The sequence below is a fragment of the Condylostylus longicornis genome, unplaced genomic scaffold (genome assembly GCF_029603195.1).
Source record: "Condylostylus longicornis isolate FDR11 unplaced genomic scaffold, ASM2960319v2 ptg000022l, whole genome shotgun sequence".
Taxonomy (NCBI): domain Eukaryota; kingdom Metazoa; phylum Arthropoda; class Insecta; order Diptera; family Dolichopodidae; genus Condylostylus; species Condylostylus longicornis.
Window position 1 is genome coordinate 149,011 of NW_026577991.1, and position 243,793 is coordinate 392,803.

General features: G+C 25.3%; 20 protein-coding genes across 36 annotated transcripts; 14 read left to right on the top strand and 6 right to left on the bottom strand.

Annotated features, from left to right (window-relative positions):
• Positions 1–15,169: 15,169 nt before the first annotated feature.
• Positions 15,170–17,010, bottom strand: LOC129606855 (B-cell receptor-associated protein 31). Its single transcript, XM_055517455.1, has 3 exons — positions 16,807–17,010; positions 16,224–16,666; positions 15,170–15,478 (listed from the first exon to the last, which is right to left on the bottom strand). The coding sequence occupies exons 1-3, from the start codon at positions 16,853–16,855 to the stop codon at positions 15,290–15,292; spliced, it is 681 nt and encodes a 226-aa protein (XP_055373430.1). The 5' UTR covers positions 16,856–17,010; the 3' UTR covers positions 15,170–15,289.
• A 2,086-nt stretch (positions 17,011–19,096) lies between these two features.
• LOC129606806 (THUMP domain-containing protein 1 homolog) lies at positions 19,097–20,224 on the top strand. Its single transcript, XM_055517371.1, has 2 exons — positions 19,097–19,295; positions 19,363–20,224. The coding sequence occupies exons 1-2, from the start codon at positions 19,179–19,181 to the stop codon at positions 20,140–20,142; spliced, it is 897 nt and encodes a 298-aa protein (XP_055373346.1). The 5' UTR covers positions 19,097–19,178; the 3' UTR covers positions 20,143–20,224.
• Positions 20,225–20,369: 145 nt separating this feature from the next.
• Positions 20,370–21,713, bottom strand: LOC129606805 (peroxisomal membrane protein PMP34). Its single transcript, XM_055517370.1, has 3 exons — positions 21,475–21,713; positions 21,362–21,422; positions 20,370–21,279 (listed from the first exon to the last, which is right to left on the bottom strand). The coding sequence occupies exons 1-3, from the start codon at positions 21,544–21,546 to the stop codon at positions 20,495–20,497; spliced, it is 918 nt and encodes a 305-aa protein (XP_055373345.1). The 5' UTR covers positions 21,547–21,713; the 3' UTR covers positions 20,370–20,494.
• Positions 21,714–47,499: 25,786 nt separating this feature from the next.
• On the top strand, positions 47,500–82,333 carry LOC129606717 (uncharacterized). Of its 8 annotated transcripts, XM_055517206.1 has the most exons (10): positions 63,026–63,146; positions 63,208–63,248; positions 63,333–63,490; positions 66,029–66,364; positions 66,726–66,967; positions 71,828–72,379; positions 73,472–73,588; positions 74,028–74,066; positions 74,757–77,616; positions 77,932–82,333. In XM_055517206.1, the coding sequence occupies exons 6-10, from the start codon at positions 71,876–71,878 to the stop codon at positions 78,477–78,479; spliced, it is 4,068 nt and encodes a 1,355-aa protein (XP_055373181.1). In that variant the 5' UTR covers positions 63,026–63,146; positions 63,208–63,248; positions 63,333–63,490; positions 66,029–66,364; positions 66,726–66,967; positions 71,828–71,875; the 3' UTR covers positions 78,480–82,333. The 8 variants fall into 8 exon arrangements, with proteins under 8 accessions (XP_055373187.1, XP_055373188.1, XP_055373181.1 ...); XM_055517207.1 differs by lacking the exon at positions 66,726–66,967; XM_055517209.1 differs by lacking the exons at positions 66,029–66,364; positions 66,726–66,967.
• A 3,569-nt stretch (positions 82,334–85,902) lies between these two features.
• Positions 85,903–115,746, top strand: LOC129606918 (neurobeachin-like protein 1). Of its 2 annotated transcripts, XM_055517550.1 has the most exons (38): positions 85,903–86,177; positions 86,349–86,546; positions 86,624–86,773; positions 86,829–87,015; positions 87,087–87,175; positions 87,310–87,390; positions 88,509–88,658; positions 88,711–88,992; positions 89,623–89,945; positions 89,999–90,206; positions 90,260–90,471; positions 90,524–90,776; positions 90,830–90,979; positions 91,036–91,213; positions 91,289–91,464; positions 91,654–92,340; positions 92,401–92,607; positions 92,661–93,246; positions 93,308–93,447; positions 93,503–93,604; positions 93,663–93,953; positions 94,008–94,344; positions 94,442–94,629; positions 102,147–102,296; positions 102,398–102,555; positions 111,014–111,157; positions 111,283–111,555; positions 111,620–111,734; positions 111,830–111,998; positions 112,066–112,190; positions 112,256–112,563; positions 112,617–112,778; positions 112,869–112,987; positions 114,157–114,508; positions 114,565–114,985; positions 115,050–115,164; positions 115,225–115,402; positions 115,462–115,746. In XM_055517550.1, the coding sequence occupies exons 1-38, from the start codon at positions 86,127–86,129 to the stop codon at positions 115,622–115,624; spliced, it is 8,178 nt and encodes a 2,725-aa protein (XP_055373525.1). In that variant the 5' UTR covers positions 85,903–86,126; the 3' UTR covers positions 115,625–115,746. The 2 variants fall into 2 exon arrangements, with proteins under 2 accessions (XP_055373525.1, XP_055373526.1); XM_055517551.1 differs by lacking the exon at positions 87,310–87,390.
• Positions 105,475–106,036, top strand: LOC129606919 (cuticle protein 21). The gene is made up of 2 exons (XM_055517552.1): positions 105,475–105,606; positions 105,678–106,036. Exons 1-2 carry the CDS (start codon positions 105,598–105,600, stop codon positions 106,029–106,031), a joined length of 363 nt encoding a protein of 120 aa, XP_055373527.1. The 5' UTR covers positions 105,475–105,597; the 3' UTR covers positions 106,032–106,036.
• Positions 108,915–109,708, top strand: LOC129606842 (cuticle protein 7). Its single transcript, XM_055517426.1, has 2 exons — positions 108,915–108,926; positions 109,043–109,708. Exons 1-2 carry the CDS (start codon positions 108,915–108,917, stop codon positions 109,694–109,696), a joined length of 666 nt encoding a protein of 221 aa, XP_055373401.1. The 3' UTR covers positions 109,697–109,708.
• A 3,929-nt stretch (positions 115,747–119,675) lies between the features above and the next one.
• Positions 119,676–128,041, bottom strand: LOC129606835 (protein tipE). Of its 3 annotated transcripts, XR_008696778.1 has the most exons (6): positions 126,734–126,874; positions 126,026–126,599; positions 125,857–125,968; positions 121,280–123,880; positions 121,037–121,185; positions 119,676–120,929 (listed from the first exon to the last, which is right to left on the bottom strand). XR_008696778.1 is itself a non-coding variant. In XM_055517415.1 (5 exons), the coding sequence occupies exons 4-5, from the start codon at positions 122,575–122,577 to the stop codon at positions 121,122–121,124; spliced, it is 1,362 nt and encodes a 453-aa protein (XP_055373390.1). In that variant the 5' UTR covers positions 122,578–123,880; positions 125,857–125,968; positions 126,026–126,599; positions 127,873–128,041; the 3' UTR covers positions 119,676–121,121. The 3 variants fall into 3 exon arrangements, 2 of the variants coding, with proteins under 2 accessions (XP_055373390.1, XP_055373389.1); XM_055517415.1 differs by lacking the exon at positions 126,734–126,874 and adding an exon at positions 127,873–128,041 and having other exon boundaries at positions 119,676–121,185; XM_055517414.1 differs by having other exon boundaries at positions 119,676–121,185.
• A 3,106-nt stretch (positions 128,042–131,147) lies between these two features.
• On the top strand, positions 131,148–136,024 carry LOC129606714 (uncharacterized). Its single transcript, XM_055517200.1, has 3 exons — positions 131,148–132,212; positions 134,345–135,056; positions 135,889–136,024. Exons 1-2 carry the CDS (start codon positions 131,559–131,561, stop codon positions 135,044–135,046), a joined length of 1,356 nt encoding a protein of 451 aa, XP_055373175.1. The 5' UTR covers positions 131,148–131,558; the 3' UTR covers positions 135,047–135,056; positions 135,889–136,024.
• Positions 136,025–137,103: 1,079 nt separating this feature from the next.
• LOC129606715 (protein tipE) lies at positions 137,104–149,987 on the top strand. 2 transcript variants are annotated; one of them, XM_055517201.1, is made up of 5 exons: positions 137,104–137,298; positions 137,719–137,914; positions 137,967–138,140; positions 138,197–138,427; positions 144,462–149,987. In XM_055517201.1, the coding sequence occupies exons 1-5, from the start codon at positions 137,112–137,114 to the stop codon at positions 144,505–144,507; spliced, it is 834 nt and encodes a 277-aa protein (XP_055373176.1). In that variant the 5' UTR covers positions 137,104–137,111; the 3' UTR covers positions 144,508–149,987. The 2 variants fall into 2 exon arrangements, with proteins under 2 accessions (XP_055373176.1, XP_055373177.1); XM_055517202.1 differs by lacking the exon at positions 144,462–149,987 and adding an exon at positions 141,081–141,861.
• A 2,250-nt stretch (positions 149,988–152,237) lies between these two features.
• LOC129606830 (uncharacterized) lies at positions 152,238–156,308 on the top strand. Of its 2 annotated transcripts, none has more exons than XM_055517407.1 (12): positions 152,238–152,465; positions 152,561–152,909; positions 152,995–153,205; positions 153,334–153,418; positions 153,533–153,643; positions 153,711–153,802; positions 154,028–154,191; positions 154,468–154,590; positions 154,646–154,817; positions 154,904–155,038; positions 155,109–155,270; positions 155,340–156,308. In XM_055517407.1, the coding sequence occupies exons 2-12, from the start codon at positions 152,764–152,766 to the stop codon at positions 155,508–155,510; spliced, it is 1,572 nt and encodes a 523-aa protein (XP_055373382.1). In that variant the 5' UTR covers positions 152,238–152,465; positions 152,561–152,763; the 3' UTR covers positions 155,511–156,308. The 2 variants fall into 2 exon arrangements, with proteins under 2 accessions (XP_055373382.1, XP_055373381.1); XM_055517406.1 differs by having other exon boundaries at positions 152,238–152,461.
• Positions 156,309–160,288: 3,980 nt separating this feature from the next.
• LOC129606808 (WD repeat-containing protein 47) lies at positions 160,289–164,967 on the top strand. 2 transcript variants are annotated; one of them, XM_055517373.1, is made up of 4 exons: positions 160,289–160,514; positions 160,616–161,432; positions 161,529–162,515; positions 163,540–164,967. In XM_055517373.1, the coding sequence occupies exons 2-4, from the start codon at positions 160,784–160,786 to the stop codon at positions 164,733–164,735; spliced, it is 2,832 nt and encodes a 943-aa protein (XP_055373348.1). In that variant the 5' UTR covers positions 160,289–160,514; positions 160,616–160,783; the 3' UTR covers positions 164,736–164,967. The 2 variants fall into 2 exon arrangements, with proteins under 2 accessions (XP_055373348.1, XP_055373349.1); XM_055517374.1 differs by lacking the exons at positions 160,289–160,514; positions 160,616–161,432; positions 161,529–162,515 and adding an exon at positions 163,353–163,482.
• On the bottom strand, positions 164,805–167,422 carry LOC129606809 (ero1-like protein). The gene is made up of 6 exons (XM_055517375.1): positions 166,971–167,422; positions 166,660–166,920; positions 165,930–166,603; positions 165,719–165,872; positions 165,502–165,653; positions 164,805–165,426 (listed from the first exon to the last, which is right to left on the bottom strand). Exons 1-6 carry the CDS (start codon positions 167,088–167,090, stop codon positions 165,375–165,377), a joined length of 1,413 nt encoding a protein of 470 aa, XP_055373350.1. The 5' UTR covers positions 167,091–167,422; the 3' UTR covers positions 164,805–165,374.
• Positions 167,423–169,535: 2,113 nt separating this feature from the next.
• Positions 169,536–178,855, top strand: LOC129606730 (protein masquerade). Of its 2 annotated transcripts, none has more exons than XM_055517236.1 (10): positions 169,536–169,960; positions 173,995–174,119; positions 175,299–175,751; positions 175,804–176,574; positions 176,632–176,991; positions 177,046–177,574; positions 177,631–177,829; positions 177,893–177,971; positions 178,029–178,183; positions 178,253–178,855. In XM_055517236.1, exons 2-10 carry the CDS (start codon positions 174,008–174,010, stop codon positions 178,418–178,420), a joined length of 2,826 nt encoding a protein of 941 aa, XP_055373211.1. In that variant the 5' UTR covers positions 169,536–169,960; positions 173,995–174,007; the 3' UTR covers positions 178,421–178,855. The 2 variants fall into 2 exon arrangements, with proteins under 2 accessions (XP_055373211.1, XP_055373212.1); XM_055517237.1 differs by lacking the exon at positions 169,536–169,960 and adding an exon at positions 173,149–173,372.
• Positions 178,856–179,994: 1,139 nt separating this feature from the next.
• LOC129606929 (NGFI-A-binding protein homolog) lies at positions 179,995–190,347 on the top strand. Its single transcript, XM_055517575.1, has 8 exons — positions 179,995–180,328; positions 187,527–187,628; positions 187,719–187,892; positions 188,097–188,551; positions 188,742–188,990; positions 189,726–189,817; positions 189,895–189,976; positions 190,031–190,347. The coding sequence occupies exons 1-8, from the start codon at positions 179,995–179,997 to the stop codon at positions 190,283–190,285; spliced, it is 1,743 nt and encodes a 580-aa protein (XP_055373550.1). The 3' UTR covers positions 190,286–190,347.
• Positions 190,348–191,289: 942 nt separating this feature from the next.
• On the bottom strand, positions 191,290–198,145 carry LOC129606769 (venom serine protease Bi-VSP). Of its 3 annotated transcripts, none has more exons than XM_055517306.1 (12): positions 197,862–198,145; positions 194,798–194,967; positions 194,601–194,712; positions 194,308–194,477; positions 193,739–194,242; positions 193,640–193,677; positions 193,430–193,505; positions 193,277–193,361; positions 192,710–192,811; positions 192,500–192,626; positions 192,240–192,309; positions 191,290–191,655 (listed from the first exon to the last, which is right to left on the bottom strand). In XM_055517306.1, exons 1-12 carry the CDS (start codon positions 197,938–197,940, stop codon positions 191,503–191,505), a joined length of 1,686 nt encoding a protein of 561 aa, XP_055373281.1. In that variant the 5' UTR covers positions 197,941–198,145; the 3' UTR covers positions 191,290–191,502. The 3 variants fall into 3 exon arrangements, with proteins under 3 accessions (XP_055373281.1, XP_055373282.1, XP_055373283.1); XM_055517307.1 differs by having other exon boundaries at positions 191,291–191,655; positions 194,604–194,712; XM_055517308.1 differs by lacking the exons at positions 194,601–194,712; positions 194,798–194,967 and having other exon boundaries at positions 191,291–191,655.
• A 1,301-nt stretch (positions 198,146–199,446) lies between these two features.
• On the top strand, positions 199,447–243,563 carry LOC129606930 (uncharacterized). The gene is made up of 51 exons (XM_055517577.1): positions 199,447–199,525; positions 211,009–211,200; positions 211,270–211,464; positions 211,543–211,703; positions 212,007–212,129; positions 212,271–212,366; positions 212,762–212,851; positions 212,942–212,996; positions 214,498–214,563; positions 215,419–215,579; positions 216,184–216,338; positions 216,469–216,658; positions 216,752–216,830; positions 217,791–217,988; positions 218,045–218,205; positions 220,087–220,137; positions 223,872–224,026; positions 224,290–224,452; positions 224,522–224,611; positions 225,067–225,142; positions 225,888–226,018; positions 226,540–226,571; positions 226,975–227,030; positions 227,087–227,170; positions 227,798–227,989; positions 229,227–229,321; positions 229,450–229,539; positions 229,711–229,792; positions 232,040–232,090; positions 232,536–232,833; positions 233,376–233,538; positions 233,640–233,729; positions 235,034–235,059; positions 236,500–236,621; positions 236,676–236,867; positions 236,946–237,140; positions 237,340–237,614; positions 237,897–238,051; positions 238,271–238,433; positions 238,572–238,661; positions 238,723–238,792; positions 239,723–239,745; positions 240,339–240,433; positions 240,898–240,983; positions 241,180–241,257; positions 241,572–241,763; positions 241,866–242,060; positions 242,354–242,625; positions 242,703–242,857; positions 243,136–243,388; positions 243,474–243,563. The coding sequence occupies exons 1-51, from the start codon at positions 199,516–199,518 to the stop codon at positions 243,561–243,563; spliced, it is 6,558 nt and encodes a 2,185-aa protein (XP_055373552.1). The 5' UTR covers positions 199,447–199,515.
• On the top strand, positions 202,019–204,597 carry LOC129606965 (integrator complex subunit 10). Its single transcript, XM_055517617.1, has 8 exons — positions 202,019–202,272; positions 202,333–202,400; positions 202,459–202,711; positions 202,771–202,953; positions 203,016–203,313; positions 203,376–203,719; positions 203,771–203,941; positions 204,006–204,597. The coding sequence occupies exons 1-8, from the start codon at positions 202,156–202,158 to the stop codon at positions 204,420–204,422; spliced, it is 1,851 nt and encodes a 616-aa protein (XP_055373592.1). The 5' UTR covers positions 202,019–202,155; the 3' UTR covers positions 204,423–204,597.
• LOC129606966 (gustatory receptor for sugar taste 64a-like) lies at positions 204,836–205,794 on the bottom strand. The gene is made up of 5 exons (XM_055517619.1): positions 205,568–205,794; positions 205,338–205,500; positions 205,190–205,279; positions 205,032–205,138; positions 204,836–204,943 (listed from the first exon to the last, which is right to left on the bottom strand). The coding sequence occupies exons 1-4, from the start codon at positions 205,792–205,794 to the stop codon at positions 205,052–205,054; spliced, it is 567 nt and encodes a 188-aa protein (XP_055373594.1). The 3' UTR covers positions 204,836–204,943; positions 205,032–205,051.
• LOC129606967 (gustatory receptor for sugar taste 64f-like) lies at positions 226,817–229,851 on the top strand. The gene is made up of 5 exons (XM_055517620.1): positions 226,817–226,852; positions 226,920–227,030; positions 229,159–229,321; positions 229,450–229,539; positions 229,711–229,851. The coding sequence occupies exons 2-5, from the start codon at positions 227,008–227,010 to the stop codon at positions 229,798–229,800; spliced, it is 366 nt and encodes a 121-aa protein (XP_055373595.1). The 5' UTR covers positions 226,817–226,852; positions 226,920–227,007; the 3' UTR covers positions 229,801–229,851.
• Positions 243,564–243,793: the final 230 nt, after the last annotated feature.

Sequence of the window (243,793 nt, forward strand, 5' to 3'; positions counted from 1 at the left end):
TTTTTGTAGCAAATGGACAATCTCCACTTGCCACAGTGGAAATAGACAATCATAGACAAGAACCCTTTTAAAAAAGATTGATTGGTAGAGAAAACAACTAAATAATAAAAAAAATCATGAAAAAACATATTGAATATTGTTTTTTAATTTTTGTTTTGATTCAGCTATATAAGGATATATTCTCATTTATTTCTAATGACTATTCCAAAAAGTGTTATTAACAAAATTAAAAGGCACAATTTGAATCTGAAATTTGTACTTCCGAGAGCCTCGCTTTGAGTTATGTCGCATAAAATTGTAAAATACCTTTGAAAAAAAGCACTTTAAGCGATCAGTTACTGTTTGCTAAAATCCATGCATATATAAATTTGGATTTTATAATACATGCGAAAAAAACACGTGAATGTGTAATCAGGTAATACTAATAAGACAGGTTAAGGTCCGAACCCTGTAAAATGCGGTTTGTCACATGAACTTTTTTTTATTGACAATTTTATTTTTTTATTCTTATTTAACTACCCTTTAAATACCTTTTTTGTGAAAATTTAATACAACAAAATAACATATTCTTATTAAATTTTGTCCTAAAAATATATTGTCAAGAAATTTAATGTACACTTATGCTTTGCTTACTAAGAATACGTAACTAAATGCGTACCTGCATATTTATTACAAAACCATGTAGATTGTAGTAACTTTTCTTGAGAAAGTGTTCACTTGTTATAACTCACACATCCAAAACGCAATTTATATAGAATATTTATGCTACCAAAAGTAAATAAAAATTACTCCTGCAAGATATAGTACCATTTTGTGAAAAGCGGTCATAAAGCATCTTCGGAGGAGGTGAAGGGGGAGGGTGGGTGGAATTCTTGCTTTTTCTGAGACGTTAAAACCCCATCAAATGCCTCTTGTCCCATGTCTCTAGCCCTTCTAGAAGTACCCGTACTTTATGACACCTTCCGGGCAAAAAAGTTCCAATGTCAGATTTTTCTGGGATCCTAGAGGCAAAACCCTATCCAATGCCTCTTGTCACATGTCTCTAGCCCTTCTAGAAGTACCCGTACTTTTTGACGCCTGAGAAGTAGCTATATATATATAATTATACAAATACATATGAAGTACAAACACATATGAAATTATATACAGAATGATAGATTGTAAAAATTTGTTTTCAGCTCAAATTTAAAATGACAAATCATGAAATATTTTAACTTTTGTTTTATAGAGACATCATATACATTATATAAATGGGTTATAAAAAAATTCTAAAATTTATAGAAGTATTTAGAAAAAATTTCATTTTCTTTTTGAATTCCTTAAATGCTGTACATATTTTTTAGTTACCATACATATTTTAAATATAATATAATAAAATACATATGAAGTACAAGTACGTATGAAATCTACTGTACATACATATACAATATGAGCCACTTGTAACGTCATCAACAATTCTATATAAACTACAATAAGTGTGCATTGCAGCTGTTTTAGTAAAGAACAACAAATAAGCAAATAGAACAACAAAGAAATATGTTAAACTTAAATCATGAAATTCGTACATCATATAACGTACATATTATGCACGTTCATATATATATATATCTTTAATTTCACATCTATAGAAGTAAAATTCTATAAAGAAATTTTATAATTCAATATTAACGAGTTTTATTTTCTCGAGAAGAAAAGTAAAATTGGATATACATATGTACATATGTATGTATGTAAAATCTTGTATTCTAAACTACACCACATTTGTGCTATAACATAAAATTTGTGTACGTGTTACGTAATATCCGTTCATACTTGTGTCAGTCTTTTTTACTTCCAATGATCAAAAATAATTGTGAAAGAACATATTATTCGTTGTGCAATTAAGTCAACTTATACATTGTACAAAAAAAGAACACGTGACTTACTTGATCACGCTTATTCAGCTCAACAAAAAACTTTAAATTAATACGTATTTATGTATATTTTTTTTTTATTTTTTGTAAATTTAAAAATTTTTATAATGAATAAATTAATTGAACGACGCTCGCAACTTAAAGTTCTTTTAAACTTATTATTACATTTTTTTTAATATCCTTTATTTTTAAATGGTATTCATATAAAATTTGGAATCAATTTTATAAAATTCCTAGACATATCAGAAAATAGATTCGTTGGATTTTAAAAACTTTCTGATACATAGTAACTCTAGTAACTAACCTGTTTGATAATATTAAAATGGCTTTCAAAGCGAAAATTTTGTACGATTATAGTTTCAAAAAAGTCGTTCAATTTTCGAAACTGTCTAGAGGATATTGTTATGTTCTCTATACAAATAAGAAAGTTGATTTTCCAACTTTTAATTTGACCTTGATGACTCCGTTGGTTTAAGAAATATAAACTTTTAAAAAATTTTAAAACTTTACCTTTCACGGTTCTTATCCTTCTTCAAGGATTTTTTTGACCAAAAGTGATAAAACAAAACTTTAATGTCTCATTATAGACACAAAGTACAAAGCCAGTATCTGGAATCATTTTTTCGTTACGATCTCCTTAAAAATGAGTTTAAATCCATGGTAAAATTGAAATAATGAATTTAGAAATTAGCTCTAAAATTATCTCTTAGAATTATATATATCAAAACATCTAAAAAGTAAAGATCCATTTTAGAAATTATATGATTACGAGTTTTTTCTTGGTATTATTGTTTCAAAATATTTAAACTAAACTTTAATTTTATTTTCTTCACTGTCGTATTACAAATTGCAGTGCACTTCTTGGCACGATTAAAAAAATGCATATTTCAAATATTATACGTCTAAATTAAAACGAGAAAAAATAGAGTTTACCGTGTCAACTCTGTGATATCCGTATGAATTTGTTATCTTATGTGCGAGTATATATACCACAGTCGACTGTGGGGCAGAGTATGAGTTTAAGTTGTCTTTTCACCATATTAATTTCAGTATTGTGATTTCAACATTTTCAAAGATACGACCAAACGACTATTGAAGCTATATGGCAGCTACCACAAGAACTCAAGAAATTTCAACGATTTTTATCACACATAACAGTCCTAATAATACACTTATTTTCACTAAAATATTTCTGAGCTCCAATAATTTCTGAGATAATGCCAAATAACTTTTGAAGTTGTAAGGCAGCTATCACAAGTGCTCATGACATCTCAATAACTTTTAATGAATATAGCTGCCATTTTACCATATTTTATTTTGCAAAATTTCAGTATTGTAGTTTGGATAGTTTTTAAGATATAGCCAAATAACTTTTCAAGTTCTATGGCCGTTACCAAAAGGAGCCAAGCAATTCCAATGACTATTATCAGACACAATGGCTCTAATAATATATTCACTTGTGAGAAATTTCAATATTATAGCTTCTTTAATTTCTGAGATATATAGCCAAACAAATTTTGAAGTTGTATGGCAGCTACCCGAACCAGTACCTCGATCATGTTTAATTTAAATAGGGTTCTGGCATTTACTATAACAAATCATTTTGTGAAAATTTGGTGAACTTCGTTCAATTATTTTTTGAGTTATTGCTGGGAAGGTTTTACTTTGTTAGACTACTACGAGTATTAGTTGTTATATTAAGGACTCTTAAGATTATAGCAAATTGAAGTTATGGTCTTTACCTACGATAACCAGTTTATGGTAGTTTTTTTTAATTTTAAGGCTTAGCGGAAAAAAACATAATGTATGATTCAAAATATGTAAATATATCATAATGTATGATTCAAAGTATGTAAAAGAGCTGTAATTTTTATAATACTGTAAAAGTTGAGAATTTAATTTTTAACTACTTTTACACAATTATATAATTTTGTGAGCTTGTTGTTCATTATTTTAAAAAGTTTCCAAAACTGTTCTGCAATTGTATGAACAAATTTCTATTGAGTTAATATTATTAGTGTAATAGGCACAATACCTATTTATATAGTATGTTCTTCTGATTGTGTGTTTCAAATAGAAGATTGCATATAGCATCTCAATGTAAACAATACTTGGTAATCATGTGGATAAAACAATGTGATCGGCAATTTCTTCATACCTCTGTAGCTCAGTTGGTAGAGCATCCACCTAGAACGCGGTAGGTCAGTTCGAGGGGAAATTTTTTTTAATTTTTCTGCCTTCAATCTGTTTTGCAATTGTATAATGAAACTTCCATTGAGTTAATATTCCTAAACTGTCTTTAAGCGCGCTATTTTTATTTATTCTGAATATAATATACTGAAAATAATATACTAGAAAGCGGTAGGTCACTGGTTCGAGTACAGTTCGAAGAGAAAAATTTTTTAATTTTTCTGTCTTTAATCTGTTCTGCAGTTCTATGAAGAAACTTCCATTGAGTTAATATTCCAAAACTTTCTTTTAGCGCAATATTTTTATTTATTATAAATATAATATGTAACATCGATTACAATCTACAAAAAAAAGTAACAATAGCGTTTTTAATTGGGATACACTCGCATATTAATTTAACCATATTATAAATTCATCTAGTTTAAAAACTAAGGAATATAATTATATTGTACACGCATTATTTGAAATTTATCTTTTTGTATACACATGTATATAAATACAAACGTAGTCATAAACGTAAACCCTATTACACACTAGCACGTGATCGGAATTAAAATAAATTTTTATTGGTTATAGAATAACAATTCCCCATCATTCCATTGAAATATATATTTAATTTTTTTATATTGAATGATATTAAATTTATGTACGAGTACATATGGATGAACAGTCCTTAAAATTACAATTTTAACAATATTTGGACACGTGTCAGAAGACATTTATTAGATTTCGTCCTTTTCGTATCCCTATATCTTTGCTTATCTATAATTATTAGTTTTATTTATGTAATATTTAATACTTAAAAGACTGTTATTATTTGAATATTCAAACTCTTTCATGTTTACATACGAGTATTACGCTTGTTTTATTAAATTTTATGCAGCAAGTTTAAGCACTTTTTTAAAATATTTAAACTTAGCTTTTTAGTTATATTAAGTCCCGATTGAACGTGTTATTCAGTTATTGACTATACAACAGCACTGGACCTTGACTGAAAAGAAACAATTTCTGGAATTTTGGTTTCGTTTGTATTGTTTTAGGCGGAAAGACGGACTTGTCTAAATCAACCCCTAATTTTGCTCTGAGCAAGAATGTATACTGCAGACGACTTCATTTAATGCTAACAAACTACATGGTAAAGTTTACATACCCTTGATTAAATTGATTAAACTTAAATCTGGCAAAAATTATAAAAATTCTTTTTGTTCTTAATATAAATAAATGTTATTAATCGTAATGGAAAGTTAATAAAATTTTAATTCAGAATATTAATTTTCAAATTTGCAAATTTAGATTATTCATTTAAGAAGTATTTCATCATCAGTTATTATTACGTAATAAATAATTTATTTTGAACAAGTGGTATAATAATTAATTCAAGATTTCGTTCAAGCGAGCTGAGGATAGTAAGAGTTCTTTTAATTCAATTTTAAAACGACCAATATCCGGTATATTTTTTAGATTGCTCGGCAGATGATTGTATAATCTAGAACCGGCGACAGATATTCTTTGGGACGACATTATGGAACCGCTCCTACAAACACGAATGTTATTCCTGTGCCTAGTATTAAACCTATGTGAATATCTTTCAATCGAAAAGATATTAGAATAACCAATATTATGAAGTATTTTATAGATTGCCAAAATTACTTGGTACTGGTAGATACCCCTTATAGGCAGGATCTTATTTTCGAAATAAAGGTCAAAAGTACCATATAACAGCGGCAAACCTAAAATGTTTTTTAGAATTTTATTTTGACTTATTAGTAACTTTTGAATTCTATTATTTGTCGACCATATGACAATATAGAGTGAATTAAAGCACTGTACATATTTATTTTAATTTCTCTAGGTATCTTATTTTTGTATTTATACATTATGCCATTAAAAACACTTAATTTTTCGTTTAATTTATCTATATGAGAGGACCAGCTCAAATTTTTGTCTATCATAATACCAAGAAATTTAATTACCTCTACTTCTTCTAATATTTTGTTATCTAATAGAATATCTACATTTCCAATATTTCTTCGACCCGATCTAAAATGAATTACTTTGGATTTAAGTGCATTCATCGACAATTTATTTATTCTAAACAATTCACTCAGAATAACTAAATCATGTTCAACAGTTGATTTAATAAAGTTTAAGTTGTTACCAGGGTAGAACAAACTACAATCGTCCGCAAATAAAAATAATTTACCCACGAGAGGTAACTTATGTATATCATTGATAAATATGAGAAACAATAAAGGCCCCAAAGTAGAACCTTGAGGAACCCCGATATTAATCCCTTTTGTGGAGCTAAATTCATTTTTAAAATTTACAAGTTGCTTTCTATTTTTTAAATAGCTAACCATTATGTCAAGTGAATCAGAAGTAAATCCAACAAAAGAAAGTTTAGATAGTAGTAGGTCGTGGTCAATAGTATCAAAAGCCTTTTGTAAATCTATAAAAAGTCCAGTCACAATATTAAAATTTGTCAGTTTCTCACAAATCATGTCAACGACAACAATCAACGCGTTTTGTGTTCCTATTCCTTTCCTAAAACCGTATTGATATGGAAAAAAGAACTGATTTTCATTTTCATAAACTCAATACTGTAATACAATAATGTGATATACATATATGCATTTTATTTTTAACAGTTGTATAAAATTTGTTGCTATTTTGAATCTGCAGTATTGTGTTCATGAAGAAAAAATGTCGTTAAAAAAAACAATCATTTATTTTGGGCCAAATAGTGAAAAATTCTATTTCAGGAAAAATAAAAATTAAGAAAAACAAAAAAAAGAAAACTGAAACAAAAAGAAATTTTGTTATATTTAAGTATTACAATTAACAAATAAAAATGTAAAACCAAACTGCAAAAACTAGTAAAAAAAAGTACAGCTGATTTAACTGCGCTGGTCATGGTAATTTAATATTTTTGTAATAGATTAACGATGTCTATGAACAAACTTGATTAGCAACATTTGTTTATGAACACAAATACAGCGCAGTTCTCGCTATATATCGCGATATACTGTGTTTATGAGAAGGCCTATATTTATAATATTTAACTTACATATATTAAAATAATATAATTTAAAAATTAAAAATTTCGATAAATATTAAATATACGTGTATGTGAAGAAAAAGGAAGACCATATTATAAAACACAGTTTAAAAGAAATTTTGTCTCTAAAAAAAATGTACATACTCGTATTTCAAATTGTTGACTCCATTATAGTAAAACTCAACTAATTAAATGGGCCTACTGGCCAATTAATATAAGAGAAGTATCTCGGTATATTGCCTTTTAAATCGTTGCTATACCATATTATTTCAACATCACAATTTTTGTTTTTTAGTGTAGGTGACTTTTTTTTGTTTAAAAATCATTAAATTTAGGGTATAGATAAATTTGAAATGTAGTAAGTTGAAAGTACGAGTATGCGTTTTTTATCGTGATCACACTTCTAATTTTTAATTAATTTTTATTTAAGAAATTTCTAGTCATAAAAAAATTACAATATCATAATATCTTAATAATCGAAAGAATTTAACACACTAATTGTAATTATGGATGTATAGATATTTATTGTATTAACTTGAATATTTTAAAATAGGCTCCAGCTTCAGAAAATTCCGTATGAAAGAACAAAATATGATAAATTTAAAGTACAAACGTTTTATTAGGCTTTTTTTGTCTTAAGAGCAGGTATTTCAAAGTCATAATATTTATATGGTATTGTCACAGCCAATATAATATTTAAATTTTTATATTTTATAATTTGTGGTTTTGAAAACTGTTCAAGATTCATTATTTTTGGTTTTGTTAGATTGTTCTAGTGCTTAGATTAACTACAACATGAATAAGAACAAGCACATAAAATTTTCTTTTCTAGTTATTATATTAATTAATTGTTTTCAATCCGAACTTAATAAAAACAGTAAATCTATATTTAATACTAAACCTGAAACAAAGGGCAAACTAAGGAATTAATCCCAAGTTGAGAGCATTCGTTTTTATTGTGAAATATGTACAAGTGAGAAGGTACTGTTAATTAGATAAAATAGTAATAAGTAACATAAAAAATGAAACGGCTTATATATGCTTATACATATTATGTATATAAACAAAAAATTTATTTATTGAATTAACTTATCTTTTTATTTTAAAAAAATTTAAAATGTAAATAAAAGAAAACTTTATACCATTTCATTTATTGTTTAGTTTTTCAAAAATAAAAAATGGTTGCGGCACAACTGAATTATAAAATTTTATAAATACATTTATGTACATACATATATTATCTATAAACATATTCATACGTAATAAAATTATTTTGTAAAATTTCATACAAATAGAGATATTTTTACAAATTAATTACATAAATGTGTGTGCATATTTACTACATACATACATACGTACGTACATACGTCATACATTCACGTACATTTATACATTCATACGTACATTTATATACATACATATATACATACATACGTACATACGTACATTTATACATATATACATACATAAATCATACGTACATTTATATACATGCATAAATATATTTATATTAATTTACATACATACATATATACATTTATATAAATTATATGTACATACATTTATTATAGTTCACATACATACATATATTACATTTATATAATATATAAATACATACATTTATATAATTTACATATATACATACATATATGCATTTATATTAATTACAGGAAGATATACATGTTGTAGTTGTATGTATAAATAAAAAACAATACGTATACATATGTTTATATAAATTACAGAAAGCCATACATGATGTAGTGTATGTATGAATACCAAACCATAACTGCATACATATATACATACATACATACATTTATATAAATTACATAAAGCCGTACATAATGTAGTTGTATGTATGAATACAAAACAATAGTTTTCATTGCAAGAGGTCGAAGATGGCGTTTTTTTTAAGTTTTTGGGGCTTTACTCCTACATATCGTATAAGTGTGTACATATACAAACTTTTTTAATTTCTTTTTTCTCATCAGAACGTAACCATAGATACGTTAAAAAAATATGGGGATGTATTTAAGGGCGTTTAGTAAATTAACTATAAAAAATAAGAAAAAATTTTATAAAATAAACAAACATAAACAAAAGGGGAGCATAAAATTTGTGAATGTATTTTCTAGTACAGCTACAATGGAGCTCCCTTAAATATACTTACATATATACTTGTACACATAGTACTTATTACTTAAACGTATAATAAGCATAGATAATAATATATTATATTGTATGTACATACATACATATACAAATATGAAGTACATTCCAAGCCCAACACGTTGCAAACGGTACGAAAATTTAATAAAATATGAGTATATTGGTGCTAGGAATATTAAAGGAAATAATTATAAATACATATATTGAAAATTTTTCATAAAATCAAAATGGTTTCTCTAACAAAAGTTTGGCCAGAAAATTTAAAACATAACATTCGTTGTATATACTCGTATGTATACATACATTGAAGTTCATGTGTTAATGTATGCATGTATGTGGATATGTTGGAGAATCTTGCGCAAAATTTAAAATTTTATAGTTAACAGGTTCTATGTACTCGTAATAAATAAGGACTCCTGTATATAATATTCTAATTCAAAAAGTATAAATACATATTTTTGTATATCTGTAAGTACATACATATGTTCATTTTTCTTTGGTTTTCTTTTGCTTTATGAAGGACTAGTAATATAACTAAAAAAAGAAAAAAATTTAACAGATTTTGTTCTCTTAATTATTTTTTTTAGAAATTGCATTTTCTAATTGTAAAAACTTTCAATAACGAACTTGTAAGAAACATTGTTTTTAGGAAAGAACACCCTTTAAGGTATTTTAAGTGTGTATCGATTTCAAGAAATGTTTTTTTTTCCATTTTTAACTAAGACCATTTAATAGAAATATGAAAATAAGTCTTTTCAAAAAATTATTCATAAATGCTTCGTGGGTATTACTAACTAAAGTATTATTAACTTAGAAAACTTAACTTTTAATTGTAGCGTCTAGGAACGCCGTTGAATTGGAGAGTCGCATATAATTAATGTTCGCGAAAAAAATTTTATTTTAAATTGTAAATAATTGTGCATATAAATAATTTACTATTTAAAATCATTTTTCAACAGTCACAACTCAACAACATGGGAAAAAATTAAAAGGCATCTAGTAATAGATAGATCTAAAGTTCGTTCAAAATGTAAAGAATGTTGCGATTACATTATTTCGAGTGATGAAGAAGATCACAGTCTTCAGTGAGATAAGTTCATCCAATGGATTCAGTGTTTTAAGAATAATCTAAATCAATTCAAAGTGTTCAAAGATTAATCTAAAACAATTTAATTATCTTAATAACAACGAGGAGGCTCCATTTAATTGTTGCAAATGCTGTCCAGGTTTTCACAAAAAATTGACCTCAAAAATTTGGCTAGTTTTCAAAGCGCTGATTTGAACATTATTATTTAAGTAATAAAAATAATAATTTCCAAATTAGAATATGTAAATTTTGTAAACAAAATAAAAGTTGATGAGAAAAAGCTCATCACTGATAAAAATAAAATGCTTTGCCAAGAAGTTGCTGGTCTTCGTAAAATTATTAATCGTATTGAACTTGAAAATGTTAGAAGAAAAAATTATAATTAAGACAGACTCTACTCCATCCTATAGAAATAATATTGCTTTACAAATCGTTGATGCTGCAAAAGTTATGGATGCTGATGTCTTATTTAATGATATTGAAAATTGTAGTATAAGTAACCGCATAAAAGGTAAAACCAAAAATGTATTTGGATATGAATCAAATTAATTAAAAATCGAATTTGTGAACTTTTTTAAAAAGCAGAATTTTATGAAAACTGTATCTATTTACGGACGGTTGCAGTTCGTTTTTCAAGTAATGATGTCCGTTAGGTGCAAAAACAAACGAGTCAATCAAATTGAACACGATCTGGATATTCTTTCTGAATATCTTAGAATTTACTTTTAATTTGCAAGAGGACAACGAAATAAAGTTTTTTGGTATTATTTTTGACCAACATTTAACTTTTAATTCTCATATAGATATGCTAAATAACAAATTGGGTGTATTTAACGAAGTTATGTTCAAATTTAAAAATTACTTACCAATACATAAGTGTTAAATTAAATATGTAATATAGCGTGTTGCACATTTTTTATCGTACGATACGGTTATTTGGGCTTTAAAGAACAAGTTTAATATTAACTTTTAAGGAATATTATAATAGTATGTTTAAAAACTTTCCAGATTGTTACTATTACTATTCTTACTCTTATTACTATTCCTATAATGCCAACTTAGCCGCATTTTGGAATTTTTTGTAATTTATCTATCTCAAATCGTCCCAAAACAAACTTTTATCACAGTTTATATACCGCACTAATATAAATTTATGTTACCTAAATAATACAATGAATAAATTAAAAAATGAAATTTAAACAAATTTTTAATATCATACAAAAATATTTAGCTGCTCGATTTAAATTTTAAATGCATACTATAGTGTAGAGGTGGAGAACTATCGATAGCACTATCGATACTATCGATAGTTTTTAACCATCGAAACATCGTTTAGCTTTAATGGGCTGAATGACATTTTTGTGGGAAGTGACCGTCAAACGAATTGACGGTGAACCAGCAAATTTACCAACTCACAAATCTTTATACACGACGGGTCCGGTGCAGAAAGGATTCAATAAAAGGTCAATTAAATAAAACTTATTTTTACATCTTTTCATTTGTTTTCTTATAGGATTTGCTCAAGTATTCATAATTGTTAAACCATACATATAATTTAATAACAGTTACACTATACATATATATTTATTATATATTGGTCTTTTTCGAATATTTCTAATATTCATTTCCAACCTGGTTCTTTAGTGGTTTTTTTGTATATTAAGAACTGTCACAATTGCAAAAAATAATTGTCAAAAAATTCAAAACTTTTTTCACAGTTTTTTGAATATTTAGCGAATAAAAGATTGTTCAGAAATTTGTTCACAGTTTTTACAGTTTTTGTTCTAGGAATATGGGAGCAAATATTTAAGCTTTTTAATAGCAGCTTTTTAATTTCAACTTGTTTTTCAGTAGAATTTTGTCTTAAAAATAGTAGTATGGAGAGCTTTAGCGTAGTAATTTGGAGTTCTCATCAAAGTATATCTACTAATAAGTAATTCGACTCGTTCCATTCCGTTAGTTTTCGTTTGCATCTTGCTTCCAAATTCTTAAAATATTCCATTTTTTTGTAGAAATAGATGGTAATAAGAGTTGTGTAGGCAAGAAAGAAACAAAATATTGTAAACAAACGAGTGTATCAAAAACATTGAACTAAAATAAAATTAAATTAAGTTAGGTAAAAATTTTGTTATTTTTATTTTAATAATAACAAAATTTATTTTTCATTTTATAAAACTTAGGTAAAAAATTCGAATGTATGAAAGCAAAAGAGTTTGAAATTTCATGTATGAATGTACACATGCATGTACCTGGTACAGTAGATACACAGTATCAGGTAGTGACATAGAATTAAAGTAATTTATAAAGAAAAAAAGATACTGATTACTTTATGAAATATAATTATTACCGGGAAATATATTATTCATTGCAAATTTATTAAGATTGAAATAAAAATAAAAAATTTAAAGATAATTTATTTATTTTATTTATTAATTACAAATGCCTAACACTAAATATTTAAAATATTTTCAAAAGTACATATTTACCTCTTCAGATCTTTTGGCAACAAATGAAATTTTGGTGTCGGCTTTTTTCATCCCAAACACTTCAAATAATGTTTACTCATTTTTATAAAAAAAATATTTTTTTCACAACTATTTAAATTTTTTTTTACTATTGTACGTCTTTTCAAAATTTATTTTTATTATTTGTATAAATTATATTATATAAATTATAATAATTTTTTTAAACACTTTTTTTCTTCTTCGCTTTTATAATATAATACACATTTTTTGCCACCTTGTACTGGAATGAATTACAGAAATTATTGTGTCGCTTTTAAAATTCTTAATATTTTTCCCTATACTTTATATAGGAACAAATAATAAAGTGTCGCCTTTCAAAATTACATTATAAAAAAACAGGTTGACATCTATTGCGTACTCTTTCCCTTTCCCAAAAATTCTTATGTGTATAAAAATGAAAATAAGAAAGTATACTGCTTAACTCTTTTAACTAAGGGAATTTTTTGTATACAAATATTGGTGAGTGATTGCATTAGTGTGATGTAAACGGAGAGTCGAACTACTTCTTAGTAGATATAGTTTGGTTCTCATTAACACCAAATAAATAGTAAGGCGTCTGACTAAATAGATGCGTAGCAGAAAGTGCTTGCGTAAAAATGATTTTATATCCGTACATGTAAAATCAAGTCACGCAAATAAGCTACGCGCCTACGCAAAGTGTTGATATTTTAGACTTTTGCAAGGTACATTTTTTTTCGGTTTTTTGATTTTTTTTTTGTATCAAATTGATCTGGTTACTGTCAATTCACATATTGCGTAAACAGCGAACTTAAACATTAACAATATAAACTTTTTTTTGGAAAATAGTTTTTAATTTTAGAAAAACAAAAATTTTATATAACAAAAAATATTTTTAGGTCTTCTTATTTTTGTGCAAGTTTTGTTTTTAACAATACAATAATGGCATTTTCATATACCAATGCAAATGATGACATTTTAGTATAAAGGCAAAAAAGTAGTGAAAATGGCTTTGCAGTAGTATAGTAGTATAGAATGCCAAAATATAGTAAAATACTACAATTGTAGTAAAATTAATAACACTGCTTAAAAAACTTAATTATTTAACTTAGCTAAGTCAGCGCAGTGATGAGTTTTCGAAAAGGCCCATTATTTCATTTTCAATTTTGAACGTAACGGACGTAAAATGGAGACCCTGAAGTATTAAGCTGAAAACAAAATTTTTGAATAAGTATGCATTACTTTAAGTGATGTGTTTTAGAACGTATGGGTATTGTTTTAAACTTTGTATTCGTACGACTGCAGGTATCTATTTTAAAAAAACCTTTCATGTTACGAAATTGCTTTTGTAAAATCAGTAGTTCAAGTCTAGTTATTTTATTTTAACATCAAATGCAATAAATATATTACTGAAGAATTATAATTCTGAATTCTTTTCATCCCTTTTTTTTTATTTTTTTTCAATTTTAAATTTTATTCGTATTGAGTACTTCCAAAATTAATTGAATCCCAATTCCGCCTTAGTCTTCAGTTAAATAAGTTAAATGTTAAATTAAATGAAAGGTGGGAAAAATTAAATCTACCTTCATGTAGATTAAAATTATGTAATAAGTTTGTGTAATAGGAGGGATTGCTGTATTATATTTTATTTGTTTCTGCTTTTTGCACTGCATATTAAAGTGTAATCTCAAATTAAAATACATATTGTAATCAAAAACATGCTATCTACAAAATTACTTAATTGTATCAGAACAAGAAAACATGAAATTAATAAATAGTTTGGAAAAATTTAACAGAAAATTACTTAGTTTTAGTTTTGACACATAACACTATCATATTATGAACCGTGGTTCGGATCATCAATTTTCACTCATCAAAATACATAAATATTCACATAATTGAAAATTTCAATTGCCATCGAATTTACCACGTAAATGAATAACTAGTTCAACTTATTAACTTAAATTGCGATGTGAAATAAGTTTGCACAAATAACATTGTTCTATTAATGCCCTTAACCAATTTTTAAAAGCAATATGCACATTTCAAGAAATAAGTTTGCACAAATAACATTGTTCTATTAATGCCTTTAACCAATTTTTAAAAGCAATATGCACATTTTAAGAAAATAAAATATTTCATACTATGTATATATTTATACAAAAAATTTATGTAAAAAAATAAATGTACATAAATAGAACCTTATAGTTTTTTCAATGATAATATGTAGTATATTTTCTCAGTACTTGGCTCAAAAGTGAACAAAATGTGTTAATTCTAACAATGAATACAAAATATTTTTTATTAAACTCTAAAATACCATAAATATCCTCTCTTTAAGTAAATAATAATGTATATAAAAAAGAAAAATAAAAAGAAATTATAATTTTTAATCATCCTTTTCGTTTTTGTTTCCACTTGTAATGGTAATTTGCTTTTGCAATTTGCTATATTCCTCCGTCAAACGATCGTATTCTTTGTTTAAGCTTTCTGCTTGTGATTTTAAAGCTTCTTTATCTTTTCGTTCATGATTAAGGGATGAGGTTAGTTCTTGAACTCGTTCACGTAGTCGTTTTATCTAAAATGGTCAATTAAAAAATTGAAATAATAAATATGAGTTTTTAGACAATTTTTTAAACAGAAGATGAAAATTCTAGATTTATATGGCCTTCTTCGCGTGATTTAAAGATTCTATTAGACCGCGAACCCGTTCACGAATAAGTTTGATCTAGAAAGGAATTAAAATTATTTTAATATTTTTAGAAAAAGATATCAATATGAAGCAAAGAGCCGGGTATTGAAAGCACAAAATAATGTAGCTTAAAAAATAATAAGCATAATCATAAATAACCCTTGCTTTAAAAAATTCTAATAATCATACAAGTTTTAATATTTACATGTAAATACTTAAATTAATGTTTACGCCATTAAATCCGATTTGACTAAAATTTACGATATCATCCCGATGGTCAATAAATCTTGGAAAAAGGGTCTAATATTAATTTTTAAAAATGAGACATGGTTAAATAAATTTCAATTTTGCTGCAGGAAAGATTTTACAATAAAATTTACTCAATATTAAATTAAAAAGTAATTTTGAGGAAGCAAAATCAATACAAAAAGTTACTATATTTTTTATCTATCTCTGAAAAAAATAATTTAGAAATATTTAAGTACATCCTGTAGATTTTAGTGCATAATTCTGTTTTACTGTGAAAAAAATTTATTTCACGAATTTAAAAATTTAGTAATGCAAAATATTAGCTTTGCATAGTACATTTTTTTTTATTAAAACACGAGACTTCTACATAACCAACACTTACCTCATCTACGCTGCTTGGATCATCTTCAGTATCTTTTTTAGCATTCATAAGAGTTCTCGCTGCCGCTGTTGCACTTTGGGCTTGTTTCATTGATGCTTCACTTTGGGCCAATAAATTGGCGATTTGAGTAATAAACATTATAAGACGACGTATAACAAAAACCAAAAATATTGCAAAACCGGAAATATAAAAGTTACGCTGGGCCCTAAATAGTCTCATACTGTGTTGCATTTCTACATTTAAATGTGTATCAGTTGCCACTTCGTGATTCGAGTATTTTCGCATTTCCCGAATTGCTTCTAAAAGAAAAATGACCAAAACTCCTAAAAGTAAATAAAAATACATCTGTGCCTGCTTTTCAAGCATTGCTAAGAATCTCGATTTAAAAAATCTGTTCCATCTTTGTGGGCTTGCTATTGGTAAAACTAACAGGAGTACAAGTGCTGAAAAATTTTTTCAAATTTCAAAACTTATTGATGAATCACCTCATTTTAAAGTACCTACATTTGTATATGTATGTATGAGCATACAAATGTATGTACATATGTATTTCTGCTTTAAAAATTATTTAATTTAATCTTACCAATTTCTGAGTAAAGAAATCCTGCAATTATTGTCCAAACTAAACTCATTTTTATATTGAATAAATTTTTTATCTACGGCAAGCTAAAATAGTAAACGTTCAAGAATTTTCGTTTTCGATTCCCTGGTGCTCGTCTTTTTATAGAATTCCCTTCTTGTGAACAAAAAAAAATACACGTACTACTTAGTACGTTCTGTCGTAAAATGCTACTGTCAAGATAAACTCGATATTTCGACTTTCATTGACATTTTATGTACCCCTAGTAGCAGTCTACAAAACTAATACGTACGTATGGACTTTAAATATCGATTGACGGTCAAGTCGTTACTTCCTGTAAAAATACAATTCTGCCGTTTAATTTTAATGGGCTGAATCACGACTGACAGAAATACAGGTCTGGACCAGTGTTGTTAATTTCAACTTGTTTTTCAGTAATATTTTGTCTCAAAAAAAGTAGTATGGAGAGCTTTAGCGTAGTAATTTGAGGTTATCCTTAATACCAAACAAATAGGAAGGCATCTGGCTAAATAGATTCGTAGCAGGAAGTGCTTGAGAATATTTTTATATTCGTACATGTAAAATCAAATCACCCAAATGAGCTACGCGCTTACGCAACGTATTGATATATTCGACTTTGGCAACGTTAGGTACAATTTTTTTCTGTTTTTTGATTGTTCTCTCAAATTGATCTGGTTACTGTTAATTCACATATTGCGTAAAGTGCGAACATAAACATTAACAATATAAACTCTTGGAAAATAATTTTTAATTTTAGAAAAAAAAATTTTTAGGCCTCTCTATTTTTGTACAAGTGGTTTTTGTAGCGATACAATACTGGCATTTTCATAAGCCAATGCAAATTATGAAATTTTAGTATAAAGGTAAAAAAGTAGTAAAAATGGATTTGCAGTAGTATTGTAGTACAGAATGCCAAAATATAGTAAAATACTACAATTGTAGTAAAATTAACAACACTGGTCTGGACCCTAAGAGAGAGTGACAGTTCACAGCTGACGAATTTACACGTATTCTTATGGGATCTATAGAGGGCGCTTTTTAACATCATAAATCTCCCACAAGATCAACACTTTTCAAATTTATGCTATACTGCAAGAAAAAAAAGTGCATTTTTTTTTTTCGAAGTATGTGGTTGATTTTAGTATATTTCTTCAAATTTGAAAGTACATTTGAAATTAACGAGTTTGCTAATTTTGTGTGATATGTATCTCAAAATGCATACTTCTTATATAACCACAAATCTATATATTTTTCATTTGTATATAATATTAATTAAATTTATATGCTTCATAATTCATAAAATTCTTGCATATGCGAATTCATTTTATATTAAAAGTCCATATAATTCTTTTTAGGTATGTACGTTATTTTAGTTTTATTAGGAAATAATATTCACATTGTTAGTAAGGTTAATGTATCGATTTACCTAAACTATCGCATCAGGAACTTTAAACGTTTAAAACTTATACAAGTTTCTTCGTAATATTTTTATAATGTTTGTTTTTATATAGGGAACAACTTGAAATGACGCATTTTTTATAATGATTATAAAATTTTAAAAGCACTATAACAATTATAAAACTTAAAATCAAATTACAGACTTGAATTCTAAATTAACATCTAATAAAAATTTTATTTACTTTATTTTAAGATTAAAAAATATACCTAGTACCAATTTGTTTTTATTCAGTGTATTAACATTTTTTACTGTCAATTCTCTGAGATATGTTGTCTGACATGGCGGTACAAAAACATGGGAAAAAACCTCGAAAATTATAGTTAAAATTATTTATATCTAATCAAAATTATAGTTAAAATTTTGAGTTTAAATTTGAATTTTTGGTATGTTGTTCAGAAAACTAAAAATTTCATTTTAGTATAAAAATTTTTAGGTTTTAGTCAAGTTTTCGTATAGAAAACTCGAAATAAAAACAGGCAAAAATTATCATTTTTAAAAAAATCGCCAAATATATATATACAATTTTACAAATGCATTCAATAAACCACCTGAGTTCACTCCTTGATTTTTTGTAATGTCAAGGGCTGATTGGTAATTTTGTTGGAAGTAATCGGTAGTCTTCAATATAACAAATTTGCTGTGACACAAACCTTTTTTTCATTATTCATAGAATTAATTAGAAGCCATCTTCATTTAGTTCATATAACCATACTCTAATTTAACATTATATTGAATTTTGTCAAATTATTTCGTTTTGACTAATGAGTTGACATTTCTATAACCTTATATTTTTTTAATAAGAACATCAAAATCTGTCATATCAGTATAAGTCTTAATTACAGCTAATGCAGAACATGTCAAGTTATAAAAATATAAATTAATCAAAATTTTGATAATGGAAGAAACAATTTCAAAAAGAAGAAAGATATCGAAAAGATACAAAAATAAAGTAAAAAATATTTTACAACCTGGTCAAAAAGGATTTCTAGTTACTTGCAATTTCAGAGAAAAGGTAAATATATAACATTTTAGTATCTCTGCCCAATTAAGTTCAAATTTAACCCACTCTAAACTTTTAGGATTGCGTACGCGAATGCTACAATATTTTAAATGAATACGCAAATAAAATTTATGGAGTGGAAAAAAATTCGACTGACATTACAGCAGATGGGAGTGATATTACTGATGAATTAGAAAAGGAAATAATAAATCTTAATTCGAAAATGAAAAATGGCAGGCGGTTTCAAAATGTGGAAACAAAAACCACCAATTGCATTTTCATAAAAACAACTATCGACAATCCTGTTGATTTAGCCGTCCAAATAATTAAAGATATGGCAGAAAATCAAATCCAAAAATCCAAACATATTTTAAGATTTGTACCTATTTTAAAAATATGTCCAGCTGATATTAAAAACATTGTTGAATCTGCCGGCGAACTGCTTGATGAAATTTTTTTGAAAGGTAATATTACCTACAGCATTCAGTTCAATAAAAGATATAACGACGTTATCCATAGAATGGATGTTATTAGAAACTTGGCAAAACGAGTAAGTGATAAAAGTCCCACAAATAAAGTAGATCTTAAAAATGCTGAATGGTGTGTCATAGTCGAAATTATACGAGGTTTATGCCTTCTTAGTATTGTTCCAGAATATTTAAGATTGAAAAAATACAATATTGCAGAACTTGTGAAACCATCTGAAAATATAAAGCAACTCGAAGTAAACATAAAAAATAAGTTCAATGATGAAAAGGTAACAGAATGTAATGAAAACAACGTTTTAGACTCTACCAAATCTTTGGAAAATTTAAATACAGATAAAGAAAAGGATAACTCTGATGTGAGTGAAGTGTGATAAATTATGGTGAAAGCAATATTAAAGAGTGGACGAAAGTATCTGTAAACAAAACTAAAAATTAAGACAAATGAAAGAATAATCTCTATGAAGGGAGAGAATTGAACCATTACCGAAACGAAATATCTTAAATGTTTTCGATATTTTTCTAAAATTTAAATTTCTGGCTGCAGTTAAAGAACATATGAATTATTAATGTGTTAACCATACATATATTGAAAAACGTATTCTTTTTCAAAAATCAACTTTTAATTTCTAATATTCCAAATACTTAGTTTCAGTTTTTGTTATACTTAGTTTCAGTAGTTTCCATATTTGTAGTAAAAATTTATAAATTTGATTACAAATTTTCTTATACTTTAGTTCGACTTTTTGTAAATAATGCTTTACCTACTATCAAAGCGATTTTTTCATATGTTGCAAACATTAATGCTGCTGTCAAAATTGTTTGCCAAATTTTTGCCTCTATGCCACGGTATAAACCTTTAAATCCGTACTTTCTTGCTATTTCGAATAATATTTTGGTCGTACTAGCGTCTTGTTTTAAAGACCTGTCACAAGTACGCAGCTTTGTTTGAACTAATTGTAGAGGGTACGTAACAAATGTTGCAAAAGCTTTTGCTAAAGCACCCAAAAAAAAAAATGATGTGGTATGAACATTTGCATGAATTTTGGTTAGCCTTCTTTTAATCGATTCGTAGAACATAAATTGTAATGCTGGATTAATAACCAACATTAATGATGGAATTGCGCCTGCCCATAAGCCCTTGAAGCCTTCTGTCTTTCCAATAAATATTAGCCCATCAAGTAAATTATTAAATTTTTCAACCGGCTTTCCGGCAACTCCGTTCATTTTTAGTCTAGTATTAACAACCCAAAATGGTGTTGTAAGCATAACATTCACCATACCAGCTATTGAACCTAATAAAAGATCTTTAAATGCACTTTGATTTCCGTTTCCCCGTCCTTGCATTGCCTTTAAACTATGAAAAGTGTAAAAATACACAAAGTTGGATAAACAAAGGCTTTGTAAAACTGGTACTAAACCACGGTATAAAGAGGAAATTCCTTCATATTTAAATATTTCATTTAACACTGAAAATGTTCCAGACTTTTCCCTTTTCTCAGGTTCTTCAACTATTATTTTAGCATATAATATAAAGTAAATTAATTAATTCAAAGTGTGCATTTCATATCTATATTTTTAACTGATACTTGCCTTGAAGTCTAGCACGGACCGTGTCAACAGGATAAAATACACTCATTGCTACAACGCTACCCTGCAATATAGAAATTGTATAGACATGGAGGTACGTATTTAAAACTTCTTACGGTAGCGCCGGAAACTGCATGTACAAAAGATTCATAGCTTAATACTTTACATATTTCCTTTGATAGTACCATGCTTCCAGAGTAAATTAATTGTAGATAAATATTTTCTTAAAAATATTGTGTTAAAACCGTAATCGTCATCCTTAAACTGTAGTACAATGTGCAATATATAAAGTTCAAAATACAAAAATCAATATTCAAATTTTTATATTTTTATTTTGATTGTTAATTTGAAAGGTAGATTTACATTATGTTGTAATAATTTACAAGATCTGCTGATGACAGCTGCCGTTTTTAACGAATTTGACGTCACCGACGAGACATCTGGCAGTACAAAATAAAAATTTCCACCCAAATTTTAAAAATAGCTAAATTCCCGTTTTTAGTTCTCCTAGCATACTTCACTGCCGTTTTTTATTTCCAGTTACTGCTTCGAATCCATTTCGATATTTTTTTAAATTTTTCTGCCTTGAGTTGAGAGGTATTTGTATGAAAAACTTGTTACTTATTTAATACATATTCGACAAAATCAGAATTGAATGTACGACAAAGAGTGATTATTGCTTAACCATTGTTTACATCAGTGTTTAAAAGTTTTTTCAACTCTTATGTTAGGTTTATATTTTTTTAAAGGATTTTTTTTTTCTTTTTGCGAGAAATTGCATCATTGCTTCTCTTTTCAAAGTTTTTTAAGTCTTATAGAGATTATAGTTTACTTAATTTTAGTTTACAAAACTTGAAAAAACTTAATATTCAGAAGACGATATTCGCTCATTTTTTCTCAAAAAGTAGTGTACTAGGCGCTTTGCATACTGAAACTTTATAAAGACCTATTTATTACAATTAGTAAAATAATAAATTTACTTTAATTTACTAAATAGAAAAACATTTATTTTATTTATTATTTATCAAAGTATGATTACCGAGATTTCTTAATTTTGAGTAAAATCAAAATGTTATTGAAACAATCTATGAAGCAAATAATCCCTGCAAACTGCTAAAAAGTCAAAATTTAGCTAAATTATTATAGCAAAATCATTAAAATTTACGCCATGGGTAAGAGAACCCAGGCTAGTATTTCCACCCCATGAAACAGCCACTTGTTACCAAGTCATTTCAAAGCTTGCAAAAATTTTATTTTTCATCATGGAGCCAGATAAAAAAAATTGGCGCTTTGAGTAAAAAAAGGTTGAGAATTACCAAGTAGAGGTGTGTTAGTCTCTGTTCCCGCCAGCGTGTTCACACTGCAGCGGAGGATACCCACAACGAATTCAATGCGCTGGTGACAACCCGGCTATCCGAAATAATCATTGCCTCTTGTTCCCGATAACACCTCTTCAAACAGTGCGGTTCTACTTTCAATTCAATTCTGCAAAAGACCTGTCACAGAACTAGCAGAAAAAATATCAAAGCTACTTTAGTAAAGCTTCTTGTTAATTTTTCACTTTAAATTTAAACAAAATTTGATAAGTTTACTAGAAAATGCATTTGGAAAAAAAAAATTATTTATTTATACGTAACTTTTAGCTGACTTTATAATTTCAAAGTCATGATACGACTGCTTAGATTAATATGTATGCATGTTTAGAAATGTGCATATTATACAACATACAGGCATATTGATTATATGTATAAGTGTGTATATATGTAAGTAAACGATACTCAACGATATATGTATGTAAGTATATCGTTTAAATAACAACTAAGATCTAACATCTTTGAAAAAACATCTTTTAAATACGTACCAATTTATGTATGTATGTGAATGTTTAGAAACTTCTTGTTCTTCTCTTTATTCCTCGCTTTTTTGTAAGCACTTTTCCAAAAAAAATATTGAAAAAAAGCACTTATTAATTTTACTAAGCCAATCCGTTCGTCCGTGGACGTGTTTACAAAACTTCTACACCTTTGAAAATAGAAAGCTGATATCATATGTACATAGATTACTAAAAACTAGAAACTCATAGATTACTAGAAACTTACTAGAAATTCATTGTCGTTGAAGAAAATTTTTACCTATCTCCCCCCTTCTAAAAGTTATAGTCCCATAAAACCCTCAAAATGCCATTTTTAACTGTTTATTGTAGCGAAATCAAAAGCATTTTTCAGAATTTGAAAAAGCAGAAAATTAGTGGGTGCCTTCTTCTACTGTAGCACACTATATTTGAATTTTGAAAAAAACAAAGTGTCCGTTAAAGTTTACCCACTTACCGTTAAAGTTTAAAGTTTATCTAAAATTCGGTTTTTTAAATTTTTATACAGTCTTCTTCTAGACCTCAAATTATAGGAGTCTGAAATTTTAGATACCAAATAGTTCATTTTATTCCTTTCCACTTCCAACCTATCAAGGTATATATTTTTGAAACTGTCAGGTTTTTCAAGTTTATCTAAATGCAGCAATCTAACGATAATTGTTGTGCCATCAAAAAATGTAATTATTTTTCTTAATTCACGCAATTACGTTTAAATTCGAGCATTATGTTAACGTTTGTTTAATTTTTTTTTATTTCATAGATGGTATATATTGGTCATCCCAAATGTATGCAATCTTGGAAATATATGAAAGTAATTTCGTAAAGGACGAAAAAAAATACGTGAAAGTAATTTTAATAATGTAATAGTTACCTAAATGAGCAATAAGTTTTCGAAAGCAGTATTTTCACTTGTTGAAGTGAAAAGTGCTATATTACAAACCAATGGTTTGACCCAACTTTATTTTGTTTTATTTTCAGAATAGAGAACATTGATCTTAAGTTACCTTAGGAAATGAATCTTGCAATATAAAAATTTTCTATATACAAAAAAGTAAAAAAAGTCTGCAATTCGCTTCTTCCTAAAGAATTTCATCAAATAAAACTTGTTTACAGTTTCATATTATTATAATATTATGTATAACATTACAAAACAACAAAGATGAAAATAATATTGAACATGTAGGTATAAAAAGTTAGAAAATGTCAATGACCGTAAGTAGCTTACATTTTACATCGCGATATTTGTGCTTTTTTTGCTTATTCTTTTTATATTTCCTTACTTTTTCTTTTTGGCATAATGCTGGATGGTATTGAATAAGTCTGGATTAAACTGAAATACAAAAATAAAGCTCGGTTTTTATATTAATATTGTTTGCAGAGTGGCGGAATCGTTTTTTAAAGTTTTTTGATTGCGAGAGTTTGTGACAAATATATACAAACATAATATGTATATTTTATTTCATTTTAAACAATTCAGTTTTTCATGCAAAAAGTTTCAATAATTTTATTAACATAAATTTTTTTAATAAAATTACAAGTATTTGTAGATAAATGCTACATATACGTGCATACATATATATTACATATGAATGTGTAATAAATTATGATTTTTTTATATATATTAAAATTTTTTTTTTTTAATTTTTTATGTGCATATTTATGCCAAATAGAAGTCGAATTCTATGTTAATTTGGATATGAAAACAATTCAAGTACGGCTCAGAGAGGCAAAGCCTTAAACCCATATCCAAAACTTTCGTAAAAAGTTGGCAAGGCTCTACCAGCGGACATTGACATTTTATTCAGATTATTGGCTAAGTTGAATGATTTGTTATAAAAATATTGAAGGTGAATTAAATAACATGCGACATGATCAAATTAAATTTAAGGCCTCCAAGCCTTTATATCGAAACGAAAATCAACACGTTGTTTTAGGGGTTTAATCAGAATTTGTTAATAAGAACATGGTAAAACAAAAGTTTTTGCTTTACAGTTTCTAAGTTAGGTTTTTAACTCAATTAGATTAAATTACTTAATTACTATATGTTTTGAGTTAAAGAACAATGAATTTTTCAGTCCTAATGATAATGATATATAATAATGATAATGATAAATCAAAATGATAAATAAATAATTTGAACAGTAATTCAGGCGATTTCTGTGATCATAAATATAACCACATTATTTTGTTATTAAGCATATACCTGCATATATCCATATATATGTAAAGGTGTATAAATGTTTTATGTAAACGCGTAAAGAAATGTGAAGTGAAGATTTTAAGAAAAATTAAAAAAAAAACCAGACCCACGACTGCCAAATTTCATGAATTTAATTCTATTATTTTTTTTTAATATTTTAAATTAGCTTTTGGAACTCTCTGACGGCTACCCGAACCTGTCAAACCATTCCACTAAAACTTCAAGGTTATATCTGACCTGAAATTGAACACACGACTGCTGAGTTTGATGAATCTAACTTTATTATTTTTTGCAATACGTAAAATTAACTTTCGGAGCTGTATGGCAGCTCCTTCTACCGGACTCCTTCAATTGGGTACAAACTCTATAAATGAATATACCCTTCCCGAAGGTGCGGGGTATAAAAATGTATTTAGCAGAATATTGGTTGAGCAGCGGTTATTTTTTAGTTTCTTGTTTTTCTATTTTTTTTCGTCATAAGAACGAAAAAAAATAGAAAAACAACATATGTAATATATATAATATGTATGTTTAGTATGCTTTGGATAAGTATATTGTAGGTATGTATGTGCCAGGACTGAAAGAAATACGTTTACCTTAAGATAGTTTTGTAAGTTAACTAATGTATATTGTATGTACATATTCATATACGCAATCGTTTATGTAACTTGATATACATTCGTAACAATATTAAAATTATGTCGCCGGCTTTAGTAGAAGCACCTCGTATTTTCAAATTCATCAATCTCAAAAAATTTTTCATTTTTTACCAAATACATGCAATATATAAATAATCCAGACCAAGACTTCAGAGGAAACGTAAAATACAGTTTAGAAGAAAACACATAGAGAAAAACTGTAAACTCTTTCCGTGCCTGATATTTGAAATAATAGATACTTGTGAGATATGGAACTCATCTTTGATGAAAACGCATAGAGAAAAACTGTAAACTCTTTCCGTGCCTGATATTTGAAATAATAGATACTTGTGAGATATGGAACTCATTTTTGATTCTTTTTCAAAAACAAATTTAAAAAATGTGTTTGTTAGTGTCAGGAGTCTGAAATTTTTGCAGAATTATTTTTTCCACCTTCAAAGTTATTCGCACTCGGAATTCATTAAATTTATGTTTCCGTTGTGTTATGTTATGGAAACTACAAGCTTTTAAAAGTTTATATAAAAGCGAAAAGTAACGGTAAATGTCATGTCAACAAAATTTATATTTATTTTTCTTACCCGACAAACTTAAACGCCCAATTCAACCATTACGTTAACGCTTCTTCCAATTTTTTACTTTTGCTCATCCAAAATGTATACAATGTGTATTATGGCATTTGAATAAAAGTAGTTGAAATGATGAATAGACAGTTTTTAAAAGCAGTGTTTTTCTTGTTCAAAAGCAAAGTGCTTCTTTATAAAGCATTGATTTGATCCAATTTTATATTATTTTTCATTTTGTCTATATCACGATTTTAGGTATGTATTAAATTTCTGCATAAATTGTTCTACATAAAATAAATTTTTCAAATGCTATGTAAATAATAAAATGAATATTTTAAAACGGTTATTTTTCCATAAATATACATATATAACATATGTAGAAACATTGTAAAAGAAACAAAATATTTTCTAATCATGGAAACTATAAAAACAAAATATGCTTGTAATACCTTTTCATGTATAATAAAATTTTGGAAACAGCAAATTTATAAATACAAAAGTACATAGCTTGGAGTAATTATTTTATGAAACGAAAATATAAAAATGCAGGTGACGTACCAAAAACAAAAAGTGGGTGAAAATACTGTAAACTTCACATTATTCAATAAAAAATATGTATACATATACACATAATATAATATGCATACGTACATACGTTATTTTTATATACATATGTATGTAAATATAACGGCTCAGCTCCAGGTTTCGCGTTTCAAGAAATTTTTTTTAGTTTACAATAATTATGTATTAGAAAACTGTTTGAAAGTATTTTAGTAAAAGAACAAAAAGCAATAAAAAATTGTAGTTGGAAAAAAATACCGTTACAATATATTTAGATATTGCAACAAACTGCATTTATTAGTAAGCAACCTAGTTGTAGCATTTAAAAAATTCTATGTGTATGCACACTAGTATATTAAACCAAATACCATTGCTTTATTAAAATTAAAATACTATAAAGATGCACATAAACACAAATATTATTTTTTATTTACACAGTATACAAGTATGTGTATGTTTGTAATGAATTTTATAAATTTTTGCTTGAAATCTTTGTGTATTTATAATGTTTGTGTGAACTGTGCCTCTTTTGGATGGTTCTCTTTATATTTAAAGAGAATTATGTTATTCACCTGAATTTTATCTTTTTCTTTGTGTATACGTTAGCTTAGCTATTCTCACTTGATTCAAATCCAAATACAAATATAATAATGGTTAAAAAATTCTTGAAAAATCAACCGATGTTGAAATATAAAAACAAAAAAACCTTAAACCATTCCGAATGAAACATTATTTTTTTTAAATAACAGTTAAGTGAGAATTGAGTATATTGGGCAGAGAATTTAAAAATTTTTCTCCTGTTGTATATTGGTTAAAAAAATTCTCTTGCTGTAATTTAATAATTTACTTATTTATTATATAACTTTCATTTGTTGACCTGCTCATAAAGTTCATTGTCCTCTAACTTTCCAACAAATACATACTCATATTATATTAACGTATTTTTGTTTTTTTCACATTTTATTTTCTCTAATTTTATAAAATTAACTTAAAAAATTTAATTTTTACTATATACTTAAGAATTTGGCTATTTTCATACTGATTGCAGTACAGTTACTGTATATATTAATATCAACCTTAGCTTTAAAATTTTAGTAATATGGTAAAGTAGTTAACACAATTCAGTTCATAAGTTGTAATGCAACATAATTAAATTTATTTACTTTAAGGGGAATTTCTTTGGGCTTACTTCGAGAGCCGTTTGAAATGCGTATTATGTAAATATCCTAGAGAGTAAACAATATATCCAGACAGTTTGCAAGTTCCTAAAATTATGGAGAAGCATTATGATTCCATTTTGATCATGTTTCGACATTTAATGCCAATAAATTAATAAAATCAATCAAACAAACATTTAAATTGAACAATAAAAGTAAAAATAATAAAACAAATGAAAAAGATAAATACAAATCTAGTTATAATATGTAAGTGTACATAAGTACATGGAAAGTATAAATATTTATAATATTAAGAAACTGCAATAAGTCTGTGGAAACTGCTATATTGCTGTTAATACACTCAGAAACTTTCTCAGTGCCTCAAGAACAAATGGAAACTTAGGTACAAAAATACGTCATCCCGATCTGCAACAAAATATTAAGTGCTACGAGTATAAAGAAATAAGTTTAAATAAAAATGTAACCGGAAGGTAAGGAAAAAAAATATTTTTATTTTTTTGGCTTATACCTTAAATTAAAAGTATTTAAATTTTTTCAAGTATAAAATTTTCTTAGGGTATTTCTAGTAATTGTATTGTTCTTAATTCTGTGCTTTTGAATGTATAAGTCAAAAAAATAAGAGTACACACGCAAAATCATTAATGTGTAAAGTTATATGTTCAATTATACGAGTATATATTATTCCCTCATTGCTACTCATTTTTATGTTAATAACCATTCATAATGTATTTACTATGTATAACATGATATATGTTTAAGTCGGAAAATTTTTTTAGCTTTGAAACTGAGTGGAGCATAAACATTGAACGTGAACTTCGTTTTAAATTTCGATAAGCTTGTACACATATTTTATATATATATGTGTTATAAATTATATATATAGATAAATAATTCATTGCTTCCCAAATATGCATGTATATATGTATATATTTTTACTGAAAGCTTAAGAAAATGACAAGGTAAAAAATGATAAAATAAAGTACTAACTAATGTTTTGTAATGTAGCAATTTTCCCTTCAACAAGTGAAAATACTGCTTCTATCTAAGATCTAACACAATCTATTAAATTATAAAAACATATTAGAATTTAAGGGTTAACTGCGTGAGTTAAGGAAAATAGTTGAATTTTTTTAATGGCATGGTGGTTTCCGTTTACTTTCTGCATTTATAGAAATTTGGAAAAGCTTGCTGTTTAGGAAACATAAAGTGTCAAAAATTCAAATTTTACAAAATTTCAAGAGGCGATAACTTGAGAGAAGGTGGAGTTGGAAAAAAATTTTCTTCTATCGAAATTAACCAAACAATATCAAAAATTTGGAAAAATGATTTTAGATAACATTAAATTTAAAGGGGCATTTTGTTTTTTTTTTTAAGTTTAAAAATTGTATGCCGTGGTAGAAGAAGGCATCCACTACTATTTTGCGCTTACAAAATTAGCAATATGTTAATGGCTGCAATAAATAGTAAAAAAATGGTATTTTTAGGGTTTTGGGAGAGGGAGGCAGGTAAAAATTTTTACGGATAAGTTTCTAGTAAAAATATATGTACATGTGAAATTTTAGCAGGCCTATCTAAGCTTTCCGGTTCTCTTGAGGAATCTTTCATGGTCTCCGATGCTTTTGGGCGCCACGGAATTGTAAATTCCCTAGTGTTTTTCAGCATTGCCCCTTCCCCTGAATCCCTTCAACCCTGACTTGCCTCCTGGCAGCGTTGAGGAAAGTCAGGGTAAGTCAGATTTATATACCTATATAGTGCGTGAGATTTAGTTTAGAATAGCATCGTGAAGAGAATCCAAGCATGGTCCGAAGAGAGCCTCTTGTTGGACACTCTAATTCTCGAATAAACAGTTGTTTATTTTAAGTTTTATACCTAGGATATTTTCCTAGGACCTAGGACAGATTTATATACCTATATAGTGCGTGACATTTAGTTTAGAATTGCATCGTGAAGAGAATCCAAGCATGGTCCGAAAAGAGCCTCTTGTTGGACACTCTAATTCTCGAATAAACAGTTGGTTATTTTAAGTTTTATACCTAGGATATTTTCCTAGGACCTAGGACAGATTTATATACCTATATAGTGCGTGACATTTAGTTTAGAATAGCATCGTGAAGAGAATCCAAGCATGGTCCGAAAAGAGCCTCTTGTTGGACACTCTAATTCTCGAATAAACAGTTGTTTATTTTAAGTTTTATACCTAGGACATTTTCCCAGCCAACGAACCTATTTATGGCTGGAAAAGTAAAAGTGGGAGTGTGCTTCCTATATTTGCTATTTCTAAACTACTGTTTAGGATAAAATCATACAAGGACTCACCTTATGCCAAACCACACCCGGTTCTTCTTCTTTCCTAGAGCCCTTAAACTTTTCCTGTTTATGAGGAGTAGGAACGATTCGCTATTCTCTTGGAATTTTTTCTTCTTGATGGCCTGCCAGTCATCTACCGGAACCCCCGGATTCGCCATCTTTAACACATTCAGCAGTTCGTCCGTTACAATACTAATCCTACGAGTCCAAATACATGCCTGACGTCTTGTTGAGATTTTCTTAGCAGAAATGAGTTCAATCTTGGATTCAATCCAGTCGCCGCTAATCTTAGCGACGCACGTACTAAGAAAATCTGCGATTGGTCACGTGAACATAATATTATGAAAATTAAATTAAAAAATTCATTTTTAAAACTTAAAATATGAAAGAATTTTGTTGCAAAATTTGGAGGAGTAAAGTGCATGTCTACATGCATTTATTTTTTTTTCGTTGTAGTCTCACCTAATAATCTTCAAATGAATTTTTTTGCATCTTTTTTTTGTTTTTTTTTGTTTTTAATTTCAAAATTTCTCTTTTTTTATTATAATACAAACAATTAGGTTCTTATAAAAAATAAATATTTTATATAAAAAAATCTCTTTATTTAATTGAAGAACAGAAATATAAAAGAAAACACAACATTCAAAGCACATACATAACATTTGGAATGCCTCTATACCTCGGTCATTGTCCCACATTTTTATTTATTTCGTTTTTACTATTTTGTAATAGAAAACGCAGTTGCTTTTTTAACCAGTTAGTTAATATTTTTCTGCAATATAATAACAGGTTATAACAAAATAAACATTTCTTTAAAATTTTAATTCATACCTACATATATATGTGTATATGTAAATATACATAAATATATGCGCATTGAAATACTTATGTTTATATATATGTAGGAACATAAAATTGATTTTGTTTGATTTTGCTATTTAAAATTTAAAATTTAATCGTTACTGTGTTCAATTATTGTATACGAAAATATTTTATTTCTTTTTTATATTAATATAGTTATATATGTAATCATAATACGTAATATTTATATGTCTACATATATTATTCTATGCAAATTAATAATTTTTTTTAATTAATTTTTGTATATTTACAAAGTAAAGTCGAAAAGTAAGTAAAAACAAGTAAAAAATTCAAGGAAAAGTTATAATGGAACAACAGTAATCATGTAGCAATACAAAAAAAAAGAAAAAAATTATAGTATGTGATAAACCAGAAATCATTTGTGCGCAGTTCATCGAACTTCACTTCAAATCTAGGCTAAACGTTCTTAGCTCTTCTCTGTTGCAATGAAAATGAAAAGTACCGCAATTTTACCTCTAATTTTTTCATTTTCTTTGTTATTTTCTTTTATTCATATACATAGGTATAAAACATATATACATTATATTTATCATATCTATGTTAACTTTAAATAAGAACGTGAATAAACTTTTAAATAGAAAGAGTAAAAACTTCTAGAACCTGCATGTGTATGTGTATAACGTGAAAGGAGTAAAAAGAAGGAAAAATAAAGAAAAAATACTTAACTGACATGGAATAACTGATTTAAACTAATATGATTGGAATATAAGAGAAAATTTAGTTAATATTTTTTTTTATAAATTCAATAAGAAACAAAAAAATGTAGTTACATATATATATATTTTACCATTAAAAATATATTGAAAATTTTTTTTTGTATTTCTGCTTTTTTATTTAAGTTTTGCAGAATTTATGCCAATTTATACCAATAAAATATAAATTGTGTATAAGATATTTGCAATATAGCTTGAATGGCATACAAAGATAGTTACATACATTTATGTTTTGTAATTAATTTTTCTGATATTTTATTTATATCAGGCGCTAATTTATTATACTTGCACTGTCTTTATTCATTGATAAAATAATACTAGAGCTATTGTTATTAAGGTGCTAGAGTTGAATCATTTTTTAGTCATGTAAGCTTCAAAATAGTTAATTTTTCTATGTCGCATTTCCTTAAAAAAGTTAGAGAAATAAGAATTAAAAAGGATAAAGTATTGATTATGTGCAATATATATTGTATATAAATATATTGTATAAAGATTGCATTCATGTAAAATATCCAAAACCACTAAGATAAGCTGAAAAGGACAAACAAGTATGGACCAATCGATTTATGTATGTTTTTTAAAAATAAGAGTACTTAAATAAAATTTGATTAGAGGAATTTTGTCAATACATTACTGCCCCTCCACATACATATGTACGTATTTTATAAAAAATTGACAACAAATTAAATCATATATTATGCAATTTTTTTGGTGAAAAATTTAAATTCTGCAAGCAAATTGAAATAGTTTGAAGAAATTAAAGAAAATTCTCTCTTTCATAATATTATTATATTCATATAATACTACTATACATGCATACATACATATATGTTTTAAAGCATTTATATATTCGGGTAAATTTTCATAATCGAGGCAAATCAACTTTCAACGATAATATTAAAAAAAAACTCAAACTGCTTTTGTATTTTCATTAACGCTTTTGTACTGTCTTTTCAACGGTCAATGACCGATGTAGAACAAACGTAAAAAAGTATGCAAAAAAAAATGGAAAAATACAAGAAAAAGTATTCTTATTTATAAGATTTTTTATTGTATCTGCTGTTTTTACTGTTTTTATTTTCTCGAAATGGGACGGTGAACGTAAGCAAGTAAAATGGATATAAGAAGAAACACAAACCAAAAATGAATATGAACTACTCGTACAACTAAAAAGTGATTGTATGCGATGCGTATATACTTATGTTTGTGTATTTTATGTCTACATATTTATAGCTAATATAGAAAGCATTTCTATATTAGTTTTTAGTTGGTTCATTAACATTTAAGTCAATATTATAACTACGAGTATATATATCTATACACAAAGAATATAACAAATCAATATTGAATTTGTAACACACAATTTATTTTAATTTTCAATTAATTCGTATTATATCCACACATAGCTGTATGTATATACCCACAGATATATAAAATAAATACACATAAATATTTTTAAAGCAAAATTTTAAAATTAATTTTGTTTTCACAAATTACTGTTTTGTAGTTTAAAATTTAAAAAAATGTTTGCTGTCACTATTACTTTTGCTGCTATTTTTGTCAATTTTATTCCTTATAATTTTATAATATTAAAGTATGTTCATTAGATCACGAGCTTCTCGCTTAAGTCTTTTGTATAGAAAATATAATAAATATGTCATAATGGTATTTAAAATAAAAGAGGAATAATTTCGTGTATGTATTATGTTCATGAAAAAAGTAGGAATATATTATTTATCGCAAATTTTTAATTTTTTTTTTTGAAATTTTAAAACGTCTTTTTACTTTTTTGTGAATAATATGTGCGACAAAATTAAGAGTACATGTTCCTACATAAAATTTCAAACAATGACACTTTCTTCTTTTATATTTGGATATTTTTCAGAACGTTATTATCATAATTATTGTAGATTCTAGATTTTTTTGTTTGTGATATTATATTAATTTATAACCTTAGAGCAAATGTAATTGCCCTGCTAATATAATCATTGTTTATAAATAAAAATAACGGTTGATCTTTTATTTTTTAGTCTTTGTGTTTCTTTCATTTCTTATTAAAAATGTTTGAATTAACTTTTCAAATTTTAAAACGTAAGCAGTTCATTTCAAAAACACGGCGAATCTTCCTTGATAAGATGTTTTGGAAAAAGTGGTTGTATGTTTTTACGCGATATCGCAGGATTAAAATGTGGAAATTTTTACGAATTTAAAATTTAAGGCAAATAGACAAATTTTAACGAATTTAAAATTAAAAAAAAGATAATATATATTTTAACAGCAATAATTAAATAATAAAAAATAAAAACAAGTACATATGTGTATATATAATAGTATAATAAATAAGAACAATAAATAAGAATATTAATAATAAATAATGCACAAATACTCTTATATAAAAAAATTTCTTTCTTTTTAATGTTAGATATATTAGACTTATTTATACGTTAATGCAAAAAAATATTAAGGTCGCCATCTGCCCTCTTATTTGGGTTTTTAATATCTGTTCAAATGCTCTCTTATTTACGATTCATAAGTAATTATGTATATTTTATGTTATGCAGTGTTTTATGTATTCATATAAAATTACAAAAAATATTTAAGAATTAGCAGTTCTTCCATGACTTCCATTTCTATTTTTAGTGGTTTTAAGAGGATAACAATAACTATTTTGAAAATAGAAACTAGTGTTTTTCTTGATGTTGGTTTTATTTCTATTTTTAGTGCTTTAGGAGGATAACAATAACACTTTTGAAGCTATTAACTGCTGTTTTTGTCATTTTATAGTTAATATACCTAACATTAATAAAAAAAAAATTTCTTAACATTTAATATCATCTATTAGAACATGTTTTTGTATTTCACTTTTTATTTATTAGCTTACATTATAATTTACATACATATTTCGTATTGTAAGATACGTATATTTATTTAATTTTTTCTTTTTTGAAGTCAAATTATGGTTACCCTAACGTATGTACATGTACATAACAATAAATTGTACATAATTTCAATTTAAAACATTCTCAATGAAAAAAAGAATAAGCAAAAACTTATACATACGTCAATTTGACCTATATTCCGTCCTGTTTTAAGCTCAATAACCTTTTAAGTTTTATTCTGTTTTCATTTTTTTGTCTTTTCTCGTGTTAAATTGGCGATGTAGAAAAAATATCGGAATATTTTGTCGGAAATCTCGATTATACATGAATATACGTATATTGTACGTATGTATGCGGTTATACATACAATTATTCAAGAGTTCATTGAACTAAAAATTTACGTACATATATATTATGCTTGTGTATATGAAAGTAATTATATGCATATATTATATTATATTATATTATATTTTTGGAACTTACTACATAACATGTATTTTAATTTGCAATTTAATTTGTTATTTAACTAATATCTTTTCCGGAAAATTTTACTTGACAGAAAGCATGAAATGCTATTTAACTTATTTTTTGAAAGATATGATTTTAAGATATGATAATATCTAATACATAATTTTATTTAAAATATCATATGTGGATATATTTTCATATATAGAATACTTGTATATTTTTAACTAAAACTGTATAAATTATATCTAAAAAATCATAATTATGTTCTTTAAATGATAAGGGAATTAAGTTGTATATTGAAAAGATATAATTAAAATTAAAAGAGATTTTTGTTTTTGGCTTGGGTCAATGACCGATCTTTTAACTTTTTCTCTTATTAAGAGCACTTTTTTTTGCTCTTTTTTTGTTTTGCTTTCTTTCGATTCTTTTTAATTTACCTTTCATCGTCGTCATCGAAAACTTTTTTGTTCCTATACGAAAATATTTTTGTTTATAGTTTATTGAACCTAAATAACCTTCTGTATGAATGATAAATAAAAGTTGAGTTTGGAAAAAATAAAAAAGAAAAAACTTTTTAGAACTTTGAGTTTAAAAACGTTTTGCACCTATTTTTAAAGACATTTTTGATTTGATTTTTAGAACGTGTAATTATTTATATGTGTATGCATATGCATATGAGTGTGTACGTTGTACATATTACGACTCGTCTAAAAGTCCGAAGCCAACGCATGAATTCTGTAAAAATACTGTTAAAAAGACATAAAACGAATTGCTAAATTAATTGAATTATTGAATATTATTTTATTGCATAAACATTTTAGCAAGTCTTTATTATAGTCACATTTTGTAATAGAGATTGCATATTATCTCTACATAAAAATTATGCCTTTATATACTCTTTTTAGATTATTTCACTATACTTCCGATCACCATGAAATTTTACATCTATTACGTTTGTTGTGTATTTGGATGGCAAAAAAATTGAAAGATCAAAACACATAATGCAAAACTGGTAAAATTTAAAGAAAAAAAAATTACTGGTAAAAATCTGGATCGATTTCTATGTTACATCTAGAATACAATATACTTTTTGATTTGTTTCAACAAATGCTTAAAACTAATTGATTTTAATAAATAAAAAAAAATTCTTATTAATGATACAAAAAGCATGAATTTCAATTTACATTTACAATTTTAACACTTCACAGGATATGACTATTATATTATCATTGAAAGCATATTTTTTGGTGATGCAGTTCTTATGTTTTAAATTGAACCGTTATTTTAAGGCAACTATTTGTCTACATTACAACTGTTCTATAACACATTTTCTTCTTACATCTTTCACACTTAAAGAGATTATTTTAACCGTAACCCTTTTTATCTTGGCAATGCACATTTTAAAATATCTAACTAAAAAGGTTTTCTTTTGTCTATTCTAAAAACAACTGTACGTAACAGTTTCATTTCCTGTTTAACTATTGGCAAGGATATTTTGTTTTTTATTATTGTTTTTTGAAAAGAGGTAAATGAAATAATATACCTGTTAGAGGTACTTTATATTAACAAAAAAAAACTGGGTATTTGTTCACATTTTAAATTTTTAAATCTACCTGCGATGAAATTCGTCGCAGCCTTTTAGAAGAACACAATATGTTATAAAATAAAGAACTAATTTAAATGTGCAACTGTAAAGCTGTACCTATAATATATATAGGAATGTAAATTTATATTATTCTTACGTTTAAATATTTATTATAGCACAATAAAGTAGGAGGAATAAACTGGAAGTTGAGATTTCGTTAGTTATCTTATACCAGGAAACCCTCAACTTTATATTATAACAGTCTGCTTAGACCAGACAAAAACTGGTTTCAAAGCTACTGCAGAGAAAATGAAGCACTCCTCGATTCAGAGAAGCACATTTTATGCTAAATCGGATTGGATAAACCTAAAAGTCTTCTTGAAAAATTCTGTATAACGTGAAGCCGAAACTAACGTGTTGCCCCAAAGAAACTGCGAGACTAACCCGTTCGTTAATTTCGTCAATTACATAAAAAATTTTTAAACTTCTATGTGTAATTCTACATATCGCATTTACAAACAGGCAACCACCATGTTTCTTAAAGCATTTTCATGAAATTTTTCTATTATTTGGATATGATTCTGTTTGGCACACATTCCAAACTGAACACCATACCATCATTGCGGCACCAATAATTGAGTTATAGTTGAGGATTTTGTTCTATATCGGGTGTTTAATCTAGAATCCAATGAATTTCTTTATATTTTAATTCTATTTCTGCTTTTAATTTTTTCGTGTTGTTTTCGTTTAAGATTGGCATCCCGATGAACACGTATGTACATTAGTCCTAATTTCATTTTAAAAAAATTTTTTTATTTTATTTGAAGTTTTTAAATTAGAGAGATTTCTTTCTCCCTCTAGATATTCTAAAAATTATTTTTATGTGAATTAGGAAAGGTAAGAGCCACTACACATAAGAGATCTTTTAATCAAAGATCTAAAGAGAACAGAGTTTTTTTTATAAATTTTATTGTAAAAGAAAAAGTTTGTTTTAAAGAAAATTTAATAAAAAAATGACATGCTATGTTTTTACATGAAAAAAATGTATTTATATTTGTATGTAAAATTGATAAAATTTTAGAAAGTTCGCAGTCAGAACAGATATTGAAACATTTAAATGTAGGATCATGAATCACGAAAGTTGTAGAAGTTAAAAGTTCAAAGAACCTTTTCAATTTCTTTTAAACTTTTTTTTTTCATTAAATGGAGAAGCAAACAAAAATGGAAAACTTAAAGAGAAAATCAGGAAAGAAGAAAATTAATATTAACACATTTTTAATTTCACTTACATATGCCGTTATTTTCTTATGGTTTAATCTACAAGAAAGCTACATACATATACGCATATGCACACACATATTTAACGTTGGCTTAATAATTCTTTGTAAATTTTCAAACATTGAGTTGTTTGAGTATACATATGCGAGTACAGTATTGCAAAAATTTATGTTTATTCACGTTTTTATAGTTGGCTTAAAAAAACACCAAGGTCTGGCCACTATCTTTATTTTTTTTGAATAAGTTAGTGAAAATTATAAAATACTATATTCTCATTAAAATGACACTTCTTAAAAATTATTTTTACGCGAAAAAATAAAATTAGCGTTGATAAACTGCAAATGTATCCCAAACACTAATGTTACATACTTATTTTAAAGTTACTTGCATAACAATATGTAGGTTTTTGGAAAATTACAAATTTCATTTTAAGTTTTTTAGATTTTCAAATTCTTTCAAAATTTTTAGCCTCCCTATTCCTCAATTTTTGAAAATAATTAAAAAAGAAATAAATAATTTTTGTGCCTTTACATTTTTTTTCTATAAAAAATTTTCCTAGGAATGTGATTTTAAAATTGCATAATATAGTTTACTTAAAATTACGGTCATTACGGTTTTTATACCCTGCACTTCGTGAAGGGTATATTAACTTTGGTATGGAGTTTGTAACTACTTGAAGGAGTCATCTGCGGTATGGACATATATATATATTCTTGCTCAGCGTAAAATTCTGCGTTGATTCAGACATGTCCGTCCGTCCGATCGCACGATAACTCAAAAACGAATAATGCAATCGACACCAAACTTTCACAAGTTTCTTCTTTTGTGCCAAGGACGAACCCTATTGTTATTGGACCAATTCGGACAACGGGTTCGGGTAGCTGCCATACAACTCAAAGAGTTTATTTTAATTATTTCAAAAACTAATAAAATTCATGAATCTGGGTAGTCGTGTGTCCAATTATAGGTCAAAGATATTTCTGAAGTTTTGGTGGAATTGCTTGACAGGTTCGAGTAGCTCCCATACAAGTCCAAAAGCTTATTTTAAATATTTGGAAAAATAATAAAGTCAGATTCATGAAACTTGGCAGTTGTGTGTGAAATTATAGGTCAAAGATATTTCTGAAGTTTTGGTGGAATTGCTTGACAGGTTCGAGTAGCTCCCATACAAGTCCAAAAGCTTATTTTAAATATTTGGAAAAATAATAAAGTCAGATTCATGAAACTTGGCAGTTGTGTGTGAAATTATAGGTCAAAGATATTTCTGAAGTTTTGGTGGAATTGCTTGACAGGTTCGAGTAGCTCCCATACAAGTCCAAAAGCTTATTTTAAATATTTGGAAAAATAATAAAGTCAGATTCATGAAACTTGGCAGTTGTGTGTGAAATTATAGGTCAAAGATATTTCTGAAGTTTTGGTGGAATTGCTTGGCAGGTTCGGGTACCTGCCATACAACTCCAAAAGCTAATTTTAAATATTTGGAAAAATAATAAAGACAGATTCATGAAACTTGGCAGTTGTGTGTCCAATTATAGGTCAAAGATATTTCTGAAGTTTTGGTGGAATTGCTGGACAGGTTCAAGTGGCTCCCATACAAGTCCAAAAGCTTATTTTAAATAAAGTTAGATTCATGAAACTTGGCAGTTGCGCGTCCAATTATAGATCAGATATATTAGCGAAGTTTTAGTGGAATTGCTTGGCAGGTTCGGGTACCTGCCATACAACTCCAAAAGCTAATTTTAAATATTTGGAAAAATAATAAAGTCAGATTCATGAAACTTGGTAGTTGTGTGTTCAGTTATAGGTCAGACATATCCGTGAAGTTTCTATAGAATGGTTTCACAGGTTTGAGTAATTGCTATACAACAATGAAAGGTGCAGGATATAATTCAATCGGTTCATACCGACTGAAACGTTTTTACTTGTTTAAATTTTCAATAATCACAATTGCTGCAATAAATCAAACTGTTACAGAATATAAATTTATAATACTTCAGTAACACAGTAAATAAATTTGAACAAAAATTTTTTTGGAATATTTTCTAGGAAAGAGAAAACGCAACGAATTTGAAGGTTAAATACATTTACAATAATATTATTGCAAAAATCGTTTATATTGTATAATGTACAAAGTACATAATGTATGTATATTTTCTGCTCTGCATTAACTATATGGAAAATGAAGTTAAATTGTGAGTTATAGGAAAATAAATTAAAAATAAATTATAATAAATAACCTCGTATATTGCAATCAGTGCTCCTAAATTTTCAGATCGTATATGAATTTTATATTTATTCGCCTTAATTCTACACGAACACAAATTTTCCAGCAAAATTTTTATTTGATACTGTCCATTGCACACATACACATTTACACACAGGCATATATGAATTTGTAGATAAAAACATTAGCGAGAATTTCAAAATTATTTGCCACCTTATGCGAAACATCCTGTATACGCTAAAAAAAATTACAGTAAGCATCATTACATAAATATATATTTTCATGCGTTTGTGCATTTCGAAATCACTTACTTGTATATTGTGTAATAAAATAAAATAATTTTTAAATCTATGAGAATATTAATTTTATTTTCAAAAAATATGCAAATAACAAAAAATTTTCAAATATATAAATAATAATAATCTACATCTTCGTTAAAACAACAGCATCAAAGTTTAAGTAATTTATTTTTAATGTAAACTTAACGAATTATTAAGATATTATATCGTATTCATAATGTTACATTTCTGCATTCTGTTAATGTTACCAACAGACACTGAGCTAATAATAAGTTAATAAAAAGCATAAAAAAAGATAAAAATAAAAACTTCCAATGTTATGGGTCAGATTTCCGCACTGTTGATGTAAGAAAGCTAATTTCTTATACTATGTATCAGAGATCCCCTTTTGATGTAAAAAGCTAATTTTTTATTTTATGTATTAATAATCCACAATTTTATGTATCAATAATCCACGTTAGCCCCAAAAGAATTTTGTATTCCCGAAAGATATAATGTAGTGCACAATCCAGGACGGAAAGTTGGATAGTAGATGCTGTATTACTGTGTACAAAATTGTAATTATATTCTTCAAGTTCTGAAAGGTATTGAAGCGAATAATGTGTCATACCAAGCGAAAAGACAAGTAAAAATTAAAAAAATATATACAAACATATGTAGGATATAAGTAAATAAATTTCTCGAAAACACCGTTGTTTTACAAAAGTTCCAATCTTTAAAAAAACCATTATATTATCTCAATAAATGGCAGTACGACAGTTCACCTACTTGTAAACCTCATAAGACAGATCAACTTTCAGTCTCATACTTGAATGCCGATAAGAATACTTATAAACAATATATAACATTACGATTATATAAATTATATTCTATTATTCTATTATAATATAAAATTTATATAGTTTTAGGACAATCTAAAAACTATATAAAATCTTTAATTTCAAAATCCTTTTCGTCTTTTTAAAGTGCATCAAAAATCTGAAATAAAAATTCCTTGCATAGAATGATCTGACAAAGTACAAACTGATTTGCTTATTCCACCTTTTTAGAATAGACATCTATACATATAAGGACATAAGTGTATGAACATAATATGTATTATGTACATAAGTGCTCTTAAACATATATTCTAAAATATTAATATAAACTATTTTAAATATCAGATTTTACAAAAATAATATTCTTTCATTAAAAAAAACTTTTCTAACGTCATCCAAATAAATAATAATTTACTTTAAAATGAAATATTAACGTTGAAACTCAAAATCCAACTACTCATAAAAAATAATTTTTACTGTATATGTACATTATTTGTATTTCTTTACATTATGCAGTTTTCAATTACACGGAAATTCAAGTTCTAGGCCATTATCGTGTATATATTTACGAATTTTTTTTTCTCTTCTTTAAAAACAAATTCTCATTCTCATTTTAAATCAATTTATTCCGTTTGCGTTTGTATTACAAAATGTAAAATCTCACTAACACTTAAAAAAAAAGTTTAATATTAAGAAGAGCTCATAAAGAGAAAGAAAAGAGTACAATGTAGTTCAGTTATAATATAGCAAAACGAGTCGGTGATAACGAAAAGAGAAATTGAAGAAGAGATTTTGACATTGAAGAGAATGTAGAGATTTTTTATGTTTTTTTTATCATAACAGATTTCGTGTTCTCAAATTTATGTTAAAGGCCAATGACCGTTATCGTCGCTTATGTAAGTAATATAACTTTTTTCTCTCATTGGGTTCTTATATACGTTAGCAATTTAAAAAAAAATATAATAGAAGAACAATACATACTTTTAAACGGTTTATTCTATATTCAACATATATGTACATATGTAATTAACTTTTAAAGTTAAAGGAAAACCAAGTTCCGTACTTAAATCTTTTATATTTTTCAGAATATCTTTTGAAAATAAGCACCTTCCAAATGAGAATTTGAAGAAAATTTAATCTTCTGAATTTTTCAAAATATTTTTTGTAATGTTCACACATTAATATATTATAACAAAAATAGTTTAAATTATAATATGTATATGCATATTTAGTTTTTCTTCCGCCATATTTCCAACACTGTTTGTGTGAACCATGGAAAAGCAAAAAAATTTTAGAAAATAAACAAATGAAAATTACTCTACAACTGAACAAAAATAAAATGTTATATACAAATACAGAAACTATTGGAAGTAAAAACAATACAGCAAAAAAATGGCAATACCAGAAACATCAACAGAAAAAATGCATCTAAGCTATGCTGCTGGGTTATTTGCGGTTATTGAACTAGTTACCTAGTATAAAATCTTATATACAACAGATTCGCTTATAATTGCATATTGTTTAAATTTTTCCATTATAAATTTTTATTATTTTTGCTATTTTTTTCTTTAAACACACTCAACATACTTTATTTTTATAAATTTTATAGTTAGGAGAAAGAAATGAGAAAAAAAATTGCATTAGAAATTGAAATCAACGATCTATGAATAACGGTTTTTCTAACACACACAAAATAGAATAAACTGCGATATGAATTCAGATAAAAATTGAATCTGTTTCATAAAAAATTAATTGAAATATTAAAATGAAGCATTTAATTTCTTTCAATGTTACAAAAACGGATTAAAGAAAATGTTTAAAATTTTTGATAAAATTAGTATAGAGTCTTTCTTTATAGATGTCTAAATTTTTCTTCCACGTTTATTCTGGAGTTCAAAGGCGAATATGACAATGTGACTTTGTGAACCACTAATTCGTAAAACTTAATAAGAACTAAATCATTTTAAGTTATTGCATATCAATTGTTTCACATTTTTAAATTTGTATAAACTCATCTATTTTGCAATTTGTTAACATTTTAATTATAATTTAACCAAACTAACAAACGGAAAATGTTTAAAAACGCTTATTCTTTTGAAATATTTTTATATATTTGAAACTGTAATACAACTTGTGTTACATTTTATTGTATTTGTTGCGTTATGACTGTAATTGTACTTTTGACTAACTCCTAATTTTACAAATATGTCTAATAATATTTCATCTATTTTAATATTTCAAATAGGAAACCTTATATTTAATTTTTTGTACAACAAAAAATACTAAATCTTATGTGAACGTGTTGTATTTTTTTCTTCTCTTTATACATAAATTAAAACGAAAAACTCAAAATGAAAATTGTAAGTCAATGAACTACAATTAAGGAGTCGACCTATAAAATTTGTTAAAGTTCAATTTTAATTCTGTCTATTTGCGTTTTAATGGTGGAGAATTATGTATAAACTATATGAAAGTACTATGCACATGGATGTATAAATAATCACTTTATGTATAGTTTTACTCTTTTACTTTGTGCAAAAAGATTTTCCAGTAAATGCATACATACTTAGCTTAAAATCTGTTACTTTTTCAACAAATTGAAATTAATAAAAAGAGCAAGCTTTTTTCGTGTATACATATTATACCTACCTTACATTTTATTTTTATTTATCATTTCTTTTTGTTCAAATAGTGTTTTCAAAAAAATATATTAAAAAATTTATAAATAAATTCACTCCTAATATCGGAAAGTATTAGAAAAACAAGTATAAGTGAATATTATAAGAATGAATAACAATAGAGAATAAATAGAGAAATATTCTATATACGATATAACTCTCTGAAAATTCTTTTTCATACACATGCATAAAAATATATGAAAAGAAAAACACATCAAGAAGAACAACGATAAAAGAAAACTAAATGCATAATCATTTCGTTAATAAATTTACCGTTATTTCTGGCACATTCTTTATATAAGTTTTGAAACAATGCCTCACTCATTATATCTACAACTAAATACATACATAATCTTGGAGTTCAAAAATATTTTGTTCAATTTTTTTTTATAAACATTTCTTTTGTGCCATTACTTTTCCACAATATTTCCTATATTTACAGCATGAAAATATATCTATAGGAAAATATATGTATGACTATATGTTTGTATATGTATGTATTATATTCCCATATTCTTTATGCAGATAAATTTGCTGCGCGAAAATATTAAGAGCGTATATTACCTAAGGAGAAAATTTTTAAGTAGGTTTATAAAATGTGGATGAAATATGTATCAAACGCAATAGTACAAATTTACTGCACCTATTTCTGTTTTTTGACTGAATAAAATTTTATTTTAAATATGTATGTATAAACTTAATTGATTTCGAAAAACATGTAGAATAAAGTGAAACGGCTGTTTAGATAAAACTAATTTTATTTCGTTTACACTAAATACTATATTTTAAATTCTCTCATTAGCAAATTTAAAAAAATATATGTATATTATGTGAGAATTTCTTGAACATTCTTTTCTTTGTATTGTGAAATTTTCATATTTATGTATATATTATGTTCATTTATGTGTATAGGTAGATAATATTTAGAATTTTCTTTTAATAAAATAGAGTGAAATATCTCGCACTTATATTATAGAAATTAAAGAAGAAAACTTTCTGAGAATTATTCTCTTATTCCCTATGTATCTACAATACTATATCTATTATCTACTATATGTGCACACACAAATTAAATATATTAAAATAAAAAAAATTACAAAAACGTATAGGTAAATACTAAAAAAAGCAAAACTATGTATTATATTGAAGAACAAAGTTTTATTTTTCTTACCTCATGCATATTTTTTATTTTTTGCTTTTGCGTGCTCAACCGAGCTGAATAGATAACACGTCATGTATACTACATTAACCACTTAATAAAACTCTATAAGTTTTACAAATGCAATACTACATACGTTATACTTTCAATACTACATATACCAGAAGATAATATTTTTACTCAGATACGTTTATTTACTAAATGAAAGAGACGTTTATATGTGTAAGTCAAGAATACATTTAGAATAAAACGTAATTTAAACAACTGTTGAATTTAAGATCAGAGTTTCATATTTTTCGTTTTATTCGCTTTTTTCAGATTTTATTAAAGAGAATTCTCATTTCTCACAGAATAATTCTAAAATATAATTCAAACTCTTTCTTTATAATTTTTATTGTTTTTTATTTTATTGTAAAGATGGCAGCAGTTTTATACTTGTTGTATTGAAGTTTGAGAAAGTAAAAATTATCGCTTCACAATAACGTAAAAAAATATTAAATGCATCTATAATGTTCAATTATAATCAAACTATGTAAACAAAAATGTTCATATTAATTTATGTATGTACTGTTTGATAAAATAAAGTATATAATAAACAAAAAGTATATTAAAGAGAACTTTTTCTGAAAAAGATAATATGATTTTATATTTCATTTCATGGTATATGTGTGAAATAATAACGAACATTTCCTGATAGTCAATGCGCCTACCTGTGCAGAGAAATGCTAACTTCTCACATGTACGAAGTTTTTTTTTTTATTAAAGAAGAACCTTAGCTCTTTATATTTTACTGTTTTTATTTTTTTATTATTACAATTAGATATGTTATATTCGTTAGAGTGTCAAGTTTAACCAAAATAAATGATCTTCCGTGATTTTAGTTTTCTGTAGGCAATAACACAAAACAGACGGAATGTTCTAATAAAAATCTCAGATCTCTTTTTTTTTATTATTATATATACATACATATAGATATATATTTATATACTATTGTACAAATATTTATTAGCTTTTTAAAAGAAATTTTTGAATAGAGAAAATAAAATAAAATGTCGCAAAAATACTATCTTAATAAATAATATTTAAAAAGAATGAAATTTAAAATTATTTGTTTTATTTTTAATTGAAAATTTTCAATTTTATTTTTTAAATGTTGCCGCGAAAAGAATATTCGACAACTTTCTGTGTAAAAATATGGATTATTAAAAGGACTATGTGAAACACATTGCACTATTAAAATAAATGATGTATACATATATATTGTGCATACCGAAATACATACATATATTATGCAAAAAGAAATTTTGAAATTTTTCAATTTTTTTTTTTAAAAACAAGTCGATGTTTTATAATATAGCAAAATATAATATTATATACATAAATGCACAAAGTATTGATAATTAAAGGCTGAGAACAATAAAATAAACAAACAAAAATATATATTTTATATAATTAAAAGTTGAAGATATAATTCTCTTTATAACAAATTTAAATGTACAAAAGTTTAGTTGTTTACACGTAAAATATTTATTTATTCAAAGTACCTATCTAAATAAAAAATATTAAATAAAACATGTAAATATTATTCAAATATGATTTTCTTTAAAAACTGTTAAAAGATATTTGAGTGAAAAAATGGAAGATAGTGTTATGAAAATATTAATTAAAATTTTAATATAAAAAATTTTTTATGTTACCAATAATATGTATAATTTGTTATTTAAATGCAAGACATACAAAAATATGAAAAAAATATAAAATAACAGGAAGCAATTTTTATTTAATTGGATTATTTTCAACAACAAAAAGTAAAATAGAAAACTAAGAAAGGATTACAATCCAACATCCCAAAAAGGATCACATATATACATATAAATCAAATGGATTATTTCAAACTAAATTTCTTAATATTTAAAAATATACAGGTAATTTTTTAATATAACTTACAATAAAAACAATTAGATAATATTTTTGTAAATAAATCAGATGATTCGAAATCGTTATAGGTACTTTTATAATCTCTTTCGTAACATAAATAGCAGCTAAAGTTAAAAGCACTGTTTATTGTCGCTACAAAATTCTTATAGTTTATTAACATTTTATTGGATTGTAATATCTAAAAGTTATATGCAAATATGTATGTATAAATATTTATAATAATGTTTCTTGCTGATTGCCTTTTTTTTTAATTTTAAAAAATGCCAAGGAACCAAACCTAGATCTAGGAACTGATGCTGAAACTAGATTAAATTTAATAGTTTCCATTTATATTATTCATATTTTACTTGAAAATTATTCTTAAATTTTACATTATTCATTAATGTTTATTAATGATTATAAACGAATTTAAGTATCCATAATACATTTTCAAATCAATGCGAATATTATAAAAAAGACCTTGACTTTGACTTTAAAAAACTTTTATGAAAAAAAACAACATAAAAAATAAAATGAAATATAACTTACGTCATTTACATTTGTACTTTTTAAAATTATGTGAAAATTGTTGTTTTTAAGTTTAGCTAAAAAAATGCATAAATAATGATAAAGAAAAATTTTATGTAAGTATAATAGTTACATTGAGCATACTGTGTATGTATGCATGCATAATTTTATAACCATAAGACTGGAGCATAATATTTTAGTAATTTGTTTGTATTTCTTGTAATATTCAATATTTTTATGAATTTATTATTTTTTATTCTTAGCTTAATTAATTTACGGTTAACAAATTTTCGAGTTTCCCTTCTTAGTCTTTTGAAAAATAATGAAAATTCTAATTTTAATGAAATAAAATGTATAATTGAGAGGTTGACAATAAGCTGTTGATGGCTAAGTATAAATATTGAAATTTAGTACATGACTATTAATTTACCCCAATAAATTTTTTTCGTTTTTTTCTGCAATTCAAATCTAAAAAACATTTACAGGCTTTAGACATTATCTCTGTCATATTTTTTAAAAACAGGAAAAATAAATTACTGATTTAAACAGACATTTTATCAAATTAGTTGTATTATAAATTTCGTATTCAAAATTGATAAAATAAAATAAATAATATAAAATAAATTTTAATGGTATATAAAGGTGTTCATAAGTAGCTAATTCAATTTATATTAATTATTTGTTTAGTAATTTTAAAATAATATTGCTTGGGGATTAACTTTGACAAAAAAAATTAAGAAAACAAATTATTGTCAGAGTAAATTAATGATTTGGTTTAATTTATGCACCTTAATATTTGTAAATTTAAATATTAATATATCAATAAGAATTTCGTCACTTAAAGAAACAATATAAGTTTGTAATATACAAATAGATTTTTAACTATTTGTTTAATTGAAATGTTTTATCGCATGAACATGAATCCTACAAAACAATTCGATCAGCTTTTAATTATTTAAATTATTATCATTTATATATGTATAGTGCTATATAAACACTATTCAAAAAAACATTATTCATGTTATAACTTTAATCAATAAAAATAAAAAAGAAAATTAAATGTCTTTTTATAAAATAGAACGCAAAAAATGAAAAGCAAAAAAAAAATAACACTCTGTTGAAGACCAATGAACTTATAAAAATTCTTTTTTTGTTTTAAATTCGCTTTTAACACACGTTGAACTTTTTAAATATAAATGGTTGGTTGACTCATGATTGCTATTAAAATATTTCATTAAGCATTTAAGGTATATACAGGGTGGAACATGGAAATTTCATATTTCGTTATTTTGTTCGTATTAAAAATAGAAAAGCAAATCATTTTGATTTGACCTTTTCAGTTTATGAAATATGCTTAGATAATTCAAGAAATATTATTCTTCTTCGCAAATTTCAACAATTTTTATATACATACAAGATGGATCTAAGTTTATAGCCCAATTTAACTTGTTGTAGCTTGTTAGACCTAAGACAATTTATTACTGATCACTGTCCAATAAACAATGAAGGAACTTTTACTCGTTACCATTCATTAGCGATTAACTATATGTATATGTAACTTGTATATATATATTATCTGTATAATTGACATGCTTTATAATAATATAAAACTAAATTTTTAGCGTAGATCTTTATCGACATTGCTTATGAAGTTTAATTTGTTTGTTTTTTTATTATTGGCAAAAATTTTAATAATTTTTATAAATATTTAATATACATTTCTACTTTAATGTGTTATCTTCACTTAAGCTTTCTTTTTTATAAGCTTTAAAAATACAGGATAAGTTTTTTGAATGGAATCATACAAAAATATTAAAAATTAAAAAGCAATTTATTTTATTGGTAGTATACGAATGCACGTACATAGAACAAATACATGAATAATTTTTATAATTGACAATTTTAAATAAGCAAGGTTAATGTGTTTATTTAACGCCATTATATAATATATGGTTACAGTTTAAAGATAATAAATAAGCCAGGAGAGTATTATAAATTTGATAATTCTTAAATCGAACAGCTGTAAGGACCGAAAATTAAACAAGAAATTTATAATTTCAGTAAAGTCGCGTTGAAAGTGTTTGTTAATGGATGTATTTTGTTGTATTGTAATGTTAAATATCATTGCTTTTAAATTTGAAGTTGCTTTCAATAATGTAAAATACAGTATGTATGAATACCACAAAATTTTGAATGGTTTAACTTTTAATAATAAATTAAATTTTAAATAAAAATTTAAAAAGATTTTATAATTTATTGATATTTTTTAAAGTTATTTCTGCAAACATGAAAAATTTCTTTGCAATGAATTTGTTTTATTCTTTCCTAAACGTGGGCTTACATTGCTATCCATCTAACAACATTTATTAAGCTAAAATGTATATTGTAAAGGTGAAGACAGCGCAGACGAACTTTTAATTTTACATAACTTTGTAGTTGTATAATAACTATTTTGTTCGCTTAGGTTTTTTGATTTTAATTTTATTATTTATATACATATATATATATGTTTGTATATTGTCGATTTCGCTTTTATTCAAGTTGGTTGTAATTGTACGTTGGGAACCAGTTTATTTTTACAGAATTACTTGCCGTGAAAAGGTCGTTCAACTGTTAGTTATATAATAATTTATTTAGATGTATGTACATTGTATGTTATTTATGTTATGTTGCTTTTATTTTCTATGTCTCTCTTTTATTATATATATATATATATTATCTTCTAAGATTTGATGTGAAGTTGTTGTTATAGAGATTTATGTATATACTAATTTTATTTAACATTAAAAGAGTATATGTACATCTGTACTTATTATATTAATCATAAATTTTAAAATAATTTTTTCTTATTTTATGTGTATACATGTAAACATACATACATTTTATATATTTTTATTTTAAGTATACAAGGGAAAAATTTTGGTTTCAACTTATATATTAAGTTAGATCAATTAATTAAAACATATGTACAATAGTCCATATATAATTACATATTATATATGCACATGTGTATATATATACGGTATATACCGTCATATAGATGTGTTTTAATTTTATATTTCAAACAGCTGTCAATTAATATTTTTGTATTTAAATTTTTTTTTGCAAAAAATCATAAAATAATTAACATATTGGACCTGCTATGATAAAATAATGTGTATGCATATATTAACTAAAGGTTATATGCATATAAAATTAAATTAGGAATTAAACGAAATGATTCAATATAACAAAAAAATTATAGTGTTACGTTATAATTACAATATGTCAACTTCAAAATAATATTTTAAATGCTTTACATAGGCTTTTCATTAGTAGATTTCATACACGTGAACTACGTAACAAAATTCATAAATATCGATTTATACCAACACACCTAAAAAAAGTGGCAAATAATTAATGTTTTTAAAAAGTCACCATAAGACTATCCTATAAATAGAAACTACCCTATAATTGCCTAGATGATGATGCTATAATAGCCTAAGCCAATTTGTGATTACGAAAAATAGTAATGAAAAAGAGAATTTGTATTAACATTAGATCAGAATTTCAGAAGAATTTTGAAGAAATTCAGTCAAAATATCCAATAATAGTGTGATTTATAATAAATCTTATTTAATGTTGGCTGAGATACCTTTCAAATATCGAGTTATAAGTCCCATAGAAAATTATTGCTAAATGAAAACTAAATGTAGACTATCTGGAATTTTAGAGCCAAAAATACGTCATGATAAAAATTTAAAATATTATGAAACTACTAGTGCATTCAAACAGCATTTTTTATATAATTCACAGAAGTTTTGTGTGAGTATGTGTATGTATAAATATATATTTGTAAATTTTGTTTGCAAAGTCCGGTCAGTTGAAAGGTCAAAACAACCTCAGTTTTTTGAATTAATACTTATTGTTTAAAAACAATATAATCCAACAATTTACTTTGATAAAGAAATAAAACACATTCTTATATTAATTCTTTATTTAACTATACATATATAGGTTTATTGGAATAAGGCTTAGCACAAAAAAAAAATAGCTCGAAAATACATTACCAAGAGATCTACTTACTTTTTACAACCTGTTTAGGTAAATAGTAAACAGTTCTTATAAATAATTTTTTTTTTAATTTGGATCCGATTAAGGCAGCGGCTTAAGCAATTGTCATACATTATATATATATACAGCGTTAAATCCTGAATTAATTTGGCTATGTCTGTAAATCAAATCAAAAAGAAGGACATTTTTTCTAAAAAATAAGATGTAAACCGTTGTGAGAGTTGCCTTAAAAACAGTTTAATACTCGTAACATATAAAAACTATAATTCAAACTTCACAGGAAAAATTTTACAAACAAGTTTAGTGACCGACTTACCATTATAAAAAAAATTTCGAAAGGACGGAATGGAACGCTTGGAATATAATACTTAATAAAGAACCTTGGAAACCAAATCCGGATTTTGGAATTCCGAAATTCATCCGTTTTTATAAAATTCGAAATTCCGAAACCTAAATAAATCGGATTCCGGAATATTTGGATTTCTACATCGCTCGTTTTCTCCTTTTTAATAAACTATTATTCCAGCAAGTGACATAAATATAATTAAAAACAATTCTGAAGTGATCAGCACATAACCGACCGCAATGTATATTGTCTAATGAAAGTGTTACAGAAGATTATAAAAAATGCCTTTTAAACACTTCTTTGCAATTAGTAAGCTTTTAGTTAACATTTGGCTATTAGTAGAGTTTTGCTTTGTGCTAGCCAAATTCCCTGAAAAACTCTTCAGTTAATTTCGGTAACAACCAGAGCTCAAATATCAAATTTCAAGGAATCCCATCAATCCATTCCGTAGATATTATAAAAAATGTAAAATCAGCCCCTACTTTGGTTTCCGAGACCTGATCGCCCCAAAAAATTTATATGTTCATTGTTTTAACACATTTAAATATTTAATTTCAAGGAAATTTATTGTTTGTTTCTCTTTATATGGGCAAAAATCTAAAATTAACTCGCAAAAAAGTGCAGTTTCGAAGGGTTGATATATTCCAAAAGTTGATCAATTTGTGACATAGCCAAAACAAACTCACATATATAGATACAAGTGTGCAAACACAGGCAGACCGACAGGTCGACATCTTTCTAAAAATAGTTTATTTTTATCGAACCGAAAACTCGATATGCAAAATTTGTTGCCATCACATAACCCCTCATCTTGTATGCGTTGCGGTATTAGTATTGTAATGACTTATTCGAAAATTTCTAGCACTGTGCCTTAAGTAAAAGAAAATTTATGCGTTTCCTTACAATTTTTTTTTTGTTTTCATAATAAAAACTTTTGTGTTGAATTAAATTTATTTTCATTATTTTTAATACGGTAAATATACAATTATAATAATATTAGATATATAATATTTGTTATACAAGCCTAGTACAAAGCATATTAGGTAAATTTTATAGGTTTAAAGTTTTAGAGAACGTTTACAATAATCTATTGTGTATTCATCCAACAATGATACTGATATTAAATAATTTTGTGTACGTTAAGAACACTTTTTAAAAATCAGAATTAAAAAAAACTTTAAATATTACAGCATTTCATTTTTCTAATTGAATTTGTGTTCCTAAAATTCTTAAATAAAAATTTCATTTTGTTTAATTTAAAATAATGTAAACATTTATTTTTCCTTTTGAATTTTTTTTGCAATAATTCCGGAATTATATCGGAATTTCGAAATTCATTTTATGTAATTCCGGAAATTCCGGAATTCTTTTTTTGATAAAAAGTGGATTCCCTATACCAAATATTGATTCCCTATGCCAATTTTTAGTCAAAGTTTTTAAATCAAAAATAATTTAAAATATGTATATACACATACCACACTTAAAAAGGAAGTAATGAGACACAAAAAAACTGCTACCTTTTTCTTTTCAACAGGCTGTAGCTCGAAATCGAGTATATCTGCACCCCCTCCAACCATAGATTTTTTTACTGAAAATTGATCAAAGAATTATCCCTAAAATTATTTGTCATCTTATATGAAACACTTTATATATATATATATGTATATATATGTACATACATATAAACATGTATGTATATCCCGGTAATATAAATATAAATATATGTCATGCCGGTCTATAGAAACACATAATCTTCAGTTAGTTTAATTATTCCTCATGACTTTACGGTATGCATCGCAAAACTAAACGTTGTGCTTTTGCGTTAAAAGCTTTCACTTAAATCGTGTGTCTCGCTTTTTTATTCACTTTTTATTCACCTTCAAATCAGAATTCTCGGGATTTTCTGATGGATGTTTCACTTTTCCAATAAGATTACTTTTTTCAATTTGATTTTTTGCATTTTTTCTCAAATTATCGACTGAACGTCTCACTTTCAAAAACAAAGTGAATAAATTTTGTATGCATTTTAGAAAAAAACGACATACGCAATACCAAATAATTCTTCTCACTCGAATATTATATTGTACCAATATATGACAGTTACTCAATTTCTCCTCACTTTCCGAGTAAAATAGCGAGATAGACGATCATGTACATAAAGATAGCATTAGACTGATAATATATATTGTTCCGTAAATTTTATTGCCGTTAGAACTTGCATAGCATTTATTTTATACACATAGTATGTATTTGAAGAATTTGTCAGTTTGTTTAATACCTAAACAAAAACTAAAGTTTGTTTCCAGCGAAAGGGCGAAATGCCAAATTTGGTGTCATAACATACGCTCATAAAAAAAACGTTTGAACTCCGTATGAAAGATATTGTAAGGTTCAATAGAAACATGAAAGATAATTTGCTACTTTTAATTTGGTCTGCGGTTGACCTGGATATCTTTATTAGTTTAAGAAATATAAACTTTTGGAATTTTTACAAATTTTACATTTAAGGTCTTTTTAAACCTTCAATTACATTTGATTTTTTTGTTTCGACATAGGCTATGATGTCACAAAATGTAACACAATCATTGGACCAACCTTTTCACTAAACAAGTCAAACTTATTTTTTCACATTTCATTTATCAATGCTTTAATATACATTTGCTTCTTTATATTGAACTAAAGCTTTATTAAAAAATTTAAAAATTTTATTATCCTTATACAATTTTTTTATACTTTTTTTAACTGTTTATAAAACAAGTACTTTAAATTATTAAAATATTGTTAAATTTTAAAATAAGTTTCAGATTTTTTTTGAAAATTTCACAAAAATATATTACGTGAGAAACTTTTGTAAAATAGACATACGAGCAATTTTTGGAAAGTACGCATTTTTAAACAAGGCTATTTTTACTTGGTTCAATTTAAATATTTTAAACCAATTTATATTCTTTTATTTGTAATTTGACCATTGAAAATATAATATACAATATATGTATGTCGTACGATTGTATCGTATATCAAATATCAATTGAATATTTTTATGTATTTGGAAATGTTAGCATAATATTTTAAAGTTCTTAGTAGAAAACCATAAATTTGCTTTATAAAATAATATTTATAAACTTATATAAAACGCATGAAAACTTTGTTTTTTAAAGAACTTTCATTCAACACGAAAAAAAGAGCTTTATTGAAATTTTTATCGAAAAGCCATTGCTAATTTCTTCGCAATTTTCGTTGCACTTCTGAACAAAAATCGTCGAATTGAACGACGACTTTTATTGCGCATTCACACACATACAGATATACATACATACATTAAAAAAAGAAGACGAGGGAAAAATGGTTTCTTCTTTTTTCAAATAAAAATTTTAAAAGAAAATTTCTTTTCAAATGGGTGGTTGAACTTTTGAACTTTTCTCTAAAATAAAGTTACTACAAGTTATTTTTCAATATAAAAGGAACAGATAAGTGAATGTACATGTATGTATCTATGCATGTATATCGGTTACACATTTTGAAAAGAAAGATGAATATGTAAATATGTATACGTTTATTTGTATTATTTATAATATAAATTTTGCCCTTTATATTGAAAAAAGGATACTCATTTTTTTTGAGAATTCCGTTATTTATAAACACGGTAACATTGTCTGTGGTCATGGCTATAAGTTGTCTGAGGTTAAGAAATTCGGATAACTGTTTACAATGAATTTTGTTAGGTTAATAAAAACAAAAATTTATGTATATGTGTATGTAATGTACCACACGTCATATAAATACATATGTGCATAAGTAGGTGTGTACAATATACGTTCATGTATCACCATAAATACATATGTATATTGTTTTACATTTTATAGCTCTTCATGCAGAAAACCAATGATTTTTTCATTTTGATTTGTAAGCATTTAAGAGACAGGCAACGACCTACCCAAATTACCATAATGTTTAACATTCAAAATCAATTTGTATCTAATTTCATATTTTAAAGAGCCTTAAGCAGGAAAATAAGACTAATCATTTTAAAAATTTTCATTTTTTATTAAAGTAACGAAGATTTTCAAAAACGTCAATTATGTAGTTATTAACAATTTTCTTTTACAGAAATTTGTTTTTTTTTTTTTTTTCTTAATTTTTTTATGAAATCAATTCCTCAATGATTGGGGAATCTAAATACGTTGAAAAAAGCCATAAAAAATTAATCAATTAACTATTATAAAACAAATAATTTTCTGTAATAACTAAACACATATGTATAATCTGCAATGCAAAACTGTGTTCCTTAATTCGACATTGGTATTGAGAAAAATTAATTTACTTTTCATTTAGACACCCCAAAAAATCAATTTTGTGCGAATCAAAATTCCTGTTTCTTCTAGAACACAACATCGAAATTAAACAATTATGAATAAGCAAAAAACAAACATTTTGAAATCTTTTATAAAAAGTTTTAACGATTTGTTAAGAAATTCTTTAATATTGAAATTTAGTAGATATATGAAATAAATCGAATAGCCTTCTACAAACAAAATAAATTTTTTTTTTCTGATTAATACTATATATCTTTTAATTTGATATTTAAAATTATTAAAATTAAATAATGATTTTAGCAAAATGTACGTTTATAGTGTAACATACATCTCATATTATGTAGCTGAAAATTTTAATAGAGAAAAATTATCCTTGCACTCTAATATTTCTTCAATATTTTCAAATTCACACACACACACATGCAAATGTAAATTGTCATTATTTATTTGACGAAAGTATGTACGGAAATTATTTCATGCAACAAAAGCTTATATTTGTGCTTTACTATATTTTACCCTATGTATAGAATCCTTTCTGCATTTTACAGTTTTTTTTTAACTTTACAGAGTTTATGTTTTTGTTTTTGTTTTTTTTTTAAGAGAAGGTCTCTTTTCTTTCCTTCCCTTTAGTTGATTATTACCATTTTATTGCACAATTTAGTCCTATCTCGGGCTGTTCGCGTGTAAGGCAGGTCATGGCGTTATGTAGTTGCACAACATAATACTCATTAGAATATTGTTTTTGTATGTTTGTTTGTTAACTTTTTTCGAATTAATTTATTAACGTATGAAAAGAAGTTTTTTCTTTGATAAATGATTTCATATTCAAAGCATTTTTAGTGAAAAAACCAAAAAATATTTTATAAAGAAAAAAAAATGTAAAGCAAATGTAAATGTAAAAGAACCAAACTGAGGAATTTAACTAACTAATTAATTAAAATATTTATAAAGAATATTAAAACATACTAGAATAAAAAATTAATATAAAAAAATATTAACAAAAATATTCACAAACTTATAAAGAGTGCGGAATGTATCGAGTGGTTATCGAAAATTTTCCTATGTATTTCTGCAATAAAAGGATTATTTTTACAATAAATTACCATATATTCGAAGTATTTTTTAAAAGTAGGTTGAAAAGATATAAATTTGTGTACAACGGTTTTATTTAAAAAAATTTAATTTTACAAACTATAAAACTGAATTTATACAAGTTATTAATATGAACTATATGCAAGCAATAAAAAATTTACATTTGGACTTAAGACAAATTTAGGATTGTGAAAACATGGTTAGTATAGAATGTTTTTTAATTTCATTTAAAATTTTATTAAATAAATTTAATTTATTAAAAGACACAAGGTTTGATTAGATAAAGTCTTCAAAAATTCAAATTTTTTTCACAAATTTAATATTATAATATATGTATATGAGATTTCTTTGAATTTTTCTCCTTTCAAATATTCTGTGTACATACATATATAGTATGTATATAGACAAAATACGTATAGTCGTCTGGAAATGCAATAAAAGAAACAGAAAAAAAGTGAAACTTATTTGTGCAGAAGTTATTGACCTCTGTCTGTGCAAACCTACCCGAACTGCGTCTATGCTTTGGAAATGCGAAAAACAAAAAGAGCATTGTGTATGCTATGTATATATTGCATACATCTATGTATGTAATTGTATGTTGTGAATGAGCTTAAACTGATTGGTGGTATCTCCAATTCATAATGCAAAGTCTAGATTTTTTTCATTTTCTTTTATCATTCGTGTTGTTTTTTGTTACTAGTATCATTTTGCTGTTGAAAGGTCATTGAACTTCTTTTGAGTTCATTGCCTTTTTTAAAAGAGAGAATATTCATCCAAATATTGTACATAAGTATGTACCTACATACGTGTATTTATTTGATATTAGTATAATACAGACTATTTTTCCTTTTTTGATTATATTAGATTTTTATAAAAAGTAATGGAAAAAATTCTGTATAGTGGTAAATCTTCTCTTCAGTATTCAAATAAGTCCAAAATAATAATAACTTTTAAATGAAGCTCAATTAAAAAAGTAAATTATAAAAAATTTATAACTATATAGAATAATTATTAAAAAAAAAGAAGTTTTTTATTTTATGAATAATATTTTGAAATCATATTTACTTTTAAATGCATAATGTCCGGAAATATGCAAATATTATATACATATGTATGAAAAGGAGAAGTTGAAGAAGATATGTTTATGTACGTTAAAGTTATTATCTATAATTGATCTGTAATATAATGTTATATACATTTTGGTTTATATCTATGATCTTTTTGAGGTATTAGAACATTAGGTCTATTTTATTTTTTTTTTATGTTTTAGTACTCACTATCGAAATTTTAAAATAACTAAACTTTTTGCTTTAAAATATTTTGATTTGATTGAATCAAAATTAATTTTTTAAGATTTATAAAAATACGTAATTCATTTCCATTTTAAAAAAATATTATATATTGTATATTTACTTTAATATTTAATTTTATATTTACTTTAACACATATATATTTATATTTACTTTATAGGTACCTATGTTTGATTACAAAATTTATGTACCGAGACTCCAAATATATTATATGTGTATGAGTTGAATAATATTTGATTAGATTATTGATGCAATTTATGTACATACATCTATTAAGTACATTTATAATAATATATAGTATACTTTTTACATCTATAATATAGTATAACATATATTAATATAGTATGCGACATATTAAGTAATCGAAACTCTTTTTTACATTTTTAAACTGTCAATTGATAATTTTTAACAAAATGAAAAAAGTATGCTCTCCGATATTTTAAATAATTATTATTTTAAGCTGCATGCGATTTAATATTTAAGGATGCTGAACACACAAGTTACATTGACTTAATTTTCTTTTTTCAAATGTGTATATTTTCTTCTCGATTTATATTAGAAATTTTATAGCGTGAATTATGAACAATACACTTTGTAAACTGTTTCTTGTTTCATAGATTTACATATTATACAGAAAGTATGCATACATATTATTATTTATCATTTCACAAATGCAATACAATAGTGAACACACAGTGGTTTCTCTATATAATGAACACTCAAAATTCCATAAATCTTTTTCGCAATATAGGGATTTTCCTTTATTTAACTCTCGCTGTATAAATACATAACGTTCGTCATAATGGGGAATATTTGCTATATAAACGTTTTACTAAATATATGTATATGTATGTGTATATGTACATGTTTGATATAACTCTTAGAATAAATAAAACCTCAGGAACAAAATTGTAAAGCTTTTTAAAACCTTTCCCATGATAATTAAGGGCTAGTTAAATTTTTAACACATTTTCATCGAGTGCTGTCAAATGTGTTTTATTTAAAGTTTGCAACTTATCTTTAAAACCCCGTAAATGCGAGAGTTAGTCAGCCATATAAACATTTAATTCTCTGAAGAAAAAGCTACAGTTTTGTATTTGGAGAGCACCACTTTTTTTTTAAACTTCCCAAGAGAATTTTAAGGTAATTTAAAATTGAAGACTTAAAATTTGAATGAACAAGTAAAAACGTTTCAGTCGGTATAAACTGATTGAATTATACCCTCCACCTTTCGTTATTGTGTGGCAATTACTCGAACCTATGAAATCATTCTATAGAAACTTCACGGACATGTTTGACCTTTTGTTAAGTTTCATGAATCTGACCTTATAATTTTTGCAAATATTTAAAATTAGCTTTTGGAGTTGTATGGCAAGTACCCGAGCCTGTCAGCAATTCCTCTAAAACTTCAGAAATATATTTGACCTACAATTGGACACATGACTGCCAAGTTTCATGAATCTGACTTTATTATTTTGCCAAATATAAAAAATTTGCTGTTGGAGTTGTATGGCAGCCACCCGAACCAGTGCAGCATGTGTAGAATATAATTTGACACATGTATACAAAATTTTATATTTATAGCTTTATTAGTTTTTGAAATATTTAAAATAAACTCTTTGAGTTGTATGGCAGCTACCCGAACCCGTTGTCCGACTTAGTCCAATAATAATAGGGTTCGGCCTTGGCACAAAAGACAAAACTTGTGAAAGTTTAGTTTCGATTGCATTATTCGTTTTTGAGTTATCGTGCGATCGGACGGACGGACGGACGGACGGACATGTCTAAATCGACGCAGAATTTTACGCTGAGCAAAAATATATATATATGTCCATACCGTAGATGACTCCTTCAAGTAGTTACAAACTCCATACCAAAGTTAATATACCCTTCACGAAGTGCAGGGTATAAAAACGAGAAAAAATAGAGTTGACACTGTGATACCCGTACGAATTTGTTTTCATATGTGCGAGTAAATATGCCATAGCTGACTATAGGACAGACTATGAGTTTAAGTTGCCTCATTACCATATTAATTTCAGTAATGTGATTTCAATATTTTCTAAGAGACGGCCAAACTAAAATATAACCATACGAAGTCAAGAAATTACAACGATTTTTATCACACATAACAGCCCTAATAATACGTGTACACTAGTTTTCACTCCAATATTTCTGAGCTCTAATAATTTCTGACATAATGTCAAATAACTTCAGCAGTTGTATGGCAGCTATCGCCATTGCTCATAAAATTTCAGTAACTATAGCTTCTATGATTTCTAGGATAGAGCCAAATAAATTTTGAAGTTGTAGGGCAGCTACACGAACCAATACCTCGATTATATCCAATTTAAATAGGGTTCTGGCTTTTAAATAAATCATTTGTGAAAATTTGGTGAACTTAGCTCCATTAGTTTTTTAGTTACCGTCGGACGGGCGGATAAAATATAGATAATATAAAATGTAGTTTGGCATTATAAAACATGGAAACTTTCCTAGTGTGAAATATAAATACAAACAAAAAAAAATTCCTCATAAAATGATTAGAATAATAATAAAACAGAAAAAATGCGACCACAATAGTACATTTCTAAGTAAATAAGCTTCTAATGGCTTTAAATAAAAAAATAAAAACGAAAAAATTTGTAAAAATGCATTAACAATTTAAACTACACATATAAATTATAACAAGTAAGCTTTTAATATTATCATTGCACATGCGCAGCATTTTCAAGGTTAAAGTGCAATGAAATACTATATTTACTATACATGTAAGTATCTATATGTGGATGTGTAGATAGCTGGCAACGACGTAAGATAAATGCATTAGATCTATATAGATATGGACAAAGATATAAAAGTACATACATCGTATATACAATTGTAAATAATATATTAAATATATACTCGTATATTATGTAGAAAAAAATTCTATAAAATGCAAATGCATTTCTGATATACAGTACCAGTATACATCTAGATGTACATACGCATATACATAATTTTATAATATTTTTATTGATTTAATTTTTTTTTTGGTTTCATATGATATATAGCAACGGTAAATGTGCGACATTAGTTATGTTAAATAAATCCATATGGTTAAGTAATATCAATTTTGAAATGGTTACTTATTTTTGTGTTAAAATTTCCTAATATTATATTATTAATGTTTTAAATAATGTAATATTAGGAAATATTAGAAAATATATTTATATATATATATATATATATATATATATATATATATATATAGATTATATATATAGATTATATAATTTTAGGAAATATTAGGAAATATTATAATACATTTATGTACATATATTTATATATTTATATATATATATATATATGTATATATACTTATAAATCACACAAAACCAAAGGATATATTTTAAAAGATTAAATTCTGCCATATCTTAGTGAAGTTATATAAAATGTTAATTGAGCAAATTTTAATTACAAAATATAAGTATCCAAAATTCTCCTAAATATTTCAATTTTTGCTTTTAGTTCCTAAAGAATAATTAGAATTTCAGTATCTATACCAATGTTAAAATCAAAAGTTCGAAACTAATTGATCATGAACGCATTAATTTTTTGCTAAAAGAGAAAGGGTTGTGATTATCAACCCGCTTTATAAATCTTCTATTTATGCTTTATGTACATATGTGTAAACATTTGTATATTTTTATGCATTAATGAATGTGAAAGCTTTTATATAAACAACAAATAAAAAAAAAGTAAATAATTTTTCTATTACTTTGTTTCATAATATGTATATTTAATGTACATGTATACGAATGTTATACAAGTAATTTGCAAATATTTATATAGTATTTAAAAAACAAAATATTTTGTATGGGCGAAAATTGGACAATAATACTTAAAAATTTTATTAAAAGTCGGTAAATATTATTTTCAAATAATAAAAATAGTTTCTGGTTTTATATTTCAATTTTCTCTCAGATTATGAAGATTGATAGAAAAAAATAAAATGCTTTTGAACGGTATGTAAATTTTTCAAAAATTAATAAATTTTTTTTATTAACATTTAATTAACTTTTTTTTTTGCAAAATTAACGAATTTTTAGGTCTGGAATTATTTCTTTAGATGTAATGTGTATATTGATATATGTACTTACAAAGATTGAGGCTATACAAATGGAAATAAAAGTCATTCTACGATGTAAAATACCTGAGTGCAACATTTTTAACCTGTATTATGCTTATGTAAATATAAATGCTACATGTATGTACAAGTATTTAAAATTTTTTTGAAAACAATTAGCTACTACAGTTTTAATTTCTTAAAAACTATAATAGCTAATTTTTATTAAAATTTATGCAACCATGAATACGCCGATTCTATTTTATATACGTAAACTATTTAATTATATTTTATCATTTTAATATGTTTTCATATTATTAGAATTTAACTTCCTGATTGTTAATCTAATAACCTATAGAATCTGTTTTTATGTTTTTCTCTTTTATATTTTTATTGTACTAAGTACTTGAAAAGCTAACGCAAAGCAGACGCATCATTATTTTTCAATGTCATTTTAACGCTAAAAATATTTTGCATAGTTTTTAGAAGAGCACACTGACAAAGTCGTATATGTATATGTATATTGTTTAGGTATATATTATAGTGCAAATGTATTGAGTGATACGCGATGTTTATAGATGTGAATGTGCAATTGCATTTACACTTTTTTAAACCCAGATTTTTTTGTTTGTTTTCTTTTTAGTTGTTATTTTTTCTTTTGATGTAATTTATGTTCATGTTTAAGTTTAATGTTTGCGGAAAGTGAAAATCTAAAAATAATATAATGTTAGACAAAATATTATTAAAATTGCAGCTATCTATATGTATGTATATGTAACTAAAAAAATGTAAGTTTTTTTTTAATTTTATTTCCATCTATAATATAATATTTAAATTTAATGAACAATACATGGACTGTTTAATTAAAAAAAATTAGGAACGAATTTCTTATATATAAATATATAAAGCCAAACATATGTACATACTTATGTACATGTACAATTTAAAAGAATATAAATATATTATATACGCTGTTTTGCTTTTTTTATTTTCTATGCGACTTACAGGAAGAAACATAATAAAATGCACTTTCATTATTCTTTAGAACTGGAGGTACTTATTTCATTGACTAAATTGGTTTTTAAAAAACTAACTATGTATGTAAGAACTCTGAATCAAAGCGATATTATTAAAAATATTTCCAACTAGTTTATTTTATGATCATATAATATTAAATATTGCACACTTTTAGGTTCAGGCCATACAACTTCAAAGCATTATTATATTTGTTTCTCCAAAATATATCATCAAAAATGTTTTTGTTTCAAAAATGTTTTTTGACCGATATGCAACAGAAATTGTATTTCAACAACAAAAAAATTTCTTTAATAAATTTTCAAATTAATTGAAAACTAAATTAAAAATTTTTTATAAAATTTCGACATTTAAGTCAATCTTTTCCTTTTATGTACAAACATACATACATATACATATATAGCAAATGCATATATTTTTTCATAAAAATGATTATAAGGAACAAAATTTTTATATTTTGTAAAAACTTCTAAACAAAAAATTTAATCTACAAAAACTATATTTCGAAGCTTTTGCTAAAAATATTTCTTTATAATATAAAAAAATATTTTAAGCTTTTGCGTGTTATAAAAAAACATAAAATAAAAGCAAAAACTTTAAAAATTAAAAATGAAATGAAAAGCTCTTTTAGAAATGCATTTTATGCATTTTAAAATACACAACACATAAACATATTCTAGATTAAAATCTTTTGTGTATTCGTTAGAAACCTTGGTGAACTGTTTTTTTGCTACCTTTTTTATTTTTCTTTTGATTTGCATTTTTGGGGGCATGAAAATCTTGAAATAATACATGTTATATCAACTGACTAAATTCATATTTAACTTATGACAATTAACTAATCGCCTTATGTTAATGAAAACTTAGCAGCTATAATCTTTCCAAAAGCAATTGTTACTAAATATCAGCTACCATTAATATATTTCTATTTAATTTTTTTTATATGTATGTATGCATGCACACGTACTTATATATGTATATATGTTTGCATATTTATATATAATTTAAAGGCTTGAAAATATACATATGCATATATGTATATTTTTCAAATTCACATCGAATAAAAAAAAATTATTTCCTATATACTAGAAAAAGTATATAATAAATACGTTTAACTTATATGAAAATTAAAATGACATCTACATTAAGAATAATAAAGAACAAAATAATACAAAATAAATAATATGTATGTACATACACTTTTTTACATGCGAAAAGTTTTAGCGATTCTGAACTTAAATCGGGAAGAGAAATTTTTTTCGTAAGTTGAAAAGCGCAAGAACTGGGTCAGTAGTAAAAGTTTAAACGTTAAAAATTCACCATCTTTAAAATTGCGTCGGGTGCATCAATTGTTTTTTTTTTATTTCCCTTCGTTTTATTCATTTTTATTAATTCTTTTTTACATTATAAGATAAAAAGGATATAATTCATATGTATAGCTTTCAAAAGTTTTATAATTTTTTGTTAACAATATTAAAATAAGAATAATGGAATAGAAAACGAAAAAAAAACATTTCTTTTTGGTTACGAGTAGTAGGCATAAAAAGACTATATTTTTTGAGCATTTTTATAATAATTAAAAAACTTAATTAACAAATTAAAAAGAAATGTAATATAAGAAAACATTTACACATATATTTAAAGCATATTAAATAACAAACAAAACGAAAAGGAAACATTTTGAAAAGTGTATTAAAAATAATTTTTTTAAGATTAAAATCACATGTGTATATGTTTTTAAGAACCGGCAAATAATCCGCTTAAATTATGTGCTATTAAAATTACAATGTAATATATAAAAATAAATAAAATAAAAAGTATTCACTTTTATAATTACAAAAAAAAATGCATAAATAAAGAAAAAATGTTAAATATGTCCGTTTAAGTAACGAGGAAAAAATTACTTATCTAAAAAAAATTGATACATGTATACTCAAAGAATAATATTATTGAACCCAAAATATGTGTATTCCTTCGTGGGTACGTATTCACAAAAAAATATGTAACGAATATAAATATATTTTCCGAAAGGTTAACTAAAAAAAATATTTTTGTTATTTTACTTTTTTTGAATGCATTCCCGTTATTTTATTTTATAAGCAATTTGATATTATTTTTATCTACTTACATATTATTTATATAAATTATTCAAAATATTAACAAAATGTGTACAAACGTATATGAATATGAACAAACGTATTTTTTTAATATGAACAAACGTACCTATATATTTCTGTATTTAAATTAGACATGAAAACGTACATTTTTCATTTAAATTAAGCCAGATAAAATTTTGTATTCATGTTTATTTTATGCATACATTCTTATATAATGTCGACAGAAATTTATTATGTTATTTTAAGACTCCAGATCATTCAAAACTAGTTTAAACCATTCAAAAACTAATTTTAAAAATTGAAAATTTTATATGGTATGCAAATTTTAGTTTTCGATTCTATATTTCGATATTACAAGAACATTTATTTTTGGAAAAGCTCTCAATTAAAATTGTATTGAAAAAAAACAGGAAATATACGTGCAAATCCAGAATAAAAAGTCACAGAATAAACAAAACTTACAAAGGTATGTCTATTGTTCGTATCCGTAAAATTTTGTTAATAATTGTTAATTTTAATTATAAATATATACATAAATACATTCAAATATATAATAAAAATAAAAAATAAATTTAATTTTATTACGTCTACATAATTCAATAATTTTTACGCTACAGATTTGCAATTTATGTATATATATTCATAGTGCATTGCATTTGCATTATTCAAGTTTTGTTGTTTTATAATGAGACATACATACCTATACCAAAATGCAAAAAAAAGCACTTTTTGAGTAAGAGCTGTTAATCTCTGAAATAATAAATATGTATGTATGTACGTATGTATGAATGTACAATACATAATACAAACATCGAATAGGAAAAACTATTCAAATAAAAAAGCTAAAATCATTTTCATATCGGCTTGAGAGGAACATTTTATTTTTAATTGGCGTCACTTTATATCGCTTTTTCGTTATGTATAGATTCATATTATTATAATGCATGTATACATCATGTAACTGCAAAAAAAACTTAGAAAGCTTTTTTGACATTGCAATAGGAAGAAAATGGCCCGTGAACGTAACCCCTACAAAGGCCGCAACATTGAATAAAAAACTGTGTATGAATAATACGCGATAACAAGTAAAACAGAAGAATAACAAACGTTTTTTACTACATTTTCGTGCTAGATGACAATACTTTATATCGTTGTCGTCGTTTTTGTCGTCTTCCGTAGTTTTACTCGTTGTCATCCGTTGAAAAAGAAAAAAATGTATTATGTATGTATGTTTATGTGCATATAGATGTACTTGATTTTTACTTTTTTCCATTTTCCTTTTTGCGTCTGTTACATTTTAATTTTTTTTTAATTACTTGACTATGAAAAAGGACATTATGTTAAAAAAAGAATCCCATTTCGTATGTACATATAAATAATTCTATATTAGTATATGTTCCTATTATGCTCGATAGTAACATTATTAAAGACGCGTATGTTAAAAAAATATGCTGACACATGCTTATTTTATAACATCTATCATTTTTCACGAATTTCTAAATATTTAAATCTAATACGAGATTACTGATTAACACGGTTTTTAGGTACGTCGCATCATCAATTGCATTAAACATACATATGTACAATTGAATTTTGTCCATAATAAACATTTTTAAAGCTGTGTATATTACACTTCTACAGAAAATATTTAACTAAAGCTTTACTAAGTTATCAGTGCCAAATGCAATACCTTAAACACGAATTTAAAGTAAACATCTTCTTTAAAGCATGTCTAGTCGTAAGAAAACGTAGAGTGATTGGAAGGGGCTTTCTCAGTGTTGAGGAGTTCACGTCCAACTCCCTGAGAAATCCCTCCGTGTTTTTTACTTGGAATCGGATATGGTACGGCTGCAATAAGCCAAAACTGTTCCTTTGCCCATATCTCCCTTCAATAATCTATAATCTACAACTATAGTAACGAATCACTCATACGAGTATTAACTGACTAATTAAGGTGTGACAAAACTGAAGGTACTACTTTAAATGGCCAGAGATTTGGTGAAAATTTGTATGTACATATATGTTCATATATTTTTAATAAAGTGTCTATTTTACTTTTGTTTTATTATTTGCAGTAACTTGTTTTTGTGAAAAAATTTAAAATTTACTTTTTTTATTTTACGTTTTTCTAAAATATTGAATTATTGTGATAATGATAAGAAACTAAGCAATACATGTCATATACATATGTACATATGCATATATATATATACATATGCTCACATACATACATGTAAAAAGCAGTATAATGTGTCCTTGAACATTATTTAATAAATAATAATATAAAGAGATAAGAAGTAATTGTTTATTAGACATACCGTGCATAAACATATATATAAACAGATATACATAATATATTGCATATTCATAAATTGGTACTTTTTATAACTCAGTCTAACTTAGTTAATTTCTTCGATAATTAGGTACATACTTTCTATCCGCTCTGTTAAATGAAGTATGTTTTAAAATTCAAACATACGCATATACATATAAAAAGAATTCGACATGTATTCTATGTATGTATATGTACCTATTTTCGAAAATGTCACTTGCAAATTCGTTGAAACTTTTTTGTTTCTAAATAATATCAAATTTATTAAGGGATAAGCAAAAACTTTTAGTCATTTCAGCTCTTGAAATTATTTGAGTTAATAAGCCAAAAGTGCAAACGCAAAGCTGAAATATGTAGGTTTTTGTTTGCAGTATAGATAAGCTAAATAAGTAGTTAAATTAAATAATGCTATGGCATTATGTATAGTACATATATGTGTGTAATAAATGGCGTCGTATATATGCATGCACTCATTGTTTTAAAGTACATACACAAGTGCGCGTGTATGTATGTTTATACATAATATTACACATAGGGTATATTGAAATTTTAAGTAATTTACAAGCGTTTTTTTTTGTTATTTTATTCTATTTACATGTTAACTAATGTGGAAATGCAAAAAAGACTTACCCATAGAAATGAAATTTGCATTTATAAATAAAAAAACCATAGAACTCTTAAAATAATTTACTCATATCTTGGGAACTATAAATTATACAGGGCTGTTAAAGTATGATCGGGCTTTTGAACACATACATATATACTTGCGCAAATTTGTAGGCTTTTACTTGAAAGCTTAGTTAAACGAAATGGAATGCGTACATATCCATACTTGGATACATACATATGTACATACATATGTATAAAAAATTAAAATTCAAAAACATCGTAAAATAAAGTAAAAGTGAAAAAAATTACATTAAAAATATGAAAATAAATTTTAAATTTTTTTCATTTTATTATGTAATGCATATATGTACATGTATAAATATATTTTTTTCGGTATTTACACCAAGATACTTCACGTGCATTGCAACAACCTTCATAATTATGTACATCCGACTATGAGTATTTCAAATTTTTGATTTAAATATTATTTAAATATCATTGTTTTAAATTATTATATAAGATTTTTTCAAATTGTTCATTGCATGAAATTTTATATTTATTAAAATATTATACTTCTCAATGTTTTACATTATATTAATACATTTTAGCATACTTATGTATTCATGAATATATATACTTGGTTATAAACAAATACGTATGTATACGTATGGATGAATTCGAGTGATTACATATTAACAATTTAAACTTTTTATATAATCAGTTATTTATTGATTTACTTATTTACTTCATGTTTGCCTCAAACATTTTAGAAATAATGCATACATTGAATTAAAATTTTGTTTTTACTTTTACATATGTATGTATAACAAATTATAATCATACACATTTTTAATTATTTTTAATAATTACATATATAACGTATATATACATATGTACTTATATATATTTTTTGTCAAGCCACAAAATTAAAAATAAAATTGCCTATTATTAACAAATTAGAGTTAAGTCAAAGTAATAGAAAAAAAATATATAAAAAAAGGGTAATCTGGTTGCCAAGTCTATAAAGTCGCTTCTTTAAATTGTCTTTCGTTATTCTAAAATCTAAATTGTCCTTATATTTATTCTTAAAACGCAACATTCTGCTTACCGGCTCGTGCTTGCCTTAATTAGTCCTATGAAAGGGTACTGCAAAAAGATTCGGCGAGCAAAATTTCACATTATTGTTAATGACAATTTTGCTCAGAATATCGGGCGATATCATCCCCGACCTCAAAATAAGGGAAGTAAACCTAACATCCACGATTTCTCGTCTTTAAGCCAGGGTAGGCATGCGAATGAGTACTTTAATGTACATTAATAAGAGGCAAGATTAGAGGATTTTCCCAGCGAAGGTGACGCAAAGCGAATCTCAAGAAATTTTTTTGAATAGCCTTAATTCTGTTCCTATGAATTCCTGTGATGCGTATTCAAGATGTGGGTGAACAAGGCAGCAGTAAAGAGGTTTTAATTGTGTAAGCCTCATTAAACTCCTTCGACGAACGCTTCGCTTAAGGAAATCCAACAAGGAACTTGCCTTGACCACAATATAACTGCAATGGCCGAAAAACGATATTCCACCAATGTTAAATCTTTCTTGACTGTTTCCGTGCACTTTTAAAGTATGAATAACTGAGTAGTTAATAGTTTTTATATAGAGAACTGAATTTGTGGGTCTATGTCCTATCAAAAGGGAACACTTTATGTTTAGGAGACGATGTATTAAAATTATTAAATATCTTTGCGTTATCATTTCATTCGAAAAATTAACTTAACATATTTATAACATGTTAAAAAAAATACAAAGATATAAAGTTTCAAAAATTAAGTAGCACTTAATAGGCGTCTTAACAAAATTCTAAAGCAATGTACACGAACAAATTAAAATCATATAATAGAGTAAGGAAGGCAAAAAGGCTTTACTAAAACTAAAACTTAAACATTTGCTTGATAATTTGATCTATTAATTTGTTATAACACACTCTTTATGTCAGACAGATTTCAGTCCTCTTCAAAGTAGAATTAAAATACACTTTTTTATTCTTACTTCACTCCTGGCAGGAGCACAAGGGTGAGTACATAATATTGTAAATAACCCACTCCAGTTTCGTGCGTCATTAGGTTTTTAACTAGGTGATTAGCCTGCCGCAGAAAATAGAAAAACATTTCATGTACAATTCACCTTCCACTCACGGATCACTTTCAGGAAACATTGTTTGCAAATGTTGTTACATTGTCAATAAAAAATTTTTTTAGGTGTAATAATTTAGTAAACTATAAAGTAAATAACATAATTTATTTACAGAATATAAATATTCTGTATTAAAACATTATTATCATAAATATTATTTATGATAATAATGTTATTTGAATTGTTTGTCATTTCAGATTTAATATTTAGTTTTAATTTCTACATGTGTGAAAACCATATTAGAAATGCAGCACCATCACCATATACTTCGACAACAACAACAAAACCAAACACAACTCCAACAACAACATCAACAGCAGCAACAACAAGTACTACAACAACCACAACAGCGGCGGCAGCAGCAACATCAATTTCAACATCAATTTCAACATCAGATCACTCAGGAACACCAAACACATTCAGAAAAGCATCTACAACAATATCGAACGCAAAAGAATTTTCATCAGCGAAATATGGATAATAATAATCCAAAAATTATTAATAATAATCACAATCAAACTGTAACGCAAAACCATAGATCACAACTTAATCGAAACTCAACCCCGCCGACCGATGATGAAGATATTAAAGACTATGATGTTACACGTATGCGTGAAGAAGATTTTGAGCGTTTGACGGTATATATTGTTCCAGATGTACATTGTGAAAGAGGTATTAAAAATAGAGCAGAAAAAACTTTACCAAGAAGTTTAACTTTAAAACCATCGGTAGTTGAACCAAATGTAAAGGTAAAAATATTATATTAAAGTTTTTAAATTTTAATTATATTGACCGTTGGATTCATCATACGAATCACATTCGATTATACAATAGTCATTATACCCGTACGAACGTTCGAAGGGTATACTAAATTTGCCTTACCCTTTGTAACGCTAAGAAATAATGAGATATAGACTCAAGTGTATGTTTTTGATCAGCGTCGAATTCTTTATCTGTCCGTCCGTCCATCCCAGTGATAACTCAAAACCTAATTGAGCTAAGTTTCACAAATGAAATTTCACCAAATTTTCACAAATGATTTATTTTAGTAAATTCCAGAACCCTATTTAAACTGGACATGATTGAGATACTGGTTTTGGTAGCTGCCATACAACTTCAAAAGTTATTTGGCATTATCTTAAATTATTGGAATTATAATATAGAAATCTCGTGAAAACAGTTGTATTATTAGGGCTGTTATGTGTGATAAAAATCATTGAAATTTCTTGACTCGTTGTGGTAGTAGCCATACAATTTCAATAGTAGCCTTGTCTTAGAAAATATTGAAAACACAGTACTGAAATTTTGCATAAATTAATATGGTAATACGACATATTTGTATGGCATATTTATTCGCACATAGGATAACCAATTTGTACGGATATCACAGAATTGACACGGTCAAATCTATTTTTTCTCCTTTTTAATATGAAGTTACATGGATAAAGTTTTAGAAAATTTATTTCACGTAAATTAAGTAAACTACACGTTACAAACTTACATGTTTGAAGTTTCGGCTAAAAATTTTGAAAGTTACTTAAGTTTTAAAAATTTTGAAATAAAATTTATGAATCTGTTATTTAAAATTTAAAACTGTTAGGTACAATAATGTTTTTCCATATCAATAATGCTTTATACATCGATTATAATGCGTTACACAATAGTTCTAACTTGGTGGTCACGTATTGCGAGAAATTTGCGAGAAATCGATCCCCAAAAGATACTTCAATTCGTCATAAGGATGCATCTTTCGTTCACATTTGAATTGTTTTAAGTTCAATTAAAACCCTGTAACAAATTATAAAACTAAAACTGATATATGGATTTTCTTTAAAAATTAGACTGAAGGTGTATGGAGTACTGGAGTAATACCAAGAGGTACAAGGTTTGGCCCATTCGAAGGTGTACCCACGCCGAATTATCCTCTTGATAAAAATGCTGCAAGATATTTTTGGCGAGTAAGTATATTTTATTTAAGTTTTCTATAATATTTGAAATAGATCTTTCTATAATATTTCTAAAATGTACACCTATGTACATATAGTTACACAGAAAAAATTATCCTAGTTCAATTACATGTATAAATATTATAAGTTTAATATCACATTACAATTATTTACATAATCATTTTCCTTTTAATTAAGACTCGAAATGCGCATTTATCTTAAATTTATGTAATTTATAAATGCTTTTGCATAATGCTAATTTACTAATGTTATAAGCATGTTCAATTATAATTTATTTAATGTATTAACATGGTCTTTATCATGATTTGAATGAGCTTTGAATGTTTTATATATTCTTTCTTTTTTCTAATAATCAACAATTGTTTTCAAATCGAAATTAACTAACATTTTAACAAATATTGCATTTTTTCATTTAAACAATTTTAATTAGGTGCAGGGAACAAGACACATTACTTATGGAAACATTAAGGTATATTAAATATTTTATACGATTAAGATATATTTATATATCAATATAAGACTGTTTTAATACTTTTATGAGCATAAGGATAGAGCGGATTAAGTATTTAACTGAATTAATTAAGTATTTAACTGAAACACTATTTTCTTCTTTATATATTGAGAAATTACATGGATAACGTGAATGTCTGTAGGATAGGACTAGAGTAGTTTACTTTTCTTAAGAAAATAGTCGAATTCTCATTTGAAAAACAATTTCGATTCGAAATACTAAATACGGACTAAATTTTTACTAAAACACCCTAAAAAAAGTATAACTGTCTAAAATATGATCGTGACATATTATTTCAAAATTGATTAATAACGTTAAGATTTCAAAATCCGCGTTAAAAATTCGAATTAAATTTTAAACATTTAATTATAAAAGTTAATGTATATGTAATTGTATAGTAATATACTTTTTTATCCGCACTTAAAATTATGTTCATAAAATATTTATCTTTTGTATAAGCATGTGTACATATATACTTTATTGTAGACAAATCAACAATATTGTAAATAAAAATTAAAAAGAAATACTATTTAATGTAAAATTAGGTATAATTTATGGGTATTCATTTCCATTTTCAGACCATTTTATGTTTTCAATTGAAAATTGAAACCAAAACTAATATTGTTTTATTTTATATTTTATTATTAGATATTCAAGGATGATGATTACTATTATTTAGATGGCTCCGACTGTTCACAATCTAATTGGATGCGTTACGTGGGTTGTGCTTATAGTTTATCTGTTATGAATTTAGTTGCTTGCCAACATCAAGAAAATATATATTTTTATACAATACGTGACATAATGCCGAGTGAGGAACTCATGGTATGGTATTGTAAAGACTTTGCAAAAAGATTAGGCTATGACGTAGATCCTGAAAGAACGACATATAGCATTTGTAAAGAGGAAACTTTAAAAAAACATTATACAAATTTAACAACGCCACAAATATCGCCAGAAGTTGCGTATAATCATATAACATATGTTATGGGTTTACACATTCCCACAAGGAGATCACTAACACCAAGTCCATCACCACCACATACTCTAAATAACCATCAAAATATTCAAATTCTTTCAACTTCAAGTCAAGAACCCTTCACTGAAAATAGGCAACAATCATCACAACAACCAACACAACAGCAACAATCTCAGCAACATACATGTCTTCTATCTGATGCACTACAACCACCACACCAGCAACAGTATCAACAACAATTGAATTTAAAACATTGTCATCGTACTGTAGTCCATTTAAGATCTGAAAATAGCAATGTAAATTACAATAATAGTATTAATAGTGAAAATCAAAATATTAACGACACGAAATCAACTATAATTGCAAATGAGGCTGAATCAAAAATACAGATGATTGTACGAGATCAATCACCAACTGTTGTTTCTTCCAATACTCATCAACAACATACGCAAATTAATCGGGAAGTAAGTAAGGAAAGCAACGATATCAGCATTGTAGAATCGCCGATTTCATCGCATAAGGATGCGCATTTTGATGATGCACATTCCTTGACACCAAACGATGGTTCTGTCCGTTCTGATGAAGGTTATCATAGTAATGAATATCATGAAGATGCTTTGACTCCCCCAGAAGATTCTAGTGATAGTGACAGTGAACATAATTATGTTCTAGACTGTTCAAAAAAAGCCATTGAACCCAAAGAGACTGCAATCACTCAGAAATTATTAACAGATTGTGATAATAAGAACGAATACCGTAAAGTTAAAATGAAAATGCCACTAAAGTATGAGTTTAAAAATAAGACAATTAAGACTGAATGTGAAAAAGATACCACCACTAGTAATAATACAACGACTGCAAAAGAATTTTGTGTTAATAGTAAAACAGTAGATGTAATACATCAAACTAATAATATCACTAAAACTAAATCAGAACATATTAATTCAAATGCAGAAAATTCTGCAGAAAAAGTTAAATTAAATAGCATGATAGTAACGCCACTTATTTCAAGTTCCACGAACAATATAAACCAAGTTATTGAAACCGAAGTTAATTCTGAAATGCTAGAAGAAAGGTCATCAGTTTTAATGACATCCAATATTCATACAACGACAAATAGTGTAATTGTTTTAGATGGAAACCAATCCACAGCTCACAGTTCCCATTATGATCAACAACATAATGTTGTCTCATATGGTAAACAGTTTTACGAATCTGAGACAGTATCACCGCCTCCTCCTGAAGCTTCATTATCGTTAACGCAACAAGTACCTTATGCAAGATTTTCTCCTCCAACTTCAAGTATTTTGGAAACTATATTAACCACTGGTAATCGTATCACAAATAATCAAGAAATTGCTAAACAGCAACAAAATGCTGCTACTCCACCACCTACTTCTCCTACGGAAATGGCTTATTCATATAAAAAATCGCATAGATATGGTAACGTAGTAAGCCCTGACTCAAGCTCTAATCATATAGTTCTAAATCAAGAAATATGTGAATCCCATATAATTTTGAATGGAAGCAGTAGTAAAGAAACACAAATCTCAAATTCTGTTTCGCAGCAAACAAATATTTTCTCACCAAATTACCAAACACGATCAAATAATCATTCACATAACGAATACCAAGAAGTGATTTGCCGTCAATCACCTTCGTATTCCACATATAATTATTCATCTAATAGTCCAGCAGATTTACATAATATTGCAGCACAACACACACCAACATCTACTTATTCTCCACCACATAACAGCAGTGGTTATGATCGAATTTCCGCTAATCAAAATTATGCGATGCGAAATTCTCCTACAAGCTTACATCAATTGCAAAATAATCAGCATTTATTAAATCATAGTTTAATGCAACCACTGACCCCGCTTGTGACAAATTTATCTCCTTTACGTAATGGACCAATTTCGCCATCTTGTAGCTTGAGTCCTGACGGAAATTCTTGTACAAGGAGCGGCAGCCCAATGAGTCCAGAATCTCATGGTTCCAGAGGGTACAGATCCTTACCTTACCCTCTCAAAAAGAAAGATGGCAAAATGCATTACGAATGTAATGTTTGTTGTAAGACTTTTGGACAACTTTCAAATTTAAAAGTACATCTGCGTACTCATTCTGGAGAGAGGCCTTTTAAATGTAACGTTTGTACTAAATCATTTACACAATTGGCACATTTGCAAAAGCATCATCTAGTGCACACAGGGGAAAAACCTCATCAATGTGAAATTTGTAAAAAGCGATTCTCATCAACTTCCAATCTAAAAACACATTTAAGATTACATAGTGGTCAAAAACCTTATGCTTGTGATTTATGTCCGCAAAAGTTTACACAATTTGTTCATCTGAAATTACATAAACGATTACATACAAATGACAGACCTTATGTTTGCCAAGGTTGTGACAAAAAATATATAAGTGCCTCAGGTTTGAGGACACATTGGAAAACAACAAGTTGTAAACCAAATAATTTAGAAGAAGAACTTGCTATGGCTGCTGCTGCCACATCTGAGTGTTTGAGTGAGTTTGTAAAGTATATATTATATGCATAAATAAAAATTATTTAAATGATTCCTTTAATGATTGAAAAAAAGTGTCGAAAATATATTACTTTAAAAAAATCAAAAATTTCAAATATTTAGGAATTAAAATTGCTTAAGTTACTTATTTTCAAAATATAAAGTTTCAGTTTATATCTTTTGTATGGTATTTCAAACATGTTTCGAAACTAATAATATTCACAAAGATTTCTTAAGTTAACTGTTCTGTTTTGAATTAATTAAGTCTTTATATTTAAATATCTTTTCTAATTACTATGTTCTAATTGAATTTTAGGTCCTGATAAAGAACCAACGGAACCAGATTCTCGAGAATCTTATGAAATCCAAACGCATTCTCAATCTCATACCCATTTAAGGCAGGCAACAATTAACGCACAAAATTCTTCACAACAACACAATTCTGCTGAATTACATCAGCCGCATCAAGTGCATCAGCAACAAATAGCACAACAGCAATCCCAGCAAATTCAACAAATATTACAACATTCACATCATTCTACAGCAATAATTGTTAATCAAAATCATCATCTTTCGCAACAAGAACAACCGCAACAATTACATCAACATCATCATCAACAAGTTCTTGCACAACAAATAACACAAAATCATAATGATATACATAAAACAGATATGTCAAAGGTTGTTACTAAAATATCTAATCCGCACGTTATTGTAGGCCAATCATCAAATTCATCTTCGGAACAAAATTTTGGTATATCATTAGCAATTTCAAACGCACATCCGCATCTAAATACACAGCATACAGAGAGTAGACCAAGTGTAATAGAATCAAATCAACCAATGGTTATAGAGTGTACGTAGAAAACATTATGCATAAAAATGTGCATATCTTAATGAAAGAAATTTTACATGCATAGTTAATCTATAGCAGAGCAATATATTAATTTTTGGAATTTGTATACTCTATATTAGTCATTCGAATATTAATTATATAATATTGAAAAATGATTATAAGATGTAAACAATGATTTCAATATCAAAATACTAATTGTCATAATGAATTGAAACTATATTATTATAATCTACTCTATATTAATACTTAAAAAATTATCTAAATGTGTTATATAAGTATAGAATATGAACTTTAACTACAAAGAAGTATTCTCATAAATTTATTTTTTAGAAAGATAAATAACACGAACACAAAATATATTTAAGTACGCGAATTAATTTGAAAGATGATTAAGAAAAACTTTCTTGAACTAAAAGCATTTTAAAATAACAAGTAAAACGTACAATGTATTATGCCTACTTTTATTATTTTTATAAAAATGAAAACCATTGAAACTATATAACAAAAAATGAAATAATAATTAACTTTGTAAGTTAAATATTAGAATTAAAAACAAGTCAATATGACAATGATTAAATTAATTGAGCCGAGATTTTCTGAAATTGTTCATATTTTAGACACAAATTTGTTTTTACTTTTTAAATCTAACTGGGCTTTTTAAAAAATATTAATATGTATATGATAATTGTGTTCGCATTTATAGCAATATTGTTAAAAAAATATTCACGTACATTTCCTTTGATTAAAATCTCCTACTTGCTTTTTATTGTTTAACCAACTCTAAACACTTATTTTTAAAATTTACCCAAAAAATTCTTTATTTATAGTGAAAAAAAATAAAAGAGCAAAAATAAAACCTAAACATATTTTCCTAAAATTAGTAATATAAAGAAACAAAAAACAAATGGTAAAAAATTTAAATGCTAAGAAATAAATTAACATAGAATAAATATTTAAGAAAAGAGTAAGGGAAAGCAAAAAAAAACATGTATATAAAAGTATTTTTTTATATAAAAATGATAATTATAAATAAATTATTATTATATAGGTACATACGCATAAAAAAATACAATAAACAAAGATTTTTATACGCAAATATCTAAGTAAGGAAAAGTCTATATTTAAAATAAGAACCAAGTTCGATTCAATTATAAGTATCTGAGATCTAAAGAAGTTTACTTCATAACATCTTATTCAATTGCGATAACATGTTATAACATATACATATTTACTAGCTTATAAGACTACATGTATAATAATTTAAATATAGTAAGATTCGCGGTAATTCGAATTTGCAATTTAAGAATTTTCACAATAATTTATAAATTTATAAACAAATTTTTAAGGAACACAAACAATAAAATTGAGTTTACGAGTATTAATTGTTTTACCGCAATAATGATTATTAAGGTAAATATATACATATACTATAATTAAAGATCACAATTAACAGTAGCAAAAGGGAATATAATAAAAAGAAATTAATTTTATACAAGTTTTAAATTCACATTGCCAAGAGTTTATTTAGAAAAAACTTAGAAATAAATAAGTATAAATTTTTATATTTACTTGTATGCGAAATTGTGTTCCAAAAAGTTAAATTATAACGATAATAGTCTTGGTATTCATACTTTTTTTAAGTATCTATAAAAAATATATAAAATTATAAATAATTAAAAAAATTTAACATAAAAATGAAAATTATGTATATCTATGGTATACCAACATAGATACTATACATTTTATATACAAAATTTTCTGGTTATATAAAAATAAATATTTTGATTATAAAAATTCGAAATTGCGTTCCCGGATCATTGCGATTCTATGCTATAATTAAATGGTAAATATGTTTAATAAAATAAATAGAGTTTGTTATGTATATTTACAATTGTTATCACAAACACATTTAATACGTAATTTGTATGAAAATTGCGCCCTCATAAAATAGAACAAACGTTTATATTTTCTGAAAGCGAGCAAAAACGTATCAAACATGAGCAAATCACTTATTCACAAATAAAACTTTGGTTTTTCAGTTAAAGTTTCATTTGAAGTTTTATTTAAAGTTTAGATAAGTTTGGTTTTTTGACTTTTTTTCAATTTCGGGAATATGTAAATCTTTGTTACAAAAGAAAATGTTGTGCATATAATAATGCAAACGTATACACGATATGTATAAGAATGACTTAATAGGAATCATATGTAATTGGATAAAAAAATACAAATTATGCTGCAAAACTAAATAGACATATAATATAAAATACATACATACATACATATACATATATATATATATATATATTTATAATATTCTAATTTTCAAGAAAATATTTATTTGAATATTCTCTAAAATATATATTAATATTCCATCCATATACAGTATATATTTAATAAAACATATTCATATACACACACAAAAATATATATATAAAAATATAATGTGTAGTATAAACTTTATGAACGGAAAACGGAAATTGAGAGAATTCTTTACAATTGATAAGGTTTGTTACACCAAGTTTATTATATCTAACTAAGGGTTCTTTAAGTAACTTTAGATATTCTTTAGATACTTTAGTTGATTAGATATAAAAAATAAACTAAATTGATGTTGAAAAAAATTTTAAATACATATTATCCTAATGCAATTCTTATGTGGGAAAATGTGAACAAAAGTCTCAATAAGAAAATATGAGCATTTTCGAAAAAATTGCTTTAGCGCAAGAGCGCGTACGTATTGTAAAATTTATTTATTTTAAGTCGCCATTGAACTTGAAATCTTGGTCTTTCTTTGAACTTGTAGTTTTTGAAAGCAAATTTTATTCAAATAACTTGTATAACGGAAATTTTTTACAATATTATAATTATGTATATTAAATTTTGTTTATCATTTCATTTCACAAAAAAATATTTTTAAATAGAAATTTAAAATATTGTGAATTATTACTATATATTATGTACATTTTTTGTAAATTTTAAAAATGAATTTCTTTAATTTAGTTATAAATGTACTTATATTATTGTAGTAAATATATTAGAAAAAACTTATATAAATATATCAGAAATACTTTTGTTTGGTATTTAATGCTTGTATAAATTCTATATTGTTTCAATTTTATTAATAAACATATTACGAAAAAACACTCCCATATATAAGCAAAGAATATTCAAAATTATTGTAATATTGTAAATTAAAACAAAAGAAAATATGTAATATAAAAATGTTCAGAAAAAGTAAAAAATCTAATATAATGTCAGCTGAAGATCGGTGCTTGTAACCTGTTTAATTTGTTCCGTGTAATAATTAACATGGATTTCTTGAGGTGGTTTATTTACATTTATTTGAAAAAATTAATATTACATATGAATACATTCACACTCTGTTATGTATGTATAGTATGTAATCTAGTTTAATTGATAAATAATAATATTGCTGTAATATATAAACATACATAAAAGTTAAAAAGAAATTTAACATAAACTTAAAATAAACTTAAAATAATATTTTTAATATATAATTTTATAGAAGACATTATGAAATTCTATAATTATAAAAAATTATACAAGATTATAATTAAATACAAAAAACCACCATCAAAACATTATTGTTTATTATTTTAAAGCAACCAATATTAATAAATTAATTTTTAGAGAAAAATCTAATAACGTAAATTTACTGTTAACATTTACCATGGCCAAATAAAACAGGTGAAAAATTAACTTTAATTTTAAGACTGTAAAATAAGAATATAGTTGAATAAGATAAACTTATAAAATAGCAATTATATTTTAAATTATATAAACCAATATATGTATACATATATATACAGCAAATTCCTAAACTAATGTTAAGTACATTCAAATAATACACATTATACACATACATATGCATAAAATTAAAAAAAAAGTGAAAAACCTTTTTTTAATACATAACGTAAGTACATAAATAAAGTTCAGTTTTTTATTTTTTTTTTCATTGTACAATTCTACAAAATAAAAAAAAATTAAAATCATTTTTTTTTGTTTTAAAAAAGTAGTTCATTTTTATCCTATATTTTAACATAAATATTTTCATCTGTCATACATATTGTTTCCATATATAAAAAAAGCTATGATCATTACCCTTTTATAATAAAACAAAACTTATTAAATATTCGTAGGTTAATAAATTTAAATAAAATAAATAAAGAAGTATATAATTTCATGAGGCTGATTAGTTATTAGTGTATATCAATCATATAAAAAAAGCAAAAAATCATAAGAAAAAAAACTTTGGAAGAAAAAATAAAATAAAATTAACAAAATTAAATAATATACATAGGTAATGTTAAAATATTTATTTTTATAAAATATTTTTTAAAATGAAAAATTTCTTTTGTATAAATGTGAATATAATATTATTATGAAGCAATTTATTATCTTTTTTTGAACACAATGTTACAAAACTTATACATATAACTGCGATCAAAAATTTTAAACTGTAAGAAAAAATAATGTTATTTTGACATAAAACACAATTAAATTATATTCAATATATTACAAAATTTTCAAATAATAATTGGCTGGATTGTCTATTTTTATTTAATTTCTATTTAAGTATGTACGTATATGTATTTCAAATTAATATTTATTATCTACATATTATATTATATATCACTATATATTATTATTAAATTATTGAAAAAGTTCATTTTTTTAGCCTTTATATAATATACTTAAAAGTAAATTTAAAATAGAATTATAAAAAGTGAATATGAAAAGATACGAAATTTGTTTAATTTTATTGTATAATACATGACAAACATAATGTGCATATGTATATATGCATATTATATACATATATACATATGTATATATGTATGCATCTACTATCGGGTCTAAACACAGACATCTTTATATGAATATCTTTATGTACATTATAGGAGTCTATGGTCTAGAGCAAAACTATAAAAGATTATGCAAATCTATCTTCATACATATATTTATACCAAAACTTAACGGCATTCAGACGTATATGCGCATATGTACTTTCAGATACTATTGGTCGTAGTTTGTAAGTTATGTATAAAGCCAGCCCTGACAAAAAAATTTCCACCCGTGCATAAAGTTATAAAAACAATCTGAAGTGTTACTTGAAAATTTAAAACTACAAAGTTTTGGTCTACGATATCATAGGGTTAAGTGAGTCCACGTTTGCGATGACAAAAATATCTTGAAAATTCAAAAACCTTATACCAAACAACATGCACACATTTATGTCAATATTGTTTACAAAATTTGATTAAGTTATTAAATTTAAAAATATCAAAACTTACAAGAATGTATTAAATTTTAACTTAATTATCTAAAACCTTAAAAAGAAATAATACATTTTCTTTGGTGAAAATTTTTAAAAAAATTGCAAAATGCTGAAGATGAGTTTAAATACCTATACGAAGAGAATACGAGTATTCTCTTTGCTTATTCTCAGTTTATCTTCAACTTCTAAAAATTATATTTAAAAAAAACAATTTAAGCTACGTCTATAAATTCGTATCGTGCATACGCATATATTATAAATATCGTACTTATTATAAACTCTAATTATATAATTAAAGATGAGCCGTGAATGCTTTGCATTTTTTCTCTTCGCTTTGAGCTCAATCAATGACCCACCGAATTAGAGTTTTACTAAGGGATGGTAGGTTTCTATAAAAGAATTGTGGTCAACCAATATAGATTTGGATACGTGCATAATTCATTACGCATTTCGCTTTTAACTTTTTTTCCACAAGTTGTTTCTCTAATTCTATTAAAATCCTTTCCACTTCACCTAATTGTGATACTTTTTTTATCTTTCATAGTTTGCAAAGAAATATTTTATTAATAAGAATATTTTATATATGCAAGTTTTATTCCAAATAAGTCTATCCTATTTATTATCAAAATTATTAGCTTGCGTTAAATATAAAATTTACAAACTACTATGAGTGAACTAAATCTTTTTTCCTTGTTTTTCAAAATATTTGTTTTGTAAATCAAAATATGTACATTCGCGATTGGTTGTGTTAAAAAGTCGATAAATGTCGCGTAATTAACATTTAATATTTTTTTAATTCTGAAAGCCAATTTTCCAAAAGGAACTAAAAATGACACTTAAAGCTCGACAAATAGTCGACTTCGCTGCGAGGTATAAAAATTTTAATTTTTTATTTTGTATAAAAATTTTAATTATTTTTGTGCGGTTTTTATTTTATGTCGCTCAAAAAGTTGAATCAAGCATAAAAATACATGAAAAGACATTAAAAAAAAATAAAAATACACAGTTTTTAAAATCTTTGATCCAACTCAATTGAATGCGAAGAATTTATAGTCGTGATTTTTTGGAGTATTTTTTGATACGTTCAAAAATAAAGAAAACAAGATATATTTCTTGAAAAGAATTGTAAAACAATAATTACGAATCAATTGAAACCTCAATAATCATTAGTTATGATATACGTAAGTGGCAAAATCTCTTATCTAATCAAACAATATAACAAAACTCAGTAAATCAGACTTGTCAGAAATTCTCAACAGACTTACTGTCAGATTTTTTAAAAGCAAAATGGCGACAATTAATATTTTTTAAAACTTTTGTAAAGCGATTATTTGATTTTTATTTTGGCTATAATTTTCGTTATATCGTATTGTTATTTTAAAAAAAAAAAAATAAAAGTATAATCATTAGATACAAAATAAAGTATAAAATAAAATTCATAATCATATTAAACTTATCGAATAAATATTTCGAAAACCTTTCTTTGTGCCTTTCTGCTGCTACTATTTTGTTTAGTAAACACTGCAGTGAAAAATACGAAAATAAGCAGTCAGTCTATTCTTCAAATAAAAATACAAAGCTGTCGCTATTTCAGTGTCAATTAAAGTAAATAAAAACCCAGCTTAGATGTCGGTTACATATCAAATCAAATCAACGAATTCTAAGATAAAATCGGTTGAACATTTACAAATTAGACTCTGTTTATACCTTTATATCGAATTTTAATAACATTTATGTTTTGATTGTTTGCAGTGCTTTAAATTTTAAGCACTCTGACAATATGAAACTAAGAATAAAAATCTTAGATCATAGAAAATTTTTAGATAAGTAAAACTTAATTTTTAAAAAATTAAGTCAAAAATCTGGCAAAATATTTGATAATAATCGCATTCAAATTTTCTCTGTTTTCCATTATTTACCCATTGTATTTTCATATTAATGTTACTTGATTAAATCCGGCTTTACTAAATCAATCAAATAATTTGTGAATAGCTATATATGCTGTGTAAAATTTTGCGAACATACGTTCTTTGAATTATAAAACGTCAATACACACTTTGACACTTTCCCGACTGGCTTTATTTGTAAAATGCCACACAAAATAGAAAAATCATTAGCAACTTTTTAACATATTTATAATTTTAATAAAAATTTATTCGAATCATATTTTTAATTCAAAATATGAATTTGAAAGTGTAAATTATAAAATGTAGTTATTTGCAACAAATTTAGTTTGCTTTACATTCAAACATATGAAAAAAATTGAGGAAATGAAAACGATAATATTTTGTATTAGTCATTGAACTATTTAGAATTAATGTATTTGCTTTTTGTTAAATATTTGTAAAACTTTTATATGGAAACTAAAAAAGATATTTATAATTTGTGGATACAGTACACCACTAAGGTATGTAGGTATATTCAAATTCCTTAAAAGAATATTTACATAAAATTAAGTACCCCGAAAATTTACCAAATTTTAAAAGAAATACACGCCCTTAGATTGTTTAGATAATAGACGGAAAACTAATTCTCCTTTTATTCTCTTTTTGACTGAACTAAACTTTTTTTTTATTAGAATGATGAACTTTACTTTCGCCAATTCGTAAGTGGTTTTGTGCAAATATGGAGGAACCAACTAAATTTGGATGTATCCGAAGTCCCATTGAGTATCAACATTAAAACGGATAGTGGACCTCATCTTAGCAGGCTTCCAGATGAATTATTACCAGCAATCACGAAGTTTATTATAATTGCTAGGGATGAAATAGAAAAGGTAACCCAAAAAAATATGACTTATTAATGTCAAGTATTAAAATATCTACAATATTTATTCAAAACTATAATTTTCAGGATCAAATCTCTAGTGAGAAACTTGAGGAGACTTCTCTGTTAATTGAATGTCTCATAATAATTAGCAGAAATTTCGAAAATATTACAACTATTGTAAAACATGATTTTATAGGAAACTTAATAGCATTATTAGTTAAATTATACTCGAAAGTGATTTCCTTAAAAAATTTTTGTTTCACCTATTTTTAATTGTTTTTCGTTTTAGATATTAGAATCGAAAGAGTTAACTTCAATTGAAACGGAAATTTTCGATAACTTTTGTAAATTTCTCGAAGTTATTTATGATCCGTATTTTACATGGCGGAATTTTTTTAACGGAAATTTTTTGAATTCGAATTCCTTTAGTTATACATCAAACTCAATACATGTTGAAGTAATTCCTTTTATGTACGGTAAGTTTAATTTTCTAACATTTCAATACTACGGGAAATCGTAGTTAATATACTCAAATTTTTTTTACTAGATTGCTTTCAATATGAAGAAATATTTAAATTTCCTTCAATCGGTATTAGTTTGGTCCACGCTTTGGGTTCTATTATATCTGGGTCACAAGTAAGTCTTAAATTTTTTTAAAATTGATGTCACTAGTTATTTTGCTCAAATTAGTTTTTCAGTTGATCATTTGGTTAATTTTACTCCATTAATTTTATTTTATTGTAAAGTTTTAAAATATGAAAAAATTACAGAAATCTTTAACCCCGGAAAATAATGTTTTAAATAATAAAGTATATGGTGAAAGGACGCTTAGTTTTATATGTGATAATTTGGTGAGTTCAGGTTTTTATACTAATGCTTCTCTTGTTCCAATATTATTTTCGTAGATGCTAAATTGTAACGAAAATTGCATTATTTTCGTAGATGCCAAGTAACGAAAATCGCATTTTTTTCATTACGTTTTAACATCTACTTTAACTGCATGCATTTAATATTTGTTACTAGTTTGTGTTAACTTGTTTATTTGTTTCATAATAAATTTTATAAAAGTGTATAGAAAATTTAATTTTAGTTCACAAAATTTTATTATTTTCTCCGCTAAAAAACTAGCTTACATGTTAAAAATTAATTATACATACATTTATGTAAAACAATACCATTATAAGATTATAATTACACATATTCCCATCTACTAAGTTTAAGTTTTTTAAAAAATTAGTTCAATATTTTAAATCTTTTCAATTTTAATTTAAACCAAAAAAAATTTATCATTAGATTGGCTGAAGTTTTAAAGAACTTTGTTTAGATTACTTATGTACCTTTTTTGCTTTTGTGTATTATAGCAAAAAGATGGGGCAAAAAAATCGATTCCTTTTCACTTCTCAGTTTGTGATAGAAAAACGAATTGTTCTTTAGTATTTGCAATTTGAATCTCAAAAATAAAATTGTTTATATTATACATAAAATTTTATTTTTCGCGTAAGCTAAACATACGTTTATGTTTCTTGTTCTATGGTTCCTGAGATTAAACAGTTCTAAAAATATTCAAATATATGTAAAATATTAATGAAAGACTCCGTTTCATGGAATTAAGATTGTATATTTTTAAAAGAAATTGAAATTATTGGGTCAAAAACTTTTAGACCTTAAAAATATCAGCGAATCACCGATCCTCATGATTACGTGTATTGCTTAAATGCAATCTATTCGATTTTTGTTGAAACACACAATCACGAGAAACGAACGAAAGAAAAAATTTTTTATGTAAAAATTTTATCTTTCGCTTCTTCCGTGTTCATCGCCGAAAGTTACCTTTTTTTATGGTAAATAGCGGTTCAAAGTATGATTGAATGCACCACCTTTTTGCTAAAACAGTTGCACGTATTTCAAGTTTATTCTTCAAGTTTACAAGTTATAATTTACGGTTAATGGATTTTAAATTTTGTTATAGAACAACGGATTACGGGCAATTTGTCCAGCAACTGTCTCCATTATTATAAATATAATTTCCAAGTGGGAGTGTACTAAAGAATTACGTCAAACTACACTTAAATGTTTTGCTTTAATGGTGATAGTTTTGCAACGATCTAGTCCAGAAGAAGTAAGTTTCAATATCGGAATATTGTCTGATAGATAACCGAAAATATTTTTAGCGCCAAATTGAGCTAGTTACAATTATACAACTTTATAGTGATGCCATTTTCAATTTGTTAAAAATTGAACATTTTAAAAACAAAAAAAATCAGACCACGTCTCACTTCGAAATAATTGCAGACGAGACGTCAGAGATTCCTGTAGATGTTACCGCTCTTCAAGCAACTATTGAAAATGTGAATTTGTTCTTGTTAAATCAATCCGACCCAGATTATATATGCTCAGTTATTTTTGAAACGAATTTGGTAGACATACTGATTTCAGTTCCTTTTAAAATTGAGGTAAGTGTCTTACATTTAATAAATAATTTCTTAAAAGTAATTTTAGAAGTAATTTTTTCTTTAATTGGCACGCAGTACTTTTCATACACGTTTGACAAATATATTTTCCAAAGGGTTTTGCAATCCCGAGATTTTTGAAAACCCAAAAAAGCGTCTTAGGTTTGTTTTCCGGGCATTTTAATTTCAAAGTAACTTTATATATAGGCGTTGGCACTTGCCTTTGATGAAACATACATGAAGTTTTTGCTATACAAAATCTCGGCTGACAGAAATTCTTATATTTTTGTTATGTCAAGTCCAAAACCAACATATTGCTTATAAGCCAACATCAAGTTGCTTATAATGTAATATTTGACGATTTTATGAGGAAAATACAGCTTTTGTTCGCATGAACATCAAATAACTTCAAATTTACATTTCTCTTGTAAAATCAAATAAAACTAAAATCAAATTAAAAATAAATAAATTAAAAAAATAATTAATATATAGGAGCATATAATAGAGGGATTTCTTTGAAGATTTTCGATGATTCAGAATTTCGATAATTGGATAATTAAATATTTGAACATAATGTATTTTATTCAAGATTTGTATTATTACAAAAACACTATCTATATGGTTTTTTTTTAGGATTGGAATATTAACACAGAAATAATTTTATGTAATCTAATCAAAATCTTATCATCACTGACAAAATCATCGAATCAAATTATAAAGAACATTAATGAAACGAAAAAAATTGATAAACTATTTGATGGTATCCAGCGTCTTGGAAAACCCACTGAAAAGTTGCTTCAGTTGTGCTTTAGTTTGGCTTTTGATAATGATGTAAAAAGTCTTGTAATTCCAGAAGTTATATTGAAATTAATAAAATGGCTTACAAAAATGAACGAAAATGAACAAAATTACTTGAGTAATTTAATTTTAAAGGGCTGTACACATAATTACAAATGGTATCGCATTAAAATTTTTTGCATATATATTTCTGATTTTTTTTGTATTACAGTAAACTGAAATCGTGTGAAGTACTTACAATTTTCGCAATATGTGATTCTATTACAAATTTCGATCTTTTATCAGAAGCCTGTATTAACAATTTATTGAAATTAATGGAAGAACTTGCTAAACTAAGTATACAGCCAAAAGAAATGAAACGTATAATGTGGTTGCTTCGAAGGAAAAGTAAATTTCCGTACTCAAAAAAATTATTGCAAGTAGGTCAATGCATTAAATTTTCTATTCGTTTTATATCTAAATTAAATTCTAGAGTCTAGTCACAATAACTTTGCAAAGTGCAATTTCTACTAACTGTCGAACGCAATATTTAGATATACAAAACCCTGAAGACGGTATAATTGTGCAGGGTATCAAAAATTGGACTGTATCAGGATCATATGGATTTATATTCCATTGCTTATTGAGATTAGATCCAATAGATTTATCTATAAGTAACAAAAGTGTTCGTAGGATGATATTCAGGTCAGTTTCTTTAGTTTTGGAAATTATAATTTTAAAATTTTCTATTTTTCAGAATAAACACCAGTTCGAACATAGGATATGAAATTTTTATGCAAAACAACGGTAACTTAATAGTAGCAGCTCTAACACGCCGTGAATATTTAACGTCATCTGTTACTGCAAAATCTTTATTAGATGGGCGTTGGCATTATATTACAGTTGCCATTTTGCCGCCAAAAAGACCCTTTTCTTACAGTCAAATTAACGTGTATATAGATTTTTTACAAAAACTAAGTACTACGTTAAAGGTTCAATCTATAAGTGAGGTAAAGAAAATCCGTCGTTCTTAAAACATAAATATCAAAAATCGTTTTTTTAGCCTTTCAGCTCTTGCACAATAGGATCCACTTTCACGGCTGCTCAACCAGACAATTTAGTTGAAACAAGGTATACCCGTTCAGCTTCTCAGGATAACACAAATATAAGGGGTATACTGCCAAATTTTCTAGAAAGAACCCTTTCTTCTAACGTAAAAATAGTATAAATTAAAAATCTTGAAACATTGTGAAAATTTTGAAATTGTAGGTCTCAAATTATTTTACTCTCCCATTAAGAAGCTCAACGGGATTTGATCCTAATGTAAAAAATTTCCCAATAGGAATGGAAAATAATGTTTTTGGAGATCCAACGTGTTTAAGAGGTCAAATCGATTCCATTATTTTAGCTGATCCTGCAACTAATATAAAGACAATATTTGATATTGGTAAGCACAGCCGCATTTAATGATGCAAACTTTGTAATACGTCTTATTTTCTTGTTTGTTAACCTCATATCTTAGGCGACAACTTTCCATCAATGTTTTCTCAAGATGCTGAGACGCTTGATATTGCTTCGCGTTTTGTATTTTGTTATTCAGCTGCCTCTTATTACAGTAATATTTGCCCTGATTTAGTTCCTGGAGGTAAATTTCCTGGTGTATTTCATGGTCAACATTACCGTCTGCTTAAAATTCAGGTAAGCTGTGTTACATATAGTGAAAACTACTTTCACTTTTTTTCATCACTCAAATAAAAATGTTTCGTAGTCAAATTAATTTTGATGTAGTTAGTAATTTTTTGCACCAGATGTATGTTCTACATGTCCTGAAATATCAAAAATATTCTTAAATAATTTAAATTTACTTCAATTTCATTTTTCAAACAGAACACAATTCATAGCATTGGTGGAATACAGTGTATTTTGCCTATTTTAGACAATCTTGTAAGAGAGTCAGAAAATCTTATTATTACATCTGACAATGATGTTCTGGATATTGATTCATATAAGCCTTCTAAAGGGGATGAGTTTTCTGATTGGGACGTTATATCAACAACTTCATACACGGAATGGAAAATGCTTCAAAACCCAATTGCTAGTTTTATATGTTTTCTTAGATATCTAACTCAGAATAACGAAAAAAATCAAAATGATTTGCTGACGTCAAAATCTTTGGAAGCTATAAGTATGCTTTTGATGAAATGTGACTCAAAAATATTTGACGTGCATGCTCTCATGTCAATTCATCTATTTATTGAATCTATACAAAATCAACAATCATTAAGTAATTATGAATTATTGAATTGTATGCATTCCGAAATTGCTTTCAACTTTGCCATTTGGTCTAGAATGCAATTTCAAATCACTCTGGGTCACATTCAGTATTTGGGAACAATGATAAAGAATGATAGAAAATATTTCCGGAAAAATTTTGGAGTACAATTTGTCTTAGATACGATACGATATTTTTATTCTACACCAGATAATATTCCTGAGGATGATGCAAAAACCATACGATCCACTCTATTAAACATAATACGATATTATTTACAAAAGGATATCAATATTAAAGAAGTAAGATACTATAATATAATTGATTTTAAAATGTTTTTAAATTAATCCTTATATTTCCAGGTTGGTCACATAATTTCTTTTGTTGCATCAACGAAACAGGAACAAATTTTAATAGAACTTTTAGAAATGCTCCTGTTTTATCTTAAAGGAAAATCTTGCAAAGATCAAATGGTTTTATTATTATATGAACCAAATACTGCTGTTCTCTTTTATAATATTTTTATAGATAAATTATATAGTGATGAAATTCACAGTGCAACGATTCGGGTAAATATTTTAAAACATTTTTAAAACTCCCATAAAATTTTGTTTCTATTTAGATTATTGATTGCCTTTTATCAACATCACGGGTTCAACTAAAATACAAACAATTTTTGCGTTTACAAGAAATTTCAGGTGCCGAACCTTGTTCTCTGTATCCAGGATTATTTTCTTTTATATCACCATTTCGTTTAAATTCTACTGTTTTATTAACATTAATTGATCATATTTTACTGCCAGATATTGATTATTGTGCTTTAATATTTTTAATGCATCATATGAGTTTGTGTGATGTTTCACAAAAACTAGAAATAGTCAAGAAGTTGTTTCAAAACGTCTTTGCAAGGCATAATGCTCTTGCGAAAATCGCTCAACAAACTGGCTGGCAAGAATCAATAGCTCGTCTTTTAATAAGAAAACCTATTTCAGTTGAACCAGAAAATGTGAAAACTAAAAACTTAGGCCTCGATTTTCATGATATTTTATTAGAAGATAATAATGATTTTGTTCAAGCCGATTTAATAACTTTTTGCGAAAATCAAATAGGAGATTCAAATATGGATAATAGAGAAAACAATTTAATATTAAATGAAATTCAAACAAGTGTAACGGAGGCGGCGAATGTGTTGGAAAATGAAATTAAAGGTAAATCAATGGAAAATAAATGCAAATGTGCAGTTTTATTTTCTCCTGAATTTTCTTTTAGAGATAGCCGAATCAGTAACAGGTGTCGTTGCCGAAAACGTCTCTAACGTTTTCTCAGCTTTAAAGCAGAGAACTTCAGAATTTCAAGAGTCCTTAGAATCTTTCGGTGTTGCAATGGGTACCTCAATAGATTTAGAAACAGTTAGTTTTTACTTAATTTTTAAAATTTGAAAATGGTTAAACACTATATTTTAAGCTTTCAGGAATTTCAATTCGAACAAGAACATCGTCAAATAGCTCAGAAGATCAAAGTTCTTCGCAATCATCCGTTGCTTTGTCGAAAAAAAAGTCAATAGAGGTGATTATTCATACAAAAAAAGAATTAAAAAAATTATGATGTTCTAATTTTTTTATAGAATAATGGCACTATAGATTCCTCTCCAATTCCTGAAACAGATGTAGAAGAGGAACTCGTTTATTTAATTACCAATGCGCTCTTTACAGTATTATGGCGTGGTGTTGGTAATGAAAATATAGGGTGTTGGAAAGAGCGGGGACAGGTTTTAGCGTGCATTAATTTGTTAGGCTTAAACAATGAACTTATAACGTCACATTTAACAATAAAATTGAGAATCTTAGAGTTGGGAGTTCAAGCGAGCCTTTCAGATTTAACTGAACAAGGACATCAAACTCTATACAACCAAGAAGTATAAATTTGGATTCATTTATATATATGAAAAATATTGACTAAACAATTTTAGAACGCATATCAATTACTACGCATGGTGTATGATTTAGTTGTGCTGGGATCAAATGAAGATGAATCAAAAAAATGTTCAATTAAACTATTAGATGGTGTTTTGTCATTAATTGATTCCTTAATGATATTTCAACAGGGGGTTTCTGAAGATTGGTCAGATATGATTCGGTTAAGTCTTGGATTGTTATTGAAATGCTCAGTTCATCCCGATACTGGAATAGTAGCAATGGCCACTGCGAAATTATTGGCTATTTTGCAAAATAGGGCCTTGATTGAATCGACTGAAATGGCATTTTTGTTATTTAGTGTTAATGTAGCTATAGTTAATGCTTTAGAAGGTATATTATTTAATTTTAAATAACATGCTTTTTTTAACTCAACATTAATACTTTTTCTTAAATTAACACTCATTAATTAATTTTTCTCTTCGTATAGTTGACAATAAAGATCTGTACTCATTTTTATTGCCGGTTATAAGAATTTTGTTAAACAAATGTCGTGAAATATTCGCTTTAGAAGTTAATATACCCGATTTACCTCAAACAACATCAGGGCCTGATTTTTTTAAAGAATTTGAAGTTTTCGTTACCACCAAAAGGTGGAAAACCTTTATGGATAAAAAGGTAATAACTCTTCACTTAAAATTACAATAAAAATAATGTTAAAACTAACTATTTAATATTTTCCAACACGATGAAGCAATAAATAACAAGTAAAAAAAAGTAGCTATAAATTTAATAGTATCGATGATTTTTATAACGTTGGGTGTAGGATTCAGTTATCGTTACATTATTTTTGTAATTGAAAGGATCTTGAATCAGTTTTAAGTTATTCAAATTTTTACGCTCATTTAGATTATTGTTTTCAGCACTATATTCGGAACTATTTGTTTCATTTGCTCCAGATTTGTCCTTGTCAAAAATCATTTCATTTGTTTTTCTTATAAAATATTCTGGTGGAATCGTTTTAGTGTATACATTTTGCAAATAAGGCATTTTTGTTGTATTTAACACAATATCGTCAAAACTACTATTTCTTCTTGTTTTTGCTCTTTTTTTATATGTTGGAGTTGTAATTCTTTCTTTAGTTTTTCTATATAATTTTATGTTTGGAATTGATGCAGAAATATTATCATGGTCGATTTCAAAATGGTATGAGGTGACCTTCAGAGGATCCCATTTTGAGGAAGAGATATGACTGCCTGGATTTCTATTTGCTGATGATAGCAGTAAAAGGTTTAATGGAACATTTTTAGTAGAGGAAACACTTTCATTCGTACTGAACTTTTTTACATTTTGATCCGATTCGTTTGAATAATCTTCATTGTACGGTATGTTCGACTCAATCATTTTAGTACTAAGATTTTCTGTGTTTTGATTTTTTGTTCTTCTTTTTTTTGTTCTATTTATTTTATTGTTAATTCTTGTTTGATAAGGAATATTCTTTCTTGAATTCTCTGTGAACTTTTGACGTGAAATATTTTTAATGCTATAAGGTTTGTTTGTAAAATATTCTGGAGGAGATAATGTCGAATTTGTTGCGGCGTATATGGCTGAAATTTTACTTGGCAGACCTTGTGACTCTGAAATAATTGAATAAGAGTCATTTAAAGGAGGGTAATTGTCGTTTAATTGGTCTTCATTTCTAAATGGCATAGCATCGTAAAGAGGTACATCATAACTACTCTTTGAAAAATCATATGCAAATTTCGCCTCATTTTGTAAAGGCAATTCTTGCTGATGGCTAAATATGTGCTTTTCTTCCTGGAAGTCATTATTGTAATGTGAAGATTCTGTCATATAAGTGTTGTAATCTTCTGGCGGTTGAATATATTTTGGTGGTTTCATATTTTGCGATGATTGATGATTTGTATTTCCTGTATACATTTTGGGTGCAGTTAAATAAGGCACTTTAACCTTATTGTTTTTATTAAAATAATTTTCCACATTTAATGGTTTATCGTATAAGTTTCCGTCTTGAGGTGGTTCTCCAAAGTGATACTGTTTTTTTTTCTTTGGTAGTACAAGTTCGCCGTCAGATACAGGTAATGGTACACCATATTTTGTATGAGGAATATAGTATTCTTTCTGAGCATCTTTATGTTTTTCCCATGGCATATCTATGGTAAAGGAGGATTTGTGATAAGTGACAGGCTTTCTTGGAATATCGTTTTGCTTGGGTGAATGATGCCAATAACTCTCTTCAGGTATATCATATGTTTCTTGATAATCTAAAAACAAATTTGTGATTTATTAACATTTAAGTTAACGCAAGTGTTAAGGAATTTGTTTTACCTATGCCATGTGAAGCAGAAACATCTGTCCATTGATTTTGTATTTGAAATTTTTCCCGCTCATTTACTCTATGCTGATTAAATTTTTGTTGTAATAAGTATTTTTGGAACTTTTCATTATATAAGTCAAATTTAATTGGTTCCTTTTCGTATTCTGAAAAGGCGACATCCTCAAAATTGAAGTCAGAGCCTAATTCTTTATAAAAATTTTCATATTCATTAGGGTTACTACTACTTGTAAAAGGCAAAGATCCACTTGGATGATTTTTATGCACATTGTCTTTTAATTTTGGGTAAGACAGAGGCTCCGCATTAATAAAGCCTGGTGGACCGTATTTAATTTTTGGTTGCTTTACTCTTCTCCTAAGTTTAGGTTTAGGTCGCCGTTTTATTTTTTGAGCTTTTTGTTTTATTATTGTAATTGGTTTATGATGTCGATAACGAATTAGAGCTTCTGGTGTACCCAAAATTTCAGGTAATTCTTTATTGAACGAAGAATTATCTTTTTTTAAGCTTATTTCGTTTTTTGATTTTAATTTAATTTCTTCAGCGACACATATATTGAAATATACAAAAAACTGTAAAAAAAAACAATATAAAAAATATTACTTTGCTTAGGCAATATAGTATAAATATGCATGTGTAAAGCAAATTTGTAAATCTGATTGTGTAAAGAAAATATTTTTTATATTTATTTAAATTATTAGTAATTGTAATTAATTTTTTTAAGTATTTTATTTAAATTATTTATATATTTTTAATATATTTGTAATTATATTATATTATATAACTAATATTATTATTATTAATTCATATTAAAACCATTTACTGCATTAAATACACTGTCCTTCAGAAAAACTTGTACTTTTGCATTGTAATCCAAAAACAATTTTGTTTATTCTTTTGTAATTTATATTTCCAATTTTTTCAATATCAACTTTTATTTTGGTATAAAATTTATGGAAGAAAATGCTTTAATTTTAATTAGATTTTTTTGAAAACAAGAAAATTTTTAAAATAATGGAATAGACAAGCATTTTAAATCAAATATAACAACAAATAGTATTTATTCAATTTTGTTGGAGTTTTAAACGGCAATTGACAGGTGCTCCTTTAATAGTTTTTTTTCTAAATCCAATAAATTTTTATTACGAAAATTTGTAATAACGTGCTTGTTTAAAATTATTAACTTTGACATACATTTATGTATGTATATACAGGCTTTAAAAATTGCTCTTCCATAAACTGATTTAATCATTATTTATGCATTAGGCAAATGTAACTGAAATTAAAACTGAAGAAAACTTGAGTTTAAGATGAGTGGATATAAAACATTTGTACATAGGAAATTGAAAAATAAACCATTTGTTTAAAATCTTTTCACACTAAAATTTTTAGACTTTAAGATTGTACCTTTTAAACAATTTTTCTAAAAAGCATCATTTAAAAATCATTTTTTAATTATGCAATATTTAAAGTATTCATTATAAAGTTTTATACTAATGAGCTGAAATAACCCGTATTTGATTATATGTGCATACATATAATTTTACGGAAACTGTTTACGAGAAGTTGGTCTTCTTCTACTACATGTCTTAGTTCTGATCAGCGGATATTGGCGAAACTGGATTTCCACAATTTAAAGAAACTATTTTCGCTATCGGACCCAACGGGTTTTCTCGAAGTTCTATATTTCATTCCCGTTTTCCTGCAAACAAATCATCTCATTCTGCGGAGTATACATTAACTTTGAATTAATTAAGTGAGAGAAAGTGCTTGTTTACCTTTTTAGGTAGATAGAGTTTCCTAGAAATAAAATTATTATTGGGGTTTTTGGTAAATTTGTTGCCATTTTCAAATCTAATATAAAATATATTCTAACAAATTTAAAGGCTTAGCTTTTATTCGTTTCAGATGATCGTATCATGATATATTACACACAAAAAATTTAATATACCATGTGAATTTCTAAAACATTGTTTGAAAAAAGAAATTTGCAAAAAAAAATTTTTCATAAGGAAACAATTGAATAAAAATACTTTGGGCCATAAATAAATTTTAAAAAATTTGTTTTTGCATGTTACACATACATATTTTCTAAGAGAAACTTTCTTTTTTGTTTTTTTAAATATTCAAAGTTCATTGTCCTCATATTTTTGTGAAAAAAAAAAAAATTTCCAAAGATTTTTCTTTTTATTAATATTGATCAATGATTGGTAAATTTGCAAGTGAAAGTTTATTTTTTTCCTATATAAAAAAAATCAGAATTAACAAGTTTTGATTCAAGGAGAAAAATTATACAAATTTTATGTTCAGTTTCAGAACAATCGTTTTCTTTGAAGTACAACACATGTTTTAGGTAAAACAACACTTCAAAATAAGCACTTTTCCATACTTGAAACTGTTAGTACAAACTGTTTAATGTTTAATGTCATAATTACTTTCATCGTTTTTAAACATATTTATGCATAATTATTATGTACTTGTTATATTTAGTTTTATCAAACTCACTTACAAGAATAAATTTTATAAAATTCCTCATTTTTCATCTAAATATATAATATAGTAATAATTATAATTATAAAACATAACAGTAGAAAAACAGACAAAAAAACACAAAAAGAACCAAAAAAAATAATTAGGTTCTTTTTCCAGAATACTATTTATTAGTCGGATCTTTATTTTAATTATATACTTTCACGTTTTAATGCTTAAAGTTTTTATATAACTACATATATAACTGATTTTAAAACATTACCACTTGACTTTCTTTATTATACTAACATTATATGTCTATTAAATATTTTCTTTTATAAAAAATCAAGTTCACGATATTTTTAATAAGCTAACGTATTGTAGATTGAACAATTCTGAAAGTGTATGTTCACTCTGATGCCAACAAAACTTAAAGAAACAAATTATGAAAAATTATTTGTTGCTTTTTTATACATCTGCCTCAGAAAATTTTCTTTACATATAAGTAAATATAATTTGCAATCAACAATCTTTCCATAAATTTTTTAAATTTAGTATGCACATACATTTTCTCCATGTTGACTAAATGCTATATAATGTATGTATAATTGCATTTACGGTTACAAACCTTTTTATATAATTTTTTTAGCGAGTCAATTAAATAACTGGTTGAGTTTTTCATTTTCTTTATTTTGTTTTCATTTTCTGATTTTGTTTTAAATTTTTGCTGTGTACGAGTTTTTTTTACATGCATTATAAATATTGCAACCGTAAAATAATTTTCTTTATTAACTTATTAACTAAAATAGTGTTATTTGATTTGAAGAAGTTATGTGCAGATGTTTATTATTAAAATTTACCAAATTATATAAGCCTATACTCTACATTACTAAAAAATTCAATACATTACATTGCTGTATTCTTCTTTTTATTCGAAATATCTCAAATTAAGAAAATATAATTAAAATAAATCATTATCACTTTTCCAAAAAATTTTTGAAAAATAGTGCTCATAAATTTCACTCTGTCCTTCCGCCCGTCAGTCCTTCTGTCTATGTGTCTGTTTACAAAACTTCTACACCCTTAAAGATAGAAAGCTGAAATATGTACATAGATCTTTACTAGAAACTAATTTTCGTAGAACAAAATTTTTACCTATCTCTCCTCACCCCTTCTATCACCCCTCCAAAAGTTATACAACCCCAAAACCCTAAAAATGCAATTTTTCAACTATTTACTGTAGGCGAACCATAAGCATTTTTCACATTTTGCAAACCCAGAAATGCGGTGGGTTGCTTGTTATACCGCGGCATACTATACTTGAACTTTAAAAAAACAAAATGTCAGCTAAACTTTACTGTTGTTTAATATCCATTTTTTTACAAATCTTTGATGTTGTTTTTTTTTTCTAAACTCCAAGTTGTAAAGGTCTGAAATTATAACAGCTTTTAGACACTTATAAATAGTTTATTTTGTTAGAAGAAAAATTTTTTTCTATCTCCACCCCCTCTTAAGGTATCGCCCCACGAAATTTGTAAAATTTTAATTTGGCATCTTATATTTGCGAAATCGCAAACTTTTTCAAATTTCTACAAATGCAGAAAGATAACGGCAAATGTCATGCCATTAAAAAATATAATTAGTTTCCTTAACTCACGGAATTAACCCTTAAAATCGAGCATTATGTTAACGCCTTTTTAAATATTATTTTGCTTTATTTCAAAGATTGCATAAATTGTTTACCCTAAATATATGCAAACCTAGAAATAGTTTTTTATATGAATGAAAATAATTTGAATAGTGTAGTAGGTCTACATAGATCGTTTTTAAACAGTATTTTCACATGTTGAAATGAAAAGTGCTACATTACAAACCATTGATTTGACCCAACTTTATTTTTATATCATATAATACACAATAAATACTTCAATTGCAAACAAGTGTGTCTTATTATATATTTCTATTTAGTTCTAAATTTTGAAAAGCTGAAATATTTTACATACATTTGCAGAAGCCGCTATTTTTTTTAATTAGCAACTGTCCATTTTACAAATGAAATCTCATTTTCACATAGCTTTACGCATGTGTTAAACTAGTTCACTTTCCAAATATATATCTTCGAATGTTATTCATAGTAATTGTAGTGCCGAGAAGAGGACGTTTATGTTGAGAACATTCTATCTTTTTTATTGAGAATATGTATACATTTGGAGTGTATCATAAATTTAGATATATGTCTCAATTTCTTCTGTTTCGCCTTAGTACTTTCAACCCCAGCTTTCTCTTGTATATACCATTGCGCAAGTTAGGTTATGCCATCCACGTATTCTGTGTATTCTCTGAGTCGCCTAAACGGCATTGTTTTTAATTGAGTAAAATTAAGTTCACAGCCAGCATTTTTTCGTCAATTCTTGTGTTATCAAATTCAAGACGCTTTATTGATCAATGCGTTCAAGTTGTTAAACGTATATAGAAAATTTTTACCATATCACTAGACTCTTTTTATACAATATGCACAAGTATATATGAGTGGTTATATTTATAACCCAACAAGTTATAAAACTACTGAAAAACTTTCATTTTGGTTTTCTGCTATTCAGCCGGTATTTTAAAACTTTTGTTTGCATAACAAATATTTGTGTTGCATCAGGACTTTCGTACTTTCGTATTTTTATTTAACGTTCAAAAAGAAGTATAGGTTTCTTGCGGTAAACTTGTCTCGAAAAAGGTTCCGCAGAGAGCCATAAACACAAGATATCAAATATCAATAAAAAGCTCTTAAAGTACAAGAGATGAAAAGAATGTAAAACTGTACACCATCTTTGTTAATAAGAAGCTAAGCCAACCTTATTAACTAGTAATTAATTTAAAAAATACATATAAATTATATATCTTATTTTACTATTAAATAAAAAGTGTATTGTTAGACATTATTGTTAATATTTTGATATGATAGAATATGCTTTAACCCTTTTTTGCCGGAGAACAGAAATAGGCGAAATCTGTTGCTAAATTGTTAATTAAACTTAAATTTTTGTATATTTTTAAACGATTTGAAGTTGGTGATGCTTGAGAGTAGCGTCAGTCAACAAAGGTTAAATGAAATATAATATAATGCACTTTATCAAAAAAATATTATATAATAACTTTCAACAAGGCTACAAAAATAGTATTAATTATTGTACAATACACTAACAATAAAAGATTCTGTAAAAATTTTTTAATTAAAAAACAATTGTAAAATATTAATATCAAGTTAATAATAACTGGCTTCTGATTTATAAAATTAAAAAACTTTATGTGTATGTAAATTAAATGCATACATACGTTCACATTTCAAATTTTTTTTATTTTTATGATATATTTCTAAAGATTAAACCTTTGTATGACGTATATCAAAAAGAAACTGAAGCAACGTTATGGGAACCTATTAATAGATTTTGGGCTGAGTGCTATGAAGCTTGTAAAGCAGCATCAAAGAAACGGGGAAATATTCAGTATGAAAGTAGAAAAATATTTCAGGTATTATTCTTTTCATAAAAATTATTAAAAATATTTTTTATATTTAATACTTCAAAATTAATACTTAAAAATTTTATTTTAATGATCATTCATTTTTATAGCACAAGATTATTACTCCATGGAAGGTGAAGCAGATAGAAGAACTTTCAAGATTAAATATGGTTAATGTGCATATCAAAACTAAAAATAACTTAAACAAGAAAAGGTGGAAAAGTACAGAAAGATTTTTATATGGGCTCCGTGGACCGTGGTACTGTGGGTATGTATACATTATAATATTCGTGATAATTGCAAACTTGTTAATTGAATTTTATGCACAATTGAAATAGTTTAATTTCCCCTTTCCAAATATAAAATACAGCAAAGTTTTTTCCCCTATTTTGAAGAAATTATTTTTTAGGAAGATATATAATGTTTTTAAAGAAACATCAGAAAAAGTGTTGTTGTAAACCGGAGTCTATCTTAACCGCAAAATTTGAAAAAAAACGAGTAAAAATATAGTTGACCTTGTCAACTCTGCGATACTAGTACGAATTTGTTATCCTATGTGCGAATAAATATGCCATCACTGACGATGGGACAGACTATGACTTTAAGTTGCCGTATTACCATATTAATTTATGCAAAATTTCAGTACTGTGTTCTTCAAAAGACTATGTGTACCAAACTACTATTGAAGTTGTATGGCAGCTACCAGGAAGAGCCAAGAAATTTAACGAATTTTATCAAGCACATCGGCCCTACTAATATATTCGCTTGTGTGAAATTTCAATACCATAGTTTTTATAGTTTCTGAGATATAGCCAAATAAATTTTGAAGTTGTATGGCAGCTACCCGAACCGGTACCCCGATTATGCCCAATTTAAATAGGGTTCTGGCACTTATTACAATAAATCATTTGTGAAAATTTGGTAAAGTTACCCCAATTAGTTTTTGAGTTATCGTTAGGACGGACGGACAGACAGACAAAGTTAAATCATGTTTCAATATATATGGAATGTATTGTGTACAACTACGGATCGGACGGACGGACAGACAAATCTAAATCATGTTTTAATATATATGGAATGTATTGTGTACAACTATAGATTAAAAATCTAGTTAAAAAATAGTTACTATTCATGTAATTTTTTACGTTAAGCTCAATCTCGTGCAGAAGTTTGAGGCGCCAAGTAATAGTTTAGGCCAGAAATTTCCTAAAAATGCATATAAAATGATTTTTCGTAAAATTTAAAAATTTTCCCAGCTTTTGAAACAAGTCCTCTATTTTTACTATACATATGTATACTTGTTTGAAGAAAAGTTAGACATACTTTGAAGCAGAAAAATAAGACAATAAAAGCATATGAAATGAGTTTTGTAAAATTTTAAATATTTTTCCGAATTTTAAATTCAAGACCAGAAATTTTTCAAAAAACAAATTTCTCAATGTAAAGGGCATACAAACTTATGCACAAAATGTGGTGTAGAAAGTTTTTTAATTTAAGTTAAGGGGTTTAAGTTTGGTCTAGAAAAACTAAGAAATAAATTTGTTTAAAAGGAATTTTTCAGTATTTTGAAAAATTAACAAAAGTCCAACGTTCGCCTATTCCTGCTGTTACTGCAATTTTTTATAAATACGAGTATATTTAAAAATGTAACATATATACGTAAAATTAAGAATTTAGAATTTTACAGTATCATTTATCAAAATCAAAAAAAAAATTTGTGTAAGAAGTTTAAAATTGCAGATTTAGTTTATAAAAATTTCCTACACAGAATTAAAAACCAACGGTAAATCTATTAGAATTACATATTATACAAAATCTTATATGTAGACATATGGACATCATTTATGTGTAGAACAATTTATGTGTAGATAAGTAAAGACATCATAAGTAAACATACATTATATAATATACATGCATGTAGAATTTTATAGATATTTTATGTATGCTTTTAACATGAATTAAAAATTCAAAGTACCATTATTAATATTTTTTTACTGTTTTTCTACATTTCCGTGTCACAAATTCAGTTTCAAACTGTTGATGTGATAGAATATTTTGTTGTGCCTTGTAAGTTGACTTTTTTTTTTATTTAAATTTTTAAGGAGTCGTAGTGGCAATCTCAAGTCATCTATTTAATGTGATTAAAAAAAATAAAACAAATAACAATTAAAAGTTTACGTAATATGATCAAAATTAAATTGTATACATATACCGAATATTTGTATATAATATATACTACCGGGTGTGTTTAATTTATTGGCAGCTAGTGAAAAAAGAAATAAAATTTTTTTAATAGAGTAAAACAAATCTTTTATGAAGATTCTTTATTAAAAATTTGCTTTTAATTAAAATAATTTACAATAAAATAGTGTTAAAAAAATAAAATAAAGTATATTTTAGAAATATATAGAGCAGTAGTTCACCTCAATATACATATTATGTTTTGATTCAACAAAGCTTAAATTTTTTTTTATATTACAAACAATGGAGAGTTTGCTCAAATTATGTACAGATATAGTAGTAAATTAGTTAAAAAAGCACATGCGCAAAACGAAAAAATGGAAGAACATGATATGAAGATCTTGTGTTCACGTAATTGTTAAAAAAGTTTTTTAAATAACACATATTTTTAATAATAAATATTGCAACAACGAAACTTTTTTTGTTGTTATTACTCTAATTGATCTTATGACACCTATATATAATTCAAATAATAAAATTAATTCAATTTGGTAATATATATATCGTTTTCAAATATTAGGACGCGATTTGCATTCTAATTTGTAGAATTTCACTTTTTAAAAGACAATAAAAAACTAAATAAAAAAAGCATACATTTGTTGGATTAACGTGAAAGTGATGAAGTTTCACGTTACTTTTTACCTGCCCTTATAATAGAAATTAGTGTTAAGAATTGAGAAGCACGTATTGCAATAAAAATTAGCTGATAATATGCAGTTTAAATTATGATTTTTTTATTGGATAAATATAATTTTAAAACTTTCCATTTCCGGAGAGATTACGCAATATCTGCAAAGTATTTAAATAATAATATTATTATTTCTTTCTTTCTGAAGTTTCTTTACCTTTATTTTTAAGTATCCTTCTTTTTTAAATTCACATTTTATTTAAAACATTATGCAAAACAATAAATAGTTTTTTTTTTTGGGGGAAGATTTTAGACAATATTTATACCTGTAAAAGACCTAAGGAAATTATTAATTAGTGGTGTTAGTTCAGAGTATTTGGAGCTTATAATTTATTTTTAATTTAAATTTTTATAATTTATTTTAACTAAACAAAAAAAGATATGGTTAAGGTGAGAAAAAGTAGCAAAAAGGGCAAAATAAATTAACAATATTTAATTAAACTATCATTTTCAAAACATAGATTGGGTTTCTTGTTTTAACAATTATCGCTATAACGGAAGGCGTAACACTTCTTCCAGCACCTTTGAACGTTGCACCTGCAGCTGTTGCTGTCGATACAAATTATGATCCGATACCGCAATATACATTCGCTTACAATGTTCAAGATGCAATAACTGGTGATAGTAAAAGTCAACAAGAAGTGCGTGACGGAGATGTAGTTAGAGGATCATATTCAGTAGCTGATCCAGATGGTACTATTCGGACTGTCTTCTATACAGCTGATCCAGTAAACGGATTTAACGCTGTAGTTGAAAGAGGTCCTGTAGTACAAGTAAGACCAGCATTAGCTCCAGTTACAAGAATAACAGGCTAATTAAAACCTCGATTAAGTATATTGATTTATTAACTTTTTTTTTGTAAAAATAGATGTTTTTGTATATATAAATATAATTCTGTCGTGTGGATTAAAAAAAAAGAGTTTTTCGCTAAGATACGTGAAATATTATAAAAATATGCAATATTTTTAACGAAATTCTAAAAAAATATTATTATCAGTTTTATCCAGCCCGCCCTTGTGCCTGTTTGAAAAACTGCTTGCCCTTTTAAATAAAGGGTTGCAGTATAATGTATAAAAACCTTTAACCCTTTAATTTTTTGTTGAATAAACTAATTTTCCTTTTTTATATCTTCTTCCTTTACCTAAGTATCGCTCCCACTTCTTTAAACTTTTATAAGCTTTATTATACCTTAATAAAAACAAAAACATGATGGTAAATTGTTTCTAACCGATTTTACCAATTTAATTAACCATATAAGTATAAGGGGTTTCATAGAGTGGTGCATTGAACAATTTTTCTCTTTACACATGAAGGTTCTACACATTTTACACATGAAATTTTAATTGATTGTATAACTTGAACATCACGTTAGTGGATCTTTTAACTGATATTCGCCATTATTTGGAGAATAATCAGTTAAATCTGATATCTGTTATTATGTATCTAAGTACTGAAATTATACGCAATGTAATAAAAAATTAGAACTACAAAGACTACATTGAAAAATCGATAGATTGCATAAATCAATGTGACAGGTATGGTACATCTTTTAAAATCACTTATTCGTACGGAAGTAGTCAAGACCAGTTCTGAATGTTCTCACAATTTTTTTTTATTTTTTTCTTAAATCCCAATGTGAATTAGTATCAAATAAATGAATCTTTAAAATTAACTGAAGAGGTATTTTTAACATTATTTAATTAAGCAAACTGTTCTTTAAAAGTTTATTCATTACTTTTTAAAATTATGGGTTTTGTTTTGTTAAAATATTTAAAATAAATATGCATGAGAGTAATTCATAAAAAATTCATTGATAACCGTACTTGTGATTTATGTTCATATATTTCTATTTCATTATTTAAAATAACTTTATAAAAGTTTGGAATTATATGTATAAAAACTTATCGCATATATACACATACATACTCGTATATATAGGTGTTTATGAATAGGTACGCATATTATGTATTTTATTTTGATATTTATAAAAAGCAGTTAATTGATTTTAAAAAGAATGTTTGCTTAAAAACGTTGTTATTTAATTAAAAAAGTTACTTGTACCATTTACCTTATTTGAATAACTAAAATTAAATATTTGCTTCTACATACTTCTACATAAAATATAAAAAGTTGTAATAATGCAAAAAAAATAAGCAATTATTATTTATAACTTACTCAATGCGCATAATTTATGGCTAGTATGTGTACAAAGATGCTAGGATAGTTTTTTTTAATATTATACACAGGGTTGACCAATAGCTTGGTGGAACGTGGAAACCGCATACAAATTTAAATATTTTGTATGTACTTTAAAAAACCAAAAAAAAAATTAAAAAAAAATCATGTACACTGCATATATTACGTATACACCCTCAAGATTACATACTTGCTTTTTCTAAAAAAAATATATTTATAGCTAAAGAAATTAAAAAAGGGTTTAATGGTTTTTGCAGCTCCAGTTGCAGTTGCGTATAAAAATGGTGTGACCTTATTTTTATTGTTTGATTGGATATCAATTTTGTGTTTTTTTGGATATTCACCCCATACTTGGTTATTCATGATAGTTTTCCTTTTTCAAAATTAAATTCAGGTTCGATTCAGTTTTTTATGGAGTTGTTTAGGAATTTAGTTTCAAAAAATTTCTATTTTAAAAATATTAAGAGTTTAGCCTTTTAAACACAAATGAAATTTAAAACATCAATTTCGAATTCTCAGAATTTGGTTTTCATTTTAATTGGATTGGTTTTTTTGAACATTGTTTTATGATTGTTTTTAAATAAATGGCAAGAACAATAATATTAAGTTATTGTAACACATATAAAAATTTTCAAAATTATATTTATTGATAACAATATAAATTATTGTTATTAAGAAGAACTTCTTAAATAACAAGAACGTAACAGCAGTTTTAGCAATTATTTTCAACAATTAATTTTCGTCAAGTTATTCGTATACCACAAAAAAAATATAATATTAAATTTGAAGTTAAATTATTATATACATATATTACATTTTTATTTATGTTTCATAAAATTTTCATTTTCGCAAAAATTACAATATTTTAAACAGCATACTGTAAATCAAAAATTTTCAAAGTACATAATATGTACGAAAGTGGGTACATTATGTTAAATTGCAATTAAGTTACAAAAATCTTAGTGTTCTTTATAAATTTTAAAAACGCATTACTCATACATATTCATTGGATTTAACAAAATTGTTTTCAAATTTGATTTATTATACTGGTCAAATAACATGTTAATACAGTTGAACTATTTAGTAAAACAACCGAAATGAAAAAGTAAAAAAAAAAACAACAAATTTAAAAATTACTAAAGTCAAATATTTCAAGAAATTAATTCATGTCTCTAATTTAATAAAATGACATAAATGTTTAATTTCAAAATGAATCCATAATTAATTTCTAACGAAATCAAAAGTCGTAATAAGAAACATTGGGTTACTTATATATTTCTTCTTTTGCCTCTTGTAAATGGCGAAATTTAGCATTAATTAAAATTTTATTTAGTTCAATTTCTTTGTACATTAAACAGATACTGAAAACGTATAAGTTACTTTATAAACCATTTTTAGAATGTAGTTTTATTTTTAAACGCACACAGCGGATTATAAAAGTAAAAAAGTTACAAGTTTTTAATCAAAACAAAATCGAATTCTAAGAAGAAAACATATCAAAAATGTTTGCTCAGGTAACGTTTCGTTTTGATTTTTAAAACAAAAATTGAATGATTTGTTTTCGGTAAAGTGAAATGTGTGTGCTTTTTATTTAATTTAATCCTTATTTTTATTTTAAAAATATTACAAGGTGGTGTTATTTCTCTGCCTAGCAATCTATACAAATGCAGTACCAATCGATTACCATGGTGGTCATGGATACGGCGGGGGTTATGGGTATGACGGTGGTTATGGGTACGGAGGAATAGCTTATGCAGCCGCTGCACCTGTGGTTCAAGCAGCTCCTGCTATTGTGCAAGCGGCACCAGCAGTTGTTCAAGCAGCTCCAGCTGTTGCAGTTCATGCTGCACCTGCTGTCGCAATTAAAGCTGAACCTTATGATCCAAATCCGCAATATAGTTTTAAATATGGTGTAAATGATCATCATACTGGTGATTCCAAACATGCTGAAGAAACTTTAGTTAATGGTGTTGTTCATGGCAGTTATTCATTGGCTGAACCAGATGGCACAGTGAGAAAAGTTACATATACAGCCGATAAAATAAATGGATTTAATGCTGTTGTGCAAAAAATTGGTCATGCAGTGCATGCTGCGCCAGTAGCTGTTGCTGCAGCACCAGTAGCTGTCGCGGCAGCACCAGCAGTAGTTGCACAGGCTGCACCTGCTGTTGCGGTAGCACAACCAGCAATTGCGGTAGCCCATGCAGCTCCAGCTGTCGTTGCACCACCACCAGCAGTTTATGCTCCATCAGTAGGTTATCACGGTTATGGTTATCATCATTGAAGAATTATCTTCAACGAATGCAATTAACAATTTTTTAAATATCTAATTTTTTTTTTTTCGAAGAAAAAGAAATTGTTAAAGTTAATACAAATAAATTTATAACTGAAATATTTATGATCGTACATATGAATCTAGAAATATATTTTAATTAACATACATATTTATGTGAAATATTTAATGTGAAAAGATTTATTGATTTACAAAAAATATGTTTGAAACTAGTATATAATTATATATTATAAACGTAGATATTATTTTATATTTGATGTTTACAAAAAATATATAATATCCTATATATATATATATATATATATATATATGCAAATACATTCATTTATATATACATATAAATGCATTATCACAAAGAAATATTTTAATCTAAATTTATTATCACTTATTTGCTCATAATTCATAATTTCATCATTTAGGTAAGCTATAAAATTTAATTATTGTAAATAAAAATTAATTTCTTGTGAGCTATGTAAATAAAATTTTATTGTATAATTTTGGAAATATGACATTATATAAAGATTTATTTATATCAAAAATATTTGTATTTAAATTAAAAAAATATCTGGAAATTTAAATAAATTTTGCACCTTTTCCAAAAACCTATGAAGGAAATATGTGTATATGCGTGCTTTTGCTTCGTATATGCTGGCAACAAAATATAAAATATGTGTTTCAAGAAACGTCAGAGTATCAAAGTAATCAACGTACTAAAATTTAAAATTCTACTACATAAAGTCTACTAAAAATTTGAATGTGCAATTTTACTTCATGCAAATGGACCGTTAAACTTATACGTTCTTATGTAAAAATTTAAAAAACCATCTATTCATGAATATATTCAAAACACAAACATACATATTTTGCGATGTGTGTTGCATTTTTTAACTTAATTATTCTTTACATTAATTTTGTTATTTCAGTTTATTAAATATTTTGTTTTTCTTTTTGCTTTTGGGAGTATAAAAAACTTTGAACATTTTTTTAGTTAAACTAATCAAAACTACTAGAACTAACGTTTTCTGAAAAGAGTTTGTCATAATAGATATATTTTAGTAGCCCGTCAGTAATTAAGCTTTGTCCAGTTTGTAAAAAATCCATGCGCGCGAATAAGGATATTATAATTTAAACATATAACATGTGAATAAGAAAAATTCCTTTTATTACTGTAAAAATCTGTTTTTCTCTAATTTTAGTCTTTTTAGGTAGTTTTTTTAATATACTGATACTTTTTTAAACATACATATGTTTGAGAACAACAAGAAAAAAAAATTTAAATAAATATTTATTAAAAATTTAAAATTTCAGTACAGAACCTGAAGAATTTTGGAAACTTTCAAATCACGAAAATACTTCTAGAATGCGTTTAAAACTCGAACCGCAATTATACCCGAACCAACATGAAGATGCAGCTAATTTAAGGGATAATGCCTCTTTCCTACCAGAAATAAAGTAATTTCTGTTTTATTTATATAACAGTAGTATTAATGATCACTTTATGAGATTGAACAAGCATTGTAAAAATTCTCATTCTTAAATAATGCTAATGATTATTATTTAATCTTAAAATTTTTAAGAGACATTGCGTCAGATTTTGATTCTACAATTAAAACCGCAGTCGTGCAAGATTTTCTAACGGATGATGAAAATGTTTTGTTAGAGGAGGAATTGCGTTCGAGTGTAGAGGCACAACCCCAAGATGCTCTTTTAGAAAAAGCAATTATTACACAAGACTGCGAGCTTATCACATTGATGACCAAAATAAAAGGCAGAATTGAAGTTAATCAAGATGTATTTACTTTTACCGATACTAGTCTAGTAAAAGAAGATAAAGAACGAAACGATTTTCGGTAGGTTATAATTGAAATATATATACATAAGTATTTTTACAATTAAAATACAAAAATTTCATAGATTCTTAATTTCGAAAATACGAGAAGTTCATCTAAGAAAGTACAATTTAAGAAGAAGTGCGTTAGAAATATTTTTGGTTGATCAAACTAGTTACTTTTTGAATTTTACAACAAAAGTAAGTGATCTTAAATGAATATTAGTCCAATTATTTATTAATTTTTTAATAAGTGAAACGTTAGACTACAAGACAGTAATTATTTAACTTTCTAGACAAGAAATAAAATATTCACAAAAATCTTAAGCTTGCAACCACCCCACATCTTATATGGATCTGGTAGATCCCCGCCAGAATTATTAAAATCATCTGGATTAACACAAAAATGGGTCGCAAGGGAAATTTCGAATTTTGAGTATTTGATGTATCTAAACACAATTGCAGGTGAACACAAATAATTTAAAATAACCTCATCAGAAATATCTTCAACTAGTTTATTTGTGTATTACAGGCCGTTCTTATAATGATTTAAGTCAATACCCAGTATTTCCTTGGATATTATCAGATTACACCAGTGAAATTTTAGATTTAACAGACCATACATCTTTTCGAGATTTATCTAAACCTATCGGGGTGGTAAAAAGCCATGAAACTATATATTATATATGGTAAATACTGCATTGAAAACAATCTTTTTTAAGGTTAACCCGAAAAATGAGGCAGAAGTTCGTGCTAAATATGAGAGTTTTGAAGATCCATCAGGTGCAATACCAAAATTTCATTATGGAACACATTATTCTAATTCGGCTGGCGTTTTACACTATTTATTAAGAGTAGAACCATTTACATCCTTACATATAGAATTGCAAAGTGGAAGATTTGATGTAGCTGACAGACAATTTCACTCTATTCCTCAAACATGGAAATTATTGATGGATAATCCGAACGACGTTAAAGAACTGATACCGGAGTTTTTTTATTTCCCAGAGTTTTTAAAAAATATGAATAAGTAACTTACACTTTTTCTTTCCTAAATGAAATTTAATTTTTTATTTCTTTAAGATTTGATTTGGGTGTATTGCAAATAACAAAGGAAAAAGTTGACGACGTTATTCTTCCGCGATGGGCAAGTACACCTGAAGAATTTATAGAAATTCACAGAAGAGCTCTAGAGTCCGAATATGTTTCACAAAATTTGCATCATTGGATAGATTTAATATTTGGGTAAGTATACGTATGTATATATATATGTATATTATAACAAATGTGATGTACACAACATTTTGATATACTTATAAGTATAATTTTTCACAGATATAAACAAAAAGGTTTGCGAGCTGTCGAAGCGCTAAATGTTTTCTATTATTGTTCCTATGAAGGTGCGGTTGATTTAGATAAAATAAAAAACCCAATAGAACGAGAGGCAATAGAAGGTACTTTATACTTTGCATAACGTTAAAAAGTTTTCATTCAAAATGAAAACTATACTTTAAACGATTTTGTTACCTGAATTTGTTTGGCTTGGTGTATTTTTTCTAAATTAATTTTTTTTTGTGGAATTATCTATATAATTATTGTATCTATATATTTGTTTTTATAAAAGTAGTTGACATAACTTAAAGTGTCGTGCCGAATGTCAAAATATCTTAGAATAACTGTGAAATTAGTTGCTTCACATTAAAATGTTTATTAAGCAATTTTAAAATAACGTTTGAAACTTTCAACTTCAACTAAATTTATTCTTCTCTTATTTACGTAATTAGTAAATTCAATTATTGAAATATATATGTACACAATTTATTATTTCAGATAAAATAATAAAATTTGTAGGTGATCGTACTAAGTGTAATGAAAAGTTATTTTAACTTCCCGTCAAATTATAGGACCTCAAATTAACAATACAACGTGTAAATTACTATCGTAATTCTTAATTTTTATTATTAATTTCATATGAGAATGAATAATGGATAAGACTTCATATGAGAATAAATAATGGATAAATTAATTTTTCTGCCTTGACTGTTCCTTTCCATCTGTTCCATGTTATCCTTCTGTTCTGCAGTTGTATAAAGGAATTTCCATTTGAACTCAATTTATTACACTCTTGTACTGCACTTCTATTATATTTTTTAATATAGTAATTTCTTGAGAATATATTTAATTTCTTTTGAAATACCTCAATTAAGTAAGGTTACGTAAGGTATATTTCCAATATTGCTTACGTAAGGTATTTTTTTAAAAATATGAAATAATATTACTGCTATTATCTAATCAAAAATTAAATCCTTTTTAATTTCAAATCAAAATTAAAATTTGGAAATTTTGAAAACCGATCGACAATGTCCAATACTCGTATACCGAAATATTTAGTTCACATTAGGTTTTCCTTCAAGTAAAAATCAAAGTTATTCCAAGTTAGTTATTATATAATTTATAAAAATTTTTTATTATATGAATTTTTAAAACTAATTAAATTAGAAATATTTATACTACTTATTATAAAATAGGTACTTTCGATTAAAAATTTGTATAAAATGACAGAATCAAGTATTTTTAATTTATAATGTATATTGTTATATTGTTTTGAATAATCTATTTTTAGGCATGATAAATAATTTTGGACAGATACCTTCGCAACTTTTGCGAGAACCTCATCCACGGAGACTAAACCAAGAAGAAACTTTGAATAAACTTTTAAAATATGAACTGAAAAAGCCTGACATTACTCAATTCTTGGATCGCACTTTTAAATTTTATTGCGACATATCCACACCAAAGGACCCCATAGTGTATCTTAGTGTACCGCGAAGTCCACCGAAATCTTTTTTACAAGTCAGCCCAGACATTCTCATAAGTATTTCAAAATCACAAGTATTGGGTTGCAACTCTTGGATGTCATATGATAAAGAGAAAGGATTTCTTTTAGAAATAGACGCAACGACCACAAACATAAAGTATTTTATTTGAATATTAATCACTGTTTATGTTTTTAATTTTTCTTACTTTTTAGAAATCGCAAAAAAGTGTTTGGACCATTTCATCCTTCTATTAAAATTGATTCACAAATATTTGCTGTTAGTCTAGATGGAAAACATTTGTACGCCGGGGGAATTTTTGATAGCTCGTTAAGAGTTTTCAATTTACATAAAGGGAAATTAATTTCATCTGTGGTTGGACATTTGGACACAATAACATGTTTAGCTTTAGATAATTGCGGCTCTTACTTAGTAACAGGATCAAAAGACTGTACTTGTGTTATTTGGAGTACATTTGGAAATCAATTTGGATCTGCGCAGAATAATCAAAATAATAATACAAGTAATAATAATCCTTTTACCCCTGTTCCACTGACAACTTTATACGGACACGACGATGTTATTAGTAGTGTAGCTATATATACAGAATTAGATATGGTTGTGTCAGGATCTAAGGTTTTTTAATGTTTTTATTCAACAAAATAAAACTGCAAATATTTTAACTTTTTTACTTGAATAGGATGGAAGTGTTAACGTTTATTCGATACAAGATGGTCAATATATAAGAACATTGAGACCACAAGGTTGTACCGAACAATTTGTTGAAATAACTTTCATAACAATTTCTTATCAAGGTGAAACTATAATCAAAACATTAATTTCTTTTCATAAAAAAACTAAACTTTTCTGGGTAGGTCACATCGCCTTTTCAGCTCTCGATGATACTTCTCATTCAGTACATGTTTTCAATGTTAATGGTTATAGTTTAGGTTCAAAGTATGTTTCAGGACGCGTAACTGGCTTAACAACTGCTTCAGATTACCTAATTGTGGTTGACGATGCTGGAGATATTACTATAAGTCGATTATACGGGTAAATTTTTAAAAAGTATATTATAAAATAATCTTATATATTCTTTTGCTTGTTTTTAGATTAAAACCTGTTTTTGAAATACCGTTGCACGTACCAATTCAAACAGTAGTTGTTTCTCAAGAAAACACCCATATATTAGCACCGTTAAGAGATGGTAAAATAGCAGTCATTGGAATTTTTTTTCCGCCACAAAATCGTAAACAAAATATTTTAAATGTTTAAAATTTGTTAATTACTGATTTTAGTGTATTTATATTTGACAAAACTGTATTACATATTTGATATTTAAAAGTTATAAATAAAAGCATTCCATAACTAATGGTTATAAGATAATGTATGTATTTCATAAAACAAAAAGGTACCCATACAATTTTTCTTATTTTTTTACACAATTTTAATTGTTTTCGAACCTTTTTAAAACTGAGATCTAGAAAATGGTAATATATGTATTAGTAAAGCTGAAGGATACTTTTTAACTTTAATCGACAGGAAATAAAACAAAATATTTAAATGTATTTAAAGCTTTCACAACATTTTTAATTATTAGAATTTCTTTCTTTTTATAACTTTATTCATATTTTCAAAGATATTTAGTAATGAAACAGTTTCGTTTTTCTTTAATCTCAAAAGTACGTATAATTAAATTTAAAACATTTATAACTAATATTAATTAAAATTACTTTCCAATTAACTTGCCCTAATAGCTATTTACATAAAATTGCTATTAAACATTAACTTTTTTAGCAATTTTCCTTAAAATTTAACATTTTAATCTTTTAATAGAAATTTTGAGGAATAGTTGATATTTAAAAATTTTTGATCCTTAAAATTTATACATACATATGTATGCTTATAAATATATTTTTACATATATTATTTTCGCGTGTATGTATACAACATTTAACTGTGTATATCTATATATCTATGTACATATACATATATGTATAAATATGTTTGTATATTTTTATAATATTTGTGTATATTATCTAATTTATAAATTTATTTTTTCCGGAACAAATTTTATTTATTGGTTTTCATACTAAACGTATTAATGAATTAAAAATATTCTTATTAAAAATTGCTTGTATGTAGATAAAAGTAAGTTTACGTAGTGTATTTCTTATAAAGTAATATTTTCATTTACTTTTATTATTTCATTAATATGCAAAATATAGAAAAATTTAAGAAAGAATTTTAATAAATATAATATCAAAATTACTCAAAAATAGAAAAACTAAGTAGAACTTTAAAGAAATTTAATAAATCAATGCTATGTATTTCAAAAATTGTGTTTTCAGATAATATGATTTTACTTTATTTTATTAAAAATTTCAAATTATTAAAAATGTATATCAACTAGAAACCTGGAGCAGTCTTGTTTTCTTAAATTTTAAAAGTTTTTGCAAATATCTTAACGGACAAAAAACGGTTATTTACTTAATTTTTTTCATAAACGAATTTTTAAAATAAAGAAGTTTAATCATTTAAAACGTTAGTATATCAATACAATAATTTAATATAAGAAACTTGAAAAGAATTTTTAAAACCCGACGTATTTTGGGAAGTATAATATAAGAGATGTAATAACTTCTATTAAAATATTATAAAATTATAGATTCTCAAATATTTTTAATTATTTTTAAGATTATATACTAATACTGCTCTGTCTTCCTATATTTGAGCTATTTCACATTTAACGTGTGTTTAATTTTTTAAAATATTTACCAAGAGATTTCAGGTTAATATAAAAGATCATAATATTTTAATTATAAATACGTACATTTGTATACTAACTCAATAAAACAATTTTTAAAATACATAGGCAAACTTATAAAAATTCAAAACCTTGTTTTATAATATTTATATTTATACATATTTAACTAATTATCTTACTTTAATTTATTTTTTAATAATTTCATTATAAAATATAAGAAAGATATACAACGTATTTATAATAATAAAAATTATTATTAATTATAAAAATTAAAAAATTTGTTTTCTATTTCTCTAGTGATTAATATAAAAATTATAGCTATAAAAAATAATATTTAATTAAACAAATATTAAATTAACACACCGAACTATGATATGCCACGTGTTGTATACGAATTTAAAATCCCTTTATTTGAAATTTCTAAACAAAACATTATGTATATTGTTTTTAACTCAAACCTTAATTATATGAAATTTTAAAATTTTAAAATTATCGTATAAAAATTTGCAAAAATTTTATTTTTGATAAATAAAGAAGCAAAAGCTATTATTTTAAAAATATTTAAAAAGATATATAGTATAATTTTTTTTCTTAGACGGTTACGTTTAGTTTATCAAAATCAAAACGTTGCTTTTGTTTGATAATTATTAGGAATTAGCTACAGTTTGATTTTCTTTTGCGTTTAGGCTTTGATTTTAAACACCTGAATTTATATGTATATATATATATAATACTTTATTAATTTAAAAATCAGTGAAAGTTATAAATAAACAAACGCTAAGTTTTATGAAGCGGCGGTTACAATTTACAACGTTTTAATACGTTAGTCATTATTTTATAAAAAAAAACTAGATATTAAGTGGAAAAACCACATTTTTAAATATAGAACATAAAAAGTTAATAAAGTTCTTAATTAAATTTATTATGTTTGATTCACTAACCAAAATATATGTAGTTCTTTATAAAAGAAATTTGAAATGGTAAATAATTCTGCCAAATAAAATTCAATATTTGTAATCAATTTTATAATTCTAAAACGCACATAGTTATTTATTACACTTTTAATTAAAAATTGAAAAATTATTTTAAAAGAAAAGCAAAATTATTTTTTAAGTATTTTTTAATTAATTCTTCTATCTAAAATGAAATTTTAAGACAAGAATAAAAGAAATCAAAAATTTTTCATATTTAATAATGGTAAGTATTCTGTCTTCTTTAAAAAATTTTAGGAAAAGTAGGATATTTCAAATTTTAAATTAAAAGTTAACAAAAATATATATTTTTTTTTAAATACAAATTATTTACAATAATTAATAAACACGAATACTTAATAAAATGTTACAAACAATATAAAAAAATGAATTACTTATATTCTATTTCGCATAAAATAAAATATCTCTATATAATACATACCTATATATACTTTAAATTTTTAATTTTATTTATTTAAGCATAATTAAAATAGTGTTAAATTTACTTTACAATTTTATGTAACTGGAAATTTTGTTTTTGTTATTAAATAAAATCCGTACCTTAACATTTTATTAGCATTTTAAAGTAACATTAAAAATAGTGTTGGCGGTGGTATTTATTCTGTGTTTTGAAAGTTTTAAAATATTGAAAATGTATTCAAATACATATATGTGTATATATATAATATACATATATATATATATATATATAATTATACGTATATATATGTATTTTTATATATACATATGTATTATACATATATATATATGTATATATATATATATTATATATATTGCATGCACATTATATTATATAAATCTTAACTTATGTATTGAATTGATTTCCACCTTTGTTTAAATTAATCTCAAATTAATACAGAAAAATTTACTGTGCCAAATAAATAAATTAAAGATAATTAAAGAGAGTTTGTTAATAGTTAAATTATTTAAGTAAAAAGTTAAAAAAAATATTTATATAAAGGTTATGAAATGACGATAAAATGCTATACATATATTCTATTAACTTAAAAGGATACTTTTTTAAACATAGAAAATATGAAATTCTTTTAGAGTTAATAAAATAATTAGATGCTTTTAATATATATGCATAAGTTAATATTTTTATATATGTAAATATATAGTATATATTTATATATAAATATATGAATATGTATATATATATATATATAGAGTGGCATAAATACACATACATATACTATATTTATTATATTACATGCACTTAAAACATAGCAGCGTGTTTCAAGATAAAATTGCATTTCATCACAGATAGTAGTAAAATTTAATTATAAAAATTTGAAGTTCTTTTTATTTATAATATATATATATATATATATATATATATATATATATATATATATATATATATATATATTATATATATATATATATATATATTATATGTATATATATTATATATATATATGTTTATATATATAGCATATATATATATATATATATATATATATAAACATATATATTATATATTATATATATATTATATATATGTTTATATAATATAAATAAAGGATATATATATATGTATATATCTTTTTTCCTTAATGTTTGGTTTATAATTAATTTACAATTAATTATTATTAATTTTCTAATAGATTTAGCAAAGATTTTTTGTATGATAATTATTCGATAATATTTAAATTTTTATACGATTTTTTTTTTAATTAAGCCAAAAATTGAATTACAAGTGTGTTAAGGAAAAAGTATGCTAATTATACTTTTGCATGCCAATTATTGTCGATTTATATTAAATAGGCATTTTTTTTCCACACTAGAGATAGCGAAATCGATTTTTTTTCCTTTTTATTTATAAAACATATTTTGAAAAATATAAATATTGTTAAATATAAAAATTCTAAAAAAAAAATAAAAAAATTTTTAATAAGCTATATATAAAAAAAACGAGTTTAGAAATATAATATTATTACAGTTATGATTTTGAGATATGACTGTATAGACGCTCTATATAAACATAACCTTTTATTGCGAAAATCTATTGATACTGTAATTTAATGAACAACATTTTGAAATTAATAATGAATTAATATAATAAATTAAAAAATTAATCAAATTATATTATACAATTAATTTAACTCACAAAGTTTAAAATTATTGATAAATATAAAATTTAAAAAAAATTAAAGAGTATTGATAATTTTTTAAATTTAATTATTAATTTTCAAATATTTTAAGAAAAAACAATTTAATGTAGGTATATAACTATAAAATAATAGCAATTGTTAATCAAATGCATGAAGGTTTGATTATTTCTTGAAAAAAAGTGCAGTACGGCACATTCTAATTCATATGGCTATTATCTAAATATGTCCGTACGTTTGTTTATTAATGCTGTTAATTATTTAATTTAATTGGTTTTAAATTATTTTGTGTAAATTATTAATAATTTTTCTAATAATAAAAACCAGTTTAAGAAAATTTTTTTAATTTCACATTCCACAGTTTTGAAAAAGAGATAATGTATATATATGTATTACTATGTAATATATACATACTACGTATTTTGTTTAGTTTTTGTTTTTCTTGTTCAAAACTAGTTACATAATACAATATTATTAAATTTATTTACAAAAAAAAGTACTTATAAATAAGACAAAAAAAAGCCGCGCATTTTTTCTTCTGATGTCCAGATCAAGTCATTCTTCTTGGGTAAGTAACAATTTCAAATTCTTTTTGTTTGTAGGATAATTTTCTGTTAAATCATAGAATTACTGCTTAACTGTTTAGCATCAAAACAGTTATTCAATCTTATAAATGTTTACAAAATATACATATAATTCAAATATTGCTGAATCGGGATATTAAATAGTAGTTGTGTTGAGAAGAAATAAAAAAAAATAAGGCAAGAAAAAATTTTAAGTACATAAATTTTTTGTTTTCCTCAAAACAATTAACTTAGCTCATATTGGGAAAATTAAATTTAATATAGCATATCCATATTAACATTGTCTAGCATAGAGTCTAATAATTTCTAATTTATTTAAACAGCAGCAGTAGGACCAGGAGGCGTTGAAATACTTGTTGTCATTGTTTTGCTAATGTTACTACAAAAGAAAAATTATATTAAAGAAGATATTTAATATTTATTTTTAAAAGTCAATCATTAAATTGCTTACCTTTATAAAAAAAAAAACTTACCCTGCTATTGAACCAGAATTTGAAGCTCCATTATCTAAACTTTCTCTTGATGCTTCATCTGCCATTTTAATTTGTAGCTGAGTTCCAAATGAATTATCAATATTTGACATTGGTGTTAAAGGTCCAATATTTCCATTACCATTTATAATATTAGTTATTTGACCAGAACCTGGATTTACACCTATGAGGCAACCCGTAGCTGATATTGGTGTAATACCGTTAGGAATTATAACCTCAACTATATCATCTCCTTCATTTAATTCGCAATCATCATCAAAATTATGTAAATCTTCTTCATCATCACCAGTTGCCATATCTTCAGCATTTTTATCTAAAGGCACAGCTTCCTCATCTTCGTTATATATTTTGAAATATGCAAACGTTAGATAAATTATGGATATTATGAATGATGGTATTGGAATTGCCATTGAATATACTAAATTCAAAGTGTTTTGCCAATAATCTAAATCACTTATCACAAGACCAGGATCAACTTTTGAATAATAACATGGAAACTTAGTTCCTTCTTTAATATAACGTTTCGCCCATATAGTACAATTTAACATTGGAGGATAACCACATCCCTTAACATTTGGAAATAATTTGGCCCCACCGTAATACCATTCTGAATCATTTAAAAAACCCTCAACAATATCAACCATATTATCGTTATTTTCATTATTGTCGTTATATTTATTTAATGGATTACCGTCTTCATCAATATCATTCTCTTGATCATTATTTGCGTTGTAATAAGAAGCACTTTCACTATTTCTAATATTTTTGTATTTATCATTTGCATTTTGAAAATTATTTTTTTCATCAGATTGGATAAAATTAGCAGACGTTTCGTCAAAGTTAATTTCGTTCTCAATATAATCATATTCACGTATCGCCCTTTCATAACGATCTGTACGTTTGACAGGTGGTGGTTCTGTTTCACTCATTCTTAATCTATGATGATAATCAGTCCAATTAAATTCATCAGTATAATTATGTAAATTTAATTTATAATTAACTCGTATTTGTGTACAATTATAAATATCTCGTGTGCATCCTTCACGGCATGAAGACCATGTACAATTTTTAGTACCAGATAATTGTATTGTTTGATAAGTGATACATAAGGCTGGATTTTCATCAAATTGCATAAATATTGTAGTAAAAGCTGGATCTATGACAAATGGAACCAAAAATAAAAAGGAGAAAAGGCTAAACGTGGCTAGTAATATAAAGAACGCTGTTGTATAAAACAGAAGTTTTTGACGTAACGTCCGAATTTCAACTTCATCTCCCATTGCAGTTTATTAAAAATTAAACTTTCTAATTTTTATTTTATAATATAAATTTTTTGTTTTAATATTTTTACAACGGCAATGAAAATTGAGTAAAATATTTGATATATAGGAGAAATATTATTAATTTTTCATTTGTTGTACAACAACGAAACTGTAAATATCTTCTGGTTCATTAAAAGTGCTTTTCTAACTTTATTTTCTCTTCCTGAATTTTTTAATATACTTTTATGTATTCATTAATTCATTTTCGTTATAGCTCGGTTGAAAAGTATTAAAATTTCATCTTGCTTTAATTATATCACAGGCTAAATATTTATCGTTTTATTGGGTTTATTTAAATATTTTATTTAAAAGGTTTTTTTTCTTTTAGTATTTGTTGCCTGACACAAATTTACTTATGCTTTTTTAATCCGCTTTAGATCGAAAATACTTTATATATAAAAAACTTGATAGCATGAACACATTTTTTAAACTTAATTGAAACGATTGATTAATTTGTATTGGTTAACAAAAATATTAGGGGTATGTTTTATAAATAATGTATTTATAATAAATATTTTAAACAAATTTTTAAAATGTTTATTAGCAGCCTTTTATCGTCATTATTTTGCATGAAATGTGTTTCAATAGCTATTTATTTAGTTGTTCAACATTTTTTGAAAATTTTTATTTAATTTTTGTGATAATTAATGTGCTTATGTAATTTTAAAATGAATTAGCTTCTTATATTTTCCTTCTTTTAATTTATTATTTATTACAGTTTTCTTTTAGCTTTTACTATAATGTTATTATACTAGATTTAATTGGAACAAACATCACGAAAGTTAAGCTTTTTAATTATTTTATACATGTTGGCTAGTAATTCTTTATATTTTTAATATATGCAGAATATTCAGAAAGCAACGGCATTGTTATTTTTTCTTGTTATTCATCTCTTTTGAAAACTGTATAGTTATTATTCAACGTTGAATACATTAAAATAAAATAGTATTTTTACAATATTACAATTTTTAATGTTTAACAACTTTCGCAAAAGTTTAATTTGCTTTTATAATCTTTGTGATCCTTGGACTTAAATGATGAGTCATATTAAAAATATAGATTAGTGGCATAATAAATCACTCATTAAAGTTCCTTTTTTATGGCTCGTTTGATTTCGACATTTGCTTGTGTTCATATAATATATTGTATATTCGACAATATTATTTTGGTCTATAATAACAATTTAATAATGCATAATAATAAAAATAATAGGATGTAGGATCCTCAATGATTTATAGTGTGTGTAATGTTTTTTGCCAAACTGGAAATAAAAGGGTCGAAATCATTATAAATTTACTTTTTTATTTGAAAAAATGCATGATTAGTTTTATGTGATTTAATGGATATACAAACACAATATAATACAAATGATTCAAATTTTAAAGTTGCAAGAAACATAAGAAGAATGTGGGTTTAAATTGCATAAATCAATTTCGCCTATTTGCAAAGTACATAAAATATACAATATAACTTTACAATAATTGCCATATTTTTAAATGAAAGTTTTGGCTACTTGAATGTGCTCACCCATAATTATTATCCCATAATTTAAAAATTCCCGTTTTTAATATTTTTGTACTAAATTGAAAACTTTAGTTTAGTAAGATTCTTTTATTTTTGCAAATAGTTAAAAAAATCAGATTGCATGCACAAATTCAAAAAAATGCTTTTTAATTTCAAAATTCTAAAGTGCATAGAATTTATAAACCAAGTATACATAAGTATGTTAAATGTTGTAAAAGATTAAAAACAATATGTCTTCTATTAAATTAATGTAGTTGCGTTTTCGAGTGTACAACAATACCTTTCTCGTTCCGAAACTCTTTATATGTAGGTATGTATGAATTTATATGTACATGGAAGATTTTCTTATTAAAGTTTTTTAAAATTAAATTTATATTTTAAAGTATAAATGCTTAAAATAATAATACAAATGTTAAAATTGTAAAATGTAGTATTATGATTTGCCAAAATACATATTGAAATAAACTAAAATATGGGTTATTTTGAGGTTTTTAAAAATTTTGTTTCAATTTAGAACCTTATCACGATTAGCAAAGCGAATAATATTTTTGGGAACTATAAATTTTCTAATCGCTATTTGCTTATCCGTTTAAATTTTAAGCAAATGTCAACCGAGTGAAAATTTTGTAAGACATGCTTGTCGAATCAAAACAAAGTATTTTGATTATAGGAAAACTATTTGAGGTTCTAGTATTTTTTTAATTTTTGATATCTTGAAGTAGAAACATTTTCAATTAGGTAAATTGAATTATTCACCTATATGAAAATATGAAATGTTGCTGAATTCGCATCGTTCACCTGATCATGATCAGGTATGGGCCAGAGTTGTCGTTTGGCTCCGATTTGAAAATTTATGTCCGCTTTACAATAATTGCATTTTGCTTTTTAGACTCAAAGGTTTTTAGATCCTCAGTAAAGACCCAAAAAAATATTGATATGTATTTATTCTCAAAAAAAAATTTTCAGTTGAAAAACATAATTTCTAAATAAAAAAAAATTTTGTGCAATATAAAATTATATTTTAAGTTTAATATATATTTTAATACATATTTTAAGTTTAAATTTTTATTGTGAAATTTTTTTATGTGATTTTATTTATTTTGGTATTTATAATTTTTGTTTAAAGTTTTTGTGTTGTTTTATTGCTTTTTATTTTGTATTCTTATGTTAATAAAATGTTAATGAGTGAAATATATAAATTGGCCCCTGTTTTTGAATATTTCGATTCCCCATCCAAATCAAACGAAAGCCCTGGTATTGGCATTTATTACTGATTTTATTTCATTTTATATCATTTTTTATTCAGCAGAACCTTTAACATTAGCTTATAATCAAGCGGCTAAATTCAATTAAAAAAATAGATGTTATTTCCTATAATATGTAACTACTGTTATATATACGTGTATTTGCATACGTATGCATATAGTATTCAAACTTAATTAAAAAATTGCTCCTGATATCTCTACTAGAATAATATAATAAAAAAAAGTGACTGATTATCTTAAAAAAAATTTTTCTAATGTTCAAAAGTATAAATAATGTGGATATATATCTACAAATAAGTATAAAATAATTTATCACTTCTCTCTGTCCTGTATTAGAACTTTAGAAAAAAAGTAGATAATAAGAAATAATTTTACCACATTATACAAACTAAGTTATAAACGAAAATAACGAAGTTCTTAAATACACGATTGTAAAATTACAACTTACCGCATTCACGATGACAACATATACATAAATTATATATTATATATATTCATTGTAATAAGGAACAGCCAAATCAAGATGATGTAGAAATTGTATCAACTATTATATTCCTTTTCTAAAAAGTTATATAAAAACTTTTATTCATTACATTTTAAATTCTGATAATATTTACCAAACAAATTCATTGAATATGTTTAAACGCCACTAATCTATTTCTCCTTTTTTTAAATAATCTATTATTCTGCTTTACTTTCCAGCTAACCTTTGATTAGTTAAAGTTAAATATTTTTTTGTGTTTTTAATGTAGCAGTGGACGGTATTCGTTTATTCTACAACCAGAAGAAGTATTTCCTATATTGAGTGCTTATCTTTCTTTTATTCTTTTTTAATTTATTTCGTGTTTTTGAAATTTTTTCATTATTATATTGTATGAATCTTACTTCATCGCTATATTTTTATTCTTATAGACACATATACATATGTGCATGCATTATTACATCTGCAAAACAAGCAACTTATGCATAATATACGTAATGGCAATTTTCAATTTCCCGTCATAAGTTTCTCAAATTTATTTTAATATAGTCAATCAAAAGACATTTTTTCTATTTTAAATCTCATTTAATATTTTTAATGTATATGTTTGTACATATATGTAGTATCATAGTATTTTATAACATTGATGGACTTTCAGTTAGAGCTTTCAATATTTTTGTATATAAAATTAGTTCAGGACGTTTGGCGAGCTAAGAATTAATGAGAAAAAAAGTCAAAATATTATTTTAGGATATTTAATTTACATTCAAAATACATGTAGATACATATGTATAAATATATAACCAGACAAAACATTGCAGTGAACATAAAAGTCAAAAATTACCATATACATTTATATTTATGTTATTATGTAAATAACACTTTTTCTCATTTCATACTGTTTAATAGAAAATTAAATAAATACGAAATATATATGTAGCTATCATGTTATAATGATCATGTACAATCCTTTGTATTCTAATGTCTAAAATAATAAGAAAAATAAGAAAAAGAAACTAAATTAATAACTCTGTTATTTTCTTAAATATACATACATACATATGAAAAGAATAAGAAACTGAAGAATAAAGAATAAAAGCTGAAAGAATTTGTAAAATATATTTCGATTTTAAACAGTAATTTATTATTACATTATATTATATTTGTTTGAATATATTACATGTACTTAATTCTTCCAAATAATCGATTCACTACCTTTTTTATACAAATTTATTTAAATATATGTATGTATATATATGTTTATATATCTTGAATAATATTAATTCTCAGCAACAAAACTGTGATTTTACTATAAATTTTTGTTATATAAAATGTTTTTAAATTTGTATATTATGTTGTATTATGTATTTATATAACTGTGGTGAGATTTTTTGTTATATTTATTTTTCTTTTGAATTCCTGTTTTAGTTTTTGTAATACAACAACGTTTTATGGATCGTATTTTAAACGTTTCTCTAAAACTTTTAAAATTTTATTGCTTTTTCTATGCTCGCAACGTTTTTTTAGTATGATTCATAAATAATTAACTACTTATATTCTACATATATGTATATATTTAAATACGATGCATTTGTTCTTTTTTCAATTATTAATTTTTTAATGATAAAATGTAAAGCATCAATTGACAACCAAACAAATATATAAAACTAATTTCTATGAACGCATTGAAAATTTTTTATTTAATGACGTCTTGCAATCTATATTTATATAAATACATACATAAATGTTTACACATATACTATACTTGCAAACTTAACTCTCTAATTGATTTTAGTATTTAAGAAAGCTAAAAGAAAAAAATTAAAACGACATGAAAAAATGAAGGATCTAAATGATTTTCTAATATTTAAAAACAATTTTCAACTTGGCACATTTATTTTTTAAAAAATAAATTCAATTTTTTATTTTAAATTTTATAAATTTTTATAATATAATTTGAATTTTAATTTATTTTAGATATACATGGATTTTACGCTGAAAAAATACGACAAAATTTTATGGTTCAATTTGAAATCGAATCTTAAATAAATTTAAAAGGACGTTTAAAAATGAAATAAAAATATTTTTTTTTTTTTTTTTATTTCAAAAAACTTTTGAATAAAAAAAAAGTTCACCGAGAGAATAAAATGACATCCGCTTTGCGGTTTTTAACGGTAAAAGAAAAAGATTTTCACTGAATAAATTTCCTGTGGATTTTAAACTTAATAAAAAAGAAAAATAAGTATCATAAGAAAGCTCTCAATATCCTAGTGACAATTAGTATTAAGCTTTTTCTATTTCGTTAGCTTTTAGTGTTTATAAAAACATTTAGAAGTGTAAGGTAAAATTTTTTTGAGAAAAATCATACTTTTCAAATCCAATACACTTAACATATCTTTGAAATTTGACGATAGTCAAAAATGATACACATATTAAACTTATCCATAACTAAAATTAATATATTTTTTAAATTTAAAAGATAGTTGTAAAAATAAAAACTAGTATGAGACCTGAAAAAAAACTGTATTATTCATAAATAATAAGAGAAAATTTTAAGTTAAAAAAGTGTAAACCTAAAATTATTGTGCTATGTGAGTGCTAAATTTTTATTCGTAATTTTTATTAAATCGTAATAACAAATGAGTAAATACAAACTTACATATACATGTGGGTATTGTGCATAAATATTAAATTTAATAAGTACATTATAAAAAATAATACACAATAGATAAATGTAACATAGTTCAATCAAGGATAATAAAAGTTGTTATTATAGAGTTCGACTTATGTATATATACATATATATATATATTATATATATGTGTATATTATACCTGCTTTGAGTTAAATATGTATAATCAAATAGTATATAAAAATATTAATATTTAAAAATAATTGTTTTACTTTAAAAACATTAAAATAACGATAATACCAAAAGGAAAAAAGAGCAGAAATTCTTTTTTTGAAAGGAAAATTATTTTTAAGTGAGCATGTGCAAACATTTAAAATGTTAAAAAAAAGCTAATTCTACTGCTATATATGTACATATGTAATTGAAAAATAAATATTTCTTACTACTCCAACAAAAAGTACTTATTATCCAAAAAAATAAATATATATAAATATAAGATACACACATATAATATAGAGACATATTATGTATATACATATATAAATATGTGACAAAACCTAAACGTAATAACATAATATGACAATAGGAACGAAGAATGTGTGTTTACATTTTCCTTTAAAATAAAACTTTTTTAAAAAAATTTAAACTGAAATAGGAAACAAATTATAAAATATTATAAATTAATATATTTATATACATAAATATAATTCATTCAAGGATTTCAGTTCTAAGGTAAGCTCACATAATGTTTACTGCTAAAACTATAGTTTTATAGTTTTTTTTATAAAATTAATTATTAAATTAGTTCATATGTAAAATTTTTTTTTTCAAATAAAAAATTTTTTGTATTTATAAAAACATTTCATATAAATATTAAAAAAACTCTTTACTCTAACTACGACTTCATAAATTAAAAACGGAATCAGTATTATTAGTATAAGAATTTATACAAAAATGTTATAAAAAACTTATATTAAAAAGGCTTGTAATAGACATTTTGATAGAATTAATTGAAATTTTTAGTTTATTTGATAAAATGATGAAAATTAATTTTTCATTAGTTTAATGCTTATAAACACCAATGGTTGATTAAAAAACACCTTAACCTGGCTTATTACATTTTAAATAGCGTTACAATTTATAATCAAATTTAATTTAATTTAAAAATGTATGTGTTAATCCCAATACACTATAGTATGGATCAACCATTATTTGAGTTGGATAATAGTCAAATCTTGTTAAAATTAAACTTAAGTACCAAACGGACCATTGAAATAAAAATATTTTGCTTTGCGATAGTGTACATATACTATATTTATACTATTAACTACATACTATGTATTTACGTAATTTCTATGTAAATTTGTATATTTCACTGGATCGGATGTTTACCTAATTAGTAAATCAAGGATTCAGTGCATTTCGATTTGAAACATTATTCCCCTTGCTTTTATGTTGAAATATAAATAAGATTTTTGCATTTTATAAAAATAAATTATTAATACATAAATATATACAATATATTTTAGGCGTTAATAAAATCTTATGGCTGAAAAAACAATAATTCTATAGTTGGTATAAGTTAACCCGTATAAAATAATAATTAGCTTAAATAAAAATCAAACAAATAAAAAAATTAAAACAATGAAAGGAAAAGTTTTGGTACGTAATGTTCATGACTTGTTTTAACATTTAAATTCATATGAATAAAAAGAAAACAAACACGAAATTAGGAGTGTTTTAATGTAAAATACTTCTTTGTAATGTATTTTTGCATATTTATACCGTTCTAAAATAATTTAAATTAGTATACTTATGATGGGTATAATGTAAAAAAGGAAAAGGAAGGCTTTCAGGACATGAGTTTAATAATATGGTAACTGCAGAGGTTTTTTGTTTCTTTATTTTTATTCTTTATTTTTTTTTTTCATATATTTTTAATTGCATTTATACGCAAACACATACAATATGCATATATAAAGTAAAATTTTTATATTATAGTAAGATTTATATCGATTGATGCGCGCGCAATAAAAAAAATTTAAAAAAGGCTCTCTGCAGAGGCTTTTTTCCTTATAGAAAACAAAAACCTATAAACTTGATTTCTTTAGCATGCTATACACACAAAATTCAAATTATTTCCTTTTTTTCTTTGCTTTTTGAATTAAACATGATTTAACATTATAAATCTGTTTTTATTATATTCTGCAACCTCAAAAAACAAAAAAATTAAATAAAATCATTTTTGTATTTTACGTTGACAAAAATCTTTTAAATTAGGAGATTTTTCCTAAGAAAATAACAAAAGAAAATAGCATACTTTTTTTTTTAAATTTCAAATAAGAACTAATAATATACTTAAGTAGAGAAAAACTAAAATTTTGCATAAGTGTTTTTTATACATGAAAATATTATAATTTTTAAATCAACAAAAACATAATTTTAAGAAGTATGGAAAAAAGTGATAAAATATGAGTACCAGTTAAAAAAAAAAATTTAAAGATTCAATTAAACATAAAAATAAAGTTTGTTCCTAGTATTTAGAAAATTATTCCATTTATTATTCATTCGTATTAAAGGAAATATTTTTGGAAAAAATCAAAAAAGTTAAAAAATCGCGTGAAATATTTTTGGTTATGTAACTTTACTGCAAAAACGTAAAAAGCTATCTAAATTATTTATCTTCCACAGAAATTATTAATTTTATAATATTATACCAAAATAATAAAAAAAAAACATTTGATTGATTTAAAATTTTTTTCAACTTAATTTTAACGGAAGTATTAAAAAAATACCCACATTTATATACTACTTACCTATTTATGTAACGTACGAGATGATTATTTAAACTTTGACTTGGAATTTCTTTCTCTAATCATGTGCTTTTTTTAATGTTAATAATAATTAAAAAAAAAATTATTTTTGAATAAATACATATATATATGTATATATATATATAAAGAAGAAAACAAAAATTTTAATATTTCTTTTTTTTGTACAAGAAAACAAGAAGAAAGGCAAAAAAAAGAAATAAAAAATGGGTAAAAAGAAAAAAATTCCTGTTGAAGATTTAATAATTCCACCACAAGATCAAAGGATATGCGGTACAATATGTGTTTGTCAAATGACACTGGTTTTAAGTTCAGTGGCTTTAGTATATTTAACTGTAGCTATATATATGCCATCAACACGTGCATTTCAAAGTGGTATTGATGAAAATCCAGTCATGTGTACGACAACAAGAAACGCAAGACCAGATTCAGCCGATTGGTGTTCGTGTGGTGAATGGTGTTTAAGTAAAACGTCAGGTGGCGGTTGTAATCAAATTTATGTTAATTTAAGAAATAATGGTACAAATTTGACATTTCAAAATTGTACTAATTCAGCTAACAAAACATGTTATGGTATTGATCAAGATCGTGCAGACAAAGCTCGTTGTATTATGGATGAATGCAAAAATTTAACAGGAACATTTAATTGTACTGAAGGGCAATGTTTAAATATAACAGATGCATTTGAATGTATTTTTCACAATACTGGTGAATCATTAAAATGTTCTGGGAGACGTGGTAAAATAACGTGTATGGATATAAAGGGGTTATTTTCTTGTAATCGGGGGACATGTAAAAAAATTAGAACACCATATAACTGTGACCGAAGATGTGTAGATATACCAACACGCAATAAAAATGTAAGAGTAATTATGAAATGTTGTGTAGCAATATATGAATGACATATGTTTTTTATAACATGTATTTTATACAACAAATATATGCATATGTATATATTTTTTATATGTGTTCAAACTGCACTTTTCAAGTTATATACGAAATATTTTAACAAAAGGATCACTACTTACAAAACATAAAATTAAAAAGGTATAAATTTTTCTAGCACACCTCCTTCAACTTTATTACAGTCCACTCTATCCATTCTCGTTTTTCATTTAAAATTCCTCATATAATTACGTGAAAATTTTCAGATTATTTAAACTTGCAAGGTTCAGTGTGTTCACCCTGTAAGTTTATGGGCATTGCTCATAACGAATGTCAATAGCATTTACATTACATTACTATGAACATTTTGCTTTCAAACTAAAAGCATTACACTGCTGTGTGCAAAGACGTGATTTAAACCATTGTACAACACAAAACTACAAATATGTCATGCTCTTATGTACATATTTTAATCCAACCTATTATACATTTCATGCGTCTTTGTTTCAAGAACAAGGGCTAAATAATTTATAAAATTTATATTTTATGTCATTTTTCAAGTTATAAAATTTATTGAAAGTATTTGAATAAAATTCTAAAGGCCAGCAATTATAATGCAATCATAAAGTTTGTCTAACACAGAATTTATTTTTGGAAAACCTTTATTTTTTTTATTCTAAATATTGTTATCGATCAGAATTTTAAAATAAAGTGGATTTTGTAAGATTATATTAACAGTCTAAATTTACTATTACGTACGAGTACACATGGTATACTGTACATACGTATATACAGCTACACTTTTCAAAATTTCCTTTATTTATTTTTGAATTCATTTCATTGTTAATTGCATACACTAATTTTACAAAAGGCGAACTTTTCTGCATCACCATTACAACACATATAGAAGCACACATATACATATGTATATATATATTATATATATATACATAATATATGTATATATATAAATATATATAACATTTGGTAAATATTCCATATAAATGAGGCAACTTTGACCGTTCGTGGTTTCGAGCGTAAGAGGCAGTCGTGTCTTGGACCACTAAATAGTTTATATAGGACCAATGAATAGATTATAGTCATATATCTCTTGAAATATTTATCAATGTGATATGAAGGCCGAGAAAACGACTGTAAGTATACGACTGTAAACTATAAGTTTTTTACTTACACTTTTCATTTCCTGGGAAAGGCAATTTTTTTTTTTCAAATCACAAGTTTTGGATTTTGAAATAATGTTTTTCTTTTTCTTTTTCCTTACTCCTCTGGGGAACATAGGGCTTGCATATTCTTTATTCCATAGAATAATCTTTTCTTGACTAATTTATTTTGGCAAGAAATAGAATATTACATTTCTCGTTAAAATAAATTAGACAAAATTAATAATAATAAATTTATAAATTAGATAATATTATTATCCAATTATATATATTAGATCTCGTCTTTCTAGTTCTGACTTTACGTTCGGATCTTCTTGAACATTGTGGGATCGCTTCAAAGCCCATTATAGCGATTTTAGTGGCTGGTTTTCTTAAAGTGTATCCGATTCATCTTTACTTTCCTTTTCTTATTTGTCTACCTTCTATCTTCGTTGCTTATATATTTTAGCTAAAATATTCGAAATACAATAGAGCCGATTTTACACAGGACCGAAATATTCTTGGCTTGGTCGTGGGGGATAGCTGGGCTTCCTTATTTGCCACTAGGTTGTTATTTAGGTAAGTTAGTACCGCTGTATGCTGAGTTCGAAAGCCTGTCAAAGTTCTATCAGCCTTTCTCCGTTCTGTATGCCGTATATTCCCACAATTTGCTATGGTTATCCATATTCGCGTTCAGATCAGCCATTAGAATCACTATATCGGTCTTGTGAATTCCTAACAGTACTTTTTCTGCAAAAATTTACGTTTTTTATATATGTTATGCGTATACTTATATTGCCCAAATCACGTGAATATGATTTATTGAAATAAATTACTAACCCTGTAGGGAAGGTCATCTAACTGACCTTATTTTGACTCTTTACGGAATAATTACCAAACAACAAGTATCAAGCACTATATATAAATAAAACAAAATAAAATTACAGATTGTAATTTTGAGTGGCGATAAAGTTTATTTATCGCAATGTCAAAATGCTATAAATACAGAAACTCAAGAAGAAGTTTGGAATGAATCAGCTGACAATGTGGTTATGGTGTCATGTTTTTTAATAAAAAATACTTCGGATCAGGTTGAAGCAGTTGATTGCATTAATGGAACCGTATTGGATAAAAATATGTTACAAGATTTAACAAATTTTACATATTTAAATTATATGCATGTTGCAATGGGAATGTCAGTACCAGAAATTGCACCACCAGATTTAGATTTGACAATTTCAAATGAATCAAAACTTATGATAAATTTAGAAGGATGTGTAAATACATTAATGGATGAGTGTGCATTCTTTTTAAAAGAGTATGGACGTGATGGCGCAGATCATAATGCAAGAGCACGTTTCCCATGTTTTTATGCTCCATCAAATAAAAATATTGTTGTTGCACGTTTTGATTTAGATTTAACATATAAACAATTTTTAGTAGCTTCTGTAATACCATCTACATTATTTGTAGTCTCTTGTTTAGTATTATTATTATGTCAAAAAACTATATATGTTGGAGATGATGCTAAAATGAGATTTAAGGGATGTGCTGATACCGATACTATATTAGCATCAAAAAATGACATAGCAAACTCACAACGCGATGTGACCGATGCTGGTGGAGGAGATAACATAATGGCGCTTTGAGATCCGTCACGTAAGATTTTTGTCCTTTTTTTAATTTTAATAAGATTTATTTTATTAAGAGCTGCTGAATATACAGAAACAGAAACTTATTACAAATTGTAAGCATACATATTTAAAAAACAATTGTATTATAAATAAGTATATGCATTGGAACAATGAAAATTAAATAAAAAGAAAGAAACAGTTTTTTTTTAATTTATAGTTTCTTTTTTGTTTCTTGAATATGAATAAAAATTCGTAGAAATGAATAATACATATGTATATTTATTTAAGATGTAATAGTTTTAAACAGAAACTCATAGTTATTTATATATAAGAATATTGGGTGAGAAATTATGTATTGCAGTATAGTTAAAAAATAAAAGAAAAGTAATTAATCATTACATATATTACATCATTATATAACAGTGTGTATAGTATATCTAAATAGCGTATTATTTATATTATGTTATATATTGTAATAACGTATATACATATATGAATATAAGTATTTATGTAGAATTAATCTAATAATAACATGCTTTTGAGCCTATAAAGTAATATATAAATTTTCAGTAAAATCATTTTATCACTTTTTACAGCAAATTATTTATAGGACATTTTATAATGTACTCCAATGTTAATAACAGGTTTATAAAACCATATATAAATGTATATATGACAACTATATATAATTTTTTAAATTTATTATATTTTTTTTTACTTTAGAGGTTTAGAATTTTGTTAAACATTAATTTGAATAATACAGTAAATATTATTTTTTTTGTTTTTTAGATGCACACTTAGTTCAACCAAAAACATCTTAAAAATTCAAGTTTTTCAAATTTTCTCTATATTTTCAGGCATTCCTCTACTGCAAGAAGACAGTCCTATACACCAGCCTGGAGTTTTTTCATTACAATAAATTTTATTCTTAATTCATTAAAAAAATAAAACATAAAATTTAGTACCGCATAATACAAATAATTTTTAATAATATTTCTTTGCTAATTGCGAAATGATATAACACGAACATTTTTAACTAGTCTTCACATATTGCAATTAAAATAAAAGAGCTAAACAATAAAATTTAATAAAAAAAATGTGATTTGTTCTGAAATTTTAGTAAATTAATAAATTTTGAATTAAACAGCATCAATTTTTATCTTATATTATTAATAAATAATAAAACAAACAATTTTGTATAAAAAAGATTAAATTAATATTTTTAAAAGAGTTTCTTTTTTGGATTAAATTAAATTGGTACCATTTTTGTTGATTTTTCATTTAGTTTTCTTTTTTTATTTTGAGAAAAAATTTTCTTTTTTTGGTTTATGAGGACAATTCGATGATCAATTAGGGGAATGCGTGGTTAAACAAAATGTACAAGAACAAAAAAAAATCATTTAATTGAGACAAAATTAACTATAAATATTAAAATATGTGTAAAAAATAATAATGATCAATATAACAAAATAATAATAATCTGAAATGAACAATTAGAAACAAAAATCCATTAACCGATAAGAACATACAAAAAAAGAACAATTATCAAAGATTAACATATGATAAAAATGTGATAATTGATAAAAAGTGTAAAAATTTACATGAATGTGTGCAGAAATTTTTCATGCTTATAAATAGTCAATCATTAACAAAATAATTTACCATCAAATGAAAAACAAAATGTAATAAAGTATTTGTAAAATACATTTAATAATAAATCTAACAAATTTAGATTTAGGTTAAAATGAAATTAATTTAATAGAGCAAAATAAAATTCAACTGAATGTCAAATCAATTTTTAAATTGATATAGTGATAATTTCATTATACATAAAATAAATATACATAATTATATAAAAAATTTAACTTTAATTTTTTTTTCAAGTAAAAAATTCTAAAATAGACAAAATTTTACAAGTTTTAAATAAAAAAAAACCAAGTAAAATTTAGTTTATTATTTTATGTATGAAACAATAAGTTTTGTTTTTCAGTAATTAATATATCGCGTGTTTTATAGAAACTAATAACAAAAAGAAAAATATAACATTAAAATTATATAATATAATATCAAAAAATCGAAAATGAAAAGTCCAACCGGATCTGCTTCGATTTCTAATTCATCTCCTGGAGGTAGCCCTAGTATTACCGGAAGTAAAGTAAGCTTAAATAGTAATCGTTCCAAAACACACAGTATTGCTTCCGAAAATAAATCAGAAATTATTGAAACATTTGCTGAAAAAGCTAAATTCTATACATCACTTTGCATGGGTAATTAATTTAAACAAAATATTTTTTAGCTTATACAGAGTGTTTCGCATAAGATGACAAATAATTTCAAAGGCGATTCTTTGACTAATTTCCAGGAAAAAATTGTATGGGTGAGGGGGGAGCAGATATACTCGTTTTCGAGCTACAGTCCACTGAAAAATAAAGATACCATATTTTTCCTGAATATAAATAAATGGTATAAAGTTTCCTGCATATAAATAACTTTAGAACAATGCGAAACACCCTGAATAAAAAATTATATATATAATATGTATAATGTAAGTACAGTTCAAATAATATGTCGCACGTAAATTGTGACTCATATAATTATGTATACATGTGTTTTAAAATTATATTTTCATTTTTTTTTGTCTCAAAATATTTTACATATATGTATTATTCTTTTTTTTCTATTTGTAGGAACCACTGCAATTGTTTCAGTTTTTGCATTTTTATTTTTAATTCCTTTCGTGGTTGATCCAGCTATTTCTACCATTATCGCTGATTTTGACCCCATCCCAGTGACATGTGTTGTTACAGATCATATTTATGCCGAAGGAATTAGAAATTGTACATGGGCATCTTGTCGGGAAGGTTGCACAAATGCTCCCATAAAGTAAATGAAATTCAATAAAAAAAAATATGTGACAACATTGTGTTTTTTTTAGATGTCACCAACTATTAGTAAATTACACAAAAATACCTTTTGAAAAGTGGCAAGAACAACCTCAAGATTTAGATTTAATTTTATGGGATGTAAGCAACACAAAATTTTTAATTAACTCTGAAGGATGTGGTTATCCTCCGAGTGTTAATTGTAGTGTATTTGCAAAAAAATATGGGTATGATAAAACATGAAAGAAAAAGTTGATAAAATTCAAATCATATATATTTTCAGATATAATCATTTAGGTGAACCATTTCCATGTTTCTATAGTCGTGCTTATCCGGATTTAGTAATTGGAAGATATTCTTGGAATGATAATTTAACCCATTTGATTTTATCATTGATAATTCCAAATGTTTTATTTGCTATATCAATTGGGGTATTAAGTTATTGGTATTGTCCTTGTTGCGAGAAATGTAACAAATCGCGTCTTTATGAAGATAAATATCCGACAAAAGAAGAGTGAGTTGTTTAGTCATTAAAGTTTTATCTACATTATGCCTTTCGTGATAATTTGTTCATTTTATAACATTAATATATACTTACATACGTTATTAAAAAATTCGTTTATTTTTTTCAAATTAATAAAATGGTATTGCTCGTTCTGTATGAATTTAGTTTTAATATTTTAAGAATTTTAATGTTTTGTTTTTTGTTTGATTATTACTCTAGTTATATATGTACATATATGTACATATATATATAATATGATTACATATTTTATACTTATCAAAATGTTGATGGCATTATATTTGTATTTGATTTTTATTTTTATTTTTTTCTTAAAATTCATACCGTCAATCCATACATTACATAAAATAAAATAATCGTCAACAATCATTAAACAAATTCGCAGATATATTTCCAAAACAACTCAAAATTTTCTGAAATTATTGAATCTGTACCAATTCAAATACAATATTAAACATACATACATTTATAGACTAAACTCAAAACATAAATCTAGAAATTTGAAGCATGAAAAATTGAGGATCTGTTATGAATCTTATTGTAATTAAAAAAGTAGTCAAAAATCAAAAATTGAAGTATGTTGAAAATAACCACATGTAGTATTCCAATATTTGATACATAAGCATTCTTCGTTTTATTGCCTTTCGACAATACAGCTTAAAATATTTTGAATATACAAACACTAATTTTATTTCTAATATTTCATACAAATATTCTACATGATGTAATACGAGTAAAAATAAAAAATCAAAAAAAAATTTTTAGAATTTTATTTAATGGGTAATACTGAGTTTGTAGTTAACTATAATATAAATATGACCAACAAATTGAAAAATTGCCGTATACATACATGCGTATATAAAAGTTTGATAAATACCTGTTTTTGAATCAATGCTTGACATACAATATTATCTTGTTGATAATATTGTATATTAACTCTTCGTTTATAGTTATTTTAACAGCTTATCCACTATTTTTTATTGTAAAAAAATTTTTAAGTTACCAATTTTTATTGTAATTTTTATTCAATTAAAATACTCTTTTCTTTCTGTTCCTATTGAGAGAAATTTATATAATATTATTTTTAGATTCTTACAAATACTAAAACTAAATAGAAATACTTTAAGTTTCTTAATGTTTTTACAACTATGAATTTCGTAAAAAATTTTAACAAAAATTCATTTTGTAAAATTAAACTAATTTCTTTTACACAATAAATATCTCGTAAAATATATGGAAAATTACTTTAGTTTTGGTTTCTTATGTAATAAAGAAAAAATGTTAATTTAAGAAAATGGAAAAGAAATTTTAGGTATATTTAGGTATATTCCTCCTTAAATTTTAATTCTTTTTTGAAAAGTTATTTTATAATAATTGAAGGTATATAGTACACATTTTTCATTTATGATTTGAAATAAAATTGCATTCCTCAAAATGAATTTTAAACTGTTTCCATAATGTACAATTTTGTTAGGGTAAATTTATTATATCCAATATTTGATATCATTATACAAAAATTATATTCCTTCTACGTTCATTAATGAAATATTTGTTAGATACGTAACACATAAAATTGACTTAGCTTCCAACTTACGTGTATGTAAATAAATTGTTATATTTATATGCTTAATAAGTAGGTAATTGGTTAACTCCGATTTCTTTCAAAGACATAATTGTAAGATTCTAAGTTTCTAGTTTTTAAAAATTAAAAAAAAAATTTATATATATATATATATATGATCATATGTGTGTACATATATTTAAATATAAATAAAAGATTGAGCTTAAAAGTTTCTAAAATACTTACAAAAATATAATAATTGTTAGAATAGAAATTTTTAAATACATTTTAAATTATATATACACTCAACCTTTTTAACAGAATTTATACAAACAAATTCAAAGGTTTTAATGTTACATACATATACGTTTATTATTTTTTTAAAAGAAAAAGTTTGCATGCCTATTTATGTATATGTTTGGTAGTAAAGCACAAAATGCAATATTCCTTAATTATTAATGTATTTTTATCTTGTATAATGTTTTTGCACTAATAAATTGTAACAAAATTTTTCCTAAGTTTTTTTTTGATTAAAAGTATACATGTGTATTTTTGAATATAGAATAAAGTTTATTTGCAGCATAACGTTATTTGATATCTCCTTTTTTATTATTATATGAAATAACTAAAAATTTATCTTCCCTAAGCAATTTTATTTTAATTCAAATGAACTGTATTTGGAGTGTTTTGTATAAATAAAAATATTCAAGGATTAATATTATTATTACGAGTATTAACTTTATTTCATATATTTCATATATGATTGTATTGAATAAATAATTTACCGTATAGGTATTTTTTTAAATAAAATAACAAGAGTATAATAATAGAAGAAATATTTAAATGTTCACAAAAGAAAGAAGGTAGAAAAATAACATGATAATTGTCAATTTTTTTTTTTAATTTATAATGTTTAAACTTTGATAACATGTGCATTTAAAAATAAGTTTTATTTTCTATAACAATAAGTAAGTTTCTCATCTAACACTTTTTCAATTAAATCAATTTCTAACATACTAAGCATCTGTTAAAATATTTTATAAATTAAAGCTCAATTAAGACAATTATATTAATTTTTTTCAGAGATTCTGTAAAATATTAACAGTATGTAGCTAACTATATTGCAGTGCTTTATAAAAATTTTGTGCCCAATACAAAACTATATACATAATAGAAAACAGCAACCAATTCTTATGGGCTAAGTACCAGTAGTTTAAAAAAACAAAAAAAAAAGTTGGTTTAATGAAACATAAAACGTATAATATATAAACACGCAACTAAATCCCGCTAATTTCAAATTTAAAAAAAAATTGTGCTTGTTTTATTAATTTCTGTAAACGTACTTATTAAAATTAAAATTCATGTTGAAATAATGTATAACTAAATTAAATGGCTGTTCGCACGAACAACGCCAAAACTCCAAAGGAAGGGAGCATAAGAATTTTAAAAAACTCAGCTTACTCTTTCAATAATAATCAATTACCAATAACTTTTACTATTGCAGTAACATAAAATTTGTAATGATTCTTACCCAATTACAGTTAAAATACATTAATTGCTACTTGTTATATATAGATAAATTCGTATTTTACAAATGAAAAAGGTTTATGTTTGAGTTATATATGTATAATTCTCAAAAATTTAAATTATTTTTGAATCTATATTGTAAAGTAATTTGATTTCAGTATTTCCAGGTTTTTAAAAAATCTCTTATTTGAAATTTTAAGCCGTAGATGCAAAAAACACTTTGATTGAATTAATTTAGACCAACTTCAAGTTCTGTGTTTAGAAGCTTAAAATATAAGATTTCATTGCATTACTTATGTTTTGATTTAAGCAAACGTAAAATGATTCATAATTGATTACTATTGAATTAATGAGAAAAACTGAAACTAAATTAATCTGATACGAATGTGATTTTTATGTATTATGTTTTTAAATGTGCATATAATGTTGTGTTACACTGTGATATATAATGTATATGAGTATTTTTATTGCAACAACACATGTGTTTATAAAATAGTTTTATATCAATTTGGTTCTGAAATTAAAATTAAGCACGTGTTTTTTTTTTAAATTGTATTATTTAAAATTTCCTATATAAGTTAAACAGCAGCTTAAAAAATAGATTAAATGTTTACCATATTAAAGTATCTTTAATATTCATTTTGGAATTTAAAAAACTAATTTATATATGTATATTGCAAGACAAATAAATAAATATGCAATAATACAACTGACAAAATCAATTCTTATTTATTCTTAACAAAATTGTTTATATTGTTTATTGAAAACTTCAAAAGTTCAAAATTCAATTTATGCAAAATTCTTAATACTTTATTACACAAAAAATTGCAATATATAACTTTTATCCCAATAAATTATTTTAGCTCTTCAAACTAACATTTAACATAAATTCATGTTCATTACCAATCAACATTGCATCAAAAGAGTTATAGAAATATTTTTATTTAATGTCGGATGAAATAAAAGAAATTAATGTGTTATTTACTAAACGTCAAATAACCGCAACATGTTCATTAAATTTCCTTACATGCAATGTTTAAAGCGGAGACGATCTGTTGTGATTAAAGTTGAATCAATTAAAAATATACTCAACATATAAGTTTATGAAATTTCAAACTTTTCTTTACTGAGTAATTTAAAAGAGTTTCTTTACAAAATTTAGAAAAGGTATGATTACGTTTTTTAAGCTGTTTTTCGTCTTACCTACATACATATACTATAGTAAATTTAATTACAATACCATATACAATACACTTTTTTCGTTTCTTTTATAATACGTAAAAATATTTATATACACACACATTCAAAAATTATGTACTTTATACAATATGTTACATGAGTAAATTTATTAAATAATTAAGTAATAAATTTGTATCATACGTTTTTATTGAACTTATTAAACTGCAAATATATATTAAAATATATTAAATTTTCTTCAAAAAAGCCTATAAAAATTTCAATCAAAATTATTTTTCAGTAATTTTATACATATTTAAAATAATGTAAAAAAGTTGTATTTAATTTAAATTTTGCCTGTGAACAAAACTAAAACCGTATTTAGTGTAATTTTTTTAAATATTTTATAACATATTTGCCATAATCACTATATTTGTAATTTATACCATATAGTAGTTTCATATATACACAAATAATTAATTATTATTATATCAATATAACTATTCTTTGTCCCTTACAAAACAAAATTATGCAATTTTAGACCTCATCATTATTTTATTTCATGTTTTAAATACATATTAACTATATAACGCGCTATACATATACAGTTTGTAATATAATAATACATATAAATAGTGATATCATATTTCATTTTAAAAAAAAAGTAAGCATGATAATTTCTTTGATAGTTTGATGACATAAAATAATATTTTATTAGTATTGAAGATGTCTATGATTTAAAAGTCTAAAATTGTTTGCTTTAATTTTAACATTTTTAAAATACATACTTATAAAAATTACAAGAATACATAAGGAAGTAAGATTCGTTATAATATTTAGAATTTACAAAAAAAATCTTTATGATTACTATATAGCTACTTTCGTTAAAGTGTCCTTTTAAACATTTATATTTTAAATATTTTTTCAATTTCCAAATATTTACATACATACGTATGTATGTTTACTAAATATTGTTTTTGTCTCAATCGCAATTTCTTTCAAGATCCTTTTTTTTTATTATTAAAATTGCATTAATATAACCAGCATATACATATAAACAAATCGAAAATTGCATGATTTTCGTTTGCTTGTGTCAAGTTTTTCGTATAAACAAGTTCAGCCATAAGCACAAATTTAGTTTCTGAGCAAAGTTTCTTGTATGTAGCATGTACCAAATTTCAAAGAGATGTGCAAATGACATTTCAGAAAGATAATTGATGATTTGATTAAGCTATTTATATATGTACATAAAAAATGTACGTATAATTTATAAACTTTTTAAGAAAATCAAATTCAAAAAAGATAAATTGTAATAATCAAATTTATTAAATTTAACTTTAAATTATTCGAAATATGTACATATGTATTGTACTTTTATGTTGTCAATTTTATCACTATATACATAACGCAGTGATATTGGTCACTATTTATGTTGTCAATGTAAGTTAATTGAAAACTTATAAAGCAATTTTTATTTATCATTGGAAGGACTATGATTATCAAAAAGGATTTTGGAAGAAATACTCCAGTAAAATAGTTCTCGTAAAAACAGAATGCTCATATAAATATACAAATTTTTTTTAAATTTATAATTTTTTATAAAAATTACCAAAAAAATAAATCAATAATTACCAAGTTTGCAAAACAAAAATAAAACATAATTTTAATACGAGTCTTATTTCAAGAGGTTTTCTTTTATGAATTTTAAAGTATGAAAATATATTGACATATGTTATCATCCCTAAACTCTCACATTTTTAGAAAACTTTTGTGCCGCAGTGATGACGAAGATGAACTGGAATACTAAAAATTTTTCTTCTATTGTGTATAGTATAGTTTTTTATTTAGTTAAAAATATAAACATCAAAACTAAAATATATAGGATATATAAAAATTTAGATTTAAAATAATATTTTTTAATGTATATCTTTTTTCTATTTTTGGTTTTCATTATCTGATTACATTAATATTTTTGTTTTATTTCTAATATAATAAAATAATGTAGCTACAATAAATATTCGACTACAAGCCTTATGTTGTGTATTAAAAATTATTATATATACAATATTATAAACTATTTGTAGAAAAACCTTACATTTAAAATATTCAGTGTAGGTACAAAAATATAATAGTGAGAGCATAGTTCTATAATAACAATCACCAATCTATTTGATATGATTTATTAAAGGATATTTCAATAAGTGTAATTGGGAAATCTGCTAAATTCAAAGTATTAATTAATTCAAACAAGCAACTTTACAATGTTGAACATTGTTTTTTTATATTTGTAGTTCAATTGAGTATCGAACCTTAGCATATTAATTTTAAACAATTTACCTATACTATATATTTACCATGTTTTAATAAGAGAAACATTAAAACAGTTTCAAAATTTTAAATTTTTTAAAATTGTGTTGACTTTAACATATTACTTTCTTATAATAGAACTTTCTTATAACAATTGCTCGTATGTTATTCTATTCGAGCTTCAGCTGAAACAACTATTCTATTTAAATAAATTAAAAATTTAGTGTATGTTAAGTCTGTAGTTTATTAAAACCAACGCTTATTACAAAAATCTAAAAGACAAATTTTTAGCAAAAAAAAAGAAAAAAAAAGCTTTTTTGCTGTTAAAATTTTGCTTTCAATTTATTTACTAGTTAATTTTGAAAACTTTTCAGTAAAATTTTTACAAAAGGCTCGATTTTCCACGTTCTTTGCTTTCTTTTTACAGTGAAAATCTATACTTATCATTTTCGAATGTGATGCAAATTCCAGAGATTTTATAATACCTTTTTGAATTAGGATACCATGTATATGTGTAAAGCTCTACATTCAATTTGTATAGATGAAGTTATGCAACTGCATCTGATATTATCGATTACACTTTATATTTATGGTTTCACTAGAATTTCGGGGTCAGGGAGGTTTGACATTTTATTTTAAATACATATATAATTTCATACAAATACCTTGAACTTCACAAACAAAAATTCAATTAAAATTAAATATATTGTGTATTTTTATGTGTAGAAACACCAATTTATATCGCATAAAATCATATTTGAAGTAAATTTTTAACTCTTACTTAATAGGATCATTTGTATATATACATACATGTATGTGCAAATATATTGTAATATAAACAATAATACAAATGATATGTAAAGTAGCTTTAAATTCAAGAGAATGTTCATTAAAAAATTCATACACAAAAATTTTCAAATACGAAACTAAATAAAAAAAATTCTTTCTACACTTCTTTGATACAAAATCATTTCTGTATACTTATTAGGTACTATGCACACAATTATATAAAAAAAATTGAAATTGTTATACTAGTACTAAAAAATACTTAAAAATACTTTTTAATGTAAATAGACGAGAATAATACATTTCGAGTGGTTTTTAACATACATTTTATGGAAGCCTATTTTTTTCATAGAGCCGAAGAACAAATCATGTCAATGTACACTCTGTACAAAAAAACATAAGTAGTTAAAGTTACTATTTAACATTATGTTTGACTTTTTTTAATTATGTTCACGTTTATATAGAGTGAGTGTAAAAATATAAAATTACGTAAATTATTAATCAATCTTTAACGAAATCACGTTGTTAATTAGTTCTAACATAATATTGGCTACTACATTTTTTCCCCCAAAAACACTAAGGCATACATATAATTATGTTTAGAATATAATATTGATCCTTCATAATTAAGAATTTTTGTAGTATTTATTTTATTTTTGGTATATTTGAATTGTCTTTGAATAGTGTTAAAGTTAGTTTGGGTCATTATATTTGTAATTTTTATAAATTCATAATAGAAAGTGTTATTAAGTTAAGAATTCCGCTCTATGTTCAAAATTTCAAATAACGCGTCAAGCATATGTAAATAATAAAATATTTAGAATAAATACATAATTCTTTGTTCAATTGTTAAAATAAATCATTTCCCAATTAAACTTATTAGAAAATATTTTTAATCAATCTAGGTTTCCAATAACCTGTTCAATCAAGCAAATTGAATTCAACCTATTAAATTGTTAATTTAAATATAGTAATACCATATTTATTTACGTATGTATGTAGATTATAAATAAAACTGATTTTAATAGGCAAAGAAAAAAATACTATTTGAAAAAATAGTATTTTTTTCTTTCGTTTTTAATTTTTGTTTTATTTATATACATATATAAAATTATTGTTTTCAATTTGATTTAAATTCAAATGAGGTCTGTTCGTCCTTTTTTCGAAGGGTACACAAATGTGTATCAAACTATTATTTGTTTTTATTTTAAACGCAACATTTTTTTTGCACTGAAGTTATCCTTAAATTTTTTGGTTCTTAATCTTTTAAGTCTTTCTATAAAAGTTTTTGTTTTAGTTCTATAAAAGTTTTTGTTTTAGTTTTTTACAAATTGAAGTTAAGTTATAGCGTTTCAGTAAAGAATAATTTGTAACTTTTAAAACAAGAAAGTGCTAGATATCAATTTTTTTTTTTATTTTATTAAATAAAAATATAATAAAAACAAAAAATGTGATAGTAGAACTTAGTCTTAATCAAGCTACCTAGAAGCTGTGTAAAATCTAAATACATAAATATTGAAAATTCTGTTGAAAAGTAGTCATAGAGTAAACAGTGAAAATACAATTTAAAAAAATTAAAACGAAAATAAAAAAAAAGCAAAGCTATTATATATTTAATCAATATAAAATATAAATTTTAATATTGAAAGAAACGAAATATAAAATGCTTTATATAAATTTCGTTAAGCAAAATTATAATAATCTATACCGCATGACACACAAAATATTTGTTACAATATTATACGAGATGCTAAAAAGCCATTTTGTTTGCAAATTAATAGATCAATACCAAAAAAAAGATAAAAAATGTATATTAATATATTAATAAAAACAGAGAAATTAAAAAATTAGTAATTCGACATACATACTAAAAAAATACTAGTAGTTTTAAATACAAAAGAAAAATAAAAAAATTTTTATGCTTTTCATACAAATTATTTTGCGTAATTTTAATACATGTATAAAGTTTAAAATATTATTAAAAAAAAATAAAAACCAGATAGGCAGATACAAAATTAAAAAACATACTTTTTTTCCAATGTAAAATTTTTAAAAATTTATCGAAAAATAAAACTTGATATAAATAGTAAAAAGACTTGAAACGTCGAACACTTCTATAAAGCCTCTAGTTTTTTATTTTATACAATAATATAATATGAACATTTTGTACACAAAAGTTTTTTTTGTTTATAATTTTTGAACTTTTCAAAAATCATCTACGCATGCATTATATACAAATAGAATTAGAAAAAGGAATATAAACTAATATTCGCAGCAACACAACAAAAATTGAAAAAATTTCTAAAAACATACATTGCAATGATACTTATAAAAGCATCATTTATATACATAGTAAAACTTAAAAACTCATCTATTAAATTGAAATGAAAATGAAATGTTTTGAATAAAACTCTTAAACTCCCACTATAATAAAATACTTTGAATCAAAATTATAGATTGAAAGTTATTTGCGATGGTATTTCACTTTAACCAGTAAATATATGTATGTAAAATTGTTGCAAGTGGTCAGGGTTGCAAACTTTTGGTAAATATGGTGTTTTTTAAATTAATAATTTAAAAGTTTGAACAACGAAAGTGGAAGATTGTCTAATTTTTATACATTTTGTACACATTGTTAAATATTTATAGCTTAATATTATGCTTTTTGAATTTTTTTATGGATAAAGTTAAAAAGAACATAAAAATAATAAAAAATAATATTTTTATAATTTTGAAAGGGCGAGCCAACTACACATGTCATAAAATTAAATAAGTCAAAAAGTTTACCGCTCTGACCACACGGAGTTATTTTTAAAATTTTTGAAATAATAAAATTAAATTAAAAACTATTTTTTTTGTAAGTTATAACTTTTCTTTGAGTTAAATTTTAATGATTATAAAATGTATTGATACGCATATTCGTACTATAATTGATATATGTAATCATAATGTAATACATAAAATAATATCATAAATGCGTCAATATTATTGGACTAAAAATATCGAATAAATTAAATTTACTCAATTATAAACGTATAATTTTAATAATCTAAATTCTTTACATTCAATTACTGTGCATTGAGGATTCATTCCGTTAATATAATTCAAACTTACATTTTGTAGAGTTAACTTTTATCTTCCCGATAAAAAGTAATTTTCTTAAAAATCAAAATAATTTTTATTATAATACATGCATATATCATTTAAAATTAAGTTTTAGCAAAAAAAAATTAGTTTGAAAATTATCTGTTATACGAATTCATATGAATTCATGTTTTGAAGAAAATTTAATTCTAAACAAATGCAATGCATATTTCATATGTATACAACACTGAAGAATTTTCAGTGCAATATAAAACTATATTTCAGCATATATATTTATCTATCAAACAAAAACGTTTAATGTAATATAAAACGTTTAATTATATAAAATAATATAAATTTAATTAAAATATTACAAATTTTTGCAATCATGGCGTTTTTTAATCATGTAAGACAATTATGTGTATTAATATGCATTACATGTCTGTATGTACATGTACATCTTTAAAAAAATTATATAATAAGTAGGTACATTATAAAGTAAGTATAGCTTAAAACCAAATGTTTTATAACCATTTTTTGAAAAGCCAAATATTTGTATTATTTTTTGAATCTATGTATAAAGTTTTTTTTATTGCATACTAATTAGCTTGCCATAAGCTCAATTGTGTTATTATAACATCAAAAAGTTATTAAAAATTTGTTTTACAAATTATTTGCATTATATGATAAATTGAATAATTAATGAATTGACTTTTATTATGCAATTATATTAATATTTGTTTAATACTTATTAAAAATATACTTAATCTACTTTCAATTTAATACAAAAGTACACATGCATATTTGTATAATATTAACTAAACTTTATTAAAAGACGGTAGGCATATTATTATATCTCAATTAATATATGTACATATAAATGAGTATTAATTTATAAACATACATATGTGTATATATTAACAAATATGAAAAAAAATTTAAAAAAACATAAAAATATTAAATTTTTTCAAAAAAAAAATAGAACAATCCATTCAAATACAGTATGTATATTATTATTATTACAATCCTTAAAGTATTTTTAGAAACAATTAAAAACAAAATTATGTTAATGTCCTCTAGGAAAATTATACTAAAAATAAATAATACTTGAAACGCAATAAAAAATTTAAGATATTAAAAAAAGGAGTGTTTATTATTTTTCAAACTAACTTTTGTTAGATGACACATGTTATTAAATTTGACATGACATCTTTTAAAACCTAACAATTAAAAAATTTTAGTTCTTGGCCATAAGCTAAAACTGTCTAAAGTATTCTGTATAAATAAACCATACCCATCTCAATTGAATTGTTATTGGTAAAGGTACTAGGGCTTAAACTTTTTAATCGATTGAATGCGACTATAGTAAAAATACTCGTAATTAACAAAGAAGGTTAAACTTTCGGAACACCTGAAGCACCTACATTACCTACGTACTACTTACTACGTAAGACGCATAGCACTCAACGGAGAGACAACTTTAAATTTCGCCTCAAATACAATTATTTTTTAAAAACAAACTCCTAAACTAAATCAGATTGGAAGATGACTCACACACCAAAATAAAAATCAGTTGATGTGGTCCTAAAATTAGAGAAAACTGCAATGTTACATCACCTAGAAAATTAACGTTTTTTAAAATGAAAAGTTAAATATTGTTCTTGGCTACTCACGTGGACCAAGACGTGTGCTATGGTATATAGTAGTGCACATAGCTTCGAGTTACCCTTTATATGTACAAATGCACGTACTGTGTTTTATATGTATGTGTTAATCCACTTCTAGCAATGAATCATATACGCATAAATATTATATATATATATATTCATATGTGTGCGTTATGGATATGTAGTTCACATATCTTTTATATACTATTATATTTATAATATATAAAAATATATGTATACATAATAATATACATATATTCATACATAAATAATATGGGTGAGGTATAAACAAAACACAAGTGCGGATCATAAGAGGATAAAATTGTTTGCATTCCATTTACACTATTCTGACAGGATTAATACTTTATTATTATATTCTACTACATATGTATTATATTCTACTACGTTTTCGTTATTTAAAATTCAATACGTACTATTTCTCATTTAGTACATTTTAATAAATTTTAAAAAAGATTTTATTTAGTTATAAAACTACAAAATAATTACATACATTTATAGGTAATATTTTTTGTTAATTTTTGCATTTATAGATAATTTTTTTTAATTCGTTTTGTTAAGTTTTTATATAATTTTTTTTATATAAAAATGAAGCATTACAAATTTTGTTTTGAATTTACTACAATTTTTGCCAAATAGTACATTTTTTTTACAATTATGGTATGCAAATTTCAAAATGTAGTTTTAACCCTGATAGCGTATAGTAATTTTTTTTCATATAGCTTTTTTTTTATTGTTCAAATGTCACAATAGCTCCAAAAACACAAAATCCATCTGTTGTAGGTTAGAAATACTATTTCCACTTAGCGGAAAAAAATTAAGCACTACGCATATCATCTACACATTTGTTCGAGATAGTGTGGTTGTGTTCAGTTTTGTCTAAACTTGAGCAATTTGCACACGTAAATGGAAGATAGATATTGACTATTATTCAAGGGACTTTTAGAAATATTAGTTCGAAATTGATCTATTTTTAAGATAAAATTGCGGTAACACTAATTACTGTTATTTTTTTTTTTTGCGTTTTCCTACATAAAGTTCATTAGGCATTGCAAAAAATTCGGCATTTATTATATTTGATTGATCATTATAGTTTTGGTATTTGTAGATTTCTTTTAATTAAAAAAAAAATTTGTTTTCTTCGAAATATAAATTTAGTTTTTGGGAATTTAGAAGTCACTTTTGCAATTAATGCTGCTATATATACATATGTATGTTAATTTATGTAGTATAAGCCACATCACACCTTATCTAATGTTTTAATCTTTAAATAAATTTTTATATCAATCACTTATATTATAATAAGGCTGAAATATGAATTTATTATTGTAAACGATGATAATGGAGGCTGAATTAAAAATTGAAAATTTGAAAAAGTCCTTTAAAAAAATCATAAGTCTACTACCTTGCTTTTTAAGTAACTTTCTCACGTTATTGGTAATAAACACTCCCACATTTATATTACACACATACTAATGAACGAAAACATACATAAGTAATGTAAGTTAATCAAAAGACCTTCAGAGGATTAATAAAACATACAGCTATTATACAAATAAATACACAAAAAACATAATCGTGTTTAGTACACTTGTATCTTTTAAGGATAAAGCATTTTAAAAGTAAATTCCAGTGCAACCTAAATAAGTATATTATAAAAGAATAGTATAAGGCCATTTATATATCGCTCTAATTATCGTATGATTTGTAGAATTTAATAAAATATATTGATTAATTTAAAAAGCTTTGTTAAAATCACCTCTTTGTTTGCATTCGTAAATTGTTTTGAAAAATATAAAAAATCAAGAAAGCTTATGATTTTTAAAACTATTTTTTGATTAAATACTTCGTGGTAGTAAATAATAAAGTAAAATCATAAAGACAAGTCAACATATGTATGTATGTACATATCTATGTATTTATATAATACAGTGTTATTTAATATGTTAAGAGATAAAATAAAATAAAATTTCCAAACTTCGTTTTATTACTTTCCAGGCAATTACAACCAAAATTTTATTTAAAAGCAATTGTTTTTTTAAAAAATTGGACAACCTTTATAAAAAGTGACTTTAACCACTTTAAAAAGTGATAACCCTTTTAATTTTTCATCATTTTTTATAACAACTAGATTGATTTTATCTTAAAATTTAATAAAATAAAATTATTAATTAAATTGAATCAATTAACAAGTACATGCAATGGTTAGAAAGAAAGATAAACCTAGAATAATTCCAGAACAAGACAAAAGAATATGTGCTTCCATTTGTTTTTTTCAATTAACAATGGTTTTGTCATGTGTAGCTATTGTATACCTAAGTGTTGCTGTGTATAGTCCATCATTCAAGTAAATAATTATTTTCTTTATTACTATATGAATTTATTTTTAAATTTTGTTATTATTCAAATATGATTTTTTTTTTCTATGCCAGAGCATTTAAAGCTGGCTATGATTCTGAACCAGTCATATGTCAAACTATAGAATTTAAAGATCCGAAATATTGTAATTGGGCATCATGTGGAGAATGGTGTTTGACCAAAACAAGCGGCTATTGTCCTCAAATTGTTTCAACAGTACGAAGAAACGGTACTGACATTCAATTTAATAATTGTACAAGAATCAATGTAACTCAATGCCCGCAGGTATATATGTTTAACATTGTGATATATAATAATGAATGAGATATAAAATAATGAAAAAGAAATAGATACATACATGTATGTATATAAAAATCTTATGTAGTTATTAAAATTTTGAAAATTTTTTTGAGGTTGATCCAAACAATTTTAAGAAATATAATTGTAATAATGGTACAATTTGCTCCAATTTGCATGGATTATTCAATTGTTCAAATGGTAAAGTATATTACATATACAAATGTATATAATATGTAATAACAATAATTACAAAAACTGTAAATTCCAAAATATGAGCTTATAAACTTTTTGTGGTCTGTATATGTTCCATAGGCCACTGCAAAAATATCTCCGAGTTTATGTTATGTCATCACACTGCAGATGGCCCCAGCATTGATCCAGAGAAGGATAATTCTAAATTGAATGGATATTTTGAATGTTACGGTATTCCATTCCAAACCTAAATTTCAAATTCATATTATACTAATCATTTTTTAAAACAAAATTTTAGGACCAAAATGTACTAAAATCAAAAAAGAGTTTCGTTGTGACCGGTACTGCGGGAAAATAACAACAGCTGATGTCAATGTTATAATAATGCAGGTATTTACATTTACCATATAAACTATATACATGTATGTTTATAAAAATAATCTATACAAAAGAAAAATATACCACATATTTATTTATATTGTTTTATATACACAAGTATTGTGTATATTTCCGTTCCTAAAAATATATAAACATTGTCTACTTTCTTTGATAAAAAGTTTTGCGAAATGCTAAATGATACTCACTTCACTCAATTTATTTTGTTTTCTTATATAGGATAATGATGTTATAACAGCAGATTGCGAAGAAGCCGTTGCTTTTAATGAGGCTAATGGTAACAACCCACCAATACGGATTTCTCCTTTTACATTTTGGAAAGAAACCGATGGAATGATAATGACTAGTTGTATGACAGTAGACAGATACCCCGATAAAATAACGTAAATAATATTTAATAAGCTATTTTCAAATTTATTCCAACATTATCAATCCGCATCTAGTAAATAACACTATTAAAAAAAATAAATTATGTTATGAAGTTTTTAAGTAATAAAAAATAATTATAATATTCGTGCGATACTAAATAACTATGTCATATATTGTGAGAAAAACCCGTAGTGTATTATATTGTTGTGTAGACAAAATATTGTGTTACTTTATAGATGCAAAATAGTGATTAGAAGTGTTTTTAATTTTTAAATAATGTATATACACAGAGCTACAGATTGCCTAAATGGAACATTGTTAGATGAAAATAGCATACCTCATCCTTTCATGAATTTTACTCAATTTTGGAAAATTTATGATAATAGTACTACAGTGGTTGATCCTACTCAAAGGTAAACTACTATATACATAAATAAACTACACATTTTTTTTATACATATTTTTCAGGTATCTACCTAAGCAATCAAATTTAACTATATATAATTCAAGTCGATTACTAATCAACTTAGAAGGTTGTGTCAATACTCTGCGAGGTGAATGTAGAGAGTTTGGGGAAGCCCATAATAAGAATGGCGATAACAATACAGCCCAGTCTAGATATCGATGTTATTATAATCCTGTAAGTAAAAGTTTTTTTTATGTTTACCTATGTACCTAACAATTTTTCTTTTTTTCAAAAATTCTAATACTTTATTTTCTTTAAAGGCTGATTCCGCAAATGTTATAATACGCTACGATTTAGACCAAACTTATAAATTTCTTTTGATAACTTTAATAATACCAAGTGTCTTATTTGTAGTATCTTCTATAGCTTTAATCGTTATAACAAAATCAGTAAAAGTAATCATTTTTTTAAATCCTTAAAATTGTCACAAAAAATTTTATATATTGTTTTAATTTTGAATATTAGGTCGGCGATGATGCGAAAATGCGATGTGTCTGTTGTTCTGACTACGACGATTCTCAAATTGATCATGCATTTGCAACTGCTAGCAAAAAGAACCGTGAAAAAGATGTTTATGAACTTCCTGACGACGTTCATTTATGTGAGGAAGTTAATATAAATCCTATGGTAATAAAGAACTTAAGTCATCATATTTATGATTTTATATTTGATAATTAAATTTTCTCTAAATTCAAGGAATTACAAATTGAACAACCTGATTTACAAAATGAAATGATTGGAAGTACAAAATCACTCATTCCTTTAAGTCCTTGCGAAGAATCGCTCGAAAAAAAGCATTTAGACGAATGTAATGATCGCACCAAAAGTTGTTCTGAGAAATCAAATCTACCTCTAGTTATAATATAAATAAAAATTATTTTTTTAACAATAACAAAGTTTAAATTAAACGTATAAATTTTGTTAAATTTTTATCTATTGATTTAGAAATTAAAAATTCAGAAAAACATCGAAATTTATAAAATCAAAAAATAAATTTATATAACTGTATAATTATAAATTTCACTTTTTTAAACTATAAATTTTTTAAAAAATTTAAATATTTTTAAAATATTCTTATAAAAACCTGAATATGTCATTGACAACAGATAAATTATTATAAATAAATACACAAAGCCACCCTAAACAGTATGGTACATAATTCTTACAAATTATTTGTTTGTAATTAGATATTTATTTATTTTATTTACTTTTTCTTTTTCATTCATTTTAATAATAATTAACTTTCTTATACCGAGAGTAATAACTTTTTTGTATTTGAAATTTACTTTATAACTAAAGTACATATATTATATTTATAATTAAAGTCATTTTTTATATTCATATCTTACATTACGAAATTACTAATATGAGCTATTAAATTTGAAATTATATATATATATATATATACTTTTATTTAAACAGTTTCTAAATATAGATGCAATACCAGCAATTTATTAATATTTTTTGTTGTGGCTACATACATAAATATTATTCAATAAATATACACATTCGGTTTTAATATCCGAAATAAATTTATTTAATGTACTTTTTTGCATTTTTCCATTAAAAAACTTTATTTCATACACACACTTATAATAACATGTGTAATTATGTTACTATAATTATGTAACTATTTAAAATATCTGCCTTAATTAAAAAAAAAATTAGATGAAAGTCCTTAATATTTTAGTAAGTACTTACTATACATTATTGTAACATTTATATTGTATAAAATACTATTATTAACACTTAAAGCTTTTGAAAAATTACTATATCTTACATAACATGTATATTATATAAACGAAACAATGATATTTTTATATTTTATGCTTACGAATAATGTTTTTGATGAAAATTTTTTATATATACATATGTATATATCTAGGTAAAAATATTTTATGGAAATTTTTAACAAATTTTTTTATAATGCATTTTGTATATTTAGAAAAAAATAAAATTCAACTAAAATGTAAATCTCACATAAACATTTGTAAAAGTATAAATAATGCATGAAGGCATAGTGAAGTAAAAATTAAACCTTTTTCTAATTAACTTGAAAAAATAAGTTGAAACACATATATGTATATATGTATATATATATGTATATAATCATATATAATATATTTATGTATGTAATTTATAAGCAAAATATTTTTGTATTGATAAAATAACGAACTTATAACAAAATTTAGTTTTTTTTTTTAAATTCAAATTGCAAAAATATTAAGCTGCAATATGCACACATATTATGTAATTAAATACATATTACATAAACTCATTTTTGCATTTTGCGCAACAAAAAGACATGCATACACACATACATAAGTATTTATATAGATTTGAATTGCATATTGCTTACAAATTTCAATTCAAAAAAAGTTAATTGAATTCACGTAATTAGCCTTATGATACTTATGCATAAATTTATACTTATATTACAATATCAATATTGAAAATTTTCGTAATATAACGAATGAAACAAAAAAAATTACAACTTGAAGTAATTTTAGAATTTTTAATATAAGTTTGACCACCTAAGGCCACCAAATTATAAAATTTTTAATGTATCACTTAAACTTAATTGCATATAAAAGAAAATAGGTCTTTCTGGTATAAATAAGTTTTTAAAAAATTTATAAAACTTTCAAAAACTTTATAAAGTTTTAGTATGTAAAGTGTCTGGTAGAAAATGATGACGTTTTTTTGCAAAGTAAAATTTAGTTTTAAAGTTTTTAAAACCATAAAGCTGTCAAAACATATGTTCTTCCTTATGTGCACATAAACTGTTCATGTTTGATAAATAATTTAAAATTTGACGGGTATTAGCTATTTTATAAAGTTTTTTCAATTTTTCCGTCTTGTTTATTTTTTTTTAAATCAGAATTTCTTTTTCTTTGCCAGAAATGACGTTACAGTTTTTTTCTTTTTGAAGTTTTTTCAAGTTTTATACCAGACAGACCCATAATATCAATAATTAATTGTCTTAAATTCTGCTTAAAAAGGCCCACTGTAATTTTGCTGAATTTCTAAAAATTAAAGCACCAACTAAAAAAAGAGTTGATTTTAATTTCAGGCACTTTTTAAGTGGCTTTTAGATTAGAACATTATCAAGCACTTAAAAAAATGCAATATTATGCATGTTCGTGTAAAAAACGCAATTCAAATGTAATATTTGTGTTTACTATTTAAATTCTTTTTGTATTGAAATGCATACATATTTATTAAGTATAACGTGTACGGAATTTTTAAAAACTTTTATAAGGATTGTAACTGATAAAATTCAAAATATAATATTGCTAATATCAAACTTAAATGATTTTCTTGTGTAAAAGAAAAATATATATTATAAGATCGGCTTTTACATCATATTTTTTTGTTGGATTATTGATTTTAGTATCTATGCATACGTATTGTACCTACTTTTTTTGTTAAAATATGGTATTTTATATGCATAATTCAAAAAACTATAAGATAATACCAATGGGATTGCTTCTTAATTTCATTCAAACAATAAGATACTAAATATTTCTATTCAATTTGTTTGTGATGTCACGTAAGTTGGTAATGCTACTATCTTAAAAACATTTTTTATCGTCCCTACTAGTGCCCATTTTTATTGTTTAAAATCATTTTGTTGAAAATATCAATCAGTATATTGCCCATTTCCTAAATCCTCAACGAAACTTTTGTTTTTTCTTTTTCAAAAGCTTTTTTATATAAAATTTTATTATAAAAATATAACAAGACCGTAAGATTAAGTTATACATTGTGTATAATGCTCTTAGTATTGGGAATTTAATATTGCCATTTTCTTATTAGATTGTGTTTTTAGTTATAAAATACTATGTGTACATATTTGTTTTGCCAAAGGATTCACTTCCAATTTTATATAAGTACGTATATCCTGTAACCTTTTCAGACTTCATACAACACATCATGATGCAACCCATGTAAAATTTCAAATAAGAAGCTCGAAACTTGAATTAAATTTCAAAGTAGAACTTAAATAAATTTTTGATTTCCTAAAATTAAGCATATTATCAATTATAGCCCTTTTAGCTTTTCTTTGACCCTTTTTTTCGAAATTTTGAACTCTGGTTTCTATAATGTACATCATATTTGAGATGACATCACGTGATAGGTTTTTATACCACAAAGTAACGCGACTAAGATGCAGTTTACTGCACGACAAAATCTAAGATTAGATATACGATGAATTCTGATGACTGTTTAAAGAAAGAGCTAAAATAAAACTTTTTAGCAGAGCTCAGACTTGGCGTCAAAAATTAATAATTTTTCTACCAAAATTATAACCATAATAAAAATCAACTTATGGCTGTTCAAAACTCTCGAAAAATTAGTTTTCAATAATTTACTTTCAAAAAATCTGACAGAAATCGATAGAAATAGATTAATTTCTATTATTGCAGTCGGACAAAGTCTGGTGTCGAAATAGTGTTCACACTTACAGCCTCATCAGACTTTATTTTGTATATTTGTTTTTTTTTAAACTTTTTATATAATTGAAGTCTTTCTTGTCCCTTTTGTGTCAGTTCATCATTCAATAAATAATTTTTAATTGATAGAATTGATATTTTTGATTTGACAGTTCTCTGGAACTTTGTTAGGATTTAACCCAGCATTTACACGTACAAGTTACTTGCAAGAAAGTTGCAATACATACAAAAATTTTACTAACACATTGAAATATTTCTACTTGCTTGTTTACTTGCAGTTCAACTTGCAAGAAAATTTTGCTGCCAGTAATTTGAGCAAGTAATTTGACATATTGAGAAATTCACAAAAAAAAATTTGTTGTTTTGATTTTTTTTTTTTTTAATTTAAAATTTTTGAATTTTGTTTTGAAAAAATTAAACTTAGCAAACTTATGGTTTCTAAAATTTATAAACAATTATATATATTGCTAGTTGTTTTCTTCTCAAAGACATTTTCAAAAATTAACTTGCTAAACGCCTACGTCATAATAGCAAGTAATTTGACATTTCGAAAAACTAATTGACAATTAATATTATACAAACTTGCATGCAAGTAACTTGTATGTGTAAATGCTGGGTAAGTTAAATTACCATATTTTTCATTTTGAGTATTTTTTTTTGATTCTTTAATAATGTTTTTCGCACTCAGAAAATTGCAATTAGAAATTTGTAAAAACAATAATTACTGCACCTTTTATACAATTAAGACCAATAGGACTTCTATATTAGTATGAAACTCTCAGGTTTATTTTTCAGTTAAATATGTTTTGTAGGAGAAGCGTTAGGAAATTTTATGTGGGAATTAACATTCTGGTAATTTTCCCGAGTTTGTTCCCTAATTACAACTGTTGCATACAGAGTCAACTCAGATATAGTGAAATAGTGAATTAGGCTCAAATTTGTTGCATTGAAATGTTCCATTTTATTTTTTTTAATTAAACAAACATGTCAAATGCAATTTCTCATCAAATAAATAACGTTCAACTTGACCAAAAGTGAAATCCGCAAATCAAAAACAGCTGATAACTTTTTTTTATCGAAATGCCAGCCGGCTATTAGAGTCATAGAGTTATTACTCAAATTTAGCTGAGAAATATTAACTCTTTTTTTTTAATAATATTGTCTGGCAACTGTACGTAGTCAACGTCACTTAGTAGTTTTCTATCCAATTTAATAAATTTACCGATTAGTTTTGACGAAAATATATTTTATTACTTAGGGTTATTTTATTCATTTTCTTTAAAATATAAAATTATTAATATTTTGCAACGATCACTTAACTAATTTGTTGGCATTATGGAATATTTGGTTTAATAAAGTAAAAAATTTAAGATTCCATTGAATTCTTTTTATAGGTGAAGTGGGAGGAAAATTGGTAAGTTCGAGTCATTGAATTTTTATTGTTTGCAAAGTAAAGCAAAAGAAGTAATAAAACACATAATATGAAAGAAAATTTTCTAATCGATTGATTTTTAGTTGTTCTAGATCAACATACAAAGTGAAAATTATTAGGTGTAAAGGAATCTAATTATCATAATAATAATATTGCATTTGTTATTAGATAATTTAATTGTTTCCCTTCATCTATGAATCTCAATCTCAACTTCGAAGGATTAAAGGACTCAATAAATAAACAAAAATAAAATGCCTTTTAACGCCCGTCTTGCCTTGCGTGAAGAAGACGTGGTGCGACTGGCCCTAGAATTTCTCGATAATCGTGAGTTACATATCACACAATTATCACTAGAACGAGAAACTGGAGTGATTAATGGGCAGTACTCTGATGATGTTTTATTTCTCCGTCAATTGATTTTGGATGGACAATGGGATGATGTAATAGAATTCATACAACCATTGGAGACTCTGCCGGAATTCAACATAAAAAAATTTTGCTATACAATTCTGCGTCATAAATATGTTGAATTGTTATGCATTAAATCAGAAGCTGGAGGATCTATTACAGCTCCTGGGCAAGGTGTTAATTCAATGGAGGGTGCTGTAGAAGAAGTAGTACAAGTACTTGAACAATTAGAAAAATTAGCCCCCTCTAAAGAAGATTATTCCAATTTATGCTTACTTTTAACATTTCCAAGACTAGCAGATCATTTACAATTCCGCGACTGGAATCCAAGCAAGGCTCGTGTGCAATGTTTTCGAGAAGTTTATCCTTTAGTGGAAAAATATTTGCCTCATGATTCAAAATTGGATTGTAATCCATCGGCAAAAAATGATCGGTTAATACAACTTTTAATTAAAGGAGTACTTTATGAATCTTGTGTTAGTTACTGTCAAGGTATATATATTGATTTTTTAAAAGTATTTCATTTTCATAAATCTTGCTATTCATAAATTCAAAAGAAAAGCATATTGATTTGAATAATAATTTTAGGTAAAGCCACAGGTGCAACTGGAAATTTTAATGATGATATGTGCTTTTCCAAACTTCTTGATGGATCGGTTGGCTTTAGTGATTCTGATTTGTCATTATTGAGTTGGCTTCAATCGATTCCTTCAGAGACGTTTTCAGTGCCTTTTGAACAAAAAACATTAAACGTAGATGTAGAGCGTTTGGAAAGACCAACATTAGAAACATCTTGGACCGAACATATGATGATAACACCTATCAAACCAAAAACGTTTCCACATTCTGTGATGCCTTTTACTAGACCTAGGAGTGCCGCTGATGTCATGACACGTTCTTTAATACCGAATCTCGAAGGGTTACCCTTTGGTTTGAATGCTGCAAAAATAAACGAAACAATAGAAAAAAATTCCATGTCCCGCTCAAGTTTTGCAAGCTTCCACTTAACAGGAATCAAACCCACTAACAGGAATGTAATGGTATCAAGTGTAGATCGTTTATTTACAAATGATTCAAGTGGTGTTGTTGCTGGAAACAATACTCATGGTGAATTTGAAAGCTTGCCTTCTATTCAAGAAATACCAGCGCAAAAATTAAAAGACTTAAAAATAAATGAGAGAAATCATGTAGACTCTCAGCAGAATGAGTTTTCACAAGATAAAACAACGTCTTCTTCAGGTAGGAATAGTCCAGCAACTGCCACTTCAACGGCAAAAAGTTCTCGAAGGGATTCTTTAACCGACAAGCATTTTCTTTCTGAAGTAGAATTACCCTACACTGATCCTGTAGTGGATTCAACGGCACACATACAAGCACATACAGTGGTTCCAACCCTTCAAATGCATGCTAATAGTTCACACTTGGTTCAATCAAATACGTCACAAAAAAGTGGAGTAAATGAAGCAAAAACTGAACATCAAATTTCAAACATGCAACCAAATATATATGATAAAGCACAACCAAATGCAATTCAAAAGTTAAATTCAACACAACTCCCACTTTCTGGTTCGCAAGGTTAGATCATTGACTAAAAACACATAACCCATAATTAAAACCGTAGATTTATAAAAATACTATCTGTATTTATAAAAGTTTATTTTTCATAATTTATGAACTTTTGTTTTGTACAGCAATCAGCACTTATTCTTTCTTGATTATCATTTTATTAAATATTAAGTAGAAATCGGTTACAAACAACAAAAAGAGATATATAATTTTCGACAAATATGAGCTTCCTCTATATTAAATTCGCAAAATTTTCAATTTTTAAAATTTTGGTTATTGCACTGTGTTAATGCGTTGTTCAACGATCACACGAAAAAGTTAAACCAATTTTTTCAAGTGATATAACCTTGCCAATTATACCTGTAACTAACATTATTTGTTTACAAAAATTTATAAAATTATTGGTTATTTAAACTGCAATATTAGTTATTATTAAAACTTGTTAGTTGTTAGCAAAATTTTTAAATATTGATGATTTTAGTTAAAATTGTTAAACTTGTTGGAAACCATTTCATTGAAAGAATAATATTTTAATACAAAATGTTTTGCGTTAAAGGGATTGACTTATATTTATAAGATTTTTTTTCGATTTAAATTAATCATTACCATTTATAACTGATAAGTTGGCCTAATTTACAGAATGCTGAAGCCTGCACCTAAATTATTAATTTTTTTCTATTTTAAAATCTGTTCATGCATAGTAGAAAAATTAATTTAATATATCACGAATTCACCATCGAAAATCTTTTCTATTTTCTTAGCCACTCAAAGTCTGTAAGATTTTGTTTTTTTTTTTTTTTAATTTTTTTTTGTAACAGAATACAAAGTGGCAACTGAATCAAACATGCCATCAATACAGAGAATTTATGAATAGAACTGAAGAAAATAAGGAATTTATTGTCCTCTTTAAAAGATGAAACACGTACTATATTTCCATTTATTAACTTATATCTTCAAATATGTATTAACAAACTTTGTAAAATTTATGTGCTGTATGTTTATTTGAAATAAAAACACTCTACTTTTTTTTTAGGTAAAACTGACATGAATTTTGCTACAAGAATGAAGGGCGAATTATTTGAAAAATATCAACAACAAAAAATGAGCAAAGAAATCGATGTGAATGATTTGAATTCAAAAGATGTGGTAAACAATCAAAACGAATACGCAGACAAAAACCGTGAAAATATTACTCAAATGCCTCATGCAAATAAAAATATCGACAATGATAATAATCGTCCTCAATTTGTTGCTGTAACTACTCTTGAAGATGTTCAAGCAGTACGGTGTGCTGAATTTCATCCAAGTGGGACAATTTATTCTGTTGGGTCAAATTCAAAAACTTTCAGAATTTGTGAATATCCTTCTTTAACAGATGTACACGAACATCACGTCACTTATCAACCTACAGTGTTATTTAAACGCACTAAACACCATAAAGGATCTATATATTGCATGGGTTGGTCACCTGATGGTGAACTAGTAGCCACAGGTTCTAACGACAAAACAATAAAATTAATGCGATATAACGAAATTAAAAAGCAATTAGAAGGCCAAGAAATAGAATTAACAATGCACGATGGCACTATTAGAGATTTATGTTTTTTAGAAGACTCAATAAACAAAACAAGTTTACTTATTAGTGGTGGCGCAGGTGATTGCAAAATATATGTTACAGATTGCGCAACAGCAACACCTTTCCAAGCATTAAGTGGTCATGGCGGACATATATTGTCTTTGTTTAATTGGGGTGGTGCTATGTTTGTTTCTGGTTCTCAGGACAAAACAATTCGATTTTGGGACTTACGTACCCGAGGTTGCGTTAACACGATAACGCCAGCTACAGCTCCCACAACGAGACAAGGTTCACCAGTTGGATCCGTTTGTGTAGATCCTTCCGGAAGATTATTAGTTTCAGGACATGAAGATAGCTCTTGTGTCTTATATGATATAAGAGGAAATAGACCAATTCAATGTTTCAAACCACATTCGGCAGATATTAGGTCAATACGATTTTCACCTTCAGCTTATTATCTTTTGACAGCAGCATATGATAATAAACTTGCATTAACTGATTTACAAGGTGACTTAACTTTGCCGCTTCCATCGGTTGTTGTAGCGCACCACACTGACAAAGTTATTTCCGGTCGCTGGCATCCGACAGATTTCTCTTTTATTTCAACTTCAGCTGACAAGACTGCCACCATGTGGGCTTTGCCACCACTATAAAGTACACTTTATTTTACTGTAGGATAAATTAAAAAATGTTAATCAAGAATAAATGGAATTGAGTTTAACTTAATTTTCATTTGATTTTTTATTATTACTAGTTATTCAAACAAATATAAAAATACAATAATTGATATAATTAGTCTACCACAAAAGTTATATGGACATTAAATTATTCAATTAAATTACGAATATATTAATTACTTAATAAATTAAAAATATGTAAGCACAATTGTTTTGTTTCACTGCTAAAACTGCAATATATTTTTAGATACATCTAACCTCTAACATAATGATTACAAGTTATAAGTGGTTCTTACTGTTCTTTCGGAGTTAAAAGTGATATCTTTCTAAAAACTAGACTCTTGTTATCCTAGTTTTGATTATTTACAAGTTAATAAATAGTTAAACTTAATAAATACTTATGTTTTCTTGAAAAAATTTTGAAAAATTTTTTTAAAAATAAATTGGGAAGCTATTTACATTTTGAAAAATATGTATTATATAGATTTATGTTTCGAATACGTGTACAATTTTTTTTTATCAAATTCAATCAAACAAATTTTTTAATATACCTTTAAATCCCTTTCACTCTACTCAATAAAATCACATGTAAAAATATAATTAATGATTTTTTTGTTACCTCAAAATTTTTCTAAAGTTTTCCAGTTCAAATATACTATTAGACAGCCTGAAAATTTTTCAGATTTTATTCAGAAATCAATTTGTAAAAAAACACATGTATAGATATACGTATATTTCTTACCTTCCAAAAGCATTAAACAGGGAAACAATCTCTGTCCTAGTTAAATGTGGTGTCACATTATCTTTAGAGTATTTTTCTGAACTATGTGGTCCAATAATAGTATTAAATTTATCTGAGTAAAGAATTTTCAAAGCTGTACCAAGGCCTTGAGTCTAATAAGAATTTTAGATAAATATTTTGATTAACATGAGAGTTTACAGCATAATGTATACATTACCTGTAGTTTCCCCCATAATTTGCATTTGTCACAACCTACGCAATCCATTATTCTTGAAATATTACGAAATTTTTCTTTAAATTCACTTTTTAACTTCATTGACTCTATTCCACTTGAAAATAATTTATTTTCATTAAAATGTGATGGGAACTTCCTAAAAAATTATAATTTTTTGCAAACTTTGGTCATACAAACATATAATCGAACATACTCCACTAAGCTAAGAATGTCACTGACTGCTAATTTGACTTCATGATCTTCTTCAGCATTCCCAGTAAAGTATTCTTCGGTTTTCAGATAAGGTGATGCTTTAGCTAAAGCTCGAAGCTCAACTAGATACAAAAAATACAGGTTTTTAAGATAGTAAGCTCCTTGTTTGTTCGTTGTTTCAGGGCTAAAACGCTTTTGAAATTCGTTAATGTTAGGGCCCCAAACACCATTCGGATTTAAAAAGTCATTATTTTGTGATAATAAATATTTTGAACATAGATGAATATTAATACTTGTATGTAAACCTGAAATCAAGCGATAAAAAGCCCTTTGTTCTAGACAAGAAAATTTCATTTCATTCGGCACGTATGTAAGTTTTTTATTTATTTGAGTATTACTGTCGAAGCAATTCTCAAGATATATACTACTCCAAATTTTGTGGGCAGATTTTCCCTTATAACCAGTATATCTTTCAGGATTAAGAAGCAAATCTACGTATTCAGCTTCGTGTTGTTGATCATCACTTATACAAAAATCATCTTCGGCTTCATCATGATCTGCCCATTTCCGGAATTCTTCATGAGCTGCTTCACTTATACTTGTGTTCAAGTATCCCAATTTTTCATCAAAATCTTTCCGACAGTCTGATTCTTCACTATTTCCAGGTGCTGTGTACTGCAACATAACGCTTTTTCTTCTTAAGTCATATAAAAATTAAATCAAAGTATTACCTTAAATGCTGGGTTTTCGATACTAGCTGCACCTTTAATACCAGGAGGAATATCAGCTTCTGAGCAAGATTTAACTCGACAAAATCGCATAACACACTTACTGTCATCATGCCAGAAAGGGCATTCGTTTTTAAGATTAACTTTATAAAATCTAAAAAAATCTTTTAAGAGAAGACTTTTCAAACGTGGGAATATCTTAACATTATTAAAATAGTCTACAGTGTCAACAGTACAACTGCAATCGTTAATTGAACCTTTTAACTAAAATAGAAACTTAAAAATTTACTGTAATGGATATTTTTAAATTTTACCTCACAAAAACACTTTTTGTCGTCATCATATTGTTGTGAATGAAAGTATCCACATGAGTAATATATGTAAAAAACAAGGAATATTATTGCGAAATAAATAAGTTTTGCCGGCACAGACATTATTTATTTCTTAGTTATCCCAGTGAAGGTTTAAGACAGAGTTTCTATTATACACAATAATCTTTTAATGCTAAAATACTTCTTCTTTGAAAACGTTTAAAATAATATAAAAATAATCACATATGGTGAAGTACACGTACTCATGCTTTCCTATGTAAAAATTTAATCACATTATTTTTTAAGAGCAAATACAAATGCACAAAAAAGCTATTCCGAATTATTTTCTAATTGAGAAACTGATAAAAGTGAAAAGACAAATGTTTTCTGATTTTCTAGTTTTATTTTCAAATATTAATTTTACTTTGACAACAGAATACTGGGCTCTGTGAGCAATTTTTTGACATCAAATCTCATATTTTTGAGTTCCGAAGACGGCTGACATATTTTTGTTATGTCAAGGTTCCGAAAATAAAAGTAGGTATGTATGCATACTAAGTTCATTCAACAGTTTATTTTGTTTTGAAAAGCAATTTGTTTTTTGCCAACGTGAAAAGAAAAATATTTATTTTAGAATTATTGTATTACATTGAAGTTTTTTTACTTAGTTTGAAGACGTACGCTTTTAAAATTGATTTTAAATTTTGCTTATTAAAAACTTTTCAACGAAAAGCCGAAATGTATGCGAAAATATTTTCTCCAATTTCGTTCTTTAAAACAAAATTTCGAGTCAATTAAGAGTCGAATCGTTTATATGGCATATCGAATACTAGATATAAAATTTCAACCTGCGCATATACTGTAATCTATGCGGTATATTAATATATTTACTTGAAATTGATTTGAGTTTGACATAAGCCGACAAGAATTACATGTATATTAATTTGTTATTTTCAATCTTTCAATCCGCTATATGCTGAAGATATACAAGTCAAGTTAATAATTTTATCGGATCGACTTGACTTGAAAATTACAGGTCAAGTAGCGAAACTCCAAATCCACTTGAATTTGATTTCAAGCTGTATATAAACACAGTATGCAATCATTTTCAAAATAAGTAGCAAGTACTGTTGCTATTATGATGAAATCATTTGCTGGTTTCCGGATGAAATCTATTTTACAGAAAATTCTCATTATCTTTGTTTTCAGTGGTGCTTTCTTAGTGCGGAGCTTTTAGTGCTTATATATTTTTGGAATACATTATTTTTGTCAAAAGGCTTAGAAAGAGACCAAGCTACGAACTGATAAGTAAAATTTTATCTTTCTATCATGATCCAAGTAAACGTAAAAACTATAAAACTATAAAAACAACTTTAATCAAAAAAAATTAATTACCGAATGCGGAAATAACCTGTTTCGTCTGACTATACGTTTATCTCACAACTGATTTCATTACTGATTTTATGCAAACGCAAAATCTATATCCATACTTACCTTTATGACAAAAAAATTTTTTTGGATATATTATAAAGTTAATCTCAAAAATTTTTGGATTCAATAAGCTAAATACAACCAGTGCAAGTAAATGTAAACATAACTAAACAAAATGAAAAAATTATTACTGTAATCATGTTTGAACCGTATTACGTGTACGTATATTTTCCTCAATAATTTTGAAAGTTAAATCATTTTCATTGAATGTTAACTTTAACTCCCTTTACGACGTAGAATAAGTTTTGGATCAGTTATCTTATTAAAAAATAGCGTCCTTTCGCAGAATAAAATTAAATTTTAAATCAGTAAGTTATCTTAACAAAAATAAAAAGCTTTGTCACATAAACCCCTTTTTTCCTCAAAAATTGTTATTAAAATTTTTGACAAGTTGTATTAGTTTTGACATGTACCTTGTCAGCGTCGAAAAGCAACTCAGAAATTTTTTAATCTAATTATTTTAAAACTAGTCTCTAGGTTTATTATTTTTTAATAAATATTGTGACATCCGTTTTTATTTTATTTGTTTGAATGTGTAAAAAACTATATATGAGATTTGTTTTTGTAATATTTTTATATGGAAAAAAATTCTATTGGATTTCTTCAATTTAACTGTCATGCAAATAATCATCAGAAGGTTCTAACTCTGTTAGTGTTCACTTGTTTATTTATTCCTTTTTAGTTCTGGGTTGGATTATTTTCATTTTGTTAACAAAATATATTTCTTTAATTTCATTCATTAATGGTTACATGTACATACATAAACACAAAATTACAAACCTGTATTAATTTTCTTTTAAAGTATTTTTTGCTCATAAACTTTTTTCTTCATTCGAGCTTTTAATTACATATATAGTATATAGGTATATTTATAATTCACATTCAATTTACATCTACAGACATCGGTATAAGTATATTACATAGAATCAACTTTCAAAGTATGTACTGCTAAAACTGCATTAGTTCTTTCATAGTATGAATTGTATCTTCAGTATGTTTTCTTAATTGAAATCAATAAGTTCATCTTTTTAAAGAAAAAGTATTAGTTAAGATTATGTTGTCATTTATTAACGAAATAGTAGAAATTCCATAGTCATTCATGTTATAAAAAAATCAATGTACCGTTAGAATTATAATTTAATTTTTGTGTATACGTGTAATATGATTTAGCGCGGGTGATTGATTGTAAGAAATACTTTAAAAATAATTATACTAGCAACGTTACCTTATAATGATTTAAAACATATTTAAGTGAATATTAATTTACACTCCATAGTATAAGAGTAATTATAAAAATATGTTTAATGCATAATTATTAGTTTGACATACTTTTTTGTACTTACGAGTAGTTTTATTGTTTTATTTTTTTTAAATAAAGAAAGTGGGTTCATACGTATATGTTTGTAAGATTAAAGAAAACTATTTAAAAAAATATTTTTATTTTTAAAAAATGCCAGTAAGAAATAATTGATATAATATTTTTATCAAAAGGAAAGAACAAGGTAATATTTATTGAATAATTATTATGTACTTATACCAGTTAAAAATAAGAAATAACAGTGGTATATTTTATGTACCTGTTGCATGTCGGATGTGTATAAGCCTACACATGAGTACATATATATTTATCTATGATAAATTAATGTTATGCATTCATGTTTATGTACGCATCAAAGTTGTAACTACAGTAATGTGTAATGTGTAATTTGTATTTTTATGAGCAAAAAAAATAAAGTCACGTAAAACTAAATAAAAAATAAGATATTTGTGAAAAAAAATCAAAACCAATTCTTTTAGAGAGTTTGATATTTCTATAAGATTCTAATAAGTCTCTAATTAAATGTAAACTATTTTTGATCATAAACACCTATGTGTTGATATGTATATCTACGATGCATGTGTAAGATTAGATTTATCTGATCATGTGTGTTTTGAAAAAACATGTAGAAATTGGGATTAAAAAATTTTTCGAATCTCAATATTCGTTCTGATAGTTTCAGAAAAGTTTTGAAATTGTTTTATTAAAATATTGAAAATGAAATCAAGGATATACGTAAACTTTAAATTTTAATAAAAATCTTTTAATTTTAGTTCTCTAAAAATATAGCCTGCATAAAATAAACTTATGTTTGCCATTAATATTGTTTTGTGTAAGCGGAAGTTTCCTTTAAAAGGTTTCCTATTAAGGGAAACTCTATTATTTACAAGGCGTTTTCCTGAAAAAGAAATTAACACGCAAATTTTTCTTTTTAAATAGACGTTTACATATATTTATTCACATGGCAAACTTAATGCTAAGATATGATGACGGGCAGTTTTTTTTAATTTGGATTCAAAAATACACTATTAATTTAAAATGATTGTGAATTTTATTGCATTTTATTTTAAATTCGTTTTTGTCCAGTCTTACGAGGGTGAATTTTTATGTTGCGTTAACATTTTTGCCATTTACAATTGTCGCTTTTAAGAGATTTTGGTATGTGTCCATTGCACGGCTGACAGAAATACAGACCTGAACCCTAAGGGAGAGTGACAGTTCACAGCTGACGAATTTACACGTATTCTTAGGGATCTATATAGGGCTCTTTTTAACATCATAAATCTCAAACAAGATCTACTTTTTTCAAATTTTTAATTAGAAAAAGTTAAAATTCAATCTTTTTCTACTTTACTAGAGCTTACATTTTTAAAGCTTTTTGTTATTAAAACATTAAAAAAATCATTTAAAAAAAACCTTGCAGGTTCCGTACAAATTTTTAAAATTTCAGTAGATGCTGCACTACAGGAAAAAAAAAAGTGAAATTTTTTTTTCGAAGTATTTAGTTGATTTTGGGGTATTTTTTCAAATTTGAGAAAATGTACATTTGATAATAACGAGTTTACTTGTTTTGTATAATTCCCACAATGCATACTTCTGATATAATCACATCTACATATATATTTTTTATGTGTATTCTATATTACTTAGTCTTATATGCTCCAAATTTTTTTTATTCACTGTATTGTCATTTTTTACTCTCAATTCTCTCATATATTTTGTCTGACTTGGCGGTACAAAAAATGCGGAAAAAAATCGAAAATATGTATATTTAATCGAAATTATAGTTAAAATTTTGAGTTGAAATTTTTGATACGAGTATGTACATACATATGTTGTTCAGAAAACTCCATATTTCATGCTAGTATAAAAATTTTTAAGGCTAAAGTCAGCTTTTTGTACAGAAAACTCAAAGCAGGGGAAAAAAAGCAGTGTCCAGGCCTTGATTTTTTGTAATGTCAAGGTTCATTGTTACAAGTACTTAAGTGCTGTAGTGTATTTTTCCAGACCACAAGATCATGTAGAATTTTGTCTAAAAAATGATGTAGCTCTACAAATTTCAAAAAGGCTTGTTTTTATGTCAGCTCGAATTTTTTCACCTTTTTAAAAATCTATTTTTTAAATATAAAATTGTCTGTGGTGACTTTGTTTCAATAGTTTATTATAATTCAAATAAAGTAAATTAAAGTATAAAGTATATGTACATACATACGTATGTTAGCTATTATTTTTAACAAAAGAAAAATATAAATGAGCCCTTCTGGCGCTCCAGTTTCATATGAGCTGCATTTCTTAATTGCATGACAAACATTACGCTTCAAAATGAATAAATTTTTTTAAAATATTGATTGTAGTTGTTCAGTTGAAATTACAACACAATACAAGCAATAACATTTTTGCCTTTAAAAGTTTTTAGAAGAAAAAAATGGAAAATTGAGAATTTTTCACATTCGAGAGTTAAGATTATATTTATGTCTTATATGCTCCAAATTTTTTTTATTCACTGTATTGTCATTTTTTACTCTCAATTCTCTCATATATTTTGTCTGACTTGGCGGTACAAAAAATGCGGAAAAAAATCGAAAATATGTATATTTAATCGAAATTATAGTTAAAATTTTGAGTTGAAATTTTTGATACGAGTATGTACATACATATGTTGTTCAGAAAACTCCATATTTCATGCTAGTATAAAAATTTTTAAGGCTAAAGTCAGCTTTTTGTACAGAAAACTCAAAGCAGGGGAAAAAAAGCAGTGTCCAGGCCTTGATTTTTTGTAATGTCAAGGTTCATTGTTACAAGTACTTAAGTGCTGTAGTGTATTTTTCCAGACCACAAGATCATGTAGAATTTTGTCTAAAAAATGATGTAGCTCTACAAATTTCAAAAAGGCTTGTTTTTATGTCAGCTCGAATTTTTTCACCTTTTTAAAAATCTATTTTTTAAATATAAAATTGTCTGTGGTGACTTTGTTTCAATAGTTTATTATAATTCAAATAAAGTAAATTAAAGTATAAAGTATATGTACATACATACGTATGTTAGCTATTATTTTTAACAAAAGAAAAATATAAATGAGCCCTTCTGGCGCTCCAGTTTCATATGAGCTGCATTTCTTAATTGCATGACAAACATTACGCTTCAAAATGAATAAATTTTTTTAAAATATTGATTGTAGTTGTTCAGTTGAAATTACAACACAATACAAGCAATAACATTTTTGCCTTTAAAAGTTTTTAGAAGAAAAAAATGGAAAATTGAGAATTTTTCACATTCGAGAGTTAAGATTATATTTATGTACATATGTATGTGTGTACTTATGTATGTATGGAAGTATTATTGGAAACAAACAAATAAAGTTGATATAGGCATTTTATATTGAATTTGAATTGCGGTGTAAAAAATAATTGCTAATAGTGTGGCTGAAAAAATCGAAGTACTCTTTTTTACATTTTTGTTATATTTGTCTGTCTGTCTTTGAACAACTCAAAAACAAGTTCAGCTAAACAGCGATTTTTTTTTTAATTTATATACCTTTGATAAACGAACTCTCTTTGTCGTCTCTTTTTGTTTTGGTCACCATTTGACAATCCTAGGTAAGTTTAAATAAGAAAAACTATTTGGTGGAAGTATTCGGGGGCATAATGTTTTTTGCGATTTAATTTAAGATTATACGACATGTGGTTTTATAAGATTATATGATAGAGATTTTCATAACAACAATACTGCAAAACCATAATGTAGTACATGCGCAATATGTTTTTGACAGTTGTATAAAAACTTTTGCTATTTTGAATTTGCAGTATTGTGTTCATAAACAAAAATTGTCGTTAACAAAAAAAAAATTTATATATTTTGGGCCAAATATTGGAAAATTCTATTTTACAACAAAAAAAGAAAACCGGAACAAAAAGAAATGTCGTTATTTTCAAATACAATAATTAACAATTAAAAATGTAAAACCAAACTGCAAAAACTAGTAAAAAAAGAGTACAGCTGATTTAACTGCGCTAGCCATGATACTACAGATATTTTTGTGATAGATTAGCAATGTTTATGAACGAAATTGATTAGCAACATTTGTTTATGAACACAAATATAGCGCAGCTCTCGCTATATATCGCGATATACTGCATAAACGCAGTATTATAATGAAATGTTACTTAATAATAAAAATAAAATAACTTGGAATTAAAATTCGAAATTGTTCAATTTAAGGCATCAACATCATATGAAATTTAAAACCATGAAGGGATTTTTTTACTCAACTGCAATATTGTATTTATTGCTGCCGATAAGTGGTGCGGGAGAAGATGATTCTTTGGCAGGAAGTTTTCTTTCAGGTAAGCACGAATTGTATAAAGTATTATTTACAATCATGGTGAATATGTTAACTGAACAAAGAAATTGGCAAAATGTTGCATACTTTTTTATACGAAGATTTATGATACTGAGTCAAGAATGTAATTCACACTATTTGTAAAATCAACTTTGAAATCCAATTTTTAAAAAACTTAATAAACTCTAAATGTTATTTTAAAATATTCTGCTTTTATGTAACTGCTGTAATGATTCTAATGAGGACCGTAGATTTTAAAGTATTTTCTTATTGTGGGGAAAAAATTGAAATCGAAATTTAAAACATCCTTAACCTTACCATGCAACCGTAAATCTTATAACTTTATGGAAAATTTTACGGCAAAATTTGTATTATGGGTATTATACATGTATGTATGCAATATGGGTATCTATACATGCATATTATTATTAACAATACCCTTAGAAAAATTCGTACATCATTATGTATATATAAAAAATTGAACTGCAAATATACCTCTTGATTTTACAACTATTTATTTATATTTTAAAGTTTAAGTTTTTAAGATACAAACTGTATTGACATACGTTATTATGTTTGTACTTATTTTATAGCTAGAATATTAAGCTATAAAAAATGCTATTTAATTTTTTGTTTACTTAGTTTCCCTTTAATAATAATTTCAGTTGAGAAGAGCCTCCTTCAAAATATTTATTGAAATAAAAAATTATTTTAAACCTCATATTCGGGATATCTCATACACGCATATGTACATAATATAAACAAGTATCTATTAAATATGTATACAAAAACAGGTATTAAAAATTTCCATTACTTCTTAGTAAAGGCTAAATATTTCACGTCGCAGGTTTCAGTTTAAACACTATCTACAATACTAAGACGTATGTATGAAAAAATATTTTATTTATTTACACAGCAATTTTATTATTTTATCACTTATGATCTGCTTTGCCAATGCCTTCATTATAGACTCACGCACTTATAAATTTATCATAATGTTGTATAATTTTCCCTTCACTTTACTTTAAAAACACATTATGTTATGTATGTATGTGTAGGTGTCTTGTATTCGAAATGTATAAGCATAATATGATAGTAATATTTGAACACGGTATAGATGCACCTATTTTTTTAAAGAACTCTATTTTTTTAAGTATGTAAATACATAAGTAAAAAATTGTAGGTTTGTTAGATACTATAACGAGTACTGCTGATGCGAAAGACTGTCCCGGAATGTGTGTCCATACACTTGCAACTCTAATTTGTTATGAAGTTTTGGATGATGTACCATGCCCATCTGGTATGAAGTGCTGTATTGAGAGTTCCAACTCGAAGAATAATAGCTCTCCGCATGTCATCACAACACTTGCGGTGTCTTCTAAAGTGAAACCTACAAAACGATTAACTACTATAACAACAAAAAAAAATACTCCTAAGACTACCAAAAGTAAAAGTTCCTCTCTAGACTCTACTGAGGAAGAATCCTGTATAGGTGTTTGCGTAGCTGATAGAATTGCAGAATATTGTGAAGCATACTTAACAACATTAAATCTCTGTAAATTTGGTACAAAATGTTGTGTTTCATTAGATGAATATTCATTCGGAAAGTATCCAAAGGATTTATATGTCCCAGCTAGTATGTAAGCGTTATCTTGAATAAACTATTTTATTAAGCGTATAATTTTTAGATCATATGAATAATAAAACATTAACCACTACTTTGAAACCATATGCAAAAACCACAGAAATAACAAAGTTTAAACATTCAAATGCTAAGCCCACAAAAAACGTACAGAAAAAAATCATTACTACAACTGTCGAGTCATCATTGGTAGATGACGATGATGATCTCCCAGATGAAGATGATAATATGAAAACTGCTTTAAAAGAATGTGAAGGTGAATGCATTACCGGTATTTTTGCATTATTTTGTGATGATATTGATTCCAATGCATTTTGTGCTGGGGAAGGAAGTTGTTGCATCACTGGAAACATCGAACCGACTAATAATAAAGTGGATGAAAAGATTGTTACAACTCTTAAACCACAAGCAATCAAACCACAATATCCAGTTGCACCTCCTGTAGCCCCTGTATCGAACAATGGTGACAATTTAATTACCCAAATATTAAATTTAGCAGAACATACATTTTCTCAAACTAGTCCTCAAACAACGCCACCCCCATTACCGAAATGTCCTGGATTTTGTTTGTTGAATATTATGTCAGCTTTTTGCGAAAGACCTTCTGTTCTTATGCCACATACTTCAAGTTGTAAGAAAGGATCTGTTTGCTGTGATAATACCAGAGCAAACTTAGCCACAAAATATAGACCAGCAGTTCCACCTACTAAAAGTTATGTACAACCTGAAACAATAAAAACTACAACACCAGTTCCAGATCCGCGAGAAGACTGCCCTGGATCCTGCATAGTGCCACTTTTAAGTTTTACATGCTTTCGTAAGTTTTTTAATAATGTATTTAATCAATTTTTTGTGCAACTTGTACACTTTTTAGATAACGCAGAAATGACAGATTTGTTTAAATGCAAAAAATCGGGTCAAACGTGTTGTGCTCCTAAAACCAAAATTCAAGAAAAGCAAGGTCTTTTAGTTAGAAATGATTCGTTTCAATATCCTATGCCACCTCCGTATCAGGCAATGTCACCACCTGTAAGACCTTCAATTAATACAGGACAATATTTGCCAACATCTCAACAATATGCTCCAAGTAATCAACAATATACTCCAAACACTATGAATTATGTTACTAACGCTCAACAATATGTATCGAGTATGCAATATGCAGCCAATCCGCCTCAATTTGTGCAGAACTCAATACACATACCACCACCCATGACAATGGTTCATGCCCAAGGTATTCATATTCTTTAAATATTTAGAATATATATTGTTTAAAGAAAATTTTTAGTTACAAATCTTCCAACAACAACAACCCAAATTCCAACAACGACCACTGCTAGACCTCAAGTTTATTCAAAATATGTTTGTGGAGTGAAAGGAACAAGTAGGACAAGTCGCTCTTTAATATTAAATCATAATTCTACTGCTTCCGAAATATCTAAAAAACTAAAACAAATTTACATAAAACATGCAAAATCATATCCTATATATGATACATTTAACAAGTCAACCGAAAGACTCATTTTAGGAACGGAAATCGTCCCAATTCAAATTGATACTGACAAATTGGGAGATTTAGTTAAGGGAAGGTTTACAAGAAATATTGCTTTTACAGGAGAAAATGATAATCCACGGGAAGTAAATTTAAATAAAATGTTAAATCATCAAAGAAAAAGTCGAGTTGTTGGTGGAGAAGATGGAGAAAATGGTGAGTGGTGCTGGCAAGTAGCATTAATTAATTCATTGAACCAGTATTTATGTGGTGCTGCTTTAATCGGTACACAATGGGTTTTGACTGCTGCACATTGCGTGACAAAGTAAGTTTTATTAAAATAGAACTCTCATTCAAATTTGCATTATTTTTTTTTTTAAGTATTGTTCGTTCAGGTGATGCTATTTATGTCCGAGTTGGAGATTACGATTTAACTCGAAAATACGGTAGCCCTGCAGCTCAAACTTTAAGAGTAGCAACAACTTATATTCACCACAATCACAACAGTCAAACTTTGGATAACGATATTGCTCTTCTAAAACTCCATGGGCAAGCTGAGCTGAAAGATGGAGTTTGCTTAGTAAAAAATTTACTTTAATATTCTTCTTATTAAATTTTTTAAATAATATTCTCAAATTTTAAGGTGTGTCTCCCAGCGAGAGGAGTAAGTCATGCTGCTGGAAAACGATGTACCGTAACCGGGTACGGTTATATGGGGGAAGGTAATTCACTTCTGATTTTATAATGAAATTGAATGCGTTTATTTGAATAATTTACAGCTGGACCAATTCCTTTAAGAGTACGTGAAGCCGAATTACCTATAGTCAGTGATGCAGAATGCATTAGGAAGGTAAATGCTGTAACGGAGAAGATATTTATTTTACCAGCTTCAAGTTTCTGTGCTGGTGGTGAAGAAGGAAATGATGCATGCCAGGTATTTTCGATTAAAATTAAGTAGTGATAAGTTGATAAATTGATAACAATAATTAATTATGAATTATAGGGGGATGGCGGTGGTCCTCTCGTATGTCAAGATGATGGTTTCTACGAATTAGTAGGGTTAGTTTCCTGGGGATTTGGTTGCGGTAGAATGGACGTTCCTGGTGTTTATGTAAAAGTTTCATCATTTATAGGTTGGATCAATCAAATTATTAGTGTTAACAATTTGTAATAGTTAGTAAGCGCATACATATTATTAATTATTTATTTTACAAACTAGACAAAAATTTTCACAATGTATAGAATCGAATGATTTGAAGTAATATAGGTGAATCAGTTTTAATAATAGTATTTAACATAATAATACTAATTCTTTATGTAAAACATAAGATAAATAGGTTTTTAAGTAGCATAGTCTATTTATTTTAATTATATCGAAAATATATTGTACGAAATTCGTATGTGTATGTAGAATCTGGAAAAATTATAAGATATATAAACAAATTAATATTCCCATATATATTATTACATTTTATTTAACGATAATTCAAGTTTTAAATTTAAAATCTTTAATGAAATAAAATGAAATTATTAAAACGTACTTATATATATATAATAATAGCTAAATTCAGAGCAAAAAAGAAATTTGTGGTAACATTTTATGAAACTTTTATTTGTTATGAAATAAAATTATATACATATATTACAATGAAATGTGTGGTGTAATTTAAAACGGTGTCCTAGCGTAACATATAAAAAAGGATCTGCTACCGCTATTTCTGTTACAAGAATATTCTTTTTTAATTAATTTACAAATTATTCATATAAATCCGGCTTATATTCCTAATGTTTACTAAAATAGTTTAAAATTAAAATTTTTTTATATTAGATTGAAAACAATTGATCGGTATTCGAAAGTCTAGCATATAAAATTTTCTAACAGTTCATTGTGCATTTATAAATTTCAATAGAAATATTATGTAAAACTATTTTAATTTAACATATACCTAAAGTTTAACGACTCGTATTTGTTCTAAGCTGAATTTTTTAATTTCGAATTAAAAAAAGGAAACAAAATTATCCGAATGATGTGTGTATATAAATCGGTTATAGTGGTAATTCGATTTTTTTTTAATTTCTGTAAACAACAAAATAATCCTTTTTCTTTGTAAGTGTATGTGAAATAAAATGCACACACGCATAAGGAAATCAAGGAAAAAAGAAGAAGTGGTAATAATGCTTGTAAGAGTAAATAAAAACAGTTAGATAATATTTTGCCATCATTGAGAGTGGACGAAAAAGAGAATTGGTTTAAAATATCTAAGAGTTTGTGTGCCTTTTGCAGTGCTTCAAAAATTTAAAATTTATGATTTTAGAAAATTTAAACCAATTGCTGAACTCAACTTAAATATTTTAACGATTAAATATTATTTATTTTTTATAATTTAAACGGTTGAAAATATTTAGTGTTATTTGTAAAAATAATGTTTTTGTCCGTTATTTCTTTTTGTTTACATATGAATTTTGTGTGCAATTAATTTTAAGTATTTTAGAAGTAAATTAAAATTTGTGTAATTATTTTATTTCTTTTTAATTAATTAATTTACCTTTTATTTCTTCAAAATAAATTTAGTTCTTTTTAAAATTTGTAAATTTTTCAATTATATAAATATTCACTATTACACTATTGCATGTTTTTAAAATCATTTAAATACGAAATAATATAAAATTTGAAACGAATGCTTATAATTACTTTTAAATTGGAAATCATGCATTAAGTAATAAGACCACGTTTTATTCATGAAAATGGATCATGTTACAACTATTACAACAACTCCAGTAGTTTCGCCGACATCAAGTGTTGTTGCATCAGGAAATATTTTGGCCCATAGTACAAAATCAGATGATTCAAAATCATTAATAAATGCAATTGCAAGTTGTAGCACAATTCCAGTAATAACACCAAGTTCGACCATTTCAAATATCAGTTCTACACAAATTTCTTCTAATATATGTGGTACAAGTAGCAGTTTTTATTTACCAGAAAACCCAAAATCAACTTCAATTATTTTATCATCAACACCAAGTCCGATTTTAAGTCCTCCAGGAAAAATTTTTGGAAAAAATATTAATGGGACAGGTAAGATGAATACCATTACAGATCTTTTTATATTATATTTCAAAATTATGGATAAGTTAATTCCACGTAAAATAAGAAAAAAAAATGGTTATTCTGAATGCATGTTAATAATTTGATTGTACATATCTTAATCATATAATATGTACATCTGTGTGCAATTGGTAATAACCAATGTCAAGAGCAAGGGTTTACTTTTAGATTTTTTTATCTTAAATTTACCAAATTTTTATAAGATCAATTTTATTTTAATTAAAATCAAAAATACATGCATACATAGGTACTGACATATTAGTTGAATAGCAATATTATACTGACATATTAGTTGAATAGCAACAAACATTTAATTGTAGCAGTTTTTGAATTAGTCGAATAACAGCAATGCGTTTAATTGTAGTAATTTTTCGACGGAATAATCGCCAATTCATTTAATGCAAACTAATTAATCTGATTAAGATCAACCACAAATTTTCATGAATTTTTGTTGACAACTTTGTTTTCGAAAATTTGAATACATAAATTACATATTTGAAAAGATCAAATTATGTACATAGTTAAATTAAAATTTGTACGTTTATATGGCTTAAATAAATGGTATTTCTTTTATTTAAATCTAAAAGTTTTATATTCGTCTAACATTTAAATGTAACACTAAATAAAGTACAAATGAACTATAAAAATAATGACATTTACACTATCATTTTTGATTACATTATAATTTCATAAAAAAAATGTTGAATAATTTGTTAATGCTTCAAATCCAATGTAGATAAACCGAACTGAATATTAGTATTTTGTAGCAATTCCCATTACTAATGTAATATAACTTTTCTAATTTTTTTAAAATTTGGTATTTCGAAATAGTTTTTACATTTTTTTACCAAATGATCTTATTAGAAATTGAATTTTATGCATATGATGAATGATATATAATCATTCCGTTCTTTGAAATATATATAGTACAAAAAGCATTCAACTTCTAATGTATGTATGTATGATATTATATTATATAAAATGCATTTATCTTCACAATTATAGTTTTTATTTTTAAAACTAATAATTTAAATTCGTACACTAACCGTATGTAGAATATAAGAGTTTTCTTTTTTTGTTTTATTAATTAACTACAAAATCATACCAATTTAATTAAAAAACGAGAAATTAAAATGCAGATATATATACAGGGTGTATAACAGGTAGTGAATTTTTGGATTATATACTTTAAATTAAAATAAAAGATAAACTAAATTAGTTTTCAACTAAGAATGACGGTTATTTCCTCCTATTTAAAGAAAAGTGTTAAAAGTTTATAATTTGGTTTTTAGCAAATTCACACGGTTTTTAATAAGAAAATCGAAGTACTTTTTAAATTTGCGTTTGCATAAATTGCTTTTGATAGAGAAAAACAACAGTAATTTTGTAGATTACTCGCGACGTGAGGTTCACGATACACTCGGTTTCTTGGTATACTCAAAAGTGGCTTTATATTTTTTTAAGTTTTTTTTTACTTGAAATTGTTAAAGAAAATTTATTAATTAAAATAATCGTAAAGAAAAACAAAGAAAGCAAAAAAAATAAACATAGGTGACGTCTACCACTTACCGTTTTTGTCCTTGGTTGATTATGTTTGAATCCGTTTTAGTACTTTTTCTTATCATCCAATTTCGATTATGTTTGGAAAACAAAAAATAATTTTTTTTCCTTTTAAATTTTTTATACTTGGCTATATAAGAACTAAAACAAAAAGCAGTGATCGAAAAAAAAAAAGTTTTTTCATCTCTGTGACTAAGTTATATAAAGATAAAATCGTTTCAAAGCAATAAATAAATGAGACGTGCCATCAATTTTTAAAGGATACTTTTTTATACTTACTTTTCTTGTTTTTTCTTAACGAAATTCTCGCTTAGCACATTTTCAACAAAGTTAGAGAACAATTCTGTGATTGGTTTTATTCAATAATTCTGAGTTTTTGTCGTAAAATTGCAAAATGTTAATTATTAACATATAAACATTAGTTTCTTCGATAATTTAAATAAGTCTCTATAAAACTAAAAGTAAAAAAAAATGCCATTTACGTATAGAACAACTCTGTTACAATAAGAAACAATTTTTTTTTGAACACACGACTATTTAAAGATTCAGAAGTAGCTTTTGAAGTACATATTATATTATAGAAAAATTATATTGTTTGTTGTAAAAGCAAAAGCCAAAAATATGGCGTATGAAGAATGAAAAGTCTCTAATTAGAAAATAACGTCTAGTTTCTAACGTTTGTTGGTTTCATATTATCGTCATACAAATTAATTTTTTAAAATATTTTTGAATTTTGTGATACCTACATACATATTTTGCTTTCAATTTCTTTTCCTTATATCAAATAAATTTAATACAAGCCTCCTCTTATATTTGTAATATTTGTATTCTTAACTGTCGGAAACTATAATATTATATTCGACGGCCAATGCGATTCTTATAATTTTTTTCCTCATATTTTTACTTTTCGTTTTTTTAACTTTTATATGTATGTCGCAACACAAAACTAAAAAAGAATATTTGTCGTCAATCAAAATTCTTAAACGATTCTTACTCTTAAAATGGTAAAATCAACTAGCTACACATAAACCACGATTTTGTGAGCGTCAGTCATTTAGTTAAAAAAAAAAAAATACAACAAAAATTATGTCAATAATTTATATGATATTTATATAATAACAATATATGCACATACATATGAATGTATATATATATATATATAAATTTGTTTAAAAGATCTTAAAAATTAACAGAAAAAAAATTTTAACCTTCGATTTGCTTCAAATTAAATTATTTCAGGGCATCAGTACATAATTTTTTTTTAAAAACATACATACATTTTAAGTATATTATCTATTCGATTTAAATTAAGCAAGGGAGAGCACATAGTCATATTAACATAAAATTTATTTAAGCAGTTACTTTTTAAATAATGTCTGCTTTAAAAAAGAATTCTTTGAATTTTACATTTTACAAACGGTATTAACATACATATAATATGTATGCATTTTCTTTTTTCATATCTAACATGTTACAATTCAGTTCCTTTTGAAATTTCCTTTTAGAATCTTGTTAAACATTTGCTTGAGTTCTTAAAACGAATCTTTTTTTTTTGTTCAAATGATTGGTTCCGTTTTGCAACAAAAGAAAACGAAAAAGGCAACCCCTTAAAGATATTTCTATTCCTAAAAATTATTTCTAGTTATGGGAGTGGTAAGGATAATTTTTTTATTGGTTAAAATAAAAATTTTACCTGAATTTCTTTCAAGGACTTTTACATTATGTGATAATATATTTTATACACTGGTTGAAATTTTAAGTAGTTATTTTTTTGCAGAATTTGGGATAACAAAATGAAGAATTTTTTTACAAAAGATCTCTTAACTATGCTTAACGTTGTACATATACCAAGTTCGTTAAATACATATATAGATGTATGTATATTTTTTAATAAAAAGGTTCCCGCTATTTTCTTATATTGAAGTTGCTTATTTCGGCATTGCGCAAGTAATAATTACCGACCGTATTGTGTATACAATAGGTAGGTTATGTGATGGCAACAAATTTTGCATATCGAGTTTTCGGTGGTAATGCACTTCTACATGGTACGTAAGTGTAAATAAACTATTTTCAGCAACCTGTCGGTCTGTCGGTCTGAACCGATTTTGATGAAATTTTATATGTAAGTTTATTTCGACCATGTCACGGATTGATCAACCCCTATTTAAATTAATTTTAGCTTTATTGCAATCATAAAAATCACTGCATAAATCGTTCATCCTAAATATATGCAATTCTGGAAATAGTTTCGTACATGAATGAAAGTAATTTTTATGATTAATAGTGTAGTAGGTATACATACCTAGATTGTTTTTAGAAGCAGTATTTTCTCTTGTTAAAGGGAAAAGTGCTACAATTACTTAACGGTTATTATTCTGTTATTACCAGTGCTCGAAGTGAGGCGGGATGGAGTGGGATGCCATCCCAGTACTTTTTAATAATTGGAAATACATCCCACCACTTAATAGGAGAGAAAAATGCGTTCCGGAACATGTTTTTCAAATTTAAGAAAATTTTCTAATGAATTTTAAAAATTTTTTTAACAAAAAATTAAATATATGTAATTTTAAATAAGACCAATTTCAAATAGTAACGTATAATTTTTTTCTATGAAATTTTCGTTACTACATAGTAGTCTATGCATTTCTTCGGTAACAATTTGCACAGTGTTTGATTCAATTTTTAGTTGATTTAATTTTGAATATAAATATTCTCGTTAGTTTACTTCCAAAGTTTGGAAAATTTTTTAAAAAATAACTAAAATTATACTTTTTTTTTTTTTTATTTTTTTTTTTTTACCATCCCACCACTTTGAGTATCCCACTTCGACCACTGGTTATTACTAAAAAAACCTCGTGTTTGGATTGCATAAATACAGAAGACGGGTGCCTCTGGCATTCTCAAAGATGCTTCTTTAAAATATTGGCCTTATATACATATTTTTTTCGTTTTGACTTAGTTATAAAATTATAAAAAGAATACCAATAACACGTAAAATATAAAAAGAAATTTATTCTTATAAGAAAATTTTAAACAACAAAAAATGAAAATCACGTAAATTACATAGCGCATACAGAAAAATAAAAAATTAAGTAAAATATGTATGAATGTACGAGTATAGGTATATTTAAGTATACATATATGAATTTTTATTTTTAATCTGATACTACATAATTTTTTATATATTTCATTTCAGAATGCCTTTTTTTCTTAAGATGCAAATACATATATATGTATGTACATATGTATATGAAAAAGCCAACAAAAAACCTACATAAGTGTAGGGAAGAAAAGGGTTAACAAAAAAAGTGACCCTTCTTTTGTATGTAAAAGATATAGATTTCCTTATTAGCATTAAAGGGTAGGGTAAAAGTTCTCTTAGATTTTTTTATATTAACTTCTTATTTACGTACATATATCCTTTATCAAGTAACCACGGCCAGTAATTCAGTATGCAAATGAACGATGATAAAAAAAATATTTTTGATTAATAAAAAACCAGTTGTCTTCTAAATTTTATAATTTGTTTTTCATTTTAATAGTTTATATGTATCTTATGCGATTCGCGAACACCTATGTCATATATAGTATGTAACTACGGTACGAAGGATATTAAGGATTTGGAATAAAAAAAATGTTTTTCATTTTCTTGGCGGTATTATGGGAATATTTTTTTTTTCAAAATTTCGTTAAAAAAAAAGATGCTCCTTTCAAATTATGTTCAGTGTTTAAATTTTTAATTTTTTTGTTGTATTAATATTATTTATGTATTCATGTTATGGGAAGTGGATTATAATATTTTTTTTTTGAATATAAAATAATTTTTTTTTTCAAACAATCTTTAATATTTGTGCATTTAAAACAATTTTTTTTAAATTTATAATTTGAATAAGTAAACGTAGTATAATAAAATCTACGTAATATACGTTAAATAAACATTCTAGCTTGTATGTACCATAATAAGAATATTGTTTTTGGTCATAAACATGATAATGTATACAAAAGCAAATATTATACATGTAGAATTTGCGTGAAAATTTCAGAGTTCTGACAAACATTTGTATGAATATTAGTAAATGATAATTGATAACTAAAAATATTATGTGTATTTGTTTATTGTAACCAATTTAAATAGATAAAATCCAAAGCGTAGAACTACAGTACAATTTTTGATTGAAACTTTTTATTTTACTTTGAAAGTTTCATTATTATATTACGCGTTTTTTATTAAAATTATTTTATTATTTTTATGTGCATACATGAATAAGTATAATTTGTGGGAAGAATTTTATATAATTTTGTTTGAATTGCGTTTTATTAATTGCTAATGTTGTACTCAAAACCGGGTAAACACCGTGTTTTCTTTTCACTTGTTACTTAAGAAAAGCTTTTTCACTTTATATTTAAAATTTTTAATTTCACTCTTTTCTTGTAAATTTAAAATGTATATAAATGTATGTAGGTTTTGCTTTCCTTTAGCAAAAATTTTACAATAAGTATTTGTGAAAATATTTGTTCACACGCTTCAAATAATGGAGATACAACTACATATGTAACTGTTTTTTTTATAAAAAAACGAAAGTGACAAAAAAAAAATTTATAAAAAAAAACTTATTCTTCAAAAATGTTAATAGAAAAGGATAAATTCAGCTAAAGTATCTCACGATTTGATTCAAATAATTTTTTTTTGCTGGACTGGTAAATATTTGAATGAATTATAAATATGCAGATGAGTACAAAGTTTGTATCTGCTCATTTAAAAGGGACAAATGAAAATTTTTTTTTAATTTTTGTTTTCAAATTTTAAAGAAGAAAAAAATGTAAAAAAAAGTTTAACCCTTTTGAAAAAAATCATGATTTTTTTACAATCAAAATATTTCAGGTATAAACTAAAAATTTTTGTCTACATAATCTTCCTTAGAAAAAAAGAAACAATAGGAGCAACAAAAAAAATTTATATGAATGGATATTTTTTTTCTGATTGTTATGCTCCAAGCATGATTTTTGTAGATTACAAATTTTTTTGTTTATTGACCGCATAAATTGTCTTAGAAATATATATATTATTATTTTGGACGTGAGTAAATTATAAGCGTAGGATCCTGTTTTCTTGTATGATGAGATGGCGGGAAGATTGCGTAATATACGGTAGGATATGAGAAGATGTTTAAGAAATAATATTTGATTTTTTTAAACAGCTGTTCTTTTTTTTTTTACAAATTTAAGTGTAAAATATTTTTTTTATAATTTATTATATGTAATACAATCTGAATGTAAACTTTTCAATAAAGAATCATTACAAAAATTTAAAGCGAAATATTTAAATTGCATGCACATGGAAAAAGATTGCTGGATGAAATTAGTAAAATTAGTGATTAAGTTATTTGTTAATTAACATAGTTGCTTAAAAATAACAAAGGCGTAATTCATGAAACGTAGTCAATCTTCTAAACAGTTTTTATTATTTCATTGCAACACAAATTTTATTATATTTCCATATTATGTACGTATTTATATAAAAAAATTGAACAAAAAATTCGTAACATATTTAATTTAATTTTCATATTGAATTTAATTTTCATGAGTGGTTATTTAACTATATTTTTAGTGACAGCAACATCAGTACCAAGTAATGAAGCTGAATTACAATTATATCGTGTTTTACAACGTGCCAGTTTACTATCGTATTACGATACACTACTGGAAATGGGTATGAAAATACTGAGACTAAAAAGCACGAAATATCGATTTTGTCATTAGCAAATAACTTTTACATAATTGAAAATTATTCATTTTTTAGGAGGAGATGATGTTCAACAGCTCTGTGATGCTGGAGAGGAGGAATTTTTGGAAATAATGGCTCTGGTTGGTATGGCATCTAAGCCCCTTCATGTTAGAAGACTACAAAAAGCTTTACATGAATGGACAACGAATCCATCTATATTTCAAGTTCCGCTATCATCTTCATCAACAGGTTGTTCTTTTCGTTTAAATTATTTTGCTATAAAATTTCGTGTATAAATTTTAAACCGAAAAAATGTTTTATACAAAAACTTTTGCTAATTCAGATTATTACTTAAATTTTTAGTTAAAATTTTAAATAATATGCAGTTCGTTTAGGAATTGTATATGTAACATATTTAAACATTAAACCCAGGTTTTAACTTTGAACTTCTAGGTATACCGGAAGTAAACAACTCATTTATTTACAACACACCAGAAACTTCAAGTTTGAACAAAAAACTTGTAATATCACCAAGTTTTAACTTGACCTCCTTAATCAATAATGCTTCAACATCAGCAACATTAAACGTTAGCAGTTGTGGTTTCACTTCATTAACGGCAACTGGATTAACATCACAAGTAACATCCAGTTCACCACAATTAACACCAGTTTTAACTGAGTCTCAAATATGCAAAATAGCTCAGATTGCGGAAAAAATGTGTCATCAAATACCCCAAAAAGAGCCAAAACAGTTGAACTCAAAAAAACGTGCTACGAAGGACTTAGAACAAGTTATGACAATGAATGAAAATGATCCAAGAAGAATGGAGGAGATTCGAAAATATGCAGCAATATATGGAAGATTTGATTGTAAACGACGTCCGGAGAAACCTTTAACCTTGCATGAAGTAAAATACATAATTACATTTTTGCAGAGACTAATATATTTAAAGCTATAAACATGATCAGTTAGCAATAATGGACCTTATAATTTGACAACAGCCAAATTTTGATTCGGTTTATAGCTTCAAGCGTAGACGCCTGCATATAAGCAATTACATAAGTACATAATTATGACATTCAGAATATTTCTCTTAGGTTTGTGTTAACGAAGCAGCTGCGCAGATATGCAAATATGTACCGGCTTTGTTAACCCGACGGGATGAGTTATTTCCATTAGCAAGACAACTTGTTAAAGACGCTGGTTTTGGCCACTCTGCCAGCATTGCCAGATATTTAGAACAGCAGCAACAACAAGAGTATCAACAGAAACTAGACGATAGCGATAAAACTTCAAATATGAAGAAACCTCGATTGTCTTCTATTGAAACGACTGAGGCTAAGAAGGTATTTCAATACAAAAATATTTAAACAATTTACTTTTACTATTAAAAACTTAGGTTTTATTAGTATCTATCCTTTTAATATTGCTTTTCATAAAGAGCTTGCCTTTATAATATTGATGAACTTTTCATCAACGCTTTATTGTATTTGCAGTTTTCAACAAGCCAATTTTATCCACCATAGAAAGCTATATTTTTTGGATTTACTAGTTCTGGTTACAATAAAGAATGTTCCTTATGTCGAGGTTCTTCTCCTTGCAAAACTGACGCAAATTAATTTTTAAAATTCGCAGTTGAAATTTTTAAGCAAATTATTACAATAATAGAATTGTAGACAAAAGCTTTTAAGTGAAAGTAACGTTGTATCGTTAAATTTAGTTGTGACTTAATCAAAATAACGAAAATAGTTTGTTGTACAACGTAGTTTTCTCATTTGAATTTAATAAGTAGAATTGTAGTTAACGTAGATCATACAAGTATTTATTTTCATATATTTTTTTAGTTTATTGATTTTTTGTTAATTTATATGATTTGAAGTAATATTGTGTTTGTAAATTTTTGTTTATTTTTTATAATATATATGTAGTTATATATTTAGTTCTCTCTATACTCAACCAAGTCTCGTTTAAAAAGGTAATAAATTTTCTGTTTTGCGAAAACCTTTTTATAAGATTAGTGAACTTATATTCAGAAATTGTACATTTAATGGATGCTGATTTAATGTTTTTCTATTCTAAAGGACATTTTAGAAGATAATCGGATAAACTTGCTAGCAATGTATCACAAATTAACAAAACAACATCTTGATTTAGCAGACATGTCTAAATTTAGGTAAATCTAAATATGTGTAATATGTTTTTGTCGTGATAAGCTTTTCTATGTAATAAATATTTATTAAATTTTTAAAGTTTCTTGAAATCGGATTGCGAAGAAGAGATTGAAAATGATGACTCCAGATTATCTTTTAGCACATGCAGTTCGCCTTTACAGGTAAAATTATATTAATCTTAATCATTTTGGCAATCATTATTATTTTATTTTTAGTTTGAACCTGAAAGTGAAATTATTAATCAGAATATTATGGAAAATGATAAAAATAAAAACGATGCTTCAAAATCTCCAAAAAATTACAATGATGACAAAATTTGTTTAGATATAGCATCATCTCCTATAGTAATATCAGCAGCTGGAAGCCATATAATAGCTGTTGCCAATCCAGCTTTAGTTTTAAGTCCAACTTTAAATGAAGGCATAAATGTCAAGAGAGAGTCTAATACGCCAGATATTTACAATAATTAATGTAATAAATGTAAAATCTGATAGAAGTTTTAAGATATAAAATTTAAACGTTTTTGTTAGTTGGTAAATCAGTTTCTTAGGTAATTTTTTTTAAATCGATTTCAAAATGAACAAATTGATCTTCGGGTTAATTTGGAACCAAATTTTCGGGATATAATTAACTTTAAATTGCAAGAATCAATTTTACATTTTCCTTTAAAATGCGATATTTTGTTAAGAATTTTAGATCTAAGTCTAACTAACTCTAATATGGCCGATTGTAAAACAAGCATTATACCGTTTGAGTACTCATCTTTTTTTGTGTTTTTTATGCATTTTATTATATAATTTTTGTATAATATTTTTATAATAATTATTGTTTTACCAATGTGAGTGCTGGGTCGCACGCTCATATTGTGTGGAAAAAGTAGAAATTTATTTTTTTTAGGTGCACAGATTATTGTAACTTTGGTACTAATTAGATTTTCAAATTCAAAATTTCATCTGTACTTAGTAACGAGTCATCGAATTACTTATCTCTTTTGGTATTCGATAGTTATTATCCCAGATGTTAAATGAAAAAATGTTGAAAGTTTAAATCCTTAAAAAAATTCTCTTTATTTAGTTTTGTTGGGAGAAATTAAAACAAATTTCCTGTTCTAGATACAAAGAATGTTATTTGTATAATATATAGGCAATAACTTGTAATACTGTTGTTTTGAAATTAAATTTGAAACTGAAGTATATTGTACGTATTTACATAATTTCTTTACTTGTCCTGGAGCATTTTTAATCTTATCGTTTTAATGGATATATATTGAACTTTAATATTTAAGAAAGCTTATATGAATCAAGAAAATTATTTAATTAACTTTTCCTGCAAAAAAAATTAAATATGGAGGATTGTAATTCATAAAATGGAAAGTAAGCAACTGTTTAAGAACTGTGATCTCAAATACTATGTACTTTTCTATTTGTAATTTTATAAATAAAATGATATTTTTATAATTGTTTATAATTATAAATTAAAAACAAAATGAAAGTTTTTATATATTTTTGTACAAGAACATAATTAATTTAATAAACTTGTTAATATAAAAGTACATATATATTAAACAAATGCCCTCTTTTAAAAAATGCACACTTTTATACATACTAATTTTCTTTTTTCTTAATAAACAAATCTCTTACACTATGCGACTGTGACATAATTGTTTTGAAAATTATAAAGTCGATTGTTATGTTGTATCTTTTATTTGTTGTTGAATCCAATCAATAAATTTTGGTACGTTTGTATAAACCCCCGGAATATTAGGTCTTGCACAACCTATTCCATATGACACAACACCTATTACATAGTAGAACAATTTTCCCTTGTCTTTAGTTGAAGGCTAGAACGAATAAAGAAAAAATATATACAAAAAACCCATCAAGGATGAAGTAAAAATTTGATTTTTTTTAATTACTTTTGTTATCCTAATTTAACGATTTTTACTAAAATCGCGGTATATAAAGGAAAAACTTTTAGAGCCTCCAGAAATTTTCAAGAAATGTGAGAAATAAATAACAGCAAAAACATATACTTCGTATAATAACTTTGTCATAAGATCTAAGGCATATAAGGCGCAAATAAAGAAACAGCGGATTAAGAAAAATTTACAAAAATATCAAAAATCTTTCCTAGCTTTTTAACATTTAAAATAAATTCACCGCCAGAAATAAAAGCCTAAGAAGTTTTCTAAAAAAAATATTATGATTTGAATAAATAAATCAAAATGAAATAAACTTTCTCAACAAGTTTATGTATCGATCATTCGATTTTACTTTTAAAAATAAGTAAAAATTAAAAGAAATATTTTAACAAAGTCATTATGCCGATTATTTGATGTTATTATTGGAGAGGAACGTAATTAAAAAAAAAGATATGGACCTCAATAGTTATAAAATTTTATAACTTATAATTTGAATAACTAACCTCTGGTTGCACTAATGGACCACCAGAATCTCCTTGGCACGTATCTTTGCCGCCTGCTAAAACACCAGCACTGAAAATGAAAATATTTATTAAGCGCATCTATATAAAGGTTGAACTTTAAGAGAAGCTTGAACAAGTTCTTTTTATATTTTTTTTATCATTAATATTTTCTTATTTACCCCGTTTATTTAACAAATTTATCTTGAGGATTGCTTTTTTACGTGTTTTATGACGTAATTGATTTAAATTAAAAATCTTACCATAATACAGAATCATCGAATTGCTTATCGGATATGTACCGATTTTCAGCGCTATATCGAGAAATACATTCAGCATTGCGATGAACTGGTATTTGAATTTCTTGTAAAACTTGGGCTGATTTTCCATCTTTAAAGTATGGATTAATTGATATATGTATATAGCATATAAAAGAAGGATATTATACGTTTATAATTTTTTAAAAGTTATACCTTCTTGCGTTTTTCCCCAACCAGCAACGAATGGGTTTAAATCTACATAGCTTTTGGTCCTTAAAGATGTTTCATATGGAAGGCAAGCATATCGTATAAAATCTGATATTTAATAAATGCAAGTTATTCAAAACAATAATAAATTAACTTAGGTTTATCGTTCTTGAAAATAAAATCAAAAATGAAACCAATTCTACAATAACATAAAAATTACTTAACTCCGACAAAAAATTTAATTAACCTAAATTTCTTTACATATCTTATGAAAATATTTAACCTATGTTGTGTGTCGTTTTTGTTCTTTTTAATTTTACACAATAGTTTTGTTCTTTTGAACGAATAATATTTTTACTTCAAGTGTTGCGATTACATAAAGCAGAAGTAATTAAATTTAATTTTTCTAAAAATGCTAAATTTTAATTTTAAAATTTTTCCTTTTCTGCATAATAGTACGTTTCTTTTAACAAATAATATTTTATACTTATTTTATAATAACAAAAACGAAACTTTCATCAAGCACACAAAATCATTTATATTGATTTAGTAATATAAATTTTGCTAACGTACTCGTATATGGTGCGTTTTGATTTAATCGTAAAACCGCTATATCACTGTGGCCATCTCTTCTATCATATTTTGGATGTACATAAGTCTATAAAACATTTAATTATCACCTAAAGTGCATTATCAATTTTAGAGAAAAATAGCAAAACCTTTTACCTTCTGCACAGGAATGTCTACATATTCAGTTTCTGTTTCCTTACTTAAGTCATTTTCCCCAAGTCGAACAATATTTCTGTAATATTGCATTAATTATTTTAATAAAAAATTTTATACAGTTAACAGTAGATATTATGCATAGTATGAAATAAGATTGGACATAAAGTATTTAACAAATACAACATTATGTATTTTTTCAATTGTTCTTACAGGTTACTCCTAATACAATGAGCTGCTGTCAATATATGCTAAAATTTAAATAAAAATGTGTAGTAAGAATGATTTATGGTTAAAGTGTATAAAACTTACTCTACTTGTTATCAAAGCTCCTCCGCATTTAAAAGCATTTTGTCCATCAGGTTCTCTATAACCCAGTAAAGCGATCCACGGCCAGTCTCCTGGCTTCGCTGGTTGCCCGCCTACTACTTTTTTAAAGAATTGACCTCCTACAATTCCACAGCCCTCATCAGTTGTTGGCAATCTATCAACAATAATATTATTGCCGCTAATTTGAGGAGCATTTGTTACAGGTGTAGTACCAGTTTTTGGACAACAAATTACTGGAGCTGGAAGACCACAAACTGTATTTGAATCACGCAAAAATTGTGCATATTCTATGTCATTTGGATTTTGTTCTAAACGGCTTAATAAAGGTGGACAATTTCGTAAATTTTCACAAGTTCCTGTTACGCCATCAGGGCCTCGGCATGAATTAGAAGACACTGTTGTCGCAGACGAAGTAGGTGTGACTATCGAAGGTGTTGGTCTCTGTGTTGTTTCAGTTTGAGATCCGCTGCTCTGATTACAGCAAACCTAAATACAAAAAGCTTTTATTATGAATTTACTCGAATGTTTTGCTATAATATTTTAATTCATACAACAGGATCACCTCCTACAGCAACATTGTTACATGCATTTCTTGAGCCGGCGAAATACTGTCGAAATTGATTTGACCCACCATATTGAAGATATAATGATCTGAGATATTGACATTGAGATAGTGTTGTACAATAACCTTGATAATTTTCAGGTGTATAACATGATCGCACTATAGTTTTAATAAAAAAATGTTAAAATTAGTGAAAATAAATCTTATATGAATATATAAAGTACGTATGTATATTTATGTAATATAAAAAATAATAATTAAAATAAAAAAAAAGTAAATAACAACGTGAATTTTGGCTGTCTCGTATTTTATTGAATTCAGGTCTGGTCGTTGTTACCACATTTTGATTTGGTCTATTATTTGTTGAAGGACTACCCGCTTTTGAGCAACAGACCTAAAAAATTATTACGTAAAATATAAAAAAGAAAAATCATCAAAACGGCGGAGAAAGATCATTCTATTATATCAACTCATCATACCACAGGATCCCCTCGTAATACTATATTATTACAGGCGTTCCTTAATCCAAATAAGTATTGCCGAATCGAATTAGACCCCCCATTTTGAGCATATAAAAGTGCTACTTGTTGACAATCTGTTAAGGGTGTACAGTAACCTTGATAATTATCGGGTGTTACACAATATTGCGCTTTAAAATATAAAACAAAAGTAATAGAAATTTACTTTATATGTATTTACATTTACATATCTTTATTAAACAAACCTAATGATATATCTGCGCTTTGTTTTGGTATAAATTGATTACGGTAGTTTTAACAAATTTCATGAAATGAAAAATTCTTTAACACGTAAATATATGAAAAATGAAGATTTGTTATTAACAATTTTTTTAAACAAAAAAATTTAATAAGTAAGGTATTACTTTTGTATTTAAAAAAAAAAATAATTGTCTAACTGTTATATACTTAGAATATTGTGATTTAGTCAGTCAAACATAAATGACAACAACTTGTAAAAAAGTGATTGTCAACATTTAATTAGCAGATTATCTAATTAATAAAAGATTAATAACGGAATGTACATACAACTATAGGAAAAATAAATTAATAAAGTTAGTAACAAAATTAATGAATATTATTTAATTTGAAAAACAAAATTAAAATTTCTTAAAATTTGTGTTAAGCATAAATACATCATTATAGATTTTGCTTTACCAACAGCGAAAAGGGAGAGTATCACAAGAATTATTTTGTATTCTCTTTAGTTTTTTTATAAAATGTTAAAAATTAAAGTAGGTTTCTAATTGCAATCTAATAAAAGGTGCCCACTATTTTAAAACGGGTTAAATTCTAATCAAAGGATTAATTTATTAAATCTCAGGTAGCATCGTTACCCAAAAAATAGCATTTACAACACACAATGACTCTATTACAAGCAATAAAGTGTCATATTTTATTCTCACTAAAACTCTCATTCGCACGTATTCTTCGTATGCCTATGTACATATGTCTGTATGCAACTCTACTTTAATAATGGTGGCATTGTTTCTCGTTAACTTTTGTTTCAATGTGTACTAGCATATATTACTACATAATACGAGTATATTAATATATTATGTACATATCAATGTATAATTTTTTGCTTGGATCGCGTAATTCCAGTTATTTTGCTTAAAATATTTTTTTTTATGGTTTTTATCAAATTATACTTTAATTAATATTTAAGTCATGTTTGTAAAATTCAATACTGCATTTTAATAAGTTGTTCAATATAAGTAGATTAAGGTGTTTTTACTGTATCAAAATATCGTAGATTTTAAACAATGTTTTTATACATACATATACATATATATGTACATTTGTGTACGTTCTATATAGAAAAAAATTAGTTTAATTAAAATATGATGACTAACCCGGACACAATCTATTCAGTATGGTAAATTTCGAACTTCACATACGTAAAACATAAAAGGTTTTCACAAAAATCCAAAGAAGATAATAAGGATTTCAGTGACTAATACTTATGTTTGGTAATTTTTAGAATATATTAAAATATTCGTGAATAATTTTTTTATTAAAAAATATTTAATTTTTATATATGTAATATATGTTTCATTTAATATATGATATATATAGTTTGTAGCTCAAAATGTTACTCTGTTACTCTTTTACTTAAATTTTTTATTCAATCCCGTTAAAAAAAAACTAATTTTTACAATAATGAAAAAAAATTCCGTGTTAGTAATACTAACAAACTCATTTAGATACACATATAATTCGATTGAAAATTTTCAAAATAAATAATGGTACCTACTTATATTTTAATATTCATATATGTACATAATTTATATTTATTTTAAATATCATAAATAAACAAGTTTGTTACATATACATCTTTTTATAATCAAATATTTTTTCCAAATATTAAAATAATTTTTTTACTTTTCTCTCCATATTTATTATTCATACATTCTATAAATCTTGAAACGCAGTCGTTAACGCTAGGTCAAAATCTTAAATTTTTATTAATACATACTTATCTTAAACTAGTTTTGGTAACTAGTTTCACTAAGTATACTTAGTTGGTACTAAGTATGTATATGCAAAAATATTATTGCTTTGTAAATAATAAAATAATTTTATATCTTATAACATTACAGTGAATTAACAAATGTGATATTAAAAATTTAAAAATAGCTATGTATAATAATTTAATACATCTTTATTGTAAATATAAATAACTATATATATATATATATATATATATATATATATATATATATATATATATATATATATATAATAATAAATTTTAAACTTTGTATTGTATTAAATTGTATGTTGTTTCTATATCGTTTAATTAGAACCTTTAGCCATTGTAACTCTGGGAAATTTATTGAAAAATTAAAATCAAATTACTGTAGCCCAGTTAGTAATTCAAGGAATCATATTATTCTGGGAAATTTATTAATCTACCAGTAATGTGACTAAATGAAAAAAAAAATTTTGTGTGAAATTTTTCCTTCCTAAAGCATAAAAAGTTAAAAGTATTTCCAGATTCCAGAATTTCCCAAAATTCTTTTTTGGATTACTTCTTGATTGATATATCATTGGCGATTGATATACCTGCATCCAACTAAATTTTGTCGCATATATTGAACTCAATTTAATTGAATCAATTTAAAATTTTTAATACATTATATTGAACTTTATAATGAGTAAATCTTAACAGTATTTCATATAAATTGTAAAATATAATTAATTTGTTCTCTTCGCCAAGATGTAATTTTTGCGACGATATTATTAATTATTATGTATTTTTCACTATTTCTATATAATTTTTCAAAAGACTCAAGGAAAGAACTTTAACCAAAAAACTTAAAATTAAATTACTGTAGCCCAGTTAGTAATTCAAGGAATCATATTATTATATATTTAGATTTTTTAACAATAATATAGCATTTTTCCCATTATTGTGTGTGTTTCATTAAGTTTTTTATATTTTTCTTTTTTATTTAAATACCATTTGCTAGTTTGTATGTATACGTTTATATATTTATAACTACATGTACTAAATATTTACCTTGTCGTTTATCTCTGACTGAACAATTTGCCGAATATATCAAAAATAAACTCAAATAGATTTTAATTAGTTGAGTCATATTTTATGTTTAAATTTGTGTATCAAAAAAAAATAACTTTATTATTAATTTTAAGATTCATAACAATATTTTAGAACCGTATAAAATAACGAATACTAAAAATTTTAGCGATGTTATTTCCAGTTTAATAATATGTACATCCGTTTTGCATTAAAATGTGAATGAATATTCAATCCGTACTTCACACGATCTTGAAATATACTAAGCTGTCAAGAACAACTTGATTTTTGTTATGACTTTTATTTAAACAAAAAAAAAATTAAAAAAAAAGAAAATAAAAGGAAAATAATAAATATAATTTTTATTATATTATAATTATTACTTTTTTATACAGAAACCGTCTAAAAGCTTATAAGCTATAACTATAATATCATAGTAATATAAAACATTCAATATACATACATACATACTTATATTAACTTAATTTCTTGACTTTTACTATGATTATTAATTTTTTATATTTTTTTCCAGTTTATATTTAAGAAAGTATACATATATGTATGAATATAAAAATATTTCAAAATTAACAACAAACGAAACAAGGAAAAATTCTACATTTGCAAAATACTGTGACCAAAGCTGTCTTGATATCGAAAACATTGTATAAAGTAAGAGTTATTATGATCGCACCAAATTTTACATGTTGAGCTATCAGCAGAAATATACTTTTCCAGATATATCAATTTCTCGGTCTTTCACTTTGTGAGAATGTCTGTGCAATAAACTTTTTGCTTTGAAATCAGGTTTCGGTAAATTCATATTTAACTATCCATGAAGTTTTTTAAAAATAGCATGTTTCCTTTCAATTTTTTACTGGAATGAATTAAAATTCTTTACTGATTACTGTATACAATTCTGCAAATTGAAGAACGCTTTCAATTATTATCCAACACAAATCAAACCTCATAAAAAACACAATTTCCCAGTCTGCAAATGTAAGAAAACGGAGCCCTTGTGATTTAAAGGGAACCCGACATTCTAATATTGTAAAATACTCGCTATCCTTATTAATATCAAAGTATATCTACTAACAAGTAGTTCGACTCTCCGTTTACATCACACTAATGCAATCACTCACCAATATTTGTATACAAAAAATTCCCTTAGTTAAAAGAGTTAAGCAGTATACCTTCTTATTTTCATTTTTATACGCATAGGAATTTTTGGGAGAGGGAAAGAGTACGCAATAGATGCCAACCTGTTTTTTTATAATGTAATTTTGAAAGGCGACACTTTATTATTTGTTCCTATATAAAGTATAGGGAAAAATATTAAGAATTTTAAAAGCGACACAATAATTTCTGTAATTCATTCCAGTAAACGGTGGCAAAAAATGTGTATACATATTATAAAAGTGAAGCGGAAAAAAAGTGTTTAAAAAAAATTATTATAATTTATATGAAAAATAATAAAAATAAATTTTAAAAAGACGTATAATATTAAAAAAAATTTTAAGTAGTTGTGAAAAAAAAATTTTTTTTATAATAATTGGTAAACATTATTTGAAGTGTTTGGGATGTAATATTGTGTGTGAGGCAAAAAAGCCAACACGAAAATTTCATTTGTTGCTTTAAGATGTGGAGAGGTAAATATGTACTTTTGAAAATATTTTAAATTTTTAATGTTAAGCATTTGTAATTAATAATTATTATTAATAAATAAAATAAATAAATTATTTTTAAATTTTTTATTTTTATTTCAATCTTAATAAATTTAAAACATATTTCCTATGAATCGGTAATGATTATATTTCATAAAGTATTAATCAGTACGCATACACCTTTGTTTCTTTATAAGTTACTTTACTTCTATGTCACTACCTGATACTGTGTATCTACTGTACCAGGTACATGCATGTGTACATTCATACATGAAATTCCAAACTCTTTTGCTTTCATGCATTCCAATTTTTTACCTAACTTTAAAAAATGAAAAATAAATTTTGTTATTATCAAAACAAAAATAACAAAATTTTTACCTAACTTAATTTAATTTTATTTCAGTTCAATGTTTTTGATACACTCGTTTGTTTACAATATTTTGTTTCTTTCTTGCCTACACAACTCTTATTACCATCTATTTCTAAAAAAAAATGGAATATTTTAAGAATTTGGAAGCAAGATGCAAATGAAAACTAACGGAATGGAACGAGTCGAATTACTTAATCTGACTATACTTAATTCACAGTGATGACCAATCCACTGCTAACCAAGAATGCTAACCTTCTTATAAGTCAAAATTTATCGTTTCTTTCAGAAATCTGAGACACAGCAGCAAAATACGGGAAAATTGATACAGAAAAGAAAGCTTTGATTTTTGACTCGTGTTCAATATGTTCTTCTATGAGGTTGGATTTTTTTATATACATATGTAGCTGTATGTAATATGAAAAATAATGAAGTAGAAAAATTATGACATTGAAAAAGACAAACGGTTTTTGAATGTACAGGATTACAAAATTTTAACTGCATATCGCAGAAGATATTGATTTTTCTATATAGTATAGATATTGATTTTTCTATATAGTATAGTAAGATTTTTCTATAGTTTCTATGTTTTCTATTCGAATTCAAATTCAAACGAAAAATGCATTCGAAAAATCAAATTTAAACTTCACGTAAGATGTATGATATTGAGAAATATGCTTGGGTACAAACATTTATTATTAGAAAGGATCCGTAATTTACAAATCGCAGATTTTTACCGAGTAGAGGAACAACGGAGCACATGTTAACAAAAGAGCGGTAAAATCTTTTTTCGGAGCCCAAACGGCAGTCCTGCCCGTCATATATTTTTACGATAGCCAACATAATGTCACTCAATCATAATTCCAATAATGTTGCCGCTGTCTTATGAAATATTACTTAATGTTTATGTATCTGATTTTGGTTTTATGTAACTATCTGAAGCAACCATCTGCTTGTTTAACACTTTATTTGGACAATCCATTTATTTTTAAACTTTTGTTTGTTTTGACAACGGATTTTAAAACAACGGTCAATTAAAAATATTAAAAAAACAAATATTTTAAACAAAAAATTTAGGTTTTTGCCTGTAAAACATATTTCGCACCATATTGTTTTGTTAGATATTTTCCTTGCTTCACTATTCTTTAAATATGCATAATATTCATATATTGGATATTTATTTTTTTTAGGAACATGTAAATACACATGCTACAAACAAGCGATTAAAATAAAAATAAGTTTATATCAGTTATTAATACTTAGTTCAAATTTATTATATATTATTATATTGATTTTATTTATTTCTTACTAACCACTTTTTTTATAAAAATTCTTTTAACAAACTAAATCTGATTCAAATTAAAAATACTATTACTTATCAAATAAGCTGGTGAACCAAAATCATATCGTTTAATTTGTTGTTATATTATATTTTTATTTTCAAGTTCCTTTGATTGATGATTGATGAGAGTTTTATGATTAATTGTCGTTCAATTGTCAAAAAGATTGAATATATAGTTATTTTTACTGAAATAATAAAGTATTTGTAAAAGTTTTTATCGATTCAAATCTTATTAGAATGCGACATTCTATTTTGTCGGTTCAATGTAGTTTGCCAAACAAAAACTAAAGAAATTTACACATACGATTTTTATTAGATCAAACATAATCTTTTTATGTCTTATGTGTAAAGAAATCCTTAGATCTATAATTTAGTATAATAGAAATATTTGACAATAGATGTCGCTGGGATATTATATGTCACATTAGAAGGTTGTTATAATTTCTGTCAGCCGTACTGTTTACAATTTAGTTACTTAGGGTTTAGTTGTTAGGGTTGGGACTATGTAAAGAAAAAATATCAATTGATATAAAGAATGATTATTTGTATTTTAAGTTATTTTTCCAAAATTGTTTTTGGAATACTTTGAATAAGAGAACTAAGTAATAATTTTGCGCTGAAATAAATCGATAAATATCAGCAAATAAAGTATCGATATGTCGATTTATCGGAATTTTGAATATCCAGTTAAAATTAAAAACTCATCGATGTAAATTAATATTTCGATATTATGCTGTCAATCAGACTCCATGTTTCATTCGTATGTCTTGGATTGTTTTAGCGTCCAAAGAGCTTGTCATAAGAGAGCTAAATTTAAATATAAATTTACAAAAATATATGTACATATGCATACATGCGATTAAAAACAAAATTTAAAATTTTGTGTATATGTGTATAAGGTAAATTATGATATCGGAAGAGAAATACATTATTTCACAGGCCCAAAAAAGTGCAGATAAATACACAGCCAAAGCTTGGATAATTACGGCAAAAACACTGTACCCAAACAATTTTGATGTGCAAGTATGAAGATGTAAAGCATTTTAAAAACATATTTCAATTTGTTTTTTATTTTAATAATAGTTCGAAGCATATAAATTAGAGAAGGCCGCAAAGAATTACTCAGAAGCAGCTAAATGCTTTAGTTACATGTAACTATCAATTGATCAAAATAAATTATATTTCTATTGTTAACTATTTCAATTTTAGTATTTTAACTTTTCAAAATCAGCCCGTCGAGTTATGGAACGAAGTATCAGAGCTAACAGCGGCTTTACGAGTACCAGAGAACGAAATATCACTAGCTCAAGAATTTTACGTCAAAATGTTTGAACATGTTTCATATGATGTGCAACATAAGATACTTCTCTTAACGGTTAACAATACTGATAATAGTTTGGAACAATGTAAACTTCTTTTACTTCTTTTAAGAAGATTTCCTCAAGCAATTCCAACTCATTCAGTAAGCATATATTAAGTGTTCTTATAAAAACAAATTAATTGTTTTGAAACAATTTTTAGCCGCAGCTTTTAGAAATGATAGCAAAAGGCATGGTTTCCCATGCACCTGAAAAATATCAAGAAATGCTAGTCGAGGAAGCTCTTCCATTAATATATCATAAGACTCCCGAGTTGCCAAGTACCTTAGTTTGTCGAATTTTTACAATATCGTTAGAATTTTATACTAAGCAGATTTTTGAAGATGTATGTGGTGGCATAAATAGTTAACTACCCTTGTAGATTTTTTATAATCTGATTTTTTTTAGGAGTCTGGAATTAACTCCTATGATGTCTGGAAACAGATTTTCCAAGTTTTAGCTCTTTGTGGGAAGATAATGAATTGGGAAGCTTTTTTACCTTTCAATAGATCTTGGAGTAAAGATGTGTACTGGCAAAAGTTAATTGAAATTGCTACAACAAATGCCAGTAGAACATCAGAAAACAAGCAAATATTTTTTTACACTGTAACTTTATTTATTTTTTCTCTTCATGAGTATAATATAAACATCAACCAAAAAATTGAAGACGTTGAAGTTGATTTCGCTTTAGTTGAAGGTTTTCGGGGTATGTACTGTTTAGTTTTTTCTTAGGGTTAAATTATGTAAAATTTGAATATAATCCTGTAGAATGGAGTAAAGATAGTTCTGCAATTCGAACGCATGAGCAGCCAATAGAGCCACCAGCGATTTCTGTGACCCCACCTTGTTCCAAAGAAGCTACTATCGCGTTTGTAACGGCGGCTCACTGTTGGCAATTGTTGAACTCTCATGAACAGTCAACACTTGAGATAAGCCAACTGTTAATTAAGTTACCTTTATCCAACTGGTTTAGCAGATTTATTCACGACCTTGCAGTTTATTTTGGCCACCATGAAGAGGCAAGAAAATTACTAGGGGATATAGATGGTTGCACTGGTCTAAGTTTCAATATAAGATCATTAGGGTTAATATTAAATCAAGGGCAATTAACGGTAGGATATGCAATTTAAAAAAAAATAAAATTAATTTCGTATGTGTTCTAGATCCAAGGTTTTGAGTGTATTTTAAAAATACTTCAAGAATTGCCCCAAATTTCGGGAAATTTAGTTGAAAATATGACAGTTGCTGGACAACAAAGACATTTACTTTTACTTCCTTTAACTCAGAAAGCGATAATTCAGTACTGCACTAGAGCTATCATTAATAGTTTAAATGTAAGTACAAATACTTTAAAGTTTGTAAAATATATTTTTAAATATTTTTCTTTTATTGCCGCAGAGGAAAATTTTTGAGTCAAATTGTCCGGATTTAGTTCTAGGAAATTTATTAGTTCTTGCTCAATTAGAATATCCACGCGAAAGCAATTTAGCCGAACAAATTTTTACAATAATTAGATCTAAAAGAAGTTTTAGTTATTTACTATTCCCAAATTATATAGTTGCAGTAGATTTTATTGAAGAGTTTATGAATATATGGAATTCGAATCATGGTGAATTTATTTTAGAATTTACGTCTACCCAAACAGCCACAAGTGGAACACGACGAATAGGCACGCGAGGTGCAGATAAAGGTGTTAAAGAAGATTTTAAACATATTATTAAACAGCAAACAAGTCGTTGCCATGAGGATATATCAGTTTTGATAGCAAAATTTATAGAACAAGAGCATCTAAGTTTGATTCAAAGTATGTTTTAAGGTTCTTTTATATTATTTTGTAAAAGCAAAAGGGAAAACTTATATATATATATGTACATAGATATGACTTATATAAGTGCTTTTGATCTTATTTTTGTTGGGAATAAGATCTTCCATTGTTTCTAATTATAAAAATTGTAAACCTAAAAATAAAATTCTCGCTTCACTTTTATTTTCATGAAAATTTTTTTATTTCCTAACGGTTTACCTTATTTTATTTTTATAAAGAAAGCAACATTTTTGTTTAACATGTTATATACCATACTTGGTTGTTCCATGCTTTGTTGATCGAAAAATAAAATTTATTATTATGTTTGTGTATTTGTCATTAAATAAAACAGTTTATTTTTTATGTTCAATTCCCATTTTGACACTAAAAGAAAGTATCACTCAGCATTCCAATTTTCATAAAACCATTCCCTAAGGCGTCACTGTTTAATCAATAGGAAGGAGCTGACCTATATTCTGAATATAGGATAATAGAAAATAATGATAAGGTTTAGTTTATAAGTTTGAGTTTTCTAAAACGAAAAATAAAATTAAAATTTTGGATTAACGAACATTTAAAATGAAATAAAGAATATTGTTCTTTAATAAATTTTATGAAACCTTAAATATCGATAGAGTTTTTAATCACAAATTCCCTGTGAATGAGACAGGTTGGTGGTTTCAAATTGCAAGAGCACAAGTTCATATGTAATTAGTGATCCAGTTAACTAAAATTGAAAATAGAGTAAAACTTTTTTATTTGTATATTCATTTTTTACGTTAAATAGTAATTTCCTTGTTATGTAAAAAAATTTTTTTCCTGATAAACCAAGTATAGTATTAGTTTGATCGAAAATCAATCTCTCAACCTAAAAAAATTTTAGTTTTATGTTTTCATTTTTGTATTAAGTACTATTTACAAATTACCTCAGTATTCCAACTTTCTGATGGAACATTTCTTAATAATTTCAATGGTAACACTGCTTGATCGTTTATGGAAGCCGCGCACATGAAAATGAATAAGGTTCTGCATATGAGGTAACTTAATGAAAACCAAAAATAAATGTAGTTGATAATAAATTTTAATTTCCTAAAACGACAAAAAATTAGATTAATTTAAATAAATTTAAAAACAGAGAGTAATTCACATTGCTCACGTAAATATATTTAAAACTTGAATGCAAATAAAATATAGGTTATTCATAAAAGATAATAAAACAATCCAAGATATTTTTTCATCAAGATATTCTAGTAGTTCTACTAGTTGATTATAATCTTTTCGAACATCGTTCCACAAATATATTGGAATAATTTCTTTCACCATTTTCTCTAAACGATGATTGAATTGTTGAAATCTGGCTGTAATTCCCATGCTTATCATCATAATGAAAAAGTCCATAAAATTCCAAATGTAAGTATATGATGTATTCAAAATCTAAAAATTGTGAGTATTTCGAAAAATTCATCCAGTAATATTGAAAAAATTTAGAAGAATAACATTAAATGAAGATTGCTTATAGGCATTCGTTTTTTTTATAATTTTATTTGATTACATTAAATTAGTGAATTTGAAGAATTTACTAAAACTCATAAAAAATTGTTTTATCAATATAAAAGAGCTGAAAGAGATCAACGTATGAGTGGAAGTGTAAATGTGTACTTGAGCACTTTGATAATGGTTTAAAAATGTAAATATGTTACGACAAACTAATTATTAAATAAAAAAAATAAAAAAAAATTGTAGAATCTAGTTTTATATTAACCAATTCTATCAAATATTCAGCAAACTTTCTACAGAATCTGTTAAAATATATAAATTTGCATACTGTAATTATATTAATTTTAAAATGAAATATTTACAATTGAAAGAAACTTACCGTTAAACATATTGTGAAAAATCTATTATATCCAACAATTTCGTGAATGTGTACAAATCTTTTAAACATGTAATCATCAAAATCTGGGCCACTTCCATTACAATATCTTGCATTCATTAGATAAACATAATATTCAGATGAATGATACAAAATGTGTTCACCTAATTTTTTTCACATTTGCAATATTTCGAAAAATAAAATAAAATTTATTTACTCACATAATGCTAAAGTAAAAATTACTATTCCTGAAACTTGAATTTTATGCTTTAATTTAACTTTAGTTGCCTCATAACAATGTTTTGTTAAAAACTTAACGTCAATTTTTGTCCAATACTGTATAATTTCTGGCCATTTTTGTGCTAGCACCATAAATAAAATACATGCTACCAATCCATTTCCAAAGAATATTATAGCAACTTTGATTTTTTTTGGAAATTTTTTATAAATATAAAGTTTCATATAAAATCTGATTAAATAAATAAATTATAAATGTAACAACCATAAACTACCGATATAAACTTTAAAAATTTTGAATTTTCGAAATAGAGCATTAATATTTTTTTTGTACATGCATTGTATAAATACATATGTATGTATGTATGTATGTATTTTCGTCCAATGCGAATCAAGGATCTAATGTAATAATTATATATTATATGTGTCATGTAGTGCTAAGTTCTAACTTGGTTATAACTCCACTGCAATACAACTACTAAAGCAGCGCTGTCAACAAAAACTAGTGTAATTCAAATAATGCCTCTACTCTCTCCGTAATGAGTTCTCTATTAATTTAGGTTATGATGAATATAAAAGCAGAAAAATTTTTCAAGCTGTTGATTTGACAGAAGATCTTTTGCAGTTCCACCAACAAAAACGGAATGCCTTTTGCAGCAAACTACAAAAACGTGCCGCCACTACTTATCTTTGTTAGAACTCCAAAAGCGAATTCAACATATTTTTTAAAAGAAATCGCCTTTTGGAACGTATAGCCATCTTTATTTCAGAACTCAGAGTATGTTTATAATATGCAATAGCTTGTTAAGGCCAGTTTATATCGAAAATCTAGTGTTTAATACATTTTTAAATCAAAGTTTACTACTATGTTTATGTACATACCAATATTTTTTGGGGTTATTCCAACTTTTATTAACATGTGTAAGAACAAAAGCATGTTAACGGTTGCACCAAGTAAAAAACAAATATTTGCAAATACGTTAATTGATAAAACTCGAAATTCTATGCTATTTGGATTTGGACTATTTAAACCAATCAAAGGCATTAGGAAGAAAAATTGTGTTATTAATAAAACTGAAATTAAAATTACAACAAATTATTTTGAAACTCAATCATTATGAATTTTCATATGAAAACATGAAATCTTAATTTTTTTAAAACTAAAATTATAGAAAAGTAAGTTGTCTTACTTAAATTTCATATTATCTTAATTTTTATGCTGTTTTCTAAAACTTAATTGAGAAACTCAGTAGTAACAGTATAATTATATATTTTTTCTTATTCTGTAAAAAGTAATACAATTTTACAAAGATTAGAAAAATTACTTACTTGGACAAACAGCTCGATGAAATGTATCAAGCGTAATTATATATTTGATTTGAGGAATGTTCTCGAGCACAATATTTTCTTGATAACATTTTTCGTCTTTCTGTAAAATTAAATGTTAAAGATTTACATATAATTATAATATTTTAAATATTATATTATAATTATTAGAAAATTATATTATAATTATTAGTGTATGTATCTACCTTGATTGATAGCCTCTTAAAGCGATTTTTCAATAACATAGTTCAAAATTCTAATTTGTATAACTTTCTTGAAATTTTTTTTGAATAATTTTTTTAAAATTAAGTTTTAATTTAATTTTATAACAATTACAAATTCATCTAAATCAGTTAATAAGCCAACTTATATGTGCATGTGCGAAGTTAAGATAATCCTAAAACAAGCGATGTTTCCAATAAATTTGTTAGCATTAGGCGAAATAAATTTTTTAAAAATTAAAAAGACTTTCGAGCTTTAAATTATAATATAAGTATTAACAACGTAAGTAGTAAGCTGATTTTTATCGCAAAAATTGACCAGCTGGTGCCCATTAAGAGAGAAACCCCTTGTATTGATTTTTCAATCGAATTTTGGTCAAAAGCGCTTAGTTTCTTTGCCTTTTCAGGCATTTTTACCTTAACCTAAAATTTGAAATTTTAATTACCTGTAACATTTAACCAAATTACCCATTTCTTATTAAATATTTCTGTATTCATAGTAAAAACTATTAAAAAATGATTAAAAACTTATTTTTTGTAAGATCACTTTCAATTAAATTAATCTATTATAAGGTTATTAGGAGGCGCATAAGTTTTATTTCTAAAAGTCTGCAAAATATGTATAGAGAAACATGTCTTCTTAAAGAACAATTTATTAATTAGGAAAGTATGATGCCAAATTTACACATTTTATTGTATATACAAACTAAATTTAATTCAAACAAAATTATGATATTGTGCTGTCTGATTTTTCGTTCTATTATTTAATCCTAGTAAATTCCTATAATTTAATAATATTATAGTAAATTATACGTTGCAGAATCAAGTAAAGTTGCTTAACTACAAAACTTCTGAATTGTGCTAAAGAGCAAAACCAGTCCTTTTTATTTTAATTTAAACTAACTAAACTTAGTTAGGATTAGGCTGAACGCGTTACCAAACAAGTACTTCCGAAAATTCCGTCTTTTTATAACTACCGTAATATTTTGTTGAATTCAATGGCTACATGAATATGAAAAAATACAATAACAAATGAAATTTAATTGTATTCCAATGACTAATATAAATGAAGAATGATTGATAAACTTTCCATGATACGTGCTTATAAATTATGTCATTTTAAAAATTTTAACAATTTAATATTATTGTGCACTTAAAAGTTTACATGGATTCAATGTTTAGAAATTTTTTACGTGTATGTATACATATATGTATGTACATATTATCATTTTAAGGTCTTGTTAATTGTATAACATAATATCTTTATTTAAATTCTTTTATTATGTGAAAGGCTGGTTTTAGGTAAACTTATGTTTTGTAAAGATGCACATTTCATATTGCATGGATAAATGAAATTTTAGTTTTCTCTACAACAATACTCGTATTTAGGATTAAACAACGCCAAAATTTAGGAAAGCCTTTTATGTTGAAAATAAATTTCACGCTTGATTTATTAACATATGGATGATTCTTAATATAGTAGGTATATTTTTTGGGTATTTTGGGCTCGTACATTTTGAAAAAAGCTCGGTTCCACTGCAATAAACTATAAAAAATTGTAATTTCATACACTGTAATATATATACTTAAGTAAAATTTCATAAAGTACTTTACAAAGCTTAACAATCTGATAAATATAAATGAGAAGAAGAACAAAGGAACTACATATAATTTTAGCGTTCTGTTCTGAAAAAAGTAACAAAAGTTTTATAAAAAGACTGACAAACGGACAATAAAATTTTATAAAATGTAATATAGATGTAACCAAATTTAAATATCATGATACTTTAGTTTGTTTACAAGCTTTTGATTTAATTTCAAAAATCTGTTCATTTAATAAGGGAATAAAATAATAAACTATTTACTAACTATACCAAGTGTTTCAGAGCTGAATTAAAATTATATCGTATACGAATTTTGAATTTGTTTTAAATAATTAGTTACCCTTCATCAAATCAATAATTTTAGATAATGTTTTTGTTTAAAAATGTATATAATGCCATAAAAAAAAATCAGCATACAATTGAAGGCACTTCAGGTTACAGAAATTCGCTTCAACCGACAAAAACCGACATTCTCATTAAAGATATTTAAAAAAAGAACTATCAATTAAGATAATTTTTTCGCTTCTTCAATTTTGTAAGTATTTTAAATTATAGAAAACTTCTTTTAATTCAAAAAAGACGTTTTTTTTTGTTCTTTTTTTGTTCTTTTTGCATTTTTGAAGAATATGCACATATTATATTATTTAGATATGAAACACCTTGGTTTGTAAATTGAAAGTAAAATAAAAATAATATTTTATACTATTTAATTTTCTGTTATGAATAAATAATAAGAAAATAATGAATGGCTATGAAATTTTTGTAATTATATGCATATATTTATTTTGTATGTGTATATCAACAATGTTCATTTAAAACAAAGAAAATAAAAAATAAAACTTTAAATACAGGAGTATAAGTTTGTTTTTTTCTCAAGAATATATTTAGTATTTAAATCGTTACATTTTTGTCAAATTCATTTTTAAAATGAGCCGAAAAATACCTTTAAAAAGTTCTTCTAAAAAAAGAAATTTAAAACAATTAATTAAAATAAAAAAACAAATTGATATAAAAGAACCAAATAGTTACATAAAAACAATAAGTATTACAGAAATTTTAAGTAGTAATATTGTTGAAGGTCATATTGATTATAGTAAAACAGATTGCTTTCATAAAGCTATTGCTCCAGGTATAAAAAGAATCAATGTATTACAGTACTCATTTTGAAATTAACTTTTTCATAATTACTGTACCTACATTAATTTTAAATAGATTGTTAAATTAAACTTTAAAATGAGGAAAATGAATAAATGTGAATATATTTTGAAAAGATGCCTCAATATAATTTTAATGTAAATATTAAAAAAACAATTATTGTAATTTTAATATATTACAGTGTTATTTGTTGCACAATTTTTCGCAATGATGCCAGTAGTTGGAATTTTCAGTTCACATCCGAATAAAGTTAAGTTTAAATTGATATCGATACCAGTTTTAACAACATTTACATTTTTCATTGCTGCAATTTTATTATTATACGCATTTTTGGATAAATTGTTACAATATGGAATTGATGCTAAAAATACAGGTTCTATTTTATTATAAATCTGAAAAGAATGAGAATTTTGAAAAATCAATATAAATATTTTTTTTATAGTTGGAGTGGTATTCTTTTCTTGTGGAATATTAGCTTGTGTTTTATTTTTTAGACTAGCCACTAAATGGCCAAAATTGATAAGATATTGGTCAAAAAGTGAAGCGGTATTTTTAAGATACCCATATGAAAAACCATCATTAAAACTATCAACAAGAATTCGAGTTGCAAGTTTAATAATTTTAATATTGGCGTTACGTAAGTTTATTAAATAACAATAATAAATAAATTTTATTTTTTAAATAAAAGTATATACCTAGGACATTATATTTTCAGTTGAACATGGTGCATTTTTCATGTCAGTCTTATATACATACTTTAAACATTCTGCATTATGTAATATTACAGATACAAGTTTCAAAAAATTCATGATTGATAATTATGCTCATGTATTTGAAAAAGTTGAATATAACTTAGTATTATCTATATTTTTCTTGGTATGATTTATTAGTACATATATATACTATATATATATATCAATAAATATATACAATATATAACTAAATTTTTTGGTTTTAATAAAAAATTCCGAATTTATTTAAAATAAATTTTTTACATTAGGTTTTAGTACTTTTAAGTTATGTATATGAAAATTAAAAACCACTTATAGCTACGGTTCATTAATTTGGCATTTAATTTTTTTTTATTGTAGTTATTGTACTTGCATTACGGTGTTTAGTTTTTCATTAGATTTGAACAAAAAATTTGAATAAAATTTTTTAAAATTTCATATTTTATAGATTCTTAATGGAATTTTTACTCTGATATGGAATTATTTAGATTTGTTCATTGCTTTAATTAGTTTAGGAATAGTTACACGTTTTGAACAACTTAACACAAGAATAACATCACTTGCTAAACAGGTAAACCTAAAATATTGATTGAAATTTCTAATTATATTCAAGTAGATGCCACTAAAGTCTACTTCCGAAGGCAATTCATATATTGCGCCAAAATAATTTTAATTTGTATCAAACTGTTCTTACAACAACTTATATTTGCAGAAATCTCCAGAAGAAGTTTGGAGCGAAATAAGGGAACATTTTGTTAAATTATGTGATTTAATTGATGTGGTTGATGATCATTTATCCCCAATTATAGTATTATCTTCATTGAACAATTTATATTTTATATGTTATCAACTACTTAATATTTTTAAGTAAGTTTTTAGAAGTGTCTTTGAACAATAATTTAAAATTAGCTATGTATAAGTTTATAAAAACAACTTAAAATTTTCTAGTCAATTACGTTGGACATTGAATTATATTTATTTTTGGTACTCATTACTATTTCTTATTGGTCGAACAATATACGTTTTTATAACAGCAGCAAAAATTAATGACACATCCAAAAAATCTTTAAAAGAACTAAGAAAAATACCATCATCATGTTGGTGTACTGAAGTAAATTACAACAATTTTTATAAACTTTAGAATTAAAAAATTTTTACAATTTCAAATTATGTATGATACCTACGTACCAATATCATTTGTAGATTGAAAGATTAACAAATCAAATGTCAACTCAATTAATTGCACTTTCTGGAATGAAATTTTTCTTTTTAACAAGAAAACTTCTTTTTGGGGTAAGTTTTTTATTTATTTTTATTAAAAATTCCAAGGTTCTTTATAATAAAAATATTTATTTGCAATATTATATTATTCATGCTTACTAGATGGCTGGAACAATTGTTACATATGAATTAGTTCTATTACAATTCGATGAAAAAAGTAGAAAACTAGGCTTACCGCCACTTTGCGGCTAAAATACATGTATGTTCAGGCACGTATAATTAATTAATAGTTTTAAGTATTAGTATTAAGTATTTTGATCAAAATAATGTTTTTATTGATCAAAATAATGTTACACCTATAATAAAAAAACAAAAATTCTTAACATTTCTTGTTTTCTTTTCCTTACATTAAATGAGTGTGAGTTTTTGCAAGAACAAAATGTTCCCTTGAACTCGAACTTATGAACACGTTATTATATATAACTCTTATTGTAACGTATGTATGTATGTATAGTTTTTGAATCGCTTTAAATTTTTTTCATATTTACTCGGCTTTAGTTTATTTTGTTTGCATGGTTCAATACTTTTGTATATGGTGTAAATACTTTTTCAAAAATCATCTATACTATATATCAAAAGCTATTTAAGGCCCGGTTTTGAATTATACGACATTCCATGCGGCTTACAAAACGTGCCTCCCGCTTTGAAAGCAATCAACAATATGCAATAAACATCTCCCATTACGATTTATAATCACTTTCTTGTAACTTTATAATCTTTAATGCAAGATTAGTCATAGAATGGCCTGAAGTTTTGCAATGTTTGTGTATAGCTATATCTATGTAGCTATATATTTGCTGTAAATAAAAAGAAACAAACTTTTGGAAGAAACGTAACATTCGCGTTGTTGCAGTTGTGTTACAACAATTTGTAAACAACGAATGAGGCATAATGCTTGTTTTGTAAAGGTCTAAACATTGTTTTACTTTACCTAAAAAAATATTTTGGATGCTAAAATAAATGGGTTAATTTGAATTTTTCTAATAAGAACTCCACATTCATAAAATTATCGCAATGCAATTCAAATTACGATCTTGATTTCTTGCATAGCATCTATAGATCGTGTATATATAAATATATGGGTAAGTATATGTATTTTGTTTATTATTTTTATCGTTAAATCAATTCGATTTAATTAGATTATTAATGCCTTGTTTACTAACAATAAACATACTGAGCATAAAATATTAAATTAAATTTTATATAAAAATGTTTATTTTAATTATAGTTTATTTCTGTTTTTTCTTTATTTTAATAATTATATGTTTTATTTGAATTTATTAAAATTGTTTCAAAAAGTATCACGTTTTTTTTGGAATTTATATGGAAAATAAATTAAATATATGTATATAAGGTGCATATTGCGGTAGTAATGAAAAATATAAAAAAAATTGATTTTTATAATTTTCAAATAAAAATCTTTTATACTACAAGAATCTGGAATCGTAGCAATATACTGGAAAAAATGTTTAAAGGTAGTACGGTTGGTAAATATTGTTTGTATATATTACTTCTATACCAAGTATTATTGGGTCATAGAAACTAAAATAAGTATTATTGGCTCAGAGCAACGTCATAGCAGCTACATTACGCACGCGTTTTATTCATTTTTTGTTCAAGCTCATAAAGTTGATAAAATAGATATTTTATATTTTAAGGTACACTTAAAAAATTATCCACCAATCAAGATATATCAGGAACGTTTCACGAAGCTATCGGACCTGGTAAAATTGTTTTCCTTATTTTTCATTTCAATAACAACGTGCTATTAACAAAAGAAAAACATTTTTCAGTGATAGCATTTGCTCAAATATTTGGAATTATGCCAGTATGCGGACTAGTAAACTGCTCTTACCGTCGGGTACGCTTTGAATGGTCAGCACTTAGAGTTTTAATATTTTATTTAACATTTGGGTTAAATTTTTTGGAACTAGTTTTTGTTCTAAAAACATTTTATCATGTTGGCTTGTCTTTACATACTATTGGTATTTATAAGTATCAAATTCTTGTACACTTACTATAAACAAATTCGTGAAATATGTGTTATTTTGGGAAAATTATATATTCTTTTTAAAAATCTTTATGAAACTATAAGCACGTTTTGTTTAATAGTACAGTTTTAATTATTGACTTAATAATAAACTTACCTTTAAATAAAATTCAAATTATAGGTGCCTTACACTTTTATATAAGCTGCGTCCTGGATTTATATCTATTTTTTGAATTAGCTCGAAAATGGTCTCGTATTATATGATATTGGACAAAAGTTGATGAAATATTTTTAAATGTTCCTTATGAAAAAAATGATAAAAAACGTTTAAAATGGATTGTACGAATAATAAGCTCAATAATTATTGTGAATATTTTTTGTAATTATATATTGAACTTTTTATATCTATTTGGTAATATTATGAAAAGCTATTTCGTTGTAACTTAAGTATAATTTAACATATATTTTTTGGTTTCATTAGAATATTTAAGCTTCACATTATTGTGTATATATATGTACATTGATGTATTATATATACATATAATACATTTTCAGGTAAAATTCAAGTTTTAATCGAATCTATTTTTAGTTGAACATATATTATATTTAATCAACGCGATGAATAACACTCAAAGGCAGATTAATTTTTGCAACATGTCAATTGATTTTTGGGAAAATTTTTATAGAAGAGAACGAAATCATTTAGAAACAGTAATACAATTTCGAATGTGGCTTTTACCCTTATTAGAGGTAAAACTTGAAAAAATATCCAAGACATTGAAATAAATTTATAATTTTAGAACAAATAATTATATTAGCTATTCCACAAATTTTAGTATTTAAATTTATCATTGGCTTTTTGTAAAGGTTTTGTTGATATTTTCTTAATATGTATCTATGTTGGCCTAGTGTATAGATTTCGACAAATTTATAAGAGGATCAAATTTTTTTCGCATAAGGTACAAATAAGACTATAAAATAATGTAAATTATATAAAATAATTATAATTTTTGGCCATTGTAGTTTACAAGTTGCCGGAGAAAATCGATTCATACTGTGTGGCGCCACAACTTATAATAGAAAATTAGCTTTAATTCTATACAAAAGGGATTTTTTATTTAGAATTGCGCATATTTTGTGAACCCTTTAGAAACCTTTGAATTTTTTTTTATTTTAATGGTTTTATCTTAATTGTGAGTTGTGAAAATTGTAAAAACATTTATATTTTATATTTAGGATAAACATTTGGCAGATGTTAAGACAAATGATGTCATTAAGTATGAATCGAAGTCCCCGAACCTTCATCTGTAAACAACAAATAACCAATTTTTTATTGTAAATATTTTGTTTTCAGAATATGTCCGAATTCGTATGGATAAATGTGCGCGGTGATTTCTTAAAAATCAAAAATTTATTAAGTTTGGTAAATGACAACACATCATCTCTTTTAATAGCATCATTATCTAGTAACATGTTTTTGATATGCGTACAACTCTTTAATATGAATAGGTAAAATTTCTTAAAATAAATTTGAAAGAACATCGTTGAATATATATACATGAAAATATCTCTTAAGATTAAATGGAACACAATTTTCGAATCTATATTTTTGGTATGGTTTGCTATATCTAATTATTAGAACTGTAACAGTAATGTTTGTAGCATCGTCTGTTAATAATGCTAGTAATAATATTTTAAGTTTATTAAGAAATATTCCATCAGAATCTTGGTCAATAGAAACACAATTATTTTCAAATCAATTATATTATGATTTTATTGGTTTATCACCAAAAGGATTTTTTCAAATTACAAGAAAATTATTAGTTGGGGTAGGTATATGAAATTTTTTGTTATGTACATACACAGATGATAATGTACAACTTTAAAATTATTTTATAAAATAATAATTTTAATGTTTTTAGATGACAACAACAATTATTACTTACGAATTAGTTCTTCTTGATGCTTCACGTGATTTTGAAGGAGAGACATCTGTAATTTGTGATATTCATGGATTAAAATTAAAATTAAATAAAAATTAATAAAAATAGAAATATGCAATTTATTTAAATAGTTCATAAAAATTTATTCAAATAGTAAAAAAATCTGTAATTTTACTTTAAAATTAATAAAAAATAATATTACTGTGTTAACATATATTAAAATGTTTAATATGTATGTATGTTTCTGGTTAAAAAGTAGTTACAAAATGTCTAGTACTTTGTTTACGTTTTTATATAAAGATTATCAGATTAGAAAAAAAATTAAACTTTTTAATTATAAATGAAATAATGGCCACTATATCAATTTAAACTTGTTTTATGGTGCCCGTTATCTTTTAATATTTTTATTTCTGTTGCAACAGTAAAAAATAAAGAATAATATTGGAATTACGGAGTTTTAAAATGACCGGAAAAACCAGTTAAAAAAAATAAATATGAATAAAGTGTAATTTTATTTATTTTAAATATTTTATTATTTTAGCAAGGGATAAGTTTAAAAAGGATTATAGAATTGAATTGGAAAAGAAAACATCTTACTATGCTTTAAATCCTTGTACGAATTATTTTTGATTAAGTGTTAAAATTATAATTAAGTTAATTATAATTAAGTGTTAAATTTAATTCTTATGTTTTCTTTTTATATTTTTTCAAATATTTTTCTATGTATGTGTTGCGCAGTTTTAATTATAGCTCATTTCTTCGGTGTTATGCCTTTTTATGGTGTTCTTAATAATAATTTAAAATCAGTTAGATTTGAATGGGTTTCATTTTTGGTTTTGGTATCTTTATTTTTAATATTTTTCGGAGTTTTGCAAATAATTTTTACTGGTTATCAAGTAGTTTCAAATGAAATTGGAATTTATGAAGTGGGTAGGTATTTGAAGTATAGGTATATGTATTGAAATTTACATACATTTTAAAAAAAAAATATAAAATAAAATATTTTAATTTTATACAGGTCCTTTTATATTTTTTACATCGAGCACCATAAGTAGTTGTGTTTTTTTAAATTTGGGTAGAAAATGGCCAAAAGTTGTAAGATGGTGGTATAAAATTGATGAGATATTTTTAGAAAATTATATCGCATATCTGCCTAAGAAAAGTATTATTTTTAGAATACGTTGGATTGGTTGCTTACTTGTATTGGGTTTTATAAGTATAAGCATAAATAATTATTTTAATTATATTTTTATTTTTGATTTTAATTTTAAGTTGAACATGCATTATATTTGATAACAAGTTTACAAGAAAATCACAAATATATAACTACTTGTAATGTAACAAATGAATTTTGGGAAAATTATGTCAAACGTGATAGAAAGCAATTTTTTGAAATTATTTCATATCGATGGTGGATGGCACCCATTAATGAAGTAAAAATTTTTATAACGTGCTGGAAGCAAAAGTTTGTATTTTTTTTACTTTTTTCAACAGTGGATAAGTTTATCATTAACATTTTGTTGGAATTTTGTCGATATATTTCTTACATTAATCTCTATAGCTTTAGCGGAACGATTTTTTCAAATTTTTGGAAAAATTCAATTTGCAACTAAGCAAGTAGGTATTTTAACATTCTATAATTTTATGTTTATACCATTGGATAATTAAGATTTTTTTCATATATGCATGTATATATAAATATAAGTGTGGATGTATTTTTAATATTTTCTTAAATTTTGTAATGTACATAAACATACATATACATACACCTTATTATTAGTTTCGCTCATACGCCATTTACCAAAGTCAAAACAAAATTTACGCGATTGTGTAGAATTATAGATATGGAAACAATTTTTGATATGTAAAAGGTCGATACTGGTTTTCTCAAGAAGTAATAGACCTATTGAAAGGTGGGTAATATATTCTGAAAGCAAAAATGGCGTGTGAATATAACTAATATTAGGTGACGATATATGGAATTAATTTTTTTCATTTGTATAGATTGTATTGGAGAATGTTTGGGCTCAAATAAGGAATGATTTTTTACTACTTTATGAATTTTTGGATTACTTAGATGTTATTTTAGCTGAACTTATTTTAGTAAGCTGTGCAACAAATTTTTACTATGGAATTATTAAAATTTTTGACACTTTGAGGTAATTAAATGAATAAATAATGCAGAAAATTATCAGTCAAGTGATAAAAATAAGATTGGAATAAACAAGATCTATATATTATATATATATAATATAATATATTATTTTCTAATATTATATTTCTAATATTAAATTTTTAATTTTATATTTCTAATAAAAAAATTTTTTTATGCTTCCAATGCTCAACTTTAGAGAAAGAGAAAATTTTTGGGAATCAGCTTATTTTTGGTTTTCATTTATTTTTTGTGTAATACGATTCTATTGTATGTTGCTTGCTGCTTCATCTATTAATGATATAACACAAAAAATTTTAAACACATTACAAAATATTTCTTCGGCATTTTGGAATATTGAGGTAGGTAAATTTATACAAACACCTTTTTAATATCCAAGTTTAACTAATAAAAAAAAAAACGTTATTTAGATACAAAGACTAATGGATTTTTTAATGACAGAAGAAATTTGTTTTTCTGGTAAAAAGTTCTTCTTCATAACAAGGAAGTTTATGTTTGGGGTAAAAAAATTAAAATTTTAAAATTACGAGTATTTAGGATAAGATTTTTAAATTATTTTTTCCGAGTTTAAATGACTAAATGTTTATCTTAAATGACAAATCTTTTTGAAATGCATAAAATTTCTTGGATAACAAATTAAAATTTATTTATTCAGAACTTAGACTTCTACCTAATATTTTAGTATTGAACTTGAAAGCCTAAAGCGTTCACATCAATATTCTCTAAACTGCATGTACATAAAATTATTAATCTCACTCACTACATAGATCCAAATTTCTGTTGCTATTAATAGATTTAAGCTAAATTTATAATATTTCGAAATCTGTTTTAATTTTTGTCTCCAATCAGATTTTTAAATGAAATTTGGCGAACTTCTTTCAAGGCTTCTTTCTTGGTTGAATAAAATACGATTTTAAATGAGCTTACCCGGTATAACATAAAATTTTTAAAGTTTTATAGTTTTATTATGTAACTCTTGTGAAATATGTATATGAAAATAAATTACTTATGTACGTATATAACATTCTATGAAAATAAATTTAAAGTGGATAAGCTTGCCAAAAGCAATGAATTATTACAAAATTTGAGAAGTAGTATATAAAAAAAATTATTTATTTCTTAATGCAATCATTTCTTTTAGATGGCTGGTACAATTCTTGGCTATGTTTTAGTATTATTGGATTCTGATGATGTAGGTGGTGTCAAAATGGACGATTACTGCAAATTTTAAAAATTATATATATATATACATCAAATTTTTTAAATTATAATAATATAACTGATAAAAACGAAATGTTAAATAATAAAAATGTTAGAACCCATGCAACCATGTTAATGTGTGTTAAAATTATAAATTGCAACTTTAGTTTATTTTTTTTTGTGTATGAATAAAGTATATGACATTAAATTAAGAAACGAAAACTAAGAGGAAAGGTGGGAGGGAGGGCGGAGAAAAAGAGGAACAAAGAAATTGAAAGTAACGGTAGCGTTTTAGCTATTTTTTTGTAATGAAATAAAGTGATTTTACTCTAATATTTATTAGATGACATATATTTTATGTTAACAAAGAACATTTTTTTTACAATTTTTTTTTTCAAAGTACATGAGTCAGCTTTTTTGTTGTTAATGTTTTTTTTTATAAGTTGGGTATAATTTATTTGTCGATTCCTTAACGAAACTCTAAATGCCTTCAATATCGCAATATTTTCGATTGTATGTTTATTTAGGCAAAAAAAAAATTTTTTTTATTTTTGTAGAGGGTGTAATTATCTAAAAATTTCCTTAATATGTTGTCAAAATAATAATAAATGTGTTATGCTTAGGTATACAAAAAAAACCAAGTAAAAGGAAGATGTAACGGAAGCAATTTCGCATTTTTAATAATTTTTTTTTTCAAATCATTTTAAAATTGAAGGTTGCTGAGCTGTTGGCGTATCTCAAAAGTTGATCAATAATTTTGACATAAATGAGAGTACTGTCGGAGACAGATTGGCATGTAACGACAAACCATCACCTGTTAATATTTTACTTTTTTTCCGTTAAAATATAAATTAAATGTATTAGTTGTATTCCATACAGGTAGTATTTAAAGTTTTTAAAAAGTTTCAGTAACTTATAACTTTAAATTTTAAATTTCTTCCAAGAATTGTTGATTTGTTCTTGAAGTAAATCATTGATACAGCTCAAAATCAATTAAATACTAATATTACTTACTTAACTGTATTTTTTGCTTACCGAAATCAAATTTATATAAAATGTTGCAAGACGAGATCATATTACCCGCACTGTCGAAAAATTATCAGAGTTTGCGTAGAGCCAAGCTTCTAACTCAACATGCCTAACTCTACATCTTATTTGGCTTTGCATTAAATATAAAAGTTTTGCAATTGATTGCGTATTTTTAATGTTTCTTTCTTAAACGTCATAGTTTGATAAGTCTAATATTTGACATTACATTCCGAAAGTTATGTTTGTCGGTTATTATCTACATCCAAGTTATGAGGGTTCAAAAAATTTCTAGTTTTTATTCCTTTATAGGGTATATAGCTTTCTAGTTTTAGCTTAGTGGTTTATAAAAAAAATATACCTCTATAAATATTTTTTGAATCTTCTTTTTTATTTAAAATTAATTTACGTAATTGTCCGTAATAGTTTGCTGTGGAGTAATAAAGATAAATCCCCTATGGATTTCTTGTTGTAAACGACTGCTTTCATGCGTAGAGCTACTTTTACATTAAATTAAATTATTAATATTTAAAATTAAAAAAATGAGTTTACATTGACTGTTTTAGTAGTATACTGTAAAGAAAATTGAAATTTATTAGGAATAGCTGCAACTGTTTTCTTTAACTTTTTTTTTGTAAACAAATTGAAATTATTCTTCTTGATTTTTTGAGCTGAAATATTTATAATAAATAACTTTCTCAAAAAGATTACCTATATAATTTGGAAACTAATGTCTTTTTGAAATAACATTGAAGAAATAAAAAAGTTGAAGGTCAAATATTTCATATTTTTTGTGAATGTTTATGTGTGTAAAACCTAATATTTTAGGCTAAATGTATGAATACATATATATGAATACATATGTATACATATATGAATATAAAAAATTTAGATGAACTCTTAAATTAAATATTTTGCAATCAATCAGTTCAATTTAATATTTCGTGGATAATTTTTAATGGCAAAATTAATGGTTAATTACATTTTTTAATACATTTATTTGAATATTCTCATATTTAATAGATTCATACCCTTATACGAGTATAACTAGTAACATATTTTGCAAAAATACTTTATCTTGAGTTTGAACCGTTTACATTTTGAGTGTTAAATTCAAGTTTGAATTAATGTTAATAACATAAGATCATGTCAAGAAATTTTTAATATATTTTCTTAAAATTGAATATGTAATTAACTTTTCTATTAGAAAAGCTTTGTTTTAGATGAAATTATAAGTACATATTTCTTATTTAACTTAATATAGACCCTTATATAGAAATTTAAATCTTAAATGGAAAAGTGTAAAGTCCCCCAGAAGAAATCCCAAGTATGGGATACAAACGTTTGTTTAGGTAAGTGTATTATATTTGACAACATTTTTTGTTAATTAAAATGTAAGTTAAAAAAAGTTATGTACATATTTTTATTTTACTAAATGACTGTGGAAAATTATTTTACTAAAAAAACTGTTTTATTTTATGAAAATATAGATGAGATGACTAATAATAAAATAGGAAAAGAAATGGAAAATCAAATAAAAAATATACAAACTTTTCATAAAACTGCCAGAATTTGTAAGTATAATTTTTAAGTGTTATCAAAAGTTTATAGGTTGATTAAAAATAATTCAATATTTAATACACATAATATGATTTGTAAATTAAATAGTATAATAAATAAAATAAAAAATGACGAAATTTAATACTTTTAAAAGCTTAGTTAACATTATTTAGATATTTATTTCTAATTTTATTTTTCTCTAACTTTAGGTTTAATTATTGGCCAATTTTTTGCTTTAATTCCCGTCAGCGGAGTACTAAGACCATCAGCCTCATATTTGAAATTTAAATGGATAGATATAAAAACATTTCATTCAATTTTGGTTATAATATGCGGATTTGCATTTGCCAGTATTAATTTATTTTGGATCGCTATTACAAATATAAATTTTCAAAATATTGGTATAACTAACGAAAAAATATTAACTTTTATTTAACAAAAATATTAACAATATTAACAAATAATTATATTTAACAAAATTTAACAATATAATCTCAATAAATTAATTATTTTAATATATATAAAATATTTAAATAACTAAAATTAAAATGTCTTACTTTATCTTATGTGTATATAAACAGGCCCTTTATTATGGTTCACAACAAATTCGATAACAATGTGTGAATTCATTCGTATTGCACAGAAATGGCCAGAAATGTTGAATAAATGGGAAAATTTTGAGTTAACCAATATGATAAATTATAGCAATTATACTTCATCTAAAATAAACAGGATAATAAGATTTACCAGTATTTTTATACCAGTATGTTTAATATTGGATCATGTAATGTCAATTGTAAAGGACTATAAGGCAGCAACAATGTGTGCCAAAAATGATGAAAGCATACCAGAAGCATATTTTCGTCAAGCTTTTCCAGCCTATTATTCAATTTTTCAATATAATTTTTTAAGTGGATTTTTTCTCACTTTATTAAATTTCCATTGTACTTTTACGTGGACTTATACTGATAACTTCATTATTGTTATAAGTTTAGGACTGGTCGGGTTATTTAGAAATTTCAACAAAAATTTTAATATTTACTGTGGACGTGTAAGTTTTATTTAAAAAATCTAATTTAATTTTGAGTTTAGTTCTTGATTTATATTTTAATTTTTTTATTTCAATTAATTTCATATAAGATAATGTCGAACGATGAATGCGGCAAGTTACGGTTGAGATATAATCAGTTATTAAATTTATTAAGTCATGTAGATCGAATTTTAGCTGTGATTATATTAATTTCATTTTCAAACAATCTTTATTATATCTGCGTTCAACTATTCCATAGTGTTAGGTAAGTAGGCAAAAAAAACTTTTCCGTTTAATTATATTGTAAGCCTTATGTATTGTTTTTTGTAACATGATAACAATATTCGAATATTTTGTGAAATTCTTCGGGAAAACAACCCCTAACCAAATGAAGAATAAAACCCTTATGAACTCTCCTTTCAAACTGGACTGAGTTTAAATAAGTTTAAAGAACGAAAAAAAAATTGTGTTTTATAAATTTATCTAAAAAAATCAAAATATTTTTAACTTTGGTTCTTCTTTTTTCAGTCCTGCAACATCTTTATTAAGATCTATTTATTTTTGGTATTCGCTAATATTTTTAATTTGCCGTACTGTGCTGGTGTCGCTTTGTGCCTCAAAAATTTATGATGAATCTAGAAAACCTTTAAAAATTTTAAGAGCCATACCTGGACAATGTTACAAAATTGAAGTAAATTTTCTAATTTTATAATTACAACAAATTCAAAAAACAAATTATTTTAAATAATTTTCTACGTAGGCTAAGCGATTCCTAGAACAAGTAATAAACACACAAGCAGCATTAAGTGGGATGAATTTTTTTCATATTACAAGGAAATTTATGCTAAGTGTTAGTAAAATTTTAAATTTATTTTTCTATTATATTGAAGAGTTTAATGGATAAGAGATTAAGAAAAAATTTTAACTTAATAAAATGTTATGTCGCATGATATATGAAGGTGACATTTAAAAATAAACTTCCTCATTGTACGCAATGTGGTCACTGAAAATATCGGACTTTTTAACACAAAATGTTAAAAAATCTTCGACCGATCGAAGATAATAAATATAAAAAGAAAGTTATGAATTCGCAAAAAACACTCACTTTATCTTTTGTTTTGTTTAGTTATAAATTCTATATATTTTATTTAAAAAAAAGGAGAAATGGTTACAAGTTTTTGTTTTCAAAATAAATTATAAATTATTCATTAGGCCGAACCATCTACATTATTAATAAAAATATTCATAGTCTTAATTTTGCGTCTAGGCATAAATACAGAAATTTTGTTTACTTTTTATTTCTAGATTGCGGGAACTATAGTAACTTATGAATTGGTTTTAATACAACTGCATTTCACCTTTGATAAAGATGAAAGTCCAAGTCCGTGTGGCTAAAAAAATATTAAAGAATAGTGTTTGTAAATAATAACGGAGTGCAATATAAAAAATATATTTAGTAAAAAGTAGCATTTTTAATTTACGTAACTTAAGTTGTTCAGTTGAACTGGAAATTCTTTTTTCAAGATAGCATCCGATTTCACTAGCTGCTCCGAATATGACGATCAAATTTAAAATAATAATTATACAATCATATGTTCATAAAAGCCATTTCGTAATTAAAGTTTTATATACATATGTATGAACATATATATTTTATTTGAATGACCTAAAAATATGTGTGAATATGTTAAATTTTGTTGTTTATGGAATGTTAAGTCAAAAATTCATATGTAAGTATACATATATGAATATTAAATTCTTAAAAGTAATTTTGCGTGTTAAAATTATTTCAAAAATGTTGACTCTTATTATTTTAGCCGATTGAGTATAACATTTAATTTAGCTATCATTAGTTTTTCTCCATTTTTCTCGAATGTTGACTCTTATTATTTTAGCCGGTTGAGTATAACATTTAATTTAGCTATCATTAGTTTTTCTCCATTTTTATCGAAAGTTAAAAAGTATTGTCAAAGAGTTAAAGAGCAATACAAGAGAAGATACCATGTATAAGCTGATGTACTAACGATGTACCAAGCTCCAACACACATATATTAATCAACACCCTATTTTCATAGGGCGGCCACTTGTATATGTATTTATATCCAAATCTAAATTCTTTAAAATAGAAAAAAAACATGAAACGACCTCAACCAGAAAGCATCCAGATTTAAGATCTGATCAAACAGATACTGAGTTGTACAGTAACAACAGCGGTTTCACTATGGACTATCGATCTAAGAGTTGTATACCAACTGGTGTTTTATATGAGAATATAATATTGTCCCATTAAGACAATTTCTTTTCCTTTATTAGCAATATTTTACAATGCATTGTCACGAATGTTGCAATGCCTTACATATTTACACTTAATATCTGCAAGAAAATTAATTACACTAGTTCTTTAATGTACTTTCAAATGGAAGAATGTTTTTAAAAAGGTTTTCATTAGTATTTTCTTTATTTATTTTTATTTTATCACCTGTTATTTAAAAAATACAACGACATTAATATTTATGACCATTGCAAATGCATTCATATGTAAGTGAATTATTTGATCATTTAAGGGGAAAATTGCTCGTATATATGTATATTTTTTGTTGCACTATTTGAACAATCATTTATATATAGATTTTTAATGTGTTATTTACATTCAAGAATAACTTTATTAATAATTCAAATATAAAAATTATAGCGTTTCATAATTATTTTATTAATATTTTAATATTTTTTTAAAGCAATTTTAGTAATTTATTTGTAAATAAATTTTATAAACTTCAGTTAGCATATTTCGTAGAAGTCGGACGTTACAGGTATGCGTATACAAATTTTGTAAAATTTTATTTGAATTAAAAACATAAAGCACTTTACTTTGTATATGTATATATTGTGTTATTTAAAAAGTAAAATCATTTAATTTATCTCATTGATTTTAAAATCACATTTTCGTATTATAATGGAAAAATGAAAGTAAATCTTTTAAGGATATTTTTATGAAAAATAAATTTATCCCTCCGATTTACTTATGAAAAAACTACTCATTCTCAAATTCACACAAGATTTAGCTGAGTTATTTAAATCATAGAGGAAATAGGTAAACATTTCGGCTGGCTTTCAAATTTATTTTATGTTGTCAAACAATAATTTACATTTTTATTTAGTTAAATTCACTTCTGTGTAATCACTAACATTTGATTAAACAAACTATTCCTAAAGGTCATCTAATATGAAACATAAAAAATCACAAATATGGGACAAAAACATTCTATCAGGTAATTTAAAACTTAAACTGATTAGAAATTTTAATTATACTGTTTGAATTTAAAAGATAAAATGATGAATAATAACATAAGAAAAGAGATTGAATACCAAATGAGAAATTGCCAAACTTTTCACAAAACTGTTAGAATTTGTAAGTACTCGTATATTTCAGTTAAAAAAATTTTGTTATTTTTTCCAATTCAAGACACTTATATAATATATTTTTCGTATCTACATTTGTAACACTTTAAAAAAATTGCATATATTTGAGATAACTTAAGTGATATGTTATGTTGTGCAAACAAACTCAGAAATACAAAATAATCACGTGCCGGATTTAAGGAGAATCCATCGTGCTCTTCGGTTAAGTGTAAAGTATCTTCGCTAAAAGGCGGTGAATAAATTTATTTATTTGTCTGGTAAACTGTTCAAATCTCCATTTCAATAGTTCGGAAATATCCTTTTCTTTTTTGGATTGAAATTTCACATTCCTTAAAACGAATTATCGATAAGATACACCTTCTTAAAGTTTTATAAATCTCTAGGGGCACCCCATTTGGAGATTCCAATTTTCTGTGGTATACCCTTAGTCGAAAAGCTAAAATTCTTACGTGTTTCTTTCCTATCATTTCGGCTTTTCTTCTAACTACTCTGCTCATATTGCAGCGTTTTATGTTTTTTCTAGTGTTGCAAATGGACATGTAGATTATTATTTTTATAAATGTTATAAATAACACTATGTTATTTATAACATATTACTTATGTTAAATAAATTTAGGTTTATTTATTGGTCAATGTTTTGCATTGATGCCTGTAACTGGTATAACTGCTTCATCAGCTTCATATCTGAAATTCAAATGGAAAGATTTACGGACAATATGCTCAATCTGTTTAATTATTTGTGGGTTTTCGTATGCTGCTATTAATTTGAATTGGATTCTTAGCTCAAAAATGAATTTTGGTAGTTTTGGTAAATTTAATATAACCATTGTGTGTATAGTTTATAGAGATATGCAGAAGACAATTTTTGTAATTACAAAATAGAACTCCTTTTTTTTAAGTGGCGCTATTTTAAATTGAAAAAACTTAATACTTTCAAGCGTCCCTTAAAAAAGTAGCTTGTTGTGATATTACAAGAATCGTCTTTTTTATATCATTATAAACTACGTACACAATGTTACAACCTAAACTTATAATTTAAAACATAATGTGTACATGTAGGTGCATTACTTTGGTTCACAAGCACTACCATAACAATGTGTGAATTCATTCGCATTGCTCGTCAATGGCCTGAATTATTGCAAAATTGGGAGAATATCGAATTGAATAATATGTTAAAATATTCTAATTACAATTTGTCTAATATAAATAAATTTACAACTTTTGCAAGTATTTTCATGCCAATATGCATAATTTGTGACCACTCAATGTCTATTCTAAAAGATATTAAATTTGTAATGTTCTGTACTAAAAACGAAAGCATTTCAGAAGCATATTTTCGTGGAGCATTTCCGGCTTATTATTCAATATACGAATATAGTCTTATAAGTGGATGCTTTTTAATTTTATTAAATTTAATTTGTACTTTTACATGGATTTTCACTGATATGTTAATAATTGTTATAAGCTTGGGAGTTGTTGGATTATTCAAAAATTTCAATAAACATTTTAATATTTATTATGGACGTGTAAGTATAATTTTTAGCCGATTTTAATACGTACAGTTTTTTGTATTATTAGCATTATGCAAATTAAAGTTATAAATAATTTATTGTAAAAATTTAATTAAATCAAACAATTTTTATTTTTAAAGGCGATTTCGAACGATGACTGCTGCAAAATGCGATTACAATATAGTCAGTTATTAATTTTACTAAGTCATGTGGACCGCATTATAGGTTTCATTATATTAATTTCATTTTCAAGTAATCTGTATCACATATGTGTTCAGCTTTTTTATAGTTTTAGGCAAGAGAGATAATCGCTATTCAAATTTCAAAAAATTTGTATGAAAACTGTATATAAAATTCAAATTAGACGAACATTTTTAAAATTTAAATATGCACTTTACAAAAGCAAATATTCATTAAACGTAATAATTTTTTTTAACTTCACTTTGTTTTTTTAATTTTTTTATAGGCCGGCCAAATTTGTATTAACAGCGTTTTACTTTTGGTTTTCATTAACATTTTTAATTTGTCGTACAGCGTTTGTATCACTTTGCGCTTCAAAAATTTATGATGAATCTAAAAAACCATTAAAAATTTTGCGATCTATTCCTGGAAAATTTTATAAAAATGAGGTGACGTATAAATATTAATTCTCGTCTGTTTTTATTTTAGTCCTACTTTACATCGTAGGTTTAATTTATTCTTAAATCTATCTATAATATCGAAAATAATGTAATATTTATTAATTGCATATTTTTAGGCAAAACGTTTTTTAGAGCTAATAGTAAATACACAAGCTGCGTTAAGTGGAATGAATTTTTTTCATATTACGCGAAAGTTCATGTTAAGCGTAAGTAAAGTTTGAAATATTTTTGTATAACGAATATGACAGTATTTCTCAACTTTTCAAATTATTTTGTTTGTGACATTTATTATAAATTTATTTTATTTTAAGATATCCTTTATAAATTGATGTTTAAAGCATAGTACATTAAATATTGCATTTATGTTTTATATTTAGGTGGCAGGAACTATAGTTACCTATGAACTAGTCTTAATACAGTTACATTTTACGTTTGACACTGAAGGAGGTCAAGATCCATGTGGATAAGGCATATTGATGTACTCACATTAAATATAAATTTCACATTACTTTCAATCAGAATAAACTTCTTCAATTTGTTAACTTTATTATTAACAAGTTGTTTTCAGAACATTATAACTTTACAGTGTTGAATAAAGCAAGAAAATTTCATGTTTACTATTGGATAAGAAAATATTATGATAAAAAAAAATCAAAATCTCTAAATGTGTATTTGTGTTGTGACTCTTATTTTTAATTTATTTTGGGCAAAGAACTGAATCATTCTCTCCCCATTATTTTTCATTACATCTCCATTGAATCTGTGGTTTACCCTATTGACAGCATCATTCCCACTCGTGCGTTAAAATCCCCAAGAAGCATAATCTTATCTCTGGGTGCTATCTTATACACAATCTTTTGTAGTTCTATGTAAAATTCATCCTTCTCTACTTATAATGTGAGTTTTGGAATTATGGAAACCATTCAAAGGCACTTGAAAGATACGGTTAGGTTACTGATATTTTGTATGACTGACATTTTTTTCAGTTCTTCATGAATGGGGAGACCAACACCTGATGATGCTCAGATAGTGAACATAGTTATATTATTTTGCATAATTCAATTAAGATATCTTGATCTCTTTTGTTGAAAGGCGTAATATTCCAGCACTACATTATCATTTTGTACTTTTTCTTATTTTGTTTCCATAAATTTTTACCCAGAATCCTTCCATAATTGTTATTCTTCGAGGTCTTTGTTGTTCTATGAGCATATTTAAATATGATTAAACAAGTAATCAATTAAGCCTTACTTAATCTGATTGTTTATCGAGTTTCTCTAGTCTTGATTCATTGTGTTCTGTATAAGCAGTGGCACTACGATGTTATGCAGGATGGTATTAGTTTTGGTCCATTGGCTGTATACTGCGCTACATCTATTCTTGTGAACTAAATCACTCATCCCCTATAACTAATTACAAATATCGAAATTCAGCAGATATGTGGAAAAATGTATATTTTACATCTTCAGGTTGCGTTGAAGAAGCGTAAACAAAATTTGTTCTTTGCGTGTTAGCGTTACGCAATTCCCAAGTATTTTTGTTTTGAAGTATTTTAAAAAATGAATTTAAAAAAAATTATTGTAAAAAATATTGGATCTTTGTGAAACTTTGTTCGTCTGTTTTTTGACTAATATTTTGTCTGTCTTCAACTCATATATATATACGTACTCGTTTTTTATGTGTTATCTGTATCTTTTCACATACCCAATAATATAATGTAAAATAATAAAACTTAAATTGCAAATATACATAGGTATTCTGTCTTTTTTATTTTATAATCAAAATTATACCTTAATATAAATATTACAATATCTTTAGAAAAAATTATTTACAAATTTAACTTTAAATATGTAAATTAGATAATAATAGTAAAATAAATTTTATTGAAAAAGATTTCAAAAATAAGATAAACATGAAACAGTCAGATAAAAGTTTTATAATTTTAAAATAATTTTCAATACTACAAAATAGAAATTGAATTTTGATTTACTTAAGTTTTTTATTTTCTATAAACAGATTTGACTAAAATTTGGCTTTGAATGGTTAACATACATGTTTGATGTATGTTTGTAGAAAATATTTGGAAAAACTAGTAGTTTCGGTATATTCAAAATAAAACTTATTAGTTTGATTATTTGGTTCAACTATATTAAAAAAAATTAAGTTGTCATTTAAAATCTTATTTATTTTTCGGTCTTGATAAAGAGCAAAACAGATTAAAACTAGATTGACTGATTATGGAAGTTGATATTTTGTGAATGAAATCTATAAATTTAAATTACTTGTCCAGTTTTATTTAAGTACGAAACAGACATTCACAGATTGCAAGCATTTAAGTAACTACATTTAAATTAAACTTTAAATTTTTCTACATTTTTTTTTTTTAAAGACATTTTTTTGTAATTGATTTTTAAAAATTTGAAATGGTGAATTTTAAAATGAAAAAAAATAAATTACAAATATGGGATAATTCAGGTAATTGGTCTAAAAATTTGAACATTTCCTTAAAAGTATAATTCGTATGTATTTGTATATTGTCAAATTCAAAAGAAAAGATTGTAAAAGACATCAAAGAAAAAGAATTGGAAATTATAATCCAAAATTATCAAACTTTTCACAAAAATGTCAGACTTTGTAAGTATATATAAATATATTATATATGTATTTAACATGTATTTTAATGAATTTCTTTTATAATGTCTTCAGGTTTATTTATTGGTCAGTGTTTTGCGTTGATACCTGTAAGTGGCATAACTGGTACATCAGCTTTACATTTAAAATTCAAATTGATAAATTTACGAACACTATATGCAATTTTTTTGGTCATTTGTGGGTTTTTCGTTTCGGGTGTAAATATATATTGCATGATTAGTGCAAATGTTAGTTTCGATGAAATAGGTAAATAATATGCTGAACTAAAGATAACACACAAAATATGATCTTTAAAATAATTAATACTTATTAAAAATAAAATTAATTAATAAACTGTGATTATATACTTGGTGAAACAGTTAAAAGACAAATGAATATTGAAGATAGATTAAGGACATCATAAAACAAATTTTATGATTGTCCTTTTAGCATGTTTTTCATCATTTCTTTGCATATTGTAGTGAAAATTTTAGCTTTACTTTTAACATTGCCTAACAACTGTACAATCATTATAATTATTATTTTTAATTTTTTTTAAATTTATAAACAGGCGCATTCATTTGGTTTATAAATGCTTCAATAACAATGTGTGAATTTGTTCGTATTGCTCGTAAATGGCCAAAAATGTTGCAAAATTGGGAAAATATTGAATTAAACCATATGGTCCATTATCGTAATTGTAGTACTGATAAATCAAATAGAGTTATAAAATATACAACTATATTTATGCTTATATGTTTAACATTTGAACACACAATGTCCATTATTAAAGATATTAAAATGGTAACAGTATGTTCTGAAAATGACAAAAATATTCTAGAAGTATATTTTCATCAAGCTTTCCCAATGTATTTTTCCATTTTTCAATATTATCGCATAAGTGGATTCTTTTTAACTTTATTCAACTTGTATTGTACTTTCGCATGGAATTTTACTGATGTTTTGATAATCGTCACAAGTTTAGGACTTGTTAAATTATTTAAAAATTTCAATGAACATTTTTATCAATATTATGAAAAAGTAAGTAAATTTAAAATTTTAGTTATTTGAAGAAAATTACAATTTTTTTGTACTTATAGGAAATCCCTTGTGAAGACTGTATCAAGTTACGATTTCAGTATACAAAGTTAATAGTTTTAGTCAAGCATGTCGATCGAGTTTTTGGTACACTTATACTAATTTCATTTTTGAATAATCTTTATCACATTTGTATTCAGCTATTTTACAGTTTTAAGTAAGAAAAATAAGTGTTATATTCCAAAAACATTAAATTTAAATATGCCTTATGAATAAAATATATGTACATATGTATGTAAAATGTTTGTAAAATAATTGTTTTGGGAAAATTATTTTTTTTTTTTATTTGATTTTAATTGATTTTACAACACAGACCGGCACGATCTTCATTAAGAGCAATTTATTTTTGGTTTTCATTAACATTTTTGATTTTTCGTACCATGAGTGTATCTCTTTGTGCATCGAAAATTTATGATGAATCTAAAAAACCTTTAATTATTTTGAGATCCATACCTGGGAAATGTTATAAAAAAGAGGTTAGTGCATGGGGATTCTATAAAATTGTTTAAAATTTATAAAAATCTTTAAAAATTTTGAACACTTTAAAATATTTAAAAACAAATTTTCATTTTTCTAGGCAAGACGTTTTGTAGAATTAATAACAAATACGCAAGCTGCATTAACTGGAAAGAACTTTTTTTACATCACGAAGAAATTGATGCTAAGTGTTAGGAAAAAATATTATTTAATTTAGGAAATATATTGATTATAATAAAACGCATTTCAATACTACTATTATAACCTTTATAAAAGATTGAAATTCTGTACCAAAACGTCTTAAATCGTCTTAACTCAAAATCGATTGAATAGCTCTCCGTAATAATAAACATCAACTACATGAGCTTTGTTAATATAAACTTTCACGCTCTTATTAATTGAAAGTTATTGCAATAACAGTTTTAATTGATTAAGACGTTTTGGGTTATATCTATTTAAGAATTATAATTTTTTTCAGTTTAAGGTTGCGATAGTAGTGCGTTGTTGTAATTTCTTGTTTTTAGCACTTTTCCAAAAATTTTTTGAAAAAAAGTGCTTATTAGTTTCACTCTGTCCGTCCGTCCGTCCGTCCGTCCGTCTGTCCGTGTGTCTGTTTACAAAACTTCTACATTCTTAAAGATAGAAAGCTGAAATTTAATACGTACATAGATCTTTACTAGAAACTTATTTTCGTAGAACAAAATTTTTACCTATCTCCCCCCCTCTAGAAGTTATACCCCCCCAAAGCACTAAAAATGGCCTATTTTAACTATTTGTTGCAATGAAACCATAAGCATTTTTGAAATTTTGCAAACGCAGAAAGGCAGTGACTTGCTTGCTCTACCGCGGTATACTATAGTTAAACTTTAGAAAAACAAAATGGCCGTTCAAATTTACCGTTATCTAAAGTCCTTTTTTTCCAAATTTTTCATGTCGTTTTTCTTCTAGACCCCAGCCTGTAGAAGCTTGAAATTTTAAGAGCTTTTAGACATTAACAAGTAGTTCATTTCGTTAGTAGTATTAAAATTTTTTTCCATCTCCACCCCCTCTCAAGTTATGGCCTCTTGAAATTTGTGAAATATGCATTTTTGACACCTTATATTTCTGAAACCGCAAGCTTTTTCAAATTTCTATAAACACAAAAAGCTAACGGTAAATTCCATGAAATTAAAAAATATAATTATTTTTCTTAACTCACACAATTAACCCTTAAAATCGAGCATTATGTTAACCCCTGTTTATATTAAATTTTGCTTTATTTCAAAGACTGCATAAATGGTTCATCCTAAATATATGCAATCCTAGAAATAGTTTCGTTTATAAATGAAAATAATTTTAATAGTGTGGTGGATATACATAGACTGTTTTTAAAAGCAGTATTTTCACTTGTTTAAGGGAAAAGTGCTACAATACAAACCATTGGTTTGACCCAACTTTATTATTTATATTGCAATTTTTTCATAATTTATTAATAAAGAAATTTTTATTTTTCAGGTTGCAGGAACTATAGTCACTTATGAGTTAGTTTTAATGCAGTTGCGTTTTAGTTTCACAAGAAATGAAATAACGAATTTATGTGCTTGAATAATGGAATTTGTTGCATTTACAAGTACACTTATTAGAATACGCTGATGTGCGTGCTGAATACTCCGTGTTTTTTAAAATTACTAATACAAATGGTTTTTAACTTTGTTTTACTACTCATAAGAATAATAAATATAATCAAGCACAAATTATTTATTTTTATTATTATGTACGAAAACTGCTATTATTTCATTACGACAATTTACAGCAAACGAGCAGTTTTTATTTATGAGCAATAAAAACTAACATTTTTATTAATGATGATTTTAAAAAACTAAGAAGGTAAATTATGTATGTTAGTCTGTTGTCGAAGCTCTGAATGGACAACGCAAAAAATTGGAATTTGGAACCGATGCATATTTTTACTACACGGAGATATACATAAATATTGAAAATGAGCAAGATTTACTCACTAGAATTGATACTTCCTGTACGAGACTTCGGTAAGGATTTTAAGAAAAATTCACCAAATTTGGTCATGCCAAATATCGCTCTCCGAGAATCAGGTGGTGTCACCTCGGGTCATAAGTTGCTTTAACAAAGAACATATGTCGCGTTTTAAAAAGTTAGCTATTAATTCTTAGATTATATCAGTCACATAAAACTCTACGTGAACTTCTTTAAAAATACGTAACAACATGAAAGATCCACAAATCCCGCGTGTTAGTACGTTCTTAATTAATACCTGAATTAAGTTTTCATAACTGTGCTAAAGCAAATCTATATGATTATTTCATTCGTGATCTCTATTTTATTATTTATTTTTGAAAGTTGTTGAAAATGGTAAACAATAATTAACAATTAAATATGAATATACAGTCATATCTACAAATAAAAAAGCTTTACTAATTGAATTATGTATATTAGCTAATTATTGCGCTGTTGTTTTTATTATATAGCACTTATAAATTCTCTTTTAAACTATTGTAGCAACAAAAATAAGGATTAAAAAAAAAGGACTTATTGATAATATGGTTTGAAAATAATAAAATAGTGATTTAGTGTAATATATGAAGTTTTGATAATTGAATTTTTAATGCCCTGTTTACCGTACAATTGCACACTAAGAGTATATTACTAATGCCCGCAACCGTCGTTATATATGCTTGCATATACATATGAATAATTTAGATTTTGTTTACTAATTTAAATAGATTTCATATAAATTTTTTTAAGGTTTTACGTAGTTAGACTTTTGAATTTTTCAAACAATTCAAGCCAGTTGTATAATACATATTATGTTATGTTTGATTTAATTGAGGTGATTCATGTGAATGTGAATCATATATAGTCTGATGGATAAATAAAATATTTTAATGAAATAAACATAATAAAAATTTGATAAAAATTATTAAAAATAATATGAAATTTAATAGAAAAAAGATTGATAAAAACTTTGTGAACAAAAGTGTTCATAAAGAAAAATTAAAATACTTGAGTACGGATACCAAAGATGACCTATTACGTAGTGGAAGTTTTTATGAAGCTATGGGTCCAGGTAAATTTTATACTAACTAAAATAAATAATAAGTAATAATCTTTAACATTTCAGTTTTGATTTTGACTCAATTATTTGGATTTATGCCAGTTGGGGGAATATATAAAAAAAATTCTCAAGATTTGTATTTTAAATGGTCTAATATTCGTACATTGCACAGTATTTTTGTAGTATTATCTGAAATATTTTGTGCGAGTATGACTTATATTTGGGTATTCAGTCGACCAATTCAATTTAAATCGTCCGGTAAGTATTATACAAATACATATATATATACATATGTATTTGCATTATAATATATATATATATATTTTTTTGTTCAAGAACCGGTGATATTTTACACATTAGTAATCATCGTCTCAATAAAGCTCATATTTGTTGCTCAAAAATGGCCAGATTTAATGCAACATTGGGAAAGAGTTGAAACAAAATTGCCACCACATAAAACACATAAACAAAAATTTTCATTAAAACGCCGTATTAGAAATATTACAATAATCGGGATGGGATTATCATTAGGTTCTTATTTTCCTGTTATTTTTCAAAACGCTAAAACAAGAAGAGTCAATTTATTCATATTTTTTTTATATGATATATAAATGTTCAAAATTTAAAACAGCATTTTGAGTATTTTGAAGATTCATCTTTTTTTTCAACCACTTACTTAAATCTGTGTGTGATGAAGAATTGAACTTACTAAATATTTTATGATTTTTAGTTGAACATGTTTTAAGCACTGCAACTGTTCTTTATTATGTTAAAAATTGTCCAATGTTCCCGGATAGCCCCTGGGATAGTTATTTGTATTCAGCATCAGATAGCATGTTTGCGTATTTTGAATATTCAAGATGGCTTGGCATTTTTTCAAAATACATTGGAGTTTTATGCACTTTTCTTTGGACTTATATGGATATATTTGTAATGATTATAAGTGTTGGTCTTTCAGAGAGATTTAAACAAGTAAATGAAAGTTTAATGGAAGTAAAAGGATTGGTAAGATTTATAATGATAATATTAAGAGATTGTATTTGTAACACAACTTGTTATCAAAAAAAAAAACTAATATACATATAAATTGAGGTATTTGTAAATATGCACTTGTATACAAAGTAAAAATTACAAAAAAAGGAAAATAATTTACATTTTTGTTTCAGTGTTAATTTTATGCATGAAATTTTAGTTTTTCCATTTTATTTTTTTTAAATTATTATTAGTTTTAAAGGTTTTATAATGAAAGTTTCTTTTATACATTTTAAATGAGCAAAACTATTTAAGCAAATGCCACAATCATTTTGGTTAGAACATCGATTACATTATCGTGCACTTTGTGTTTTATGTGATGAAGTAGATGACGTTATATCTCTTATTACCTTAATATCGTTCTCAAATAATTTGTATTTTGTTTGCGGAAAATTATTAAGAAGTATAAAGTAAGTAAATGCCACTAATGAATTATTTTATATAAATAATGCATTATGAATAAGCATAACCTATAACATCTTTGAACTCAAATAATTAAATACAATTTTTTAAATATGTATATGGCAATATTATGTTGTTTTAAAATGAAGTTTTTTTTAAGAAATTTTATGTACATACATATGTGTTTAATATGAAATAAAATTTTTCAATTTTTTTATTAAACAAAGTAAGAAACCTTCACTGGAACATGGATTATATTTTTGGTTTTCACTCATATTTCTTTTGGGTCGAACGTTAATGATTTCATTGTATTCTTCTGAAATTAATGATGAAGCAAAAAAACCAATTAAAGTTTTTCGTTCAGTACCCAGAGAATCATGGTGTCAAGAAGTAAGTCAAACTATTTTTGAAATATATAATCATTAGTAAACATTTATATCTAAATTCATATTTTAATTATAAGTATTAATTCATATTTAATTATTTAGAATTAATAAAAACTTAATTTTTTTCTAAATATTTTTAAAGGTAAAGAGATTCTCTGAAGAAGTTTCATCAGATGTAATTGCGTTAACTGGAATGAAATTTTTTCATATAACTAGAAGTGTAGTGATAACGGTATCTTTTTTGCAAATATTGGAAAAAAATTTATAAAAATTTCATGCGTACTTTTTTTAAGGTTGCTGGAACTATAGTGACTTATGAATTGGTCCTAATTCAATTCACTAAAGATGATGCACAAGAAACATGTTAATTTAACTTTTTAAAAAAAAAAAAAAAAAATGTTAAAGTCACTTCAGGAAATATATAAAGAAATTTTAAATTTATGATTTTTAAGTACTTACATATTTAAAAACTACAACTTTTTAAAATTTTTGAGTAATTAAGGATTTGTTTAACTATTTTTTTTTAATTTTATTTAAGATTTTTATTAAGACTAGTTTTAAATTTGGCTAAATTTTGTTATGTATAAAGTATTAAGGTATTTCTAAGTATGTAGTTGTATACAAATTCAAAATGACATAAAAAGGAAAATAATTTACATTCTTTTCAATGTTAATAAGATACGTATAGCGATTCGAGTAAGTAATTTGTTTAAGCGCAATGTATATTGTAAATTCTTATTAATGTGTTAATGTTTTGCATATATAACGTAATAATCGCAAAAAAAGTTTTAACTCGTTAACAATAAAAAATTTTAAAGAAATTTTAACGAAAATTTTTATTATTATCCTTCATATAATAGTAATAAATAATATATTTTTATATAAAATAAAATGAAATGATCTCGCGGTCTTTATTATTCTAGTCGAAATTTTTATTTGTTGTAAAATGTATATACATAAATAGTTTTTGAAATTTTGAAATACAACATTAGAAGCCAATTATTAAATAATTTTTTCATTGAACTTTTTAATATTGTCCAAATTTTATAATTACTATTTGATAAATATTTTGTGAAAAATTTAAAAATTTTTCGATCTATGTATATATATTCTCTGAATTTTAAAATATATATGTAGGACATCAAAATCATAATTTATTAGGCTTACGACCGCTTTTAACACAACTGCTGAATTTTTCACCAAACTCCTATTTCGAAAGTTTTCTAAATTCAGTAATATTGAATTTTGTTTTCAATAACTAGTTCTGTAATTTTTTTAGGATTTCTTTTACAGCATGTAAAAATTATACAGATCAAGTAAACCAATCGCAAGGAATATTCGCGTTTGATAATTTTGAAAATAATTATATGAGAACGAAATATTCACTCACACACACGCACAAGAACATATATATATATATATATGTATATATATAGATATATCCGTATTAAAGAAAAACCTTGAATTAACTTTGTTTTTCTCCAATCATAATAATAATGGTTACATTAGTGATAATGTAATTGTCTTGTCATTTTATTAATAGCCTTATTTGTTATTTGAAATTTTCGTATTAGGTTCAAGTACAAAAAAAATTTTATAATGAATTGTTGTAATTTATATTTTTGTTTTTAATTAAATAATTTTTTTTCCGATTAATGAAAACTTACGCTTCTTTAAAATGAAAATATGAAATGAATTTTAAAATTTTTAATTTTGTAATTATTTATTTTGTTTGCTTGACTTTGTTAATAAGAAAATTTTTTTATTCTTGTTGTTGAAATGCTAATGACGGGTATTTGCTATAAATATCAAGTGGAAATAGTATTTGTTAAGTGACATTTATTGAAAATTAAAAATTTGTAAATATTAACAATTTTATTTATTTTTTTTATGCTTATACAATAACAAGCTCAAAATGCGATTATTTAATTTAAATAACAGAATGAAAAATGTACCACCTAATAAAAATTCAATTACAAATGAGGTAAAAGTTCACAGCAAAAGGTATGAATTTAAATTTCAAAAATTATGATTTTAAGTTTTAAATAAATGTGCCAATATTATAAAAGCACTAAGATGCTGGGATTTGATTTTCCAATAATTTTTTCTTGATTCTGTAGGTCCAGTGATAGAGCATTTAGTTTAAAAACGGCAATATGAATGGTCGTGTTACATTGGAGGAGAAAAATTTTATTAGTTTTTTTTTTTTGAAAATTTATTTGTATTAAAATTTGCATATCCTTTACAAACATACATAATAAAATTATTACGAAGTGTTCAAATTTTATTGATGAATTTCAAGAATTGCTAGATTATTTGTTACATATTTAATTTTTGAATAATAACAAATTAATTTAAATTTTATTTATGTACTTTTTTTGTTACAAAAAATTTCTATGCTGCGGATATTGAACTTTATATTATAAAATCTTTTTTTATTGTTCTTTTTTTCAAAAATAAACAAACAGGAAGGAAGTGATCATCAATGTAAGAAGAGGAGAAGTCACGCGACCGAAAAATGTCAATAGCAGTCAAAAAATTGAGATTTTTCCAAGTAAATGAAAAAGGAACAATTTTTTTTGTATATTTTAAAAATACAATTTTGTTAAAATTCTTATTTCAAATGTATTATTAAATAAATATATTTATAATAAAAATTTAATTGACATTTTCTGGATTATATTCGAAAAATGCACAAAGCGTTTAGTCTTGTGCTGATGTTTCCTTTTTTTAATTAATGTATTTATTAGGAAAATCGAAATTTTTTCAACGAGGGAACAAAAATTCTTTTATATATAACGGAAGTTTTTATGAAGCTATTGGACCAGGTAAGATTTTAATAAATAGAAATTAAATTAAAATATATATAGAAGTGTAGAAATGAAAATGAATAACTTGAAATAATGACTTCGATTTTTGTGAACTTATGTTATTATCTCAAAAAAATTATTTTAAAATTTAGTGTAATAATTGAAGCATATTCAAGCCTTTGGTGATGAAATTTTTATAAAGTAAAAAATAATAAATTTTGAATTTTTTTTTTTTATTCAAGTATAACAAGTCGAAATATTGTTTTTCTTCTTGACCTAAAAATTATGAACAATTACTAAGTATTTTTAAAAATTTAAAATTACTTTTATAGTTTTGATATTTGCTCAATGTTTTGCACTGATGCCAGTAGCTGGTATTCGAGAGAAATCCGCAGCGCATTTATCATTTTCATGGAAGAATTTTCGTACAATATATTCAATTACATATTTTTTTTGTATATTAATTGATTCAATAATAACGATATATTGGTATTTTGACGAAAATCGAAACTTTAATGATGTAGGTAAGTATGTAGGTATTTATGTTATAATTAAAATTAATATTTGATATATTTCTTAAAAGTACATTATATACATATATACAAATGATTTTTTTTATATAAAAGATCCAGTAATATTTCATATAAGCAACATTGTTATATCATTGAGTTTTATTAAATTGGCAAGAGAATGGCCAAATTTAATGTTAGCATGGGAGAGAAACGAAAAAGAAATACCACCATACACAAATCAAAAAAAGAAAAGATCGTTAGCTTATAAAATTCAATGGATTATGTCGCTTGCTGTAGTATTATCAATGAGTATACATAAATGCTAATATTTTATGTAAAACTTAAGTGATGAAATACAATATAAACAACCATATCTAAGCTCCTTTATAAAATTTTGAAGGATGCGAGGTTAAAACTACGTTTTTGATAAAAAATATAAAAACTTGTGTGGGAGGTTTAAATTTTTTGTTTGTATCTTTACTACACATTTTTACCATATTCAGTGTATTTCATCACTCAGTTTTTCAAATATATTTAGTAAAATAATATTTTAAATTTTTATATTTAAAAATATACAAATTTTTTCTTTTTCTATTATAAAGCTGAACATATTTTGAATATGATTTCATTAGTTCATTACGCAAATTATTGTCCAAACGCAAATGATCCAATAGAGAGTTTCTTTCGGTCACAATTATCACACATATTTCATTTTTTTGAATATGACCCTGCTTTAGCAATTTACGGAAAAATTTTAAATATTTTTTTAACTTTTGGTTGGAATTTTATGGATGCTTTTATAATGATTATTAGTGTTGGATTAAAAGCTCGTTTTAAACAAATAAATGACAACTTAGAACGTTACAGAGGACAGGTTAGTATTAGAATAATAATAAAGTTTTTTTTGTAATATTATAATAAAATTAGATTTTCATTGTAATTTGTTTTTAGGCGATGTCCAATGAGTTTTGGAGTAACTACAGAAATTATTATAGAAATGCATGTTCTTTATGTGAAAAAGTGGATAATGCGATTTCGTTTATTATGATGGCATCTTTTTCAAACAATTTATATTTTATTTGTGTACAATTGTTAAAATCTTTGAAGTAAACTATAGAATTATTATGTGATATTATTCCCCAATTAATTACATAATTGCTCAAAAATGTTTAAATTGTTGTACTCTATCGTTATTTAAAATGTTATTTTAACTTTTGTCTCAGCAATGAGTTATGTTTTGATCTGATACGACAGAGTTAACTAAATGTTTAATTCCCTTAGTTTTGTGTTTAGTTGTAATTAATTGAGAAATATTATTAATTTTTGTAAATATTTTCCCAATATACATATGTGAATATAAAATAATAAATATTGCTTGTTTTAGCAAAATGCCTTCTTTTGCTCATGGCCTATATTTTTATTTTTCTTTGGGATTTTTAATTGGAAGAACACTTGCAGTTTCACTTACAGCAGCTTCAATCAATGTTGAATCAAAAAAACCACTTGAAATATTTCGAAGTGTACCAAAAGATTCTTGGGTGTCTGAAGTCAAAAGATTCACTGATGATGTTAATCAAGGATTAGTAGCTTTATCAGGAATGAAATTTTTCTACATAACGAAAACACTTGTTTTAACTGTAAAAAACACCAGAAAAATCTTATATTATATTTAATAGATGTTAAGTTTATAATTTTTAAGATTTCTATTTTGGTATTTTGCAGATTGCTGGCACAATTGTAACATATGAATTAGTTTTAATACAATTTCATGAAAATGAAATTACGCTTGGTTGTTATGGAGAAAAAACTTAATTATATTGACAATCAATTTGAAAATGTTTGTCAAGTAATAATTAAATATACGCTTGTGCGTATGCATATATACGAGTATGTTTATCATATAAAGACAACAACTTAAAAAGATTTATGGATTAACTAAACTTAATAGTTCTATTGAAATGTAATAATTAAACGAAATTTTCCCAATACATATTATGTAATTATAAATAATTTAAGAGTTCATTCAGGACACTTGTAAGGAG

Coding starts and splice junctions, on each gene's coding strand:
- LOC129606855 (XM_055517455.1), bottom strand. CDS start 16,855: ATGAGTTTAGTTTGGACAATAATTGCAGGATTTCTTTACTCAGAAATT. Junction 16,667..16,806: donor ATTTCTTTACTCAGAAATTG/GTAAGATTAAAT, acceptor AAAATTTTTCAG/CACTTGTACTCCTGTTAGTT. Junction 15,479..16,223: donor ATCCAAGCAGCGTAGATGAG/GTAAGTGTTGGT, acceptor TGACCATTTTAG/ATAAAACGACTACGTGAACG.
- LOC129606806 (XM_055517371.1), top strand. CDS start 19,179: ATGGAAGAAACAATTTCAAAAAGAAGAAAGATATCGAAAAGATACAAA. Junction 19,296..19,362: donor CTTGCAATTTCAGAGAAAAG/GTAAATATATAA, acceptor CTAAACTTTTAG/GATTGCGTACGCGAATGCTA.
- LOC129606805 (XM_055517370.1), bottom strand. CDS start 21,546: ATGGTACTATCAAAGGAAATATGTAAAGTATTAAGCTATGAATCTTTT. Junction 21,423..21,474: donor ATGCAGTTTCCGGCGCTACC/GTAAGAAGTTTT, acceptor TCTATATTGCAG/GGTAGCGTTGTAGCAATGAG. Junction 21,280..21,361: donor GGTCCGTGCTAGACTTCAAG/GCAAGTATCAGT, acceptor CTAAAATAATAG/TTGAAGAACCTGAGAAAAGG.
- LOC129606717 (XM_055517212.1), top strand. CDS start 71,876: ATGCAGCACCATCACCATATACTTCGACAACAACAACAAAACCAAACA. Junction 72,380..73,471: donor TAGTTGAACCAAATGTAAAG/GTAAAAATATTA, acceptor TTTAAAAATTAG/ACTGAAGGTGTATGGAGTAC. Junction 73,589..74,027: donor CTGCAAGATATTTTTGGCGA/GTAAGTATATTT, acceptor AATTTTAATTAG/GTGCAGGGAACAAGACACAT.
- LOC129606918 (XM_055517550.1), top strand. CDS start 86,127: ATGGAAACTAAAAAAGATATTTATAATTTGTGGATACAGTACACCACT. Junction 87,391..88,508: donor GTTTTATATGTGATAATTTG/GTGAGTTCAGGT, acceptor ATTTTGTTATAG/AACAACGGATTACGGGCAAT. Junction 89,946..89,998: donor TGTACACATAATTACAAATG/GTATCGCATTAA, acceptor TTTGTATTACAG/TAAACTGAAATCGTGTGAAG.
- LOC129606835 (XM_055517415.1), bottom strand. CDS start 122,577: ATGGGAGATGAAGTTGAAATTCGGACGTTACGTCAAAAACTTCTGTTT. Junction 121,186..121,279: donor AATTCTGGTTCAATAGCAGG/GTAAGTTTTTTT, acceptor TTTCTTTTGTAG/TAACATTAGCAAAACAATGA.
- LOC129606714 (XM_055517200.1), top strand. CDS start 131,559: ATGGGTAAAAAGAAAAAAATTCCTGTTGAAGATTTAATAATTCCACCA. Junction 132,213..134,344: donor TACCAACACGCAATAAAAAT/GTAAGAGTAATT, acceptor ATAAAATTACAG/ATTGTAATTTTGAGTGGCGA.
- LOC129606715 (XM_055517201.1), top strand. CDS start 137,112: ATGAAAAGTCCAACCGGATCTGCTTCGATTTCTAATTCATCTCCTGGA. Junction 137,299..137,718: donor CTATACATCACTTTGCATGG/GTAATTAATTTA, acceptor TTCTATTTGTAG/GAACCACTGCAATTGTTTCA. Junction 137,915..137,966: donor TGCACAAATGCTCCCATAAA/GTAAATGAAATT, acceptor TGTTTTTTTTAG/ATGTCACCAACTATTAGTAA.
- LOC129606830 (XM_055517407.1), top strand. CDS start 152,764: ATGGTTAGAAAGAAAGATAAACCTAGAATAATTCCAGAACAAGACAAA. Junction 153,206..153,333: donor ATGTAACTCAATGCCCGCAG/GTATATATGTTT, acceptor AATTTTTTTGAG/GTTGATCCAAACAATTTTAA. Junction 154,591..154,645: donor GTGGTTGATCCTACTCAAAG/GTAAACTACTAT, acceptor CATATTTTTCAG/GTATCTACCTAAGCAATCAA.
- LOC129606808 (XM_055517373.1), top strand. CDS start 160,784: ATGCCTTTTAACGCCCGTCTTGCCTTGCGTGAAGAAGACGTGGTGCGA. Junction 161,433..161,528: donor TTGTGTTAGTTACTGTCAAG/GTATATATATTG, acceptor TAATAATTTTAG/GTAAAGCCACAGGTGCAACT. Junction 162,516..163,539: donor CCCACTTTCTGGTTCGCAAG/GTTAGATCATTG, acceptor CTTTTTTTTTAG/GTAAAACTGACATGAATTTT.
- LOC129606809 (XM_055517375.1), bottom strand. CDS start 167,090: ATGTCTGTGCCGGCAAAACTTATTTATTTCGCAATAATATTCCTTGTT. Junction 165,873..165,929: donor GACATTCTTAGCTTAGTGGA/GTATGTTCGATT, acceptor ATAATTTTTTAG/GAAGTTCCCATCACATTTTA. Junction 165,654..165,718: donor AATTATGGGGGAAACTACAG/GTAATGTATACA, acceptor AATTCTTATTAG/ACTCAAGGCCTTGGTACAGC.
- LOC129606730 (XM_055517236.1), top strand. CDS start 174,008: ATGAAATTTAAAACCATGAAGGGATTTTTTTACTCAACTGCAATATTG. Junction 176,575..176,631: donor TTTAAGTTTTACATGCTTTC/GTAAGTTTTTTA, acceptor TACACTTTTTAG/ATAACGCAGAAATGACAGAT. Junction 176,992..177,045: donor GACAATGGTTCATGCCCAAG/GTATTCATATTC, acceptor GAAAATTTTTAG/TTACAAATCTTCCAACAACA.
- LOC129606929 (XM_055517575.1), top strand. CDS start 179,995: ATGGATCATGTTACAACTATTACAACAACTCCAGTAGTTTCGCCGACA. Junction 187,893..188,096: donor GCTATCATCTTCATCAACAG/GTTGTTCTTTTC, acceptor TTGAACTTCTAG/GTATACCGGAAGTAAACAAC. Junction 188,991..189,725: donor AAACGACTGAGGCTAAGAAG/GTATTTCAATAC, acceptor TCTATTCTAAAG/GACATTTTAGAAGATAATCG.
- LOC129606769 (XM_055517306.1), bottom strand. CDS start 197,940: ATGACTCAACTAATTAAAATCTATTTGAGTTTATTTTTGATATATTCG. Junction 193,506..193,639: donor CATTGTATTAGGAGTAACCT/GTAAGAACAATT, acceptor GCAATATTACAG/AAATATTGTTCGACTTGGGG. Junction 192,310..192,499: donor TTCGATGATTCTGTATTATG/GTAAGATTTTTA, acceptor TTTCATTTTCAG/TGCTGGTGTTTTAGCAGGCG.
- LOC129606930 (XM_055517577.1), top strand. Junction 212,367..212,761: donor ATCATTTATCCCCAATTATA/GTATTATCTTCA, acceptor TATCATTTGTAG/ATTGAAAGATTAACAAATCA. Junction 216,659..216,751: donor CAAGAAAATTATTAGTTGGG/GTAGGTATATGA, acceptor TAATGTTTTTAG/ATGACAACAACAATTATTAC.
- LOC129606965 (XM_055517617.1), top strand. CDS start 202,156: ATGATATCGGAAGAGAAATACATTATTTCACAGGCCCAAAAAAGTGCA. Junction 203,314..203,375: donor TTTAGTTGAAGGTTTTCGGG/GTATGTACTGTT, acceptor ATAATCCTGTAG/AATGGAGTAAAGATAGTTCT. Junction 203,942..204,005: donor CTATCATTAATAGTTTAAAT/GTAAGTACAAAT, acceptor TTATTGCCGCAG/AGGAAAATTTTTGAGTCAAA.
- LOC129606966 (XM_055517619.1), bottom strand. CDS start 205,794: ATGATGATAAGCATGGGAATTACAGCCAGATTTCAACAATTCAATCAT. Junction 205,501..205,567: donor CAAGTTTTAAATATATTTAC/GTGAGCAATGTG, acceptor TTGTCGTTTTAG/GAAATTAAAATTTATTATCA. Junction 205,139..205,189: donor CAAGGAAATTACTATTTAAC/GTAAAAAATGAA, acceptor TTTCAATTTTAG/TTAACTGGATCACTAATTAC.
- LOC129606967 (XM_055517620.1), top strand. CDS start 227,008: ATGGGACAAAAACATTCTATCAG. Junction 229,322..229,449: donor GAAAATTTTATAAAAATGAG/GTGACGTATAAA, acceptor GCATATTTTTAG/GCAAAACGTTTTTTAGAGCT. Junction 229,540..229,710: donor CGCGAAAGTTCATGTTAAGC/GTAAGTAAAGTT, acceptor TTTTATATTTAG/GTGGCAGGAACTATAGTTAC.